Source organism: Acinonyx jubatus, chromosome D2, assembly GCF_027475565.1.
Source record: "Acinonyx jubatus isolate Ajub_Pintada_27869175 chromosome D2, VMU_Ajub_asm_v1.0, whole genome shotgun sequence".
Lineage (NCBI taxonomy): Eukaryota > Metazoa > Chordata > Mammalia > Carnivora > Felidae > Acinonyx > Acinonyx jubatus.
This window is the reverse complement of record NC_069393.1, coordinates 48,604,927-48,849,825: the sequence shown is the minus strand read 5'-3', so window position 1 is coordinate 48,849,825 and position 244,899 is coordinate 48,604,927. Positions and strand designations below refer to the sequence as shown.

At 43.0% G+C, this 244,899-nt stretch overlaps 3 protein-coding genes, 2 long non-coding RNA genes and 1 pseudogene across 11 annotated transcripts in view; 5 read left to right on the top strand and 1 right to left on the bottom strand.

Annotated features, from left to right (window-relative positions):
- Positions 1-13,136: 13,136 nt before the first annotated feature.
- Positions 13,137-25,823, bottom strand: IFIT5 (interferon induced protein with tetratricopeptide repeats 5). The gene is made up of 2 exons (XM_027062598.2): positions 25,590-25,823; positions 13,137-16,141 (listed from the first exon to the last, which is right to left on the bottom strand). Exons 1-2 carry the CDS (start codon positions 25,592-25,594, stop codon positions 14,698-14,700), a joined length of 1,449 nt encoding a protein of 482 aa, XP_026918399.1. The 5' UTR covers positions 25,595-25,823; the 3' UTR covers positions 13,137-14,697.
- An 18,369-nt stretch (positions 25,824-44,192) lies between these two features.
- Positions 44,193-53,344, top strand: LOC113600224 (RNA polymerase II subunit A C-terminal domain phosphatase SSU72-like; annotated as a pseudogene).
- Positions 53,345-54,663: 1,319 nt separating this feature from the next.
- On the top strand, positions 54,664-63,526 carry LOC106972109 (zinc finger protein 12-like). Of its 3 annotated transcripts, XM_053207196.1 has the most exons (4): positions 56,044-56,278; positions 60,237-60,287; positions 61,340-61,466; positions 62,060-63,526. In XM_053207196.1, exons 1-4 carry the CDS (start codon positions 56,251-56,253, stop codon positions 62,157-62,159), a joined length of 306 nt encoding a protein of 101 aa, XP_053063171.1. In that variant the 5' UTR covers positions 56,044-56,250; the 3' UTR covers positions 62,160-63,526. The 3 variants fall into 3 exon arrangements, 2 of the variants coding, with proteins under 2 accessions (XP_053063171.1, XP_053063170.1); XR_008292088.1 differs by lacking the exons at positions 56,044-56,278; positions 60,237-60,287 and adding an exon at positions 54,664-56,037; XM_053207195.1 differs by lacking the exon at positions 60,237-60,287.
- A 15,703-nt stretch (positions 63,527-79,229) lies between these two features.
- On the top strand, positions 79,230-126,484 carry BMS1 (BMS1 ribosome biogenesis factor). Of its 3 annotated transcripts, none has more exons than XM_027062596.2 (23): positions 79,230-79,368; positions 80,984-81,193; positions 82,160-82,350; positions 83,975-84,054; positions 88,160-88,348; positions 88,986-89,128; positions 89,872-89,993; positions 90,307-90,500; positions 92,052-92,191; positions 93,733-94,499; positions 94,926-95,027; positions 95,719-95,876; positions 101,303-101,384; positions 115,786-115,856; positions 116,983-117,156; positions 119,699-119,887; positions 119,982-120,162; positions 120,372-120,430; positions 121,204-121,326; positions 122,249-122,396; positions 122,735-122,910; positions 124,963-125,124; positions 125,647-126,484. In XM_027062596.2, the coding sequence occupies exons 2-23, from the start codon at positions 81,018-81,020 to the stop codon at positions 125,875-125,877; spliced, it is 3,858 nt and encodes a 1,285-aa protein (XP_026918397.1). In that variant the 5' UTR covers positions 79,230-79,368; positions 80,984-81,017; the 3' UTR covers positions 125,878-126,484. The 3 variants fall into 3 exon arrangements, with proteins under 3 accessions (XP_026918397.1, XP_014924542.2, XP_026918396.1); XM_015069056.3 differs by having other exon boundaries at positions 115,783-115,856; XM_027062595.2 differs by lacking the exon at positions 79,230-79,368 and adding an exon at positions 79,432-80,007 and having other exon boundaries at positions 115,783-115,856.
- Positions 126,485-144,504: 18,020 nt separating this feature from the next.
- Positions 144,505-210,198, top strand: LOC128312623 (uncharacterized). 3 transcript variants are annotated; one of them, XR_008292129.1, is made up of 4 exons: positions 144,505-145,644; positions 185,836-185,932; positions 207,603-207,643; positions 209,967-210,198. It is a non-coding gene; the product is annotated as an uncharacterized LOC128312623 (long non-coding RNA). The 3 variants fall into 3 exon arrangements; XR_008292128.1 differs by lacking the exon at positions 185,836-185,932 and adding an exon at positions 199,020-199,216 and having other exon boundaries at positions 144,509-145,644; XR_008292127.1 differs by lacking the exon at positions 185,836-185,932 and having other exon boundaries at positions 144,519-145,644.
- A 32,652-nt stretch (positions 210,199-242,850) lies between these two features.
- Positions 242,851-244,899, top strand: part of LOC113600111 (uncharacterized) — a 15,308-nt gene continuing 13,259 nt past the window's right edge. The window contains exon 1 of the long non-coding RNA XR_008292194.1: positions 242,851-243,330. This is a non-coding gene — a long non-coding RNA (uncharacterized LOC113600111). The remainder of the gene's footprint in view (positions 243,331-244,899) is intronic.

The following is a 244,899-nucleotide window of genomic DNA, read 5'->3' as shown; positions in this document are numbered from 1 at the left end:
AAAATGAACTCGACATAACTACCACACAGCACCTACAATTATCTATCTTTCACCCTCCCCCTTGATGAACCTATTTGAAATACATTAACATGCTGACAGGGTATGTCTTCCTTCAGCTGCCAAGGAATAACTGAACCTGGCAAGAATAATTTATTCCTGCAAGCAGAGGGTATGGGTGGTTTAGTATCACCTATTAATGGACCATGTCATTACAAAGCTGATTGGGTCCGCTTTCTTTCTGTGGACTTTGGGCATCCAAGTTACAGGTTAAAATTCTTCCTCTGTCTTTCCCCAGCCCCCACGTGATCTATCCACCTGAAGCTTAAGGAGGTATCATATCAGTGAAAGTGCTTTTGAATTCTGGAAAAAAGTGATGATTATTACTCTTAGTTATTTTAAGTGTCAGCGACCTCTTTCAGGAGTAAAAGCACTATATGTGTATACATACATACGTACGTTTATTTATTTATTTATTCATTTATGTATTTATTTTTGGGAGAGTGCAAGTAGGTGAGGGGCAGAGAGAGGGGGACAGAGGGTCCGAAATGGGCTCTGCACTGATAGGCTGACAGCAGTGACTCCGATGTGGGGCTTGAACTCACTAACAGTGAGATCTGACCTGAGTTGAAGTTGGATGCTGAACCGATTGAGCCCCTCAGGTGCCCCTATTTTTAAGGAATTAATTTATGGCCCACTTAAGATTTAGTTGACATTAAAAGGTATTAAAATTAACATTTTACAAGATGACCCTTGGGGCATTTGGGTAGCTCAGTCGATTGAGCCTCTGACTTCTTCAGCTTGGTTCTTGAGTTCAAGCTCCACATCAGGCTTGCTGTTTGTTGTCAGTGCAGAGCCTGCTTTGAATCCTCTGCCCCCTCTCCTGGGTGGCTCAGTCAGTTGAGCGTCCAACTTCAGCCCGGGTCATGATCTCGTGGTCCGTGGGTTCGAGCCCCACATCGGGCTCTGTGCTGACAGCTCAGAGCCCGGAGCCTGTTTCGGATTCTGTGTCTCCCTCTCTCTCTGACCCTCCCCTGTTCATGCTCTGTCTCTCTCTGTCTCAAAAATAAATAAACATTAAAAAAAAAAAATTTGAATCCTCTGCCCCCTCTGTCTGCCCCTCCCCCTCTTGTGCTCTCTGGCATGCATGCATTCTCTCTTTTTCTCTCAAAAACAAAAATTAAAAAATAAAAAGGCAACCCTTTTAGTTTTCCCGTAAAATTGTTTCGCTTGTGATGGCAAATTAGGTGTTCTCTCACTAACACAATGACGGGAGAAAAAGAGAGGCCCCAGTGCTAGCTGTGCTGAAGACATATTCTTATTCCCAGATAACTTGTTTCTGCAACTGGCCCTGAGCAGAGTCTGGCTGTGGCTCAGGGTGGGGAAGTAGATGCGAGTGAGGGAAAGGGCCATGTGGTTACCTGAGATTCCATCAGACTCTGAAAGCCTCTGGGTCTAAAATTTGCTGATCCCTGCCCAAGCAGAGGTGGAAGAATTTGGACATCTGACTCTAGTTTTCAAAATTCAACAGGGGAGAGGAGACCCTGTTTTGGAATCACAAGTTACAGGCCTGGTGTGAGCACTGGGTACGCACACTGGAATAGGGCCTACGAGGTCGCGCGGGGTGTAGCTCCCACCTAACTTCCAGACCCCATGTTGGGCTATACTCTCGCTGCTCATTCTACTGCAGGGCCCGGCTCTCCAGGTGCCCTAGGTCATTTCACGTATGTTGATCCTTCACTGTACTCACTTCTCAACTTTTGGGCCACAGTTTACATGTCACTTTCTAGACAACCCATCTTTCACCACTGCCCAATCTAAATTACATATCCACACCATCACCACCCTTGTTACTCATTTTCATAACACTGTTCTTTTCCTTTAAAGAATAGAGTTTAATTATAATTAATATTCATTTGTGCGTTTAAAATGTCATCCCCACAAAACCATAAGCTTTCTGAAGATGGGGATCACAACAACTGACTATTCACCGGTCAGTCCAGTGCCTAAAATATAGCAGGCACTCAATAGATACTTGGTGAATGAGTCAATGAATGGAAAAAAAAAAAAAATCAGATGAAAACAAGAAGGAATGAAGAAGCTGTTCAAGAGAATTGTAACACAGCAGGGATGGGACTGATTGAAGGGTTGGGTTTGCTTGAAATTGCCCTTGTACCCAAAACAGATAGGACATGTTAGATGTTCCCCATTCGGTTGGCCTCAGTAAGACACTGGTGAGAAGTGTCATGAATAGTAGAGCTCCAGAGCATGGGGTATCATGGGGCAGGTTTGCAAAAGCAAATAAAGGTGGCAAAGAGCAGGGTTGGCAGATGTATATTAAATAACTAAACCTTTCGATTGAGGCCCGAAAGTAAAAATGATGTGATTGTGTTCAACCCAGACAGGCTTACTTGGAAAGCTCGGTTGTGTTCAAGTTGAGTGGAAGGCCCGGGGCTGGGGCAATGCACAAGGAGCCCTGGGACATTAGGAAAAGGTGGAGCACGTGTGCCTCATGCACGAGAAGAGGGGATTTCAGGAACAGGCACCACACAAGCCGCTTTTACTTTACTGGAAAATGGCACCAGTATTTGGCCAGGAGAAGTCTACAATTAGTCTTTTGCACAGTCCCTATGGCTGGCCTCTAACTCATAGGACATTACTGAAAATTAGCGTGCTGGCAAATATGTTTAAGAATTGGTGAGAGGAATTTAATCAACTAAGGTATGTATTAAGCGCCTCATCAGGATTTGATATTGTGTTTTTCTGGTGGGGAATTGAAAATACACGGAACACAGCCCCATGAGTTCAAGTTAATTGCCTAATTGGTAAATTGAAACCATCACCATGAGAACAACACCATGAAGTTGTTAAATGCTGACCTGAGGCTCAGGGCACCGTAAGCAAAGGAGTTAGAAGAGGAAGAATTCATTAAGGGCTGGAGAAATTTAAGGCTGGTCCAAGCAACTCAGGTATAGGACCGAATGGGTTGGAATCGGCCTCTACTCTTTTTTTTTTTTTTTTTTAATTTTTTTTTAAATGTTTATTTTTGAGAGACAGAGCCTGAGCAGGGGAGGGGCAGAGAGAGAGGGAGACACAGAATCCAAAGCAGGCTCCAGGCTCTGAGCTGTCAGCACAGAGTCCGACGTGGGGCTCTAACCCGTGAACCATGAGATCATGACCTGGGCCAAAGTCGACGCTTAACCAACTGAGCCACCCAGGCACCCCGGCCTCTACTCTTTTTAAGGTAAGAAGCTGGGAGCAGGGGTAAGGGATGTGGGGCAGCTGCTTCATGTGGCTCTTTGAGGTTCTAGCAGATAGATATCCGAGGCCAATGCAGCACTAAGTTAACACTAACAAATATTCTGATGAAGGGATCCATAACGGTGTCTGGGACTTCGCGGATTGCTGGGATTTGGGGTTGCATTTGGCGTCTCTAATTTGAAAACGGGAATTTTCAGGGAATGGGGTTATATACTTCGATGTTCACTTCTCAACTCTGAATAGGAACCATTTAGGGGAGCCTGGCTGGCTCAGCAGAAGAGCATGTGACTCTTGATCTTGGGGTCATGAGTTCAAGCCCCACGTTGAGTGTAGAGATTACTTAAATAAATGAAAACTTAAATAAGTAAAAAGGAATCATTTTGTAAGTTTTCTATCTTAAAGGGTCCACAGCTTCCGGAAGTTTTTTGTTGGTTTGGTTTTGTTTTGTTTTGACATGTTATGCAGTACTGCCATCTGCTGGAATTATGAGACCACCTCCCAGAATTTGCTGACTCCTCCAATTATAGCTCAATTGGACAAGGACAGCCTTCAAATAAACATTGACGTTTATTATTGTTTCCTTCTCCTCCGGCCCCCAGTTCCCTGCTCATTACCCATCCCACGTGTATCTTGCAGCACACATAAATACAGGTATAAAGATGCTATGTTGTATTTTTCAGCATTTTGATTGTCTGGGTCAGTTTTCTGTGTGGAATATCAAAGTTAATATGAACGATGGTTTTTGATTGATTTGACTAAAGATAGCAATTGGTAAATGTAATGTAGAGGAACTGTTTTCTGAGTCTTCTTGTCTTCCTTAGGAATCCACATTGCCATTCTGGGTCCCCTTGCCAGTCCCCTACTAATATGTTAATTGTTTTGATATGAGTTAATGAAGTGTTAGAGTGTGAGACACAGAATCTCAAACACCTATCAGAAGTCAAATTTTGAGAAATGTTGAAACCAAGTGATATAGAGGAGTGTATTGTGTCAATTTGGAAACGTAAAACATCATGTTTATTGTATTGTACACAAATTACGAGATTCAGGGATTGGATTTCCTTAAAAATGTGTAATTCCTATGAAATTGTGAGGAGATGCTATTTGTGTATAACAACAATTGCTTTCAAAGGGAAGTATATTTCTGTTAAAGACCCTTCTATTGAACTAAGCAACTTGATGAGTTTGGCTACGTCTAAGTGGGTCTGTGGATGAGGATGAGTTAGAACTGAATTGCTGTTTAAGAAAAATGGATGGATTGGTTCTTATTTCAGAGGGAGAAGAGAGAAAGGGAAGAGGTAAGGCCCAGAATCATGGAAAGAGGCAGGGTCATCAAGAAATGGTTGAGGGTGTTTCCTTCTTCTCCCTGTCCCTCAATCCCTCTCACATTCCTTTTCTTACTTCTTTCTCTACCCTGTCCCTCTTTCCCTCCTTTCTGTCAAAAAAAGGGGGGATTATCTAATATTAAATTTTAAGTTGTAGATTCTTTCCTCCTGAACCCTCAGTGAAGTGTTTTTATATACAAATGATATATAAGTGGTTTATATATTTTTGGATTTGTTTTAGTTCTTATGTTGTTGTTTGTGTGTTTTGGTGAGATTGGCACATAAGGTTGCTGGAATTAATGTGATGTGGAGAAGGAAAGTCATGTGAAGCTACTCTTACACTAAATCAATGTTCAGTGGAATTAGGGCTCAGAGCCACTTTCCAAAATCCACAGCTTGGAGGCCCAAGGCAAACCCAGGCCATCTTAAAGGGGAGGTGGTCCTAGCCTACCTCTGGTTGTTACATTTTTACAGCACTCTCCTTCCCTGCCTTCTAGTGCTGCTCTCTGCACTGGGAGAAGGTTCTGACTCTGGTTGGTGTGGAAGACGTATCCTTTCTCCCAAGGATGAAAGACTGGGTGTCCTGGCTTCTAATTGTCTACTGGTTCTCCAGCCTTCCAAAGTAGGTTCATTCCAAATCTCTGTTTTCCAACATCCACCTTGAGATAGGCCTCTCCCTTAGATTGAGTTCCTTGATTTCTTAAGGCCATTCTTTGGAGTTTGAGAGCAGCTTTGAATCCCAGCATCAAAGGCAGCTAGTGTGAACAACCAGTTCTTCTTTATTCATAATTCCGTCCGGGGAGTTTTCGGACCCTATGTAAAACAGTGTTGGGTGACCTATGATTGTAGAATGTCTGACCTTGGTGTGATCCTCTGTAGCATTTTCCTACAGTCTCTGTAAAAATTGGTCCTATCTTCCCACATCCTTTATTACCAATTTTAAGACTATCTTGAAAACACTATACAGTGGTTAAGTGCTAGATTCTAAAACCAGACATTTAGGGTGTGAATCCCTTTTCCACCTCTTCTTAGCTGTGTGATCGTGGGCTAACTTAATTTCTCCAAATTTCAGTTTATTCACATGCAAAGGAAGGAATAAAAATGCTATCTGTAGGGATTTTGTGAGGATTTTGTAAGTTTAATACATGTAATGTACTTAGAACAGCCCCTGGTACATAGTGGGTACTAAGTAAGAGTTAGCCGTGATTATTCATGAGTCACCAGCATCTATAGATGTGGCTAAACTGGCATTCCCATTTTCTTAGGGCTTTGCTCCAGTCTGATGGTTAGTTAGGGACAGGTATAGAAGGAACTCATCAGTAGACTGACATCTGAACTCTTGCATTTCCTCTCTTTCTTTCTTTATCTTTACTCCCTTTTACCCCGGGTGTAGGAATGGAAGAAGCTTAGACAGAAACGGCTTTTCCTTAAGAAGAGGAAAGGCCAGTATGTTCAGTGTTTTCAGTATTCAATCCAAATGACACCAATCCATGCTTGTCCTTCGGAGTTTATCTGTGAGGCGTCTATGTCCTGTCATGAGATACGGCTTCCCCAAAACTTACACATCTCACCTTATTTCATTGCTTACTCTGCCTAGGTGCCAACATGAAAGGAGATGATGAGAATTCTAGTTCATCACTTATAAAGACCTCTAGGTTCGGAGCAGATAATGGGAATACATACATGGCATTTCTGTGCATGTTTCTAGTAATTAGATGCTGTTTTTTAATTCATTTATAGTGAATGGCAATAAATGCTTAATGAACAAATTTATTTTAGGAAATAGGAAACTTCCAGAGAAGGTGGTAGTTTTGTTTGGGGTAGGATGAGGGATATATGGCATGATCACAGAGAAAGAGGAAGCTAAGGAGAAGAAACCACCTCTCAAAGATGCAGAGAACCTTGGCTAAGAACAGAATTGGGAGAGGCACGAGAGCCTTGGTCCTGGGGGAGAAGTGGGGAAGAAGAGAGGAGGAAATGTCAGAGTAGGGAGGTAAGTGATAAAAGGTGTGGCCACTGGATATAAAATAACTCTGTTGTTCTGTGGGGAGGGAGAGAGGAAGGTCAGGTTTAGGGGAGGAGTCCATCCTAACCTACAGTGGGTGCCTGTGGTGGGCTTACAATGCTATTTCTTGATCTATTTAATGTAGACTTTATTGATTGCCTGCCATGTTAAGAGAGGACTTAATTATTGAATTTGAAGAACTCCTATTCCAATTCCTCACAGCTTTGAGACAGTTATGGCTCAATTCTTACTTTATCAATTAGTTTTATAATGTACAATAAAATATTTAAACATTTATTTCTCCTGTCAGGTTGTGACTCAATGTCTTGACTTCCCTTTTTGCAAGATAAGGTCTTTTTTTTTTTTTTTGGTTTCTACCCTCCCCTAACCTCATTCCCCCTTTCTTTTCCAACTCAAAAATTACAAGGTTAGAAAGATTATGTTCTGTTCTTTAACCATATTACTGATCCAGAAAGTTGAAAAGCATTTAATATTAGGTAAACATGATTTACTCGACAGCCAGTTAGAGTCATCTAATTGTATTTCTTTCAATAGGTGAGTTAATTTGACCTCCAAAAGCATAGGATGGAATACAAAACATAGGATTGAATACAAAATCCTAGGACTTTGAATACAAAACATAGGATTGAATACAAAAAATTCATTAGGGAAACACGTGTGAGAGAAAATGGACTGGAGCAAAGAGAGGCTGGAGAGCCATCTGACTGTGATTCATGTCTGTCTCCAAGTGTAGGAGAGAGAGAAGGAAGAAAAGTTGGGCAGAAGCATCTTAGAGCACAGTATAGGTTTGTTTTGTTTTGTTTAAAGATTTTATTTTTTAATCTTTACACCGAACGTGGGGCTCAAACTCACAACCCCGAGATCAAGAGTCACATGCTCCACCAACTGAGCCAGCCAGATGCCCCAGGGTACAGTAGAGTTTTAAGTAAAATTTGGCAAGGCTGATCGAGAATCCTTGAGCCGAAGTCATCTGTCAGAGGAGTTGTGCGTCTCCCAGGTCAGGGCCCTAGTTGGTGTCCCTGCCATGGCAGCAAGGATGGCCTCAGTGCAAATTCAATAATGGATGTCAGTGTATAGCAGATGGGACCCTCAGTCTCCATGTAGCTGGAGATCTTAGAGGTGCTTCTCATGGCCACCACACTAGGGTTACAATGTTATTGCCCCTGAACTATTCAGAGGAAACCATTCTAATTGTGAAGGCCAAATAGATTTTCATTTCTTATAATCCACCAATTATACAAAAGCATGCTACATTTTCATTTGTTTTACATTTCTTTCATGTTCTTTAATCTCAACAATAAACACATTCCATAAAAGAACCATCCTTGGGCCTGCTTGTGTTGTGGTTGATATCATACAGGCATAGGCACATCATGGCCAAACTGTCAAAGTTTAATTGGTATAACAAATGTTACTGATTATAGGTAGAAACTGTCAAACAGTGAAGAGTGTTGCTGAACCAGGAGCAAGGAGAAGAAATCGTAGTCCATAACTTGTGAGATCTTAAGTGACATCACCAACTAGGATCCCAACTTTCTTATCAATATGTTTGGTTAGAGCAGGGTCCTCCTCGTTCCAAAGTTCTGTGGGTCTATGCAGTTTTTCTTGAACTGTGGTAATTTGCATCTTGGACTTTTAGAAAAGAATATTGCCCGGTTTTATTGTCATTGAAAGTCCAGCAGAGGGAATGTGATCAACTGCTAAAGTCAGCTCTGCACCCAGAAAGGACAGAAAATGTTTTGTTTTGTTTTGTTTTTTAATGTTTACTTACTTTTGAGAGAGAGAGAGAGAGAGAGAGAGAGAGAGAGAGAGAGAGAGGCAGAGAGAGAGAGAGGGAGACAGAGGATCCAAAGTGGGCTCTGTGCTGTTAATGTGGGGCTCAAACTCAGGAACTGTGAGATCATGACCTGAGCCAAAGTCAGATCCTTGACCAACTGAGCCACCCAGGTGCCCCCAGAAAATGTTTAAAGCTCCATTACTCTGAAGCTGGTTTTCCTGCCAGCTGATTTGCCTGTTGAAAGGGTTTATCTCAGCTTTCGTGAGGCTTGTAGCATAGCTTTAGTGCTGAACAAAACAGCTTCCAAGAGCACCTTCCATCTCGGAGAGAAGCATTTCTGTCTTCCTGAAGGGGCAAATTACCTGAAATCAATTACAGTCACTTTCCTTGAGCGTATTTTTTGGTTTGTCTAATAGGCAAAGAAATAAACTCAGGCCCGATAATTCTGGACTTTATCAGGCCAAATGATGAGCTTATCTAACTAGTCTGATTTTAGACCCATTTCACAGGCTTTGAGTCAACTAGTAAGGCCAGCTTTCAGAGGTGGGGACAAAAACTATGGAATTCAATTTAGGCAACTTTTATTAGACCTATTATATACCAAGCACTGTGTTATATACTGAGAAAGTCAAGTAAAAGCAAGATACTTGAGGAAATCTAGGATCCCCAGAATTAAGTCTATTAGCCTAATTAATTTTATTCTCTGTTTATGTTTTCCATATTGTAGACCAGAGGCTCTCAAACTTTGCAGTACAATAATTTCACCTAGGGAACTTAAAAATCATACTGTCAATTTAGTCAGCCTCTGAGGTGGGACCCACACACCAATAGTTTAACTTCTCAGGTGATTCCAATGTGTAGCCAAATTTGACGAACAGTTTTGTACACTCCTACCTGACAGCAGTGTTGTTATTAGTTGGGATCTTGCAGAATCTCAGACCCTCTGTGACATCTACAGAATCAGTATCTACCTAACAAAATGCCCAAGTTATTTGCAAGCACATTAAAGTTTGATAAGTGTTGCAGTAGGCCATGTTTCCCAAAGACTTCTGCGTATAAGGCAGCTCTTGTTTGCTGATTTCTAAAAACAAGTTAGATGAAATGAATACTCTTTTCTATGACTCACTGTCCCAATGGCCCCTGAATATGAGAGTTTTCTGAATTAGGTGGCAAATGTTGGAGTTACTATGTACTTTAAGGTTAAAGAACAGGATGGCTCCATAGTTCATACTGAGGTCCCAGAGAAAGGCCATGGGGAGGGGGAAAGAGAGAGCTGATCCTGAAAATCCAATTTCACAGTGGAAAGGGCTAAGGTATATATGCACGTGAGAGAGAAGGAGAGATGGAAACTTTTAGTGGGCAACTCTGATGGATTTTGAGGAGACTCAATATAATTGATGAGGTAGAATTTTGGGAAGAGATTCAAGGTAATCCTAGGTTATCTGATTCTACTTTAGCTGATGTGGCTCCAGAATTCTAAGTTAGGCTGACATTCTGAGGCAAGACCCTTCCCAAATCCGACTGATCATTATTCTTGCTTTTCCTTCAGTTATTTCCCCTAACCTCTTTATTTGGAGAGCTTGCACATAACAGGTTGAGAATTGTGTCTAAATTTGGACTGTTAACTTTCACCTAACACATATACAGTTGCCCTTAGGATTTCTAGTTGCAAATGAAATGCATAGGATATAGAACAACAAGGCCACCCACCCGTGGTGTTGTAGGCTGTAACAGCCATTTCCCTACCTGGCTAATCCTCAGGATCACTTTGGGTGCTTTGTAAATATGTAAACTTCCAGATCTCACCCCTAGAGGTTCTAGTTTAGTAGTCTGTGGGGGGAAGCTTGGAATTTTATTTTTAAAAAGTTTAATCAGTGACTCTAATTTAGGGTTAGGGTTGTGAACCACTGATATGATGGAGAGAGAGTAGACTACAAATTTAGGTTGGGTCTGGTTTTAAGTCCTAGTCTCATCACTTAGTAGCTTAGTAATATAGATAGATTAGATAGATAGATGATGGATAGAGAATATATTCTCTGTCCTTATTTTCCATATTTTAGGCCAGAGGCTCTCAAACTTTGCAGTACAATAATTTCGCCTAGGGAACGTAAAAACCGTAATGCTAATTTAGTATATATCTCACGTATGTAATCTGTTTGGGCTTTGATGTCCAGATATTTCCATGCCCACTCTTATTCTCTACTTTTGTCACCTTGAATTTGAACTAGTCATGTTCAAGACCTGGAGACCTCACAGCAGCTGGTGAATAAGCTGGTGATGGCCCTTTCAAGGGCTGCTCAGCTTTACTGGATATAGTTTATTCAATTAACACAGTCCATAATGCCTCTGGTTGTTTTATTTTTTGAAGTTGTCTGAATTACAGTTGGTAGCCATCACTACAGTGTGAGTTTGACTTCTTCCTTCCCTCCATCTTCCACATACCACCCCCTTACCAGGCTGCCCTCTATGATGCCAAGGTGGAGTGCAGATCTGAAGGAATAAAGAAGAGGAATTAAGAGAACCAGAATAAGGAGACACAGCACTTGGGATCCCATCAGAAAGTTTACTGGGGGCTTCAGTGATAAGAATGACTCTAACTCCTTTCCAAAATATTTTACTTGCTACCAAGAAATGTATGGAGTTAGAAGGTATTAATTTGAATCTATATACCCATGGTGTTTTGGCTGTCAGTATCCACTACCAATTTTCCTGAAAATTTCACCCCTGCAGCTTGCAATCCATATGCTTCTAGGGGAGTCCATTTTCTCCCCATTCTTCATTCAGGGTCAGCTATGTGTCTCAGGCCTAACTAATGAGCATAACTTCCTCCCTGGCCATGATGACTGATTTGAGAATGGCACATCACTTAAGGCAGTCCTATCAGAGAGCAAAGCTAGACTTCTTAAGCGGCTGGGAGAACAAATACACTCTTTTCCACTGCATTGGGATAAGAGTACATGCGGCAGCCATCTTAGTATCACAAAGATGGAGCTTTCTCAGAATGGAGCCAAATCTGATCAGAGCTGAGTAGAGTGATTATGTCTTGGTCACACCTCTTAAGATTAGGTCTTGCTTGAAAACAAGATTTATTTCTGCTACTATTTTAAAGACAACTTAAGTTAGGATTCCATTATCTGTTGTTATTTGCAATGAGTAGCATTTTATATATAAACTTTTACTCAACTTTTTAAAGAGGTATGGGTTATCTGAATTGAAGTGCTGAATGCTACCAAGTGACATAAAGCACTTTTAAAAGCCAAATGCTCAGGTATAGGATATGAAAAACATACCTTTAAATGGCATGGGTGGAAAAACCTACACATGGGTAGATACCAAGGAGATATTTTGGTTGGGGCCACATTAATAGGAGTATAGTTCATAGAAAAAAGAAAGGATCATTCTACTATAGTCCTAAAACCTCAGTTTGGGTATTAAGTTAAACTTTGAGCACAAACCATTAGCAAAAGGTAGAGACAATTTGGAGAGAACTAAAACTGACCATGATGGAGATGGGGGTGGGCTGAAAGAAAATAGCATGCTTAACTTAAAGAATTCTTAGGGGACAGAGAGCAATTGTCTTCAAATACTTTTAGACATATATAGTAGACACTTGGTTTTTGGCTACTCAGCATCACTTGACTTACAATAATAGCCACTGATATGTATTTGGTGACTCATCCCTCAAATTTATCTGAACCTAGTACTGCCCCTAGACTATTAAATTACAATAGCCATTACATTCCCATTTTTGCTTAGGTCAGTTTGAGCTAGGTTTTATGCCACCTGCAATCAAGAGTTTTGATACAAAATGTCACCTCTAAAAAGGATTAGATCTTTGAGGCCCCTAAAGACAGACCAAAATGTATACACTTCAGGCCAAAAGTATGCAGTTAAATGGAAGGAACAAATTTCTAAGATTAGGACTATCTGAAGATGAAATTATCATTTAGGAAGATAATTCAAGCTCCAGGTTTTGATGGTTAATTGATAAAGGTGAATGAACTCTGAGGTCTTTTTAAAACCTAAGACTCTCTGAAATTATCTCTAAATAGTTTTAAATTTTAGGAAGGCAAGCCCAAAATTAGTGACAAAACTTACAGTTATTATAAGCATACTAATTTTAGTTCAGTGTTTTATAGAGTTGTATTTTTCATATACCAATTTTATACTTTCTTGGTGTTTATGACTTCTTATATGTTGGTATGTTATAATATCTAGTAAATTTTATTTATTTTTTTAAGAGAGTGAGCATGAGAGAGAGGGGCAGGGAGAGAGACAGAGACAGAGAGAGAGAGAAAGAATCTTAAGCAGGCTCCACATTCAGTGTGGAGTCCCACGTGGGACTCTATCTCATGACCCTGGGATCCTGACCTGAGGCAAAATCAAGAGTCAGATGCTCAGCTGACTGAGCCACCCAAGCGCCCCTCTAGTGAATTTTAAAGTCACTTAATAGACTCTGTTTAAGTATTTAAATAGAGGCTTATAGTTGTGCCATTGTTTTGATATCATATCTGTATTATATTGTGTGCAAATTCCTTACTTGGGAATATAACCTTAATTACATTATTCCCAGTGGGGGAAAATGACTTGCTGCAAAATAAAATATTTGCTGCAGAGTGTAACACAAGCTTCTACTGATAGGTCAGGACTTCAGTCCCAAATTTCTGAAATACTTAAGTAAAGATCATTCCCTTCCCATTCTTCTTTCTTGAATAAGCAAATGAGCAAAATAAACAAAAACAGCAGGGGCTTAAGTAAAACAAACATTTTTAAAAATTTAATTTATGAAATACATTGTAGTATGGATGTATGTTTGAATATGCATTGAAAAAATATCTGGAAGGATACATATTAAGTTGTTAACAGATTACCATGGGGGCATAGAATTAGGGAAGGGTGAGGGGAGTGCTCTTATTTTAAATTCATATGCTTCTGTTAAGTTTGAAATTTTACAGTGAGAATTCATTACTTTTATAATAATCAAAACCATAACAGGAAAAAAAATTTAAAAAGTAACAAAAAGTAAAAAACACACAAACATATATACAGTAGTTTTCAGAGCTACAGTAGAGGTATGGAGAATTAAATCACATGGCACACTTTCCCACTAATACTGTGGTGGTAAATATAATTGTGTAGTCCATAATCAAAGAAGCAACATTAGAGATGCTACTTTTAGCAATATCCCAATTAACAATGTCCCCTGGGGTAAGCGCCCTTAAGCAGTGACCCTTCAAGATGGATATTAAAACTGAAAGGATCTATAGGAAAACATGTCAGTCTGAAAACTTTAGACAAAAGAAAAAGATTCACAGAAGTAACTTCAGAATACTAAAATAGTGAACCAAAGATCAGAAATTGGGGGTATGAGAATGATCCAGTCCAGACCGAAACCCAAATCACTGAAATCTTGTTAATCTAGGGATGTATGTTAGGGACATCTATTTTACCCATTTGTCTATCATTTCTCCCAATTTCCCAATTAGTCTGCTTTCAAGCTTAACGATTTTAAACTAAAAATACTGCAATTTTAATGTGAAAGAATAAAATTAATTTCATCTAGATTAGTTTAAGTTCATTCTTCTAGTTAAAAGAACCAGAGAAACTTCAGATATGATTTTCCATTCATTTTTTTTCTCACAACTATTTCTAGCTACTTAATGAACATTTTGGGAGATAATGCTTGTGATTTCTCATGGGTCCCTTAGTTCTGTATTTAAAGAAATTTTTTTTCCTGTTCTAGATTTTTCTCCTTTTATTAAAGTCACCATAGATAACAAGTTTTTTATTATTATGAACATTTTTCTTTCACCAAAGAGGATTCTTTAGGTGACTATCAGGTTCTCAAAGTGAGAACATCTGTAACTGAAGGGTTCATCTTCTGCAAGCTACACAGTTAAAAGCTTAACTAATATAATTCTGCTGAAAGAATATTCCTGACCTAGGTGTCAAGCGTTTATGCAGAATTATACTCACTGTGTGAATAATATGGGAAATTTGATAAAATTTAATAAAAACTTATTATAAATAACAAAGATAAAGGGTATAAAGTCATAATGACCAAACCATTTTTAAGAGTTATAAGAGCTGAAATGTTTCTGTTTCTCAAAGGATTATATGAATTTAAAAGAGAAGAAAACAGCAAAAAGATTCATCATTACGTATATAAAATAGTATTTAGCATAATGATTAGTACATAATAATCATTCAAAAGAATTGGCTCTATAATGAACAATGGATTAAAATAATAAACAAAAAATACAACCCAAAATGGAGACAAAAGCTTATAACTAATCTCCTAGAGTATGTGTTTAAATAGAAAGTCGAAGTTCACAGAGAGCGGTAATGAATTCTGCATTTTCTGGATCTACCTTTTGGGCCCTCTCATAGTACTCAGCAGCTTGCCTCTTTTCTCCTTCCAGCTTGTAAACAAACCCTAGGGCACTTAAACTCTGCACATCTGAAGCATTGTGACCAAGTCTCTTGATAGCTAATTTCTTCAGAGCACTTGTCAATTTGGTGCGTAAGGACGACCGGTCTTTGACCTTTAAGGCTTCTAAATAATGGTGGATAGCAGTACTTTCCGATTTGCGGTGAAATTCCTGAAAGCGGCCATAGTGATAGTGGATCTGATGTTTGTGATCATCAGTTATGTTCTCCAGACGAAGGGCTTTCTGGAAAATGTCTTCAGCATTGCTATACTGGCCTCCCTCAGCATACATGTTGGCCAGATCCGTGTAGGCAAATGCAAACATAGAGTCTCTTTCCACAGCTGCTTTGAAATGAGATATAGCAGATGTAATTAGCTCATCAACTTTTAGTTTATCCTTTCCTTTAGGTCTGTTGCGCGTGGCCTTCTTGATTTGGATCATTTGTGCCCTATAGCAAAGTCCCATCTGGTGATGCAGGAAAGAAGAGGTTGGTGTCACCTCCAAGGCCTTTTTCAAAAGTTCAAGAGCTTTGTCCCAGGAATTTTTTCTCCTGTAGAATTTGGCTGCATAACGAAGGACATAAGGTTGGGATGATATTTGGTCCAGGATTTCTTCAATATACCTTTCCCCTTCAGCTTCTGCATGTACATCTTGAAGCTTTAGTGCCAGAAAAACTTTAATGTAGGAGTTATCTGGGTTCAGGGTAACAGCTTTCCTCAGAGGACCCAGAGAAAAGCTCTTTATAGACCCCTCTCTGTCAGAATCATCCAGCCGATACACCGTGATGGCATAGCCAATGTTAAATTCTGGATTGTCAGGTTCCACTTCCAAAGCCTTCTCAAAAGCTGCTTTAGCCTTTTGGTAATACTTTCCTCCAAATTTCAAGAGTGCCCACCCTTTTTCACAGTCAATCTCAGGACGCTCCAACTTGTAGTTAGAAGGACTAGACAATTTCTTACAAACGTTTGCTATCTTGTCTATATACTTCTGAGCTTCTTTGAGCTGGTCCATGTGATAATATACCCAGGCATAGTTTCCCCAAGTGACCAGACTTCGTATTTCCTCTTTGTCTGAATGTTCTCGCCGGATTATTTCTTCTGCTTGTTCCAAGCATTCTAGGGCATCTTGATTTTGGCCTTTTAGGTGTTTCACATAGGCCAATAGGTTATAAAGAGTGAGTCTGGATTTTGTGGTAAGAAATTCAAGCTGTTGCCCAATTGTATCTTCCACATCAAACAGGTCAATGTCTTCCTTAAGTAAATTCCATGTAAAGTGACATTCTAACTCCAACAGAAGGGCCTTCAAGGAGTCCTTAGGAATTTCACTGCAAAGATAAAATCCTTTTTAACTTTGAAGAAATAAAGGAAATAATCAATCTTTAAACCTTAAATACTGTTTTTTGCTTAACAACACTTCTATCTTTTATTTGATCTTACAGTTCAAGCACTAGTCCCCTACAACTTTATACTAGTTTCCTTGGTGTAGAGTTAAAGTCTAGAAATATTCTCATTATTTATTGCAAAAGCAGCTCTGGAGAGATGTCAGGGTTTTCTATGTCACAGAATATATATTTCCTTTGGCAGTCACTAACCCACCAGTACCTCCAATTTTTACAAAAGGGAATTTAAAATGTTTTTATTTACTTGCCTTAAAAATTAAGAATAATAACTATATACACAGTCAATAATTAATATAAAAATTACACTTCTGTATTATGAGTAGGAAGGGGGAGAAGAGGAGGTGAGAAATAAGAAAAAGAAGCACACTGGAGGAGACACAGAAGCCATACCAATGCATCATTTTTGTGAAAGAAGGAAGGACGAGAAGGAGAGAGAGACGAAGGAAAGGAAGGAAACCCCACAGAGAGAAAAGTCACAGAAACACACAGTAACTGGTATACCACAAGATGAGGAGAAGCATAAGTTTGAGACAGATAAAAGGAGAGTAACAGATATTTCCAAATAGATGGGGAAAAGGCAAAAGGAAATTTAGTAAGCTTAGTAAATTTGATATTAAGTGCTACATCCTTCTGAACTCTGGGGTTGTGGGCAACGATAGCTAATACTAATTATTACCCTATCATTGCCCCTAAAATTCACTTTATAATATTTGTTGAGCTCCCTTTGTGCAAGGCATGATGGAATATCTGCAGGGCACACTGGAAACACTGTCTCTGAAACTAGGAAGATGAAGGGGAAAGGAAGGACAAGGAAATATTTATTCATTACTGAGAACCTTTTATGTGTAAGATTTTCGAGATAACCCTTGGTATGTAACTGCGAACAAGACACAGCCCTGCTTATACAGACCTTATAAGTAGTCAATTACAACTCAGCATGAAGTTTCTTGCAAGTGACCCAGGAAACATACATAATCCGATGCTGTGGACATCTGTGGTTTTTACTTGGTAAGGATGCCTCTTTTGGTTTCCATTTCTGGAACATCTCCCTCTACTCTCAGTCTATGTGATTTGAAATGGGATGTCTACTGCTTAGTCTGGGAAGACACATGATATTCCGGCCATCACCTGGTCCCAGGGATTTATTCAGAGATAGTCCAATTAAAATACAATTGTGCTGAAATGGGACTTTGATAGAACTATCCACCTTCCTTCTAAAAATTTTAAGTTGGTAGGATATAAGCTTAGATTTGCCGGTGGACATCTTTCCAAACTCGGGGAGAGTCAGCCTGCTTGAGAAACAATCTAACAGAGAGGAAAGCACAGCTTAGATGGGAAGAAAGAGAAATTGTTCATGACAGTAACTAGTTTTGCCTGGATCACCTCGTCTACTCTGGACTTCTATTTACTTAAGGAAATAACCTCTCTCTGTCTGCTTAAGCCACTCTGAATTAGGTTTCTACTGTCTGCAACTAATTAACATTTCTGGCTTTATTCATTTGTTTTGCTGATAGTGGTGGTGTGGCAGTCAGGAAAGACTTTCTAAATCTACTATTAACTATAATTAAGAAATGTACAGAAAATAAATTCCTTAAGTCTTCTCTCAAAGACGAAAATGACCTAATTATGGGATGAACAGTATACAGGGCATGTGTGTGTGAATGTATGTTTATTTCCCTTTCTGATGCACACAGAATCCTCCACCCACTTGTATGTGAAATATATAGTTATATAAATGACTTTGGGAATTATAGTAATAGTGCCCTCAAAACATTTATTGACCACCTCATGTCATATATGCCAGGCAATATTCTAGTTGTATGGATATAGCAGTGAACAAGTTAGAAAACGGCCCTTTCTTCATGGCAATTCATTCTGGGAGAGGAAGGAACGAAAGGAGTTGATGGAAAACAAATATGTAAACAAATCAATATGAAAACAAATGGACACTATAATTCCAGATAGTAGTAAGTGTTATTTAAGCTAAGAAAAAAAAAAATCAGAGTAATGGGATTAAGGGTGATGGTGGTTGGGGGAGTACTTCCGTTATAATTGTGAATGAATAGCCTTTTTGAAAGGGGCAATTTGAAGTAAGAGTTTTTAAAAAAAAATCCCTCTGGCTGCTCTGAGGAGAATGGACAATCAAGCATCAAGAGAGGAAGCTGGGAAACTGATAGGGAAATTATTTATTCAACCAAGATGTACTAAGAGCCTACAATGTAGAGGGCACTGTTCTAAGTGTTGGGATACACCTGTTAACAAAAGAGAAAAAACAACCTGACTTCATGTAGCTTATAATAGATAGGGCAGTGGTGTATACCAAGAAAAGACAAAAAAATAAATGGAAAAAAAATAAATGAAAGTATAGAGTATGTGAGATGGTAATAAAAAGAAAAATATAGCAGAAAGGGTGGTGGTGGGGGAATGGAAAGTTGGCAGGGGTTCTGAGAAGTGGTTAAAATTTAAAGAACATGGCCAGAGCAAATCTCCCTGAAGGAGACATGAAAGAAGCTGTAGAGGAAATCCAAGGAGAGATGATGCAAGCTTACACTGTGGTTGCAGTATGGGGTTAGTGAGGACTGGACTCGTTATATTTGAGGCAGAGTTGACAGGTCTTTCTGATGGACTGGGTGTAGGGAGGGCCATAAGGAAAAGAGGAAATGCAGGATGATGCCTATGCTTTTGACTTCAGGAAGTAAGTTGATAAATCAAGAGGACTATTTGGAAATATTAATTTTGAGATGTCTATTACACACTCAAGTGAAGATACCAAGTATGAAGTTGGATATTAATGAAGAAAATACCAGGAACAAGGAGTGAAGTTAGAACTACAGATATAAAATTGGGAGTTATCAACATGCAGATGAACTTTAAAACCACAGTATCTAGAATGAAATTACCTAAGGAGTGAGCATAGACAGAGAAGGTCAAAAACTAAGCCGCAGGACACTCTAAATGAAGCAGAGTAGAATGACCAGGAAAGGAGGCCAAGAAAGAATAATCAGTGAGGGAGCTGGAAAACTAAGAAACGGAGTATCAATGAAAGCCTAAGGAAGAAAATGTTTATTTTGAGAAAGAGAGATCAATATGCAAGTGTACAATGATTCTAAGAGATTGAGTAATTGAGGACACACAGGAGATCACAGTTTTAGCAGGAGTAAAGCTGTGGAGGACCATGTTAAGTATTTCACTAGAATGGTAGGGATGAAAATATTACTGGAGTGGGTTGAGGGGATAATGCAAGGTAAAGAAGTGGATATGGGGAATACAGGCCATTCTTATCAAGGAATTTTGCTATGAAGGAAGTAGAGAAATAGAGCTATATCTGGAAGGAAGGTAGGAGGCTGAGGGAATCGTCAAAATAATTTTTACTCACAATATTTTTAATAACTTAATGATATGCCAATAGGAATGATCCAGTAGTAAGGGAAAAAATGATGCTTGGGGGAGAGAGGTGAGGATAACTGCAAGAAAGATAGAACATGACGCAGAAGCGAAGCTATACATTGTTAATATTCAAATCTTTATCTCCAGTCTCAAACTCCTAACCATGTCATCCAGCCCTTGACTACTTCTCTGGCCTCATTTTGTACAACTTTCCTCCCACTCACTGCACTCCAGCCATACAGTCCTTTTAAAAAATTTCTGTTATTTCTTCTGTGAAGTACGTATCTACCTAAGGGCATCTGCATGTACTTTTTATTCCCACATTCTGTGAACTTTTCCTAAGAGAGTTCTAGGGCTTACTTATTCTCACAATTCTTGTCTTGGCTCAAATGTCAGCGCTTTAAAGAGTGGTACCCCTAATCACCTTAGCTAAAGCTGCACCCCCACCTTGCCAGTCATCCTAAAGTCTAGTCTATCATATTTCCCTTTCTGTAGAGCACTTACATCAATATTTGGTGGGGGGTGAGAAGGAGGAGAAGAATGCTTTAAATCACATATGGTGGGGCGCCTGGGTGGCTCAGTTGGTTAAGTGTATGACTCTTGATTTTGGCTCAGGTCATAATCTCATATGCCAGGCTAGTGCTGGGTGTAGAGTCTGCTTAAGATTCTCTCTCTTCCTCTGCCCCTCCTCTGCCTGTGCATGCATGTTCTCTCTCTCAAAAAAACCCAAAAAATATGAGATTGAGGTTTTAAATGGAATCAGACAGAGTCTTTAGGAACTGGAAAGGGGCTGTCCTAATAGCAAAAAGTAACAGAAGAGTTAGAGAACTGAATTAATTGCACATTAGTCGTAGTGATTGGAAAAATAAAACCATTTCATATTTATAACTCAAATACTACTCCATGAATTGTTTTCCAATTTTTATAAATACTAAATGTAAACATAAATAATTGACTTAATATTATATTTAGGGGGCATTTAAGTTTATAATTAATTAATAAAATTAAATATACAGGTCTCACATTTTAGCATACATAGTAGGTTCTACACCAGAGCTTTCCAAAAGAACTTCCTGCAATGATGGAAATGTTCTTATGTGTGCTGTATAATATGACACACTGGTCACATGTGGCCACTGATTACTTGAAATGTGACTAGTACAGGTAAGGAATCTAATTTTTTATTTACTTTTAATTAATTACAATAACCACATATATGACTAATGGCTACTATATGGGATGGGAGAGTTAGAGACACTGGGCCTATAGGGCTTAACAGATAAAAAGATTTCAAGCCCAACAGGTTAGAGCTTTCTTTTAACTTGAAATTTCTGCTATTTATTCAAGGTGAAGAGCTAAATTAAATGACAGACAAGGACATATTTTAAAAAAACAACTTAAACAAAGGACCTGGGCTCACTGCAGATTCAGTTTGTTAGTATGAATGTTATATTATTTATAACATACTATCTAGAATCAGATGAGTACTCAAAACAAAACAAAACAAAAAAACCCTGAAGCTGGGGCTCCTGGGTGGCTCAGTCGGTTGAGCATCTGACTCTTGATTTCGGTTCAGGTCATGGTCTCACAGTTCGTGAGTTCGAGCCCTGAATCTGGCTCTGCAATGACAGTGCAGAGATGCTTGAGATTCTCTCTCTCACTCTCTCTTCCCCTCTCCCTATGATCTCTTTCTTTCTCAAGGTGAATGCATAAACTTAAAAAAAAAAAAAAAAAAGCAAATACAGAAACATAAAAAAAAAAAAAAAGAAAATAACAACCCTGAAGCTACCATTCATTGATAGTTTACTATATTCCAGGCAGTGTGCCAAGCACTTTATACGAATTATATGTAATTTTTCTAAGAATCTTTTATTATTTTCCCAATTTTATGGATAAAGACAGGGAGATAAGAGTTTAAAATACGTTTCCAAGGTTACACAGCTAGCTATAAACTGGCTGAGCCCAGATTCAAACCTAGTTCTGCCTGACTGAAAAGCTAATGCCTTTCGACCATAATGGTATACTACTTCTTTAATATAAAAATTAGAGGTTGTTTACAGAAGAGCTTGCTTTAAAATATGTGATATATATAATGTATTTAAAATTCACTTTGCCTCACGAGGAACTAAAAAAATAAAAATAAAAATAAAGGGATTTTAGAGAGCAGCTTAAAGAGCAGGTAAGAGGTCTGTGTGGCTGCCCATTAGAAAGGATATGCCAGATATTTACTTAAAGGTCTCAGGTTAAGAAAACAATGGTTTCAAATATGAACCCTCATTCTAAAGTCACAACATTGTACATTGCTGCAGTTGTTTTAGATGAACTACTTCTCGCCAGGACTTGCTGTGCACAGTGCTTTAGATAAGGAGTGGCAGAGAGATTTACTTAAGGATGATTAGTGATTCTCTCAAACAACAAAAAAGCTGGGTAAAAATATTTTAAAAATGAACCAGGGGTGCCTGGGTGGCTCAGTCAGTTGAGCGTTCTACTTTGGCTCAGGAGTTGGGCTCTGTGCTGACAGCTCAGAGTCTGGAGCCTGCTTTGGATTCTGTGTCTCCCTCTTGCTCTGTCTCTCTCTCTCAAAAATAAAGATTAAAACATTTTTTTGAAATGGTGCAAAGGAAGGGCAAAACTCTTAGTTATCAAGATCCAATTATCATCATTATTAAGAGAAGTGAATTAAAATATTTTTTTCCCACAATTCAAGACTTTCTAACGTAGACCTGATGATCTTCCAATATATTTCTTTGATCTCTGATCTTTGCCCTAAATTCCAAACTTAATGACTTTTTATTCACATCTTCAGTTAGAAGTTCAACTGGCATCTCAGGAGCACCTGGATGGCTCAGTCAAGCATCCAACTTTGGCTCAGGTCACGATCTCACAGATGTGAGTTCAAGCCCCGGGTTGGGGTCTGTGCTGACAGCTCAGAGCCTGTATCCTGCTTCTGATTCTGTGTCTCCCTCTCTCACTGCCCCTACCCCGCTCACACTGTCTTTCTCTCTCTCTCAAAAATAAACATTAAAAAAAATAAACATTAAAAATAAACATCAACTGGCATCTCAAACAAACATAGCCAATCCAGAAATCTGGATTCCTTGAGCCTGCTCCTCAGGACCTCATCTTTTTTGGCACCTCTTAGTTCCACAGGCCAAATAATCTAGGAGAAATCTGATTTCTCTTCTTCCCTCAACCTCTCATCCAATACAACAGGAAGTCCTGTTAATTCTATCACCCAGATACATCTCAAATCCATCCACTTTTCTCCATTTCTACTCCATTTCTTCCTAGTCTAAACCACAATCACCTTTCCTTTGAGGTGGAGCAAATATCTGGTTTCCCAGCATTGGCTCTTGATCCCCTCAGAGTACTAGTAAACTTTTGAAAATGTGAACCAGATAGGTCAGTCTCATGCTTAAAATCTCCCAATGGCTTCCCAACACCCTTAAATATTAATCCAGCCCTTGTCATGTCCTAGAAGTCCCTAAAGGACTTGGTATTATCTATCTGTCCAACCTTTTCTCCTCCTACTTTCCTCCTCATTCACTGTTTTAGACATATTGACCTTCTTCCTCTCTCAAACATATCAAATTCAAGGACTTTTATCCCTGTTGTGTTTATTCTTGCAATGTTCTGCTCCTAAGTCTTTACATGACTAGTTCTTTCCTGTAACTCAGTTCCAACATTCCCTACCCAGGAGGCCACCTGTGGCAGAACTATCTAAAATAGCCCCCTCCATTCTAGATCACTTTCTTAGCCCATTACACTATTTTATTTTCCTTGTAGCTCTTAACACTTTCTGTATTGATCTATTGTTTATTTCCCCCATTAAAGGCAATTTTTTTAAATGTTTATTTTTGAGAGACAGAGACATGGCATGAGTTGGGGAGGGGCAGAGAGAGGAAGACACAGGATCTGAAGCAGGCTCCAAGTTCTCAGCTGTCAGCACAGAGCCCGATGTGGGGCTTGAACCCACCAGCCTGTGAGATCATGACCTGAGCCGAAGCCAGATGCTCAGCCAATTGAGCCACCCAGGCGCCCCTATTTCCCCCATTTTAAATTAAGCCCCATAAGAATAGGGACCTTGTTCTGAGTTTTGTATCTTTCACTACTGTGTCCCTGGAATCTATTATTCCAGGCAATTAACAGAAGCTCAATAAATATTTGTTGAATGAATGTAGTTACATGCTGGCAACTTCTGGCACGTCCAGCCCAGAGGTATAGGCGATCAGCATAACAAGTACCTGGATTCCAGAGGAGGGAATTCTTACTAGTTCTTCGCTTCCTGCTAATGGCTCCAAACTTTTCTCCCACTGCAGTTCTTCCTATCCCACTTGTCTTTATATCTTGGCATACTCTCTGTCTGGCTCCATGTTTTGATTCTGAAAATAAGTTTTGGACTATTTCCTATGGTCCTGACTGGGAAACCTAGTATGGCTGTCCCGTGGTAGTTTGTTCCTTACTCTGGTGTAACTGCACCAAACTCAGAGGCAAGACATCTCCTTAACAGCCTGCCCAGATGGGTGACAAATGGGCTAACCAGCCCCCTGTCCATCCACAGAGTAAAATGAACATCTGCTTTTGTTGTGAAGGTTTACACCAGCCCCGCTCAAGAACGATAAGGAGGGCTGCCTCAGGTAATTCGAATGTGGTTGTGAGATCTCAATGGGCTATTCAGTCACTGAAGTGCCTTGCCCAGGCTCTGGAATTTATGCACAACTTGATGCCTCGAGAAATGTTATTTTTTAAACTCTGCTTAATTTTTAAATTCAGTCTCTGGGAAGCTGGCAGAGAGAGGCTATTGTGTCTGAAAAGGCAACATTTATCTTTAGGCAATTTGGGGCTTTTTCTCAGGAAGAAGCAGTCTTTCATCGTCCTTGGGAGAAAGTCCCCACTGGGGTCCACCCCTCTTCCAGCCCATCCTGCATACACATACAGAGCACCCCCCTTTTCCTCCTCGTTTCTTCAGGCACCTTCCTGACACCTCCCTCCCTTGTTACAGATGTGAGAAGCGAGGCACTTATTAAATTTCTTTTTTACTTAAAATAATAGTAAACATTTGCAAATATTAGGTACTACGCCGTGCATTAAGCCCACAGGCCTAAGATTTGGATGCCAGTAATTTGCACAGATAAGGAACAGACTCAGAGCGTGGAAGCAACTTTGCTTTGGGTCACCCAACTAGTAGATGTTCAGAGTCAGGATTGAGAAGAAAGGGCTTTCAGCTTCAGGAGCCCCAAATCTCATCCGTCAACTTATTAACTGCTTCACTAATCACGCACTGGGCAGGGTGCCAGCCCCCGGGGATACGAAACGGGCGAGAAAAGGACCCCACCACCAAAAGGCAGTAAAGGAGACAGATGAAGACACCCCCGTAAAATAGCGGATTGGGGGGAACAATAAGAATCTGGACGCGGCACAAAGGCAGCTCCCAGGAAGGGAAGGACTCAGACCCAGAATCGGAAAGGCAAAATGGCAGGAGTAGACCTAGGTGACAACTGCAGAGCTGCGGCCAAACCGCGTCTGTCCACCTCGGGGGGAATGGCAGCTGCGGTCCCGGGAAGGGGAGGAAGGCGACGGGCCTCAGGCGACGCGTGCCACGTAGAAGCCGCCCGGGAACGGCCCGGGGCGGCCGACAACCAAGCACGGCCGTCGCCGCCGCGGAGAAAAGCCGCAGGGAGGGCACAGGCTCCCGGGGCGCGTCGCCTGGTTCCCCGACCCGACAGTCCTGACCGCGGACGCCCTGGAGGGTCGGAGCTCCCGGGAAGCGCGCGCGGTCACCCTCCCCGCCAGGCCCGACTCCAGACGCCCAGGACCGGGACAGGGCTCTCGGGGAGCGCTCCGAACACGACGCCCGGCTGCAGGGCGCAAGGGGCTCGGCCCCCGGCAGGGCCGTGCCGCTGCGCTGGCAACGGAATGAAAGAAAAACACCGGCTTGAAACAAAGGCCTACGCAGTCTGAGAGCAGAAGCGGGGAAAGCCCTCACCTCATGGTGGCTGGGCGCTGCGGGCCGTCCGGGAGGGGGGAGAGGGGCGGCTGTCCCCTCGGGCTTTCTCCTCAGGACTGGGATCCCCAGCTGCCGAGCGGCGGGACGCGCGCGGGCGGGCGTGTGCGCGTGCGCGGGGAATGCGGGCGGGCGGCGCGCGCTTCCCGCGGGGCGTCGGCGGCGCGAGGTCGCTGCCCAGGCGTGGGCTTTGTTAAACGCAGGACCCGAGCGGGAAAAGGAAACTGAAAAGTGAATCTGATCCCGGACTAGGCGGAGTCCAGTTCCAGGAAACGGAAACTTATGCGAGAGCTGAGTGGGGCCCCAGCGGGGCTGAGGAACCCAGGGTGGGGGTGGGGGGTACGTTTACGGACCTCGCGGTGGTTCGGTGTGGAATTTGCAGCTGGCCCTCTGGACTTTGGGCTCTCCCCTGTCTCGCTGAGTTTGCGTGGCGCTCGAGCAACCTCATTTATTTTTAAATAAAACGCCAGGAGACGGTTCAGCATTATTTTTGTCTTAAGGGTGGCAGCGATGCTCTTTCCAGCTTCCCGCATCCTAAGCTGAAACTGAAGCCCCTGCTTCCAGTCTTGATTCAGACAAACAAAACAGGTGCAGTGCTGTGCACCCGTGCCATTATTTCCGTTGGGCAAATTTAAAGAGATTTGGGGGGCAAAATGCATATACATTTAAAAAGTTGATAGGTATTGCAGAATACCTTTGCAAAGAGGTTTATACACCTCCACTCACAGTTGTGTGAGAGTGCCTGCTTTCTGTGCCTTTGCCAACCGTGCTCCGTATAATAAGATTCGTAAAGATGGGGTGGTATTGGTAGTCTAAGCAGAAAATGCCAAATATCCATAAACCAAAATTTTTGCTCCTCTTGGATTTATTCGTTCATTCATTCAACAAGTTATATTGAACAACTGCTAAGAACCATTGTTCAAGGCACTGTCAATATAGCAATGATGAAGATAGAGGACCTAGCTTTATGGAAGTTATCTTCTAGTATGGGAGATAGAAATAATAAAGAACAAATAAAATATTATATATCAGATGGTGCTATGGAGAAAAAGCATAAAGAGGTTTTGACTCCAGGGTGATTTTTGCTAGTATAAATATGTTCATAAGGGCCGGTTTCATTGAGAAAGTCACAATTGAGCAAAAATCTGAGGTGGGTGAAGAGGTGAACACTGTAGATATGGAGCTAGAGAAGAATATTCCAGACATGGGAAACACTAAGTGCAAATCGCTTGAGGTGGGAGCATACTTGGCATGCATGGATGGTGTCGTTGGAGTGGTGAGAACAAGGAAAAAATCATAAGAATATAGATCAGAGAGGTAATGTGGTGGGCCTGAAGGCTATTGTAATCTTTATCTTAAGTGGGAAGCCACATTTTAGAAAAAGTACTCAAAGGGGTTTTTTTTCTTCCAATTTTTAATTTAAATTCTAGTTAGTTAACATGTAGTGGGATATTGGTTTCAGGAGTAGAATTCAGTGATTCATCACTTACATACAACACCCAGTGATCATTATGACAAGTGCCCTCCTTAATCCCCGTCACCCATTTAGCCCTTCCCCCATCCACCTCCCTCCATCAACCCTCAGTTTGTTCTCTTATGATTTGCCTCCCTCTCTCTTTTTTCTGCTCCCATATGTTCATCTGTTTTGTTTCCTAAATTCCACACATGAGTGAAACCATATGGTATTTGTATTTCTCTGACTGACTTATTTTGCTTAGCATAGTATATACTCTAGCTCCATCCACATTGTTGCAAATGGGACGCTTTCATCCTTTTATGATGGCTGAGTAATATTCCTGTGTGTGTGTGTGTGTGTGTGTGTGTGTGTGTGTGTGTGTGTACATACATACCACCTCTTCTCTATCCATTCATCAGTCGATGGACGTTTGGGTTCTCTCCATAGTTTAGCTATTGTTGACAATGCTGCTATAAACATCGGGGTGCATGTGCCACTTCAAATCTGTATTTTTGTATCCTCTGGTGAATACTTAGTAATGCAATTCCTGGATCATAGGGTAGTTCTATTTCTAACTTTTTGAGGAATCTCCATACTGTGTTCCAGAGTTTGCATTCCCACCAACAGTGCAAGAGGGTTCCCTTTCTCTGCAACCTTGCCAACATCTGTTGTTTCTTGTGTTGTTAATTTTAGCCATTCTGGCAGGTTTAAGGTGGTATCTCATTGTGGTTTTGATCTCCTGATGAGGAGTGATGTTGAGCGTCTTTTCATGTGTCTGTTAGTCACCAGGATGTCTTCTTTGTGAAAATGACTATTCATGTCTTCTGCTGCCCATTTCTTAACTGGACTGTTTGTTTTTTAGATGTTGAGTTAGATAAGTTCTTTATAGATTTTGGATACTAACCCTTTATCAGATATGTCATTTGCAAATGTCTTCTCCCATTCCCTAGGCTGTCTTTGAGTTTTGATGATTGTTTCCTTCGTGGTACAGAAGATTTTTATCTTGATGAGGTCCCAATAGTTCATTTTTGCTTTTGTTTTCCTTGCTTCTGGCAACATGTCTAGTAAGAAGTGGCTACATCCACTGGTGGATGGAAGGTAGAAGGTTGGAAGGTGGAAGAGGTTGCTGCCTATGTCCTCTTCTAGGATTTTTGATGGTTTCCTGTCTCACATTTAGATCTTTCATCTATTTTGAATTTATGTGTATGGTGTAAGAAAGTTGCCTAGTTTCATTCTTCTGCATGTTGCTGTCCAGTTTCCCCAACATCATTTGTTGAAGAGACTGCTTTTTTCCATTGGATATTCTTTACTGTTTTGTTGAATATTAGTTGACCATATAGTTGTGGGTCCATTTCTGGGTTTTCTGTTCTGTTACATTCATCCATGTGTCTGTTTTTGTGCCAGTACCATAACTGTTTGATGATTACAGCTTTGTAATATAGCTTGAGGTTCAAAATCATGATGCCTCCAGCTTTGCTTCTCTTTTTCAGGATTGTTTTGGCTATTTGGTGTCATTTTGTGTTTCAAATAAACGTTAGGACTGTTTGTTCTAGCTCTGTGAAAAATGCTGGTGGTATTTTGATAGGGATTCCATTAAATGTGTAGATTGCTTTGGATACTATAGACATTTAAAAGATGTTGGTTCTTCCAATCCATGAGCATGGAATGCTTTTCCATTTCTTTGTGTCTTCTTCAATTTCTTTCATAAGTGTTCTATAGTTTTCAGAGTATAGATCTTTCACCTCTTTAGTTCGGTTACTAAGCATCTTATTGTTTTAGGTGCAGTTATAAATGGGATCAATTCCTTGATTTCTTTTTCTGCTGCTTCATTATTGATGTATGGGAATATAATAGATTTCTGTACTTTGATTTTATATCCTGTGACTTTGCTGAATTCATCTGTTAGTTCTAGCAAATTTTTACTGGAGTCTTTTGGGTTTTCTACATAGAATATTGTGTCATTTGCAATTAGTGAACGTTTGGACTATAAACATTGGGGTTCATGTGCCCCTTTGAAACAGCACACCTGTATCCCTTGGATAAATACCTAGTAGTGCAATTGCTGGGTCATAGGGTAATTCTATTTTTAATTTTTTTGAGGAATCTCCATACTGTTTTCCAGAGTGACTGCACCAGTTTGCATTCCCACCAGTAATGCAAAAGAGTTCCTCTTTCTTCACGTTCTCACCAACATCTGTTGTTGCCTGCGTTGCTAATTTTAGTCATTCTGACAGGTGTGAGGTGGTATCCCATTGTGGTTTTGATCTTATTTTCCTGATGATGAATGATATTGAGCATTTTTTTCATGTATCTGTTAGCCATCTGGATGTCTTCTTTGGAAAAGTGTCTATTCACGTCTTTTGCCCATGTCTTCACTGGATTATTTGCTTTTTGGGTGTTGAATTTGATAAGTTCTTTATAGATTTTGTGGATACTGACCCTTTATCTGGTATGCCATTTGCAAATATCTTCTCCCATTGCATCGGTTGCCTTTTAGTTTTGCTGATTGTTTCCTTCACTGTGCAGAAGATTTTTATCTTGATGAGGTCCCAATTGTTCATTTTTGCTTTTGTTTCTCTTGCTTCTGGAGACATATCAAGTACGAAGTTGCTGCAGCCAAGGTCAAAGAGGTTGTTGCCTGTTTTCTCCTCTAGGATTTTGATGGCTTCCTGTATTATGTTTAGGTCTTTCATCCATTTTGAGTTTATTTTTGTATATAGTGTAAGAAAGTGGTCCAGGTTCATTCTTCTGGATGTTGCTGTCCAGTTTTCCTAACACCAGTTGCTGAAGAGATTGTCTTTTTTTCCATTGGATATTCTTTCCTGCTTTGTCAAAGATTAGTTGGCCATATATTTGTGGGTCCATTTCTGGGTTCTCTATTCTGTTCCATTGATCTATGTGTCTATTTTTGTGCCAGTACCATACTGTCTTGATGAGTACAGCTTTGTAATACAGCTTGAAGTCCAGAATTGTGATGCCTCCAGTTTTGGTTTTCTTTTTTGGGATTGCTTTGGCTATTCAGTGTCTTTTCTGGTTCCATACAAATTTTAGGATTGTTTGTTCTAACTCTGTGAAGAATGCTGGTGTTATTTTGATAGTGATTGCACTGAATGTGTAGATTGCTTTGGGTAGTATTGACATTTTAACAATATTTGTTCTTACAATTCATGAGCATGGAATGTTTTTCCATTTTGTGTGTGTGTGTGTGTGTGTGTGTGTGTGTGTGTGTGTGTGTCTTCTTCAATTTCTTTCATAAGCTTTCTATAGTGTTCAGTGTATAGATCTTCACCTCTTTGGTTAGGTTTATTTCTAGGTATTTTATGGTTTTTGGTGCTATTGTAAATAGGATAGATTCCTTGATTTCTCTTTCTGTTGCTTCATTATTGGTGTACAGAAATGCAACCAATTTGTGTACATTGATTTTATATCCTGCAACTTTGCTTAATTCATGGATCAGTTCTAGCAGTTTTTTGGGTTTTCCACGTAGAGTATCATGTCATCTGAGAAGAGTGAAAGTTTGACTTCTTCCTTGCTAATTTGGATGCCTTTTATTTCTTTGTGTTGTCTGATTGCTGAAGCTAGAACTTCCAACACTATGTTGAATAACAGTGGTGAGAGTGGACATCCTTGTCATGTTCCTGACCTTAGGGGGAAAGATCTCAGTTTTTCCCCATTGAGGATGATATTAGTGATAGGTCTTTTATATATAGCTTTTATGATCTTGAGTTATGATCTTTCTGTCCCTACTTTCTTGAAGGTTTTTATCAAGAAAGGATGCTGTATTTTGTCACATTCTTTTTCTGCATCTATTGAGAGGATCACTTGGTTTTTATCCTTTCTTTTATTAATGTGGTATATCACATTGATTGGTTTGCAAATACTGAACCACCCCTGAAGCTCAGGAATAAATCCCACTTGATCGTGGTGAATAATTCTTTTAATGTACTATTGGATTTGATTAGCATCTTGTTGAGAATTTTTGCATTCATGTTCATCAGGGATATTGGCCTGTAATTCTCCTTTTTAGTGGAATCTTTGTCTGGTTTTGGAAACAAGATAATGCTGGCCTTGTAGAAAGAGTTTGAAAGTTTTCCTTCCATTTCCATTTTTTGGAACAATTTGAGAAAAATAGGTATTAACTTTGCTTTAAATGTCTGGTAGGATTCTCCTGGGAAGCCATCTGGCCCTGGACTTTTGTTTTTTGGGGGAGATTTTTGATTACTGATTCAATTTCTCTGCTGATTATGGGTCTGCTCAAATATTCTATCCTTTCCTGTTTCGGTTTTGGTAGTTTGTATGTTTCTAGGACTCTGTCTATTTCTTCCAGATTGCCCAATTTGTTGGCATATAATTTTTCATAATATTCTCTTATAATTTGTATTTCTGTGGTGTTGGTTGTGATTTCTCTCTTTTATTCATGATTTTATTTATTTGGGTCCTTTCACTTTTTGATAAGTTTGGCTAGGGGTGTATCCATTTTACTAATTATTTCAAAAAAGTAGCTCTTAGTTTCATTGATCTGTTCTGGGTTTTTTTGTTGTTGTTGTTTCTATAGTGTTTATTTCTGCTCTAATCTTTATTATTTCCTTTCTTCTGAGGGCTTTAGGCTTTATTTGCTGTTCCTTTTCTAGCTCCTTTAGGTGTAAAGTTAGGTTGTATATTTGAGAACTTTCTTGCTTCTTGAGGTAGACCTGTATTACTTTTTAAAAAAAAATGTTTTAATGTTTATTTTTGAGAGAAAGAGAGAGTGCAACTGGGGGAGGGGAAGAGAGAGAGGGAGCCACAGAATCTGAAGCAGATTCCAGGCTCTGAGCTGTCAGCACAGAGCCTGACGCAGGGCTCAAACTCACAGACTGTGAGATCATGACCTGAGCCGAAGTCAGCCGCTTAACCGACTGAGCCACCCAGGTGCCCTGCAGTATCCTTCAATCTTAGGACAGGACTGCCTTTGCTGTATCCCAAACGTTTTGTTTTCATTTTCCTTTGCTTCCATATATTTTAAAATTTCTTATTTAATTTCCTGGTTAATCCGTTCATTCTTTACTAGGATTTTCTTTAACCTCCATGTATTTGTGGTCTTTCCTAATTTTTTCTTGTGATTGACTTGAAGTTTCATAGTGTTGTGGTCTGAAAATATGCATGATATCAATCTTTTTTCCTTGTTGATTTGTGACCCACTATGTGATCTACTCTGAAGAATGTTCCATATGCACTTGAAAAGAATGTGTATTTTTTTTGCTTTAGTATGAAATGTTCTGAATGTATCTGTTAAGTCCATTCAGTCCAGTGTGTCATTCAAAACCATTGTTTCCTTGTTGATTTTCTGCTTATATGATCTGTCCATTGTTGTAAATGGGGTGTTAAAGTCCCTTACTATTATTTATTATTATCAATGAGTTTGTTTATGTTTGTGATTAATTGACTTATATATTTAGATTTATTTATAGATTTATTTATTTTTTTATAAATTTATTTATATTTAGATTTTATTTATATATTTTAGATTTATATATTTAGACATTGGGGGCATAAATATTTACAACTGTAGAACTTCTTGATGGATAGACCCCTTAATTATAATGTAATGCCCTTCTTCATCTCTTGTTATAGTCTTTTGTTTAAAATCTAGTTTGTCTGATATACTTATGGCTACTCTGTCTTTCTTTTGACATCCATTAGCATGATATAAAGACATCTTTATATCTTTATATCTAAATGAGTCTTTATATCTAAAATGAGTATCTTGTAGGCAGCATGTACATGGGTCTTATTTTTTTTTTTTTTTACCCATTCTAATACCATATGTCTTTTGATTCAAGCATGTAGTCCATTACATTCAGAGTGATTATTGAAAGATATTAGTTTAGTGCCATTATGTTACTTGTAAAGCTCGTGTTTCTGGTTATCTTCTCTGTTCTTTTCTAGTCTTTGTTGCTTTTGGTCTCCTTCACCCCCCACCCCAAGAGTCCCTTTTAATATTTCTTGCAGGGCTGGCTTAGTGGTCACAAAATCCTTTAGTTTTTGTTTGTCTGGGAAACTGTTTAATTTATCCCTCTATTCGGAATGAAAGCCATGCTGGGTAGAGTATTCTTGGCCACGTATTTTTCCCATTCGGCACATTCAGTATATCCTGTCACTCCTGTCTGGCCTGCCAAGTTTCTGTGGACAGATCTGCTGTGAACCTGATCTGTCTTTCCTTGTAGGTTAAGGACTGTTTTCCCCTTTTTGCTTTCAGGATTCTTTCCCTATCTGTGTGTTTTGTGAATTTGACTGTGATATGTCTTGGTGACTATGGTATGTCTCAGCTTTTGTTGAATTTAATGGGAGTTCTCTGTGCTTCTTAGATTTCAACATCTGTTTTCCTTCCCCAAAGTTTTCAGCTATAATTTGCTCAAATAAACCTTCTGCCCCCTTTTTTTCTGTCTTCATTTTCTGGGACTCCTATGATACAAGTGTTATTATGCTTTAAAGTCACTGAGTTCCCTAAGTCCACATTTGTGATCCAATACTTTATTTCCCTCTTCTTTTCAGCTTCATTATTTTCCATAATTTCATCTTCTATATCACTGATTTGTTCTTCTGTTTCATCCATCCTCATTGTCATGGCATCCATTCACATTTACATCTCAGTTAATAGTATTTTTTAAAATATTTATTTATTTTTGAGAGACAGAGAGACAGAGTGCTAGTGGGGGAGGGGTAGAGAAAGGGAGACCCAGAATCTGAAATAGGTTCCAGGCTCTGAGTCGTCAGCACAGAGCCCGATGTGGGGCTCAAACTCATGATCTGTGAGATCATGACCTGTGCCAAAGCCAGATGCTTAACCGACTGAGCCACCCAGGTGTCCCTCGGTTATAGTATTTTTAATTTCAGCCTGATTAGATTTTAGTTCTTTTATATGTGCAGTAAGGGATTCTTTAGTGTCTGCTATGCTTTTTTCAAGCCTAGTTAATATCCTTATAATTGCTTTAAATTCTAGTTCAGACATCTTACTTATATCTGTATTGATTTAATCCCTGGCCATTACTTCTTCCTGTCCTTTCTTTTGGGGTGAATTCTTCCATCTTGTCATTTTGTCCAGAAAAAGGAAAAGAAAAAAAAAGCTAGATCTTAGGTGTGTTTTGGTCTGCTTGTTAAAAGAAGCTAGATCCAAAAAATAAAATTTAAAAATTAAAAATTAAAAAATAAAAATCTAAAGGAAGCGAGATCCTATTTTCCCTACAGCTGGCAGCACTCTATGATCAGTAAACTTGGTGCATGTGAAGGGTTTGTGCTGGTCTTATGGGGAAGGGGCCTATTGCACTGATTCCCAGGTGGACTTGCCCTAGTGGAGATGCACCTTCAGGGTGCAGGGGGCAGGGTTTGGTGTAAGTGTCTTGGTGGTGCTGTTTTGTTCAGTGAAGTTGGTCAATTGCCTGGGTGTCTCATCCCTGGAGTGGAGAGTTCACGCCCACCCACCACTCTTCAGGAAGACTTCACAGAAGAGCAGTCACTGCTCTTGTGTCCCCAGCTTCCATCAGATGCCTGCCTGCACCCTGTGTGTGAATGAGCAGTCTGCCTAGCAGGTGGCACAGTACTCTTGTGTTTTATCTCAGGTGCAGGGCTGGATTTCAAAACTCCAAATTTTAGGGACTTGTGCAGCGTGACCCCTCACTGATCCTCTGTTGGAGGGTCTCACCACACTTTTGCCATTTGCCAGTTTCTCCCAGAAAAGCAGCTGCACGAGCGTGCAGCAGTTTGGAGTTTATGGTAAAGCGCAGCAGAAAGCTGGCATCAAGGCTCACTGACCTCAGCCAGTGTCCCCATTCCTATGCTGGGGAACAGTGTAGGACATTGGCACCACCAGTTCTTCTGTCCCCAGATAGGCCATGCTTCCACTCCCAAGGGCACTCCAAACTGGGGAACTGTTTCTCCCTGTGTGACCCAGGAGATCCTCAGACCACACCACCTGCTCCTCTTGGCCCTCCTTCCCCATAGGAGCACCACTACGCTGGCCAGACCCAACCCCAGTGATGGTGCAGACTTCTAAAACTTCAGATTTTACACTCCACTGCTTATAATAACTTGCAGTAGTCTTGTAAACAGGGCTCTCTCCCCTCCACAGGTCCCACAGTTTTTATCAACTCCCCCAAATCGACTCTGTGCAGCTCCAACTTCCATGAGGTGGTCATTTTTCTACTTGTAGATTTGCAGTTTTGTTCTCTCAGTCCTCAGATAGATTTCTTGGATGTTCAGAATGGTTTGATATTTATCTAGCTGTGTTTGAGGGATGAGGCAAACTTAGGGTCCCCCGGCTCCTCCGCCATCTTAACTCCTCTCCCCTGAATGTTTTACTGTGGGCATAAAAATAAAACCAGAGTTTTCTCCTTCCCAAGGAATTATAAAAATCTGATAGTGGTCCAGTGTTTGAAAAAATTTCCAGAGCAACTGGGTGACTCAGTTGTTTGAATGTCCAACTGTCCAACTCTTGATTTCAGCATAGGTAATGACCCCAGGGTTGTGGGATCCAGCCCCGTGTTGGGCTCCACTCTGAGTGTGGAGCCTACTTAAAATTATCTGTCTCTCTCTCTGTCTCCCTCTGCCCCTCCCCCTGCTCTCTCTAAAATGAAAAAAAAAATTTTTTTTAAATTTCCATTGTGTTGATCATGTGTTTTCTTCTTTGTTCCTACTTCTTTTCCTTCCTTTCTCTCAGCTACTTTTGGGCCAAGAGATGGTCTTTACTTATTAAAGTTTAAATGGCTAGCAACTAAGCAATCAGAGGTAAACATCAAAGGAAAAAAATCCTGGATGTCTACTTATATTGTTGGGAATTCAAATTCAGAAAGGCAAAAACCATCTGTAAAAAATTTAAAGAATATACATTTTCAGGTTTGAAAAGAAACAAAGACCTGACTGGTGGGTGGGTGTTGAACATATTAAAATTACTAGATGAAATTTGAATATCAATCTTTTTTTTTCACAGAATGTTGGATTGGGTGCGTTCTTGGGAAAATCAGTAATGCACTGTCTTTTGAATTTATTCTTATCAAGATGTGAAACACAGAAACTAGAGAAAAAGGGAGATAGAAAGTGAAACATGGCAACTATTCTGAAATCTGCTTGAGAAACTGAAAGTTAAGTAGTAGCTCCTCTAAGAAATAGATATAAGGCAGAGTTCTCAACCTTGGAAACTATTAATATTTGGGCTGGATAAGTCTTAGTTGTGGGAACCTGTCCAGCATTGTGGGATGTTTAAGAAGCATCTTTTTTTTTTTTTTAAGACAGAGTTTTAACCCACTAGATGTCAGCAGCACTCTGAAGTTGTGACCAAAAAAAAAAAAATTGTCTCCATAAGTTAGCAAAAGCAGCTTTTTTATTTGCTCTGAGGTACAAAATCCTCCTCTCCCCTGTTATGTCCCACTCCCATTGAGAATCACTGCTGTAAATAATACCCTCATTTATACACCTAATTTATTTGAATTGATCATCACAGCACAGTCTGAAAGGCCTAGGAAGTGGGCTTCAGGTAGGAGAGGAATGGTTGAATACAGATAAAAGCAGTTGGGGGTGCTGCTGGAGGAGGCCTGGGTGAAAGGAGAGATATCAAGGGGAATGTCCCAGGAGGCCTAATCCCTTCACCATGTACTCCAGGACTGAGGTGGCTGTATCACATTTGGCATGGCTGGGGATAAGCTACAGAGCAGTGGACTCAGACTGAGGGTGGGTCATTCAAGTTGGGCAGGCTATAGGCAGGGGCCCTTAGTCCCAATGCAGTTCCAGCTCTAACAGCATCATAGAAATGAAGACACTGGTGGCTAGGGTGATCCCCAAGGAGCTAGAGCCAGTAGTAGTGTGTAGATAGCAATTAGCAAAGACCTGGGCTGGAGTACCTTAACAGTAGTGAATGGCAGGAACTGTGGTTTGGCCTCATTTAGGAGAACTTGAGAGATACTCCCTGCACACATGGAGAAATTTTTGAGTGGGGGTAACTTTAAACAAGGACACCAAACAAAGGAAACAATCAACAAAACTCAAAGACAGCCTAGGGAATGAGAGAAGACTTTTGCAAATGACATATCTGATAAAGGGTTAGTATCAAAATCTATAAAGAACTTATCCAACTCAACATCCATAAATCAATCAATCAATCAATCAATCAATCATCAAGTTAAGAAATGGGCAGCAGAAGACATGAATAGTCATTTTTCCAAAGAAGGCATCCAGATGGCTAACAGACACATGAAAAGATGCTCAACATCACTCCTCATTAGGGAAATACAGATCAAAACCACAATGAGATACCACCTCACACCATCAGAATGGCTAAAATTAACAACACAGGAAACAACAGATGTTGGCAAGGTTGCAGAGAAAGGGGAAACTTCTTGCACTGTTGGTGGGAATGCAAACTCATGTAGCCACTCTGGAACACAGTATGGAGGTTCCTCAAAAAGTTAAAAAATAGAACTACCCTATGATTCAGCAATTACATCACTAAGTATTTACCAGAGGATACAAAAATGTAGATTCGAAGTGGCACATGCACCCCGATGTTTATAGCAGCATTGTCAACAATAGCTAAACTATGGAGAGAGCCCAAACGTCCATCGACTGATGAATGGATAGAGAAGAGGTGGTATGTATGTACACACACACACACACACACACACACACACACACACACACACACACACTGGAATATTACTCAGCCATCACAAAGGATATAATCTTGCTATTTGCAACAATGTGGATGGAGTTAGAGTGTATTATGCTAAGCAAAATAAGTCAGAGAAATACAAATACCATATGGTTTCACTCATGTGTGGAATTTAGGAAACAAAACAGATGAACATATGGGAGCAGAAAAAAAAAGGGAGGGGGAAGCAAATCATAGAACAAACTGAGGGTTGATGGAGGGAGGTGGATGGGGGAAGGGCTAAATGGGTGATGGGGATTAGGGTGGGCACTTGTTATAATGATCACTGGATGTTGTATGTAAGTGATGAATCACTGAATTCTACTCCTGAAACCAATATCCCACTGCATGTTAACTAACTAGAATTTAAATTAAAAAATTGGAAGAAAATAAATAAATAAAAAAGGACACCAATGGGGTGCTGTCAGTCATGTGCATGGGAGTAAGAAGCTCATGAACTTCAGCTGTTAATCTAAAGAGACCACTTGTTAGTGCCTGGAAATATTCATGTGTAAGCTTAGCAAAAGCATTTTCAATACCAAAGAGCATCTGTTTTCCTGGATTTGCTGCTTGTTGTCATTCTCTGCAGACATCCAGCCTGTCCCACACTTTAGAGTTATTGAGCCCTGGGAAATGCAGAGATCTCTCCCAGAATAGGGAAGGATGGGACAGAAACATGGTATTAGGTTATAAGACACTCTAGTAGCCATGATCTCTGGAGATTGTCCAACACACCTCACACAAACACATCACATAATCCAGAGATGTATTTTACATCAATGAGCTCTGCTTTCTGGGTGCAAATGATATATAGCAATACCGGGAAGAGTTGCCTGATGAAGAATCAAGCAATCATCCAACAATTATTTACCTTTAATATTTCTCACTCTGGGAGAATTGGCAACACACAGGATTCTTCCCCAAACACAAGCACTTTAAGATATCATTCTTGTTAAAACTAACAAATCTCTTGTTTTAGTGATAAAGAAGTTGGGCAGATGGCTTCTATTTGACTCTGATGCCTACTCTCAATGATATAAAGTTTACTTCCCCTGTAATTCCTGTAGAATTTCAGTAGAAACCCCAAATCCTATCAGATGTTTCTCTGAATTCCTTGGGGACTTGTAATCTTGTGGATTAGGGGTCCCCACCAAGAAATGTAAGGAGCTTCTAGAAGCTGGAAAAGGTATAAATACGATTGTCCTCTAGAGCCTCTGGGAGCGGTGTGGCTGTGCCAACACCTTGATTTCAGTCCACTGAAACCCATTTCAGTCTTCTGACCTCAAGAACTATAAGACAGTAAATTTGTATGGTTTTAAGCTACCAACTTTGTGGTAGTTAGTTACAGCCACAATGGGAAATTAATACATCCTCCCCCAAAGCAAATACAAAAATGAGAAAACAGTAACATTGTTTCTTTATTTTTTTCCTTTTAAAAATATTACTTGGTGTGCAATGCCTTTTAATAAAATGTCATAATCAAAGGTGATTGCTAGTGATGATCTCTCAAATAATGTAGCAACCTTTTCATGTTTTTTTGATGCAACTAAATCAATACCAGCAAATGACTGAATAAATAGTGCTTCAAACCAGATGGCATAAAACAAGAGAACTGCTTAGCACAGTTGAACAAATTACATTCCAAACTTCTTTATGGAGAAAGCTGACCTTTAATTGACTCTGTTCTTGTTTTGCTGTTTTTTTCTCACTAGATTGTTAGCTGCATTAGGTTTGGGGGAAATGTCTGCTTTCTTCACTGAAGTTAATTAACTTCAGTTAACTTGAGGTAGACCACATCTGTCCATTCCTAGTTCCTAGAAGAAGGTGCTGACCCTCCTGACATCTTATGACCGCAAGATATGGTTTAGATCCATGTGTTCATTTCCAAACCCAACGAATCAAGATTACCTAAATAACAAGAATCTCAATCCCACTCCCTAAGTGTGCCTAATTATAGAAGTAGGCTGTAAAACTCTCCAAGCAAAATGAAAGCACAGAAAGGGAGAGTAGAACTACCCAATGGAACAAAAGAAGGGGGACCATGGCCAGGCTGACCCACTATGGAAGCCTAAATGCACTTAAAGGAAAGAGTGGCTATTAGACAAAACTTTTTCTTCCTGGAGGTGAGAACCTAAGGCATTAGAACCTCTTAGACCTGTCCCTTGACAGAACTACCTGATGGTTGGGGATTTCTCAGACATACACCATCTCACTTATTTTAGGGCAATGTGCGCTGCGTACAAGAGGGTAAAGCTCCATCACAGAACAATCTTTATTGCCAGATAGAAGGCCAGTGAGACATTTTTTCCTGAGATTCCTTTAACTCCTTCCCAGCTGGGGCCCAATGAGCAATATTAAGACATTTCACCTTCATTTGCTCTTGTGTTCACAAGACACTGTAGCAAAAGCCACCTGGAATCACACTGGTTTCAAATATTGAACTTTGCGGCTTGCTGTGTGATCATAAGCTGGTTGGTCCACCATTTTTTTAAGGTTGTTTGCTTGTCTGTTTGTTTGTTTATTGTAATCTCTACACCCAACATGGGGCTCAAATTCACAACCCTGATACCAAGAGTTTCATGCTCTTCTCTCTGAGCCAGCCAGGCACCCTGGTTCACTTTTCTAAGCTACAGCTCCATGCCTATGAAATCAGGATAGTAATAGATCTTTCCTCATGGGGTCGTGGTGAAGTGAAATGGAATAACACATGGAAAGCGTGTCTCATTCTTCTCATACTGAAGAGCATTCAGTAACTGTGGGTGCTATTTTCATGACGTATGATACGTCCCTCCATCTGTGCAGTGGGAAGTCTGTGCTAACCTCCAGCTGCAACCCTTCCCCATTATGATTTGGGGGATTATGTCACGTCTCTGACTGTGAAGCCGCTAAGGCAGAGCACTCTGCTGTGATCCTCAGGCCAGGGCAGCCTAGATCTTCCCACCTTAGGGCCCACGTCAGGAAGCCCTGGGCATGCCCATACATGGAGACTGGCAAAGCCTCTTGGATGGCAAGCATCCAGCCCCTCCCTTGGAGGGACTGACTTGTGTGGGGGAGAAGAAATTTTGGAACAGGGATCACTTCTCAGCTCTCTCCTCGTTCTGTATCAGATGGGATGTTTCTAGCAGACCAACTGAATTTTCAGGTGAAAACATTTTCTGCAAGGCACCATCTCTGACCTAACTCTGAAATAAAGGCATGGAAATGTCAGCAAATACTGAAATAAAGGCTGGAAGGGCTGTTTGCACTAATAGCCGTATGGCTTTGGAATTTTTTGCACAATAATATTGCACATAAAAATTATTTTTCAATTGAAGTAGTTGACATATTGTATTAGTTTCAGGAGTAAAACATAGTGATTCAACATTTATCTATGTTATGTAATGATCACCACAGTCAGTCTATACCATCTGTCATCATACAAAGTTGTTACAATATTATTGATTATATTTCCTGTGCTGTACTTCATATCCGCATAATTTATTTGTTTTATAACTGAGGGATTTAACATCTTCATCCCCTTCACCTATTGGCACCTAGTGACAGTGTGCCAGAGAAACAGAGCAAGTGTTTACCTTGTGATCACTGTGAATTTGGCAGCAGTCCTGGTTCTGTGGGGCTCTGACTTAGCTGATTAGGTATGCAGAATATTACCCACTGTGTCTTTGGCATAAGCACACCCACAAACTACACAGGACAGCAGCATTAAGGAGAGAGAAAACAGCCATTATAAATGGGTCTGTGTGTATGTGTGTGTGTATTTACAAGTAGGAAAGAGCAATGAAAACTAAACAGGGAAATTCACTTTGGACGGATAGGGTTTCTACTTGAAGAAATGAAACTTACGCATAGAACTATGAGTCCAATATCAGAATTCCAGGGTCACTTCTGTGTTGGATTGACAAACTGGGTGAGTCAAACTCTAGGAGTTCCCTTATCATTTAAATAAAGTGGTTAGCTTTGGATAGTGGTTTGCAGCCCTGGCTGCAAACTAGAAAACTCCTTGAGAATCTTTAAAGAGGAGAGGAGAGGAGAGGAGAGGAGAGGAGAGGAGAGGAGAGAGAAGAGAAGAAAAAGGAGAAGAAAAAACTGACATGTGAGCTAGTCTCTAGTCCAGGGAATCAGAATCTCTGGCACTGAGGACTAGGGATCAGAATTATTAGTAATTTATTTTATTATTTTTAAAGTTTATTTATTTATTTTGAGAGAGCACGCAAGCAGGAGAGAGGCAGAGAGAGAGAGGGAGAGAGAATCTCAAGCAGGCTCCACACTCTCAGCGTGAGCCTGATGTGGGGCTCAAACTTACAAACCATGAGATAGTGACCTAAGCCAAAATCCGGAGTCAGACACTTAGCCGACTGAGCCACCCTGGCACCCCAAAGATATTTTCTAATTGCAATTGAAGTTTAGAATTCTACATTGGGCTGAAAAGCATTAGTTCCACTACTCATGTCATTGTCATAGCTCTGTGAAGCCCTCAGATGTTTAGGGAGCCTGCAGTTCAAACATGTTGCTGGCTTGTTGGAGGTAGCCTTCATTGCCATTAGCTCCTTATTTTTTAAAAAGTCAGCAAGCCACGGACAATCATTAGTTATATGCATGCCGCTCTTTTGGTACCTGTGTATGACATATTTCCTCTTCTCAAGTGACTTGCTATCTAGGCAGAGAGACAGATTCATAAGCATTTATTCAAATGCAGTATATGTTGGTTGCCCTAGGTACAGAAAAAACCCTTCTTCAGTTAACTCTTGATCTTTTGGCTGAAGCATTTGGCAGAATCATAGTCCTGCTGGCTCTCTATTTACAGAATACTCCCAAAGGAATATTCTCTGCTAAGGGAGGTTGAAGGTTTGAAGCGACTCATGCAATGTGCAGTGATGCTGGCAGCACATACTAAAGCTTCCAGAAGGCCCTGGCCTGGGACCACCAAACCAGATCTGTATGTCAAGTCACAGTAATCCTGCAGAAGCAGGTAAGAGGGAATATGTGTCTGTGAAAGTGCCGGCTGACAACCAACTTGGTATTCTAGAAATAGGAATATATAATATATATAATAGGGCCTATTAGATAATAGGGCCCAGTATTTGGTATATGGAATATATATATATATATATATATATATATATATATATGCCCTATTATATAATAGGGCCCAGTATTTGGTATATGTCCTTAGTGTCCACTCGAGCATGAGTTTGTTTCAGGTGTCTTGGTAGTCGTAGCTCCTGAAGGTCATCAACTGTTCAATGGCCTGTAGGTGAGATCTAGGTCCTTACATTTCCAGGCAAATACCATCTGGGAACAGAATAGACTCAGAGAAGCAAAGGTACAGAGCTAGATCATACCCATTCCCTCTCAGGGATCAGGTACCCTCTATGGTGCCAAAATTGGAAGCAAAATTGGATGTTTTTCAGCAGGTGAAGGGATGAATAAACTGTGGTACCTCCATACAATGGAGTATTATTCAGCAGTTAAATGGTCTATCAAGCTACAAAGACCCGAAGGAACATTAAGTGCATATTGCTACATGAAAGAAGCATCTGAAAGGGCTACACATGGTATAATTCAAACTATATGACATTCTGGAGAAGGCCAAACTATAGAAATAATTAAAAGGTCAGTCCTTGCCAGAGGTTTAGGGGGCGTGGTCGAGGTGGAGCACAGGGCATTTTTGGGCAGTGAAACTCTTCTTATGATAGTGTAATGGTAGGTACTTGATGTTATGTACAATACAAAGGATGAACTGTACTGGAAACTATGGACTTTAGGAATAATGTATCGATATTGATTGGTTCATCAACTGGAACTAATATACCACACAAATGCAAGATGTTAGTGTAACAGCACTCCAGCAGGTCTTAAGGATTAACTTGCTTCAGGTTAACTCTCCTTACTTGATGACCTAAATCCCTTGATCTTCAACAGAACTAATTTTCTTTGAGATTTGCAGACCACTGTCCTCGAGGAATGAAGAACCAGAACTTTTCCCAGGCCCAAAAAACCAGCAAGTCTGTCAGGCTGACTCAGCTTTAGGATTAGCCCGGCAATTTTTTTAGTAAAATGTTTTTCTTTTTTTGGTCACACAAATGATTTTACTGACTTCCCTTTGTGTATCCATAGACATTGCCTTCCTTTGCAGAAAGAACAGAGTACTCCTGCACATAATAAAACAAGAACCAGACTCCCTCTCACAACCCCCAAGTACTAGGATAACTTTTGTAGCTGACATCATGGAATCTGCACATAATCAAGAAATGTTGCAGGCTGCCACACTCCCTTTGCTGATTAACTACCCTAAACCCCTTTAAAAACCCCTGAGCCAGGCAGAAACCTCAGAGTACCTTCTCCCGAGGTTGCTGGCCTCCTGAATCTTTTATTCTCAAATTCCTTTCCAATCAAAAACTCATCTCTTTTTCTTTCTTTCTTTCTTTTTTTCTTTTAGAGGGAGAGAGCACACAAGCAGGGGAGAGGGGCAGAGGGATTGAGAGAGAGAGAATCTTAAGCAGGCTCCAAGCTGGGTGTGGAGCCCAAATGTGGGGCTCGATCCCACGATCCTGGGATCATGACCTGAGCCAAAATCAAGAGTTGGGCTCAACTGACTGAGCCACCCTGGTGCCCCCAAAACTTGTCTCTTGAGTAATGGCCTTTCTAGGGACTGGCAGCCAAACTTGGGTTCCATAACATTAATAATAAAGAAACTGTAGGAAGGATGAGGGTGTGGAGGAAGCAGGTATATTAGAACTCTGTACTTCCTGTGCATTTTTTCTACAAGCCTAAAAGTGCTCTAAAAATAAAATGTATTAAGTGAAAAAGAAAAAAAAACCTATTGCAGTAAGGGAGGGTGATTACTGCAATGGAAGAGGGTGATGATGGCAATAGGGAAGCAGCTCTGAAGATCTGCAAATGTCTGAAAGAGTAGTCACAAATTTGTGTGTAAGTACACAAATCACACACACACACACACACACACACATATACTTGTGTGTGTGTGTGTGTATTTACAAATAGGAAAGAGTTCATAGAGTAGGCAGTTAGAGCTGGAGACAAAGGTAGGGATAAATAGATGACACATTAGAAGACTGAGGGCACAACATCCTGACTTGTGGCTTTTAACATCCTGGCTTTAGGGATTCTAACACCCCAGGACTGAAGAACCAAGAGTCACCCTCAACCTCTGCCCCAGGGTAACCTATGGTTTCATTATCATATATTTACATTGTGGTTTCAACCCACCCCTACCCAAATGGGGGAAGATGGCCAGGATAGTTCCTGCAAGAACCTTGTAGGGTCCAAAACTCTGCCTCCCAACTGGCAGGAGTCCCTTAGACGAATAGACACAACTTCTGTCAGAGACTGCCCTAACTATGACCCATAACCTCTGCAAACACACAAAAAAAGATACCCTTAATCCCCTTGGGGTTGCCACTTCGGGGGCTGCCCAGTCTCCTCCCTTTTTGAGAGTGTACTGTCCTTAAACTGCTTTGGGTTTGCTACTTTCCTGTCTTCATTGGAGTGCTGATCCTCAGGTAAATCTTTCCTGGGTAATCCAAGAACCCACATCTCCATTCACACAATGCAGACTCCCACTGGTAGCAGAGAAATGAAAACTAAAGAGGGAAACTCATTCTTTTAATGGAGGTGTAAACAAGGCTAGAAAGAACTGGATGTCAGGAGCAGGGAGTAGGTGGCAAGATCAGGAAACAACTTTCCTTATTGTCAGCCAAGTTTTGAGAGGGATTGTTTGGCATTCCTATACTTGTTAAACCTTAGTAGGAAGTCAAATTTCAGGATGATGTGGGGGAGAATAGAAATTTAGTTAAGTTAAATTTACAGGTATTTTGTTCTGATTAGTCATGGAGACAAATTGTTCAGCTGATCGTTTATGAGACATAGAATGCGAATTTTAGGTTGTGTGTCTGCTTTTGTAGCAGGTAAACGGGTCTATGGCGAGTTTTATTTAAGTAATATGGGAAAAGGTGGTTCTTTGCAGTTTAATAAAAGACTACAAAAGAAATCGAAATAGACATGTATGTTACTCAAGGCCCTGGACCCAAGTGGGAAGGTCAAGACAGGCTGCAGAGAGAGAGAGAGAGAGAGGGAGGCATCACCTGAGGCACAAGCTTTTATTGTATTCTTTGAATAAAATGTCTTGGGACTCCCGGAGTAAAGCTGGATTCAAACCAAAAAGAGCAGGGGGCAAGGGGGGAGTTTGGTAAACACCCTCAAAAGTACGGGAGCAAAGACTTATGGGAAATGTAGTTTTCACTCTGGTGTTGGCTTTCTGGGCTGACTCTGCGCGTGCTCACTGCCTCCGGGTCTGTAAATCTTTCCCCCAGGGTACACCTTCTCCTGGGTGGCGCTTCTCAGATCACCGAGTCTTTGCGCTCCCTAGGGTCCAGTGCGACAGGACAGGGGAGTTTGGGGTTGGCCGAAGGCAGACGAGCGTCCGCAGTGCTCGGGAGCCGGCGGGTCTGGGGTTGGGGGAGGACCCCGCGGCGGGACCTCTGGCACTTGACCCCCCAAGGGCGGGCTGGGGCAGCCTCATCCTGGAGGAGGGACGACCGGGCCAGGGCTCCTCTCTCAGCGGAAAGGGCCGGCTTCGCGCGGGGACGCGGGGACGCGGGGGCGCGCGTCCTGGGAGGTTGCAGGGTCCGTGCGCAAAGGCGGCTGCTGCAGCAGGGGGCGCGGGCAGCCGCGGGCGGAGCTCGGTTCTAGTTACTGAGCAATCCTGGCAAAGACGTTCAGTTTTATCTTCTGCGCAATGAGAATGTTTTTATACCTGACCCATGCGATTGTTCTGCGCTGCTAATGTCTATGCTAGATATACGTAGATTTTTGCCATCAAAGGCTCTCACGGCCATATTTGAGGTAAGCTTAACTGTCTCCATGTTAAGAGAATAGTAAACCAGGCTCAGAGGTGAAGTGCCAAGACCACACAGCAGCGGGGGGAATCTAGTTTTCAATCCATTTTTCTGCACGTCTCATGTTCCTTCTAATAAACTGCCTTGCCTAAAACCCAGCATTGTTATTCACAGCACTAATAATGTCTGATACTGTAGTATCAGGAAAATAATTATGAGGTATATGGGGACTGCATAATGTCTTGGCCTTGGGTTTCTGGGATATTTGATTATTCTTCTTATTCTTCTGAGCGCCTGCGTCAGGTAGCACAATTTCTGGGTCCGGTCTGCCCTGTCTAGCTTTTGTCTTTGGAGAACTTCATTTGAGTTTGTTGATGGCCAAAGCTCTTGATTCTTGGGGAAAGTATGTATTAGAGTCAGGTTGGGAGCCCTGTTTGAAAGTTCCAACTAAATTTAATTTGTCCCCACTGCCCAGGTCCCATCTCTTTTGGAGCAAAACAGCTCTTGTACTTTTTTAAATTTTTAAGAAATGTTTATTTTTGAGAGAGAGAAAGCGAGCACGCCACAGGGTGGGCAGAGAGAGAGAGGGAGACAGAGAATCCAAAGCAGGCTCCACACTGACAACAGTGAGCCCCATGTGGGGCTCAAACCCACAAACGTGGAGGCTTAACCAACAGAGCCACCCAGGGGCTCCTGGAGCAAAACAGCTCTTGAGGTGAGATGTGGGAAACAAAGGCAGAAGGAAATGGCACATAAAATTGAATTTCCTTATAACCTGCAGCCCACTGACAAATACTTGAGGCTGGCAGAGTAAAATGTTTCTCCAGGAACTTCCTACTGTCTTCTTTAGCATATGAAAATCTCATTGGAAACTTCCCCTTGATTTTACCTCCCCTAACTCCCAAGTATGTAACCAATGTCTCTTTATGGTCCCAGGGCATTTCTTTCTGCCAATGGGTCCTATCTCCATGCTTTAATAAAATCACCTTTTTGCACCCAAGATGTCTTCAAGAATTCTTTCTTGGCTGTCAACTCTGGATCATCCCCAAAACCTTATCACCCAGGAACCTCACCTGGAAAATCACCCCTTGATCTGAGACCTCTCACCAGAGGCTCAAAACAGAAACAGAAGAGGCCCAGGAAAGACTATATCCTCAGACTGCCAGGACAGAAGTAATTCTTGGTCCTTCTACAGAATGAGCAATGCTTGGGTGATGTCACCATAACCAGAAATCATTGCAGGCTGTCCACTGATCAGCTTTAAGAATTGAAATAAAGCTGGCAACATGAGCAAAGGGTAGGCAGCACAGCAGAGGGTACCTCACAGGAAGTTTGTGAGGACACAGTTCAGGGAAAGGAATCACCAGCCACAGGACAAATTGACCTTGTTCACCCTCATCAGCCATACTCCCTTCACTGCACTTGCTCTACAACCTAGAGGGTGCATCATTCTGTTCTGATAGTAAGAAATCAAATAACTAATGTATAAAGAGTTTGAAGATTTTAAAATTTTGTCTGTATTTGAGAGGTGAAAAAAAAAGGGCCTAGAAGATAAGGGAGTGACTTGTCTAGAGTAACATAATTTATTAGTGGCATGCCCAGGGAACTCCTTCTGTCTATCCTTAACAATGATGTCACATCAATTTTTTTTTAATGTTTATTTTTGAGAGAGAGAGAGAGAGACAAAGAGACAGAGCACAAGTGAGGGAAGGGCAGAGAGAGAGAGAGGGACAGAATCCAAAGCAGGCTCCAGGCTCCGAACTTAGCACAGATCCCAACGCAGGGCTTGAACCCCCCAATGACGAAATCATGTACCTGAGCCCAAGTTGGATGCTTTACCCACTGAGCCACCCAGGCGCCCCTCAAATTTCTAATGAAAAGATCCTTTTGAGAAACCATAACCAAGTTAGAATAAACAAAGTACCCCTGCACTTTCCAGGGGGATGCTGATGAGGATTTTGTAACTCAAGGGCCAGACACTTTCCCTAGGAATGCAGAGAAATAAAGGCAATGTTTTCCTGTGTTGTTCTTTGTTTGATTAGTCCTTGGTTGTTACTATTTATTTATTTTAGTCACTATAGAGGGGAAGGTAAATTCTTTTTAGCAGGAAGTTAGTAGGAAATGTTTATATTCACCTAATGAAAAATCGCATTCTGAGCTGTGACGGGTCAGAGTCTGCAAAGACAATGGGTACTCCTCCATCAGCTCTGCCCTGCCCTTAGGGTTGAAGCGCATGGCCCACGGGGACTTTGTATGTAGCTGCTGTGTGAAGCTTGCTAGGCAGATAATTCTGCTCGGCTCACCTGGTTGCATAGGACCTCATTTTCTTTCCTTCTTTCCCAGCTGTACCTTTACAGTTCTCTTCAGTTTTCCAAGAGCAGCAGGAAATGACTGAATCACAGGTAAGCTGTTTATTCCTGCTTTGTTTTGCAGTGGATTTTGTGAGGTGTGTAAGGGAACAGAAATTAAAATAGAAAAACAGAAATAGATGAAAATCAACATCAGATTAACTGTAGACTATCAGGTCAAGAGTTGAGCAGTCGGCATATAGATATATGCTGGTCCTGTAAAGTCCCAGAATTATCAAAGTTGAACAGCAAGTTTGCCTGTTCTGGTCTTTCTGACAGCAAAGGAGAACCAGAAAAACGAGTCTCTTAGGGCACTAACACACTGGCACTGCTGTAAGAAATTATCAGACTGGTGGTTCAGCAACAAGCACTTATTTCTCCTATTCTGGAGTCTGGGAAGTCCAAGATCAAGGTGCCAACACAGTTGATTCTTTAGTGAGGACCCTCATCCAGTTTGCCCATGGCCCTCTTCTCATTGTATCTTCACATGGTGGAGAGAGAATAGAGGGCCAGCTCTCTCATGTAGTTTCTTCTAAGGGCACTAATGTCATCAGGGCTCCATACTAATGACCCACTTACCTCCAAAAGGTCCCATCACCAACTAAAATCACACTGGGGATTAGGGCTTCAACATGTGAAGTTTGGTGGGGGGACAACACAAGCATTCAGTTCATAACAGAGTTGAGAACACAATTTTCTAATGGTCTTGTTTGGTCCAGCGGTGTAGAATATCTGGAAGACAGCTGAATGGTTGACATGCCCTTTAAATGGCTCTGCATAAATATTTCCCCCACCTAGACTGTAGCACTGTAGTATTTGTGACTGTACTTAACCGCTACTTACTTGCCTGTTCCTGGCATTGTCAGACTTTAGATTTATTGTCAATCTAACTTCTGAGAAAAACTCACCATTTTATTTGCATTTCTGAGATTGCTGATGATCTTGTACATCATATATCTATTGGCTTTTCTTTGCTTTTGTGAATGATTTCATTTGTAATCATCTCTTATGTATTAATTTTAAAGAATACTTTATGTATTTTGGACAATAATTCTTTGTCTGTTACATTTGTTGTGAATGTTTTCTCCAAGTCTGTCCCTTGACCTTTACCTCTAGAGTGCCTCTGGCCTTATTAGAGTTTTATATTTTTCCATAGGCCAGTCTTTTTAACTTTTCTGTTTTCTTTTTGAATTTTAAAATTCTTCCCTAACTTAAGATAAGGATATTTTAAAATTTTTGCTTAATTAATATTAGTACTATTAAAAATATTTAAGCCTCGAGTCAATCTGGAAATTGTTATTGTAGATAATACGAGGAGGGAATCTAGTTTTATCTTTTAACACATAAAGCACCAATTCTTTGTTAATGTTTTTCTCAATGAATTATAATGGCACATCTATCCAGTATATTACCGTGTCTGCACACATCTGTTGCTGGACATTCTAATTCATTGCATTAGTCCTTAATTCATTCTTCTTTAGGTTCATCATGTTCTTTCTTACACCTTTTTCAGTCTTGCTTCATGAAACCTGGCATCCTTACCTTGTGCCTGATTTTTCAAAGACAACTCAAGAAGTGTTAGCCAATGCTGGAATAGTCTTTGTGGGTTTTCGGTACACACCAATTATCCCATTAAAGAAGTTTCTTCCTACAGCCTAAGTTTTGAATGTCCATGATACTTAGTGGTTTTTCTATATGCCTTGAGAATAGATTTGATTACTATTTAGATTGAACTTCTTGGTTCCATTTTGGACACGTTTAAAAAATTTTTTATTTATTTTGAGAGCGAGAGAAAGCGTGAACAGGGGAGGGGCAGAAAGAGAAGGACAGAGAGAATCCTAAGCAGGCTCCACGCTGTCAGTATGGAGTTGGGCACGGGGCTCGATCTCACAAAGTGTGAGATCATGACCTGAGCCAAAATCAAGAGTTGGACACTTAACTGAATGAGCCACTTAGGCGCCCCTTAATTAGTTTAATTTTTATCATTCTGAGAGTTCTTTATATACTGGATATAGACTGTTGTCAGATATATAACTTACAAATATTTTCTCCCACTCTTTGGATTGTCTTTTCACCTTCTTGGTAATGTTTTTTGAGGCATAAAATTTAATGATTTTGTTGATGTCCAATTTATCTTTTCTTTAGTTGCTCGTGCTTTGTCGTATCTATGAAACCATTGCCTAATCCAAAATCTTAAAGATTTAACCATGTGTTTTCTTCAAAGTAACAATTTTTGTCTTAAACTCTCTTTTACCTGATATTAATATAGCCTTCCCAGCTGTCTTTTGGTGAGTGTGTTGAGCAGAATGCCTCTCGCAAGTTGCCAATGCCAACACTGACCATGATGGAGAGAGCAAACATCATCATTATGCCAGTGTACAGGAATAAAAATTTAAATACTCCTGCCACTGCATCTTGGTTTCAGAGTTACCAAGGAAGACACAATGGAGTCAAGCATTGGATGGAACAGTGCTTTTATACACTTAAGAGGTAAAGCAAGATCAGTTCTGATAATATGCGATTGGACCCCCAAGGCTAGTGGGTGCCCCCAGCATCTGATGCAAGGCAGTTGGCCTATGCACACACCTCTTAATGCCACAGCAGGAGTCCAACCCTACTACTGTCGAATCCAGAATACTGAAAGCTGAGGTTGTGCCAGAGGGGCATTTAGTATATGCTTAATCAGAACAGAGGAGCAATTAAATAAAAGATATTCTGACAAGGTGAATGGCTTATATAGGCTGTGTGGTCTCTTTATCTCTTGGTAAGGAAGGTTCCAGACCCAAGGCTCATTCATATGTAGCTGAGTGGGGGTTGAAAGACCATACACGTGAGACTGTCTTTCTCATCATGGTGTATCTTTGTCCATCCTTTTTTCTGTTTATGTCTTTGGATCTCAAGTGAGTCTCTTTCAGACACTATTTATTAGTGAGTCTCTTTCAGACACTATTTATCACGTTTTTGTTTTTGTTTTTTTTATCCAGTATTGTATCCACTATGCCCTTTAATTAGAGTGTTTAAGCAATTTACATTTAGTGTAATTCCTTATAGAGCAGGATTAGGTCTGTTGTTTTCTTATTTGTGGTCTACAGCTTTTTTGTTCCTCTATTCCTCCATTACTGCCTTCTTTTCTGTTCAATAGATATCTTTTAGTGTACCATTTAAATTCCCTTGTCATTTCTTTTGCTATGTTTAGTTATTTTCTTGATGGTTGCCCTGGGATTTACAATTAACATCTTAGTTTTTAACAATCAGGTTTGGATTGGCTTGCACAGAAGTGCCATGGCTGGGTGGGAGTCCCTGAATGGGTGTGTTGTGGTCAGTGTAGTCACTAGTATGCCATCGTTGCTGCTGTCTGTGGCAGTGGTGTGCTCGAGCAACCAGAACCGGAGCATGGAGGTGCACGACATTCTCAGCAAATGGAGATTCAGTTTCTGGTCCTTTGGAACAGGAACTCATGTCAAGCTCCCAGCACCGGCACTTGACAAGCCAAAAGTTTACAATTTCAAAACCACATATGACCAGATGTACCACAATCTCCTTAGGAAAGACAAAGAACTCTATATGCAGAATGGCATTTTACATCTGTTGGATAGAAATAAGAGAATCAAGCCCTGGCCAGAAAGGTTTCAGAGCTGCAGAGACTGTTTGATCTGATTCTCACCTGTCAAGAGAGAGTGTACAATCAGGTGGTGGAAGATCTGAATTCCAAAGAGCAAGATACCTGCCAGCCAGTGCATGTAACCAATGTGGACATCCAGGACAACCATAAAGAGGCCACCCTGGATGCATTCCTTACCTGTGAGTTGTGCCATTACATTCAGCACACGGAGGATATAGAGAATGGGACTGATGAGCTGCTGTAGGAGTTGGAGGAGAAGAGCAGCAGAGCCTTACTGCACACAGTCTGCTCCTACTAACTAGCCTGGCCACTCTCCTGAAGACATCTTTTTGAGCTTCCTTTTGTTAATACTTTTTCCTTTCTGCTGTTTGGTTTTACTTGTATCTATTCTGCTGGTGGTGGGTAGTAATACCCAGTTAACTGCACGTGTGAAATGAAAGGTACACATAAACGCCAGATTAAAAACAATCGAGTTTTTTCTATTCCTCTTCTACTTGTGAGTAGAGAATTGACTATAAGGTTTTTTTTCTTTAACCAGGAAAGTAAACAATGACTTACAGTACATTTCACCTATTAAAAAAATCAAATTTGGATTAATATCAACTTAATTTCAATAGCATATAAACACTTAATATGCTATATAGCTCTATTCCTATATAGCTCTATTCATCCCTTTACCCCTCCTTTGTGCTTTTATTGTCCTGTAGATCTTCACGTATTGTGTGCCATCGACACAGATTTATATTTTTTTTCTTTGCAAAGTGTCTTTTAAATCAGGTAGGAGATACAAAGAATTACAGAATACATTCATTTATGCTATTTTTTACTCACATAGTATTACCTTTACCAGTGCTCTTCGTTTCTTCATGTGGATTTGTGATGCTGTCTAATGTCCTTTTATTTCAGCCTGAAGAACTCCTTTTAGTACTTTTTGTGAGGCAGAGATGGTGGCAATGAATTCTCTCAGTTTTTGTTTATCTGGATATTTTTAAAATTTCTCCTCCATTTTTCTTTCTTTCTTTCTTTCTTTCTTTCTTTCTTTCTTTCTTTCTTTCTTTCTTTCTTTCTTTAATGTTCATTTATTTTTGAGAGAGAGAGAGAGAGACAGAGGGTGAGCAGTGGAGGGGCAGAGAGGGAGACACAGAATCTGAGGCAGGCTCCAGGCTCTGAGCTGTCAGCACAGAGCCCAACGTGGGGCTTGAACTAACGAACCACAAGATCATGACCTGAGCCAAAATCAGATGCTTAACCGACTGAGCCACCCAGGCTTCCCTCTCCTCCATTTTTCAAGGATAGTTTAGGTTGATAGTCTTTTTCTTCCTACTGCATTCTTGCCTCTGTGATTTCTGAAGCAAAACTAGCTGTTAATCTTATTGAAGATCCATTGTACACAATGAGTTGTTTTCGTCTTGCTGCTTTCAAGATTCTGTCTCTCACCTTTAACAGATTATGATGTGTGTGGTTAATTGATTTTTTTTAACTTTTATTTGTAGTTTGTTTAGCTTTGTGGATGTATAGATTCATATCTTACGTCAAATTTGGGAAGATGTTGGCCATTATTTCTTCAGCTATTGTTTCTGTCCCTTCCTCTTTTCTCTTTCTGGGTCTCCCATTATGCATATATATTTTCTTCATTTAACCATTTTTTAAATTGTTTGTATTTTAGTTAGTTAATATACAGTGCATTATTGGCTTCAGAAGTAGAATTCAGTGATTCATCACTTATATAACAACATCCAGTGCTTATCACAACAAGTGCCTTTCTTAATACCCATCCCCCATGTAGCCCATTTCCCACCCCCCTCTCTCCCATCAACCCTGAGTTTGTTCTCTATTGTTAAGAGTCTCTTGTGGTTTGTTCCCCTTTCTTCTCTTTTTCTCTCTCTTCCCATACATTCATCTGTTTTATTTCTTAAATTCCACATATGAATGAAGTTATATGGTATTTGTTTTTCTCTGGTCGACTTATTTTGCTTAGCATAATGCATTCTGGCTCCATCTGTGTTGTTGCAAATGGCAAAATTTCTTTTTTTGAAGGCTAAGTAATATTCCATTTTATATATATATATATATATATATATATATATATATATATATATATACATACATACACACACACCACCTCTTTTTTATTCATTCATCAGTCTATGGACAATTGGGCTCTCTCCATAGTTTGGCTATTGTTGATTAATGCTGCTATAAACATCGGGGTGCATGTACCCCTTTGAATCTGTATTTTTGTATCCTTTGGGTAAATACCTAATAGTGCAATTGCTGGATCATAGGGTAGTTCTATTTTTAATTTTTTATGCATTATGCATATGCATATGCATTATGCATATGTTTGAATACTTGATGTCCCACAGGTCTCTGAGGCTCTGTTCAACATTTTTCATTGTTTTCTTTCTGTTCTTCAGACTGGATAAATTCAGTTGACCTGTTCTGTCTTCAGTGAAGTTTGTTCATTATTTCTTCTGCCACATCAAATCTGATCTTGTGCCCTTCTAATGAATTTCTAATTTCTGGTTATTGTACTTTTCAACTCCAGAATATCTTTTTGTTTTTTTTAAATAATTTTTATCTCTTTATTGATATTGTCTACATAGTAAGACATTGTCCTATTACTTTCCTTTAGTTCTTTAGACGTGGTTACCCTTTAGTTTGAACATATTTAAAATAGCTGATTTAAAGTCTTTTGTCTAGCAAGTCTAGTATCTGCACTTCCTTAGGGACAATTTGTATCAATTGTTTTTGTCCTCCATTGTGTCAGATACTATTCCTTGTTTCTTTGCTTGTCTCATAATTTTTGTTGAAAATTAGACATTTTAAATAATATTACTTGGCAGCTTTCAGAGTCTCCCCTCCCCAGTGTTTGTTGTTATCGCTGTCATTGTTATGTTGTTTAGTGAGTTTTCTAAACTGATTGCGTAAAGTCTGTATTCTTTATCATGTGTGGCCACTGAAATCTCTACTCAGTAGGCTAGTCAGCTAATGATTTACCAGATTTCCTCAAATGCTTGGAGTTAATAAGTCTCCTGGTCTGTGCCCAGGTGCTCTCTGTGCATTGGTGGCACACACCTTCAACACTCAGATGTGCTGTTGAGAACTCTGCCTTAGTCTTTACTTCTGCATGTACAGAGCTTCAAGGTCAGCTGAGAATAAGAGCTTAGGGTCTTCTTAGGTCTTTCCTGAGCATGTGCATGTCCCTGGGCATGTATGTGGCTTTCTAGATTCCTAGGAATACGTTGAAGCTTTCAAAGTTCCTATGGGCATTATGAGATTTTCCTTTTTTAGCTTTTAAATTAGCCTCTTGCTTGCTCCAACTGTTATTCACCACCTCAGGTGGCTGCGAAGTTAATAACTTTCCTCTAATTCTTTTCCAAGCATGTCCCCTGGGGAAAGGCTGTTTGTACTGTGGAAGCTCCAAGCTAGCTTAAAGACAGTAGAGTCTTCCAAGGAACCATCAGACAGGTAAATAATGACAGTTCTCTGGGGATGAGGCTTTGAAAGAGCTCTATCCCTCTTCTGCTCTCTCTGGTGGCTGCCTTGTTGCTGCTTTTCACTGTGATTACAAGCTGTTTGTTTTCAAGCCTCCCGTGGAGCTGGATGGAAAAGGATGCAAATGGAGCAAGTTAAAATGCCACAAACCTCACAAACCTCAAACCAGCAGTGCTTATTGAATGAATGCTCCCTGGATTTATGCAAGACTTTGGTTAGTTTCAAACTTTAAAAAAAGCTGATTCTTAGAATTTTTGCTAGTTTTCTTATTTAGTTTATGGAGGAATTTTTGGAAGTCCTGACTCTGCTTCTTATTACTTTTGCTTCTCATCGTGTATAGCTGCATGGTTTCCACTGTATGTATTTGTCATCGATTTTTTAAAATTAAACAATTATTGATTTATTTTGATCAAATGAGAGAGAGACAAAGAGAGAGAGAGTGTGTACGAGCAAGGAGAGGCAGAGAGAGTGGGAGAGAGAGAATCCCGAGCACACTCTGCATTGCTAACACAGAGCCTGACATGGGGCTTGATCCCATGAACCATGAGATCATGACCTGAGCCAAAATCAAGAGTTGGGCACTCAACTGACTGAGCCACCCAGGTGCCTCTATCATTGATTATTTAACCAGTTTGCTGTTGAAGGATATGTATGTATAGTTTTTTGCTGATACTAGCAATGTTTCATTGAATAACCTTATGTAAATGTAATTTCGTATGTGTGAAACTTAAGGAAAAATTTTCTAGAATTAAAATAACTGGGTCTGGGGCGCCTGGGTGGCGCAGTCGGTTGGGCGTCCGACTTCAGCCAGGTCACGATCTCGTGGTCCGTGAGTTCGAGCCCCGCGTCGGGCTCTGGGCTGATGGCTCAGAGCCTGGAGCTTGTTTCCAATTCTGTGTCTCCCTCTCTCTCTGCCCCTCCCCCGTTCATGCTCTGTCTCTCTCTGTCCCAAAAATAAATAAACGCTGAAAAAAAAAAGTTTAGAATAACTGGGTCTTAGGTCAAAATTAGGCCGTCTCATAATTTTCATAGATACTACAAAATTGCCCTGAACAGTGGTTGTATCATTTTGTACTTCTGCTGAAAGTCAGTTTTATCCCTTAGTTCTTTAGCTGTCAACTGAGCATTGCTTTTAGCTAGGCAATATTTTATGTGTTCAGGATACTGTCAGTGGTGTGCTGGTAAATGTTTAACAACTAGTTCTCTTAGGAGAATCCCACCCCCTGGTTTGTCGTGTTTTCTAATGTCTGTAGTGTTAATGCACCACACCATAGCCATTTGTAGTGACATGGGGTTGGGGAGAGATATACATGTCAACCCTTTAAATACTTTTTTTAAGTTTATTTATTTATTTTGAGAGAGAGAGAGCAAGCGAGAGAGAGAGAGCATGCACAAGCAGGGGAGGGTTAATAACACACCAAGATTAATTTCTTAATTTTAGTAAATATATATGTTAATTAAGATCTTAACATTGGGAAAACTGGGTGAAGGGTATGCAAGAATTCTACAATATATACAACTTTTCACGGAGTCTAAAATTACTTACAAATAAAAAGTTAAGAACTGCAAAGAAATCTTTAACTTAGTAGATCTGTTATTGGTACTGGATTGGTACTATAATTTCTAAATCTACTTTGTATCAGTTCAATGGGTAAATATATTGAAGTGCTTAGAAACCAGGTTATATTAGAAGGGAATTACAGATATTGAATGGGAAAATGTTGTTGGATATGAATTGGAGGAATCAATATCCACTTATGATATTTTAAAAAATGAATATTTTTTTGCTCTGGCTTCTGAAAGGGCCTAGAAGCACTAGCCCATCTGTTGCATACCTAATAGCCAAATCTTGGTTTCCAAATACTCTTTTTTCCACTGAAAGAAATCTAACTCTGGAACATGTAAAGTATAAATTAATTCTGGAATATAATTTTATGCTAGAAACAAGATGTACTGAAAGGATTCATAAAAGGACACAGAACCCCATCATTGACCAAATTGGAGTAGCTTAGCACCAAAAAGAGTGACTGGTTATTATTACACAGTGACCAAAAAAATGTCCATGAGTTTCTAGTGATACAGAAGAGAGAAAAAGACATAAGAGGAAGGGGGAAGCTCTTCTTTACTTAAAAAAAAAAAAAAAAAAAGCCAACTAACAAATATGGAAGAGAGAGGGTAAAAAAAATCACCATTTTGTAAGCCTTAGGGCAATAATTAATTTGGCAGGAATCATCCATTGATACTAAAACCACTGATTGAAAGGTTGAAAGTGAACAGGATAATTATATGGCCTCAAAATATTGCTTTGCTGCCCATGGATTACTCATCAGTTACTGGGAAAATATGCCTTTACAAAGGAGAGAGCTGGTGACCACCACTTTAACCAAACGATCATACTAAATTTCACCAAGAGAAGGACAATGGGATGTTTAGTCCCCTATATGTTGCAATAAGAGGCATGTGATATCATCTCTTGTTTTTTTGTCCAAAAGATAAGAAGTTGCTCTGCATTTAATCATAAACAATCAGACAAATCCAGAGAATGGGATATTCTATAAGACAACTGGCCTGGATTATTTAAAAAAAAATCAAAGTAAACAAAAACGGTAGAGAGGCTCGTTCTAGGTTAGAGAAGATGGAAGAATCATAGGAACCAAATGGGATGTGTGAGAATTGATTGAATTCTGGATTGAGGAAGTATTTTGAAGCACTTGAGAAATTTAAATAAGGATTGTGTTTTAGACAATTTAATTGAATTAGTTTTAGTTTCTTTAGGTGTGAATGTGGTGTATGAGAACATGGCCTTATTGTTAGGAAATACATGCTGAAATATGGAAGAGTGAACTGTCATGATAGCTGCAGGTTTCAAATGATACAGCAAAAGATACAATTATATATAGGAAGAGGTAAAGCAAATACTGCAAAAAAGGATTTAGGTGATGATAATTCAAGTGTTCATTTTATGTGTTTTTCAACTTTTTTTTTCAGGTTTGAAAATCCGAATTAGAAAGTGAGAAATAAAAACCATATCATGGCATACGTGTATGGTCTAGAGCTTAGTGTCTAATACCATTCTCCACTAAAAGGAACCAGGGCTCACTCTTTAGAGAAATGGCTGATTCCAGGGCTGGGCAGGGTATATATAAGATGAGTGTGGAACATCATTTTATGCCAGAAAGTAGAGAAGCACTTAAAGTAATCATGCTGGCATGTCAGCTTGAAGGGGCTTTTACTGGCCAAATCTGGGACAATGTGAAGACCAAAATAATTAAGTAGAGTAATCAATTGTAAACCATTGGAAGAAAACAGAAATTCATGAGTCTATACTTAAATAAATGGCGCTGAAGAGAGGTTTCTTGCTTATGGTAGAATGCTAAGAGCTAACTGGTAAATGTGGAGGAAACGTAGGAGTTAGAAAAGCAGCATTTTATATCTGTCACAGTAGAGATTGCATCAGGCGAGAATCCTCAACTGATGCTAAAAGTAGGAGACAGTCTAATGAGGATTAAGGGATTTACATGGTCTTAAAATCTCCCCACAGACTGCTTATTTGTTCTCAGGGAGATAAAAAGGCGTAATTACACAGTGGAGAGATCAAACAACTCATTGCCTGGATGATGAGGATTAGCATTTCCATTGAGGGACAGATGACAGCATATGCCACGGATGGGATACCTGTGAAGGAAACATGAAACATCACCTATGGACTTCCCAGTTTAGATCACATAACCTAAATCTAACCACGAGGAAATACCAGGCAAACCAAGAGTGAACATGCTATTTTTTTCAAAAAAAAAAAAGAGTGGAGAACCATATTTTTCAAAGATGCCTATGTCCAAAGATAGAAGATATGGAAATGTTCCAGATTAAAGGAAGCTAAAAAAGACATGACAACAAAATTCATGGACACTAGGCTAGATCTGTACTGGAAGGGGGAACATATGCTGTAAAAGAGGTTATTGGGTCAACTAGCCAAACTGGCATAAGAAAGGTTACTTAGATAAAAGTACCATGCTAATGTTAAATGTACTGAATTTGATAATTGCGATGGTTATATATACACCCTGAATTATTTAGGAGTAAAAAGCCATGATGTGTATAATTTCACCTTCAAAATGGCACAGAAAAAAAATTGTGTGTGCGTATTTTCTTATTTTTGTATTTGTATGTAGACAGGAAGAGAATACATGCAAACGATAAATGGAGTCACATGTTAACAATAAGTGAGTCTGGGCATATGGGTGTTCTCTGTGCATATTTTATTTGCATCTTTTCTGTAAGTTTGACATCTTCCCATTTAAAAAATAGCATTATTGAGCCTGATTTATATATTTTCTAAGAGAACCACCTTTTCTAGAATGTTAAATCTGAAATCCAGATTTATCTGGATCATCCAGGGCTTATTCACATCTCTTCACTGGTTTCATGTTTTCTGGAATGGGCGTCTCCAGAAAGGAAGGTAGACATCCCAGGAAGTGTGCAAAGCTATCCTATCAGGGTCTCTGAAAAATGTGTTACAATTTGCATTTTATTTTTATCTAAAATTAAGAAAGTAATTAAGAAATAATGCTTGGATTGTCATTATATGTACTTATATACATAAGTACAAATAGTATCACTTGAAATGATGGAGTGGTGATCAAAGGGTATTTGGAAACCATTGATATATAGGAACTTGTCCAAAATTATTCCATATCTGGCCCCTGATATGGGTTGAGTATCTTTGTCTTACCATATCTGCTCATCCTGTTCATCTAACACACTATGCTATTTGCTTTCCCCTGTACTTAACTTTTAAAATACTTCGTGCATTTTACCATGTGGAGGCTAATGCATATTCTTGCAAAGATTTTCAGCCTCATAGCACCAACCTAGTAACATGAATGGAACTAACTTTTCCCTCTTTCTGTCTATGCTATATACCTTGTGAACATTTCTAACCTAGCTCCTGTAGTACCTTATTGTAAAGGTGTTTGCATATCTACCAGAATGTTATTGAGAACAGGAACAAACACATCTTGATTTTTCACAGCAACAAGAGTGTTTCCATATACAGAGTATAAGAAAGCTCAATAGGCTTTCCCCGCCCCCTAGCAATTAGCATGGTGACGAGATATTTCTAATATAGTATCTATTTCTCCCCTAAAAATGAAAACAGGGTGCATTATATGCATCAAATAGAATTTTTTTATAAGCTCTATCAATGCATGAAGCAAACATTTTGCACATTCCTCAGTGGTTAATTCAGATTAAACAGAATGTACTGTTTTTACAGGGATTAGTATCATTCAAGGATGTGTCAGTCAGTTTCACCCAGGTGGAGTGGCAGTGGCTGGACTCAGCTCAGAAGATCCTGTGCAGGGACGTGATGCTGGAGAACTACAGCAAACTGGTTGCAGTGGGTAAGTAGAGTTTCCCAAGTAACTTCCTAGAGCATGAATTTCCATTCTGAGTTGATGAAACATGTCATACCTCTAAAGACTTGAATTGTTTTTATTTTTATTTTTACTTTTTTTTGAGAGAGAGAAAGAGAGAGAGTGTGTGTGCACGAGGGAGGGGGCAGAAGGAGAGAGACAGAGACAGAGAGAGAAGGAGAGAGAATCCTAAGCAGGCTCCATGCTTAGCAGGTAACCTGATGCAAAGCTTGATCCCACGACCCTGGGATCATGACCTGAGCCTAAATCAAGAGTCGGATACTCAACCGACCGAGCCACCCAGGCAACCCCTTTAATTTTTATTGTTTTATTATACATATCTATATATATAATTTGAGTATAGTTGACATGAGTTGAATTGTTTTTATTGCCAAGGGTTTGGTTAAAAAAAATACTTAATTGCTTTAGGCCTTCAGGAAGGATGTCAGTGTCTTCACCTCTAGTGAGAGGTACTGCTCTGCTGGGGTTGAAATAAGCAATGTCATCATGCATGACAGTCCTTAGGCATCATGAAGCACACGGTGTGTAGACGTGAGTCTTGTGTCATTTCTCATTGACAGGGTGTCTTACAATCAAACCAGATGTGATCTCCCAGTTGGAGCAAGGAGAAGAACCATGGATAATAGAGGTGATGTTCTCAAGCCAGAGTCTTCCAGGTGAGTTATTGTGTACCCAAGAGATGGAAGCTACTGGAAATCAGATCTTAAAGTGGACAGTTGGTTACTTGGTACCTGTAATATTTTCCTATGGCCGTTGTAATGGAATACCACAAACTGGGTTACTTAAAACAACAGAAATGTATTCTCTCACTTCTGGAGGCTAGAAGTACAAAATCAGGATGTCAGCAGGGCCATACTTTCTCCAAAGCCTCTAGGGGAAAATCCTTCCTACCTCTTCCTAACTTCTGGTGGTTGCTGGCAATCCTTGGCATTCCTTGACTTACAGCTGACTCTAATCCCTGTTTCTGTTATCATCTAGCCTTCCCTCTTTGTGTCCTCCCCTAATTTAGGGCCCACCCTAATCTAACATGACCTCATCCTAACTAATTATATCTACCAAGACCCTAGTTCCATATATCACATTCTGAGGTTCTGGGTGGATATGAACTTTAGGGACATTATTCAGACTACTGTGAGATCTCTGAAACATTTTTGGAAATCTCATTTTAGAGACTTCATACCTTCACAAATATTGAAGGATGTCTGACCACCATTCCCAAGATGTTTAAATTAACATTTTGTAATATCACCTTCCTCTTAGAATGTGCTCATTCTCTACTTGATGTTTATAGAGACACTTTGCACTCTGACATTACCCAAATCTAATTTCTAGTTACTGTATTTTCAATATTTATTTCTTCATTATTCTTCAGTTGCCCAATTTCTTCCTATTTTTATATACTCCTTTTGATTTTCATCAATTTTGGATATAGCCTCTTTTTTTAAGTTTTTTTTAAGTTTTTCAGATCATGACGTGAGCTGAAGTTGGATGCTCAACCGACTGAGCCACCCAGGTGCCCCAAGTTTTTTTAAATGTTTATTTATTTTTGAAAGAGACAGAGAGAGTATGAGCGGGGGAGGGGCAGAGAGAGAAGGAGACACAGAATCCAAAGCAGGCTCCAGGCTCTGAGCTGTCAGCACAGAACCTGGTGTGGGGCTCGAACCCACAAACTGTGAGATCATGACTTGAGCTGAAGTTGGACGCTTAACCAACTGAGCCACCCAGGCACCCCAGTTTCTTTAGGAATAGCTAAACATCTAGTGATTTAAACATCTGTGCTCCATCACGTAACTCTACTCCTTCCTTCTATCCTTTCATGGTGAAGTGCCTCATGTTTTTCTGTGTTCAGACTCACTATCCATTTTCTCTTTTGTCCCTGCTGCTAAGATTTCATAGCCATTGGGTTTTTGGCCCAGAATGATAATTGCCTGTGTACCTTTGTGCTTTATTTGGTAGTGCTCAATATTCCCTCTATAATACACCTAAACTTGTTTTTGGTAAGTAGAACTAATTTGGTCACATTCACCTTCTTTTTTTTTTCTTTTTTTTTTTTTTAATTTTTTTTTTTTTTAATGTTCATTTATTTTTGAGACAGAGAGAGACACAGCATGAGCAGGGAAGGGGCAGAGAGAGAGAGAGGGAGACACAGAATGTGAAGCAGGCTCCAGGCTCTGAGCTGTCAGCACAGAGCCCGATGCGGGGCTCAAACTCATGAACCGTGAGATCATGACCTGAGCCGAAGTCGGACGCTTAACCGACTGAGCCACCCAGGCGTCCCACATTCACCTTCTTTAACGATTTATCTTTCTGCAGTTTGTCTAGTTTACCACCCAGCACCAGGGCTCATCACACTGCTGGCGTACAGGAAATATTAATTAAATCAATAAATCTTGATTTATGCAATCATTCCACTCAATCTAGGATTTTTAATTAATTAATTAATTTATTTATTTATTTTAATTTTTTTTTAATGTTTATTTATTTTTGAATCAGAGAGAGAGCATGAGCAGGGAAGGGGCAGAGAGAGAGGGAGACACAGAATGTGAAGCAGGCTCCAGGCTCTGAGCTGTCAGCACAGAGCCCGATGCGGGGCTCGAATCCACGAACTGTGAGATCATGACCTGAACCGAAGTCGGACACTTAACCGACTGAGCCACCCAGGCACCCCAATCTAGGATTTTTTGAAAGGCTTTGTTTCATACCTCCTACTCTTCCTAAATGTTTCGAATCTATTAATCAATTTTTAAGGCGTCAGCTGTCTTTATGTTCATGGCTCCAAAACTGGTGGCAAAATTACAATCATCGTAGTCAACACTTGTGCTATAGCCTGTGATGCGCAAGGCACCGTTCTAAACAGTTCACATGTATTAATTCATCTACTTCTCACAACCGTCCCCTGGGACATATACTATTATTATTTCTGTGGATAAACGAGCTGAAGTCCCAGGAGATTAAATTCCATGCCCAACGTCCTCCAGTAAATAAGTGGTGCTCCTTGATTTCATACCCAAGTTACCTAGTACTAGAGACCATGCTCGTTAAAACTGTTCTGTGCTGCCTGTCGTCTCTAGTATACTTTACTTCTGCCTCACAGAGCAGCATTTGGCCTGTTGGAAGGTCACTTCCAGCAAGAAGTCCTACTTGTTTCATCCTCAGAATGTCAGAAACTGAAGTCATTAACTTTCCATTTTACAATGTCTATTCACTTTCCAAATTCTCCTTTTAGTCACTGGGCTCTGTTGTTCTCCCGTTTGCATGGATTGAGTCATCCTGAAATTTTCATCTCTCCCATCCTCTCATACATTTTATCTCAGTATCTTGTTATTATTACGCTTTCAGTTCCCCCAGTGTGCTCAGTTATCATGAACTTTGACCAGAACCATATTGTCACATAGGTGAATTCTTATTTGTGTTTGTCAGATTTGATTACCAAAATTGTTACCTTTATCTTGAGACTAACCTGAGAAGATAAATCGGGTACTTACTATATAGTTCTGAAATATACAACTTTGTTTTATGTTTATTTATTTTTGAGAGAGAGAGACAGAGTGCAAGCAGGGGAGGAGTAGAGAGAGGGAGACACAGAATCTGAAACAGTTTCCAGGCTCTGAGCTGTCAGCACAGAGCCCAACGTGGGGCTTGAACTCATGAACTATGAGATCATGACCTCAGCTGAGGCAAACGCTTAACTGACTGAGCCACCCAGGTGCCCCTACAACTTTTTTTAAAGTAAGGACTATCATGATAGCCTTATGTTGCCTGTCCAAATTTTATTTTTCTCTATTTTCCCAAAACTTATCCTAAATTCCATTTAATCTGTATTTTTAAATATCCTGAAACATATCTAGATATTTTATTGAACTGCGTTTTGCCTCCCTAGAAACTTTAAACCTTTAATTTTATGCTCAAATCCTAACTGTTTTCAAGAAACTGTTCCTTACCACTCTAGATGTATGACTTTAGACAAGCTACTTAATCTTTATATGCCTTAGTTTCCTCATTTGTAAAATGGGGACAGTAAGAGAACCTATCTGAAAGGGTTCTGAGGATTAAACAAATTAAGTGTGATTTAGTATTAAATATGGTTATTGTTTATTAGCATCAGACGTTATTGTTTTCTCCCTCCTTGTTTTCCACTTGCACATAGGTGTTCTGCCAAGACTTATGTGTGTTGATTCATGAATTTCTTTCTCTCAACTTACTTATAATTTTGCTAGATAAGTGCCTTTTTTTCCCCTCTTCCTCATGTTTATGCGTACCAGAACTATATATCCAGTGATTATCTAATTAGTTGGTAGAGGAGCCAGTTGAGGAAAAAACCTTTTTTCTTCCCTCCTAAAATTAATAGAAATTACAGATGTGTGAACTAAGATATTAGCTCGAGTTAAGAAGATTATTATAAAGCAAGACTTTGAAAAAACCCCAGTAAGTTAGAATATTGTAAAGGGAAGAAATAGGAATTCATGATTAGCGTAGATTCAGTATTAATCAGCACTGATGAACTAAAATAACTAAATCAGCATTCAAAATAAATCTATTAATTTGGCCTTGATGCAAGGATCACCACTTGGTCTACATATTTCTTACTCAATTTTAAGGTCACATTTGGACAATACTGAAGGTACTTGTATTTTATTGTCTTCTCTCCTTTTTTGATGCTGCAAAAGGTTCTTTTCCATAGATTGATTGATCAATAGGTAGAACATCACCAGTTATGATGAATTTGCCTTTTCTTCTGGGAGACTGGTCTTGAAGCCAAAACTTAACCACATTTAAGTACAATTAGAGAGCCAAGTCATAACCAATATAATTCATCAGATGTGATTAATTTTCCTTTATTCCAGAAAAAGTCTGGAGAGGCCAGAACATCCAAGACCATTGATCCAGGCAACTTATATTAATCAAAACAAGCAAACAAACAAACAAACAAACACTGATTAATGAGAAAAATACTTCATGTGGGAAGGCAGTTAACATGGGTATGAATTCTATAGGTTCAAGAACAGTTCACTATAAATGTGACTCACAGGAGAAAAGTTTGAAACATTTCAGAGTTAATGATTGGTAATAGAAACTGGGTAAGAACGGTGATTGATGGATGTGATGTATGTGGAAAGTCACTTTTCAATATTAAGCTTGAAGAAATGTCTGCTGAAAGTAATGAATATAATCAAAATGGGAAGGATATCTGTCTCACTTCCATTAGTATGGTGGCTATTTCAAGTTCAACAGAAAAGACAGAGACTGATCTCCACCTCTTTAATTAGTATATGAAAAACAAAAACACACCACGCAGAAAAGACAGGGATTGCATATCCCTGAAACTGTAATTGTGTTGAACCTCCTAGACATTGACTCAAAATCTTTTATCAGTGCATTCTCATTTCACAGAATAAATGACTACTGACATACTACAGAAAGAAACAACAAAATACAAGAGGAATACATAGCCCAGCTTTCAGGCCCAAGATGAGAATCTGAGTCTTTGTTAGAGTTACAATATATTTATACTGTACATTTTCAAGAGCTCTCTGAAGACAGAGCTCTCCCCCCCCCCCCGCCGCCCCCCAGAATTAAAACATCTTTTTTTTTTTGGTCATAAGAAGCTGTATGAACTAGTACCAGATAACAGTTAATAAAATGTAGAACTTAGGGGCACTGGGTGGCTCAGTCAGTTGAGTGACCAACTCATTCTTGACTTTGGTTCAGGTCATGATCTCACGGTTTGTTGGGCTCTGTACTGACAGTGTGGAACCGGCTTGGAATTCTCTCTCTCCCTCTCTCTCTGCCCCTTCTCTGCTTGCGCTGTCTCTCGCTCTCAAAATAAATAAATAAACTTAAAAAAAAAAAAAAGGAAAAGTGGGACTTACAGTCCTGATGAGGAAGATTGTACAAGTGTGAATATTCCAGTTTTGGGTGGAAATGAGCAGGGGTTTATAGGATTGACAGGTGGGGAAGCCAGTGCTGTTGAATTAGCATTTCGTCCTTTAGAATGTGTGTCTTGACAAGGTAGAATACCTTGATCATTTTTACCATTTATCTTTTTGGTACAATGAAAAAAATATAGTATCAATTTCTCATGGTGGTTGTAGTTGTGAGATCATTACCACCAAAATGATAATGATCACTTAAAATATTTTAAAGTGAATCTTGCAAGGTTGCAGTGGCAACCTTTGCTTAGTTTGAGCATTTTCATTTTCTGTCATTTCTATTAACTAATTGGTATTTCTAACGGTTCCTATCTAGAATATTTACAGGTAATTTAGCACAGGAGCAAATTTGGAACCAGCTTGAAAGAAAAAAGGAAGTTCACTGGCCAGAAAGCTATATATAAAACACGAAAACCCCATGATAAGTGATAAGCAGCATCCTGCTACAAATTTCCAACCCAGTAAATACTGGGGGTATTGGTCAAGGTAGCTTTAAGCACAATAGAAAGAAAAGATGAGGCTTCTAGTTTATTCATCTACTTCCTGCTTCCATAGTTTAAGTGCTGGGAGTATCCTATAATTTAAGGGATTCTTAGTAAATTAATCTGAGGAATTTCTTTTTGTTCTAGTCTAGAGCAAATATTTGTTCACTGGGAAATATATAACTTTTTTTACCATCTGCATAAAATTTGTCAGCATCCACCTGTAAAGAGATGAATACAGGCTGATGATAGTCTGTTGCTATAGGCTCCTAACCCAATTCAGTGGGTGTTGTAGAGTCCTGGTTTGAGCTGTCCCATGCTGAGTGCCTAATAAGATTCCAAAAGGGATATGTAGATTTGCCATTACTCAAAAGATTATTTTCAGATTTTGTTGGAGGAGCCTTCCTACAGTAAAGAAACACAGAGGTGCTAATTGCCAGCAGCTTTGTATAGTTTTATGATTTTCCACTTTTGATGCCCTAGTGTAAGAAATGAATAACTTAATAAGTTGTCTGGTGTTCTGCAATTATATTTACATCTTACCTGAGAGAAAAAGAGATCTTTATTGTCCTCAGGTACTGAGAGGGTGATAGCCAAACACACTCTTCTTAAAGTGGCTTGTCTGTTTGGATTACCATAAAACACCATTTTAGCTGACACCAGTATTTGGTAGATACTTTACCTTTGAGTCCTCCCGGAAATGGTTGCTCTCTCCACCTAAAAGTAAGCTTACAGAATCTGAAAAATTAATCTGTAGAGAGGAATTTGTTCCTAGGAGGCATTTCCATTGGCTTTTAAAAAACAGCTTCATTGAGGTATAATTTACATACCATAACATTCACCTACCATATGTACAATTTCGTGGTTTTGGTATATTTTTAGAGTTGTGCATGTCTCATTACAGCCCAATCTTAGGACATTTTTATCCTAGGGGCACTGGGTGGCGTTGAATCAATACTCTGTCTGCCTTTACTCTGCCATCAGCCAACACTGATATGCTTTCTGTCTTTATACATAACTGTTTTCTGGAACAAGATGTTGCATATAAATGTGTGGTCCTTTAGGTCTAACTTCTTTTATTTAACTAACTTGGTTTTTGTAGGTTCATTCATGTGGTGTTCCAGTTTCTCTTGTCCTCACCATCATTTGGTATTATCACCTGTCTTTCTAATAATCATTCTAGGGGGCGCCTGGGTGGGTTGGTCAGGTTAAGTGTCCGACTTCGGCTCAGATCATGATCTCACGGTCCGTGAGTTCGAGCCCCGCGTCGGGCTCTGTGCTGACAGCTCAGAGCCTGGAGCCTGCATCAGATTCTGTGTCTCCCTCTCTCTCTGCCCCTCCCCTGCTCACTCTCTTTCTCTTTAAAAAAATAAATAAACATTAAAAAATAAATGAAAAGATTTCCTGGTTTCGAGTTTTGTAAAGCTACATCAATCAAGACAGGGTGGTAGTGGCATAAATGTTGACAAATACATTACTTGGACAGAAAACAGAGTGCAGAAATAGACCAGAATATATATGGAGAACTGTATGAGCAAAATGCAAAGGCAATTCAATGGAGAAAGGGTAGTATTTTCCACAAATGGTGTTGGAACATTTAGATATTCTTATGCAAAAAACCCTTAGATCTTTACCTTTTACAATATAAAAGTTAGATAAAAATGGATACAGACCTAAAAAAAAAAAAGGGGGGGGGGGCGCCTGGGTGGCGCAGTCGGTTAAGCGTCCGACTTCAGCCAGGTCACGATCTCGCGGTCCGGGAGTTCGAGCCCCGCGTCAGGCTCTGGGCTGATGGCTCAGAGCCTGGAGCCTGTTTCTGATTCTGTGTCTCCCTCTCTCTCTGCCCCTCCCCCGTTCATGCTCTGTCTCTCTCTGTCCCAAAAATAAATAAACGTTGAAAAAAAAAAAATGGATACAGACCTAAGTGTTAAACCTAAAAGTATAAAACTTATAGAAGAAAACAAAGGAGGAAGTGTTTGTGATCTTGGGTTGCACAAAGCTATCAAAATAAATTTTGTGGTTGTTCCAAGTTTTGGGGTTGTTTGTTAAATGGCAATAGATAAGCAGAACAGTAAATTTAATAGTCTCAAGGCTGCTTCAGGAAAGACCAACACCAGTAGATTAGGCACCATTATTTAGACCCACATGACTACTGTGGGTCTGCAATATAATTGTCTCCATCAAGTGCAGATCTAAATATAATTTAGATCTCATCATTAAGGTATCCAAAAGATCTCATCATTAAGGTATCCAAAAGATTCCGGATTACTTATAAAATATTGACAACTTATTGAATGAAAACAGATGTACTCATTGATAGAACAAATGCACGGACTTTTTTTTCATATTATATCTGAAGCCCCTTTGATGCCCCCTAGACCAAGCCACGTGAGTATGGGGAGATAGCTATGTAGTGGAATTAAGGGAGGTAGGTATCTTCCAGAAGGGAGGCCTGCCAGAAGCCCCCGGGTGATGGTACTTGTTTCCATGCCCTAGAGAAGCAGGTCCCTGTGATGATTAATTTTATGTGTCAATTTGGCTGGGCCACAGAATTGAGATATTTGGTCAAATATTATTGTGGACGTTTCTCTGAGAGTGTCCTGGGTGAGATTTACATTTAAATTGGTGGAGATTGAGTAAAGCAGATTGCTCTCCTGGTTGGGCCTCATCCAATCAATTGAAGGCCTGGGTTTAAAAGGAATTCTCCAGAAGACTGCCTTCAGAGTTCATCTGCAATATTGGCTCCTCTTGGTTTTCAAGCAGATAGCCCTCAGACTCAAACTACAACTCTTGCCTTAGTCTTCAGTCTGCCAGCCTCCTTCATCAGATTTTGGACTTGCCAAGCCTCCAAAATCACATGAGCAGATTCCTTAAAATAAATCCTATTACCTCTATCTCTGTATGTATGTACTCTTGGTTCTGTTTCTCTGGAGAACCCTGACTAATACTGTCTCCTAGGATGATCTTTCTTTGAGGGAGGCATGATCTTAGGATGGTGCAAAAGTTCCCAGCCTAGGGGTTGGGTATTAACACGTCACCATCCTTGACTCTCTCTCCCTGGATTTTTGAAAATCCTCTCATCATCTATTATATCCGCATATATTTCTCTCCAGCATATGCTCAGGCCTTATGAAACCCCCTTGACTAAACAGAGGAGCATTGAGGAGAAAAGTCTAAATAGTGGTGTCTGAAGCACCTGGGTGGTTCAGTCATTTAAGCTTCTGACTTCGGCTCAGGTCATGATTTCACAGCTTGTGAGTTCAAGCCCTGCATCAGGCTCTGTGTTGATGGCTCAGAGCCTGGAGCCTGCTTCAGATTCTGTGTGTGTGTCTCTCTCTGCCCCTCCCCTGCTCATGCTCGCTCTCTTAAGAATAAATAAGCATTAAAAAAATTTTAAAAAATAGTGGTGTCTGGTGAAAAAGGGAATGTGTATTGGGAAGCAGGTAACACAGGGTAGATGCAAGTTGGGGGCCTAACTTCCATTGCAGATGCCATGTAATTTCATGCCCATGGAAATCTCCTCTTTGATGTCTTTACTTATATTCTATTTTCTAATTGGCAAGTATAAATTTTTTTAAGCACAATATTATGTGGTCATTTTAAGGGGGAAAATAAAGTTTTGTTCTGGGGTCCTAGGGTTCTAGCATTTCAGCTCTGGAGAGGATTGGCACTAGAAAGGTTATCACACCTTAGCTACATGAGCCTGTGATCAATAATTATGTGAAAAGATTTTTCTGAAGGTGGAGATTTTGTTCATAGATATTCATATATAATGAATGTTCTAAGAACAGTTAGGGATAGAGAGATGAAAATAACACTATCCCTACCCACCTTACCGTATGTTTTAGCTTTTAAACCATAGCAGGAGAATGTAATTGTGAACTAAATGGATAAGAGAAAAAAATCACACTCAACTGAAGGAGCCAGACTGTCACTCCTGAGTCATTCAACACCTAACCCTAACTTCTCCCTTTAACACCCCAAGGTAAGAGAAGGGCAAGAGATGTTCTCCAAGTTTTCTAGGTGATTAGATTGTATTTGACTCATGTATTTAGGGCTAAGAAGAAGCTGGGTATCAGGTGTGAATTTATAATTCTATATGGTCTAAATAGGAATCTACTAAATTGGTTTTGTGCATTTTTTCTTAGCTACAGAGAAAAAGTCTTGTTTCCCGTATTTTACTAAGGTTGTCACTGTATCCATATTTATACAGTTTTTGAAATTAATTGTAAATACTTGTCATTAGGAGAGGTAGAGATTCAGGTCTGGCCAACATTTGTGTTGCCACGACGGCCAGAAGATTCTTTGCAGTCTGTGGCTCTCCCCCACCACCACCAACATTAGTCTCAGGTGAGGACACCCCAGCATTAGGGCTACAGCCTCAGCCCACAGTCTAGCCACACCAGCTGCAAGGACATCTGGGAATGCTGGCTCTGACTTCATCTCAGGAAAGCACAACATGTAGTGGGGGGAACTCCCAGACATGAAAAGTGGACAAAAGAAGTACACAGTCCCAAAGCTGGACAAATGTCCCTACATGAACTGCAGAGAATTTGGGAGCCAGTGTAACCATCTCATTAAGAACTATAAAATTGTGAGGGGCACCTGGGTGGCTCAGTTGGTTAAGCATCTGACACTTGATTTCAGCTCAGGTCATCATCTCACGGTCCATGAGCTCGAGCCCCACATTGGGTTCTGTGCTGACAGCGTGGGGCCTGCTTGAGATTCTCTTTCTCTCTCTCTCTCTCAAAATAAAATAAGCTTTAAGAAAAACAAGATAATAATGGTGTGGGAAAATTTGACATAGAATTTCACACCTAAACAAATCATAGTTCCAGTTTTCTATTATTTTCACAATTTTTTCTTTAAATACATCACTTGTATTTGTTTGCAAAGCAAACATTTTAGTAGTAATACTTATGGTATAGCCCAAATGTTTTCCTGAAGAAGAACAAATAAACCAAACATCATTTTTTTTTAATTCAATAGATTGTCCTTTTTAGGAGAAACCAAGATTTTCTCAGACATCCAATGACTCAAAAGAAATGACACATAAACAAACAGAATAATTGTTTAATGAGAAACATTATGTTTGAAGAGCCAATGACATAAACATGGGATGGGGCTAGCATTATGTCAGCAAACCAATAAAACCATTAATGGGAGAAAGTGTGTGCTAATAAGTCTAAGTAAAGTGTGCTAGTTTGGAAGGCTTCACAATGCCAAACTACAGAAGAAATATTTTAAAGGAAACGATAGAAGAACTAAAATAAGGAATGTAACAGCCCAATGTAAATTAAGAGAGAACAGGAAATTGAAGGACAGTACTGTAAAATGCAAGAGAACAAAGAATTAGCTTTTCATAAAAATTTGTCAAAGGTTACTATTCTTATTGCGTGGGTGAGAGAAATTGATCATAAGGATGTTTAGGAAATATTTAAAGATGCTCTATTACAGAATGTGATTGTTTTTCTTCTAAATTAGATGTGCATATCTCAATGACCTGGGGGATATATAATTTAAATAACCAAGACTGAGCTGTACCCTAGACTATTTTAATGAGAATTTCAGATAAAAGAGACAAAGAGACACATGGATTGTCAAAAGAAAAGAAAAAAAAAAAAGCTCCTCAGATGATTCTGATGACTACCCCCTTACGTACAATGAGTCTAAAAACAGTCACTGTAATTTACAAAATAAAATATCAAGAGTCAAGGTCAGTCAGGCAAAAGGAAAGCATAAAAAAGTAGAACATACAAAATTGGTCTGGTAATATCTGAAATGTAATAGGAAGTAATAATAGAACATCTATATTAATATATCATTGATTTTTTTTATATATCAGTTACATATACATATATAAAATATATTTGGGAATCCAGTATTCTGAGCTCATGTCTCCAAGGACTATGTATGATGCCTGAGCTCTCCTCAGGTGGTGAAATTTAGTGTTGAAGAGCAAGCTGGCAGGCCTTCACCGCATAAAAATGTGCTCTGCTTCAGACCTACATGCACCTGATCAGAGGCCGAGGGGCCCTAGGCTGCTTCTCGGAGGAATGAAGCAGCTAGAAGGGCACACCTGGATGTCCCTCCTGGGTGCTCCCCAAATAAGTGGTGGTTTTCTCTCTTGATTTATTTCCACTTCATTTTTGTAGGTATCCATAATGTGTCTGCTCTTTTCAACAAGGCTGTGGGGTCCCTAAAGGCAGGGCTGTCCCTATGGCTTCTAGATCATCAGAGCCTGGTACCCAGTGGGCATTCATGGATATTATTAGGATGAAAAGGGGGAGCAGGGGCCTGGTGGGGCCATGGCCAAGATGCACAGCTCCACCTGACTGGTCATGGCCCACCTCTCTCTTTCCTTTAGATTCATCCAGGCTCCCAGAGGCAGCAGGCCTGATGCCACCTCGCACACACTCTGGCAGGTGACTTTGCCCTGAGTCCTCCCATCCTAGCACTTCTCACGGTGTGCCCTGGTGGGCAGCTCGCTGGAGAAAGCAAGGGCTCTGGGTTAAGCAAGAGAGCTTGGGGTTATAGTACTGAAGAACAAAGGGGTGTTCAGACTCTCTTAGTCTTGCTCTTCTCTCTACAAACTGGATATGCTGCTTAACTAAGGACCGCAGAGGAGAATTGGACCCCTAGAGCTGCTGGACCTGCCCCCTGTGGCCTGAGTCATGGTGCGTGTCCAGGTGTCTGACCCTGACTGTGTATGAGTGTGCACAGCTCTTGTGAGCACCTGCCTGCCCTCACCTACCTAAGAACTTAGGACCTGAGGCCAGTGCAGCTGCGTGACCTGCCTCCCACAGTGAATGACAGGGCTTATTAGGGAGGCCAGATCCACACCTCATTCCCCAGCAGGTGCAACTGAGAGGAGAGAAGGCCGAGGCCACTGAAAGATGAATTGTGCATCTAGGAGCATTTGGCTGGCTTCTGCTGCATCCAGGCAATGGTTCTTACTGGCTCCTGGTCATCCTTTGTGCCATAGAGAAGGATTTGGTAAGCCACAATTATGGGCAGGACCCGAGTCTCCAAGATCAACAGCATAGGCAACACATCCATAAAGGCAGGGACTCCTGGAAACCCGAAATCCTGTAGACTGGTGGCTCTCAATGCTGGTCCCAGGACCAGCAGCATCAGCTTCTCCTGGGAACTTCTTAAAATGCAAATCCTCAGGCCCTACCCAAGCACTTCTGAATCAGAACTCCAATGGGACTGTCAATCTATGTTTGTTTGTTTTTTTAATTTTTTTAACGTTTATTTATTTTTGAGAGAGACAGAGACAGAATGCGAGTGGGTTAGGGTCAGAGAGAGAGGGAGACACAGAATCCGAAGCAGGCTCTAGGCTCTGAGCTGTCAGCACAGAGCCTGGTGCGGGGCTCGAACCCACAAACCGTGAGATCATGACCTGAGCTGAAGTCAGATGCTCAACCGACTGAGCCACCCAGGCACCCCTGTCAATCTAAGTTTTAACGAGCCCCACAGGAGATTCTGGTGTGTGCTAGATTTGAAGAACATGGCCCTAGAGCATCCTCTTACTCACTGTGGCCATCAGCTCTTCCAATTCCATCCACCTCCCCAAGTCCTCCACCCTGTTTTTGAAATTGCTCTCATGAAGCTTGTCTTGAGTTTACAAGTAGGGAGCCCCAAGGAGTAGTGCTTGTCCTGTACTGACTTCTATCACCCTGAACACTTCTCCTTACCAGAGATACAAGTCCTTTTCTTGCAAATGGAAGACCCACAAAGTAGAGATGGTTTTGTCCTTCGTGCACAGCATCTTTATGCTGCCATAGAGACTGAGCTGGTGGCCATACAACCTGATGCACTTTGTCTGGGTGCCCCTGCATGACCATAGCGTGCTCATGGTAAACTTTGAACACAGTCATCCCACTGACAAGAACTGGCCCAGAAATCATCCAGTGAAGCCATGCTCAACCTTAGCTGTTTCCGTGAAGTTGAACAGCCTGACCTCAATAAGCTGACATGAATAAGGACCTCACCCAGGTCTTCCCTGTGAGCTAGGAATGCCCTGCCTCATGCCTGGCCCACTGCCCAGAAGGGCTGCCCAGGGCTGGATACCTGCTCCTCTTTCTGTAGGAGAACTCCTGAGAATTTTAGAAGTAGACTTTGGAAAACCTTAATCTGGGCTATGGTAGGCTTTCATGGGTCCAGAAATGTGTGAAATTTTAACAACTGTATATGAGGGTGAAAAAGTGAATTTTTCTGGACATGCATAAAATTCTCCAAGGGATCTATTGCCCCCAGTAGGCTAAGAACCACTTTCTGTAAGAGCCCCTCAGCAATCTCTGGAAGGTTCCTAAATATAAATGGGGAATCTTAATCCATAATTAAGTATTAAAGGGAAAGAAAAATGGGCAAAGAACCTAAAATGGCAATTTATTGACTAAAGAAATACATGACTTGTAAACATGAATAGAATATACATTCCGAAAGTACACAAAGCCCAAGTGTATGGCTCAATAATTACAAAGTCAACAACCCAGAAACTAGCACCAGATGAAGAAACAGAACACTACTAGGCACTCCAGAGCTGTCTGCAAGACCCCTCCCACTCCTATATTCCCCTCCTCTACAAAAGGAACAATTATCCTGACTTCCATTGCCATATGTCAATTCTGCCTAGTTTCAGACTATATAAATAGGAACATATATGTTCTCCTTTGTGTCTGGCTTCTTTTGCTAAATATCATCTATATTGTTGCTCATGGTAGTTTATTTTCATTGTTACATATTATTCCATTGTATCAATATACTATAGTTTATTCATGCTTTTACAGATGGACTTTTGGCTTCTTTCCAGTTTGGACAATGCTATGAACACTCTTGTACATGTTTCTTTTTTTTTTTAATTTTTTAAATTTTAAATTTTAAAATTAAAAATTTTAAATTTTTAAATTTAAGTTTATTTACTTATCTTAGAGACAGCAAAAAAAGGGCAGAGAGAGAGTGGGAGAGTCTCTCAGTCAGTGCAGAGCCCTACTTGGGGCTCAGTCTCACGAACCAAGAGATCCCGACCTGAGCCAAAATCAAGAGTCAGACGCTTAACTGACTGAGCCACTCAGGTGCCCTGCGGTTGTATTTTGAAGGTAGAGTTAATAGGAATTTCCTGATAAGTTGGATATGGAGGCTAGAAAAAGAGAGGAGACAAGGATGTGTCTGAAGTGTTGGGCCTAATCAACTTTATGGCCAGAACAGTCATCAACTGAGATAAAAAACTGGGCGGCCAGTTTGAGAGAGATCATGGGTTTTCTTTGGGCATGTTACATTTGAAATGTCTATTATACATCCAAATAGATATGTGAGGGAGGCAGCTGGGGTTCAAGAAAGAGGTCTGAGTCATTGATATAAATATGGGAGTTGTTGGCAAATGATGGTGTATTTTAAAGGTCTAATTAGGAAAGAGAAACTACACTGTAATTTGAACAGGGAAAGTTTACATTAAAATGTACTAGCTACAACAGGGGATTGGAGCAATGGGGTATGGGCTAGTAAGAAGAGAACTCTAAAGAATATTAAGAATAGCAGATTTGAGGAGCAGCTACTACCCTAGGACAGAGATAGAGGGCCCAGGAACAATCCCACTCCTCACCCCCAACCTCCACCTGTGGAGAGCTAGACCTCATTGAAGGGGTATGGCCATGGCCCACTGGTGTCAGGGTGGTCCCTATGATGCTGCACCGCTGGAACTTGGAAATCCCTCTCCGGGTGCTACGGAAAAGGTAAGTGTCTCAGGGGAGTCACTCCATGACAAAAATTCCAGGAGGTGGAGGAACGTGGAGAAAGAGTGGGGCACTGCTGGCCATCACATACTGGAGGAGCTGGCCCTGGAGAAATGACCCATCTACAGAATCCTGACCAAGGAGCAGAGCAGGACCGGAAAGCTTGCTGCTACAAGGTCTCTCCACTGCCCTCTACTGACAAACCTTAACATATATGCCAGCGTCAAAGGAAAAATGTTTGCGAAGTAGGCAATGAAGAATGAATTTGTAGCCGAGATACAATACATTAACTGATACAGGTGACATATAAAATCACACCACAGAATGAGATCACCTAGGAAATAAGTATAGACACAAAAGAAGACCAAAGGCTGAGCCCTGTGGGTTGTCTTTAACTTAAGCATGTCAGGTAGGAATGGAAGAATCTTCAGCAAAGGCTACTGAGAAGGAGCAGCCAAGATTGTTGGTGGTGTGCTCGGCGCAGAGAATCTAATAGAGAATAGGAGGAGAGAAACTGGAGAACATATTGACAATTCTTTTGTGAAATTTTGCTACAAAGGGGCACGGAGAAAAGGTGTGGTGTCTGCTACAGAAAATGGAACCGAGAGGAGTTGTTTTGGAAGAGGAGAGAAATATTTTATGATGATGGGAATGGTCCAGTAAAAACTGATGATGTTTGTCACTTCCCTGAGTCTGTTGGTGCTGGCAAAACCCGGGAATTACAGCACTAAAGAAGTCCGAGAGGGGCTCCTGGGTGGCTCAATCGGTTGGGCGTGGACTTCAGCTCAGGTTGTGATCTCACGGCTTATGAGGTCTAGTCTAGCATCGGCTCTGTGCTGACAGCTCAGAGCCTGGAGCCTGCTAGGATTGTGTGTCCCTCTCTCGCTCTGCCCCTCCCCCGTTTGTACTCTGTCTCTCTCAAGAATAAAACATTAAAAAAAAAAAGTCCGAGAAATGGTCAGCCCTTGTCATCTTTAAAAAATATTTTTTAAAATGTTTTTATTTATTTTTGCGACACAGAGAGACAGAGCATGAGGAGGGGAGGGGCAGAGAGAGAGGAGACACAGAATCTGAAGCAGGATCCAGGATTTAAGCTGTCAGCACAGAGCCCAACGCAGGGCTTCAACTTACGGACTGTGAGATCATGACCTGAGCTGAAGTCGGACGCTTAACAGACTGAGCCACCCAGGCGCCTCCAGCTCTTGTCATCTTTAAGGAAAGGGCAGGCAAATGTGTCAGGGAGACTCCCAACCGTGGGATATTCCATTAGGCCACGGAGGGACGCGATGCCATTGGCATTTAGAGGGGACGGGTGCCGTGACTCCGGTTGACCAGGACTAAATATATTACTTCGTCTTTCATCCTGCACCAACGAACGAACTCCAGGCCGCACTGTCAGCACAGCCTCCGGGGATCCCGGGCGAGCGGGACGCACGGGACCCTGAATCCCAGTATTCGCAGTGCTGCGGCGGTCTCCGCCAGACAGGAAGCCCGGCGGCGCGGGGCATGGCTTCAGGTTGGATCGCAGCGCGCAGTCGTCTCCTGCGCCCCTCCTCAGCCAATCAGGAGCCTTTCTTCAGGCTTTTCCCAGACTCGCCCTTGCGTCGGTCTCTTTCTTTTGCCTCTCTGTTTCCTGCCGGCGTGTTTAGTCCGCGCGTAGGGCGCATTTCCGTTTCCGGCGCTGTCCATGCGGACTTGAGAAGAAGCAGTTGTGAACCCGGTAATGGCCGCGGGTTAGGGGAGGCGGAGGTGGTGGGGTCCCGGGACCTGGGGTTCTAAGAGCTTTGCTAGTCGCACTTGGCGAGGTCCTTCAGGACAGTCTTTGCCCCCAAAGAGCGCCTCAGGCGCTCAGGTGGAGAGTCACACGTCGTACCTGCCGGAGACTTGCTGCGAGGTCGTTGGGAATGGCTGAATGAATTCGTGCGGAGAGTCGGCACAGGGTGGGGAGGTGACAGGGAGAAGTGAGAAGTTTTTTCTTGGCGGGGTAATCCTAGCAAGTGGCTCAGACCTGAGCTACATCTGTTGATTCCCAGTTGTGCTTTTCCCATCCCTCTCCGCCTCCCCCCACGCCGTCCTGAAAGTGCGAAAAGTGTCAGTACAAGTTCCGGACCAAAACAAAGTAGAGAAGAAAAATAATGCCCCGAAATCACATAGCTGTTTAGTTTCAAAGCGTTCCCTGAACTCGGCTCCCCTCACTCCTGGGTAGTGTTTCTTGACGTTATGCTGGTATATACGTGGACTTTCTGTTTGCGCTGGTGCGTGCCCGTGGGAAATCTCTGATCGCCTAAGTTCAGCCTTCTGACTTCGCCCTTACTGCGTGGCATGGAAGATAGTGGTTTGGATTTCCTTTGCTAGTCAGGTAACAGCTGTCGTCCCCTCCTGGCAAAATGCCTCGTACATCATAGGCAGACACGAGTATTTATTGAGCTGAAATTAATTCAGTGCCTTAACTGAGTGAAGAGACTTTTTGTTTTGTTTTAATTAACCAAGCGCTCAGATTGTATACAGCCTGGTTTCCTTAAAAAGCTCACTAAATCTGGTGGTTCTCAATTAATGGGCTATGAATTCCCGGGATGCTCAGAAATCTTTGTAAGGGTTTCTGCAAATCCGTGTGGTCTCCAGGCATCCTCCACAACCAGCCATAACTTACACATGTAGATGTTACTGTTTTTGTTTAAATGTATATACGTGATTATTATAATTTAAAAATTTTACAGTATCAACAGGTACTAGAAAGTAACACTGCCATCATGTTGGAGGTTCATTAAAATGCTTTAAGTTTTAAAAAGAAAATGTCTTCAAAATACTTTAAGTTTGGAAACCACTTCGTTAGTCCAATTGATATTAGGTGCTGAGCTGTCCAGTATGGTAACTACTAGTCACATATGGCTATTTAAATTTAGAATGGAATTAACTAAAATTATATACAATTTCAATGTTTCAGTTTCACTGGATACATTTTAAATCCTCAAAGCCACATGTGGTTAGTGGCCAGTGTGAAAGTATAGATACAATGGAGTATTTGCATCATTGAAATGGGTAGTGCTGATATAGACACTTAAGATGAATAAAAAGTAACTTAAGCAGAAGTAACTAACAAATCTAATTCTAGCATAACAGAGAATTGAAATTAGAGATAGTATTAAGCAGTTTCTATCCTTGTGTGAACACATATCTCTAGCATAACAGAGAAATGAAATTAGGGATAGTATTAAGCAGTTTCTATCCTTGTGTGAACACATATCTCTTCCTAAAGAAATAAATGAAATTTACTTTTTCCTTGGGTGTTGTCTGGATTGTAAAATGCTCCCCCCATCCCTGCCTCATCAATGTAGGTTAGAGTTACTTGTGAATTAGTAAAAAGCCACTATGGAGACTAAGGACCAGAAGAAACACAGAAAGAAAAACAGTGGGCCCAAAGCTGAGAAGAAGAAGAAACGGCATCTGCAGGATCTCCAAATTGGAGATGAGGAAGATGCCCGGAAGAGAAACCCCAAAGCCTTTGCAGTACAGTCTGCTGTGCGGATGGCTCGATCCTTTCACAGGTATTTAGCTGGGGTCTAGCTGTTTTTCCATTTATCCTTTTTATTCTTATTTATTTTTAAGGTTTTATTTATTTATATTGAGAGAGACAGAGACAGCACAAGTGAGGGAGGGGCAGAGAGAGAGAGGAGAGAGGAGAGAGAGAGAGAGAGAGAGAGAGAGAGAGAGAGAGAGAGAGAGAGAATCCCAAGCTGGCCCCACACTGCCAGGGCAGAGCCTGATGTGGGGCTTGAACCCACAAAGCTGTGAGATCATGACCTGAGCTGAAACCAAGAGTCGGACACTTAACCGACTGAGCCACCAAGGCACCTCCCAAGATGATGCTTGGATTCCTGAGTCTGTAACAACTTTGAAGGACATGAAGGTACATGCGATATTCCTTTTACTAAAATGGGAACATGTAGTCTTCCCTGTGGAAGCCACTTTGCCTCCAGTATCAGCCTGTTGATTGGCTTTTTTTTTGCCCAAGAGAAAAGCTTCTGAGTTTTTCTTTATAGAATTTGTTTGTTCTGTAGTAATAGGTGTGCTTGTGTTTTTTTCTGAATTTGTTTCATATAACTCATAGTAATAAGTAGCTTTATTTAATGAGTCCTTATTATATGCGAGGCAGTGTACTTTAAACATTGCTGAATTAAATTCTCCTTATAGGAGAGCCAAATTTAACTTGAAAGCCTCTGCTGCTATTCATTGTGATCTTCTGCCTGCATGTTTACCTTTTTTTTTTTAAACCATTACAGTCATCTAGTAAAACAATTAGATTTAAGTTGTGTGTAGTTTTCAGTACTTTGTATTGTCGAAGTCAGTTTGTTATGTATTTACTGAAGGGGTCATTTGGATTGGGCCTAGAAGTTAACCAATTAGTTGTATCCATGTTGTCTGTTCTGCTGTCTTTTTAAAAATCGTTATAAGGATGATGTCCTTCATATTTTGAAAGTGGATTTACTTTTTTTTTTTCTTGTTACAAATAGGACTCAGGATTTGAAGACCAAAAAGCATCACATTCCAGTGGTTGATCGAACTCCATTAGAGCCCCCACCAATAGTGGTAGTGGTGATGGGGCCTCCAAAAGTTGGAAAGAGCACTTTGATCCAGTGCCTAATTCGGAACTTCACTAGGCAGAAACTGACAGAGATCAGAGGCCCTGTTACGATCGTGTCAGGTAGGAGCGTGCTACCCCAGGCTGATATGGCATATGTTGTCTGAGGGACAGGCTTGGCTTTGTTGAACATTTATAAATGTTAAAGTAATATTGTCACTTCATATTACTTCTCTTGTGCTGAATTGACTGTAGCTTCAGAAAAGGATAGATTCCCAAAAATAATGATGTAGATGTATACCCTATTCTCACTGCTACATGGATTTGCTATCTATGAAAGGTTTGGCAGGCCTGGGCACCCTGGGTTGGTCCTGGTGACCACCTTCTTTTAACAGGGAGTGAGTATCTCTAGTATGTCAGGCATACCTGCTCGCCCTCATGAAGCCACATTGTTATGGAAGTGAGGGAGTTTTCCTCTCTTTTTCTGTGAGAATCTGCCTGCTCTGGGAGATGGTGACATTTCTGTTTGAGGGAAAGTGAAACAAATTCCCAAAATGTCAATGGAAGAATCTAAGATTTCTTTGTTGTTGGTGGTGTTGGTGTTTTAAAGATTTTATTTTTAAGTAATCTCTTTACCCAACATGGGGCTCAAACTCACAACCCTGAGATCAAGAGTCGCACACTCCACCTACTGAGCCAGCTAGGTGCTTCTGAAATTCTTACTGTAGCAGTAATGTAGTTGGATTGAGACTTTTCTTTATCTTAAAGGCATTTCTATCATTTTAACTGATTTTGTTTTCTTTCTTTGTTTTGTTTTGTTTTTCTTTTTCTTTTAAGTAAACTCTACCCCCATTGTGGGGCTTGAACTCATGACTCTGAGATCAAGAGTTGCATGCTCTGGCTAAATCAGCTAGGTGCCCCATTTTTTTTTTTTTTTTTTTTTTCTTTTTGAGAGAGAAAGAGGGCACAAGTGAGTGAGGTGCAGAGAGAGAGAGAGAGAGGCAGGGGTAGAGAATCCCACAAGGGATAGTGAGAGAGAGGAGCAGGGCTCACCCAGAGTGGGGCTCATGTTCACTAGAAGTGGGGTTCGAGCTCACCTGAAGCAAGGCTCAAGCTCACCTGAAGCTGGGCTTGTGCTCATCCGATGTGGGGCTCGTGCTCACCTACAGCAGGGCTTGAACTCACAAACTGTGAGGTCATGACCTGAGCTGAAATCAGATGCTTCATAATTGAGCCACCCAGACACCCTAATTTTTTTTTAAGTAATCTCTAACTCTAAGTTGGGGCTCAAACTCGTGACTCCGAGATCAAGAGTAGCAGACTGATTTCTTTTAATTTAGAAATAACGATTGTTCCATGAAGATTCTGTTACATTAGGTTTGAGGATGTTTTTAGCTATAGTGAGAACATGGGAAACTTTGTTAAAGAACGAAATGTTGGCCTGCTGCTGAACAGCAGGATCACGGTCAGCATGAAGCTTTCTTGTGTGTCCATTCCAGTCAGAATTTTCCCTATTTGAGCACTTTATTCTTGTACATAGACTTTTGGTATTATTTATAATTAAAGAATATAGATAGCAAGAAAACAAAGGTGGAATTTATTAGTTTTCTCTCATAAAACTGAACTTCTGGCATACTTCCTGTAAGTGTGTATGGTACTTTACTGGATACAATTTAAAATAGTAATTAGCGTTAATAGCTACATTTTTCCAAGATTTTTTTAGAAGGAAACTTTTTGTCTTTTATAGGTAAAAAGCGCAGACTTACCATCATTGAATGTGGGTGTGACATTAATATGATGATTGATCTGGCTAAAGTGGCAGATTTGGTAAGTCAGTAGGGACAGTCTGAATTTCTGAGGAGGACTTAACAACAGTGTGGTAGATTATTTTATAGCTTATGTTGAAGGAAAGAAAGGCATACAATTATTAAAGGAATGATGAGTCTAATCAGGGATACCATAGATGTGTTTGAATTGATGATGATGATATTGTTATAATAAAAATGGAATATGCACATTGAAATGTATTCTCAAATCTAAAAGCAAATTACAGAGAAAACATTTAATGATCGTTGCTAATTAAGATATATAGATAGACATACTGACATACAAATATATAATAGTAAATACTATTTCGTGGACTCTTATGAGGCACTGTGCTAACACCTTTCTGGAAATTTAGTTCATCTAATCCCCCAGTATGTCCTGGAGGTAAGTAGGTATTTTCTCTAGTTTACATAGGATGAAATGGAGGTCCTAGAAGTTAAGTAGTTTGTCTGAGGATGGGGACTCTGCTCTTGATGGTGCCAGAACCTTTGTTCTTTTTTCTTTTTAGTTTTTTTTTTTTTAATTTATGTATTCATTTTGAGAGAGAGAGAGAGAGAGCACACGCACAAGTGAGTTGGGAGTGGGGCAGAGAGAGAGGGAGAGAGAGAATCCTAAGCAGGCTCTGCACTGTCAGCACAGAGCCCGACACAGGGCTCAAAACCACAAACCATGAGATCATGACCTGAGCTGAAATCAAGAATCAGATGCTTAATTGACTGAGCCACCCAGGTGCCCCCAGAACCTCCATTCTTAATGATTATGACAAAATAAGTACATGAGTTGCCTTGGAGAAGTTGTCAGAATTTATGATAAAAAATCTAGACAGAATGCAGCATATGGAAATTGTGTAGCTTTGATTGCATTTAATGGTAATCTTCATTAAGTTCTTTTTTCTTTGAAGTGTATTTGTTTATTTTGAGAGAGAGAGAGAGCAAGCATGATCAGGGGAGGGGCAAAGAGAGATGGAGAGAGAGAATCCTAAGCAGGCTCAGAGCTGTGAGCACAGAGCCTGATGCAGGGCTTAAACCCATGAACCGTGAGATCATGACCTGAGCTGAAATCAAGAGTCAGACGCTTAATTGACTCAGCCACCCAGGTGCCCCCAGAACTTCCGTTCTTAATGATTGTGACAAAATAAGTACATGAGTTGCCTTTGAGAAGTTGTCAGAATTTATAATAAAAAATCTAGATAGTATGCAGCATATGGAAATTGTGTAGCTTTGATTACATTTAGTGGTAATGTTCATTAACTTTTTTTTTAAGATTACTTATTTATTTTAGAGAGAGAGCAAGCATGAGCAGGGGAAGGGGAGGGAGGGAGGGAGGGAGGGAGGGAGGGAGAGAGAGAGAGAGAGAGAGAGAGAGAGAGAGAGAGAGAGAGAATCCCAAGCAGGCTCCGAACTGTCAGCGCAGAGCCCGATGCAGGGCTTGAACCCACGAACCGTGAAATCATGACTTGAGCTGAAATCCAGAGTTGGACGCTCAACCAAGTGTTCCTAGTTACATTTTAAATTAACAAAAATAAATCCAATTAAAAAAAACGTAAGGCCGTATTGATTAGGAAGATAGGAGTAACAGAGGCCTCTTTTTGTTTGTTTTTGATTCAACAATTTCTGGAAAGCTGCTTGGTGACCAAGAGCTACAGATTTATCCTGTGGCCTAGGAGGTCTTCTAAAATAGAAAATAAAAAGTAATTTAATGTGAATGTTATAGCTGTGCCATTTTAATATCAGAAAACTAAATACCATTCAAATTTTGAATGCTACTATTAATATGCTACTATTAATAAAAATAAGTGTTATTGTCAGTAAAAAATAGTATAAACATATTAAATCTTGTGTTTTTGAAATGATTAAAGTAGATTCGCGTGTAAGTCATTGTTTTTTGTTTGTTTTTTTTTCCATTGGTTTGTTTTTTGTGTAAAATATACAAAATCCCTAAGTACAAAAAGCATACACATATTAAGAAAGATATTTTTCATATACATCTTTTTTTAAGATTTAGGAACCCATGTATTTGGTAAATATTCAAACTATACTACAGGGTACAATGCGTGTTTTTCCTGCTCTGACCCCTGGTCTCTCAGTTTCCCTCAAAGCAGTATTCTTCTAGATATGTATGGAAATATACATGCAACCCTTTTTTTTTCTTTTTTTTTTCAACGTTTTTTTTTTTATTTATTTTTGGGACAGAGAGAGACAGAGCACGAACGGGGGAGGGGCAGAGAGAGAGGGAGACACAGAATCGGAAACAGGCTCCAGGCTCTGAGCCATCAGCCCAGAGCCTGACACGGGGCTCGAACTCATGGACCGCGAGATCGTGACCTGGCTGAAGTCGGACACTTAACCGACTGCGCCACCCAGGCGCCCCTACATGCAACCCTTTTAAAGCGCACACTGTTTATTATATACACTGTTCTGTACTTTGCTTTTTTTCATTTAATGTGTCTTAAAGGCATGTAAGTACTATAGCTCAATTTCATTCATTTTAAGTATTTCATTGTGTGTACCATAATTTATTTAACTTGTCTTATGTTGATCGCTTTGCTCTGGGTTGTCTGTCATAAAGCCTCCTAAGTCCCAGCAAAGACACATACAATACATGGATTTATGTATATGTGCACGTGTGTGCATTGAAGGAATAATACAGGCTTCATTTATCTTTAGTTGACAAGATTGTCTGCTAAAGGACTGTTTGCTACCTATTCTTGTGATTCTACAACGAACCACTTGCCCCTTGGCACGCTATGGTGTCAGATGGGGTGTGGTGATACTCTACTGCAAGCTCACTCACCTTCAGCCTGGTCCAGTGGCGAGGAAGAACTGCGCCAGCTTGGCCTGCGGTCTGCAGTGGCGGCTGCATTTTCTCGTAGTGCTTGGTGGCCCACCTTCATGTATTTTGTGCCTTAGGATTATGACTGTTCCTTAATTTAACCAAAGATAAGTTTTCCTGGTTTTGTGTGTGTGGTTTTTTGAATTAGCTACAAAAAGGTGAGAACAGAGATGTCTTTAATATGTTGTTAAAACTGGAAGTTTCTTACTTCTAGAAGAATCAGCTCTGAAGTTATTTTGCATGTTTGACGAGTCAAAATTTTATTATTATTTTTTAATGTATATTTGTTTTTAAGAGAGAGAGAGAGCCAGCAGGGGAGGGGCAGAGAGTAAGGGAGACAGAAAATCCCAAGCAGGCTCCACACTGCCAGTACAGAGCCCAACATGGGGCTCGAACTCTCAAACTGTAAGATCATGACCTGAGCCAAAATCAAGAGTCAGGTACTTAACTGACTGAGCCACCCAGGTGCCCCAGAAGAGTCAAAATTTTAAAGATTGTCTTATATGCTTCTATTTTCTTAGCATTCATAACTTTACTATTTTCGGATTAATTCTAAACTGGAAGCTTTTTTTAGTGTCTGAGCAATTGCATGTGACAAATTAACATAGAAGTTTTCCTACTGTATATCTCCCAGCAACTTTTTTTTCCTCTGTTAGAAGACTGAAACGAAAATGTTTGATTTTCTTATATTTTTGCTATTTTTCATTGATTACCACTTTGTCCCATTTTCTGGATGTCAGAGATCTGTTATTTGGTTTTCCTGTTAGAGACCTGTTATTTGGCTTAAAAATACCTTACACAAAACTTTATTTCTTGAAGTGAGGACTTTTCCAGGTGAGGGGCAAGTTAGACCTAGCTTTTTCTGAGTTATTTCTAATATATCCAAATTCTTGAAGTGGAAATTTATATTGTGGTGGTTATTGCCTCATGGTTGCCTTTTGGGGAATGTCAGAGGGTAGTATTTTGTCTGTCATGATGATCCCTAAGTAATGCTTTGATTTAGTCTAGAATAGGAATTGGCAAACTTTTTCTGTAAAGGGCCAGATGGTAAATATCTTAAGCTTTGCGGGTCATACTTTCTCTTACAGCTACTTACTTTGTAGTTGGAGTGCAGACACAGGGGTAGACAATACATAAATACATTAATGTGGCTGTGTTCCAATAAAACTTTAGTTATAAAATAGGTCATGGCTCAGATTTTGTCCACGGACCATAGTTTGCTTATGGTCTATTTTGGGTAGTTTCCTTGAGTAATTGTGTTTTCTGTTTTTAGGTTCTGATGCTTATAGATGCCAGCTTTGGTTTTGAAATGGAAACATTTGAGTTTCTAAACATCTGTCAAGTACATGGCTTTCCTAAAATTATGGGCGTTCTCACTCACTTAGATTCCTTTAAGTATAATAAACAACTGAAGAAGACAAAGAAGCGATTAAAACACCGGTTCTGGACAGAAGTTTACCCGGTAGGAAGAGAATTAGGTTTTTAATACTAACACTATAATCTTAAAAAAAAAAAATAGGAGGAGTAGGAGAGCTTAACAAACATCCCTTCGGGATTCACCTTTGGAATTTCCTTTATATATCTGTTCTTATATATCAATTTTTTCTCAAAATAGTCTGTATTTCAGATCTTTTGGTGTATCTCTTTTACTCTGTAGCCCCCCAGCACCAGGCAGTATCTGGCTCTAAGTATTTTACATTTGTGATTGTTTAAAAGAGTTTGTCAGAAGTTTCTCCTAATTATAGGACCAGCAACTACAGTGCATACATATCGCCACTCCACCCTCCCCTGCATACTGCTGTGGCTCAGCGTCATAGAATTTTTCATGTGTCTAGGAGCCTCACTGCCCTCTCCATGCAATACTCCAGACACCACTGCTTGGCTGGAGAGCAGTCTTGAAGCTAAATGTATTTGCAGTTCTGACTGTACTAAGCCTTAACAAGATGAGTCCTGAAAGAGGCGGAGAAGTTCAGGAAACATTGAGAAGTGGCATGCCAGAAGTCTCCCTTAAGATTGCGTCTTACTTACACATCTTTATTTTGATGTAGTATTGACAAGAATTTAATTGAAATTTAATTTTTGGCTTTTTTAATGTTTAGGGTGCTAAGCTGTTCTACCTTTCTGGAATGGTACATGGAGAATATCAAAACCAAGAAATTCACAATCTGGGCCGTTTTATTACAGTTATGAAGTTTAGGCCTCTTACGTGGCAGACCTCTCATCCCTATATCCTGGCAGACAGGTAAAAACTGCATGTGAAGTTTTTCTTCCTGGCCCATATATTTCAAAGCTACAAAGGTTAGAAAAAGAGCAGTAATAGAGCTTACTTAGTGCTTATTTTTTAATAGTAAGGGGGCATTGTAGTTGGTGGAAGAGATCTACTTCTTTGTATCATTACCTAAAAGGTGCTGTGGCTTCAGGAGTAAAGTATGAAACATTTAGAAAAATGTGAGGATTTTGGAGCATTTAAGGCTATAAGATGTGGTCCTATCCTGCTTTTTGAACCTTAATTTTCAGTGATAACTGTCTTTGAATCATTGTGCTCCAGTCACCCAGATGTGTCCTGTGCTTTCTTTCCTTTATGCCTTTTATCAAATTGTCTTCTCAGCCTGGAATCCCTTTTCTCTACTTGCCAGAATTCAAGGCACACCAAAAAAACTCAGGTTAAAGCTTAATCTTCTTCCATGAAGGGGTTTTCTGGATATGTTCTAATCTCTTCTTGACTCCTGTTGCGCATTATTTCCCATTTCTGGTGTCTTATTCACAGAACGTATATCACATAAAGCCTAAGAGCGATACAATCATTTGTTTGCTTCTTTTCGTCTGGTAGATGGTGAACTGTGCTTCATTTTTTCTGTATTTTCTATAATTTTCTAAACAATATGTTTAGTGAACTAGTGAATTTGGTTCATCTTTGACATGTGAAGGGAGGTACAAGAACTTTGACATTTATTTCTGCTATATGATTGGGTTTTATTTTTCTAGGATGGAAGATTTGACAAACCCAGAAGATATTCGAAAAAATATCAAGTGTGACCGAAAAGTATCTCTTTATGGTTATTTAAGAGGAGCACACTTGAAAAGTAAAAGCCAGATTCACATGCCAGGTATCGTTTTGTTATAAAATATACCGTATTTGTAGAACCATTAGGATGGCTTGCTTCATTTCTCAGGAAAGCTGAAAAATGGCCAAGCAAGATAGAGCTACATTGCTAGAAGTTTTAAGACTAACCCGACTCTGCCTCAGCTCACAAAGGTGTTGAGTTGACCAAATCCCTCTGCTCTGATGGTGTCAGCTAGCTAGAGAGGCACAGGACCAGTGTCAGATGATACCCTTGTGGTTGAAGTCTTCCAACTGTGGGCCATTTTTGCCAACAGTTGATACGCCTATAGCTGAAGCTTTCTGTGTCTGTCTTCCAGGTGTAGGAGATTTTGCTGTGAGTGACGTCAGTTTCCTCCCAGACCCCTGTGCGCTTCCTGAACAACAAAAGAAGCGCTGTTTAAATGAGAAAGAGAAGTTGGTTTATGCGCCGCTCTCTGGAGTTGGTGGTGTGCTGTATGACAAAGATGCGGTCTATGTTGATCTTGGTGGCAGCCATGGCTTCCAGGAATCGGTGAGAGGAAAGTCACAGGAAGTGATGTAGTCAGCTTTTACATACTGAAGCTTTTTTATCTCTATTGGTAATTATGGTAAAAACCACAATGCGTATTGTAAATATACAGATGATGTAGTTTTACCAAGGAGAAACTAAAAGTCATGTCCTCCATTCTGTTGCCAGTACACACAGGGGATCCTAGGTCTTCTAGTGTGAACATTGCATGCGGTTTGTACTTGTACTTCCCGTCTCTCTCTATACAAGCATACCTCATTTTATTGTGCTTTGCTTTATTGCATTTTGCCAAAAATTTGCCTTTTTTACAAATTGAAGTTTTGTGGCAACCCTGTTTCGAACAAGTCTGTTGGTGCCATTTTTTCCAACAGCATTTGCTCACTTTGTGTCTCTGTGTCACATTATGGCAATTCTAACGATTGTTTTCATTATTATGTTTGTTACAGTGATTTGTGATAAGTGATTATCGCTTACTGAAAGCTCAAATAATGATTAGCGTTTTTTAGCAATAAAGTATTTTTAATTAAAGTATGCACATTGCTTTTTTAGACATAATACTATTGCACACTTAATAGACTACAGTATAGTATAAACATTAACTCTTATATGCACTGGAAAACCAAAAAATTCATTTGACCCATTTTATTGTGGTAGTTTAGAACTGTACCCACAGTATCTCTGGAGTATGCCTGCACAATATCAGTATGTTTTTTAGCTCTTTTTGGTCTTTCTCTTTTTTTATTTTTCTCTCTAAACATATATTTATTTATCTAGATTATATTATGTATATTTAGATTATTACATATTACATGTCAATACCATGTATTTGTGTACGTATATGGTCTTTGTGTGTAGGGGTGTCTGTGAGACAGAAGTAATGTTATATGGGCTTCAACTTTAAATGCTTTTGCAACTTTAGGGGGGGCACCAAAGAATATGTGATTCCATTGTTCCCTGTTAGTATTTGTAGAGCTGCTTTGGTCTTTTTTTAGAGCTGTGTGATATTTTGCTGTATGGATAAACCTTGTTTATTGAACCAACCCTTGGCAGTCTGTGGCGGGGGGCGGGGGGTCACCCCTAGATTCCCCTGGTTTGAACATTGCCTCACTTAGTACCCTCGATTATTCAGTTTTGCTTATTGGGAGGGATCTTTTTATGCAGTAAATTCCTTGAGATGAAAATTTTGGATCAAAAGACAGAATTTTTTTTAATGGACTCCAGATTTTCATTTCTTTATTCTGCAGAGGGGTTTTATTGGGCCAGAATAAATATTTTCTGTAGCATTGGCACTTACGGTTTGTGTAGCTAAGTATTTAGGTTATCAGGTTGTATACTCCATGAACTGCGAAAGGTATGAAGACAGAGGTCAATTTTAGACTTGGTTATAAGAATTTTCTTTATCTTTTATCTTTTTATTTATTTATTTTTGAGGCAGTAAGAAATGATTTTAGGAACTATGTTTAGGATAATTTTGAGAAACTGATTGCAACCAGTGTGTCTCTCTCCAGAATCCTTGTGTATTCCTCACTTTCCCTTTCTTGGTGGCCTTGACAGGACGAGGTGAGGCCCACCCATGAACTGGTACAGAGCCTCATTTCCACCCATTCCACTATTGATGCCAAGATGGCTTCAAGTAGAGTGACACTTTTTTCTGATTCTAAACCACTGGGATCTGAGGATATAGATAATCAAGGGTAAGTTTACCATTTTCCTGTTTTGCATAAAAAATATGTTACCTATAATTATAAGATTATATCACCCATAATTCTGCCATCAGTATACATTTTGGTGGGATGCATTCCAAGCTGGTTTTGTTTTGTTTGCTCTGCTTTATATGTACATATGTTTCTGAGGGCTTTTCAGTTATGTGACATTACGTGGAGGTATTCTTGAAATATTATACAAGATTCAGTTTTTAGCAGGCCCAGAATACTCCTCAGATGTCACAAAAGGTTTTCTGTAGGTTGCTTTTGGTTTCTTAGGAGACCTGAGGCCACTTGGCTTTCTCTTAGTGGCCAAATACTAGTACAGGCAGAGCAAGGAAGCTTGTTCAGGTGGCTGTTGAGAAGCTACATATCTTGTCTCTAAAAGTTTTCTTTAAATTGTTTTATATTATCTTCTGGGTCAGTATCTACTAATATCTAGCACATGTGAATTATTTTCAGTCTGGGTTGGGAATTTGTATACCTTATACATAGTGAATGTTCTGGTTTTATTGTAGTGATTTATGTATGACTCCCAATAAAAAAATCAGTCTGAAAATGATTGAAATTATCTAGGTTAGAATTTATTATAAATGTATGCAAACAAAGGAAAATTTTTTGGAAACATTCATCTGCTCTAACTAGCAGATGGTATAGCAAGGTAGATAAGTACAATATTCTTAATATGTTATTCTTTTTACATTTGTTAGCTGTCATTCTTTAACAGGAAGCTCTTACACCTTTTTATTTAATAACACTGTTGACTATTGACTTTTTAAAAAATTCCATTTATTATTATCCCATTGCTATCATTCTTTTTTCATGCCTGTATGGTCCCTTCAGTCTGTCTCCTGTCCTTTTGGCACTTCCCTGTTAGCCTTTGAGCACTGCTTTTGACACAATAGGATGTGTTCCAGGCTTACTTTGTACTTTCCTTGCCTTGAATCTGGAGTCAGTCATTTAAGGACCATCTATTTTGAGCTTGAAAATGGTCAGTCTTGGGATGCCTGGATGGCTCAGTTGGGTAAGTGTCTGACTTCGGCTCAGGTCATGATCTCATGGTTCTGTGAGTTTGAACCCCGCATTGGGCTCTGTGCTGATGGCTCAGAGCCTAGAGTCTGCTTCAGGTTCTGTATGTCCTTCTCTCTCTCCCCTTCTACTACTCATGCTCTTTTCTCTCTCAAAAATAACTTTTTTTTTACGTAAAAAAAAAAAAAAGATCAGTCTTCTAAAAGATTGATTAAACAGTCACTTCCCTTTGGAGCACTTTTTCCCTAATGCCAGAATTTTTGTTTTTGAAGTTTACCTTTTGATTCTCTGTAAGTTCGTTTGAAGAGAGGTGTTAGGAACTGTGCATGAGTTTGCATATCATATATTCTAGTTTTTATCAAATCATTCCTTTCTATGCTGTGTTATTTATAACCATTCCATGATATTATTTTCTATTTTTGTGCATAATTATTGACTTGCCATTCCTAGAGTAGCCAGTTATTGTACAAATTGAGTTATTTTGTGTTTACTTGGTAATATAGACACTGGATGCCAAAAGAAGAAAGGCAGATAGATTTGGAAACCGGTCGAGTGCGTCGGAAAGCCATTTTTGGAGATGAGGAAGATGAGTCTGGAGATAGTGATGAAGAAGATGATGAAGAGATGTCTGAAGGCGACAGGTTGGAAAATGGCTCTAGTGCTGATGAATCGGAAGAGGAAGCAGACACTGAAATGACTAATAAAATGTATATGGTGGGTAAAGGTGTCAAACGGCAGAGACTTGAGGAGATGGAAGAAGACCATGAGGTGGATTTGCCAGCATTTGCTGATAGTGATGATGACCTTGAGAGGAGTTCAGAGGAAGAAGGAGACGCAGAGGAAGCTGATGAAAGCAGTGAAGAAGAGGATTCCACTTCAGGAGAGAGGGATAGTTTAGAATCTAGGGTTGTTGGAGACCGTGGTAAACCAGGACTTTTACAAACTAATGGTTTGAGTGACAGTTTGAATCTGGAGAATCCTTTGACAATCAGAAAAGCAACCCTCACCACTTCAGATTCAGGTCATTGCACAGCTGAAGAGGCATTTGCATCTGGGGATGAAACTGAAGAAAGCTCCTCTCTCAGTACAGAGGACGAGGACTCAGAAAATGAAGAGGCTATTAAGAAAAAGTTTCCAGAGTCTTCTAAAGTGGCCAGTGGTCAGAGACTGGGATCAGAGAACTTAATTGATGAGACCAGTGATGTAGAAGACTTACTCAAAGAGGAAGAAGATTACAAGGAAGAAAATAACTATTCCACAGAAACTTCAGGTGTGCTTAAATTTAATGTAACTGTTGGTATAAACTTGGCACTGAAAATGTTCTACCAATAGAACGTCTACAGGGGCACCTGGGTGGCTCAGTCCGTTGGGTATCTGACTTTGGCTCAGATCATGATCTAGTGGTGTGTGGGTTTGAGCCCCGTATCAGGCTCTGTGCTGACAGCTCAGAGCCTGGAGCCTGCTTCAGATTCTGTGCCTCCCTCTCACTTTGCCCTTCCCCTGTCATGATCTATCTCTCTCTCTCAAAAATAAATAAACATTAAAAAAATTAAAAAAAGAATGTCTACATTTGGGAGTCTGCTCTTTTGGAGATTTTGTTAACTGTTCAAATATTGCACCTCATAGGATTTCAGGATGAATACAGAGAGGACAAATAAACAGACTTAACTGATGATGTTGGTGTTGGTCCTTTCAGGCGCTCTCAAGTGGAAGGAAGACCTTTCCAGAAAGGCAGCTGAGGCCTTTCTGAGGCAGCAACAGGCAACTCCAAACCTTCGAAAGCTTATTTATGGGACAGGTAAGAGCTCTAGTTCAGATCCAGAAACGTTTTAGTTTCTTAGACAATTTTCTGGAAAGGAGATGAAGTTGACTGAAGGATTTGGGTGGTCCTTTTGATAGCCGTACGATATCCCTGACTGTCATAGTTTGTATGTGGCAGATGTTTTTAATCATTAGCTCACCGGTTTGCCATAAAACTGTTGATGAGAGTACTCTCTCTTATGTCATTTTATACCCTCTATACAAGGTGCTTCATGGGATTTTTTTTGGGTAGAATTGAGTGCCAGAAAAGAACAAAGTGGTGCATTTTGTATTGTGGTCACCAGTTACTGTGTGGTTAGAACAATGCCAAAGGAGTGTATAGGAGCAGAGCATTGAATCAAAGGGTTGGTGTGTACTGATTTCCCTTCAGGTTTTGCCTAAGTACTGTTGGTGATTAGAGACTCAGCAGTCTTCAAGAGAATGGCTTTATGCTGGTTAAGTGTCCTTTCCTTTCCCAGTCCCCAATATTATATCTCCTTACTGGATTCTTTGTTGCTTTCTTGCAGGAGGGCCTAAGTCCTCCAGACATTGTGAGCAGTAGTTCCCTGGCCTTTTCTCTGCCTATAGCTGATGCACTCAGGGGCACCGCCATACCTACCACAAACAGGGACCCTCAGTCCTTTAGGGTGAAGATTTCTTCTCACTTTTTCGTCATGGTGTCTCTTCAGTGACAGAGGACAATGAAGAAGAAGATGGTGATACCAGGGAGGAACTCGGAGGATTGTTCCGTGTCAGCCAGCCTTCAAGAGAATGTAAGCACAAGCTTGATTCTTTGGACTGCTCCAGATTTCATGTGGAGGCGCCCCATGATTGGGATTTAGAGGAGGTAAGGCTGAAATAATATGTTTGACTTAAGAGACATCTAAGGAATTGTTCTAAAAGAAGATTATGTGATTTCAGTATTGCCTATTTGTTATTGGCTCCTCATTTTTGTAAGATAATAGGACATTCCCCCAGATATTGGACTACTTATTTTATGCATCCTAAGCAATAATGTGTTTTGGGTTTAGGTAGACTATGTGCATGTGTTATGGAGAAAAGGAAAATGTGGATGGTAGTGTTAATCTTTATTTTGAAGCATTGCACATAAGTTTTCATATATTTGAAATATTTTGTGTTTTATAACTAGGATATATCTCATGACCCTGAGTTAACATTTATAATTTCTACTATTTGTAAGCAAACAAATCCGTGACACTGGTAAATTTTCTTTCCCTGTTCACTATTCTTTAGTCACACTGGAATTCATTAAGTTCTCAAACTTAACAGGCTTAATCCCATCTTAGAAAACCCTCAGTTTTCTCTTCTGGAATGTTCTGATGTTCTTAAGTCTGGCTTCTTTTGATCATTCAGTTTAGCTTAAATATCACTTCTCAAGAGAGGCCCAATCACTATCATATTCCTAATATAATTCACTAAGTAGCACTTAGGCACTTTAAGAGATTTTATGTAAATTTTTTTTTGAAGTAAAACTTCATACAGATTATAGAAAACCACATAAAAACAACCATCTAAGTTAATGGATTAGATGAGGTTACACCTGTAACCCATGTGTCTGTCCCAGTCATAGTCCTCCCTGCAGAAGGAACCATGACTTTTATGATAATCATTTCCTTCTTTTCTTCATAATTTCATCCTTCAAGTTTGCATTAATAAACACCATAAGTTAGTTTTATCAGATTTTTTTCGTTTATTTCTCACTATGCCTTTTCAGTCTCTCAATCTGCAAATCCCCTGCACACATCTCTTTTTTTTTCCTCTTATATTTTATTCATTTAAGAAACTGAGTGTTTGATGTGTAGAGTTTCTCATATTTTGGTTTCTGTGGATTGCATTACATCCTTAAGTGCAGTTTATGAGGCTCCTCTCCTCTGTATTTCCTATAAAATGGTACAGAACAATACCAATAGAACTGTCTGTGATGATGGAAATGATCTGTACTTCATTGAGCTGTCCAGTGTGGCTGCTTGTGACTGTTAAGACCTTTAAATGTAGCCAATGAGACAGAAGAACTAAGTTTTTAATTTTATTTTAGTTTTATTTAATCTTAATTAATTAGAATGTACATAACCATGTGGTTACAGCTACCCTATGGACAGCACATCTAGAATTTGATTAGAGTTAGGTTTGATTTTTGTTGTTTTGTCAAGACTGCTCCATAGATTGTGGTGTTTGTTTTTAGGAGGCACATAAAATCATCTTACGATTTTAAAATCTGTTGAGCCGGGGCGTCCGACTTCGGCTCAAGTCATGATCTCGCGGCCCGGGAATTCGAGCCCCGCGTCCGGCTCTGTGCTGACCGCTCAGAGCCTGGAGCCTGTTTCAGATTCTGTGTCTCCCTCTTTCTCTGACCCTCCCCTGTTCATGCTCTGTCTCTGTCTCAAAAATAAATAAACGTTAAAAAAAATTAAAAAAAAAATAAAATCTGTTGAGCCTCAATGCCTAGCTAGATCCATTAATTTATTAAGGATGTAAAATGGTGATGTTCTGTTCAAATTGCTCTTAATTAGCTGGAATACCCCACTAAAGGGAAACTTCCCCTCATCTATTTGCTTACCCATTTCTATACAAGCAGGATGAATATTTGATTCTTTTTGTTAGTTTTCAGAATGATTCTCCAACAGTGACTTTTTTTTTTAGTATCATTTTCAGCTCATAGAATTTAATATCATTGAGTGTTTCCTTCCACTGAACTTGTTATCCTTTTTGATACTCTTTCATATTTATTCCATATCTGGCCAGTGGGTTCCTGGATTCTTTTGACATGATCCTAGTAGTCTTTGATTGCTTTGTTTCTGCCTGATCTGATGAGGTGTTGCAGCATCGTCTCATACACTTCTGATGCCAGACTTGGAAGCAGCCATAAGAAGTCCTGATTCCTTTTAGAGGAAAATGGCATCTCAGCATCACAGTCTAGGCATAGGAATATACACTGCTATGGATTGGTCATTGTTTCTAGGCCTTTCAGTGACCAGAGCTAGGAGAATCCAATTCAGATGCAGACCTGCAGAGTTCTTATTTAACCTCTTTTACCTTACATGTGTATCTTTGTTTTTCCACTAGAGAATTAATTCCATTTGACTTTGAAGATGATGAAATTAGAAAATTACTAATTTGCTTTACCCTACCTATGTACAAAACAGTGTCAGAATAACATTACATGTATTATTATTAATATGATTACTGAAAACAAAGTTGTTTTCCTCATGTTTCCCCATTTCTCTTTTCAAAAGTGGCTACGTAGGTTTACATTCTCACCAGCAGTGTGTGTGGCTTCTGATTTCTCACATCCTCACCAACACTTGTTATTATCTGCATATATATTTTTTAATTATTATTATAGTCATTCTATTGGTGTGAAGTAGTATCTCATTGCAGCTTTGATTTGCCTTTCCCTGATAGCTTATGGTGCTGGACATCTTTTTTTTTTTTTTTTAATGTTTATTTATTTATTTTGAGAGAGAGATAGAGCATGAGCAAGGGAGAGAGAGGGAGAGAGAATCCCAAGCAGGCTCTGCACTGTCAGCACACAGCCTGACACGGGACTCAAACCCACAAACCATGAAATCATGATCTGAGCCAAAACCGGTCATTGAATGCTTAACCAACTGAGCTACCTGAGCATCCCAGGCATCTTTTCATGTGCTTACTAGCCATTTAAAGAAATGTCTATTCTTACTGTTTGGTCATTTAAAAAATTGCATTGTCTTTTTGTCATTGAGTTGTAAGAGTTGTTTATATATTCAATTTGTCAGATATGTGATTTACAAATATTTTCTCCCATTCTGTAGGTTGTCTTTTCTGTGCCCTTTGAAGTGCAGAGTTTTAAATTTTGATGAGGTTTAACTTGTTTATGTTTCTGTTTCTATGTTTGGTATCCTATCTAAAAAAAAGTTGCCAAATGCAAGATCACGACAGTTTACTCCTATGTTTTCATCTAAGAGTTTTATAGTTTGGTTCTTCTTTAAGTCATTGATCCATTTCAAGTTAATGTTAGTATTTGGTGTGAGAAAAATTCAACTTCATTCTCTTGCATGTGGATATCCAATTGTCCTAGCACCATTTGTTGAAAAAACTATTCTTTCCCGATTGCCTTGTCTTGGCACCCTGAGTGTAAATCACTTCACCATGGATACATGGGCTTATTTATGGACTCTTAATTATATTTCACTGACGTCTATTTTTCTTTATGCCAGTACCTTACTGTTTGATTACTAATGCTTTGTGTAAGTTTTGAAATTGGAAAGCATGAGTTCTCCAGCTTTATTTTCCTTTTTTAAGATTGTTTTGCCTTTTCTGGATCCTTTGTGTTTTCTGTATTTTTGAATCAGCTTTTCCATTTCTCCAAAGAAGCCAAGTGGGATTCTAATAGGGATTGCATTGAATCTGTAGATCACTTTGGATAGTATTGATATCTTAACAATATTCAGTCTTCTGTTACATTAACATGGGCTGCCTTTCCGTTTATTTGGCTCTTTCATTTCATTTCATTTTTTTAAATTTTTTTAATGTTTATTTTTGAGAGAGAGAGATTGTGAACGGGGAGGGGCAGAGAGCAAGAGAGAGAGGGAGACACAGAATCTGAAGCAAGCTCCAGGTTCCAAGCTGTCAGCACAGAGCCTGACATGTGGCTCAAACTCATGAACTGTGAGATCTTGACCTGAGCCAAAGTCAGACACTTAACTGACTGAACCACCCAGGCACCCCTGCTCTTTCATTTCTTTGAAGAACATTTTTTAGTTGTCAGGGTATAAGCTCTGACCTTCTTTTGTTGAATTTATTCCTAGTATTGTTTTCAACACGATTGCAAAAGGAGCTATTCTCTCAATTTCATTTTTGGATTGCTCATTGCTGGTGTATAGAAACAAAATTTATTGTTGTTATATTGATCTTGTATTTTGCAACCTTGCTGAACTCATTTATTCTGATAGTTTTTCAGTGGATTCCTTAGGATTTGCTATATATGGGATCATATCATTTGTGAGTAGAGGTAGTTTTCCTTTCTAAACTAGATGCATTTATTTCAGTCTCTTGCCTAATTGTCCGGTCTAGAACGTCTAGTACAGTGTTGAATAGAAGTGGTCAGAGGAGACATCCTTGTCTTACTTCTCATCTTAGGGGGAAAGCCCTCAGTTTTCACCATTTAGTGTGATGCTAGCTGTGGGGTTTTTTTATGGATGCTCTTGATCAGGTGGAGGAAGTTCCCTTCTACTTTTAGTTTGTTTAGTGTTTTTATCACCAAAGGTCTCTTTTTTTATTTTTCGGTCTTTGGTTTCCCTAAGTCAGTTGTTAATCTTCATGAAAGTAAGGATTTTCTTCTAACAGTTTTTCATCCTTCAGTGCCCTGCAAAGCTTCTGAGCACAGAGCAGATTTTCTTTAAATATTTGGTGAGTGATTATAGGCATGAAGGAATGAGTAAATGAACAAATTTGATTCTGGAAGGCAAGTATGCTCACCACTATACCACCAACGCTAACGAATTTGATTCTGTATCCATTGTAATCATGCTAGCCTCAAGGCTACTCTTTGAGAGTGAGGTTGTGTATGAAAAACATGATTCATGACCAGAATGTGATTGAGGTGAAAGCCAGGACCTGTCTGAAGATTTCTATAAGTGTGCTTTTTGAAGCCTTGGTAGTAAATGACATGTGCTATCTTAGGTTCCCCAGGAAACAGACTGTGAAACAGAGAGTTATGTACAAGGCTTTACTGTATTTAAGAGGGGTACCCAGAATCTACTACATGTATATACTAGATGATCCAGCAGGTCCGAGACTGGGATCCTCATCAGTACTTTTTGCCCTATTGTGCTCATATAAGACATTTTGCCATTGTCAGAATATTATCATTGGCCAAAGAGTTGAATTTTCAAATAACCATAATAAGTCTGGATTAACAAATAGTGAGACCAACTTCCTAAATGCTATCTAACTGCATTGCCTTAGGAACACTAATGAACTTTGAAAATCAGTTGCATTGGTAAATATCTGTTTACTTACGAGGTCAGTGGGCTAATAGCACTTCTCCAACCATTGTTTACTGTTAAGACACTTAAGTTTTTATCTCTGTGGTTATACTGTCTACATCAAAGATAAGGTTATCTCGTTCACCCACTTGAAATGAGAATTTCCAAAAAAATGTGCCTTGAGAAGTATTTAAAGGCAAGTTTTCACCTGCTACTGTTTCTTAATAGCACTTGTTTTATTGAGTAATTGGAGCATGTCAGCTAAGTGTTGACTTTTTTGTGTAAGGTCATGAACAGTATCAGAGATTGCTTTGTGACTGGGAAGTGGGAAGATGATAAAGATGCAGCCAAGATCTTAGCAGAAGATGGTAAGTAAAGGACAGTATTCTTCAGAGAAGACTGTTATCTATACTTTGTTTTATTCCATATCTTTAACGGTTGGAAATAATAGGCAAACGTGAAATGCTTTGGGGAATGCTGACAGAGGAGTTTATGGGTAGTATTCTGGTTCCTCTTTTTATCATGATCTTACTTTCTTCCCTTGGTTAACTGACTTATTAGATATGGACCTTGAAGAAAAGTAGGAAGCTTTCCATAACTTTTATCATGTGTTTGTTAAAAATGGATTTTTGTGTGTGTGAAAAATGTACTCAAATAACATTTTCTTTTAATGATGAAGGTAGTATATATTGTAGAACATTTAGAATACAAAGTTCATGTCATACCATAATCTCCGCCTATGTTAAAAAAACCTTTATTAATTTTTTGAGATTTTTTTCCTTCTAGTTTTTTATAAATTTAAAAATTTTCTAGTTATAATTCTACTTTATATACACTGTGTTGTTAAATTTTTTCAAAGGTTTCATGTTTGCGATTTTATTCTATCATATCCTAATTCAGTTCACAGTTTGTCATTTAAGCAATTTACTTTGCCTGTATTATAATTAACTCTACACTGGGCCACCTTGAAATAACTCTTGGATCACATTTTTAATTTTCATAAGTTAGATTCATAAAAGTTAGAATTATTGAGTGATTTTTATGGACCACAACTGCCAAAAGCTTTTTCAGAAAGTTGTTCTTACTTACGTGCCCATAAGCAGTGTATCTTAGTACTTAACATTTTACTGCTTTCATTCAATATTGAATACCACCCATAAAAAAATGTTATTTTTGGCAGTTTGATAAAGGAAAATTGTTTCTTAAATTTATAACTGGCATTCTTTTGATTACCAGTAAATGAGAATATTTCTTTCAGATGTGTTGGGTATGGCATTTCTTCGGTGAATTCTTTGTGTTCTTTGCTCACTTTTCTAATGGGATATATATATATATATATATATATATATATATATATATAATGGGATATATATAATATATTATTATATAATATGTATATTTATTAATATATTATATATTATAATATATAATATATAATATATATTAATATATTATATAATATATGTATTTTTATATATTATATAATTATTAATATGTATATATAATATATAATATAATATATATTATATATAATTATATAATTATAATATATACAATAATTGTATATATAATATATATAATTATAATTAATATATATATATAATGGGATATATATATATTTCTAATTTGCAAATTATTCTTTAAAGGATATTTATCCTTCTTCATTTTTGTGTGTTTGAGTGCTTTTAACCACTCACCTGCTTTCTGTCACTATACAGTAATTTGTACCCTCTAGAATTTTATATAAATGGAATCATACAGGATGTACCCTTTTCTGGCTAACTTCTACCCAGCATAATTATTTTGAGATGTTCATGCTCTTGCATCTTCATCCCTTTTTATTGCTGAATACTTAATTTCTTTTCATTAGTGAGTAATATTCCATTGTATGATGCACTGCAGTTTATCTGTTCACCTGTTGGTGGTCATTTAGGTTATTTCTGGGCTTTGGCTATTGCAAATAAAGCTACTGTGAACATTCTTACACAAGTTTTTGCATGAACAACTGCTTTGATTTCTCTTGAGTACATATCTCACAGTGGGTTAAATGGATATGGCAGATGTATGTTTAATTTTTTAAGAAAAAGCCAAATTGTTTTTCTAAGTGATTGTATCATTTTGTATTGCCATTAGCACTTTATGAGACTTCCAGTTATTCTACATCCTTGCCAATACTTGATACAGTCTTTTTAGTTTTAGATATAGAATGATACCTCATGGTTTTATTGTGTATTTTCCTAATGACTAATGATATTGAGCATTTTTGTGTGCTTATTTTCCATCTGTTTCTTCTTTGGTAAATGTCAAACCTCTTGTCCAGTATTTTAATCTATTTAATTTCTTTAAGTCATTTATCACTTGGGATTTTAATTATTTTTGCCCAGTGTGTAGTTTGTATTTTCATATTTAAAAAAAATTTTTTTTAAATTTTTTTTAATGTTAATTTTTTTGAGAGAGAGAGAGAGACAGAGTGCGAGCAGAGGAGGGGCAGAGAGAGAGGGAGACACAGAATCCAAAGCAAAGCTTCAGGCTCTGAGCTGTCAGCACAGAGCCCAATGTGGGGCCCAGACTCATGAACTGCAACATCCTGACCTGAGCTGAAGTCAGACGCTTAACCAACTGAGCCACCCAGGCGCCCCTAAAATAAAAAAATTTTTTAATGTTTATTTTTGAGAGAAGGAGAGAGAGAGGGAAACACAGAATCCAAAGCAGGCTCCAGGTTCTGAGCTGTCAGCACAGAGCCTGATGTGGGGCTTGAACTCACAAAGCACGAGATCATGACCTGAGCTGAAATTGGATGCTTAACCAACTGAGCCACCCAGCTACCCCTGTCTTTTCATATTTTCAACGGTGTCTTTTGCAGAACAAAAGTTTTTGATTTTGATGAAGGCCATATTTTTTTTTTAACGGACTGTGCTTTTGATAATGTATTTAAGAAATCTTTGCCCCACTCAAGGTTGTATATTTTCTTCTATGACTCTTACAGTTTTAGGTTTACATTTAGTTCTATGTAAATCTATGAGTTAATTTTTTATGTGGTATTGGGTATGGATCAAGGTTTCCTTTTATTTTTGCTTATGGATATCCACTTTTTCCAGCACTATTTGTTGAAGACTGTCCTTTACCCACAATGAATTGCCTTTCATTGGTTGACCATATATGGGCAAGATTTCTAGACTCTGTTCCATTCATATATTTGTTTATTTTTATAGCAATACTGCACTGTTAATATATAGCTTAACTTATTTTTATTTATTTATTTTTAAAGTTTATTATGTTGAGAGAGAGAGAATGAGAACACGAGCAGGGGAGGGGCAGAGAGAGGGAGAGAGAGAGAATCCCAAGCAGGCTCTGCACTGGCAGTGTAGAGCCTGACACAGGGCTCAAACCCACGGATCATGAGAACCTGAGCTTGAAACCAAGAGTTGGATGCTTCACCGACTAAGCCACCCAGGTGTCCCTGCACTATTACAGCTTTATAATTAATCTTGAAATTAGGTATTTTAAGTCTTCAAATTTTATTCTTTTTCCAAAGTTGTTTTGGCGATTTTGGGTCCCTTGCACTTCCATTTAAGTTTTAAGATGAGCTTACCCATTGCTACCAGAAAAAAACCCTGCAGTTTTGATTGGGATTTTGTGGAATTTGTAAAACAATTTTGGGGAAATTGACATTTTAACAATATTGAATTTTCTGATCTATGAACATAAGTAGATCTCTCCATTTATTTTGTTTTTTAATTTTTTTTAATGTTTATTTTTGAGAGAGGCACAGAGTGTGAGTGGGGGAGGGGCAGAGAGAGAAGGAGACACAGAATCCAAAGCGGGTTCCAGGTTCTGAGCTGTCAGCACAGAGCTGGACACAGGGCTCGACCTCATGAACCATGAGATCGTGACCTGAGCCGAAGTCAGCCGCTTAACCAACTGAGCCACCCAGGTGCCTCTGTTTTTTAATTTCTTTTAGCAGTGATTTTAGGATGCTGTTCTCACTTATTTCTTAACAAATGTATTCCTAAATATTTTGCATTGTTATTTAAATGATATTTTAATTTTAGTTGGCACTTATTTGTTATTACACGAAGTGGCTGATTTTTGTATATTAATCTCCTATCCTGCAACCATGCCAAATCACCCATTTATAATGCAAAGCTTTTTTAATATATATTTCATACAGATAGATTTTTTGTATCTTGTATTGGGTACTGTATAGTATAAGACCACAACCTGTGTATTAACGTTGATAACATCTGCTGATCTTATATAGATTTCCCCAGTTTTACTTATGCTCATATGTGTTGTTTGTGTGTGTGTTTAGTTCTCTGTATTTAGTTCGTGTAGGTTTATGTGTCTACATACAGTTACCAGACAGAACATTTCCATCACCATAAGGATACCTTGTATTACTCTTATAAATACATTTAGCTCCTTTCTGTCACCCATCCCCAAGTTCTGACCCATCAGCCACTTACCTGTTTTTCATTTCTACAGTTTTATAATTTTTAAGAATGTTAAATAGAATCATAGAATATGTAACTTTTTATGATTGATTTTTTTTTTTTCCTTTTCATCATAGTTCCTAGAGAGGTCCATCCAAGTTGTTCCATGTGACTGTAGTTCATTCCTTTTTATTGCAGAGTAATATTCCCTGATAAGGATGTAGCAGTTTGTTTAACCATTCACCCACTGAAGTACATCTGGGTTGTTTCTAGTTTTTGACTTTTGAGAATTGAACTGCTATGAACATTTGTGTACAGATTTTTATATAAATATAAACTTCCTATTTTTCTGGGATGAATGCCTAAGAATACAGTTGCTGGGCTGTATGGTAATTGCATACTTAGCTTTATAAGAAACTGCCAGAGTAGTTGGGCTGTTTTGTATTTCCACCAGCAATATATGAATGATCCAGTTTCTTCACGTCCTTGCCAGTATTCAGTGTCCTATTATTTATTTTAGCTAATCTGATAGTGATATTTCACTGTGGTTTCATTTTATATTTCCCTGATGGCTAATGATGTTGAGCATTTTGCCATTTTTGCTGCATTTTATAATTTGCAATGTATTCTTTTACAAAATATTTGTGGATGTCTTTTGCCCTTTTTCTTACTGGATTTTTTTTTTTTTTTTACTGTTGAATATTGAGAGTTCTTTATGTATTTTATTCCATTATTGGATATGTGGTTTGCAGATGTTTTCTCCTAGTGTGTAGCTTATCTTTTCACTTTCTTAATATAGTTCCTTTCACAGAGCAAAACTTTTTAATTTTGATGAGGTCCATTTTTTTCACTTTTAGGAATAATGTCCAGTCCAGGAATTATTTTCTATTCCTAGATCCTGAAGCTTTTCTCCTATTTTCTTTTTAAGCTTGTTTATTCATTTTGAGAGAGACAGAGAGAGAGCGTGAACAGGAAAAGGACAGAGAGAAAGGGAGGAGAGGGAGAGTCCCAAGCAGACTCTGCGTGTGGTCAGTGCACAGAGCCAACGCAGGGCTCAAACTCACAAAACCATAAGACCGTGGCCTGAGCTGAAATCAAGAGTCAGAAGCTTAACTGACTGAGCCACCCAGGCGCCTATGTTTTCCAAAAGTTTTAAACTGTTCTTTTCCATTTATGATAGTGATCTATCTTGATTTCTTTATAAAGTGTGAGGTTTACGTTAAAGGTTATGTTTTTGCCCGAGGTGTATATTCCTCCAGCATTTTTTCTTTCATTTATTTGCTTTTTCACCTTTGTAAAAAAATTAGTTGAGCATCTTTGGGTTTATTTCTGGGTTCCATTGATTCATGTGCAGTCCTTCCACCCATATCTTGGTTACTGTGATTATGTAGTAAACATTAATAGTGGGTAGAATGATTCCTCTCACTTTATTATTCTTTTTCAAGATTGGTTTATCCTTGGGCCTGTGACTTTGTGTATACATTTTATAATCTTGTCTGTGTCTACAGAAAATCTGCTGGGATTTTGATAGGAATTGCATTAAACCTATAGATTAACTGGGGAGAATCTTTACTATTTTGAGTATTCTAATCCAGGAGCATGGTATGTCTCTCCATTTATTTGTCTTTAATTTCCTTCATAAGTATTTTGTAATTTTCAGCATCCTGATAATGAATATATTTTGATAAGTTTATACTTTAGTATTTCATTTTGATTGATTTTTGTGTGTTTATCTTATTTTGCTGAACTCACTTATTAGTTGCGAGGATTTTTGTTGTTGTAGATTGCTTGGGATTTTCTACATAGACAATTGTGTTATCTACAAATAGGGACAGTATCATTTGTTTCTTTTCAACCCGTGTGGCATTTATTTTTATTTATTAATAATCATTTTGTTTGTTTATTTATCATAGTAAGTGTACTCTTTAATCCCTCCCCCCTTAGTTACCTCACCTCTGGTAACTATCTGTTTGTTCTCTATCACTAAGAGTCTGTTTCTTGGTTTGTCTCTCTTTTTTCCTTTTCTTGTTTGTTTTGTTTCTTAAATTCCACATATGAGTGAAATCATATTTATCTTCCTCTGACTTCCTTCATTTAGTATTATACTCTCTAGATCCATCTATGTTGTTGCAGATGGCAAGATTTCATTCTTTTGACGGCTGAATAATATTCCATTGTGTGTGTGTATGTATGTGTGTGTGTGTGTGTATGTATGTGTGTGTGTATATATATATATATATATATATATATATGTATATATCTTCTTTATCCATTTATCTGTCAGTGGACACTTGGGCTGCTTCTATAATTTGGCTATTATAGATAACGCGTGCAATGCGTTTATTGCACCCCATGCAATAAACATGGGGTGCATGTACCTTTTGAATTAGTGTTTCTATATTTTTTGGGTAAATACCAGCAGTGCAATTATAATTATATGTATATTAAATATATTTATATTTATTTTTAATTTTTTTATATGTAATGACTAGGATTAGTGCTAAGAGGAAATCCTGCCTTTTTCCCAGTGGTTTTCACTGTTATGTATGATGTTAGTTTGTTTTTTCTCTAGATGCTCTTGTGCTCCATTTCTCTCTATTCCTGGTATACTGGGAGGTGTTTTTTCTTTTTTTTTTTTATTATGAATGGGTAGTAAATTTTTTCAAATGCCTTTCAGTGTCAGTTGATATGATCGTATGAATTTTATTCATATATGAATTTTTTTCATGTATGAATTTTGATACAGTAAATTACATTGATTAATTTTTGAATTTTTTAAGATTATTTGCTTATTTTGAGAGGGAGAGAGAGAATCCCAAGCAGGCTGTACACTACCAGCACGGAGCCTGACTCAGGGCTCGAACTCACAAACCGGGATCATGACCAGAGCTAAAACCAAAAGTTGGACACTTAACTGACTGAGCCACCCAGGTGCCCCAGTTTTTGAATTTTGAACCAGCTTTGCATACTGGAATAAATCCCACTTGGTCATGATATATAATTCTTTTTTTTTTTTTTAAGGTTTATTTATTTATATTTATTTTTGAGAGAAAAAAAGGCACAAGCAGGGGAAGGGCAGAGAAAGAGGGAGATGCAGAACTCGAATCAGGCTCCAGGCTCTGAGTCCACATCAAGCCCCACATGGGGCTTGAACCCACAAACCATGAGATCATGACGTGAACTGAAGTCAGACGCCTAACTAAGCCACCCAGGCACCCCAATATATAATTCTTTGTATATGTTTTTGAACTTTATTTGATAGTATTTTGTGAAGGGATTTTGCATCTAAGTTTATGGAATACTGGTCTATAGTGTTGTTGATTTTTTGTTTTTGGGTTTTTTTTTTTTTTTTTTTTGGTACCATCTTCATTTAGTTTGGGTATTGGAATAATACTGGCTTCATAAAATGAGTTGCAAAGTATTCCCAATTTTCTGTTTCCTGGGAGAGATTGTACAGAATTAGAATGTAATTTTTTAAATATTTGGTATAATCTCTAGTGAAAAGGTCAGGGCCTGGAGATTTCTTTCTTGGCAGTTATAATGACAAATTTTATTTCATTAATAGTTATAGGATACTTTAAATAATTTAGTTTATTCCATCTTGTCCGAATTTTGCTATCTGGTTTTCAAGGAATTTCAAAGGCTTTGAGGAAGTGGAAGTTTCATTAAGTGCCTTCTCCAAGAATCTAGCTTGGGTATTATGAGTGGGTAGTAATCCTAGTGTTCATCTAATAACCTCTCGATAGCTGCAGAATCTGTTGTGATAATCCCATTTTGTTCTGGTTTTTTTTTGTTTGTTTGTTTGTTTTAAGTTTGTTTATTTATTTTGAGAGAGCAAGAGAGCACGAGCAGGGGAGGGGCAGTGAGAGAGGGAGACAGAGAATCCCAAGCAGGCTCTGCATTGCCAGTGTGGAGCCTGACATGGGGCTTGAACTCACAAACTGTGAGATCATGACCTGAGCCGAAATTGCCAGTTGGATGTTTAGCTGACTGACTGAGCCACCCACATGCCCCCCATTTCATTCTTGATACTGGTGATTTGTGTCCTCCTTTTTCTTTGTCAGTAAGGTTTATTAATTTTGTTGATTTTTTTTTCAAATAATCAGCTTTTGGTTTCATATCTGTGTTCCAGTTTTTAATTGTGTTGGTTTCTGCTCATATCTTTATTATTTCTGTTCTTTGCTTATGTTAGGTTATTTTGTACTTTTCAGTCTTCTTAGATTATTGGTGTAAGATCTTTTCTCATTTCTGCTGTGAGCATTTAGTGCTGTAAATTACTCTCTCAGCATTGCTTAGTTGTTTCGCCCAAATTTTCTTATGTTGTATTTTCATTTTCATGAATTTCCTTTGAGACTTCTCTTTGACTCGTGCATTATTTAGTGTGTTATTTAACTACAAAATGTTTAGAAATTTTCTTCTGTTACTGATTTTCAATTTAATTACGTTATAAGAACATCCCCTTACGATTTCAAATCTTTTACATTTGTTTAGGTTCACTTTATTACCCAGACTGTGCCCTGTGTTGGTAGATTTCTGTGGGTACTTTAAAAATTGTTGGGTATAGTGTTCTATGTATGTCAGATTCTGTTAGGTTGGTTGTATTAAGTTTTCTATATCTTTGGTGATTTTTTAAAAAAGGTTTATTTTTGAGAGAGAGGGGGGGAGAGAGTGAGTGTGGGAAGACCGGAGAGAGAGGAAGACAGAGGATCTGAAGTGGGCTCTGCGCTGACAGCAGAGAGCCCAATGTGGGGCTCGAAGTCTCAAATCACAAGATCATGACCTGAGCCAAAGTCAGACACTTAACTGACTGAGCCACCCAGGTACTCCATCTTTGGTGATTTTCTGACTAGTTTTATCAGTTGCTGAGAGGAGGATGTTGAAGTTTCCAAGTATAATTCTGGACTTACCTATCTCTTGCAGCTCTATCAGTTTTTGCCTTTTACATTTGAGGTTCTGTTTGATGCACACACATTTAGGATTATTATGTCTTTCTGGTAGATTGATCCTTTTATTGCTATGTATTATGGTCACCTCCTATTTACCCCATTGGTGAGGGAGAGATTCCCGCTCTAGGGTTATGGAGAAGGCCAAACACACAGCACCTGACAGTGGACAGATGTGATTGACAACAGTTTATCAGTCACATATGCTCACAGCCTGAGGGAAGAGAACACTGCATGCCACACAGGGATTGAACAACCAGGGGGCTTTGGGAGGCAGGCTTTGCACCTACATAGCATAGGATGACGATTGCTTCCCTTGAGATGATGTAATTAATGTCTTTGAATAAATTCGTGGGCTGGTAGAGAGGTGAAGTGAAATGTATTAGGTTGAGGAGTAGGTAGGGTGCAGGTGTTCCAACTGAAAAAGAACTAATGGGTGGGGAGCCTTTCTTGTAGGGCAGGAACATGGCTGGCCGGCCTGCTCACAACTAAGTCTTTGAGACCCTGTGAGGCTCAAAGATGTCAAGGCAGCACATGAAGTTTTAGGTCTTAGAGTTCAGTTAAGTCCTTCTTTGGCCCTGATCCTCTTCTTTGCTCCGAAGTTTATTTTATGACATACTAATATAACCATTCTTGCTTTTTTTAAAAGATGAGTTGCATGGTATATATTTCTCCATTATTTGCAGCTTACTTGGGTCGTTAAATATGAAAGGAATTTCTTGTAAATAGCATATAATAGTTTTATGTGTTTCTGTCCTCTCTGTATTTGTCTGTATTTTGATTGGTACATTATGCCATTTACATTTAAGGTACTTACTGATATGTAATTGCTTAAGTCTGATATTTTATTTTTTTTCTTGAGAGAGAGAGAGAGCATGTGAGTCGGGGAGAGGGGCAGAGGGAGAGAGAGAATTTCAAGCAGGCTCTACACTGAGTGTGGAGCCTCTATATAGGGCTGGATCCCACAACCCTGGGATCACGGCCTGAGCCAAAATCAAGAGTCAGTCGTTCAACTGACTATACCACCCAGGTGCCCTGATTTTGTTGTTTGTTTACTCTGGCTTTAGTTTTTCTATTTTTTTCTGTTTTTCTTCTGTTTTCATTTTCTTCCCTCTATCTTAATATGTTTTCAGTGTTTTTGAGAGTATCTTTTTGTATAGTTTTTGTAGTGGTTGCTCATTGTAATATAGTAGCCTACTAGTGCCAACATTTTACCATTTTGGGTGATATATGGAAACCTTTTTTCCATTTAGGTCCCTTTATCTTTCCTACATTTAAATATTTTTGGCTTGAATATTAATGTTATAATTTTTTTCAATCATTGAATATGATTTTAAAAACTCATAAGAAGGCTGGTTTGTTGTATGTATCTTTATTTCTGTTGTTTGTTTTTTCTTTTTTTCCTGATGGTCCCAGATTTCTCCTTTTATAATTTCCTTACTGTTTAAGAACTTTCTTCAGCCATTTTTCAAGGGAGGTCTGCTAGTGACAAATTCCTGTAGTTCTCCATCTGAGAATGTCTTTTCCCCCTCTATTTCAGAAGGGTAGTTTCACTGGATGTAGAATTCATAGCAAAGCGTTCTTTTCTTCAGCACATAAAAAATATTGTACCACTTCCTCTGGCCTTCATGATTTCAGAGGAGAAAAGCACTGTCATTTTGATGGTGTGCCTCTACAGGTAATCTGTCATTTCTTTCTAGCTGCTCTCGAGATTTTATCTTTGCTTTCAGTTTTCAGAAGTTTGGTATAGATGTCATTGGATTTACTCTGTTTGAAATTTTCTCAGCTTCTTGAATCTGTAAGTTTATGTCTTTTACCAAATTTGAGAAGCTTCAATCATTATTTCTTTCAACCCCAGTATCCTTGTGAGATCTCATAAGTGGTGGATCTTTTGTTTCTGTCCGACAGGTCCGTGAGGTTCTAATTCATTTGTTTTTTGGTTATTTCCCTCTATGTTGTTCAGACTAGGTGAATTCTGTTGATGTAGCCTCAGGTTCTCTGGTTCTGTCCTCGGTCATCTCCACTCTTACTATTGATCCCATCTAGCAAGCTTTTAAATTTCTTTCATTGCATTTTTCAGTTCTATAATTTGTTTGGTTCTTCAGTTTCTTTGCTGAGATTTTCAGGTTTTGGGTTGTTGCCATAAGATTTGTAGTTGCTTGATGAAGCATTTTTGTAATGGCTTCTGTAAGATTTTAGATAGTTTCAACATCTGATTCATTTTAGTGTTGGTGTCAGTCAGTTGTGTTTTCACATTATACTTACAATTTCCCCAGTTTTGGGTATGACAAAGTGATTTTCTATTGTGTCCTGCACATTTAGGTTATTACGTTAGGAGACACTTGGTCCTGTGTAATTTTTTTATTTTGGCAGGCAGTCATCCTGTTTGGGTTTAGTGTGCAGGTCCTGGTGTACTTTGTGGATGGTGGTTCTAATGACAATTTAATTTTAGAGCCTTTGTGGTGCTATTTTGATCTGCTTAGTTTATCTTATGCCATTGGTCTCTCTGCAGGTGCTGTTTGAGAGGACAGAGGAGCTTCCTCAGTCTGGGCCCCTGGTTTGGCTAGGTAGGGGAAGGTTGTCTTGGCTTGTGGGGCAAGTTTGCTTGCTGTAGGAGGATCTTTGCTGGTCCTGCCTGGGCACACGTTGTTTTTAGATGAGGGAAGAGAGTCTCAGGCGTGGCAGAATGTCCCTTTGCCAATAGCCCTTGGCCACCTAGTATATCTTGGTGTGGAGGAAAGGATATTCAAGCTCTTCAGGGAAGGTGAACACTTCTCATCACTTATTGTCAGTGGGGCTCTCAAAGCACTTCTTTGCCAGTGCTGCCTTGTTTGTCCAGTGTTGCTGAGATCCAAATTTGTCTGGGGTAGGAAATGAGTCTATCTGGTCTACCTTTGGTTGCTAGCGTGGAGGTTGGGAAACAGTGGCTCTGAGTTGCCTTTCTGTGGGTGTAGTGAGCTACTGGTCATTATGTCATTCCTCTGGTCCTGGGGACCCTCGCCAGCTCTCTGTTTCTTTCTACCTTTCAGAGTACGTTGGTTTTCCTTAGGCTCTTGTGTTATTTCTGGAGTTGGTTATACTTAGTTGGGAGGAACAGAAGAAAATGTCTATACTATCTTTTCCAGACCAGAAATTCTTGGTGGTGTTTTGTTTTGTTTGCATTTTAATTCCAGTATGGTTAACATACAGTGTTATATTAGTTTCGGGTGTGTAATGTAGTGATTCAACAATTCTGTATATTATTCAGTGCTCACCATGGTAAGTATGCACTTAATCTCCTTCACCCTTTTCACTTACCTCCCACTCACCTCCCCTCTGGTAACCATCTATTTGTTCTCTCTAGTTAAGAGTCTGGCTTTTGGTTTGTCTCTTTTTCCCCCTTTATTCATTTGTTTTGTTTCCTAAATTTCACACATGAGTGAAATCATATGGTATTTGCCTTTCTCTGACTTATTTCACTTAGCATTGTGCTCTCTAGATTCATTCATGTTGTTACATATGGCAATATTTCATTCTTTTTTATGGCTGAATAATATTCCGTTGTATATTTATACCACATCTTTATATACATCTATTGATAGGCACTTGGGCTGCTTCCATAACTTGGCTGTTGTAAATAATGCTACAATAAACAAAGGGATGCATATTCCTTTTGAATTAGTATTTTCATATTCTTTGGGTAAATACCCAGTAGTACGGTTACTGGATCATATGGTAGTTCTGTTTTAAATTTTTTGAGGAACCTCCATGTTGTCTTTCTAGCTTGCATTCCCACCAACAGTGCAAGAGGTTCCTTTTTTTATACATCCTCACCAGCGCTTGTTTCTTGTGTTGTTGATTTTAGCCATTCTGACAGGTGTAGGGTGATATTGTGGTTTTTGATTTGCATTTCCCTGATGATAAGTGATATTGAGCATCATTTCATGTGTCTTTTGGCCATCTGTTTGTCTTCTTTGTAGAAATGTCTATTCATATCTTCTGCCCACGTTTAATTGGATTATTTGTTTTCTTGGGTGTTGAGTTGTATACGTTCTTTATATATTTTGGATACTAACCCTTTATTGGATATGTCATTTGCAAATATCTTCTCCCATTCCATAAGTGGTCTTTTTTTTGGTGGTGGTTTTTATTATAACTGGTGAAGGGAGAATTGACAGCTTCCTGATATTGAGTCATCTTTTTCAAATATATGGTAATCTATATTTGTTTAGTAGATAACATTAATAACACCTACTTAATTAGGTCATGTTGAAGAATGTAGTTAAGACATGTAAAACACTTAGAGTAGTGCCTGGTATATACAGCACTTGAAAGTGTTAGCTAATGTTATTCCATGTGTTCCTTGGTAGCATATTAACGCTTTTTTAAATTTTTAAAATAAAGTTCCAGCACATTTCTCTTTAGGCTCATTACTAAGTATTTTATCCTTTTTTTGTTTTTATTACAAATGGAATCTTCTCATCTATTGTATCTTCCTTGGCTCTTTGGTTCTTTGGCCCTTTTTTATATGAAAATGTTTTATCTAAATACTGCTTCCTGAAGGAGTTTCAGTATCTTTTTCTTTTAAGGATAGGACCCAGAGCTAAACTTAGGAGTTCCGAAAACAAAAGGATGAATGAATTAATGAGCTCTTCATGTGGTTTGGCACTGTTTTAGCTACCAGTCTTACTCTAAAGGCTGTATTTTATGTAATCTGAGACTTTTCCTAGATATGTCACTCATTGTGCTGTGTTGATCTTACTTTCAGACTCTTTTTCCCATGTGGGATTTATTAATCAAGCCATGTTTTTTTCATGTCACTTTTGGGTTACTGTTGGCCTTGGGGACTCACCTGCAGGGTAATCCACGCATCTCTGTGTGCGTCTTTGCTACAGAGTGTTTATCACGTGTGTTAGGAAGATCGCTCTTGGTTAAGTGAGCTGTTGAAGTAAAGTAAGGAAATGCGGGTGTCTATTTGCTTCATCTAAACAGGTGATGAAAGTGGTGCCTGGGTGGCTCAGTCGGTTAAGTGTCCGACTTCAGCTCAGTTCATGATCTCACAGTTCGTGAGTTTGAGCCCCATGTCAGGCTCTGTGCTGACAGCTTGGAGCCTGGAGCCTGCTTCAGATTCTGTGTCTCAGTCTCTCTCTGGCCCTTCCCTACTCAAGCTCTGTCTCTCTGTCTCTCTCTCAAAAATAAACATTAAAAAAAAATTTTAAACAGGTAATGAAATACTGATAATTTAACAAGAAAAAGAAAGCTATGTATGTGTAGGATTCTCCTGGGGTGTGTAGCAATAAGAAGGGTAAAAATGAGGTTTGGACTTCAGAGTGCACAGTGCATGTGGTAATGCTAGAGTGTCACATGCTGGCCCTATTCACAGAGGATTTATTTGGATGTTCTTTTCCCAGAAGAGCTCTATGGTGACTTTGAAGACCTGGAAACAGGGGATGTACACAAGGGAAAACCAGGCCCAGATACTCAGGTATGACTTTGCCGTGGCTGGCTGTGAATTATGGTCCTTGATCTGTGGTCATTATGTTCTTTCTGAGAGAGGCCCATATTAAGAAATGCACATCTTAGGGCGCCTGGGTGGCTCAGTGGGTTAAGTGTCCGACTTCACCTCAGGTCACTATCTCGTGGTCCGTGAGTTCAAGCCCCTCATCGGGCTCTGGGCTGATGGCTCAGAGCCTGGAGCCTGCTTCCGGTTCTGGGTCTCCCTCTCTCTCTGCCCCTCCCCTGTTCATGCTCTGTCTCTCTCTGTCTCAAAAATAAATAAACGTTAAAAAAAATTATCATTAAAAAGAAATGCACATCTTACTTACTATCTGTGTAGATTACAGAGTGGATGGATTCCTTCCTAAAAATATGGAGGTTGTGAATAGATCGAAGTTGTTAGTTATTCTTGATCTTTTGGGTGACACCTACTACCTCTTGTTATCATTATAATTCTTCAGTCATAGAAGTTTATCTCCCAAGTCACTGTCTCTATCTCTACCATTCCTTTTGCCATCATTCTCTTCTTCTTAAATTTAAGTACCATTTAAAATAATTAAATCCCTATTCTCTCCAATATTTCTTTAGAACAATTTCTGGGGAGCATCTGGGTGGGAATACTTGTTATTTTTATTTATATTTGGCATTCCAGCCAGATGAAGGAGTGACAGTTTATCGTGCTGCAGATGCCTAAATGCCTCTTGTAGCAGTACATGTTTTTAGAGCCAAAGTCTGTGTTTTGTTTTGTTTTTTTGTTTTTTTTTCATGATGATCACAACCAAGATTTTTGCAGCTCGGATAGAACTTTAAAAATCTGGGGCGCCTGAAGGGCTCAGTTGGTTAAGCATCTGACTGTTGATTTCAGCTAAGGTCATGATCTCATGGTTCATGCTGGCTATGTGCTGACTGTGGAGCCTGCTTGGGACCCACTCTCTCCCTCTGTCTCTGCCTCTCCTGCTTGTTCTCTCTCTCTCTCTCTCTCTCTCTGTCTCTCTCTCTCTCTCTCAAAAGAAATAAAATAAACATAAAAAAAAAGAACTTTAAAAATCTGCTTTAATGTTTAAAGAAAAGATCTCCACAAACTTTTACAACTGTTTCTCTTATGGAAATTTAAGATTGAAGATGTAGAAGAAGTTAAGGAAGAAATTGACCCCAATGCAGAGGAAAGTGCCAAGAAAAAGCATTTGGATAAAAAGAGAAAATTGAAGGAGATGTTTGATGCAGAATATGATGAAGGAGAAAGCACATATTTTGATGATCTTAAAGGAGAAATGCATAAACAAGCACAGGTAAGAAAACTTGGTTCTTATCAGCTTCATTTCAAGGCTATAGTACAGTATTGTGAATATGTAATTTTGTTTAGGTTTCTACTCCCTGACCTGCTTCTGTGCCTCCTGTTTGGACTCTTAGGTCAAGCTGCAGATGAGTGTTTATTCATGTGATCATCTGATAGTTTCTTCAGTCAGAAATGGACCAGAAAGATACCAGTGTCTATTTTGTACCAAGCATTGAGGTAGCAAAAATGGCTAAGATAGGCTGCAACTGCTGAGGATCTCACAGTGTAGTGATTTATTTATTTAAATACAAGCATTGCTGTAGCATTCTGATTACTGCTCCCTGGAACCATAATTAAATAATTTGAATGGGCAGGTGATTCTTGCACATACCAGTCTTATGCATGTACCAATGCTCTCCAGGGAAGCTTTTCTAAATACTCACCTTGGGCAGAGTTCACAGGATATTTCAAGTGTCAGGTCAGATGTGGAGATAAAGGGAGCATGTAGAATGCTGAAAAGGAGATAATCTGGCCCTCCTACCAGCTATGCTAAACAGACTGAGCTGATGAACTCACTCTGAAGGACACACAAAGATGTGTGTGCAGGTGATGGTGAGTGTTTGAATTGCGCTTTGACAAGGGTGGGGGGTACCAAGAATGCCTTTAAGCTAGAATATACCCTAATACATCTTATACAGGTTAAATAATGTGATTTGTAAAAATGTGGTCAGCAGGCTTTGCCCAACCTAGGCCTTCATCTATTCAAGTACCTCCTGGTTAGCCATTAATGTGTAGGTTCCAAGTTTGTACTGACCTTTGATAGAAGTAACTAAGTCATGTAAAGCTAGTTCTAAAGTCTTTGCTTCAATTCATTTATTACTTAAAATCACCTAGAATCTTGTAGGCCATTGTAAAGGACTTTGAATTTTTTATGCTGAGTGAAATGGGGATCAATGGGGGTTTTGAACAGAGGAGAGATATGTGTGACCTGCTTACCTTTGAAAGCATTGCTGTGGCAAGAGTTCAGTAAGATTAAGGTGACTCACACTGTGGGGTGGGGCGGTGTGTGGCATGGAGGAAAAAGAGAGTCAAATTCTGGGTATACTTTTGAAAGGTGGATTAAAGGTAGATTGAGTGTGGGGTGTGTGAGAGGAAACAAGGATGACTTACTGGAAGTCGAGTTGTCAGTAAGATAGGAAAGCCTCTAGTTGGTGCAGGTTTGTCCAGGAAGGTGAAGTTTAGAGCTGTTTGGTTTGAGATCTGTCGCAGACAAGTGGAGCATCAAGTAGTCAGTGAGGAGCTCTGGGAAGAGGTTGGGGCCAGGGACTCAGATGTACAGCCCTCAGCATCTAGATGCTACTTAAAGCCATAAAATGGATGGGATGACCTGAGGAGTGAGCATGGAGACAGGAGAGAGGACGGGCACTGATAGTGGCTGCTCCATTGTAAGAGGCCAGCTGGAGAGGAGGAAGCAGCAGTGGGATTGAGCAGCACTCAGGAGATAGAAGACATCTAAGAGAACATGAGGTATGCTGGAAACCGCTGTGGAAAGAGGGATACATTATCTTAAATCCTGCTGATGTGTTAACTGTGATGAAGACAGGATTGACAACTGGGTTGGGAATGTGGAGGCCTTACATGATTTTGGTAAGCATTGCTATGGAGTGTGGGTTAAAGACCAGTTTGGGGAGGATTCAAAAGAATGGGAGCAGAGGCTGGAGGCCATGACTATAGAAAAATTCTGGGCCATTTTACTTCAGAGAGAAGCAGAGAAATGGGGCAATAGTTGGAGAAAGAGTCAAAAGAAGGTGTTAAGACGGGAGAAATAACAGGCAAGACCTGTTGGAATAAAAGTGAATGATAGCCAGTATTGCAAGTGAAGTTTGGCATTGAATAGAGGCACGGATAAATAAGCTATAACGGCTGCCCAGTAGAACTTTCTGTGATAATGGAAATGTATATCTGTGCTGTCTTGCATTGTAGCCACGAGCCACGTGTTGATACTGATCACTTGCAATGTGACTATTGTGACCGGGGGACTGAATTTAAAATTTTTAATTTTAATTAATTTCAGTAATATAATAAGTTATAGATATAATGATAACAAGCTATAATAAAAGGCTGAATGGGGGTGTAAACCCTGGTAGAGGAGTTGACTGTGGAAGTTCTTTTAGACTACTTAGATCCTGAGTGAATTAAGAAACAGCAGCTGAGAGTGAGAATGAGGGAGGAGATACTGGATATTCAAAGAAAGGAAAAGTGTGAAACAATTGTTTGCAGAGTAAGAAAAGAAAGAAGTTAAGAGTGTTCGCTGACCAGCATGAAGGGCTGCTTTCAGAGTTGTTTGCGTTTGCTGTGCTTGGAGTAGCAAAGAAGAAAACAAACCGTAAAGATAAGAGTGCATGTTATTTTTAATAAGGATAAAGCATAAATGATTCTGTCCATGTTCCTCTATTGAGAAATTGCTTGTCTTAAAAATGTTAACGTTACATTTATTAAGATAACAGCTATGTGTTTTTTTCATTGTTCCCCCCCCCCCCCCCCCCCATATATAGCTTAATCGAGCAGAATTTGAAGATCAAGATGATGAAGCCAGAGTTCAATATGAGGGTTTTCGACCTGGGATGTATGTTCGAATTGAGATAGAAAATGTCCCCTGTGAATTTGTGCTTAACTTCGACCCCCATTACCCAATGATTTTGGGTGGTTTGGGCAATAGCGAAGGCAATGTCGGATATGTACAGGTAGGTACTCTTTGCTGCATGCTTGACAATTGGGGTTCTTTGGATGTACTTCCACCAACAATCTTATTGAAATTGAAATCTCTTCTCCCCTCAGATGCGTCTGAAGAAACATCGTTGGTATAAGAAAATCCTCAAGTCCCGAGATCCAATTATTTTCTCTGTGGGGTGGAGGAGGTTTCAGACCATTCCACTCTATTACATCGAAGACCACAATGGGAGACAGAGGCTTCTAAAGTACACTCCACAGCACATGCATTGTGGAGCAACTTTTTGGGGTAATACACTACTAGAATAACCTGCTTGTAGATTGATTTAAACCGTTTACTCGTTATCGTTATAGTTTTGCTTCTCTCCATTAAATCTCAATTCATAAGATTTTTCTTTCTCTTTTTTTTGGATTGGAGTACACATTTAAAATAGAATCCAAAATTTGTGATTCACTGTATTTCTTTTTTTTTTTTTTTTTTTTTCTATTTTCTTTAAGGTCCTATTACTCCACAGGGAACTGGGTTCTTGGCAGTACAGTCTGTTAGTGGCATAATGGTAAATATCTTGAATGTTTTATTTTCCAGATTATGTTTGAGGAATATATCTTAAATATGGAATATGTACATGAAACTTGAAGTTGCAAGTGACATGTTTTTAGTATTTATAGTAAGCTTCTCTTTGCTTTTAGTTTTCCTGTGTCTTTTTAAGTAAGGTGTGGGAATGGAGAAGGGAGAGGTAGAAGAATTATTATGGTACTGATAACATTTTATATTTGTATGCGTTTTTTGGACTTATTTTTCTAAAAATATTTAAGTGGTGCTCACCATGTACTAAGCATTGTACTCGGCTCTAGGGATATACCGGATACCAGGTAGACATAAGACTACCCCTTGGTACTGCTTGTTTAGCAGAGTATGTTCACAGTCTTCGTTTGATCAATCAGAGCAGGTTTTATCGGCCCAGTTTGACATAAAAATTGAACAATGAGCAGATGGAATCTGCCCTGGGGGTCTAAAATTTAATTTCTTAAACATTGTAACCAGATTTTCATATTGCTTTCCATTCTGAATCAGTCATTGTTGTGAAATTACGTGATTATGAAATCACCCTCTGGAGAATATTCAAGACATCATCATTAGTTTGGCTTATTACATGTATTATAGTTTCACATTGTTTTTGCTAAAATAATTGCTTTGCATGTTCACATATTCTTTCTTGTTCTTAGTTGATTGTAAGTGAAATGCACTATGGTAATTTATTGCATCATAGAATTGTAGTTTTTCTCCTTGATGTTACTCCTGTATTCAAATTTTGGGGGTTCTTCCCAGCCTGATTTCCGGATAGCTGCCACAGGAGTTGTCCTTGATCTGGATAAATCCATAAAAATTGTGAAGAAATTAAAGCTAACTGGTTTTCCATATAAAATTTTCAAGAATACATCATTCATTAAGGTCTGTATATTCACGTTTATGAATGTGTATTTTGTGAAAGAAGGAATGAAATACTTCTAAAATACAGTCTGATGCATTCAAAAGAGTATTGAAATCTTTTATAAACTTGGTCTTTGATATTGGTTTACTTCTTTATATTGGTTTCTGTGTTACTTAAGTATGCTCAGAAAAGTTTAAGATCAAGTTAACAGAGATATTTACTAATTGAGGCTATTCCTTATTCCATGTGAGACTGTGATGGAGCTAATAGTGAAAATATATAATCTCATTCACTGGGTTTTGTTTCCTGTCCTTTTGTTTTGTGTTAAGAAAAGGGGAAAATCATAGGTTTGTTAAATAGCTCAGTAGAAAAATAGACCAAGTATTTTGTAAAATACTTGTTGGCCAGGGGTACAGAGAAATGGACGCTCTGTTCTGCAGTGTAACGTGGGAGGGTGGTTTGAGTGGCATTTATTGAAAATTTTATTAGTAGGGTGTTTCCATTAAAAATACAGTGTTAAGATCATAAAAGATTCTTTATATAAAGTAATAATATCACCAGCATTTATCCAACACTCATTATTTCCTGAGCACGTGCACCTAAGTCATAGGATATGAGTTGCAGTCCAGCCCTGTGAGATGACAGCAGAGGCTATCTAGGGCTGTTCAGTCTAGTACATATCTTTTTGATCTTTTCTTCTACAGAGATGTCAGTGATGAGCATGCTAATGAACCTACAGTAGAATCTTAATATTATTTTGGGGAAAATGAAATAGAGTTGTATTCCTTTTGACGTAGTAGTTCACTCGTAGTGGGGAAAATACATTTTGATTATTTTATCACCATTAAATGAGTTGTTTTTTTAACCAAGGATTTATTTATAAACTAGGAAGTAACGTATCTGATTTTGTGTTATGTGGGTTTTTTTTTCTTATACCTGTAGGGAATGTTTAATTCTGCTTTGGAAGTGGCCAAATTTGAAGGTGCTGTGATTCGAACTGTCAGTGGCATAAGAGGACAGATCAAGAAAGCACTTCGGGCTCCAGAAGGAGCTTTCCGGGCCAGCTTTGAGGATAAGTTGTTGATGAGTGGTAAATATAATCGTGGTGTAATCATAACAGCATGTTACCGTTCACTGTTGATTTCTAGCCAGTGTGGATTCAAGGCTGTAGTTTAGGTTTTAGAAAATTAGAATCAGCTCCAGCTCTCCCCAGTTGGAGCATCTTAGGCAGTGTACTAAGTCATGCTGTGTGTGGAGCCATGTGATTCAGACCCAGTAAGAGTTTTGTGATATTTAAAATTTTGGTGAAGTCTCTCTTCAAATACCATGCAACTAACTAGAGAAGTTTGGGGTGAATGTTCATTTGTTTGACAGGATCTTTACGAATTTTCTTTTGAAAATGTTCAAGTAAATTACCTCTCTTTCCAGATATTGTCTTCATGAGGACTTGGTATCCCGTCTCCATTCCAGCCTTCTATAACCCAGTGACTTCTTTGTTGAAACCAGTTGGTGAGAAAGACACCTGGTCAGGAATGCGGACCACCGGTCAACTCCGGCTTGCCCATGGTGTCCGACTAAAGCCCAACAAGGATTCTTTGTATAAGGTATGGTCACACATGTGCTCTGTAGATGGGGGTCATCCAGATGTTTTGTACATGTTTTTGAATGTTTTGAATTTTCAAGTAGGAAATCTAATATTAAATTTGAATGAATATGTTGTATATTCATAGAGTATTTTGGCAAGAATGCAGGAAAGTGGTAATAGTTTTCATGGGTTGGAAAGGAGACAGACTTTTCACTGTATACTCTTTTGAACTGTTTTCTTCCTGCCGTATACATGTATTACTTTTGAAAACACTAATGTGCTAATTGTTATTGAAGCAATGTGGGTGGGTTTTTTTTGAAAGTTTTAATAAACTTTATAGTGAAGTGTTAACATGCATACAGAAAACTACACAGATCATAAGCATTCAGCTCATGAATTTTAACACACCCAAAATTGCTGTCACCTGGATCAAGCAATAGAATTACCAGCACAACAAAAGCCTCCCTTATGACTGCTAGTCAATACCCCATCTCCACCTCAAAGATAGCCACTATCTTGACTCCTGACAGGTAAATTATTTCTGCCTGTTTTTTGAGTTTATAAAATACAGCATAAACTATTTTGCCTGTTTTCTTTCATTCAGTTTTATGAGACTCATTCGTGTTCTTTGTATAGCAGGCATTCATTTGTTACTGTCAAGTAGAATTGTATTATGTGACAATGTCAGTTTTATCCATTGATGGACATTATTTCCAGTTTTTGGCCATTATAAATGCTACCCTGAATACTTACGTGTGACTTGTTTGATATACATATGCACACATTTCTTTTACATAGACCCCCCAGGTTAGGATTGCCAGGTATAGGGTATGCATGTGTTCAGCTTCACTGGATGATGCTTGTAGTATTCTGGAGCCATACCAGGTTAGATTCCCACCACCAATAGTTGCCAGTAGTTGGCGTCATCACTATTTTTTTTTATTTTAAGTTCTCAGTGCCTGTCAAAATCCCATTTCATTTGGATTTTGGTCTTGGAGAACTTTTATTATTTTCTTCACACGTTAATGCATTTGAAAAGATTTATTTTAATGCTGGGTATTTAATTGTTTTGTAATAAGAGGGTAGTTCAGGATATCAGTCTGCCATTCTGCCAGAAACAGAAGTTTCCCAGTCATTACTTTTTTAGTGAAATAGTTAATAATACAGTTTTGAATTATGTTATGTGAATTTCTGTTAAAATATATTACAGGATGTGGTACCTGTTGTCTAGCTTATGATGCTTAGTCTTTTTTTTCAGAATGTGACTTCTCCAAGTTCCTTCATTCAAAGCATTTTAGGTTCCTAAATAGAGGAATATTGAATATTATCATGGATGATGTCTTTCATAGTAAATTTAAAGACATGGCAGAAATATTCTCTATATAGTTGATGTTGGCCTTGGTAAAGACCTAGGGCAAGACTTTCAACTTATTAGTATTTTTGAGGCAGCTAAGAATTTTTATCATCTCAATTTAAGCAGAGAAATTAGACTCCTGTAAAAATTGAATGCAGAGGGTGTTTGGCCTTTATCTGTCATTTTAATCTCCTTTTTCTCAGCTGACTTTCCATTAGAAACAGAATAAAGTTAAACTTTTTAATGGCAGTCAGGGATGGGGACACTTCAGCTGCTGCTGATTGGAGGAAGAACTATGACCTTAAATTCACAGAGGTTGACTGTGAAGATGAACAGCTAGATTATTCTTCTTCAGATACAAGAAACTACCTCAGTGCCCCCAAAATAAGGCGTGGGTTTTCCATTAAAAGAAACTTTGGATCTGTTCATCTGCTCTGTTAAGATCCCCATAGTTCATACCATAGACATGGATACAGTTGTTTTTTTGGAAGAACTATAAATATATTCTATGTATTTCTCTGTTTTGCAACAGAGAAGTATACATCCATTGAGGCAATCCATATTTGATAGACAATTGAATCCTCATTTCTGATGATCAGCAGACTCTGGTGTTACTGATCATATGGAAAAGTCAATTCACTGAGAAGATTTTAGGCAAGTTTTAAATGCATATAGAGCATCATTCAAATATATCGCTGTCTTTATTTTTCTTTTCAGCCAATCATGAGGCAAAAGAAACATTTTAATTCACTGCACATTCCAAAAGCCTTGCAGAAGGCCCTGCCATTTAAGAACAAACCCAAGACCCAAGCAAAGGCAGGCAAGATACCGAAGGACAGGCGGAGACCAGCCGTCATACGGGAACCTCATGAAAGGAAGGTACTGTTGATAATGGCTTCCTGCATCTTGCATTTAGATGTGAAAATAGCACTTCCAAGTAGCACATGTGGTGCTTCTACTGCATTCTCATTTTTCATTGGGAAAGGGTAAGGGCCAGACTTATTCAAGGCACTAGCACCAAAATTTAGAGGAGAGGCCAGAGTCCATTTCCCTTTTGTTTAGTCATGCTGTGTCTTACACATTTTAATGGGGAGTAATGGAAGCATCCAGCTGGCAAATCACTGTATCGTAGTTGTCCATAGTATCCAGAGTGATTAACAGAGGTGGTTTTGTGGTGAAAGCTGTTATTTAAGTATTTTGCTCTAGATACGCTCCTGTTTCTGCTTCCATGCAAATTATGATGTCCTAGTTCAGGGTCAATTTTTCCTAGGTTAATGTTCATTTGGATCATGGATTGCTTCTAGTTTTGATACATCAGCTGAGGTGTTTAGGCCCCTGGAAACTTAGAAGGAAAGCATGCTGTAAGAGTATTCTGATGCTCATGGGTTTTGTCCTTGTCAGATCCTTGCACTGCTGGATGCTCTAAGTACGGTGCACAGTCAGAAGATGAAGAAGGCCAAGGAACAACGGCATTTGCACAATAAAGAACACTTCAAGGTGAAGCAGAAGGAGGAAGAAGAGAAACTGAAGCGACAGAAGGACCTCAGGAAGAAGCTCTTCCGAATTCAGGGTCAAAAAGAAAGGAGAAATCAGAAGTCCAGCCTGAAGGGGTCTGGGGAGCCATCAAAATGAGCTTTAACCAGATAGTCTTTGCATCTGCAGAGGTGGATGGTTTCAAATACTACAGTACCTGTAAATGACAGCAGGGCACTGGAGCCCAAGGAAGACCCCTTTGTTGGATATGTTGCCCAGACTGTGCCTTTGAGAAGAGAAATGGAGACTCAGCTGATAGGACGCCCATTCATTCTCAGAGCCTAGGTTGTGTCAAGATTTAAAGCAATATTATTTATGGTTTTGTAGATTCCTTCACATTCCTCTTACCTTAGTTTTCATTTTTTGTGCTACAAAAATATTACTAAAATACTTAATTTTGGCTTAATAGTTTTCATCAGAGATGAATGCTTGATGATTGTGGATAAATTGCTGATTCTGCCATCCTCATGATGCGTCCTCCAAAGGGGAAAAAATATTAACTTGAAAACTCAGCTTTCAAATGTTAGAAAGGAGTGTATGGTTCAGTGCACAGCTGTTTCCCAGAGGCCATGTGATGGGTAATAGCGCAACAGGCTGACTGGACTGCACATAGAAGAATCCAGCTGCTTCTATTAATTTATGTCACCATATATGGGGCTAGTTTTGATCTGTTAAAACAAATTAATAAAAAAATATTTAAAAATTTTCTCAGCTTTCATTTCTTACATGGTAAAAATTGATAGATACAACCCACTTGAAGAAAAACTCTTTGAAGTCCTTCAGTCATTTTTAAGAGTGTAATAAGGATCTGGAGATCCAAGCCCTAAACTACTCCCTTCTGAGGTGACCACCTGTGCTGCTCACTATGGTGTATCCAGAACTGAATGCTATTGGTGCCAGGCATCTTACAGGAGTACAATAAGCGCAGGGATGAATTAATTAAATTCCTGCTCTGTCACTAAATGTGCTTCGATTTTTCCATAACTGCCAATACGCTGTGGCCTGGCAGCAAAGCATATAGGGGGACAGAAGGGGGGCTGCCGCCGAGCTTTCTGCCTCCTCCCTTTGCCTTGTGGAGCACACTTTACCTGCCCGAGACCCAAGGTGGCTTGCCAGTCTCAGGTGGGAGCACTTGAATGTGATAATGTGCCTTACAAACTCATTTCTGGCAAAGGTAACCGTGTAATGATATCCTGGCAGGGAACTTGTTACCTAGGTGGAGCTATTTTACCATCATCTTAAATTTCTTTTCCTTTCGGTGGGCTTCTGACGGAAGAGAGAACTGAAGACTGGCCTGGTGCACAAGGCTGGCTCAAATCAAGGATACCCATCCCAGCCCACGAGACCTTCTGCCCTCCACTGAGGGTAGGCAGTGAGAACCCCAGCCTGGAGGGCCATCCATGCCTGCTCTGGATGATGCCCTCTGCATCTGATAGAAATATGATGCTACCACGTTGACTAATGCAAGGGAAAAGGAAACAGGTGAAACGAACTTTAGTATTCTTATTTTTAAGCCATTATATCTAACATGTTATCATTATAACATACAGCCTGTGTTTTTATATAATGAGATATTTGACATTTCTATTTTTTGTGGAGTCTTTGAAATTTCGTATGCACTTTACTTTTACAGTGCCTCTCAATTCAGATGTTAAATTTTGTGGAAATACTTGATTTGTATTTAGATTTCATTAAGTTTATAGTTTAAAAAACAAGGTTCATACCCCCTCGTTGTTTTAAATATGACCGAACTTGGTACTGGTTTTTAAGTTGAAATTAATTAAAATTAAACAAAACAAAATGTCCAGTTCTCAGCAGCAGTCATGCATTTCAGTTGCTTGATGGACTGCATGGCCAGTGGCTACGTTGAGGACAGTGTGGCTCTACAGTGTAGAATGTCAGGAAAGGCTTCCTTAAAGGAAGCAGGTTAACTTGGCAAAAGGTAGGACTGGGAAGGGGGAGAGTGTGTCAGCCAATAGAAATGTACGTCCAAAGGCCTTGGGTACAACGCAGCTCGATACCTGCAAGCCGCTGTGTTTGAAGCCAGGATGGACACAGGGTTGCAGGAAGCTGCAGGGGAAGATAGAGAAGGAAATGGAGAGACAGGCAACGAAGCTACATTAAGTTACTATCTTTATCCCAAGATACTGGAAAGCCCTTGGAGGATACTTAGTTGGGACAATATGGTCAGATTTGTATTTTTGAAAAATTCCCATTACTGCTGGGTAGAGACTAATTTGGAGGGAATCCAGGGATAAGTCTTGGAAGTAGGCTGAGGCAGGAAGGTGGTACAGAGATGGAGAAGTGGTAGATGCTAGAGCTTTAGGATGTAACACGGGAGGTATGTTGGATCTGAGAGTTGTGGGGAGCAAGGGGTTTTCAGGAGACCCCCCTGATTCCTAGGTGTCTGGCTTACACTGAGGATTTTGCTGTCTGGGCTGCTGGGTAGTGAGGAACTTGGCTTTAGGAAATGGTACCTGTGGGACAGCCATATAGATACGTCTGAAGAGGTAGTTAGGAATACTGTCAAGCTCAGGTTGACATCCTATCTGGGCCTAAAATGCATTGCTAAGAGACAGCAACACCTTCCTGGAAGTGGATGGAGTTACCTAGGGAGGAGTCAAAATTGAACACAGGTGGGTCTTAGTGCAGCATTCTTCCCATTAGGTCAATATTATCACATACCTCAAAATCACCAAGTCCCACCCGCATATGCAGAGCAGCCCAAGAAGCCCAAGGGATCCTGCTGCAGTTCACGTGACTAGAGTTCAGCAGGTCCAGCCAAGCACAGCTGTGCATAGAAGCCAGACATGTAAGTGACATCAACAAATAGGACAGCCTGTCTTTTCTGTGGGCAGATTTGACCATCCCAGGGGCTGGGGTGGAGGAAGGGTCTGGGTAGTGGACTCCAATGTCCACACCACTCACTGTGATGTGACTCTGCACAAGTTCATGAGTATATCTGAGTTTCAGGTTCCTTGTCCACAAGATAGAGATAATAATCCAATCGTGCAGTCTGTGAGGATTTAATGAAATTACATTCAAAGTGACTGCTGCAGAACAGATTTTCAAAGTTAGATTTCCTGTCTGGTCCCGTTTTAAAGAGGTATGTAGGTCTCTGTATTTTAGCATGTATATAGATTCATGTCACCAGTACCACAACTAAGATCCCAATCAGTCCTCTCTCTCCCAAGCACTAACTCATGCAATGTAGCCCTCCCAGCTGTCCTCCACCCCACCCTGCTACCTACTGACATATTTTTCCACACCATAGCTTTGTTTTGAGAATGTCGTGTAAGTAGAAGCATGAGGTACGTAATCTCTTGTAGTCGGTTACTTTTGCTGAGCATCGTACCTTTGAAATTCATCCCAATTCTTCTGTGTATTGTTGATGCTGTCCTTTTGATTATTGAATAGTATCCAACTGTACAGATGGACCACAGCTGGTCATCCATTCACCAGTGGAAGGACAGTGTGGTTTTTACCATTTTTTTTTGCAATTATGAATATAGCTGCTATAAACATTTGTGTGGAGGTTTTTGTGTGAACATATGATTTCATTACTGCAGCGTAAATACCTTGGAGTACGTCATATGGTCTAATGTAGCTGTCAGACTCTTCCAGAGTGGCTGTTCCATTTTTGCATTCACACCAGCAATTAAAGAGAGTTTTAGCACTCTGCCTGTTCACCATCACTTGGTATTGCCAGTGTTTTTTACATTAGCCATTCTACTGGGTACTGTGGAGAAAGAGGATCTCTTACTTGCCTTTCATATACAGTGACCTCTTTAGTGAACTTTAGGTTCAAGCCTTTGCCTGCTTTTTATTTGGATGTGCTTTTTCTTAATGTTTTAATTTATTTTTAGAGCATGTGAGCCAGGGAAGGGCAGAAAGAAGGGGACGGAGGGTCCAAAGCGGGCTCTGCACTGGCAGCAGTGAGCCTGATGCGGGGCTTGAAATCATGAACCGTGAGATCATGACCTGAGCCAAAGTTGGATGCTCAACCGACTGAGCCACCCAGGCACCCCTGGATTTTTTTTTTTAATCTAATTATTTATTTTCTATAATTTACATCCAAGTTAGCACATGGTGCAACAATGATTTCAGGAGTAGATTCCTTAATGCCCCTTAGCCATTTAGCCCATCCCCCCTCCCACAACCCCTCCAGCAACCTGTTGTTTGTTCCCTATATTTATGAGTCTCTTCTGTTTTGTCCCCCTCCCTGTTTTTATATTATTTTTCTTCTCTTCCCTATGTTCATCTGTTTTGTATCTTAAAGTCCTCATATGAGTGAAATCATGTGATAATTGTCTTTCCTCAATTGGCAAATTTCACTTAGCATAATACCCTCCAGTTCCATCCATGCAGTTGCAAATGGCAAGATTTCATTCTTTTTGATTGCCAAGTAATATTCCATTGGATATATATACCACATCTTCGTTATCCATTCATCCATCAATGGACATTTGGGCTCTTTCCATACTTTGGCTATTGTCAATAGTGCTGCTATAAACATGGGGGTGCATGTGTCCCTTCAAAACAGCACACCTGTATCCCTTGGATAAATACCTAGTAGTACAATTGCTGGGTCATAGGGTAGTTCTATTTTAATTTTTTGAGGAACCTCCATACTGTTTTCCAGAGTGACTGCACCAGTTTGCATTCCCACCAGCAGTGCAAAAGAGATCCTCTTTCTCTGCATCACCAACACCTGTGGTTGCCTCAGTTGTTAATGTTAGCCATTCTGATTGGTGTGAGGTAGTAGCTCATTGTGGTTTTGATTCGTATTTTGAGTGATGTTGAGCATTTTTTCATGTGTCGGTTGGCCATCTGGATGTCTTTGGAGAAGTGTCGATTCATGGCTTTTGCCCATTTCTTCACTGGATTATTTGTTTTTTGGGTATTGAGTTTGATAAGCTCTCTATAGATTTTGGATACTAACCCTTTATCTGATATGTCGTTTGCAAATATCTTTTCCCATTCCGTCAGTTGCCTTTTAGTTTTGCTGATTGTTTCCTTCACTGTGCAGAAGCTTTTTATTTTGATGAGGTCCCAATAGTTCATTTTTACTTTCTTTTCCCTTATCTCCAGAGAAATGTTGAGTAAGAAGTTGCTGCAGGCAAGATCAAAGAGGTTTTTGCCTGCTTTCTCCTTGAGGATTTTGATGGCTTCCTGTCTTACATTGAGGTCTTTCATCCATTTTGGGTTTATTTTTGTGTATGGTGTAAGAAAGTGGTCCAGGTTCATTTTTCTGCATGTTGCTGTCCAGTTTTCCCCAGCATCATTTGCTGAAGAGACTGTCTTTATTCCATTGGATATTCTTTCCTGCTTTATCAAAGATTAGTTGGCCATAAGTTTGTGGGTCCATTTCTGGGTTTTCTATTCTGTTCCATTGATCTGAGTGTCTGTTTTTGTGCCACTACCATACTGTCTTGATGATTACAGCTTTGTAATACATCTTGAAGTCCGGGATTGTGATGCCTCCAGCTTTAGTTTTCTTTTTCAAGATTGCTTTGGCTATTTGGGGTCTTTTCTGGTTCCATACAAATTTTAGGATTGTTTGGTCTAGCTCTGTGATGAATGCTGGTGTTATTTTGTTAGGGATTGTGTTGAATATGTAGATTGCTTTGGGTAGTTTTGACATTTAACAATATTTGTTCTTCCTATCCAGGAGCATGGAGTATTTTTCCTTTTTTGTGTGTGTCTTCTTCAATTTCTTTCATAAGCTTTCTGTAGTTTTCAGTGTATAGATTTTTACCTCTTTGGTTAGACTTATTCCTAGGTATTTTATGGGTTTTGGTGCAATTATAAATGAGATTGATTCCTTGATTTCTCTTTCTGTTGCTTCATTATTGGTGTGTAGGAATGCAACTGATTTCTGTGCATTGATTTTATATCCTGCAACTTTGTTGAATTCATGGATCAGTTCTAGCATTTTTTTTGGTGGAATATTTTGTGTTTTCCATATAGAGTATCATGTCATCTGCAAACAGTGGAAGTTTGACCTCTCCTGGCTGATTTGGATGCCTTTTATTTCTTTGTGTTGCCTAATTGCTGAGGCTAAGACTTACAATACTATGTTGAATAACAGTGGTGAGAGTGAACATCCCTGTCTTGTTCCTGACCTTAGGGGGAAAGCTCTCAGTTTTTCCCCATTGAGGATGATATTAGCATTGGGTCTTACATTATATGGCTTTTATGATCTTGAGGTATGATCCTTCTATCCTTACTTTATTGAGGGTTTTTATCAAGAAAGGATACTGTATTTTGTCAAATGCTTTCTCTGCATCTATTGAGAGGATCATGTGGTTCTTGTCCTTTCTTTTATTGATGTGATGAATCACGTTGATTGCTTTGCGGATATTGAACCAGCCCTGTATCTGAGGTATAAATCCCACTTGGTTGTGGTGAATAATTTTTTTAATGTATTGTTGGATCCGGTTGGCTAGTATCTTGTTGAGGATTTTTGCATCCATGTTCATCAAGGAAATTGGTCTATAGTTCTCCTTTTTAGTGGGGTCTTTGGTTTTGGAATCGAAAGTGTTTGGGAGTTTTCCTTCTGTTTCTATTTTTTGGAACAGCTTCAAGAGAATAGGTGTTAACTCTTCTTTAAATGTTTGGTAGAATTCTCCTGGAAAGTTATCTGGCCCTGGATCCTTGTTTTTTGGGAGATTTTTGATTATGAATTCAATTTCTTTACTGCTTATGGGTCTGTTCAAATTTTCTCTTTCTTCCTGTTTCAGTTTTGGTAGTTCATGTTTCTAGGAATTTGTCCATTTCTTCCAGATTATCCATTTTATGGGCATATAATTGCTTGTAATATTCTCTTATTATTATTTGTATTTCTGCTGTGTTGGTTGTGATCTCTCCTCTTTCATTCTTGATTTTATTTATTTGGGTCCTTTGCTTTTTCTTTTTGATCAAATTGGCTAGGGGTTTATCAATTTTGTTAATTCTTTCAATGAACCAGCTTCTGGTTTCGTTGATCTGTTCGGTTTTGGTTTTGGTTTTGATAGCATTGATTTCTGTTCTAATCTTTATTATTTCCTGTCTTCTGCTGGTTTTGGGTTTTATTTGCTGTTCTTTTTCCAGCTCTTAAAGGTATAAGATTAGGTTGTGTATCTGATACCTTTCTTCCTTCTTCAGGAAGACCTGGATTGGTATATACTTCCCTCTTAATGACCACCTTTGCTGTCTCTCAGAGGTATTGGGCTGTGGTGTTATCATTTTCATTGGCTTCTATGTACTTTTTAATTTCCTCTTTAACTTCTTGGTTGGCCCATTCATTCTTTAGTAGGATAGTTTTTAGTCTCCAAGTGTTTGTTATCTTTCCACATTTTTTCTTGTGATCAATTTTGAGTTTCATAGCGTTGTGATATGAAAATATGTGTGGTGTGATCTCGATCTTTTTGTATTTGTTGAAGGCTGATTTGTGTCCCAGTATGTGATCTATTTTGGAGAACATTCCATGTGCACTGGAGAAGAATGTGTATTCTGCTGCTTTAGGATGAAATGTTCTGAATATATCTGTTAAGTCCATCCAGTCCAGTGTGTCATTCAAAGCTATTGTTTCCTTGTTGGTTTTCTGTTTAGATGATCTGTCCGTTGCTGCAACTGGGGTGTTGAAGTTCCCTACTATTATGGTATTATCAATGAGTTTCTTTATGTTGTGATTAATTGATTTATATATTTGGGTGCTATCACATTTGGAGCATAAACGTTTACCACTGTTAGGTCTTCTTGGTGGATAGACCCCTTAATTATGATATAATGCCCTTCTTCATCTCTTGTTACAGTCTTTATTTTAAAGTCTAGTTTGTCTGATATAAGTATGGCTACTCTGGCTTTCTTTGGGTGACCATTAGCATGATAGATTGTTCTCCATCCCCTTACTTTCAATCTGAAGGTGTCTTTAGGTCTAAAGTGGGTCTCTTGTAAACAGCATATAGATGGATCTTGTTTTCTTATCCATTCTATTATCCTGTGTCTTTTGATTAGAGCATTTAGTCCATTGATGTTTTAAGTGAATACTGAAATATATGAATTTATTGCCATTGTGTTGGCTGTAGAGTTGGAGTTTCTGGTGGTATTCTCTGATTCTTTCTAGTCTTTGTTGTTTTTGGTCTTTTTTGTACTTTCCATCTTTTCTTCCCTTAGAGAGTCCCCCTTAAAATTTCTTGCAGGGCTGGTTTAGTGGTCAGGAACTCCTTTAATTTTTGTTTGTCTGGGAAACGTTTTATCTCTCCTTCTATTTTGAATGACAGACTTCCTAGATAAAGAATTAATTCTTGGCTCATATTTTTCAATTCAGCACATTGAATATATCCTGCCACTCCTTTCTGGCCTGCCAAGTTTCTGTGGATGGGTCTGCTACAACCCTGATCTGTTTTCCCTTGTAGGTTAAGGATTTTTTTACCCTTGCTGCTTTCATGATTCTTTCCTTGCCTGAGTATTTTGTGAATTTGATCTATGATATGCCTTGATCAGTTTTTGTTGAATCTAATCGGAGTCCTCTGTGCTTCCTGAATTTGATGTCTGTGTCTTTCCCCAGGTTAGAAAGTTTTCTGCTATGATTTGCTCATATAACCCTTCTACTCCTTTTTCTCTCTCTTCATCTTCTGAGACCCCTATGATTCTGTTGTTTTTCCTTTTTAATGAGTCACTGATTTCTCTAATTCTTAAATCGTGCTCTTTTGCCTTAGTCTCCCCCTTTTTTTTTCCTGCTTCATTGTTCTCCATAAGTTTGTCCTCTACATTGCTGATTTGCTGCTCTGCTTCATCCATCCTTGCTGCTGTGGTACCATTTGAGATAGCAGCTCAGTTATAGCATTTTAATTTCATCCTGACTAGCTTTTATCTCCACAGAAAGGGATTCTAATCTGTTTTCAACCCCAGCTAGTATTCTTATTATCATGACTCTAAATTATGATTCAGACATCTTGCCTGTATCTGTATTGATTAAGTCCCTGGCTGTCATTTCTTCCTGTTCTTTCTTTTGGGGTGAATTCCTGTTTCATCATTTTGAAGGAAGAAAAGGAATTAATAAGATAAAAAATTAAAATTAAAAAATTGAAAACACAAAAAAATCAAATAAAGGATGCTAGATCCTAGGTGTATTTTGGTCTGGTTGCTGAAAGGAGATTGATAGATTAGAGAATAAAGGGAAAGATAAGAAAAGCAAAAAAAAAAAGAAGAATGTTTGAAAATTTGAAAAAAATGAATATAATGAAATAGGATAAAATGAAATGATGGAAGTAAAATAGAATTTGAAAAATTTACAAAAACGTAAAAATGTAGAAAAAAATTAAAAATATTTTCAATAAAAATGGAAAATAAAGATAAATTTTTTCTCTTTCTGTATTCAAGAATAAGAAAAGTGAAAAAAGAAATTGAATAGATGGACCAGCAAACAGACTTAAGCATGATTGAAATTACATTGGTTTCCCCTACAGGTCAAACTATGAAGCACTTTATAGTTCGTAAACCAAGCAGGCAGAAAGACTTGTGGTGTTCCTGAAGAGCTAGGTTGGCCCAGTTGGACGGGGCTTAGTGTAACAGCTCCGTTCTCCACTAGATGGCACTGCTTAGCTTACTGGGGTGTATTGTTGTGGCACATGTAGGTATGTATGCTGATGTGTAGGAGGGGTGAAAATGGCGTCACCCAGCTACCAGTCTCTAGTTTTGGAACTCTGTTCTCCCCAACCAGCAATCACGCACCCTGCCCTTTTCTCTGGCTTCCATCCACTCCCGGCTTTTACACCATCCGTGACCAAGCCATCAGGTTGCCAGGCAGCACCACCTTCCTGAGTTTTATCTCAGATGTGGCTATATTTCCCAACCCCTCACTTCTGAGGGACTGCCGCCTTGACCCGTTCTGACCCTCTGGGGGAGGGTCTCACTGAGCAATGGCTGGGTGCTGGTCTTCCCCCAGGAATGTTCGTGAGACTGTGCTGCTGCCAGTGCCCAGAGACTGCGCCTGGGTGCCAGCCCACCCCAGAAAAAGTTCACACGATTGTGTAACAGCAGTGTTTCAGGGATTATGGTAAATCACAACACACATCTGGCACCAGGCTTCTCCCTTAACGTCCTTGTCCTAGCACCAGTGAATGTGGTTGTTCTCCAGGGTCTGCTGGGACCTTTGCTGTGGCAGCACAGCCTTTACCAAATGTCCTCCCCACAGGGGAACTACCTCTCCCCATGTGGCCTGAGGACCCCTCGGACCTCACTGTCTGCTCCTGGGCATTCTCCCTTCCCACCAGAGCTCTGCCAGGTATCAAGCTGGAGAGTTTCAGACTCTGCACTCCCCCTGTTTATAGAATCTTAATGGAATTTAAACCCTCTCCTTTCTCCTGTCTCCCTTTTTTGTTCAGTCCCTGCGGCTGTTTCCACTTTTCTACTTTCTTTCCAGCTGCTTTTGGTGTGTGTCGGGGGGAGGGGTGCTTTTCCCGTACTCTCCCCGTCTCTGTCCTCTCTCCACAAGCAAAACAGCTCCTTGCCCTCTGTGGCTTTCTCCTCCAGTTCACCTTTCCTTGCTGCATACCTGCTGAGTTCTGTGGTTCAGGTTGTGCAGATTGTTGTGTTAATCCTCAAATCAGTTTTCTAGGTGTGCAGGGAGGTTTAGTGTTGATCTGGCTGTATTTCAGGGATGAGAGATGCAAAAAAACTTCCATGCTGTTCTGCTATCTTGGCCCCTCTCCTGGATTGTTTGTTTTCTTAATGTTGATTTAGAGAGTTCTTTATACATTTTTGAATAAGTCCTTTGTCAGCTATGTGATTTGCAAACATTTTCTCTTGATAGAGCTGTCTTTTCATTTTCTTAGCAGTGTCTTACAAAGTTTTTATTTATTTTATTTTATTTTATTTTTTAACGTTTATTTATTTTTGACACAGAGAGAGACAGAGCATGAACGGGGGAGGGTCAGAGAGAGGGAGACACAGAATCTGAAACAGGCTCCAGGCTCCAAGCTGTCAGCACAGAGCCTGATGCGGGGCTCGAACTCACGGACCGCGAGATCATGACCTGAGCCGAAGTCGGCCACTTAACCGACTGAGCCACCCAGGTGCCCCTTACAAAGTTTTTAACATTTACTGATTTTTTTTTCTTTTATGGATTGTATATTTGTTATCATGACTAAGAACTCTTTTCCTAACCCTAGCTCATGAAGATTTTCTCCTGGTCTAAAAGTTTTATAGCTTTATGATTTTCATTTTGAGTAAACTTTTGGATAAGGTGTAAGATTTGGATTGGGGTGGCTTTTTTGCTTTCGTTTTTTAACTTAGAGACAACCAGTTTTTCTGGTACTACTTGTTGAATGACTATCCACTCTTCATTGAAATACCTTTGCATCCTTGTCAAAATCCAGGGTATATTGAGGGTATATTCCTGGGTTCTCTATTCTGTTCCACTGATCGATATGTCTAACCCTTTGCCACACAACTGATTATTTTAGCTTTATATTAAGTCTCAAAATGGTGTAGTGGGATTCCTCTATGTTCCTCTTTTTCAAAATTGTTGTAGCTATTCTAGGACCCTTCCCTTTTGGTGTAAATTTTAATAAGCTTGCCTCTATTTATAAAAAAAAACCCTGCCATGACTTCAATTGCATTAAAATCTATGGATCAGTTTGGAGAGAATTGACAATTTTGCTCTGTTGAGTCCTCCAGTCTGTGATCGTGGCATCTCTCTCCATTTACTTAGGGATTCTTTGATTTCTTCTATTACCATTTTATAGTTTTCAGTCTACATATCCCATCCATGTTTTATTGGTTTTATGTCTAGTTTTATAATAATTTGGAGCCATTGCAGGTAATATTAATTATTTAAATATTAGTTTTCATTTGGTCACTGCTGGGTTTTTAGAAAAATGATTGATTTTTGTGTGTGGAACTTATATCCTTCAGCTTTACTAGCCCCATTTATTATTCTAGGTCTTTGGTAGTTATTTTTGGTTGATTCCTTAGGGTTTTATACTAGGGACAGTTGTTATTGCTTTCCAACTGTATGCTTTTTTTCCTTGATATATTGTACTGACTAGGACTTCTCATATAGTGTGGAATTGGGAGTGGTAACTGTGGACATCCTTGCCTTGTTCCCAATTTTTTTGTAGATCCCCTTTCTCAGTTTGAGGAAATTCCTTTCTGTGTCTAGTTAGCTGGGAATTTTTATCATGAATAGGTGTTGAATTTTGCCAAGTGATTTTTCTGTACCAACTTATATAATCATGTGGTTTTCATCTTTAGATTGTCATATGGTGGATTACATGGATTTATTTTTCAAATAGTGAACCAACATTGCATTCTTGGGATAAAATTCACTTGGTTATGGCATATTTTTCTTTTACTATGTTGTTATATTTGATGCACTGATGTTTTGTTGAGTATTTTTGCACCTGTGTTTGTAAGGGATATGGATTTGTAGAGTTTTTGTGTCTTTATCTGATGATGGTATCTATGAGAGTAATGCTGGCCTTATAAAATGAGTTGGGAAATGTTCTCTTCCTTTTTATTTTCTGGAAGTGATTAAGTGGAATTGGTGTTATTTCTTTAAATGTTTGATAGACTTTGGCAGTGAAACCACCTAGGCCCAGAGATTTTTTAAAAATGTTTTTTAACAATGAATTTGGTATCTTTAATAGTTATAGGGCTATTCAGATTGTTTCATCTTGAGTGAATTTTGGTAGATTATGAAATGGAATTAATTTATTTAACCTAAGTTGCCCAATTTGTGGTCATAAAGTTATTTGTAGGATTCCCTTACCATCATTTTATTATCTTTGAGTTCTATAGTGATACCACCTCCTTTATTCTTGATATTGGTAATTTGAGTTTTCTCTACTTTTGTTGTTTGTCAGTCTTTCTAGGGGTTTATTAATTTTATTGATTTTTTTAAAGAATGAGCTTTTGGTTTTATTGATTTTCTCCATTCTTTTGCTATTTTCAATTTCACTGGCTTTTGCTCTTTATTATTTCTTTTCTTGTGTTTGCCTTGATTTTATTCTGCTCTTCTTCTGTAATGTCTTAAGGTTGAAGTTCAGATTAATGATCTGAGACCTTTCTTTGCTTCTAATATAAGCATTTTAATGCTGAACATGTCCCTGTAAGCACTGTTTGGCTGCAAGTCCCAACCAGCCTTCTGTGAGTTCTGACAGTTGTCAGTTCCATGTGCAAAGCTGTGGTGGTGTTATTTGGGTCAGTTTCACATGTGCATTATGTAGTAGCCTGTACCTTGTACAATGTAGCCTGGACATTGATCTCTTAGGTCCATTCTCAAAGTCAGTGAAATGCTGTTTAGGGTCAGGTCTATGCATCCACAGCTCAAGAGGGAGCACAGGAGCTCATAAACAGCTTCCTGCACTCACTGTCCTGAACTCCTTCCACTCCATGATTTCCCTGGTACTTTCCTATTTCCCAGGGCTCTCCTTTTTAGCTCTCCACTTCCCTAATGGCTAATGATGTTGACCATCCTTTCATGTCCATATTTGCTATCTATATATCCTCTTTGGTCAAATATCTGTTCATTTCTTTTGAACAGTTTCAATTTCATTTGTTTCATGTTGAGCTCTGAGGGTTCCTTATATTCTAGGCACGGGTTCTTAGGTACATGGTTTACAAATATTTTATCTTAGTCTGTAATTTGTCTTTTTATCATCTTAACAGGATCTTTTGCAGAGCAGCAAAAAATTAATTCTGATGTAGTCCAATTTATCAAATTTTCCTTTTATGGATTATACTTTTGGTGTCAAGTCTAAGAACGTTTACCTAGTTCCTTCCCTTCCTTTGCCTTTCCTTCCTTCCCTCCCCTTCCTCCCTTCCCTCACCTTCTTCCAGTGCCTTCATCTTAAATTTCCCAGCCTCCAGAACTGTGAGAAACTTCTGTTGTTCAAGCCACCTAGTTTATGGTGTTTTTGTCATGGCAGCCCAAATGGGCTAAGACAATGGGAAGTAAAAAGAAAACCCAGGAACTTATCCCTCAAGTCATTCCTCAAGTTTTGTGCTTCCAGCCAGTCTGCCTTCCTCTTCCATAGTCCTTTTATGATTGTCTGTTAGATTATTTCTAGCACAGTTAGTGATATTTACAGGGAAGGAGCAGAGACAGGCAAATCTACACCGTCTTGTCATGGTACATCCAATCAAGTTTTTAGGCATTTGGGATATGCTGCCACAAAATCTGCCCCTCGAAGGACGCAACGCTTCATATCCTACCAGCAATGCCTTCACGCGTCCATTTTCTTTAGCCATGAAAACATCTGATGCTAAGATTTTTGTTTATAAATTTGCTTCTGGCTCCTAATAAGGTGATTAAGATGGGTTGCTAGCTGTATCCTGTGAACCCAAACCTTGGAGATGTCACAAACAGGATACTTAATTGATAGAGCCCAGATCCTAAGCTAAAAACCCATGAGAAGTCTCAGGGGAGGCAGAGCATGAGAAAAGTAAACCCAGAGAGGAAAAGACCACAAACTGAACACCAGAGGGAGCAGATAAATAGGCAAGACAGGAAGAGCATTTACATGAGCATAATGAATATCCCCAGGAGGATATTGGAAACAGGAGGCTTGATGAGGCAGTTATGAAGAAGTACCAGCTGGGGATATTGGGTATGAACAATTTAAGTGCTGAAATGATGAACTTGATGGGAAGGTTAAAGAGCAGAAGAAAAAAAATGAATGAATCAAGTTGGAGCTCTTCTGGAAAAGATGAGGAAGGGGCCAAGGAGGTAGAGAGTTACAGAGAGAGGTGAGAAGAAGTGTTCACTTTCATCTAATATGAGTGCCAGAAGGAGAGGAAGAGATCAATAGATAAAGAGGAATTACCTAAAGAATAACAGAATTTTCCCAATTCCTGCCAGTGGTAAATGTGTTCAATACTTTTAATTTTTGCCAGTCTGGTAAGCACAAGAAATATTTCATTATTGTTTAAATTTGCATTTTTATTAGATAACCAGAAGGCTGCAGCATGTTTTCTAGTGTTTATTGGTCATTCTCATAATCTTCTGTGATTTGTGCATATCATTTGCTCATTTTTTGTTGTTGGGTTATTTTGCCATATTAATTTTGTAAAAGCTCCTTATATATTTTGGATATAAATCCTATGATTGTTTATAAATCTTACAAATATTTTTTCCCTAACATGACACTTGTCTTTCGACAAGTCCCTGATGCTTTTCTTTATATAAAGATTTCAAATGTCCATACAATCATATCTAATATATTCCTCTATGGCTTTGAGGTTTTGTGTCCTGTTTGGGTGAGCCATTCCTACCTCTTTAATTTAAAAAATGACCTTGCGGTCACCTGGGTGGCTCTGTTAAGCATCCAAATTTAGCTCAGGTCATGACCTCGCGGTTGGTTCAGGCCCCATCAGGCTCTCTGCTCTCAGCACAGAGCCCGCTTTGGGTCCTCTTCCCCCACCCCCTCCCTGCCCCTCTCCCGCTCACGGGTACTGCTCTCTCTCTCTCTCTCTCAAAACTAAATAAATAAACATTTAAAAAATATATTAAAAACATGACCTTCTATTTTAAATATTCTCCTATTGTGAAAGGTCTTCCCGTGTTTCCTAACTTTTAATTTTTATTCTTTAGCCTAAAAATAATTAGTAATTGTTAAAACTGTTACTTTTCTTTTCAAGTTAATATTACAAGTTATTAATTATTGGTTTCATTTACTTTTATGGATTGGTTTACATTTAATTTCATTAATTTTTTGAAGTAATATATAAATATATGTAGTTTGTAAACATTCCCACAACATAGGAATAACGTAAACAGAACCAATCTCCTCTGTAATTCCCTCCCAAATCTCTCATCTCATTATCCTCCCCACAGCTGACCTTGCTGTTCTCATGTATATCTTCTAGATCTCCTTTAGACACATTTATATACTATTTTCCTCTATGTGGTCTCCAGTTTTTTAAAAAACAGACACATAGAATTGTTTTGCTTGGAAACTTTCTATTTTCAGCCATTATAAGCCTCTTGGGGGATGTTTGTATATCATTGCATTGTGTACCTGTGTTTGCGCATATGTGTGCATACATGTGTATGTGTGTGCTCAGGTATGCAGGCTTGTGTGTGTGTGTGTGTGTGTGTGTGTGTGTGTGTGTGTGTATGTTCCTGTAGAAAGTTTGTTAATCTCATAGAAAGAACTGGGGAGCTTCCCATTTTTTCCTGTGCTTTGGTAATCTCCATAATGACAATCCCGTCTCTGGAGGCTGAAGGAGCCCCTGTAATACCTTCATTACCTGCTTAGTTTGTTCTATGTTTCTTGTTATTTTCAGGTTTTCTGCCTCCTGTTAAGCCAATTTTGGTGATTTATGCATTCCAAGAAAATCTTTCACTACTTCCAGATAAAATCAACCAGAATAAGGCTGTGTCTACTATCTTCTTGTGGTTTAAAATATCTCCTTAATATATGGAGTCATGTCACTTTTTAACCTAATGTTTTCAGATTTCTACCTTTTCCTTTTTTCTTTTGCTTGACTTACCAGAGGATTGCTTATTTTAATGGCCTTTTCAAGGAACCAGTTTTGGATTTTATTTATCAAGTCTAGTTTTATTATGTTTTTTTTTTAAATGTTTATTTATTTTTGAGAGAGAGAGAGACAGAGCATGAGTGGAGGAGGGGCAGAGAGAGACACACACCCACAGAATAGGAAGCAGGCTCCAGGCTCTGAGCTGTCAGCACAGAGCCCAATATGGGGCTCAAACTCATGAACCGGGAGATCACAAGCTGAAGTCTGATGCCCAACCAACTCAGCCACCCAGGCACCCCTATATGGTTGTGTTTAAGGTAAATTACTTTATTTCTTGTTTCTTCCTTTTTTAGAAATCTTGTGTTATTTGCTTAGCTATATCTTTCTTTTAGTATTAGGGTGATGCATATATACTTAAGGCTCTTCATTTTTCCCTGAATACTTCTTTGGAAATATCCCACAGGTTTTGATAAGTCATGCTCTTATAGTAGTCTGTTTCTAAAGTGGTTTTCATCTTAGTTTTCATTTTCTTTTTAATCCATCGGCCTTTTGCCTTCAGCTTTCTCCTCTGTCCCTTTCATCCTGTTTATTACAAATTCATTCGATGGTATAAATTTCTCAATAAATTCCAATTTCATTGAATGCCATAATTTGTATATGAACATTTTATTGTCATTGAGTTCCAAATGTTTTATAATTTCCATTGTGGAAATTAATTTTGTTTCCAAAATGCATTTTTGACATTGTCTTCATATTGTTTCTAATTTTATTGAGCCTGGTGAGAGACTGTGGTTTGTGGAATGAGCTGAGGTTTCTTTGCTCATTCAGCACAGTGTCAATGTTTCCAAATACTCTACAGGAGCTTGATGAGAACACATATTCTCTGTTGGATAGAAGTTCATTTATTTCTGAAATACAAGTTAGAGATAGTCTCTTGTTTTCTAACAGCCTTATTTGTTTTAGATGCCCCAGATCTTTGGAGCTAGTGAATCTTTTAACTTTTTTTGTGTTTTGTTTTGTTTTGTTAAATAGGCTCCATGCCTAATGGGGGGCTTGAACTCACAACCCTGGGATCAAGAGTCACATGCTCTGCTGGCTGAGCCAGCCAGGCGCCCTGGAGTTAATGAATCTTTTAACGTATCCATGGTGTTTCTGTTTGCTTAGGCTGAAGGGAGTGGAGAGACGCTAGAGATCTGTTTGTGCAGACCTGGAACACTTCCATTTGCTCTCGTTGTGCCTTGCCAGGTAAGTGCCCCCCTGTTTTGGAGAGCATAGTGAGTGCAGTTAGCCATTAGTTGCATAGCGAGGTATATTTGCCCTGGGTTGGAGGGGGTCCTGTCTCTGTTTGTTGTTACAGCTGAGATACCACCCCCTCCTCTGCTTCATGATAGATTTTGCTGGTCAGCTGCCTTCCACCTGGCCTGGGCTACTGGCCAGTCCACTGTTTGAAGATGGGCAGAGCAGGAGTGAAGAGGACAGCCTTCCACAAGCTGCCAAGACCCGCCCCCACCTTTGGGGCTGCTGCTGTTCTGACAGGAGGGTGCTCTGGGAGGTAGGCCCCACACCTGTTCCCTGGCAGTCTTCCTTCCTTTCGTGGTGGTTCTCAGGGCCACCTGTCTCTCTTGCACCAGATCTTGTCTGGCTCTCTCACCTGTCACTCTCTGCCCTTCCACACTGACACCCATCTTCCCTGTGGTTTACGGGCGCCGATTCTGCTTGGCGCTAAGAGCGTGGAGTCTTTGAAAGCGAGGAAATTTGCACACCCATGTTCGCTAGCCAAAGGGTGGACACCGCCTAAGTGTCCAACAGTGGATCAATGGATGAATATAATGTGGTATATCTAGATAATAGAATATTATCCAGCCTTTAAAAAAGGAAGGAAACTCTGACATACTACAACATGGATGAACCTTGAGGATATTGTGTTTAGTAAACTAAGCCAGACACAAGAGGACAAATAGTACATGAGTCCATTCACAGGAGATACCTAGAATAGGCAAATTCATAGAGGCAAAAAGTAGAATGGTGTTTGCCAGGGCCTGTGGGGAGGGAGAACGGAGATCTGTAGTTTAATGGGCTTGGAGTTTCAGTTTGGGAAGATGAAGAAGTCCTGGAGATGGATGGTTGGGATGAATGCAGAACAGTGTGGATTTACTTAATACTACTACTGAATTGTACATTTGAAAATGCCTAGGGGTGCCTCGGTGGCTCAGTCGGTTAAGCATCTGACTTTGGCTCAGGTCATGATCTCATGGGTTTTGGGTTTGAGCCCTGCGTTGGGCTCCGTGCTGACAGCTCAGAGCCTGGAGCCTGTTTCGGATTCTGTGTCTCCCTCTCTCTCTGTCCCTCCCCCACTCTCACTCTGTCTCTCTCTGTCTCTTTCAAAAATAAATAAACATTAAAATTTTTTTTTAAAAAGAAAATGCCCAAAATGGAAAGTTTCATGTATATTTGACCACAATTTTTTTTAAAAGGGTGTTGGAGCCAGTCTGCCTGTTTTAAATCCTGCCTTCGCCATTAAGTTGTATGGCCTTAAGCAGGTTACTAAATCTCCTTGTGCCTCATCTGTACAATGGGAGTACTAGATATATTAAAGCATGGCTCTGGGGGTTAACACTGGCAGAGCTGTGGGAGTGCGCCTGGCCCAGTGTTAGGTGATGGCTGCTCCTGCCTTTCCTGGATGCATGTGTGGGGATTGGGGGAGAGGGAGATCGGTCTACCATCCTGTTAATTCCCAGCCTTCTTCCAGGAGGACTTTGCCATGCTTCTCCTCCCACCCAAGCCTCAGAACCCTTCTCCCTGCCCATTGTGCCCTACTTGTTTCGTGATCTCCAATAACATCTTGTTTTTCACACTCAGCCCTGGAGTCCCCTCTACCAGCCCTTGACTGCTGGGTCCTGGTTCCCATGGGCTCTGAGAAGGTGTCCATCCTATCCTCATAACACTTTATTGGATCTGTTTGTTGAGACAGCTGCTTTTCCCAGTGGATGCTAAGGTCCTGGAGGATGTCCTTACTGGTCCCAGGGTACTGTTTTCTGGACCAGAAACTGACCACCAACGGCATGTTCCTTGCTGCCCTAACACCTGGCCATGGTGGACGGTCAGCAAATGTATTTTGGGGTCTTAGTTTCCCCATCTATACAGTCAACAAATGAGGTCACCATAGCTCTGTTACCGTGTGCTTTTATGATGGTAATAGGTGTCAAGTCAGGTGTAAGTCTAGGGGACCCTCCCAGGTGGGAGGGAGAGTGCAAGAGAGTGTGTGGTTTGTGTTCAGACAGGAGACAGCCTCAGCTCCTAGCAGTGCGGAAGACTCGTTTCTCTCATGATCCTAGGGGATAAAGGTGGAGGACCATCCCACCTGTCTGAGCGACCGTGGGGGTCTGGTGTCCTGGGGTAAGTGCACTGCTATGCTTGGGCTCACCTACCGTCACTCATCACCGGAAGTTACATGCAGAGGCCAGGAGGGGGCGCCAACGACAAACAAATGCAGAGGGACAGCAGGTGGGCTCCAGGCTCCTCCTCCTCCTGACAGGGCAGGAGTGGTTAGCCCTGGTCTGTGTTCCAGGCCAATGGCTGACAATGACAATAATAATTATTACTCACTACAGTAATTGCTTATTTAGCATTTATACTCTCAGCCTGACTGCATAATGTGGATTCTTTCACTTTATTTCCCTAGCATGGAATCCTGTATTTTGTAAATCTGTTATTTAAAAACACCCAGAGTAGAGCTAAAAGCAGTAGAGACCCAAGTCCCGCAACTTGGTAGTTGGTTGTGTGACTTTGGGCACATCTTTGAGCCTGAGGTTCTTCTACATAGATTTTTTTTAGCATAACTGTGTGTTCACGCATGCGTGTGAGAATGTGTGCATGAATGCATGCATGTGTTTGCACATATGTGCCTGTGTGAGTGTGTGCACTTGCACATGTGTATTAAAGCCCCCGAGGATGGAGGTGAGGAGTGAAGGAGAGAGTCCCAGCAGGCAGCTGATACCAGGACTTTGGTGTCCAAGAGAGAAGCTGAGAGCCAGATGCATCCTGGGGGTCGTGTTTTAAGAGAGAGGCCCAGGGAGCCCCTTTACAGTACAGAGAGGGGGAGTACTGTGGGAAGGCCTAGGGCAGTCCTCTGCCTCAGGAGAGGTGGAGGGAGCATAAGGGAGAAGAAGGAGAGGGCGCTTGCACGAGTGGGACTCAGAGGCATCAGAAACGCACAGGCATCTTGGCACCTCGGTGGAGGCTGTTCCCTGGGAAGGAGGCTGTCACAGAGTTGTGCTCAGGAGATGGAACAGGGCTCCACACGGGGGCCCACAGCGGGGATGGACCAGCAGGCATATGACAATGGTGGTGCTGCTTCCAGGCCCCACTGAAACAGGAGAGAGATGAGCTATTCAATGAGTGTGCTTGGGACAACTAGTTAGTGCATTGAAAAAACATAAAGTCACTCCTCACACTACAAAATAAATTCTAGCACTTTATATGTAAAAGAGAAAGAGAGGAAAACATAAAAGTCTTATGATCAAGTGTTTAACTTGAGAGAGATCCCAGGAAGCAGAGGTGAGGGAGTGGAGACAGGGAGGGGTGGATAAGTTGCTGACCGCAGGGCCTCTGGATGGGGGCCACACGGAACACACTGATGGGTGAGGTGGGGGGCTACTTTAGCCCCTGCTCCCCAGAAATTCCTGTGAGGTATGGGCGCCTTGCACATCTAGGCTCCCTGAGTCAGAGAGAGGAACACTGGTGACACAGAACATTTGAAATCACAGGGGCCCCGAGACTGTCCTGGGCACAAGCAGCACAAACAGGTTTGGAGAAGAGAGAAGCATCCCAACCCCTAAGCCCAAAGTCAAAGGACCGACATGAACTTGCTTAGACCCTTCCATGCTTTTTTCAGGCCTGCTCGTGTTTCCATAGCTGCAATCGTGGATAGGTGTGCTTCTAAGTAATCTTGGCTTACCTGCTTAATTTGAATGCTCGGATCTTTCTTCAGTGGTGGCACTTAGTCCTGATACTGCCATTGCTGGAGTCCCCTGGGACCGGCCATTCCGTTGTCGTCAGCATTCTGCACTCACTACAGGCAGCCACTCTTGCTCTATGCTGTACTGCCGTTGCCATCCCAACCCTCTTCACCATCCTCCCCATTGCCCCCAGTGTGGGTGGGGAGCTATCCACATGCTGAGCCCAGTTTCAGGAGCTTTATAGGCGCTTCCTCTCAGCCCTCTTACTAGAGTTGGAAGCACGGCTCTCACCCCAGCTCACAGAGGCTGAGTAGCAAGACCAACGGCTCACCATTTCCATCCTCCCCTCTCCCGTCTCCTCCGCCCCCTCCCCAGCCCTCTTCCTGTCCAATCCTAACAGGCACACCACCAGAAGCCTGCTTGGGTCCACCCGAGGCTCGGGGGGCTCCGTCGGCCCCTCGGCCCCTGGGCTTCCCTGAGGTACAGGAGCTGACCGGCTCTCCTGGCTCTGGGGAGGCAGGCTGCCACCATGTCTTGTCTTCAGGGTTTCCACGGGGCCTGGCACATGGCCTGATTGCCAGTAAAGAGCCATAAATGCCTGTCCACAGGCTTTAGGCTCAGGGTGAAGTTCTAGAGAGATCTTGTTCTGTGAGCTTCACAGGGCACTCAGCCCCAGCACATGTGCACACCCACGCATGCACACACACATGCACGCACACGTACACCACAACCTCTTGTCTCTGCTCCTTGAACTACAATCCCCCTGCCTGCTTGCCCATCCTTCAAGGCCACACTCAAAACCTATCCCAGCATCTCTGGTCCTCTTTCCTTTCCTCCTCTTGGAAGAAGCAATGCTCTCCTCAGTCACCAAGTATTCATTGGGCACTCAGTGCATGTATGGGCTTCTTAGAGACTTGGCTCTGGGCCTGGATCTGCCCCCTGGGCTGAGGGTCCTCAGACAGATCTCATGGCTTCAGTGTATGCCAAGTATTCATTGGGCACTCAGTGTATGCTCCTCAGTCACCAAGTATTCATTGGGCACTCAGCCCTTCTGTGCTGTGCCAGCCGCGGCTACTGAGTGCATTCTGTATGCCAAGCCTAGACTCCTCTGTGAGTCTGGGGTGAGGTCAACCTCATCAAACAGATGAGGAGACGGGCACAGAGAGGCCCTCTGGCAGAGCCGGCTTCACATTCAGGCTCCATAGCTGAGCCCTGTCTGAGAACTCAGGTGGGCATTCCGGGAGGTGTGAGGCTCGGAGGTGTGGGAGCAGACCGCAGGAAGCTGTGGGCATCAGCAGAGGAGTCCTGGAGTCCTGGGGCAGAAGCTGGCAAGAGGGAAGAAGAAGGGGGCTGGGGGCAGGATGAGGCTGGCCTAGGTGACAGAGGCTGTGCTGGACAGGACAGGGAAGCTAGGAGTCCTGCTGGGTGTGGAGGCCCACAGTGAGCTGCCCCCGTGTGCATCAGCAAGTCAACCGGGCTGCTCTGTGCCATGGTCTCTAGGTGTGCTCCTTCATCCCTGCATTGGAACTTTTGCTCAACAAACCTATGTTGAGAAACTCTCATATACACTTACTTTCCATGGTCCAGGACATAGGAATATATTTAGCTGCCCTGGAAGTTATTATAAACATATTCTTAGAAAAGAAACCAGGGGGCATCGTTGTAGGATGTTGGCCTTGAGTGTATCCCTTAGTCTTCTGTGGTTGGGTTAGTAGGAGTCGTGCCCTGAGAGTGCTGAAACTGCAAAGGGAGGGAACAGGCTTTGAGATCACCACCCATGCCCCAGCACTCACTCTGGTGGGAGTGATCTTGTCTTTTTCTAAACCTAGCAATGGCCACTACCATCTTCTGGGTGCTTTTTCTAGGCAGTCTCTGGGTTTAGTGCCTTACATATATTCTTGAACCTTAGAACAACCCTATGATTATTTCTTGGGCAAGGAAACTGAGCCCCAGGGAGGTCAAATAGACTCCCCAGGGTCTCTTAGCCAGTAGGTGAGCCAGCCCAAGGAGCTCTGACACTTATAACCACAGTCCCAAATCATATAATCTCTGTGCCTGAGTTTTCTGTGTTCCTCACAGCAATTTTGACAAGCAGATATGATTGCTCCTGTCCCACTGAGGTGCAGACAGGCCGGAGGTGGGAAGGGGGAGTTGGAATGACAGCTGGCTTTCTCCTTCCTCTGATCCAGAGCTCATTTCCCTGAGCAAGGTGCCCATGCTCTGCTATGACAGGGCACCTCTCCCCACCCGCAGCATGCAGCTTTTCTAGGTACCCCTGCTTACCTGTAAAACTAGGAGGGCGATGGCGTGGGGCCACTGGGTGGGGAACTGGGCCTTCAAGTGCCAGGTGCCTGCACATATGAGGGCTGGGAAAGGCTGCCTCCCAGGGCTGGGTGACCGGCACTGCTCAGTGGCCCTGTGCCACCCGCAAGCCCCAGTGAGGTGGCCCATCCAACCTCCTTCCCTGGGTCCTGAGCATGGGACTTCCCTCATCTGCTGTGTCTGGCCCTTGTTGCCCTGATTCTGCCACGTGTGAGCAACAGCCCTTCTGGAAGCCACGTTCTCCAGGGAGATTTGATTATGTCCTGGTGGTGCCACCTCGGTAATGCAATCAGGAAGTTTCCTCAAGACTTCAGCTGCTTTGCTGGCAGGCAGGCCTGGCTCCTGGGACATCCACACTGCTCTTCTGCTCACAGCTTCTCTCCAGGCTAGAAGGGACTCAGAAACCCTCCACTGACCACACCAGTGCCCACAGTGGAGGGGAGGGGTGTGTGGCAGGCTCACTGGAATGTCTTGCTGTCACATTCCTCCCTTCTTTGAGTGAGGTCCTTGGCTCTGATTTTATTCAGAATCATTGAGAACCTTCATCTGTTTAGAAAAAGTATTCATCAATGAGGAATCAGCACTTTGGAGAACATTCCAGAAAACAGCCATTTTCTATTAAGGTTAGGCTCTTAATTGAAAATTTTTCGGGCAGAGGAAATTTGGGGAGAGGCCAGAAATTGTCTCCATTATGGTAATAAGCTGTACTCAGAACCAAGGAGTTGTATTAATTCTCGTGGGTTCTCTCCCCAGGATTGCCTAGAGTGTGTTATCAACAGACCCTGGGAGTTGGGGTGAGGGAACTAATGAGGTCAAATATTCCAGGAAATAGATACAGGCAGGGTAGGGGGTGCATCTTGTTCCTTGGTTGTCCTGCACCCCCTCCAGCCCACTCCAGGCTGCACCCAGGACTGATCTCAGAGGCAACTCAGTGTCACTTTGAAAACATGGGGACAGGGCCTTCCAGGCAGAGTTTTGGCTGGGTGAGTGGGGGTGTTGGGGACGGTGCATGGTGGCCAGTGGTCAGGGTCTGGAACTGACTTGAGGGCCTGAGTTTCCCAAGTGAGGCAGGGACTATAGTTGAAGGTGAGGATGCTGCAGGAGACTGGTCCCTGTGGGGAGGGCAGGTTTCTCAGGTGGTGGTCAGAAGAACCACTCCCTCCTCTAAGTGCATCCGAGTGGCTAGGTGTGGCTCTTGAGGACACAGGAGGCCTCACCTGCTCCACGCGCCCCCTCCATGTGGGGTCAAGTGTAGTTCCTTCTGAATTAACCTGGCCTCTTCACTCCTATACCCTCTGGCCAGCACCCTGTGGTTTTTGTGAGTGGAGCTGTCAGCAAGGAGATGCCCAGCGATGTCAGTTGTCCCTGAGGGGCTTCTTAGAGACTGGGCTCTGGGCCTGGATCTGCCCCCTGGGCTGTGGGTCCCCAGACAGACCTCATGGCTTCAGCAGAATTCTCCATAAACCGACTATGCATAGTACCAGGGCCTTGGATGTGGGGGAGATAATGGCAAGGAGGGTAATGATGACACAGCCACATGGTCATTAATTTCCTCCCCATTCAAGGCCCACCTGCGACTTTCCTCCCTTTCCTATTTAATACTCCTGAGAGCTCCCCACCTGCAATTTGCAGTGGGATGCTTGCTCTTTCTGTGGGTCAGAGTAATCCAGGAAATTAGAAAAAAAATACCGTTAACATGTGTTGAGAGCTACTGTGTGCCAGGAGCTTCACATGCCCTCAAATCCCTAAAATAATCTTGCCGGTTATGCTCCATTGTCCCCTGGCGACACAGGAGGAAATGGGGTTCCAGGAGGCTCGGTGACTGGCACAGGTGCCTTGTCCCAGATGACACAGCCTACTAGAAGTGAGGCTGGGGTTGGAAACAGGTCTTCCTGGGCCCCTGCCCTCCCTCTGCAGGGCTGAACCAGGTCCTGTCAGCCCCTCTCCCTCCTGCTTGCATATGTGAGTCCTCTGGGCATCTTCAGGCCACATGGCAGCAAGGACTTCTGTGCCTCAGAAGGGACCAGGATCCCTGAGAGGCAGACGTCCATCCACCTTCTGGCCCAGGAGCCTGAGTGCCGTTTGCTGCTCTTGTCATTTCATTCCTCCCTTATATTCATGCTTCTCATGGAACAAAAAATAAAGCTGTGTCAGGAAACCAGGGATGGTAGCCAAGATTGCCATCCATTTCTGACAGCATTCACTTTTAGATTCATTCAGAAAGTGACCTGTCTTGATTACCTTACAGAGTTCCCACAGAAATGTGTCAGCCAACCCGAACTTGACATAGCATTTTGATGAGGCTGGGGTGAGATCAAGTCACACAAAGAATGTTTCTGTATTAGCTGGGAAACCATTGGAAACCCTGAAATGTCTTCAGGACCTTTAAAAGAGCAAACACACAGTAATAGGTCTCCTGGAATAGGGCTAGGAAAACACTGGTCTTTCCCTGCAAATGATTATGGCTTTTTGTCCTAGAAAATGAGAGTTTATATTAGATCCTATTTTCCTTTTCACCTTGGCTTACAGGAAGCTCAGTTTTATGCTCAACTCCAGCCCTACTTTCCTTGGTCTGGTTCTTTGGCACAGGTCCTGGTCCCTTTCTCTTCTTCATCCCGGGACCCTGTTGTTTAACTTTTGTATATATTTCCCATTATTGCTGATTGTGTGACATCCTTTCTAGAGAGAGGTGGAGCATAAAAAGTGAGAAAGCAGTGTCCTGGAAAGGCTCTCTGCTGAGGATGAGTTTCACATGTGGGCTGGCAAGGGGGACATGGGACTGAGGCCTCAGGTGGCAGCTAGGAAGCAAGTGTCAAGGAACATGCACCTACGGTGACATCTCAGCATGTCATATTACACGGATGCTTGAGATAAACAGAAGTGTTGCAAGTTAGCATCAATGCACCTCACAAGTGCAGGAGGGAGAACCCATCTACAGCCCCGTGCCCCTTATTCAGTCTTCGCTGCTTTCATATTTCTGGGATGTCTCGGCGTGCACCTGAGGCAGTGTTGAATGTGTCTGTGTTGTGCTTTGCTCGCTGACCTTGCATCGGGAAGAGAAGACTCAAGCTCTTCATGCGCTCATGTCTCACCCTACCGCTTGTTGGGACTCACTTGGATTATCTCTATTGCTTCTCACTGATGAAGATAGTGCCATAGTGAGCCTGTGAATGCATGCAGCTTTTTCCTTCTCTTAAATCATTTCCATGGGGTCATCTCCCAAATGTGAAGTCACCGCACCAGAATGTGAGCATTTGAATGCAGGTAGTGTGGGGCGCTGGCTTGAAGGACCTGGCCAGTTCCCAGGCCACCGGCCCCACATCACCTGCTCCCGTACCCCTAACTTGTCACTGTTGGGTTTGCCATGAAGACATTAATTTGCTACAGAACTGCACCTATCGCTTCGTCTGACATTCTTTGATTTCTCTGTGGTTGAACACTTTGCTCTACTTTTTGTTGTCTCTTTTGTTTGTTTTTGCTTTTTGTGTTTCCTCCTCATGAACTATCTGTTATACTCATGACACCTTTATCAGTCAAGGACTTGGTGAGGGAATTGACACTTGAGGGAATTTTTAAATGCAATAGTAGCTCTAAGATTGTTGTGTTTAATATAAATATCTTTCTAGCCTGTTTTCCTTCTTTTAGTTGTTTTTTTTTTTTTTTTTTCTCAGAAGTTCAGATTGTTTCCTAGTCAAGTCATGGTCCTGATTTTGCTGGTGGAAGAGAACCGACTGGTTGTATTTCCTCACCCTGAGTTTGGACACCATCCCAAGAGGCTGCCAGGCCTGGCTGGGAGTGGGCTTTGGGGGCATAGCTTGTGCATTTGAGGCCTGTACCTGGACACTGCGTTGTGTTTTATTCTCACTTGGGCTCCAGAGGCCTGGGAGCTGGGACAAGTCCAACACCTGGACAAGGGTTACTGGCAGGACGCCAGCCTTGGATCTGATGGACCAAGATAGGCGAGTGCCCAACTTAGGCCTTGGAGGTGTCCACAACCTCTCTTTCCCTGGGCTGTGGGGGTCTCCAAGACCCACCCATACCTGAGAAGGGAGGTCCCCAAGGATGTGTTCCTCAGTGACCACATGCTACCCTCTACGCTGGTAAGTGCTTTGTGAGCCCCTAGAGACCTGGTTCTAGGCTGCCCTGGGGTGTGATGGGAGCATTCACTCCGCCCCCTGCAGAGGGTTTTGTGCAGTCAGAGGTAGGGAAGGGGCTGTACCACAGGTGTTCAGCAAGACCCCTCCCAGCTCCTCCCATTCGGCAGACCCTCACATCCAGCATCTCCTCAGCTTCCTGCCCACCATGCTGTCCCTTGGGGTGCCTTGGTCACTTGTCAGTCCCGCTGATAATGCACTCCAGAAGCTTTCCCTTGCTTCCTGCTGCAATCAGTTTCCAGACCTCTGCACAGCACTTCCTGGAGGGGCATCCCAAGGACTTCCCAGTAGAGGTGTCCCCACAGGCACAGGCTGGCTATTGCCTGGCCTCCAGAAAGGCACAGTAGGTGGTTGTCAGACTGAATGTGTTTGTTGGCTGGTCAGACCCCAGGCTCTGGCAGACAAGTGAGGATTCCCTCTGGGAACCCCGGGCCTCCTTCAGATGTGAATATGGAGTGTCAGGGTGCTTTAGTGGGGTGGGGTGGTGTGGGGTGGGAGGGAAGCTGGGAGGTGCTCCCTTCCTGCCTCGTGGCAGAGCCTGGGCAAATCTCGGGAAGGCAGCCAGCTGTCCCCTTGTCTCCGGCCTCCTTTGTGTGTGAGTCACCATATGGAAGTCGCCTTCATTTGTTTTAATTTAGCAGGACTCAGCTCAGCTTGGGAGCACTGCCACCGGCCTGTCCTTCCTTCCACTGTGTCTTCAGGCTCTGCGAGGAAAGGGGGTGGGGTGCAGAGTGCTTTGCAATAAAGCACTTTCTCCTCATCATCTTTAAAAAAATTTTTCTTAGCAAAAGCAATGGGAGAAATTTACTGGCCTGTCAGAAAAGCCATTGCTCATCAGACTGAAGAAAGGAAAAGCAGAGGTCATCAATTCATGGGCAGTGTCTCAGGAAGGGATTAAATCATTTAGCAACATGTCCTTAAGAAATCATTGAAGCCTCATACTGCCATTTGCTTTCCCTGGACCTTCCCATCAAATACATTTTCCAAGTGCAAAGCAAGTCGGATGCTGATGGTCATGTTCCCAGTGGTTCAGAAGGCTGTGCCCGCACCTTTTCTGGTAGAAGACCTGGCCGGCCTGTGTGTGCGGGGCTGTTGGATGACATGCACATGTGTGCCTACGTGTGGCAACAAATAGGTATTTGTGTGATACAGTTATGTAAACACACAGCCATTGTCTAGCTGTGGTGGTTTTCAGCTTTCGTATGTTTGTGTCCTTTTGTGAATTGCCATAAGTTCATTCAGATAAACAGAGGTGGAAAGTGTATTTAAGCCCCCAGCCGCAGGCTTCAAGAAGACTCACTGGAGTTCCCTGGTGTGTGTCACCTCCCCCATGCACAGGGCTCTGCAGTGCCTGGCACAGTCTCATCAGGTGACCGGGCTGGTGTGTCCCTTGAGAGTCAGTGGACCGGCGATTGGGAGCCTTGGCTTTGAAGCTGGCTGGACCTGGGTTCACACTGCAGTTTCCCACTAGCGAGTTGCGTGGCTTCTTCTCTCAAAGCTGTCCTATCTCAGGGCCACCTGAGCCTAGGACGTGCGGTGCATTTGGATTGATAGACGAAGGGTCCTTCTGGTTGTCGATGTGCCTGAGATTCCAGCAGCCTGTCTCACCAAGATACTCGACCAGGCGTGATGCATGAGTGTGGTTAACCAAGATATCATGATGGTTAATTTTATATGTCGACTTGAGTGGGCCACGGGGAACCCAGATTAAACATTATTTCTGGGTGTGTCTGTGAGGGTGCTTCCAGGAGAGATTAGCATTTGAATTGGTAGACTGAGTAAAGCAGATTGCCTTTCCTAGTGTGAGGGGGCCTTATACAGTCAAAGGCCTGACTAGAGCAAAACGTGGAGGGACATGTCTTCTTCTGCCCTTAGACTGGGGCTTACTCCATTGGCTCCCTGATTCTCAGGACTTTGGACTCCAAATAGAACCAGACCACTGACTCTCCTGATGACAGATTGTGAGACTCAGTCTCCGTAATTGCATGAACCAGTTCCTCATAATAAACCTCTTTTTCATTATTACACCGACTAATATAGATATGAAGGTGGTCAATATAGCCCAGCCAGTCATGGAAACAATCAAAACAAATAGATGAAATATCCCTGTTGGAATTAAATAGAAAGGCTTTCTAAGTACTAATCATTCGCTTTTCATCTAATAAATACTCAATGAACAGGTGCCCTGTTGGGCCCTGGTCCAGGGTTGGAGGGGTGGACCAGCCACCTCTCTGTCCTCATAGGGCTTGGTACCTGTGGGATATGCCTGTCAGTTGGTGGGTGAGTAGAGACACGCAGAGGGTGGGCCCTATGTGGACAACGGCAGGGCCATGGCAGTGGGAGCTGTGGACGGACACTCCCCTACACAGGGCACCGAGGCCAGAGCACTGTGGGCATGGCTCACCTCTCGGAGAGGGGGTCCCAGTGGGAAGGTGGGGGTAGCTCAGCAGTTCCATGGAACCATAGGGGATTAGAGAGCCGCCAGCTCCCAGCAACACCCACCTCTCACTGGGCCAGGCAGCCAGAGCTCAGCTTCAGAGTCTTACATCTTTCTATCTTACAGAAGACACTGAGGGCAGAAACCACCCAGGGAAGGGCAGGTGTGCACCGAGGCCCTAACAGGGCCTGGGACTCTGGCCTGGGGACTCTGAGGGCCTGGAGCAACCTGCTCAGCCTGCCATCCCTGCAGTGTCTTCCATGTTCCTCTCCACGTGATAATATCACACTCCACCCCCACCAACCTCAGAGGGCCCAGCCTGTGCTAGGTTCTGCTCCTTTACCTGGCTCCCCCACAGTGTTACCTGCGGTCTGCCTTGCCCCAGTGGGTGTTGGGAGTGTGAGCCACACTGAGGGCCAGGTGAGGGATCTTTGGCCTTGGCCAATGGGAAACAGAGACCCCTAGGGCAGCTGTAGTGCTCGGAGATGAGCCCAATGGCCACCTTGATTGGCATCACTTAGGGACTGGCCCACCCTTGGCCCATGATCAACCCCGGGAGGTTCATGGGACAGCTCTTGTTCCTCCTACAAAGCCCCCATGGCTCTTTCACTAGTTAAGTGGTGACAGCTGGAGATGGTCCTTGGGCTGCTGGAAATAGCGGTGGGTGGGCCTGTGGCAGGAACTGAAGGTCAGTGTCCTCTGGGATGGCTGGCGGCATTCTCATGTCAGAGGACAGTGGTGTCTGGAGTTGTGGGTCCATGCCTCCTCTCTGCAGGGGACAAGGGGCCCTCTGTACTGACCACAGGCTCCATTCAGGACTGTCCTTGGCTGCGACCAGGGCAAGAGGGAGAGGATGAGGCCCCTTAGATGCAAACCCTATGTCTAGTCCCCCTGTTCTACTTCCCACCAGACTACTTCCTGGAGCTCTGAGTCACTGCGCCCACTGACAAGGCAGGCGGCCCTGTCCTCTATGTGTCCACCCATGCCCAGGGACTCAGGGCAGACCCTAAGACATTGGGGCTCCTCCCTCAGTCTTCACACCTCCCCAGGCCCTCAGGGGCAACGGTCGTACTCCATAGCCCAGTCTAAGAGCCTCCTCCAGAGGCATCACCATTGTCCCTTTTCCCACATCACCCTCTTCCTCTCTGTATGTGTGAGTTGTGTGAACCCAGCACTGATCTTTACCCTGTTCTCTATGGTTCCGCTTCCCTCAAGAGAGACTGAGGGCTGAGGTCAGAGACACACCAGATCCATCTAAGTGCTGCTGCTGTTGCTGCTGCTGCTGCTGCTGCTGCTGCTTCTTCTTCTTCTTCTTCTTCTTCTTCTTCTTCTTCTTCTTCTTCTTCTTCCTTCTTCCTCCTGCTTCCTCCTGCTTCCTCCTGCTTCCTTCTTCTTCCTTCTTCTTCCATTAGAGGGGGAGGAGCAGAGGGAGAGGAAGAGAGAGAGAACTTAAGCAAGCTCCACACTCAGCACACAACCCAACATGGAGCTCGATCCCATGACCAGATCATAACCTGAGCTGAAATCAAGTGCTGGATGTTCAACTGACTAAGCCACTCAGGCGCCCCATCTAAGTGCCTCTTAAACAAGCTGTAAGTGAATACCTCCCTGTGCCCACAGGCCAGCTAGATGGGGATGCAGTTAACAATTGTGGTCCCTTCCCCAGGAGCCCAAACTTATGGAGATGAGTGCTGAGTTCTCAGGGATGCAGGAGCACACAGGAGCCTTGCCCCCATGGTGGGGTGGGCACCAAGCTTCCCTGAGTGAGTCCTGGAGCAGGGAGAGCAGGCCTGGAAGGAAAGGGGGCAACAGCTAGCATGAGACCAGGGGACAGGGACATAGTGACCAGCTCATCTTTCTGGCCAGGACTTCCCCACCTTTATCACCAAAACTTCCTACGGGCCACTAAAGTGTTCCATCCTGGCCCAACTGGGACTGCTGGTCTTCCCAGGAGGAAGTTGTGGGTGTAAGAGGAGAGGCCAGGAGAGCAGGCTGGTCTCAAAGGGTGACAAACACACCCAGGAGCCTAGACTTGGCCCTTGTAGGTGGTGTGGAGCCACTGAGAGATTTGATCCAGGGGCCCACAGGGTCAGATTGCACTTCTGAAAGCTCTCGTGGCTGCACTCAAAGATAATGGGCAAGGGAAGTCAGGGGTAAGTCAGGAGGGTTCTGGTGATAGAAGATAGGGTTTTAAGCTGGGCTGCATTGGGGGAGGGGAGGCATGGAGGAGGCAAGACCAGGGACTCAGGACCCAATGGGTGTTGGGTGAGACTAGGGCCCTGCCTAGAGTCATGGCCTGGGCTTAGGTGTCCAGGGCTGGGTAGATGGGATCCATTCTCCCAGGGGAGCTGAGCAGCTCTGTGTTGGATCCACAGATCAGGAGAGCCATGGAGGGACAACAAATGGAAGGGTGTCCTTCAGCTTTGCCAATTCGCTGCTTCACGAGGAGAACAGTATGAACCAGTGGAGACAGTGGATGTAGATATTGGTTTCCCCAGTGGATTCCTTGGGACACAAGGGTGATATGTGGGACATGGCACTGATCTCAGTTAAGTTTGGAAATGCTGCATTTATCTTGCTAGATAAGCCTCCTCTCTGGCTGACCACCCTGAGCTGGACCTCGGCACCCCTCTGGGCTCACAAGAGTCAGGGAGTTAGTGGTAGTCAAGGGATGGGCAGAAAGAGCTGGCATGGGCTCTGCTAAGACGTTGGCCACAATAGGATGAGGAGGCCAAGGTTAGAGAAAAATGGGGGGTTGAGGGAGGGCCAGAGAGGGAGTAGCAGGCCAAAGGGGCACCGAGACCCATATTCCCATGAGGCCCAGCACCGTCCAAGAGGTAGGGAAACAGGCCTATGATGATGGGAGCCAGCACAGTGCCCAGCCCCACACCTGCTCCTGGGCCTCACTGGGCTCTCCCTTCTCCTGATCCACCCACCCTCTTCTGTCTCCAATTTCTTCCCTGGCTTATTCTGTGCATTTTTCCCTAACATCTGGTGTGGAACAGAGAGCTCATTAATTTTCATTCTATCTTTTCCTTAACGTAGCACCTAAGGTTATAAATCTCCCTCCAGTGCCATTTTACCTGTATCCCATGAGAGTCAATATCTGTTGCTTCTATTATTGCTTGGCTTATGTCTTTTGTATTTTCCATTATCATTTTTCCTTTGGCCCATGAATTATTTTGGTTTCCAGATGTATCTGGATCTGGGTCCTGTCCTGTGATTGACTTCTAATATTATTGTGTCTTGATGAGAAAGCATGTTCTGTATATTATCTTTGGTATTTGTTGAAGCTTTCTTTGTGGCCAACTACACAGTCAATATTATTATAAACATTCCATCTGTGCTAAGAAAATGTGAATGTGTAACACATTGGTTGCAGAGTTCTGTATCTGCCCAGTATGTCAAACTTAAAAATTGTGCATTTCAGAGGCGCCTGGGTGGCTCAGTCATTTAAGTACCCAACTCTTGATTTCCATTCAGGTTACGATCTCACCATTCATGGGTTTGAACCCCTCATCTGGCTCTGTGCTAACCCCTGGGAGCCTGCTTGGGATTTTCTCTCTCCCTCTCTCTCTCTGTCCCTACCCTTCTCTCAAAATTAATAAATAAGCTTTAAATTTTTTTTTTAAAAATCTAGCCAGAGAATCTGTTTTTTAGTGATATATTCCAAATTACTTTTACTGTCTTATTTTCTATTTACCATATTTTTTTTAGTGTTTTTTTTCCTTTGTCCCTAGTAGATTAAGTTTTCTTATTCTCTTTCCCTTCCCTGCTGGTCTAGAGGTTATAAGACCTATTTCTATTGTGATTGCACTTCATTTTTTGTGATTAGTGGCTTTCAGGCATACAAACTCAAGCACTCCTCAGTTCGTGGAGTGCTCCCCACCCCCTCCTCTGTCCTTCCTGGCCCACTCCTCACCATCACCAGCCCACACCAGGCCCCCTTCAGTACTGGATGGTGTTGGCATTCATTCCCCTTTCACTCTTGTCTCTAACCCAGCTCCTCAGGTGCCCCAGCCCCTCTCACAGACATGTTTATTTACAACTACTGGGAGATTAAAAAAAATACAAAGTATCATATCAAGTGTATGAACTTTTGTGGTACACATTCATGGTATCTGGCTGTGGGTCTTATCCTGATTCTTCCCTTTCTCATGGGCACCTGTGTGTCCCCATCGCACCTCCTGTCTGCTGTACTGTCCTGTCCGTGTGTCCCTCGCCACTGACCTGATGTTGGACTGGACTGAACCTCTCATGCGGCCTTGAGTGGTCTGAGGGCACACTTGCCTCTCTGTAACCACTTTTTACCCCTGAATTCTAACTCTTCTGGGGTTGGTCTGTTTGACACTTGACGAATGCTTCCATGTAAAGTCTTACGTCTTTCATTCTTGGATCTTCTCTGTCAGCATTCCTTCAAATATTTTCTCCCCATTCACTCCTCTTTCTCTTTCCAGGACCTCTGCCTGGTATGGGATGGGGACACTTCTTTTTCTATTTTCCACACCTCTTAACTTTCCCCCTCTGTTTTACCCCCGTATCCCTCCTGATGCTTTCTGGAAGAGTCCCTCAGTGAGATCTTTCAATCCATTTGAACAAGTATATTTTTCTCATCCAACACCTCCAGTTGGTTCACCTTCATAACTGCCTTTGAGCTTGTGTTCCCAATATGCTCCCTTAATGACTCTGAGCACTTCAGTTGCTTAAGTTCCTGCTCTGTCCGTCCCATTGGTCTCTCTCCTTTGGCATAGGTAGCTCCCTTTGGGGTCTGTCATAGGGTTCTGGTCTCTCATGCAGGCATGTATGTTTTAGGTCAGGGAGTGGGAGGTGGGGGTTAAAGAAAGTGGAACAAGATAGACTGCAGTTCTACCTACCAGCTAGGTGGGACCTCTGGACCTTTGCACAGGATCTTCTTTCTATCTGAGAGATGCCCCACTTCTCCTGACTTGGCTAATTCCTATCTAGGATTCACATCTCAGTCTGCAGTTTGGAAGCCTTCTCTCACACCTGCTCCCACCTCTGGTAGGACAGGTACCCCTTCTCTGCTGCCATGTATCCTGGTCTTCCTCCAGTTGTCACACTGGTCATGCTATACTGTGATTACACACACACACACACACACACACACACACACACACACACCCCTTTTGCTATAACAACATGTGAAGTAAACATGTGGAAGAATCCGTGCAATGCCAATGTACTGTTTACATAATAATGGTACAGTGAATACCTCTGTACTTGCATCCAGTTTAGGAATAGAATATTTCTGGTAGCTTGGAATAGGCCCTCCCCTCCCAGAGGAAACCACTGTCTCTAGTTTGGTGATAAACATCTTTGCTCTTCTATTAGCATATATAATAAACTTTATATTATTGCAATTTAATTATATGTATTCTTTTGTGATGCTCACTCTCCATGAGTTTTTTTGGAATTTATCTCTGTCAATGCACTTAGCTATCTAGAATTCCTTCATTTTCACTGTTGTGAAATCATATCCCATCATGTCTACATACTACAGTTTGTTTATTTATTTAATGTATTGCTGAAGAGCATACAGATTTTTATCCCTTTTTTTCCCTATTGTTAAACAGTGCTCCCATGAACCCTATGGGACACATAGGCAAGAATTTCTCCAGTGGCTGTGTGTATATATGTATTTGAAGGAAATGTACATATATCTGTACAGTATATTTAGAGGAGAGAAAGTGCTGGGCCTCAGGGTATGCACAGTTCGCCTCTTCTAGGTAATGCCACACTGTGACTCAGTGCTGGGTACCAGCTCAGGCTCCACCAGCAGTGGGTGAGAGTTCCTATTGCTCAACATTACACACACTGTATTGCCAAACTCACAAACTTCTCTCCATCTGGAGGGTGTGAAATGGTATCTTAATGTGGTTTTAATTTGCATCTCTCTTACCAGTAACACGGTTAAGCATCTTTTCATATTTATTGTTCATTCAGGTTTTCTCTTTTATGGCTTTGTAATGGCCTTCTCAAGTCTTTTGCGCATTTTCCTGTTGGGCGATTTTTCTTTTCTTACTGACTTTTGTGATGAAGATACTTATACCGGCTCATGGGAACCAAGGGTGCCCATCTCTTCCCATCTCTGCGCTTCGCTTCGTGACCTCATGTTGGTGGCTTGAAATTGGTCACACGGGAGTATTTACATCATGAAGGTCAGCAAATGCTACAAATCAGGACTTTCTTGGGTCTGGAGAAGCTGTTAAACACTTTTCAGCACACCACTGCTTATAGGAATTCTTTTTGTATCTAGGCTTTAGCCATTTGTTAATTATATCTGCTACAAATATCTTACCCCACATTGTGGCTTTTAAAAACATTTCCTTTGAGTAAATTTTGATTAACAGAAGTTCTTAATTTTAATGTGGTTTCATCTTTAAATTTTTTCCTATATATGTACTATGTTTTGTGTCTTGTTTAAGAAATCTTTCCTATCTTGGGGCACCTGGGTGGCTCAGTCAATTAAGCATCCGACTTTGGATCTCATGGACCATGATCTCATGGTTTATGGGTTTGAGCCCCACATCGGGTTCTGTGCTGACAGCTCAGAGCCTGGAGCCTGCTTCAGATTCTGTGTCTCTCTCTCACTCTGCTTCTCCCCAACTCGTGCTCTGTCTCTGTCTCTGTCTCTGTCTCTCTCAAAAATAAACATTAAAAAAAAAAGAAATCTTTCCTATGCTGAGGATATTAAGAGATCCTCTCATATTTTCTTCTGAAAGTTTTGGAATTTTGTCTTTTACATATGAGTCTTCAATATACCTGAATTTGGGTAGGTTGTGGGATAGTGAGTCCAGTTTTTTTTTTTTGAAAGCTGAGATTGTATATTTCTTCACAGACATAGGAGAAGGCAGTGTAATGATAACTGTGCCGAATTGGGTGAGATAAGGCAAATAATCCAATAACTAGATTAGAATCGACCATAGTGAGAAGGTAACCATACATTTTATGATTTTATGTGTGTCATTTGGATGAATTGTCCCAAGACACATACCTACATGATGCCCAATTGTGGTAGATTAACTGCAGAAACATGCCCTATTGTTCATGCATACCTGTAGCCATTCACTTTGGAAGAGCCTCCCAATTGATGCTGGGCTTGGTGCCATGACTTGCTTTGGCCAACAGGGCAGTAGCAGAGGCTTAGAAAAGCACATGTGCATTTTTGTTCTTTTCTTGTATTTCTGCCACCACCTTGAGAACAAACCTGGCTTCGCCTGCGTGAAGGACATAATTGACATGTGGTGGAGAGCCAAGTCATTCCAGCGGAAGCCATCCTAGACCAAACAGTTCCCAGCCAACCCATCGGCTGATCAGCCACAGTCTTCCAAGTCCAGCCCAGAGTGCAGAACTGCCCTACCAACCTGTGGACTCATGAGAAATAATCAGTGGTTACTCTTTTAAGCCACTAAGATTGGGGGTGGCTTGTTACACAGCAGTATATAACTGATATGTTAGTTATTGGAGAGTAGTCCAGATCCTTAAGGTTTTCAATGGCATAGCCTTATTTATTTAGGCTGTAATATTTTTTGAATACCTTCTATGCATGATTCCTTAGGGATGCTCCTATAAAGTTTTGGTCAAATTTTACCCTGTGTTATAGTTATGTTTTTGTCATCTCCAGGGTTAATATTTTGTCTCCTCCAAGGTGCCAAAGTACTCTGTAATTTAAGCATGCTAAGAGCTTAGCAGCACTTTGGAAGAACCAAAATGTAATAGTAATGGTTAATGAAAATATCTTCTAAAATTTGGAAGCCATTTTAAGCTATTAATGTACTACTGAGCAAAGCTTTGGCATTCTTTCTTTGGCTCTGAAATATTGTTTTTATCATCTGTTCTTTTATTCCAAATTTATTCTTTGACATAAAAATTATTAATAAGGGAGTCTCATTCAGTCTGGCTATCTAATAGTAGTTGAAGAAAGATGGTGCCAGTTTCTGCATTCCATATGGGTCCTCTTGCCCTGTTTTCTATTCTGGTAAAATCATTTACCTGCTCTCTTCCTTTTTCTCTGTACTCCCACACTACTTGGTGTAGTTCCTCTCTAGAAAGGGCCATGTAGAAGATCCTGGTGGGACTAGAACCCAGTGTTTAAAAATCTTTCCAAAATGAAGGAGGACTCACTCTCTGGATGTGAACTTACCTAAATTCTTTTAAATAGTATAGAATGGAAGTTTTAGATTACTAAGAGATAGAAATGATTAAAAGGTTCTTGTTTCCCCTCTAATTAATAATAAGTATAATAATTACCATTTATATCTGCTGACCGTATGCCAGACACTCTTGTAAGCATTGTGGATATACTGACTCATGTTAATTTTCAAAACAATCCTAGAAGACAGCTACTACTATTATGCCCATTCTACAGATGAGGGGACTGGGCCAGCTTAAACAGCTAACAAACTTCACTAAGATCACAAAGCTTGTGAGTGTAATAGGGATTCAGTAACCCAGTTCCAGAGTCTGCAGTCTTAACCAAGACAGTAGTAAGCTATGTTTAGATATCACCTTCACTGTTTAGTCCTGTGTTAAGTGTGAGAGCTAGCTCCAAACATCCAAGCAGTCTGCAATCCCTGAGCTGGCTTGACTCACTGGTTTTAGGATTAACACAGAGAAATTTATTCGCCACTCACATTCCATCTCTGTATACCCCTCACCTAGAGTCACCAGCTAACATTTTGTCCTACTCCTTTCCTTTTTTTTTTTTTAATTTTTAAAATTTATTTAGAGAGAGAGAGAGTGCACATGAGTGAGGGAGGGGCAGAGAGAGAGAGAGAGAGAGAGAGAGAATCCCAAGCAGGCTCTGCACTGTCAGTGCAGGCCTATGTGGGACTCGAACTCACGAACCATGAGATCATGACCTGAGCTGAAACCAAGAGTTGAATGCTTAATCAACTGAGCCACCCAGGCACCCCTGTCCTATTTATTTCCTCCTCCCCTCTCTTTTTGCTGTACCATTTGAGAATAAGTTGCAGATATCACAATCATTTCTATTTCAACGTCTCTCCTAAAACAAGAATATTCTTAAATATTCTTAAAACAAGAATATTCTTAAATATTCTTAAAACAAGAATATTCTTTTATTGTTTCATAAAACCATAATATAATTATCTAATTTAACATGGATTTTTTTATTTTTGTTTTTTTTTTTTAATTTCTTTTTCCCAACGTTTTTTATTTATTTTTGGGACAGAGAGAGACAGAGCATGAACGGGGGAGGGGCAGAGAGAGAGGGAGACACAGAATCGGAAACAGGCTCCAGGCTCTGAGCCATCAGCCCAGAGCCTGACGCGGGGCTTGAACCCACGGACCTCGAGATCGTGACCTGGCTGAAGTCGGACGCTTAACCGACTGCGCCACCCAGGCGCCCCAAGATTTTTTTATTTTTGAAGAGTACTGGCCAGTTGTTTTGTAGACTGTGTTTTATTTGAGTTTAATGTTCCTTTGTGATTAGATACAGGTTATGCATTTCCTGCAGGAATATTCCAGGAATGATGTTACATCTTTCTTAAGGCATTCATCATGATGCTGGTTTATCCTGTTACTAGTGATATATTAATATCACTTAAGTCAATATCAAGGTAGTGTCTGCGAGATTTTTCTATTTTAGTAAAGGAATTTTTCCCCTTTAAAATTAATAAGTAATCTGCATAAATAATCTATTCATCATTAACTTACGTCTATTGGTTTTAACATCCATTGATATTTCTTGCCTGAATCAATAATTACAATGATGGTTACAAAATGGTAGTTTTTAACTCTGCATCATTCCCTGTAAAGGGCTATGTTCATTCATTCATTCATTTTATTACTTACACTAACACTATGATACCATGTATTCTATTTTTATTTGCTGTTTTATAATTCATTGCTGTCATTATTTGTTTTCATGCTGAGATCATCTCAGATTTGGCCAGACCTCAGATTTGGGGACCTCTTCAATCTGGATATTGTGTCCTTTGTCATGCCCTTATCAGTTTTCCAGCACTTCCTTCTAACATAGCACAATGTTTCTTTTTTTTTTTTAATTTTTTTTAATGTTTATTTATTTTTGAGACAGAGACAGAGTGCGAGTTGGGGAGGGGCAGAGAGAGAGGGAGACACAGAATCTGAAACAGGCTCCAGGCTCTGAGCTGTCAGCACAGAGCCCAACGCGGGGCTCGAACCCAAGAACCGTGAGATCATGACCTGAGCCCAAGTCAGACGCTTAACCGACTGAGCCACCCAGGCGCCCCCATAGCACAATGTTTCTAGCACAGCACGGCATTCTATACTCATAAGGTACTTTTTCTATTCCAGTCTTGGATTTAGCCATTTTGTCAAGAAATCTTGATTCAATTGAGTGGGGGAATGGCATTTAGAAACCGAGATCCAGGCTCTAGTTATACTCATTGGTCTTGGAGTATCATGCTTCAAGATCCTTTATGCAAACAGGGGTAGGAAATACATGGGTTTGTTTGTTTCTTTCTTTCTTTAAAATAGGAGTCTATCTGAATACCTTTATTCAAATCCAATGTCACAGGATTCTTCTTGCCTCATCCCATATTTTTATTTCATTCTCTCCCAAAAAGTAATATACTTACTCATTTGCTCAATCCTATAATACATATGAAAACAGTTTCAGAGTTTCTTCTCTAAAGAAACTTTAAAATTTATTTGCAAACAATCTCCTATTTAAAATTTCTTCTACTTTAGTGATTTTTCTTACCTTGTTATTTCTTTATTTATATCATCCTTCCTCCTATTTTTTAAAAAGATTTTAGCCACATAATTAGAATTTCAATTTATTAATTAGTCCTACTATTTTTCTGTTTTCAGTCTCAATAATTTTTGCTTTTTATTTTATTATTTTAATCTTTATGTTTATGTTTGGTGACTTCGTTGTTCATTTTTAGCTTGATGAGTTACAGTTTATTCACTGCTTTTAATTCTTTCAGGTTATGAATTTTTCTTCCACAATGCTTTAAGGAAAAGCTTTCTATTATCTTTATTTTTTAGGCATTCTATTTTATTTGATTTTATTTTTCCTTTCATCTAAGAGTAGCTTAATGGAAAGTTTTTAAATTGTCAGAGTGAAAGGCTTTTTAAAAATATACTATTAATTTCTAACTTTTATAGCAAATTGATAAGAAATATTGGTTTTCACCTTGTAGTGATGCTTTCCTTATGAACAAGCATGTGATCAATTGTTGTGAATGTTCGATATGCACTTCAGACGGTCTATTCTCCATTACCAAAGTGTAATAGTCATATATCCATATTTGCCTTATCAATTATGTTGCTTAGATATTCTTTATTCCTAGTCATTTTTTGTCCACTTGATCTCTTTTGTATGTTAAAGTCTCCTACTGTTGGTATTTTTCTATTTATCCTTAAAAAAATTATCATTTTGATGAACATCAATTAATCAACCTTTGCCTATGGTTTGTGATTTGAGATTTTGTTTAAGAAGTCCTTTCCCAAACAAATCAAAACCACAATGAGATACCACCTCACACCTGTCAGAATGGCTAACATTAACAACTCAGGCAACGACAGATGTTGGTGAGGATGCGGAGAAAGAGGATCTCTTTTGCACAGCTGGTGGGAATGCAAACTGGTGCAGCCACTCTGGAAAACAGTATGGACGTTCCTCAAAAAATTAAAAATAGAACTACCCTACAACCCAGCATTTGCACTACTAGGTGTTTATCCAAGGGATACAGGTGTGCTGTTACAAAGGGACACGTGCACCCCCATGTTTATAGCAGCACTATTGACAATAGCCAAAGCATGGAAAGAGCCCAAATGTCCATCAACTGAAGAATGGATTAAGAAGATGTGGTATAGGGGCACCTGGTGGCTCAGTTGGTTGTGTCCAACTTTGGCGCAGGTCATGATCTTGCAGTTCATGGGTTCAAGCCCTGCATCAGGCTCTGTGATGACAGCTCAGAGCCTGGAGCCTGTTTCAGATTTTGTGTCTCCCTCTCTCTCTGCTCCTCCCCCACTAGCACTCTGTCTCTCAAAAATGAATAAACATTAAAAAAAATAATTTAAAAAAGATGTGGTATATATATACATTTACATATATATGCATATATATACAAATATATATACATATATATATATACATATATATACATATATATACACACACACAGACAAACACACACACAATGGAGTATTACTTGGCAATCAAAAAGAATGAAATCTTTTCATTTGCAACAACATGGATGGAACTAGAGGTATTATGCTAAGCAAAGTTAGTCAGAGAAAGACAAATATCATATGACTTCACTCATATGTGGAATTTAAAATACAAAACAGATGAACATAAGGGAAGGGAAGCAAAAATAATATACACACAAAGAGGGGGACAAAACATAAGAGGCTCTTAAATATAGAGAACAAACTGAAGTTTACTGGAGGGGTTGCAGGTGGGGGAATGGGCTAAATGGGCAAGAGGCATTAAGGAGGACACTTGTGATGAACACTGGGTGTTACATGTAGGGGATGAATCACTGGATTCTACTGCTGAACTCATTATTGCACTATATGCTAACTAACTTGGATGTAAATTAAAAAAAAAAAAAAAAAAGAAGTTCTTTCCCATTGGGGCGCCTGGGTGGCTCAGTCAGTTAAATGTCCAATTTCAGCTCAGGTCATGGTCTCATGGTTCGTGAGTTTGAGCCCTGCATCAGGCTCTGTACTGACAAGTGTGGAGCCTGGAGCCAGCTTTGGATTCTGTGTCTCCCTCTCTCTCTGCCTCTCCCCCACTTGCACTCTGTCTCTCTCTGTCTCAAAAATAAACATTAAAAAAATTTTTTTAAAAAGAAGTCCTTTCCCATCATTAGGTCATAAACATAACCCTTTATGTTTTATTTTGTTGACTTCAGAGTTTAACATTTTACAATTTGTCTATTATCCATCTGGATTTCATCTTTGTAGATTGTGTTAAGCAGTAATTCAATTTTATCATTTCAATTTGATCATTTCCATAACAGTTTTCCCAACACCCTCTGCTAAACTGAAATTGTTTATTTAAATTTCTATATATATATAGGCTTACCTCTGAGATTTCTATTCTGTTCCCTTGGCCTATTTGTCTGCTCCTGCATCAGTATTACAGTATATATCTTTGTAGTGTTGCTTACTATCTACTTAGTAAAACAAGTTACATTTTATTGCTCTTTTAAAAACTTATCTTGGGGCGCCTGGGTGGCTCATTCGGTTAAGAGTCTGACTTTGGCCCAGGTCATGATCTCACAGTTCATGAGTTTGAGCCCCGCATCGGGCTCTGTGCTGACAGCTCAGAGCCTGGAACCTGCTTCGGATTCTGTGTCTCCCTCTCCCTCTCTGCCCCTCCCCAGCTCATGCTCGCACTCTGTCTCTGTCAAAAATAAATAAACTTAAAAAAATTAAAAATAAAATTAAATAAAAACTTATTCATATCCCTTTACTCTTTCATATAAATTTTACATTGTTTATCCAAGTTTCTAAAAAAAAAATGTAACTACATTTATTGGGACTGTATTGAATTTGTACCTGGCAGAGAAGTGACATTTTGAAAATTAATATTGTCTCAGCCAAGAGCTTGAAGTATCCTTCCATTTTTCAGATCATCTTGTCTTTTGATAGAGTTGTTAAGAAATTCTCCTCTCTCTTTCTCTCTCTATATATGACAGAATATATATATATATATCTTAATTTCTAGTCATATACTTCTTACTTCTCTTTATTTCCTTATAGTCTAAAACAGGAACTTTATCCTTTTCTTATTACTGATATTAAAGAGATGGGGTGCCTGGGTGGCTCAGTCAGTTGAGTGACCAACTCTTGATTTTGGCTCAGGTCATGATCTCAGGGTCATGGGACTGAGCCCCGCATCTGGTTCTGCACTGAGCTTGGAGCGTGCTTAAGATTCTTTCTCTCTCTCTCTCCCTCTGCCCCTCTCCCCCACTCACATTCTCTCTCTCTCTAAAATATAAATAAATAAATAAATAAATAAATAAATAAATAAATAAATAAAATAAATGATATTAAAGAGAATGCATGAAGTTTGATGTTTGCTGCAGGATTTTAATATGTAATCTTTATCAAGTTAATGAAATTCCATTATACTTGTAGGTTAAACAGTGGTTTTTTTTTTAATTTATAAGTGTTGAACTTTATCAAATGCTTTTCTGCATCAATCTAAAAAATCCCATCATATTTCTCTTTCAGTTTATTAAATATTAAGTTATGTTGGAAGATTTACTATGTTAAACCATCCTTGCATTCTTGCAAAGGACTTTATAGGTTATGCTGCTTATTTTTTTATAATATATTACCAGATTTGACTATTTAATTTAGGTTCATAATAAAATATCTTTTTTCAAAAATGTCTTTATAATTAACTTTTTTAGGGTTGTTCTTAACTAGTTTTGGCATCAAAATCATGTTTACCTCACAGAATTAACTAGGGAACTTTATGTCTTTGGATATGTTTTAGAACAACTTGTATAACTTGAACATGTGTATATGATTTGAAAATTTTATAGTTTTTACCTTTGAAACCATTTTGGCCCAGATTTATTTGTTTTTTGAGGTGGGGATGGGGGTAGAAGGGAGAGTTTTGACTACCAATTCAATTTTGTTAATGTTTTCTGGTTTATTATTCATATTCTCATGAAACTTTGGTTTTCTATATTTTTATGGAATTTTATTAATTTCACTTACAGTTTCAGATTTTTTCCACATATAATCAAGTACTCCTTTATTGTTTTAAAAATATCAGGGTGTCTGGTTGGCATAGTTGGTTGAAATCCAACTCTTGATCTCAGCTCAGGTCATGATCTCAGGGTCACGGGATCGAACCCCACATCAGGCTCTGCACAGAGCATGGAGCCTGTTTGGGATCCTCTCTCTCTCCCTCTCCCCCTCTCCTCAGTTTGCATGCTCTCTCTCTCTCTCTCTCTCTCTCTCTTTCTCAAATAAAAATATATATTCACAGTTCTCAAGTGAAAGTAAGAGTTAAGTGGAAGAAGTAAGAAGTTATTACCTCTTTTTGTTCTCTATTTTCTCCCATGTTTTGCTTTTATACTTATCTTTTTTTCTTGATGAGTATTATTTTTTATAATAATTCCATTTTTGCTTTTGTTAATTGTCATTGTTTTATTGGATCGATCACTGTCCTAAGAGTTACAGTTTTATTCTGTCCTGTTCAGTTTTGTTTTTTGGTTTTTTTATGTTGTTTTTTTTTGGGGGGGCTTTACTTTGTTGCTCTTTTTCCAGTTTCTTAAATTGAGCACTTAGCTTATATGTTCTTGATCTTATGTTTTAAAAAATGCATTTTAAATTATAGTTTTCCCTCTGAAAAATGCTGTTTTTTTTGTTTTTTTAATTTTTTTTTTCAACGTTTATTTATTTTTGGGACAGAGAGAGACAGAGCATGAACGGGGGAGGGGCAGAGAGAGAGGGAGACACAGAATCGGAAACAGGCTCCAGGCTCTGAGCCATCAGCCCAGAGCCTGACGCGGGGCTCGAACTCACGGACCGCGAGATCGTAACCTGGTTGAAGTCGGACACTTAACCGACTGCGCCACCCAGGTGCCCCAAGAAAAATGCTGTTTTTAACAAATTGTGTTTTCATTATCATTTAGTTTTAAGTATTTCCCTAATTTCCTTCTTAAACCAGGGTCTCTTTGGTAATATATTATTTACTTCCCAAATATGTGGGATTAAGGAAAATTCTCTTTTATGTTGCTTACAGTTGCACTGTATCATGTTTAGGAAACACGTTCTGTGTGAAATTCATCCTTCGGACTTTATGGAGGCTTTATGTCTTTGTGCCTGGTCAGTTTTTGTACATGTCCCACGTGTGCTCCACGTCAATGTGTATCATCTGTTTCTTGGGTTTAGGTAGAGTTCTCCATATATCTATTTAGTACAGTGTTCAGATCTTGGTATCTGCTTATTTTATTTTGTCTGCTTGATTTATCAGTGTCTGAAATGGTATGTTAAAATATCCTAGCATAATTATTGATTCGTGCATTTATCTGTAATTTTGTCCATTGTTGCTTTATATATTTTGATACTATAATGGTGGGGACACATCTTCATGATTGTAATATGTACATTTCATTTTTTCCTTTAAGTGGTTTATAACATCTGTATTTTTTTCCTAGTATTTTATCCTAAATTCTGTCTTGTGAGATACTATATTTCATTGTTTCAAAGTCAGGTGTCTTTCCACATTTTAACATCTCTAAATTGAGTTGCTTCTTACACTTGCTGTCAGAGAGGCAGCAGATGTGACCTAGTTGTCATTGTCAGTGCTTATATGAACATAATGATAGCTGTTCTTTTCGTCATTACTTCAAATGAATTACGTGCTTTGTCGGCACTATATGTGTTTAGTTTAATTGCTGTTTAAAATGTTTTCAAAAGCTTATGTTATGATTTGGCACTGAAATGAAAAGTATTAATATGAAAGTTTAATAATATAATACAGAAAGACATGGAAATAGAGCAAAGAGCATACATTTGCTATTAAGAAAACAATGATTTGCTGTTGGAGAAATGACTGCAATTCTAGATTTTCATGCAAAGCAATAATCAATGCTTTATGAAACCAAGAACTGAAGTTACCCCCAAATAGATGGAGGTATATCACTTTTGTTTCTAAGATTCATGCAGAAGGAATGCCTGTCACACCAAGTGCTCCAACCAGAGGGAAGACAGTTTTTCCACATCCCCCTGGAATGGATGAAAGAAAATTAAAAACAGCAGGAAGCTGTTATGCCTATTGGTATGTCATGAGAACTATAGTCAAGGTGTCCAATGGAACCGTATAATTATATGTGATTATTATATATAATCATATAACATTGTCTTTTGTGGCTAGCTTCTTTTGCCTATCGTAATGTTTTCAAGGTCAGTCATGTTATACCGTGTATCCATACTTCATTTTTTATTGCCAAATGATATTCCATTGAACAGCCATACCACATTTTGTGTATCCATTTACTAGTTGATAGACATTTAGGTCATTTCCCCTTTTTGGCTACTATGAATAATGCTACTATGAACCTTCATGTACAAGTTTTTGTGTAGACATATGTTTTTAATTCTCTCAGGTATTTAGAGGTTCTGGAACCAATTCTAATGTGTATATGTGTGTGTTTGGGAGGGGTGGTTTCCCATATCACCAAGCAATTTTTGGACTCCAGATAAGTATCTTAAAATTCAATTCTCACGCTATCTACCCAGAGATAGCATCACATTCTGTAAGTTAAGCACTCAGTCCTGCCTGCAACACTGCCCCCTCCTCCACCCCACTTCAGCTGCCAATCACCAGTCCAGGTTGTCACCTGGGCTTTGGACTGATTGGCTATAGATTGAAGGTTCCAGTGACCCCCTCCTTGTGTTCAGTTAATTTTCTGGAGTGGCTCAAAGAGCTCAGAGAAACATTTTATTTACTGAATCACCCGTTTCTTAAAAAAGGCTATAACTTGGGGGCGCCTGGGTGGCGCAGTCGGTTAAGCGTCCGACTTCAGCCAGGTCACGATCTCGCGGTCCGTGAGTTCGAGCCCCACGTCAGCCTCTGGGCTGATGGCTCGGAGCCTGGAGCCTGTTTCCGATTCTGTGTCTCCCTCTCTCTCTGCCCCTCCCCCGTTCATGCTCTGTCTCTCTCTGTCCCAAAAATAAATAAACGTTGAAAAAAAAAATTAAAAAAAAAAAAGGCTATAACTTGGGAAATATATTTAAAATATATTTAAATTAAATTCACCAGGTAAATCTTTATGATTCTTTAAATTTTCTGTCTTTGGTTATTTCTCCCTTATTATTTATTCTTATGGTATTTTTTAAAATTTTCTTTAAGTGACTAAACACATTTACTTAAAAAAGAATTATGCAATAAAACGAACTTTTTTATCCTTTTGGCATATAAGTCTATGAACTGTAACAGATAGATAGATTGATCAATCTGTGTAAACACTACCATAATCAGGATACAGAATATTCTATGATCTTAAAGAACAAAACTCTCATGCTATTTGTACTCTCCCCCTATTCCCAGCCCCTGTCAATCACTGATCTGTTCTCTATCACTACGATTTTATCTTTTAAAAAATTACATGTTAAAATAATCATACAGTATATAACCTTTTGAGACCATCTACTTTTACTAATCACAATGCCATTGAGATTCATCCAATTTGTTCCAAGTATCAATATTTTTTTCCATGTTATCGCTCAGTAATATTCTGTTTTATGGATGTACCACATTCACCCATTGGGGAACATTTGTGATATTTTTGGTACCTGCTAAGGTACCTGTATACAGGTGTTGGGGTGAACTTAAGTTTTCTTTTTTCTAGGATAAATTCCCAAAAGTAGGGTTGCTGAGTCATATAGTAAGTATACATGTAGCTTTTTTTTAAAAATTGAAGTACAGTTGACATACAATGTTACATTCATCTCGGGTGTACATCCTAGCGATTTCTCAAGTCTGTAAGTTATGCTATGCTCACCACAAGTGTAGCTACCATCTGTCACCATACAACACTATTACAATACCATGGACTGTATTCCCTATGCTGCGCCCTTTAATACAGTGACTTATCCATTCCATAACCGGAAGCCTGTGACTACCACTCCCCTTCGCTCCTCTTTGCCCATCCTTCCCTGTTGGGCAATGATCAGTTTGTCCTTTATTTATGGGTCTGTTTCTGCTTTTTGTTTGTTTATCCACTTGTTTTTGTTTCTTAGATTCCACATATAAATGAAATCATGTGGTATTTGTCTTTGTCTGACTTATTTATTTAGTATAATACTCTAGGTATAACTTTTTAAGAAAATGCTAAACCATGTTCTAGGTTGCAATACCATTTTGCATTCACATCTGAACTATAACCAAACACTTCTAAGCACTGTTTTCCAAGGTGCTACCATGAGACATGTCTAAACACTGCATGAGAAGATGAGCATAGAGTCTCCTCTGTGAAGCCCTGTGTTTAGAAGTGTGTGGTTCTTATAGTTCATTCTCCTGTGAGACATGTTTTAAAAATATCCTTAAGAGAACTAAGTATATGAGTGCATTGTTTTATTTATTTACATTTGCCCGGTACATTTGTCCATCTTTTGGTGCTTCTCTTGTATTCTGTGTTGATTTGGGTTTCATTTTGTGATTTATTCTGAAAACCTTTTCTAAAAACAGATGGGAGGACTCATTTGCAATTATCTGTAGGCCAGATATATTAAGTTGGAGCTCCATCTCAAATCCTTTTTCTCTTTCAAATTCTTTTTAGCTCTTTGTGTGTCATTTTGGTTGCCTGTCTCATTTCTAACTTCCGTGTCCCTTTATAATATGTTTTATTCATGTCTATACTTTCTTTTATTCACTTTAGTATTCTCACATCTTGTATTTCTGCTTTGTGATCTTCCTTCATGTATGTTGTTGCTTTATAAAGTTTTGTTTTGTTTTTTTTAATTCATAGAAAGATGTTTTGTTATTGACAATTTTATGGCAACATTTTTTAGATGAGTATTCTTTCCTGTTAAGTTTTGCTGATCTTACTCACTTTTCCCCATTTTTGTCTTTGTATTGACGGCATGCTAGCAGTTTTTTACTTCATGTCTTGAATTGGATTTTTCATTGACAATTTCTGGGAACTGCCAGTCTCACTCTTTGGATGTTTTTATACTGTTTCCTCCTTTGTTCTTGTACATTGCCTCCTGCTCATGCTCCCTCCCTTCTACACCTTGTGTGGGTCTGGTTATAAGTCTATCACTCCTAGTATGTCCCTTACCCATAGGAAAGGAGATTTTGTTATTGTCTCCTGAGATCTGCTGGAAATGACTCTTCTCCAGTTTCAGCTTCTCCTGCATCGTCCCATGTGGTTTCTGAGTAAAAGTCAGTTTATTTTAATTGTCCTTACACAGATTTTGAGTCTATAGATTACCGTGCCCTCCTTTTGCTGAAGGTGGAGTCTACACCTTTTTTTCCATTATCCTGCAAATTTTGTAGTCTGTCTGGGAGGGGGCAGGAGAAATTACTATCGCACACCACTCCCATGTTTGTTCCCCAACTCTCAACACCCCACTCTGTAATGATTTGGTTAAGGCACTTGTGGTCTGTGAGACCACAACCATCATTTCTAAACTAGGTTCACAGTCACCCACAATGGCTTGTCTCCAGTCACCCATCTTTTTTTTTAGATTTTTAAAAAAATGTTTATTTATTTTTGAGAGAGACGAAGTACAAGCAGGGGACGGGCAGAGAGAGAGGGAGACACAGAATCTGAAGTAGGCTCCAGGCTCTGAGCTGTCAGCCCAGAACCTGACACGGGGCTCAAAGCCATGAACCACGAGATCATGACCTGAACTGAAGTTGGACGGTTAACCGACTGAGCCACCCAGGCGCCCCATCCAACCACCCATCTTATATGTCCAGGCATCATTTTGTGTAGTCTCAACTATGTTGTCATTCCTAACAACAGATAGAAGAGTTGGCTCTGCATATTCAGATTATATTCATATTCATACATATTTTTTTTGTTGTGTTAATTCATCCACCATTAACATTTCCTTTCCTTTACCTTGACATTATACAGGCCTGCCTGGTATAGAAACATTCCACAGAGGGTTTCCAAGTAGCTAATGCAAGGGTGTGGCTGCCCTTTCTAGGATCATCTATTTCCTGGAGAGTGGCCCTTCTTCTCAGTCATTTTTACAAGCTCATCCACTTCAACAGAGCACATTCTTTAGCACTCTCCATACCTTCAGATCTTACCAGAGCCATTTGCTTAAGTGCCATCATCAGCATATGACATGTTGTTCTAAATTTGTCAAGCACCTTCACAAGGTTGTCTCCCCTGAAGATTTATTGTCTTAGAATATCACCACTGTTATGGACTGCATAACATTCGTGTCCCCCAAAATTCATATAGTGAAACCCTAACCCCAATAGGATGGTATTAGGATGTGGGGGTCTTTAGGAGGTAATCAGGTGATGAGGCTGGAGCCTGCATTATAAGAAGAGGAAATGAGTTAGCCCTCTTTTTCCCTGTCATGTGAGGATACAAATGAGAAGTCAGCTGTCTATAAACCAGGAAGAAGTCCCTCACCAGAATCTGACCATGATAGCATCCTGATCTTGGACATCCAGCCTCCAAAACCATAAGAAGTAAATGTCTGTAGTTTAAGCCACCCAGTCTGTGGTAATTTGTTATAGCAGCCCAAACTGACTGATAGATGCCAGTGGGTGATCGCCCCTGCTTGGAGCCAGTGGACACTGGTGAGGTTTTCAGGGTCCCACCCCCTTCTACACTGTCCATGTCCCCCCCTTGGTGGTCAGCCTCTCAATCTGCTCCTATCCCCTGATGAGGACCAGGATGTTGCTAGCTGGAGGCCCAGAGCAAGTTTGACTGTGGTGGGGGAATAGGTGCAAGGGCTCTGACACCCACAGAGCCAGTCTCTGTGGCTGCCTGATCACCACCCCCTCCCCAGCCACCTACCTCTGAGTGGGCCAAGTGCTCTGGCTCTCTAATTTCTAATAGAAACCTCAAGAGCAAATACGCGTAATTCCTGACAAGTTCCTGTTCTCCTCCCTCATGACAATTTATGCACAATTTATCTTCTGGGAAGGAACACCCAGCCCCTGGCACAGCTTCCTTAAGATTCCTAATTTGTCATCCATTCCAAGAGAAAGGAAAAATAATTCATTACAGAGTGAGTACTGAGAGTGAGGTGAGATGGGGAATCTCAACCCTGGAAAGGGTGATTTGGCTGAGGGGCCCCATATTGCCCTGGATGTGTGGCTCCTGGCTGCCGGCTCTGTTCTCTACACCCTATTCTCTACCTGACACTAGCCCTGTTTTATGGCCCTCTGGACTTCCCATGTCCTGACCCCCCTACTGCCTGTAGTCAGAGGGCTCTTACAATGCATCCCATGGGGGGGTTTTGCTCCATTTTTATATGGCTTGGCCTGTCTGCAGCTTTTAACTCTGTTTTTTTATTACAAATGTAATACATGCTGGTTACAGGAAAATGCAACTAATACATAAGTATGTTAAGTGAAATACACAATTTTCTTTTCTCATTGCCTTCCTCCAACCCTGATTTCCATTTTCAGGGGTGACCACTATTGACACCCTGGTGGATATTCATCCAGATTATTTTCTGTGCACCTGCAAAAATACACACATACCTATATATCTGTATTAGATACTGTTGGTGCTGCCTAGATTTTCTTCCTCTGGCCAATGTACCATCCAGGCTGCTATTGGTTCAGAGTTACACCCTCTTTTGGAGAGCCACCCTCAGCAGAAATGATCTGCCTCATCGAGCAATGTCTGGAAATTCTTGCCCATCCCATGGGGTAACTCCCAACCAATGACTGAATAATACAGGTACAAAAGCCTGACCTCCTTGCTACGAGGTGGGCAGCTCTGTGGTGCCATTCATGTGCCAGAGCTCCTGGTGGGATCAAGTGAGGCTGGACCCACGATCTTGCCTGGCTTCTTCCCTGGCCCTTCCCTGTTTCCCTCACCCCTTATGGGTTCCACCTGAGAGCACTCAACAACCCCCTTGCACATGAATGTACATGTACAATGAATAGTACATAGGTATAGATGCATATATACACATAGGTATTTTCAGAAAGGAGCCTGTGCTTATCCAAACCATTTGGTGATTTACTTTTTTCACTTTGCAGTGTACCATAGATACCTCTGAATATAAGTCTATTTTATTTTTTATGGCAGCAGAGATCTCACTGGAATGGATTTCCCATAATTTAAGTAATCAATAGTCCTGCTAATGAAATTGAGTTTGTTCTTCATTCAATGAGTGGTACAAAGTGCTACTGCATGCCAGGTGCTGCCTTAAGCACTGGGGTTGCCTCCAATTTTTCTCTCTTACAAAAAATATTAATTTTTTTATGCATATTCAAGCATGTGCATAAAAGTGGCTTTGAAGGACAAGTTCTTGGAGGTGGATTTGTGGATCAAGGGGAAACTGCATTTACAGGGTTAATGGTGAGCTCTGATGATACCTCTTCGCTAGGTATCTATTTTCCTCTTTCTAACCTCCTCTGCAACCCATCCACCTGCTCACTGAATGCCTAGAAACCCTCAGGCAGCCAGGACTTTCTGTTCAGCCCTCCTTGCTTTCGGGCTCTTCTTTCCCTGGGCTGCATCCACCCGCCCTTCCTGCAACACCAGGCATTTGGATACCAAGGGCTCCTAGACCAGCTTTCTCCCAGGTCCCATTTTACATAGGAGGTAAGTGGGACTCAGAGAGGGTAAGTGGCTGTACTGGTCAGAATTCTCCAGGAAAACAGAACCAGTGAGAGATATATAGATATATATAAGAAGAGATTTATTATAGGAATTGATTTATGCAGCTTTGGAGGCAGAGGAGTCCCACGATCTGTCACCTACAAGCTGGGGAACCAGGAAGGCTGGTGGTATAATTCAGTCTGAACCTGAGCTCCTGAGAAAGGAGGGGGCTGGTAGTGCAAGTTCCAATGTGAGTCTGAAAGCCTGAGACCCTGTAGCACTGATATCCAAGGGCAGGAGAAGATGGATGTCTCAGTTCAAGCAGAGAGTGAATTCACCCTTCCTCCACCCTTTGGTGGATTGGATGATGGGAAGGGCAATCTGCTTTATTCAGTTCACCAATGCAAATGCTAGTGTCTTCTGGAAACACCCTCACAGGAATACCCAAAGTAATGTTTTACCAGCTATCTGGCATCCCTTAGCCCAGTCAAGTGGACACAAAAAATTAACCATCATAGTGACCCACTTTTCTGGACCCCCTTGTCTAGGTTTCTACCAAGCATCTACACTGGGCTCTCCCAGAGGCACTTCAAATTCACCAGGTCCCAAATCATTTTGGGACATGTCCCATCGTCTTAGAAGTAAGTTTCTCAAGATCAAAGAGAATTTGGAGAAAACTGGGGAGAACAGACCATTTTTACTGGGTCTTAGTTCTTCTCTGAACGGTGACTACATTGAGTTGTGCCCCTCCAGTGCCTGCTGCAATACCTCATTGCACAGGAGGTAGTAGATAAATGTGAAATAAATGAGGGACTGAGAATCCATGCTCTTTCACTAGGAAAATGTATGGCTTTCCTGATGTAGCAAAAATTGAGACAGAAACCTGAGGCTGTCCTTTGATTTTCTTTCTCTGAATAATCGTTTTAAGTGAGAGTGACTGGTACACTGCTGGGGTCTGTGTTTGTTGGTAAACCTTTTCGGAGGGCAGTTTCGTAATCTCTGTGGAAAGTCCCCAAATTATGCATGCCTTTAATTTTACCTATCAAAATTCTAAAGAAAGAGTTTAGGATGTATGATAAGGTTTAGTCACAAGACTTATCTTTGTGAGGGCTCTTTAATATGGAAGACAAGTTGAAAAGAACCCATGTGTCCCACAATAGGAGAGTGGCTAAATTCTGGAACTTGCATACATTGGAATTCTGTGTAGCCATCACAATTTATTACTGAAGTATATTTTTTATATCGAAAGAGAGTCATAATAAGTTGTTAAACTGAGTCCCGTTGCAAAATAGTATGTACCCTATGGGAAAGTTTTAAAACAAAAATGTATATACGGGCATATTTGAAAATATCTGGCAGGGCCTTGCTACTCAAAGTGTAGTCCCTGGACCAGCAGCCTCCATACCAGCGAGGTCCTGGTGCCCTGCAGCACAGCATCCACTCAAATGCAATGTCTGTGTGTGGGACCATGAGGCATTTCTGTCTGTCCTGTTTGCTTATTTATTGGTGACAAATGTATATCATCGGCATAATGAAGAAAGAAGAGGGATGGATGTTCTCTCAAAGCACACTGGTGGGCTTCACTGTCATCGAAACTTTCTGGGCTCTTTCCCATCTGAAAGGGTGGCAGGCTGGCCAGGTCACTGCAGTCTGGGTTCCTGTTGAGCACCCTCATTTTAAGCCTCAGCCCTTCTTGGGTGCATTTCACTCTCCCAGGCTGGCTCTTGGCTTAAGAAGTGGCATTTTCAGAGCCACTGCTTTTTTCTAAGGGGCTCTGCTGCTTCCAGGGCAGGGCATGAGGTGGAAGGCACTCAGCACCCACAGTTCGGGCACAGCCAAGGCCTTCTGGCCAGCCTTCCTACCCCACTGCATGGTCTTCCCATTAAGATTCAGGCTAGCGTGGTGGATTAGGTCATCTCTTTTCCAGTAAGCGAGTTGGCTACTTATGCATTCTCCTGTGGCACCACCGCCAGACACATTTCTCAATCCTCTTCCGCTGGTCGGACAAGGCCAGGAACAGGCCAAGTCCACCTTCCTTATGTCAATCTGTCAGGCTGTGGCAGGTGGCTCCTTTGGAAGGCCGCCGCCCTTGTCCCTGGCTGTCCAGGAGACCGTCTGCCTCCAACTCCAGTGACGTCAGGCAAATGCTCCACCTGCAGAGGAGAACAGCTGCTTCTCTGGAGCGTGACTCTTCCGGTCGGAATCCCAAGACACATAATGAGAGCATGACAATAGTTGGCGCCTCTCGGCATGCATTTACATGGGGCGGCGATGTTCTCCAGAGCCTCTGCAACAAGGAAGAACTTCATCCCCGTGGCATAGGGGCGGACCGAGCCCTCCTGTTTCTTCTACTTGAGCAAGGAGGGACCTGGGTTCCTGTCCAGCTGGAGTTCTGACAGCTGGTGACCAGAGAGTGGAGTTGCCAGCGCAAATATTTGATTACAGCCTACAGTTTCCCATAATCAGAGTGACCATTGTTTTTCAGACCCTAAAAAAATGCTGAGACCTGTTACCTGGTCTCACTTACTTTATTTCTTTCTTACTGAGCACTGATCTCCCTTCAGGTTTTGGACCGACTTATGTGGGTGGTTTTGGGGAGGCAGAGAGACTCAAGATACCTAAGATGGGTTTGTACTTCAATGTGCCTATCACATGGATGGGAGGGTCACCTTGGCTGGATGGCACCTGAGATCAGCCCTTCTCACATCTTTGCCCACAAATCTCCTAGGGATCCTGAGGGAAATGCAGATCCTGACCCAGGAGCTGGGCTGGGCTGGGCCAAGCTCATGGTACAAATGATGTGGCTGCTCCAAAGACACGTGCTGGGGACCAAGGCCTGAGAGGACATTTGGGCTCATAAGCTCATTTTCAGAAAAGTCCACCCAGGAAAGGGGAAGCTCCATGCACACAGTTGTGATTGGAGGAGGCTGGGTGGGGTTAAAGCTTCTCCCTGCCCTCTCTTCCTCCATCTTTGTCATCCTGTCACCTCTCATGTCCAGCACCCTGCAGTTGGCAAATGCTCCTATGTGGCCCATGCCAGCCTAAGGGATTGTAGGGGATTTGCCCCCCTTGGCACTAGCACGTCTGGTCCTTTCTGCTGACTCTAGGGACCTGGTCCTGCACCAGGGTCCTCAGGGCAGGACCACTATCCCGCTGACTTCACCGGAGTGGAGTACGTGTGGAGCCAGCATCATCAGAAAGACATGGGGAGGGGTGTACTATACTGTTCTAGCACTTTCCTGTACGTTCCCCCCAAAATGTCTAACAAAACCAGAGGACATCAGGATTCCTTGGTGACTCCTCCTCTCTCCTCTCTGGGCTCTTTTATTATCTTTTGTTTCCTTCTCATCCCCATTTCTCACCACCCCTGAGGACTCTGTGCTGGCCTTCAGGGTCCCAGGTCTCTGCTGACCCTCGTACAGCCTCATTAGTTCCTTAGATGATGGTTCAACTCAGGGCTGAACTTTGTACTTGATTAAGTACATGGATCTAATGAGCCCCCAGACGTAACACGGCAACATTCATTACCCTGATAAATATGACCCCTTATAGTGTGCACATGACAACGCCATAATCCCAGAGCTCCTGTGAAAGGAACTCCCAGACGTGTGTTCTTCCTGGCCTCTTGGGGCTCTTCCCAGAGGCAAGACAGAAGAGGGGGGAGCAGTGATTTCAACATTTATTGATTGATTGATAGAAATATCATTAGACCAGCCTTGTGTGGGGTCAGGATGAGGTGGGGTTGGAAGGGATAAAGAGTCATATCAGACTTGGAACTCTTCCTGAAGGATTACTCTTTGGGGGAGAGGGAGAGTGCCTGGCTGAAGGCAAGAAGGGGTAATAAAGAAGCAGTGCCCATCTGGAGTGAGTCATCCTGACTGTGAGATCAAGAAGGGCTTCAGGGAGAAGACAGCTTCTGAGATTTCAGTGATGAGTTAGAATTGGGTGGATGGAAGAAGAGATGGGAGAGAGCACCAGAGAAGGGCTGAAACAAAGGTTTGGAGACCTCCCACTCACACTGTGTTTAGAGAGTGCATGGACATCAGGCGGTGGGCCTGTGTGCCCGGTGTGGTGGAAGATGAACCCAGGATGAGAGTTCAGGGCCAGGCAAGGCAAGGGACCTGTGTCTTGAAGGCAAGGCAGGAACCATGGAGGTCATAGGGCAAAAAGCACTGGTGCAAGGAGGCACTCAAGTGTTGAAGGAAGAAATGATCAGATGTGTACTTTAGTTAGCTTTTTTCAAAATGCATTGGATGAAAAAGGACCCTATGATCAAACAGATATAGGAAACACCGCGTGACTCCAAACTAAATGTGTTTATTTGCTGTGGGAGGCTCTCACTGTCTTCTCACCAACACAGTGAATCTATGTTAGACATTGAGAAGAAAAGTTGGCAGTGAGCAGAGGGGTAGGGGGGAGCGCAGCCTTTTCCACTTACATGGGACTTTGTGGGTCACTGATCCATAGAATACACTCCTGGGAACTGCCACTCCCAGGGAGTACCCCTCCAGGCTGTTGGAGGGTGGCCTGAGAGGGCCTGGACCAAAGGTGGGAAGACTGAGAAAGGAGTGTGTGGTCATCGGAGGAGGAGACCAGAGCCTGCTCAGGACAGTGGCGCTGGGGATGCTGGGGAGGTGAATGGTCACTGGGCACGGCAGAATCCTCCCCGGGGTGACTCCTAGTCACTGTGTGCTTCCTGCCCCTTGGTGGGATGGGGCACCTTGGAATAAGATCACAGGACCAAGGAGACCTGGAGGCTGTGAGCTGGGGTGGGAGTCCTGGAGCACCAGCCCTGAAAACCCTGGCGGGGACCCCATATCCATCCCTGCTGTTTCCTTTCTTTCTGGTCATGGTCTCTCCTCTCCCAGAAGAAGGCAGAAGGCTGTGCTCAAAGAAGAAAGCCCCACACCCGCTTCATACTAATCTTGACCGCGTCTCTCCAAAGGGATAAAAGGCCTCCTGTCTAGGCCCTGCTTTCGTCCTCTGATACCCTGTCCTCCTCTCTGACCCCAGGCTTACTGGGTCCCAAGCTGCTCATCTTCCCCTGTCACTGCTTCTCAGAGGCAGGCAGGATTTGAGTCCTTCTAACCCCCTCCGGTCTGCCAATCTCCACCACCACATGCTGCAGAACAGGGTTAGCGAGGTGGGGGGTGGGGGGTGGGGCGGAGGCGGGGCCCGCGAGGAGCTGGGGGAGGGGTTAGAGGAGGGGCAGGGGAGTGTCCCCACGGCGGCTGCGAGGAAAGCCAGCACTCCAGTCCTTCTGGGTCGTCTGGTAACCTCTAAGCCTAGCCTCCTGGTTGAACGCTCCGCCCTGGTCCCTGCGCTGGCCGGGCCGACGTTCCTGCCCACAACGTGTCCCGCACAGTTGCCATCCGTGTCCCCTTGCAGCCTTAGTCACAGTCCGCGTTAACCGCTGCCCCGTGGACCTGTCTCCACCCAGCCGAGCAGCCCCACGCTCGTTCGGCCCGTGTGTCTCGTGTGCACACGGGGGTTTGCGCTCACAACCACGCACCGGGGCCCGGCCGCCCCTGCATCCGTCCCTGCGGGCCCTGTGCGATGGCCTGGTCTCTCTCTGCAAGGGGCACGGAGGTGACCAATCAGGCTCCTGAGGCAAAAGGGAGGCCAAGGTGTTGTCTCTGGGGGGGGGGGGGGGGGTAGGAAACTCGGGGAGACCGTGGCTGCGAGGGGAGCTGGGGAAGTGGGCCCGAGGGTGCGCGCTGCCGTCGGGGGTGGGGTGGGGAGCGCGGGTGTGGAGGCAGGCCACCAGCCCCATCCCTCGCCTGGGCCCCCCCCCCCGGGTTCCAGGGGACACGGAAGGACACGCTGCATCCTCAGAGCAACAGGATGGCCAGCGGCCCCCTCCCCGTGCCTGCCCCTACTCTGCGCTTTATTCTGAGGCAGACGGAGCTGACAGAGCAAGTGAGCCGGGTGTGGACTTTTGCTTTGGAGCCTCTTCCCCCACCCCCATGCACAGGGTGGTGTAGAGGGGAGAGGCTGGAGGCAGGAGAGGCGGGGAATGGCCTGAGGGTAGAAAGGAGGCACCTGGGCGACAGAAGGCAGGTGTGGGCTGACCTCCAGCCCAAATATGACAGGGGGTGGGGTGGGGTCTTCCCTCTGTAAGAAACGAGAGTGCCCCCAAGCCTTTCTGCTGAAAGGGAACACCTGTGGAGAGTTGATGCCCTTGACCTGCAGCGTCCTTGTGGACCCACATGCGAGGGCCCAGGCACACCACCCCCCAACACACACACTCAGAGAGGGCCCAGCTGTGCACAGACCCTTCCTGAGCACAGAGCTGGGGTCACAACCTCAGACAGCTGCACAAGGTTTTGTCCTCCCGCCCAGGCCCCTCAGTAATCAGCAGGAGTGTTCCTGGCACAGCCCCTACTGTTGACGCCATCCCTAACCCCCGTCCCCAATGAGTTATTTGAACTTGTGACGCCCTCCACCTGCAGGGCCAGCCCAGTGATGTCACCAGCTGATGTCACCACTGTAGAGGAACAGAGGCACACTACAGTTTCCCCACCTTCCTGCACCTGGCCAAATGCCCAGGTATGTGCTCCCCCCCCACCCCCCCACTGCTGCTGGAGGGCGGTGGCTGTTTGGCAGCCCTGAGGTGGCTGACGTTGCCCAGGTCGGGGCTGCAGGTGGAAGGTCTGAGCCAGATGTCAGAAAGGGCACACACTTGCTGCTGGGGGCCACTGGGAGGCCAGGGATGGAGCCCGCCCCCTCCTCTTCCTCCTCCTCCTCCCACCCTGTGGATGGCTCCAAGGAGCCGGGCAGGCCGCATGTCATCCACACACATCTGTCCCAATGCAGTCTCCCTGGCCTCTGGCTCCTGCTTAACTCAGACATCGGGAGGCACCAGCAGGAAGCAGAGAGTGACCGGGGAGCATTTCTTCTCCCTATTCTTCCACCTCCAGTTTCCCATGGTTGGTGGGACTGTCTACTAAACCCCTGGCTTCTGTCAAGCCCCATCTCCGGGTGACAGCTACCTCACCTTTGTCCCTTCACACCTCAAGAGGTCACTGGTCATTCCTCTTTTGGTCTCCTCAGCCCCTTCCCCACCTTTATAAATAGACAATCAGACGCTCCCCCATTGGACTGTGCTGTCCTGACTGGTGCCACTGGCTGGATGCTGCTTGTTCGTACGTGGCTCTCACTGGATTCATTCCATTTCCCGAAGTGTTGACTGAGTGACTACTGGGTACACTAGGCCTGTGTAGGTGCCAGGAAGACTTGGCTTACCATCGGCTGAACCAAAATTAGGGGAGAGATATGGTAGAGAATTGGGAGCCTGCGGTCCCAGTACCCTCAGCGGGCTCCCCAACATCTCAATGCGTGTCCCAGAAGGGAAAAAATGGTAACTGTTGGCAATCTTGTGTCATGGCCTCGAAATGAGCTGTATCAACTGAGAACATACATAAGTCACAGTCCACATTATATTTCATAACAGTCCAGTGCTATCATTTTTCACTAGAAGTTTTTTTTTTTTATTCTTTAACATTTATTTATATTTGAGACACAGAGAAAGACAGAGGACAAGTCGGGGAGGGGCAGGGAGAGAGGGAGACACAGAATCCGAAGCAGGCTCCAGGCTCCGAGCTGTCAGCACAGAGCCCAATGTGGGGCTTCAACTCACAGACTGCAAAATCATGACCTGAGCCGAAGTCAGATGCTCAACTGACTGAGCCACCCAGGCACCCCTCATTTTTTATTTTTTATCAAGACAGTCAAATAAAACCATCCCTGAAGAGGTTCGATTGTCCTCCCGCCATTTTTGTCATGCTCTCCTTCTGCACACAGGACAGGAGATGCATGCCCCATGCGCAACACATACACACACATACTCAGGCACACAAAACGTTCTATATTTCTGCGGGTACAAACGTATGTACAAAAACACACCAAAAGGTCTAGAAGCATCCACATCAAATCTATACCTGTGCCCCCTCTGAGGTTGTGGATGGTGGCAAGAGGGGCATTTAACTTTATCTATAAGGTCTGAAGTTTTAACAAAAAACTGCATTAATGCATTCCTTGAGTAATTACAATGCAGTAACTTGAAAGAAAATCTAATGAGGACAAGATGCTCTTCAGAGATAAGATCCTATAACATTGAAAATATAGAGAATGCTCGGGAATTGTTGTAAAGCCAAATAAATCATTAGATAAGTAACTAGGTAGGTAGAGAGAGAGAGATGATAGATAGATGATACATAGATAGATGATTGATAGATAGATAGATAGATATCTTGATCCCCTCTTATCCAATCAGGTCTGCTCAGTCACTGTTCATTGAGCTTATGGTCTAAAGAGAGGAAGATGGACATCAGCCTTCTATTGATGGTGTGTCCCAGGAGGGGGGCCTCTGCAAGCCCAATCAGGATAATGCAGGGGAGGCTTCCAGGAGTTACTCTAAGCAGAAACCAAAAGGCGAGTAAAGTGTAGGTAGTGGCAGGGATGGGAAGGGGAGAGGCGGCCTCGGTAGAGGGAGAAGCACAAGAAATCCCTGTGGATGGAGAGACCCAGTGCTTTCCCCACCTTCCCGTCCTGGAGGAAGGGGCCCAGTCCCTGACCGCCGTGAGCCACCACGGTTGAAAGGGTGCAGGCTGCATCTGGGCCCTGGGCCTCACGTCACCACCTGCTAGCTCACTCCACCTCTCTGTGTCTGAAAGAAGGATCTAGACCAGATGATTTACGGGAACCTCTTGTTCCTCTCTGGAAGGGGCTTGAGGCTTCTCAGGTTATTTACCAGGCCCAGAATGTGTCCCTCTTGGGGCCATCCTGTCCCGTCTGCACAGGCCTGTGTCTCCTTCTCAACGCCCTGTGGCGGTTCAGCCCAGTTTCAGCCCCCTCAGCCCGCTCGTGAAAGACATCAGGAGCTCAAGGAGCATCTGTCAGGTGGATGGAAATGTCCAGTCTTGGATGATGGACTTGGCTCTTGATTGAGGCCTCCACTGAAGGAAAGCTGGGCCTCTCGGGGGATCTTCCTTCTTCCTTCTCCAGGGATCCTGTAATCACAGCTGGTGAGAAACGTATTTTTCCTAATTAGCGCTTTAATACCTCATGCAAGCCATTAACAGGCTGGTGCAGTGGATACACATCTTTAGATGTAATTAGTAATGTCGTTAGCCTAATCCATAATCAATACGCAGGTAATTACTTCCTTGGGTTTTTATTTAGTCCTTGGGGTCTTGGTGCCATGAGGAATATCCATCTGCAGACGTGCTAATGGGTGTGTGTGTTGGCCACTGACATCCCAGCTCACCCAAAGACCCCTCAGGGGCACGGCTCGGCTGAAAGGACGCTGATGGCCAGATAGTAAGCTCTGGTCCTTGTGCCCAGTGAGGACTCTTTGGAGGCTGTGGCTGCAATGCCTCCTGGGTCCCTAAAGGACTCGGGCCCTTGCTCTGGGACTACACAGTCTACTTCAGAAACAAGGTCAAAGGATGGTCCCGGGGCCTGGGAGATCTCAGACCATGGGCAGTGCCCCCTGCATTGCCACCCTTCCAGAAGCATCTGCGGAGAAGCAAGATGCCGAGACATCTTTAGTCTTCCCCGTTCCTCCTCCATGTGCTTCCGCAGCTCTCCCTGTCAAAGTCCAGCACACCCATGGCCTGCCTCCTCAGCTTGCTAGGAACCAGGGCTGAGCCCAAAGAGTTTTCCTCCCTCTCTGAGGCTGGTGGCAGCAATGGTGGCTCAAGGTCAGACCAGAGCGACAGGAGAGGAGCCTGTCGAAGGCAATCCTTATGAATGGGCTCTCATCTGACTGTAATTGGAACTAATAGTGAGGCTCCGCTTCCAGGAACTTCCCCAGCAGACGAATCCAGGCCGCAGAGGTCTGGGCTGGAATGCTCCGAACGCCGGCCATAAATCTCTCCCCAAAATGACGATGCACAAGCTAATTGCTCTGGAGGCACACAATATGTCACTCTGCATCCTCCCAGCCTCTCTCCACTTGCTGGGAACGGGGCCAGGGAGAGGTGGACGGGAGTTGGCAAAGTCACCATGAAGGAAAACATTTTAATTCATTTAATTATGAGCCTCTCAGAAAACGGAGCTCTGTTTCTTCTTGAGCTGGTCAAAGGAAATGAGAAGTGACACTTTCCCACCCCCACTCTCCCTTGGCTGAGGAAGCTCTGAGTTGGAAGTGTTGGGTGTGGACAGCACCAGGCTGCGTACATCCAGGAGCAGAGCCCTGGGGGGGCCGGTAGTCCTGCTGGAGCAGGTCTGTGTCCCCCGCCGCTGACCAGCGCTGCCCCCCCGCCCCCACACACAGAGTCAGCATCATTCCTTCTCTTTCCCTCCACAATGCACACGGCTCCATGTTGGATGTACCCTTTGGTAGTGTGCTAACCTTCTGTACACTTTCTTCCTTTTCTAAGGGTGTGTATCCTCCCCCAGGATGAGTCTCCCCAACCAGCCTGCTCCATTTTAACGAGCAATTGTTGGCCCAGGAGGCTCCTTCAGGACGCTGCTGACCATGGCTCTGCCCAGGCCATGGACTCTGGGCATACTTAGCCAGGTCAGGGGGTGAGGCATGTACCAGAAGGGCTGTGGGAACTTTATACCTCACTTTACAGGGCAGTCAGTGTAGGCCAGCAAGGGCAAGATATGTGGCCCGCCTGTGCAGGAGCCAGTAGAGGAGCCAGGTCTTGGTCCCACCCTGCACTCCCAGGGCTGGGACCACCTGTTCCAGGCAGGGAGTTGGGGGTTAGGGGCAGGACTAATGTGTGTGTGAAGGACCACAGCTGGTTTTCCCTAGGAGGGGTGAGAGAGAGCCCTGCCCTCTGGTCAAGGCTGCAACAAGGAGGGAAAATGAACTCTTAGCGGCTTCCTTAGTTCCTCTGCCTCAGTGGGTCTCCTGCTGACAGGCCTGGCCTCTGCCCATGTGCTGCTGCTCCCCCAGCACAGAGACCCTGGCCGGTCTGGCCTGCACCACGCGGGCCTGCAGACAGCACCCAACAGTGTCCGAGAGGCTGGAGCCAGCCAGCCCTGAGCCCACGTACATCTATTTGTTGCTTACTGAGCCTGAGCTGAAACAAGATAAGCCTGTCCCATGGGCCCCAAAGAGGAGACTGAAAATAAACATATAAACAAATACACATCAGAAAAATTTAGGGTGAGATGCGTGCTACGAAGAAAATGAAACAGCACCCATGAAGCAGCAGGGCAAAAGCTAGCTTGCTCTTGGTTTTCGGTATGAATACAGATCTTGAAAGCAGGGCCCTGTGAAAAACAAAAATGTTAAAAAGAGAAGAAAAAAAGAGAGAGAAAATGAAATAGTATAATGGGAACAAGAGTGACAGGGGCTGGCAAGGTGGGGGCATCATAAAAAATGTGGGCCTCTCTGTTGAGGCAGTGACAAGGAGAAGCCAACTGTGCAAACAGCTGTCTAGGGTGAGGGAAGAGCAGAGCAAAGGCCCTGTGGCAGAAATGGGTATGGAGTGTTCAGGCAAGAAGAAGAAGGGAGCACACAGAGTCAAGTGAGCCAGGAAAACAGGAAGACCAGAGAAGTAGGTGGCTGGCCCCAAGAGCATATGGCCTAGGTTCCATTCTAAGTGCAGGACACTAGGGTTCAGAGCAAGAGTTGACCTGGTTGGTCCTCTTAGAAGACCAATAAAGTCTTAGGGGCCCTGGATACCAGCCTGAGGAGGTAAGATTTTATCCTGGAGGAGACATGAGGCCAAAATGGCTTTTGAGCAGGGAACTAGCAGATCGTTCCTGCTCATCTTTGGCCCCTTGCGCTGCCCAAGCACAGACCCCCTGCCGGCAGCTGTGGGAACCAGCCCCTCCTTGGGGAGCTCACCGAGCTGTGCAGGTGCTGGGTGTTGCTGTCAACACAGCTCCACTCCTCCCAGCTGGGAGGTCTGGGACAGGGTTTCCCATCTCCAATTCTCCGTTTCCTTCTCTGCAAAAGAGAGAGAAAATTTTAGATGATAATCAGTGACTCCAACCAAACACCACAAAAGATTGTGGTCCCACTGCCCCCCTTGTCATCAAAGGCTGAATAGCGTAGACTTCCATTGTCACCAGGCTATAATGAGGTGCCCCAGCTCCCTGTAGGGGTAATGTGAGAGAGGACCAAGTAGAGAGCCAGGACACTCATTTCCACTGGGCAGGAATGAGCCCCCTCCATCCCATGGTGTCAATAGGGGTCACACAGGAAGATTCAGATTCAAACTCTCATAGGTCAAAGACAAAATGTCAAAAGAAGTAAAACTGAATGAAATAAAAATGTAATGTATTAAGATTAGTAAGAAACAGCTAAAGTATGACCAAGAGGAAAATGTATAACACTGAATGTACACATTAGAAAAGAGGAACCAGGGGTGCCTGGCTGGCTCGGTTGGTAGAATCTATAACTCTTGACCTCAGGGTCATGAGTTCAAGCCCCACATTGGGCATGGTGCCTGCGTAAAAAAATAGAATAAAATAAAATTGGAGTTTAAAAAGAAAGAAAAGAGGAACCATGTTAAATCAGTAATCTACACTTCTTCCTCAAGAACTTAGAAAAAGAAGAACAAAATAAACCCAAAGCAAGTAGAAAGAAGGGAATAATGAAAATAAGAGCAGAAATCACTGACATTGAAAACAGAAAGACTATAGAGAAAATCAGTGAAACAAAAAGTTGATTCTTTGAAAAGGTCAATAAAAATCACCAATATCATGAATAAAACAGGGTATCACTACAGACCCCGAGAACACCAAAGGATATTAGGGAACACTGTGGGAAACTCTACACACAGAAATCTGACAACTTATATAAAATGGTTAATTTCTTCAAAAACCACAAACTACTACAACTCACTGAATATGAAATAGATCATTTGAATAGCCCTATAACTGTTAAGGAAATTGAAGTGGTAATTTAAAACCTCCCAAAAGGGAAATTTACAGGCCCAGATGGTATCACTGGAGAGTGGTATCAATGTTTAAAGAAGAATTACCTCCAATTTTATACAATATCTTCCAGGAAATACAACAGGAGCAAACTCCTTTCAATATAATTGCTAGTATTACCCTGATACAAAACCAAACTAAGATAGTACAAAAAAGAGGGAACACTGTAGGCCAAAATTCCTCATGAGTACAGATGCAAAAATCAGGAACAAAATATTGGCAAACACAATTTAGTAATATATAAAAACAATTATACACGATGACCAAGTAGAGTTTATTCCAGAAATACGAAAGCTGTTTCACTATGTGAAAGTCATTTTAATCCACCCTATTAACAGGCTGAAAAAAGAAAAATCACATGATTCTGTCAATTGAGGCAGAAAAAGCATTTGACAAAATTTAATACCCTTGGGAGAAAGAGGATATGAGGAATGACTGCCTAATGGGTATAGAGTTCCCTTTCAGTGTGAAAAAAATGTTCTGGAAATAGATAGTAGTGATGATTGTGCAAGGTAGTGAATGTCCCATATGTCACTGTAGAATGCTTACAATGATAAATTTTAAGCTGTGTATGTTTTATGACATTAAATTTTTTAAAAAAATCAATACCCATTCATGACAAAGTTTTTAGAAAAATAACAGAGGGGAACTTCCTCAGCTTGCTAAGAGTATCTACAAAAAACAGACAGTTATCATAATACCTAATAGTGAAAAACTGGACGCTTTCCTCCTAAGATCAAGAAAAAAGCAAGGATACCCACTCTTGCCACTTCTACTCAACATTGTGCTGAAAGTTCTAGACAGTGCAATAAGGCAAGAAAAAGAAATAAAAGGCATTCAGCCTAGAAAGGAAGAAATAAAATTGTCTCTGTTCGCAGATGACATGATTGTAAGAAATAATAAAAATTATAGAAATTATAAGAAATAATAAAAAAAACCCTCTTAGAACTAATAAGTGAACTTTAGCAAGGTCATATGATACAAGATAAACATACAAAGTCCAATGTATTTCTATATACCAGCACGAACACGGAGACACTGAAATTAAATTAAAACTAGACCTACCACATGATCCAATAAACCCACTTTTGTGTTTATATCCAAAAGAAATGAAGTCAATATCTTCACAGTGATATCTACACTTCCATGTTCATTGCAGCATTACTCACAATAGCTCTGTATGGAAACAACCTAAGTATTGTAAATAAAGAAAATGTGGTATACATATATACAGTTATTTAGCCATAACACAGAAGAAGAGCCTGTCATTTGTGACGACATGGATGAGCCTGGAGGACATTATGCTAAGTGAAATAAGCCAGACAGAGAATGACAAATACTGTATGATCTCACTCATATATGAATTTTTTTAAAAGTCAAATCCAGCGAAGCAGATAGTAGAACACTAGGTGCCAGAGGTTGGGGCTGGGGTTGGTGAAAGAAGTGCAGAGATGTTGGTTAAAGGCCACAAACTTTCAGTTATATCAGGAATAAGTGCTGGGGATCTAACGTAAAGCATAGTGCCTATAGTTAATGATACTGTGCTATATACTCTAAATTTGCTTACTGAGAGTACATTTTAAGCTTTCCCACCAAACACACGCAAAAAGGCAACTAGGTGAGGTGATAGATGTGCTGATTAATTGTGGAATCATCTCACAGTGATCTTCATGTCGTATGCTTTAAGTACATACACTTTTATTTGTTAATTAGATCTCAATAAAGCTGGAAAAGTTACCTTGCTATTTAAAATTGCTCAAATAAATGAAATGCCGAGGTGTAAGTCAAAAACACATACAGGACCTGTGTGCTGAACACTACCAAAAACTGATGAAAGAAATAACAGAAGATCTACATGATGGAGGTACATACTGTACTCATGGATTGGAAGACTGAGAATGGCGAAGATTCTTCTGAAATTGATTTTCAGGTTTAACACAATTCCTATCAAAATCCTGGCAAAATTTTTTTTGTAGATATAGACAAAATCATTCTAAAATCAATATGGAAATGCAAAAGAACTAGAATAGTTAACACACTTTTGAAAAGGAGACTAGAGTGAGAAGAATCAGTGTACGTGAGTTTAAGACATTATGCAACTACGGTCATCAAGACTTGTGTAGTATTGGCAGAGGATCAGTTACAGAGATGACTGGGGCAGAATATAGAAGCCAGAAATAAACCCACACAAATAGGCCCAACTGACTTTTGGAAAAGGTGCAAAAGTAATTCAGTGGGAGAAAGATCACTTTTTCAACAAATCACTTTTTCTACTGGATCAATGTCAATTGATTGTGCTGGAGAAATCATATGCACCCCCCCCCCCCCGCCAAAACAAAAAACAAAAAACCCCACAACCAAAACTTAACCTCACACCTAATAAAAAATTAATGTAAAAAGGATAATTGACTTAAATGTAAAACTTAACACTATAAAGCTTTGGGGAAAAAAGATAAAAATTTTAGGATCTAGGACTAGGCAAAATATTCTCAGATTTAACACCAAAAGCATAATTGATTTTAAAAAACGGTTAAAGTGGACTTCATCAAAATGAACAAGTTTAGCTCTGCAAAATGTCTTATTCAGAAGAGGAAAAGACAAGCTACGGTCTGGGGAAATATATTTGCAAGCCACATACCTGCCAAAGGAATAGCCTAAAACATACGAAGAATTTTCAAAATGCAACAGTGAAAGAAATAACCCAATTAGAAAACGGGCAAAGGGCATGAAGAGACATTTCACCAAAGAGACGACGGATAACTACATGAAAAAGATGTTCAACATCATTGACCATCAGGGAAATGTAAGTTAAAACCACTAAACACCAATCAGAAAGGCTAAAATAAGAAAGTAGTGACAACACCAAATGCTGGCAAGGGTCCAGAGAAACTGGATCACTCATACATTGCAGGTGAGAATGTCAAATGGTAAAGCCATTCTAGGAAATGTTTTGGCAGGTTTTTTTCTTTTTTTTTTTTTTTAATTTATTTTTGAGACAGAGAGAGACAGAGCATGAACGGGGGAGGGTCAGAGAGAGAGGGAGACACAGAATCGGAAGCAGGCTCCAGGCTCTGAGCCATCAGCCCAGAACCCGACGCGGGGCTCGAACTCACGGACCGCGAGATCGTGACCTGGCGTGAGATCGTGACCTGGCGTGAGATCGTGACCTGGCTGAAGTCGGACGCTTAACCGACTGCGCCACCCAGGCGCCCCGCAGTTTTTTTTAAAAAACTAAACATGCAACTACCATATGATCCAGTGACTACATTTCTGGGCATTTATATCTGAGAAATGAAAGTTGATGTTTACACAAAAATCTGTTCAAGAAAGTACATAGCAATCTTGTTTGGGGTTTTTTGGTAGTAGCTGAAAACTGGGGACACCCCAATATCTTTCAAAAGTGAATGGTTAAACAAACAATGCCACTACCGTGGAATATTACTCAGCAATAAAAAGTAACAAACTGTTGATATAACCATCAACCTGGATGAATCTCTGAAGAATTATGCTGCGTGAAAAAAGCCCAAGCTAGAGGTTACATACGTTATGATTTCATTGTATAACATTCTTGAAATGACAAAATGGTAGAAATGGAAAAGAGTTTCATGTTTTCCAGGGGTTAAGGATGGGGTAAGATGAGGGGTCAGGAAACTCCTCTCCTTGGGGAGCTAGGAGGGAAGTGTGTGTCAACAAGTTTCAACATGAGGGATCCTAGTGGTGATGGAAATGTTCTGTCTCTACTGGATCAATGTCAATTGATTGTGACATTGTAGTCACAATGTAGTATAGTTTTCGCAAGATGTCATCGGAGGACACGAGGTAAAAATACACAAAATCTATCAGTAGTATTTATTAGCACTGCATGTGAATCTGTATTTCAAAATAAAAAGTGTAATTTAACTTTCAAAAGTACTAAAACAGTTGCCTAGTTTTAACAAAATTAAACAAACCTGTGGATTTAATGACATCTTATAAAACATCAAATCAAGACTATCTTTCATTAGTTATTTTAAAAATTTAATCCAAGTGATATGTAAGCATTGTCTAAAACATTTAAACATATTACAAAGTTTATAAAGAAACATGGAGGCCCCATGCCCTAATCCCCCCTGCTCCCAGAAGCATCCTGTTTAAGCCTTTTGGGTCTTCCTTCTGTAATTTACCTTTATGATTCCACGTAAAGTGCCTACACTACTGTTTCTTGATCTTTGCATTTTAGATGTTGCCTAAGTGATGGACTTCCTTCCAAGGAGACTGGGAGTTTCGTCTCTACTTCCTTTTAATGGAGTTAGCTCATGATACCCACTTAAATTCATGCTTTCTTTTTAACACATGGCTAAGTAAATGTCTTTCACAGCTGAACCCGATCTTTTTCAAGTTCATTCATCCAGTCATATGGTGAGTGTTTATTGGCACCTACTGTGTTCCAGACACTGCTCTAGGCGCTGGGGACACAGCACTGAACAAATAAATGGAACCCCTTACATTCTTGAGGGTCAGGGAGCTGAATAAGAAACAAATGCATTCATATTTTTCTGGTGTTAAATGCCACTGAAGAGCAGCAGATGGGGTGCAAAATGCTCTTCAGCAATAACCTAACTGCCAGATATTATATAACAGACGAGTTACCAAGAATTCACTATATCGGTTATAAAAAGAACGTGTCAATACAACAGATACTTACTGTGCGTTTACTATTATTCTAAGTGCTGTATTAGAATCTGAGTTTAGTCCTTGTCCCAAGGAAGCCCACAGTATAAAAGTAATTCTCTGTGTCGGATATTTCTTTGAGCGCTAAGTATTTTCAAGCATGTTGTGACTTTCACGTGTGAGTCGAGAAGCAGTGCTGACCTACCAGCACCACCTTTTGGTGATAATTTGGCCTTTGTGATGCTTCTTTTTATTCATTTTCACTGTCATTTTTCCAAAATCATGCAATGTCTCTTGTTAGGGTTTTTAGTGGAGCTTGGATTAAAATGTTTCTTTGATATCATAGCAGACATAAATATATTCTTTTCCAACTCACGTTGTAGTTTCCCTTAAATACCAAGAATCATGAATAAAATAAACTTGGAGTTTATTTAAAACAGGTGTGACAAGGTTTAGGAAGAAGGGAGAGAAAACAATTCTAACATAAAGGCACATAGGAAGCATCTCGAATTTAAAAAAAAAAAAAAAGGGAATGAGGGGCAGCTGGGTGGCTCAGTCAGTTAAGCGTCTGACTCTTGATTTCAGCTCAGGCCATGATTTCATGGTTTGTGAATTGACCCCTGTGTGTGGACCCTGCTTGGGATTCTCTTCTCTTTGCCCATCCCCCCCCTCTCAAAATAAAGTGAGTGAGTGCTCTCTCTCAAAATAAATAAGTAAACAATAAAAAAAATTCTTACTGTGCCTCATTTACAAATTAAACTTTATCGTAGGCGTGTATGCTTCGGGAAGAACTTAGTGTGTACGTAAAGTTCAGTACTATTGGCTGTTTCAGGCATCTGCTAGGGGTCTCGGGTAAGGGGGGGTGGAGACTACTATACAAACTCGACCTTGATTGGTACATCAGGGATATTTCTTTTAGCCAGTTGGCCTATTTATGTATTTCATGTAACTGTGTCTCCACTTCCCCCGGAAGAGTTTATCCAGTGAGCTTGTTCCAGAGAAACTGAGGCAGTGGAAATCAGAACTACAGGATCAGCAGCATCGCATCGTAGCAAATCCAACAGTTGGTTGCGGATCCGATTACCTTCCTTTACAGTGACCTGAGACATGTGAACCATGACATTCTTTCCAGGCCAGGGCAAGGCAAAAGGTGGACAAAAGAATCATAAAAAAGTTTCATGGCGGAAGAATTAGGAAAAGGATGGTCAGAGAAGAAAGGAGGAAGGGAAAGAAATGTTCTTGACCTGACGTCTTGGGAGGAGGCAGCCTACTTGGATTTCTGCTACGCCTTTTCCTGGTCAGTTTGATTTTGAAGTCTTTAGTGTTTGTACATTTTGTTTAATGTCATGTGCCTGTATGTTAAAGATGTGACTGTGCCTATGTATTGGAATATAGCATAGTTTGATCTCAAAGTTAAGCTGCTTTCTACCATTAAAAAGAGGAACAGACCTAATGCTCAAGTACTGGACTTTTAAAAAATAGTTACCTTGATCAAGTGTTGAAGACCCAAAGTTCCCCTGGTAGCAGCCCTTCTCAAAGGGTCCAGGAAACAGGACTATTAAGGGTTGCCAACCCTCAGATCCATGCAGTGTGTGTGTGTGTGTGTGTGTGTGTGTGTGTGTGTGTGTAACAGATGGTGAAAATATCCTATAGGCGCTAAAAAGGGAACAGTGTTTTGCACCTTGTCAGGCTTTAACCAAACATAAGGACACAGAATTTAAAACTGGAAGTAGAATTTAATATCTGTGTAGTTATTTCCTTTAAGAAATATTAAAAGCTGAGATACAGAAGCAAATCGGTGCCAGGAATGAAGTAATGGTTCGGATAAAGGGCTGCTGACTCTAGACTTAATCATCCCAGCGACTTTTGAACCCTGCACGAGTCTCTCTGCAGAGCCTTACTGGCCACTAACAGGACGGGCTACGGGAGGGCTTCTCTCCCCGCAGAGCTGTGTGAGGAGGGCGCACTTAGAGGCCTGGCAGGTGCGGGCGAGCCCCGTGGGTTTCTAGAAGAGGAGTTCATTGGCGCAGGAGAAACACCTGTACAAAGGCCCCGTGTGAGAGTAAGCTTGGTGTGTCCTCAGGCCAACGTGCTGGAGCTGTGGGAGCGAGAGAGACACTGGAGCTGACAGCAGACAGCCAGTGGGCAGCCAGCTTGCACCCCCTCGTGTCCCCGGGGTCCCTTCTTCCTGGGAAGCTGGCCACGCTTCCCGCTTATCAACGCCCCATCCCGCCCCTTGTCGGCAGCTAAGGTCCAGCGTCTTCTACTCTGTGGAGTCAGGTACCCCGCATTTTCTTGGCTTCCGTCTTCCAAAACTCTGTGCCCTCTCTCCCCTGCTCCCAGTTGCTCTCCCCTGCTGCATACTTCCCAGGGGGACACGCTCCAGCCCAAGGAGCCGTGGGGGCGGCAAAGACCCGGGAGCCCACGTGGAGGGCTGAGGCAGAGGCACAGACTTCTCGGGGGAGATGGGCTCGAGCTGAATTTGAACGAGTAGGGAGGAGGTGAGGATGCTGCCTCCTTTAACAGCTGGGCTGTGTCGTCCTTGTCACGCTCCGGTTTCCCGGCCCAGGCTATTTTGGGTCAAGCTGTAGGGACCCGCTGCGGCAGCGTCGTGGGTGGTGAGCGGCAGGCTCGCCCACCTCTTCCAGCTGGCCGGGAACGAGGCCAGGCTGGTCCCTGCTCGCGCTGGGCGAGGGGTCACCACCCTCTGGAGGAGAGCAGGGAGAAGCCCTTGGAGCCGGGGTAGCGGCCGTGGCAGGGAATCAGTTCCCGGTTAACACAGGCTTCTGAGGTGCTCGGTCTGGGGAGGGGACAGGTATCCAAGCAGACGCCTGCCGGGCCCGATGCACTGTGCACAGACTCACGCGGGCCACACCTGTGGCCCTGGGGTGGGCTGGGGCCTGGGGAAAGGCTTCACTACAAGCAACAGCTGACCAGGCCCTAAAGGCTAAAGAGTTTGTCAGGCTGGGTGGTTTTGCGTAAAGGGCAAAAGGCAAGGAATGAGGCTCTGGGACCACTGGGGAGGTGGGAGCCTTATCAGCCAGTGCTGCGGGCATGCGGCGGAGCCAGGAACCAGGGCGCCTCCCATGATGGGCACACATGCTTTTCTTATTTGCATGCAACCTTAAGGCGACCTGGGAGGTGGCCTTCTGCCCCACCGAATGTGTCTCCGGCCAGTTCCACCCTCTCCGTCTCAGCAGTCACTACCCCTGATGACCGAATGAAGCACTCTTCACATGGATCTTCTGAAAAGTCAAAATGCAGCCCCCGACACTTGGATGCAGGGAGCAAAAGAGAAAGACAGAAATGATACTAATACCGACTCCAGTCTCCCGCCCCTGCCCCATGGCAGAAACTCCAGAGTCCCAGGGCAAAGGGCAGATGGCATTAACAGCCGAGGGACAGGAGCCAGCACCTTCGTCCTGCCCCTGCCCCGGCCTGGGCTGCTCTCAGAGACCCGTGGGGGGTGACAGCTGTACTGGTTGGAAGACTGACCCTTGCCGTGGTCACTGGGACAGAACCTGCTGCTGTCCTTCAGAGCAGGGATGTGTCTGCCAGTGGCTGGGCTCCTCCTGGAATTCAGCAGAGGACGGGCTCTGTCACCGAGCAACTGCACTTGAACGAGTGGGCTGGGCCTGTTGATCACGGTGAGGCATGTTTCGATTCGTGGGTCATTTTGTTCCAAAGCGTGTCTCCTCAAAACTCAGAATCGCCACATGGCCCTGTTTACTTAAGAAAACAAAACAGGGGGAAAGAATATCTGTAGGGAGAAGGTCCCTTCCTCAGGCTGAAACCTGCTTTACCATTTTACCATCCCCAGCTTTGCCCTGCACCTGCCATGCCGGATGAGCCAGTGCATGTGGGTGAACACACGGGTTCCCTCCCCTAATGCCCAGATGGCCCTGCCAGGGAGCCTCCCTTGTCCTTCTGTCACAGGGAAGGGAAGAGGAGGCACAGGGGAGATTCAAGGTCTCTAAACCCAGTGGAAAGAAAAGAAAGTGTTGAGAAGGGCCCCCGCTGCTACAGCCCTGGGTCTGGTTCACCTTCTACAGCAGCCCACTTCTGTTGGTGTTATGAAGGTCTGGTGGGCGTCTGAATATGAGGATTTCTCTGCTCTGAGTGAAGCATCCCAAAGCTCTCTCTCCTCACTGCCTCTCCCCGGAGGGCCCCATGGGGGTCAGTACTGGAGGGCAGCCCGGTTGATTTTATTTTATTTTGTTTTGTTTTGTTTTGTTTTATTTTGTTTTATTATTTTTAGTGAAGATTTTTTTCCTTTTTTTATTTTTTATTTTTTATTTTTTTCAATATATGAAATTTATTGTCAAATTGGTTTCCATACAACACCCAAGTGCTCATCCCAAAAGGTGCCTTCCTCAATACCCATCACCCACCCTCCCCTCCCTCCCACTCCCCATCAACCCTCAGTTTGTTCTCAGTTTTTAAGAGTCTCTTATGCTTTGGCTCTCTCCCACTCTAACCTCTTTTTTTTTTTTTCTTCCCCTCCCCCATGGGTTTCTGTTAAGTTTCTCAGGATCCACATAAGACTGAAAACATATGGTATCTGCCTTTCTCTGTATGGCTTATTTCACTTAGCATCACACTCTCCAGTTCCATCCACATTGCTACAAAGGGCCATATTTCGTTCTTTCTCATTGCCATGTAGTACTCCATTGTGTATATAAACCACAATTTCTTTATCCATTCATCAGTTGATGGACATTTAGGCTCTTTCCATAATTTGGCTATTGTTAAGAGTGCTGCTATAAACATTGGGGTATAAGTGCCCCTATGCATCAGCACTCCTGTATCCCTTGGGCAAATTCCTAGCAGTGCTATTGCTGGGTCATAGAGTAGATCTATTTTTAATTTTTTGAGGAACCTCCACACTGTTTTCCAGAGTGGCTGCACCAATTTGCATTCCCACCAACAGTGCAAGAGGGTTCCCATTTCTCCACATCCTCTCCAGCATCTATAGTCTCCTGATTTGTTCATTTTGGCCACTCTGACTGGAGTGAGGTGATATCTGAGTGTGGTTTTGATTTGTATTTCCCTGATGAGGAGCGACGTTGAGCATCTTTTCATGTGCCTGTTGGCCGTCCGGATGTCTTCTTTAGAGAAGTGTCTATTCATGTTTTCTGCCCATTTCTTCACTGGGTTATTTGTTTTTCGGTGTGGAGTTTGGTGAGCTCTTTATAGATTTTGGATACTAGCCCTTTGTCCGATATGTCATTTGCAAATATCTTTTCCCATTCCGTTGGTTGCCTTTTAGTTTTGTTGGTTGTTTCCTTTGCTGTGCAGAAGCTTTTTATCTTCATAAGGTCCCAGTAGTTCATTTTTGCTTTTAATTCCCTTGCCTTTGCAGCCCGGTTGATTTTAGACGTGCAAAAGGATCCTGAGGAGAATCCTGGGGTGAGGAGCCTGCTCCCTGCATTCTAGGGTGCAGACGTGAGCTTCCCCCCAGCCACATGTTCACTCAGCAGGGCCGAATGGCAATGGCTGGGAGCTGCCCTGACCCCTAGGGCCTTGGCATGAATTAGGAAGAGGAGGCAGCCCTAACCTGAGTTGGGGTGCACAGGGCCCAGTGGGAGCACAGCCCTGTTCTCCCAGCAGGTGCCCCCACTCGGGGTATGGCCCAGACAGCTATGTGCAGCACCCCTGCACCGGGGGGTCCGCGGGCTCACCGAGCAAGCTGGCTCCTAGGTCTGTGACTTCTGCAGAGCCCAGGCTTGGCTGAGTGTCCCACGTCCCAGAAGAAGGGCAGTCTGTCCACCCTGACTATATAGCTTCCTCTTGTGGGAGCTGCAGCTCTGGGCCATGGGGAGGGTGCTTGCTTTCCCTGCAGGAGTCAGGGCCCGGCAGGTCTGAGAGAGGGTGATGTAAGGGCTTCAGACTCAGTGTGGTCTCTGCCCTTGGTGGCTGTGGCCTTCCTGCATGTGTCCCAGTCCGTGGAGTAGCGTTGTGTGCCCTTCACGGGCTCGCCCACGTGCTCTCAGCCCTGCTGATTAATTGCATAATTAGCCAGAAGCTACATGTTGCCACTCAGGGGGAATTTGGCTAAAAATATTTTCTTATGAGAAACACAACAGAACCTAAAAATATCCCCACTGCAGTTGCCCAGGGATGCCTCCTACTTGGGCCACCCCAAGCTGTGACTCAGTTTCTTGGAGAGTCTGGGCTCCAGAGGCTGTAGCTGGCCAGGCCCTACTTCCTTCAGGGGTGGGTGAGCTGGGATCGTCCAACCTGTCCCGGCATTGCCAGGTCTTGCAGATGCCTGCTTCCCACCTCGGCCTAGAGGCTGTCCAAGCGGCTCCTGTTTGCAGACAGAACTTGTAGAAGCCAAACTTCAAGGAGACCCAGGCCCCGTGATATGGGATCCGGGAAAGGGCTTCCTCGCCCTGTCCAAGCCATCAGGGAAGGCCCACAAAGGGCTAAAGCTGGACTGGTGTAACTTTGCAGGCCAGGTGGAGGGGATAGTTGCAGTAAAGTTCACAGGTAGAAGTCCCTGCTGACCTGTGCAGGGACCTGGGAAGGAGGGAGGAGTGGGCATAGGGGGAGCACTTCTGCAGCTGAAGCCCCTGCTTGCCTGGCTCTATGCCCACATGGGACTTGGCCAACTGGCTGCATGTCTGGTGGCCAGTGGGACAGGCAGGAGTAGGGACACTTTGAACACGTGTGTTTTCCGGGCTTCGGTGCATAAACGCCCACAACCCCACTCTGGCATATGCATCTCCCAGGGAGGGTGTATCAAGGGAGGTTGGGATTCACTCTCTTGCCCTTCTCTTCTTCCCTTATGATCTCCTGAAATTTGGGCCACCACTTACCGCTGCGGGGCCATGCGCAGGGCCCCACTCGCCAGTCCTGTCCAGGGCCCGTGTGCCCTCCATCTAATCCCAGGTGGATGGCTAACCCTCTGTGCCCCCAATCCTTCCTCTGGCTGAGGGGAGCATCTGAATACACATCTGGGCCCTCCTCTCCGGTACCATGCCCTTTCTGACCACACGGAGAGGTGGGGACCAGCCAAAGTGGGCACTGCCTTCTCCCTGGTAAGCTTACGAGTGCTCTGGGGACCCCTGGAAGCAGAGCAGGTAAGGGGTCTCTGTAGCCCACCCAATGCTGAGTCTCTCTCAAGCCCAAGTTGGGGACAGAAATGGGTGTGGAGTGTAGCCTGCCAAGGAACACATAGCTCAGAGGTCACACCCAGCTGAGCTTGACTATGGGCACTGGTCTTGGCCAATGTGTGAACTTTGACACATTATTGACAGTCATTGAGCTTCATCTTCTCCATCTGTGAAAAGAGTGATATTGCCCACTGCTTAGGGTGTGTGAAGATAAAACTGATGGTTGGTAAGATGTGTAAAATGCCTGGTGATTGATAGGTCTTGATACATGGTGCTATATAGTCATTACCTGAGTAAATCGTCTCTCCAGAGATGCCCATGGATGTTCAGCTGCAAACGTTTACAAAGATGTAAGTATAAGAGCTCAAACTGTTAAAATCTCAGCAAACATGGGTGTGATTTTTCACGTTCTCAGATCCAGCTATGGTTTATTAGATATGACATAAGGCAAGAACCAGAGGGAGAGGTCACACACGGAAGTTTTGGATGGGGAATGGTTGAGTTCATTATCTTGATTGTGGTGATGGTTTCATGGGTGCATACATCTGTCAAAACATCAAACTGTACACTTTAAATATACGCAGTTTATTGGATGTCAATTTTATCTCAAGAAAGCCTTTCTTTTTAAAAGGTATCTGAGCATCCAGATGTTTGTATCAAGTCAGACAGGTGACTCTATTTGGAGGAGACTTCTTCAATGAGCCAGTTTACTCTTACAGTCTCATATTCTTGACTCCAGCCCCATTAGAGGAACTTACTGAGAAAGAGACTCACTGCTGATAGCAGTGACCATAGATGCAAGGAAAGGGAACAGAAAACCTTTAAAAGCTGTCTTACACATAAATCAATGGAGCAGAATAGAAAACCCAGAAATAAACCGACAGCACTACGGTCACTTAATTTTTGACAAAGCAGGAAAGACTATCCAATGGGAAAAGGACCATCTCTTCAACAAATGGTGCTGGGAAAACTGGACAGTGATATGCAAAAGAATGAAACTGGGCGCCTTTCTTACACCGTACACAACAATAAATTCAGAATGGATTAAAGACTGAATGTGAAACCTGGGACCTTGGCCATAACAGCTTTTTCTAGATATGTCTCCCAAAGCAAGAGACACAAAAGCGAAAATAAATATTGGGACTACATCAAAATAAAAAGCTTATGTGCAGCAAAGGAAACAACAAAACTAGAAGGCAACTATGGAAAGGGAGAAAATATTTGCAAATGACATATCCGATAAAAGGTTAGTATCCAAGGTCTATAAAGAACTGAAAGAACATCCAGGGGCACCTGGGTGGCTCAGTCGGTTATGCATCTGACTTCGGCTCAGGTCATGATCTCACGGTTCGTGAGTTTGAGCCCCATGATGGGCTCTGTGCTGACAGCTCAGAGCCTGGAGCCTGCTTCGGATTCTGTGTCTCCATCTCTCTCTGCCCCTTTCCTGCTCATTCTCTCTCTCTCTCTCTCAAAAACAAACAAACAAAACCCTCAACATCCAAAAGACCAAATAATCCAGGGAAGAGATGGGCAGAAGACATGGACAGACATTTCTCCAAAGAAGACATCCAGATGACCAATAGACACATGAAAAGATGCTCATCATTACTTACCATCAGGAAAGTACAAATCAAAACTATGATGAGACATCACCTCACACTTGTCAGAATTCAACAACACAAGAAACAACAGGTGTTAGTGAGGATGTGGGGAAAAAGGTACACTCATGCACTGTTGGTGGGAATGCATACTGGGGCAGCCACTGTGGAAAACAGTATGGAGGTTTCTCAAAAAGTTAAAAATAGAACTACCCTACAATCCAGCAGTCGCACTACTGGGTATTTATCCAAAGAATTAAAAAAAAAAACTAATTCAAAGGAATATATGCCCCTCTATGTTTATAGCAGCATTATTTACAATAGCCAAGATATGGAAGCAGCCCAAGTATCCCTCAGTTGATGAATGGATAAAGAAGATGTGAGATATATATATATGGTGTGTGTATATATATATATATATATATATATATATATATATATATGGTGTGTGTATATAATATATATATGTGGTGTATATATATATATATGGTATGTGTGTATGATGGAATATCATACAGCCATAAAAAGAATGAAATCTTGCCATTTGCAATGACATGGATGGAGCTAGAAAACATAATGTTAAGTGAAATTAGAGAAAGACAAATACTGTATGATTTCCCTCTTATGTTGGAATCTAAGAAAGAAAACAAAGAGAAAGAGAGAGACAAATCAAGAAACAGACACTTGACTATGATGAACAAACTGATGGATGCCAGAGGGGCGGTGAGGGGTGGGGCATGGATGAAGTCGGTGATGGGATTAAGAAATGCACTTTTGTCATGATGAGCACCTGTAATCTGTGATGTATAGAACTGTTGAATCCCTATATTGTACATGTGAAACTAATATAATACTGTAAAGTAACTGAAATTTAAATAAAAATTAAAAAAAAAAGAAAAATAAATAAAAGCTGTCTTGAGAAGAAAGTCATGGGGTGCCATATGGTACAGGGGGACCAGTTTGATAGGCCTGGCAGTTATCCTTATTATTCTATGCGATGAGACCAGCACTGTGGCTTCCAGTACCTAAAACAGATGTGCATTCTAGGAAGGAGACTCTTTAAGAAATCGAAATAGGGCGCCTGGGTGGCGCAGTCGGTTAAGCGTCCGACTTCAGCCAGGTCATGATCTCGCGGTCTGTGAGTTTGAGCCCCGCGTCGGGCTCTGGGCTGATGGCTCAGAGCCTGGAGCCTGTTTCCGATTCTGTGTCTCCCTCTCTCTCTGCCCCTGCCCCGTTCATGCTCTGTCTCTCTCTGTCCCAAAAAATAAATAAATGTTGAAAAAAAAATTTAAAAAAAAATCGAAATAAATGTCTTAAAAAATCTATTAAATAGAGAACTATATCTGCAACATCAAGAATGATCATTTTTAAAATCACTGAATGTATTATAAATGTACATTATCTTCTTTTAGTTGGTAGTTTATAGTTTTACTCTCCTAATGATACCTTTGAATGAACAAAGGTTCTCAATCTTCCTGTGATCGAATTTCTCAGTATTTGCCTCTCTGGTTTATGATTTTTATTTCCTGTTTAAGAAATCCTCCCCAGCTTGAATTCATGAAGACAATCATACATATTCTCTTCTAACAGTCTTCTATTTCTTTCATATGTAGGATAACTTTTTGTAATGGTGTGAAATAGGGATATAATTTTACTTTTTTCCATATGTATTTGCAATTTTCTAAGGACCATTGGGCCATTCTAAGGACCATTTCTAGCCCATTTTGCAGTAATCAGCCATACTAGCTCAAGTATATGCAGGTGTCCATATTATATGGTTTATTTCTGGGTTCTCAATTCTATTCCTTGATTCGTGTTTGTGTTTAGTTATTTTTGACCACGAACATTTAATTTTCTTAGTGTGTTAGTTTGGGCTTCTGTAACAAAAATACCATAGACTGGGTGGCTTATTTATTTATTTCTCAAAATTTATTTCTCAAAATTCTGCAGGTGGGAAATCCAAGATGAAGCACTGGAACATTCAGTGTCTGGTGAGTGCCTACTTCCTAGTTCATAGATGGCAATCTTTTCACTGTAACCTCACATGATGAAAGGAGAAAGGGAGCTCACTGGGGTCTCTTTTATAAGGGCACTAATCCCATTTATGAGGTCTCCACCCTTATGACCTAATTACCTCCCAAAGCCCCACTTCCAAATACTATCACTTTAGGGATTCGGTTTTAATGTATGAATTTGAGGGGAGGGAGATGCAAACATTCAGTCTATGGCACTTGGAATATATGATTTATGGGTTCTTCAGGGAGAATTTGCTTTGTACCTTCCAAGTACCTGTGGACACCACCACTATGCATACTGAAAATTGAGTTACCGGCTCAAAGTTTCAGACCACTAAGATCTTGTGAATTAAGACTGAAAATCTACAAAAAATCCACTGGCTTATGTTTATAGATTCTCAGCAGGGTTTGTTGGTTGGTTAGTTGGTTGTTTTGTTGGTTGGTTGGTTGGTTGGTTGGTTTTTGGTTTTGGTTTTGGTTTTTTTTTTGCCTGTCTCCTCTCAGCACTGATGATCAAGGTACCTGATATTGTTATTCCCTTGAGAGAAGGAAGGTTTATTTCTAGTTTACCCTTCCGCTGAGAATGTAGCTGATTAGGGTCCAACATTGTGGGGATATTCTATAGGAAGCTCAGCCAGTCATGGGTTTTGACTTCTGTCCACTACTCACCAAGAAGTCGTGAAACTCAAAGTTCGAGTTTACTTTGTTTGGCAAATTCCCTCAGGCCAAACGCTGGCTTGCCTGTCTGACTTTTTGTGTTGTCTGAATGTTATGACTTGAGAAGTTCTTGCTTTTTGGCTAATTCTTTAACGTATTCTAGATTATTTTTATATTTCGTCCACATTTTTAGTGGAAGAGCTGATGTAGGTACTTAGCCAATAATATTATCAAAAAGTGTGCAGAATGATCCGATTTTTAAGTTTCTAAATTATAATTTGAAAATTATGCAGTGTGTTTTGTCTTCTAAGATTCTGAAATAAGTGTAAGATCTGTTTTATCCACAAAGGGGCCTGACATCCCTTCCTTTCTTCCTACTCCCACCCACCCTATCCAACTCCACCCATAACATGTGCTTGTAGCTTGTGCAGGGCCAGGGAGTCCTGGAGCCCTCTGTGTCCTAGATCGCACTTCTGACCTTCTTTGGGTCATGGGCCCCTTTAAGAATCCATGAAAGCCAGGCAAGGACATAGAGACCACAACATAGCAGACAGTTTTTGTTGGCTACAACTTCAGGAGGCTTGTGGATCCTGTGCAGTGGAATCCCCTGGTTCTGGGATAAAGACTGCCTCCACCCCCCTGTCCTACATCCGTGGGATGGCTATTGGCAGGGCAAGGGGGCAGCAGGGGCTCAGCTGTGGGTGAACCAGCTGTGTCTTTGTCACATGCCAAGGCCATGATTAAGGGCTGTTAATGCAGAGTCAGAGGTGGCCCGGCCCTGGCCCCCAGCTCCTCCGGGGCTCCTCTCAGAGGAGGAGCCAGAGCCTCAACAGAGATTCTGGCCAAGGAGTGAGGTCTCCGGCGGACATCTGGGCCTATGAGCCATGCAGAGCATTGTCCTTGGCAGCAGCAAAATGGTCGGGTCAGAGCCTGGGCCCTTCCCAGCTCACATAAGCTTTGGTTGGGAGGGAGCTTCTCAGGCTGGGACCTTTCTTGTCCATGTCGCAGCCGTGCCTGGCACCAAGCACCTTGCTAGAGGCCTCTGTCCAGCTGTCAGAGCGGGAAACTCCTTCCTGTCCCGGGCAGCCTTTTTGGACTTGATGAGATCAGATGGTGGGAGGGAGGCTTTCATTTCTGGGGCTCCAGGACAGACAACTGGGAGCAAAAGAAAACACTTTGGGTGGACTGAGTGCCCACAGGGCCCAGAGGAGCAGATGGGCTCAGGTGAAGGGAAAGGCCTTGCCGAGCCAGTCCAGGAACGGCCAGGACAGCCTCCACCCCACCCTGCCCGTGCCGTGCCTCACTCACTGGGAAAACAGCCACCCCTGACCACCTGCCCACCGGCCCCTCCTGCAGAAGATACTCCAAAAAGCAATTGTTAGAATTTTCTCAGGGCTAATAGCGGTTGCTGGCTGTCTCCAAAGCACACTCAGCTGTCCTTGGGGCTCAGCCAGCCCCCCACACAGGAGGGACGAGGCCCCCGGAGGCAAAGGCTCAAGCCACACAGTGCAGGCCTTCTGTCCCGGGGCCTCCTAAGCTTCTTTTTAGAAGATCTTTCTGTTGATGCAGTATTAGCTTTGCGATTGTTTATAAAGATCATCCTGATGGTATATTAAAACCCACATATTGTTTTCCAATGTAGCCTCACTCAGAGGTGGTCCGGGCTCCGAGGGTGATACTGCTCGGAGCCGACCCTGGCTCAGCCTCCTGACCATCATTCCCCTCTCTGAGGAAGATGAAACAGTCTCGGAGGGCCCTACACAAGTCCTGCCCTGTTCTAGCTGCCGCACGTGTGACCTTGGGCAAGACGCTGGCCCTCTCTGGGCCTCTGTTTTCTCCTCTGTAATGAGAGGAAACGATTCCTGCCTCTCTCAGCGTGTGTGATGGTTTAGCAGAGTGCCTAATGTTTATGCCATATCATCGTTGTTTCTAGGATGTCCCCAGACAGTTAGGTCTGAGGTCTCCCACAAACTGCCCCCTCCCCGACTCCCAGCAGGCCCATCCCATGTCCACACTCTTGGGCTCCCGGTCTCCACAGGCTTCTCCGCTGGGGGTTCCTGCTTCAGGGTCCAGTGCTCCCATCCTGGGGCATGAAGAACTGGGAAGAGAGTTCTCCAGGGCCCCCATCTGCCACACACTACCGGAGCCCCTGCCCAGGCCTTACTGTGGCCACACATCCTACCTCAGCCAATGGGAGCTGGGGGAGAGCAGGCCAGTTCTCTGTGCCTCGAGCCCAGTATGTTGACCTCATTTACTGATCAACACTGGATCAGCCTGGGCTCCTAGAAGCAGAGCCTGCTCTGTGCTAGTGTGGGGAGCCCAGCTGCTCCCCGCCAGCTCCAGTGAGTATCCTCTGGACCCCAGCCGTGCCTCCCGTAGCCCTGGCCTTCTGTGCTCCGTCCGGTGTGGTGCTTGTTCACAGGCATGGACCCCACTTGGGCTCTGTGTCGCCCTGATAGCGCCAGTCTAATGCACACAATCCCTCCTCCAGCTGGGCCCCTTCCCCTCCCTTGTCTCTGCCAAGACCCCTTCGCCCTGCCCCCCCTCCTCCTCAAGCTGGGCTTCCCATGCCTCAGGGCTTCTGCGTCTTTCCCCCTGGGGCAGGCTGGGCCTGAGGCAGGGGTGGGGAGAAGTGGGGTGAGGGGCTGCAGCTACAGCTGTTATGTCAGGATGGGGACCAGGAGTCCCCGTGAGGGAGGTCTGCCAGGCAGGAGGCAGTTCCTACCGTGCTCTGGGCAGATGAGTCATCCTCAAGCCGAGGTTTCCCGGGGACAGCAGCCGCGGCCAGGTGGCCAGCTGTGCTGGCTCGCAGGCTCGGAGACCGAGGGAGACCGAGGGAGGCTCGGAGACCGAGGGAGCGCTGACGTAATGGGGCTCTGGCCTCCGCCCAGAGGCCCCCCCATGGTGAGGTGCCTGCTGTGGCACGTGCTGTCACATGGTGGGGGGAGGTGGAGGGGAGGGGGGATGCTCACCCCAGAATCACAGGGAGGAAAGAGCTCTTCTCTCTCTGGGCACCCTTCCTGGCCATCCCTGGCCTGAGGTCCCAGGACCTGCCTTGGTCTTCTCTGCACGAAACAGCAGTGATCCCCACAGAGAACTTTTCTGAGTGCTCACGGTTGCCAGGGCTCATCCCACGCGCCATCGATGCCCGGACTCTACTCCTCCCATTGCACCCAGTCAGAGGGGCCAGTGGAATGAAGGCTGGTTCACAGCCCTCCTCTTCCCCACTGGGGCTCCCCCTTCAGGGTAAAAGTCAGACTTCCATGTGGCCTGGGAGGCCTGGCATGGCTACCTGCTGCCACCCACCCCCACACCAAGGTGTGGCTCCCCAGGGATACCAGGCCCAGAGGACAGCACCACCTGCAGAGGCCCGTGAGCATCAGGGGCTGGGAGGCCCAGCACCCGCTGTGCCCACCTCCCAGGAGCCCCTTTTAGCAAGTGGCTGGGGCAGCCCAGGGAAAGGAGCAAAGGACAAGGGAGAGGCACAGGGGCATCTGTGCGGATGGGGCTGTGGACCCCGAGGAGGCCTCTCCACCCACACCAGCCTTTGGCACATGGCAGACACCAGCCTGTCTGTCCACCCGATCTCCAGCACACAAAGGAGCAAGACAGGTTGAGGGTCGGCGAGGAGAGCTGACCAAAGCTGGGGAAACTCTTGGGAGCCATGGGGCCTAGAGGGCTCAGCTGGCCCAGTCGGGAGCAGGGCCTCACAAGCTGGGGTGGTCGTTCAACCAGAAGGACAGAGGGCCTCAGGACACCTTTGGGTGGGATGGTCAGGTTTCAGTAACACGTTAGCCACAGTGGTGATTGAGGCTCTCAGAGTTTGCTCATCAGAAAATGGGGATGATATATTCGTCATAACGGATTTCTGGGAAGACAAAATCTTCTGGTCTCAGAGCGTGGTTCCTGCACAGAGCAGATCTTCAGCAAACCTTCCTGCCCCAGCAGCTGATTTTTTTTTTTTTTTTTTTTTGGTTAACTCACAAATAGCTTTATTTTATGTGAGTATAAAATAATTACATTTTAATTGGAGCAAATTTGGAAAGTACAAAAAACTGTAGTGAAAACAATGTATTTAAAAACCTTGGCTCAGGGCACCTGGGTGGTTCAGTTGATTGAGCGTCCGACTCTTGGGTCATGGTCCCAGGGTTGTGGGATCGGGCCCCACGTCTGGCTCTGCATTGACTGTGGGGACTGCTCGAGATTCTCTCTCTCCCTCTGCCCCTCCCCCCTGATTGTGCTCTTTCTCTGCCTCTAAAATTAAAACGAAAAAATTAAAAGAACCAAAACAAACAAGAACAACCTTGCCCCTTCCACCACTCCTGACTACCACGTTAGGTCCCTCCAGACTTTTCTGATATGAACTTCTTTTTTTATAAAGTGTTTATGTGTTTCGAACACATTCTCTTTCACTTGTGGTAGTAACTCAAGCATATCTTTGTGTTACTAAAGATTTTTCAACATATGATTTTAACATATGTGGATATACTATAATTCCCCATTAGTATACATTTAAATTTGTTTCTAATTTTTGCCATTATAAGTTGAACTACTTGTGAACAAATCCATACATAAATCTTTGGGTGAGTTTCTGATTATGTCCTCAAGATAAATTTCTAGAAGAGGAACTTTTGTGTCAAAGGATATGATCAGTTTTAAGATTACCCTCTAGAATATTTATGCCCAAATCCACTCTCACCCAGAAGTATGCCCTACATTCTCCTACATGGAATGTTCAATTATTTTTTTTAAATACTGCATTTGCCTTTCTTAGAGGTGGGATCTTATACTTTATTGTTTTAGTTTGCATTCCTTGCGAGTAAAGCAAATATTGACTCTCAATGTGTAATTCACAAGTATGAAGAAAAACCTCATCTTTTTCTCTTTTAAAATCCACTTGATTTCATTTCAAGCTTGGAACTTCCGTGTGGGGCTGCTCTGGGGTCCTGGGGTCTCTCATGGAGACTTTCCAGACTCAGTGACTAGTTGGCACTGGTTATCACTGGGACACCCAAGGTCCTAGTATACGCACAGACCCTTCAGGTTTGCAGTCTTTTTTTTTTTTTTTTTTGATTTAAATTTAAGTTAGTTAACATATAGTGTTGTCATGGCTTCAGGAGTAGAACCCAGGAATTCATTTCTTAAATAGGACACCCAGCGCTCATCCCAAAAAGTGCCCTCCTTAATGCCTGTCACCCATTTACCCCATCCCCCACTCCCCTTGCCTCCAGCAACCCTCAGTTTGTTTTCTGTATTAAAATTTTTTTAATGTTTATTTGTTTTTGACAGAGAGAGAGAGAGAGACAGGGCATGAGCAGGGGAGGGGCAGAGACAGAGGGAGACACAGAATCCGAAGCAGGCTACAGGCTCTGAGCTGTCAGCACAGAGTCTGACGCGGGGCTCGAACCCATGAGCTGTGAGATCATGACCTGAGCCGAAGTCGGACGCTCAACCGACTGAGCCACCCAGGCGCCCCTGTTCTCCATATTTAAGAATCTCTTACGGTTTGCTTCCGTCTCTGTTTTTTTATCTTATTTTTCCTTCCCTTCCCCTATGTTCATCCGTTGTGTTTCCTAAATTCCACATATGAGTGAAATCATATGGTATTTTTCTTTCTCTGCCTGACTTATTTCGCTTAGCAAGGAAGAAGTCAAACTTTCGCTCTTCGCAGATGACCTGATACTCTACATGGAAAACCCAAAAGACTCCACCAAAAAACTGCTAGCGCTGATACATGAATTCAGCAAAGTCGCAGGATATAAAATCAATGTTCAGAAATCCATTGCATTTCTATACACCAATAATGAAGCAGCAGAAAGAGAAATCAAGGAACTGATCCCATTTACAACTGCACCAAAAACCATTAGATACCTAGAAATAAACCTAACCAAAGAGGTGCAAGATCTGTACTCCGAAAACTGCAGGTTTGCAGACTCTGCTTCTCCTCTCCTTGGCTCTAAAGTCCTCCTCCGCAGCCACAGGGCCCCCTCCTCCGAGCAGGAGCAGGGGTCTGGATTGCTCTGCTGGTGAGGCGACCGGACCCCAGCCGGCACCCCTCCCAGGTTCTGCGGAACCCTTGCCTCCTTTCCGCTTCTCCAATGCTGTCTGCATCTGCTCCTCTCAGGACACCCCATGTTATCCAGTCGGGGTTTTAAGCTCTTTGGGCACTGGCTGTCCTCTGGGCGCTATGCAATTCCAGAGAAGCCATACACCAAGTAGCAACTCCAAAATCACCCTGCGACTCTGGCCAGGATCTCCTGGTTCTCCACGTTTCCCGGGGCTGCCTTGCCTGTCTCCTCTACAACATGACTGCTTCTGTTCCCCACTCACGTTCATCATCTCCTTATTGAATTAAAAGAGCTCTTTATACAGTAAGGACAGCAAGGACAGCAATCCTCTGGTTATCATACATGTGACAACATTTCCCCTGAGGGCGGCATCATTTGCCTCTGAACTTGGCTCAGGAGCCTTGTGTGTTCATTTTGTTTTGCTTTCCAATTCTGATGTGAGTTGAATCCCTCATGTTTTAAATGGTTTTCACTGGGCTTTTATGGTTGGAAAGGCCTTCCCCACCCTCACCATTTAGCTGTCTATGGTTTCTGTGTTAATCTTATAATTTAAATTGGTCCGCAGTGCCTTGTGGGGTATTAGGGGGTCATCCTCCTCTGACACCAGGAGCCACATAGCTGATTCCTTCCCCCTGCATAAAGTCTTCTGAAATAGTTTCCTTCTTCCTCCCGGGCCTGGCAAGCATTCCCGCTGCACAACAGAATTTGTCCTAAACAAAGGGATCTTGTCACCTAGGGCATAACAGAAACGTTAGGTGACGGCTCCATAGCAACCAGGGCTCAGGCCCTCGTCTCCTGGCTCTCAGCGGCCAGGGTCCCCTAGGACAGGGAGCCTGTCTCCGCTCCTGTTCTGCTTCTCACTAGCATCCTCACCAGAGCCACGTGTGAAGCGGGGCGGGGTGAGGGGGGATGAGCAAGGAGCCGACGCAGGACAGAGGCCGAGGGCAGAAGCTGGGGGTCTTTGAATGGTTGTGGAGGCCCGCGCTTGTGATGGGGAGCGGATGCCATCCTTCTTAAGATGTCATCTGAGGGCCCTAAAGTAAATTAGGAGGCACTTTTAGTCACGGTAATTAAAGGGGAGACAATTACCCAGACAAGGAGCCCTTAACCCCGCGGAGTCAGTCAAAGACACGCGGCTGTGCCCGAGGGTCCCGCCAGTGCAGTCATCTCCCCCACCGCTGGCCTGCCCTCCAGCCCTTGGTAACTGCTGCCCAGAGTGCTCCCCATGGGGGCCCAGCCTCTCAGCTGAAGCAGGGGAGGGGGTGGGGCTGGGCCCCCAAACCCTCTGTGTGGAGCAGCTATTTGCTGACCCCAAAGCACCAGCTTGGGGCTCAGATGCAAAGAGGGGGCGGCTATCTTGTGTCTGGCATCTGAGCAGAACGAAGAGATCCATCAAGTGCAATTAGGTGAACAGCTCCTTCCTGCTCTGTTCAGCTGACTAATTCAATAGGAGCCAAACCAGAGGCCTGGGCCCGGAGAGGCCCTCCCAAATCGAATGAAGGCCATGCTTCTGCGGCCCCAGCACGCCAGCATTAACATGTCAGCTTCCGCTCAGCCCCAGACTCGCCCTGGAGTCAGGCCGGGGCCACCCCCACTGCCAGGGGTACTAGGGCCCAGCTGCCACCAGCCGGACCTCCACCCGACAGGCACCCTTCTGCCAGGCATGGGGCTCAGGGCTGCGTGTCTGGGAGGGGAGGGGCTTGTAATGCCACAGACAGGGCACCGGCTGTGCCACAGCCCCCCCACATGCCTGTCCACAGCTGAGGTCCTTGTTAGAATGGCCTGGTCTGAGCAGTGTTGCCCCAGGTCAGGTGGAGGGGCAGGAGGAACTCGATCATGGGCGATTTCAACCGCACCCCTGCCCAGCAAAAGCCCCCACAGATGATTTCTGTGCACCCCTGGGTGTAGGTTCCAGCCAGTTCTGGGGAGGGAAGGCATGGGAGAGAGGACCAGTGGCTTTCCTCCTGGGGCTCAAGCCCAGAGCTGTGTCCCAGAACCCCCGTGTCCCTCAAACCCCAGCCTGGATGTAGTGGGCTCACATGTTAGACCCAGCGAGGCCTGGCATCTCAGGACTTGTGGGGATTTCAGAGAACACCAATCCAGCCCCGCCCATGCCACCGCGGGATGCCGTTAAGAGCAAGGCCCCACCACGGGCACCAAAAGCACTGAGTCCAGCTCGGGGGTAGGAGACCTGGAGACAAGAGACATTTATGACTTTTAAGGATACGGCACTGCAATGCATTTTAACCTCTTAATGTGGGTTTTAGAAACCATTTGAATCAGAATGTTTTCTCTATATCTCATTCAATCCCACTGAATTTCAGGGGCACCTTCTGGAGAGAAAGGTGTAGCATGCCCCTCACCAGCGGGCAAGCTGGCGCAAGGAAGAGCCATTCTTCCCTCACACAGCCCAGTCGAGGTCCAGCGTGCCCCCGACGCCTGTCCCAGCATGCCCCCAACCCCGCGGGAACTAGGGCTCTCTGCTCCGAGCACACCTATTCCGTCTCTGGACCAGCATGACTGGCCAGAAGCTCCTGAAATGATTTACTATTCATAGACTTTTAGGATAAATAGGTCCATACCTTCAGCACCCTCTGTTGAAGTAATTGGGGTTTTTATTGTTTTGCTTTGTTTGTGTGTTTTCATTATTGTTGCTATATTGGTTTGGTTTTTAATAAAAGTAAGACCTGCACATGATGAATTTCAAATAAAACTGAATTGGTGAAATAGGTGAAATTAAGAGTAAAAGCCAACCCTCCCCACAGTCCCTCCCAGAGTCACTGCTGTTAACCACTTACTGTATTTACTTTCAGAGAAAAGGTTTATGCATCAGATTATAGGCGTTTTTTGAGAGAGAGAGAGAGAGAGCGCGCGCCCGAGTGGGGGAGGGGCAGAGGGAGAGAAAGAATCTTAAGCAGGCTCTATGCCCAGCATGGAACCCAACGTTGGCTCCACACAGGGCTCGATCTCACAACCATTAGATCATGACCTGAACCAAAATCAAGAGTCAGACACTTAACAGACTGCCCCCCCCCTCCAGGTGCCCCAGATTATATGCTCTCCTGAACCCGGTTACAAATGGAACTTCCTTTTGAAGGTTCCATAGTGGATTGACCACCCCCCCACTTCTGGATCCACGTCCTATGACTTCCCAGCTTCCCAGTGATGGACATTGAGGCTGTTCCCAGATGTTGGCCCTGCCGACAGCACAACAGGATATTTTACTCATACAAATTTTACCTGGCAAATTCTGCAAGTGTGTTCTTAGGATAAATTCATGGTAGTACAACCCAAAATAATCCGCCTGCTCCCAAGAGTACATGCAAATAAATTTGTAAAGAAAACTTGCCAAATTGCATTTGATATGGGCTGTACCAATATGCCTATGTTTCAACGGTGCAGACTATCAATGCTCTCAAATGAAAAGAGCATCTCATCTATTTTGCATTTATCTGAGTGAAGTTGAGTGCTTTTTAATATTTTGGCCCCTTTTTCTATTAGATTGTCTTTTTTCTTTTTGGTGTATGAGAGCTCCTGGTAAGCTTAGGAAATTGGACCCCTCGGTTGTCATATGTGTTGCAAATATTTTCCCTCGTCTGTTGACTTTACCAAACCGATGTTTTAAAATTTTTCTCTGAAAAAATGTATCAATTTTATTTTATTTTATTTTTTTAACGTTTATTTATTTTTGAGACAGAGACAGAGCATGAACGGGGGAGGGTCAGAGAGAGGGAGACACAGAATCCGAAACAGCCTCCAGGCTCCGAGCTGTCAGCACAGAGCCCGATGCGGGGCTCAAACTCACGGACTGCAAGATCGTGACCTGAGCCGAAGTCGGCCGCTCAACCGTCTGAGCCACCCAGGCGCCCCTGTATCAATAATTTTAAAATCAATTTTTAATGTTTTGTTTTTGAAAGAGAGAGAATGAGTAGGGGAGGGACAGAGAGAAAAGGAGACAGAGGATCCGAAGTGGGTTCTGTGCTGTCAGCAGAAAGCCCAATGTGGGGTTTGAAGTCACAAACTGTGAGATCATGACCTGAGCAGAAGTCGGATCCTTAACTGACAGCACCACCCAGGTGCCCCAAAATCAATTTTGTTTGGTGATGCTTAGAGAGGCCTTAATTACTTTTTTAAAAAAATCTACCTTTACTTCCAGTAATGTTATGGTTTTAGGTTTTATGCTTAAATTTATGTTGGGAATTGAGTTAGAGTAAAATAACTTTATTCTATCTAAAATATAGCTTAATTTCTTCCAAATGGCGAATATGTGGTCACATCATTATTTATTAAGGGGTCCCTCGTTGCCCTTGTTGCCTAATGTGACCCTATCTGCTACTGAATTTCCATACATTTTGGCATAAGTTTGGACTCTGCCCTGTAAACCCATAATGCAGTATCCATCTCTCCTAATGACTGTAATTGCAGAGTGGATGTTACCCCTCTTGTACAATCCTTTTCCTGTCTTTCCACGGCAGTTGGGTTTTCTTCATGCAGGTCCTATGTATTTGTGGTTACGACCCTTTCTGGATGGCTTTTGCTTTTATGAGCTACTTTGCGTATGGGATGTTTTATTCCATTATATCTTTGTTTAGTTGCCGTTTAGGTGTTGGAAAGCCCCCGCTATGTGTGTATTATTTTTGTTAGTAGCAACTCTACAGAATTCTCGTACTTTCAGCTGTTTGGTTTTGGCTTGTTCAGCAGTCAGTCCTCGATCAGCATTAAGGATCACTGTAGCCCCCTCCCTTTTCCTGCGTCCCTCTTGATTGGCTACTTCCGGAACAGTATCACACGCCAGTGGGTGTCCTGGCCTCACTCTTCGGCATTGGTTGCCATAGAGCTCTGATTCTGTTGCTTTGTGGGTTGGTGCATGTCTGCGTGGATTCCCCATCTATTCCCTGTCTTATGAAGAGTGATGGCGGTTGAATTGTGTCAAATGCCTTTGTAGTATTTACTAAAGCTTATGTTTTCTCAGGGGCTAACATTGGGCATCGATATATTCCTCGACAACCATTCTTTTTGTGTAGGCATTCAACTTTGCATAGCAATTTTGTGAAGCGGGTCCTCTTAAATTTCTTTTGCCTTTGCAGTTGTTCTCTTGTTCATTTCTACTTTCCTTTCTCATCCTACTGCCAACCACGTTTCCTCCTTGTCTTCTGTGTTGGGAAGCAACGGTCTCTGGCCTGGCTGGCCTCTGACCCCAGAAGGAGGGCTGCCCGGTGTGTGCTCTGCTCCTGCCTGGGCTGGTCAGACCCCACCCCTGCATGGTCCAGGCCAGTGAGCTGTTTCCTGGTTGGTCCCTGGGAGCAGGGCTGTGAGACCTGAGCCAGGGCTGGAGATGCTGCTGCCAGGAGCTGCTGAGGAACATCCCACTGTCCGTTTGGGGTCTGTCTGGTTTTATTTTATTTTATTAACTCTCTATTATGGATGATCCCAAACATACATAAAAGTAGACAGCATTGTATTGTGACCCCCGCCGCACCATCATCCTGCCCCCCAGCCATCAACCCACGGCCCTTCCTGCTCAACCCCACATCCCGGCTACTCCCCCTTTTATTATTTTGAAGCAAAACCGGATATCGCATCATTTCAGCCATAAACCCTTCACCGTGTATCTTGAAAAAATAGACACGTGTAAAACGTCACCACAATACTGGTATCACATCTGCAAAATTAACCATAACTCCTTATTTTCATTAACTAGCCGGTTGGCGTTCAACTTGCACTTATCCCTTTTTACAGTGTATTTGAACTGGATCCAAGTAAGGCCCACTTGTCCAATCTATCATTGTTGCCCCTGCTCCATATTTTTTTCTTTCGTAATAGTCACTGAAGAAACGTCTGCCTGTGGGGTCCCTCCATCTGCATTTGGCTGATTGCAGCCCTACGGTGGTATACGATGTGTGCCTCTGTCCTGTGTATTTCCTGCAAATTGACAGTTTGATCCAGAGGCCACAGGAATTTTGAGCCTGTGATAGTGTGTGCTTCTAATATAGGGGCTGACAAGCTTTCCCTTGAGGGGTGGACAGTAAGTGTGTTCAGCTTTGCAGGCCGTACGGGTCTTTGCTGCAGTTACTCAAGCAAAAACAACAGACAACATGCAAACAAATAGACATGGCCATGTCCCAGTGAAACTTAAGTTATAAAAACTGCCAGTCCGTGGAAGAAGCCCACGGGCTATAATTTGCCTGTCCTTGAGCATCAGTCACAACAGCAGAAAAGTCTCCTTGACTCTGCCTGATGCAGCCCTATGCCTACTGGAATGGCATCCAGTAGGAGGGCACAGGGGCCAGCCTGTCTTCCCCTGCACAGAGGGGGCATGGGGTCCCCACGGTGCTTCTGATTTCTCACCTCTGACATCTACCTGCCAGAAGGACCCCAGGAAAAGAAAAATCTTCTCTCTCTGGACACATTCCAAGAGCAAAGCTAAAGCCTGGGCAAAGGGCTGTCTTGAGCAAGTTGACAGTGGTGACGGGACAAGAGACTGATTCCCTGGCCTTGTCCCCTGTGCTCTGAGGTGGACTGGGGGTGGGCTGGTTGGGGACTCTCTTGGCCCCACCTCCAGCTCTAACATAGTCACTATGCAGGTCTAGCCTTCCCAGGGCCATCACAGGTGTGGCCGGGGCAGCCCTTCTGGGTGCCCCAGTATGCAATGAGCCCACCTCTCCCTCCTCTGCAACCTGGATCCTTATTGTCATCGTGGACCGTGGGAAGGTTGGGCTGCTCGGGGAAGGCCACAGAGAGTCCCAGAGAAGTCACTTTGGGTGAGTTGTCCCCGACAGGCCCCAGGGTGTTCCAGGGTGGGTCTGCCTGGGTGCTGAGGTTGCTGGGAACAATCAGGGTCCAGGGGGACCTGCAGTAGGTAGGAACCTGGCAGTGGTCTTTCCCTGAGGTGGAAGCCTATTCCAGAGGTGATGTGAAAAAGGCCAGTTCACACACTGGTCCACTCCCTGCACCCCTGTGCCCTCTAGGACCCCAAGATGAGCAAGGCAGAGCTGGTTCCTTGGGAGCCCTGACTCTTTTTGCTGGCAGACAAGGCTGTGGCCTAGATCCAAGTGAGCAGCTCAGAGACCAGCGGGGCCCCCAAGGGTCTCACTCAGTTGGTGCCAGAAAATGGCACCCAGGCATCCTATCTCGGGCAGCTCAGTGCACAGGTAGAGGCTTTGAACTTTGTAGAGCCCTGTGCTCCCTCACAAGAACACGCCAGGCCAAGCAGAAGGAACACTGGGCTTAGGGTCTCACATGAACCCCCGGGGTGATGCCATACATCTTAGACCTGATTCTGCAAGCCCCAGTTTCTTCACCCATGAACTGGAAAGGGTCTGTCTTGGCCCCAAAGTCATCATGAGTGTGAGTAAGGTGGGTGTGTGTGTGGCTGACATTTCCTCGGGTGCTCACCTGCTCGCCTTTCCAGGATGCCCCAGGGAATGACAGGCACTCGTCAGCCAAGCCTCATGCCACCCAGCCTTCAGCACAGGAGGAACGTGCTTCTCCAGAGAGAAAGAACCCACCCCAAGGTGAGGGCTGGCGCCAGGGTGGGCCTCTTCCCTTCTGTTGGGGGCCTGGACTGACACGGCATCAGTCTTTCTTTGACTCCGCTGTCGCTGCTTGGGCCTAACTCCAGCCACAGGGAGTGTGTGAGGAGAGAACAGAGCCGGCCATGTCGCAATTTCACAGCGTATCTGCAGGCCCAAGGTCGGGGCTAGTCCTTGGGACCCCTAGTGTGCCCAAAGTGAGGAGGTAGCCCTGTGCAGCTTGGGCCTGGCGGGTCCTCCAGGGGCAGCTGAGTGGGCAGCCGCGGGGCCTGGGCCACAAGCTGCCACATCAGGGCCTGTTTGACTGAAATCTAGATGGTGAGGCTAAAGCCTCCAGTGCTCCAGAAGCTCAGCCCACACCCTCTTTCTGGCAGTACCTGCAGGTCTGGGTGGGCCTTTGGCCTTTGCCTTTTAGGTGAGAACTTGCCATGGTCCAGCGATAGCCCTGGGGTGCTTGCTTACCTGGGGTGTGCTGGGCCAGGTGCTGTGCAGGGATCACCTCAGCCAACCCTCCCCCAAACCTAAAAGAGTCATTGTTCTGGTTATCCTCACTTGTAAACGGGAGACAGAGGCTCAGGGAGGTCTCCCGGGGTGAGCATAACCTGGGGCTCCCTTGCAGAGAACCCCAGGGCCAGGTCTCTGACCTACACCCGAGTGCCTGCCCCTGCTCGGAATCCTGACCGCTTCAAACATGGTTCTTCTGTTGAGCAGACTCAATCCAACCTGAATCAGAATGATTTTGAATGAGAGGAACCTCTTATGAGTTAACTCACCACTTCACAATAAACCCTTAAAGTGGACCCCTTCGGCCCGCTCTCCCCCCAACCCTGAGGAAGGAGGGCCCAGGGGCACCTTTCTGACTCACCAGGAGAATCAGGAAGCCTGTGCTTCCTTTATCAGAAAGCTGCCACGTTTCCCAGTAGGAAGGACTGGACATCATCAAATTCAGTTCTGTTGAGTTCTTTTCAGAACATATTTAATTTGTGCCCAATGAAAAATATCCTTGAATAGGGTGCTGTGCCACGTGGAACTGCTCTTGGACACTACCAGGTGCTTTATGGGGTCAGGGCAGCAGCCCCAGAGAGCCCACCTCTCACCTCTGGAGCACCCACCACCTCACTAAGGGAGAAGGAGCCAGCACACCTAGGCACGTCCAGAGCCCAGAGGAGCAGGGCTTTGCTGGCTCCAGGACTCACCTAGGAAGCTTCAGCCTGGCCGTTGGTCTCACAAGCAGCATCTGGAAGAATATGACCAAGGTAGGAAATGGGTGATGCCGAGGACAGTGGGATCGCATTAGCCTGGGGAAAGGACAGAAGCCATTGAGAGGGAACGGCCCCATAACCGCTGTTGGCCATCCCTCCCAGCATCCCCAGTCTCTCCCATGGGCCTGGAAGCTGCCATTAGTGGTCCGGGGTCATCAGATCCTGGTCTGGTAGACAGCAGGCACCAGCGACCCCCTTAGCGGGCACGGCTGGACACATCGCCCCGCCAGTCTGGTGGAAAATAAAGGGATCATCGAGTGAGAAAAAACAAGACCCCCTAATGAAGTCGTGCCAGCTCCACCTGGCAGTTGGGAAAGGCTCCTTGGTGAAGTGATGTCTACAAGGGTGAAGGGTGGGGTGGGGGCGATGGGGCAGGGCACTTTACCCCTGAATATTTCAGCCTGTATCACACAAAAGTGAGGACATTTCCTTATATAACCATAATTCCATTGTGCTACCTAAGAAAACTAAGAATCATTCCAAAATATCACAGAATCTCCACTCCATATTCAGATTTCCCAAATCAACCCAAGAATCTATTCTATGGCCTTTTAAACAGTCCAAATTGGGGTGTCTGGGTGGCTCAGTCAGTTGAGTGTCTGACTTTGACTCAGGTCATGATCTCACATCATGGGTTCGAGCCCTGTGTGGGGTTCTGTGCTGACAGTTCAGAGCCTGGAGCCTGCTTGGGATTCTGTATCTCCCTCTCTCTGCTCCTCCCCTGTTCATGCTGTGTCTCTGTCTCTGTCTCTGTCTCTCTCTCTCTCTATCTCTCAAAAATAAATAAAACATTAAAAAAAATTTTTTAAGTTCACATCAATCTGGGACCATGCTGTCATTTGGTTATGCCTCTATGGTCTTTTTTTAAAAAATGTTTTTAATGTTTGTTTATTTTTTAGAGAGAGAGAGAGAGAGACAGATGTGAGTGGGGGAGAGACAGAAAGAGAGGGAGACACAGAATCTGAAGTAGGCTCCAGGCTCTGAGCTGTCAGCACAGAGCCCGATGCAGGGCTCAAACTCACAGAGTGCGAGATCATCACCTGAGCCGAAGTCAAAAGCTTAACCGACTGAGCCACCCAGGCGCCCCTCCATGGTCTTTTGAGTTGAGAACAGCCCTTTCCATGAAGAATCCAGCCTGATCATTTCATGGAAGACCTGTGTCCAGGATCTACCTCATCATGTCATCAGACTTGTTCCTCTGTCCCCTATATTTCCTGTAACTAGGAGTTAGCCCTGGTTAGGGCTACTTCCTAGCCCGTTTAGGGGGGACTGTCTCATGGGCAGGTGCTTCCTTGGTGGTGACCAGAAGGCTCTCAGTGAGGTTGTCCACCATCAGTTTGACTTCATGGTGAGATGCCAGCTTCCAGGTCTCCCCAGTGTGAGGGTTCAGTTGCCTTGAAGGGAAGTTTTTTGTCTTCCTCTCTTGGACTGACAGAGCTGTGGCCCACCAGGAACTTCCAACTTGGGATCCTGGCATTCCTGACAGGGCCAAGAATCAGGGCCTCCACTGATGACCACCCAAGGACACCCTGCCAAGGGACAGGTGGAGGCTGAAATCCAGCCATATGCTGCTCTCCAAGTTGGCAACTGGCCCAAGGCTGGCTTGGTCCAAGTAGACCCAGATCAGGATGGAACATCCTGTCCACTGTGGACCATGCCATTGTCTCTGACACCCCTGCTTTTCCCTTGGGGTTAGGAGAGTCATGTCCCAAATCCCCTGCTCCCCCAATTCACAGTGGAGGGAGGTAGCCTCACAGTGGCTCTGTCTTCACATTCCATCATCTCTGACTTCCAAAACCCATGGCCTTCCCATTGGCCTCCCTCAGGACTTTCCAGAAACCCTGTCCAGGTTTCTGGAAAGGCCAGGAGGCTGGGGCTAAGCACCCCTCCCTGACCGAGCAAAAGAGAGGAACAGGTAAACACAGAGGACTTGGTCCCCTCATCCTTGCTGGACTCTGAGTGCCTGGGGTGAGTGAGGCAGGCAGCCTGGGTCGAAGAGGTAGGTCCCAGGCACAGCAGCTGGGCAGCCTACAGTGGCAGCTGGACCTCCCCCAGGACTCAGGGGCCTGTGTGGGAAGAGGAGGGCCAGTTTCTCCAGGCAGGGGTGCCAGCCTCACCCTTCAAGCTGCCCTGGGCTGACCCTGAGCCATTTGAAAGGGCCCCTGAGATTTCCTGACTAGCGCATGCCCTGGAGCTGAGTGCAGCCCAGACTAATCAAGCAGACCATCAGTCACTCACAGGATCCTTGAGAGCCCCTGCCTCCTCCAGTCTTCCCACACAGACAGCCCCCACCTCTGCAGAGCCCCAGGCACCCCACATTTCCTTTCTGAGGCCCTGTGCCCATGAGAGCCTCCAACACCCGCACCCACACCAGCTCGGAGCCACTTTGGGGAAGACGGGTATGGGGCTTGGAGGGAGAGGGATTGTTCTGAGGGCAGAAGGCAAAGGGAGGCACAGGTGAGGAGGGACCCTGCCCTGTGGTAGGGGTCGCAGGCTTCTCCCAGGCCCACCCTGGGCCCAGAGACACCTGCATGATCTACTTCCTCATGCCGGGAACCCCAGGAGGGGACTGGGATTGTCAGAGCCAGCAAGTGACAGACTGGCCAGACCTAGATCCTTCTGAAGTCCAGAGAAGAGACAACCAAGTCAGGATCGGGGCAGACTCACCCAGGGCAGTGGTGAGGGCTGGGACTCCACCTCATTTTATAGATTTACACATGCAGACACTGAAGCAGGGGGCCTAGCTGAGGCCCTGGAGCAGGATTTGAAGCCAGGACACCCCTATCCCAACCTGCAGTGCTGGTTTGCAGGGCTCATCCATCCCCGGGGACACCCACAGTGCCACCAGCAGCCACGTCAGTGCCCAGGGTCCAGCAAGAGCATGGTGGGGGCACTGACCAGGCTGAGGCTGGCAACTGCCTGAGAGGGAGCTCAGGGCTGTGGGATGCATGTTTCCTGGGCAGAGGTTTTCTGGTGGTTTCAAAGCAGTCGAAAGATCTGGGCATCCAGGACAGGGAACACAACACCTTCCGTGAGCATAATGAGGCCATTTTTACCAGGCTGCGAATATGGATGGGGTCGCAGATTGGACCTATTGATTAACATTCACTTCGGGGACACATCATGAACAGATGAGAAATTCCCGACGGCTCGATGCTCGGGGTCCCCATTCCCCTATATATCAAGGGGAAGGAGATGGATTCCCCCACCACCCCCCTGCCTGCAGCCTCCACATCGACAGCCCCCGCGGAGGGTGACTGATGGGGGCCCTGACTATTGCTGTTGCTGCTTCCTGAGCCAGCCCATAGAGCACAGGGAGGATTGCAGGCTGGATGAGGGGTTAATGCAGTGCCCCTTATCTCCAACTCCACCGGGAGAGGATGCTTTTCTGTAACGCAGCCGCCAGCTCTCCCTTCTGCTGGCGGATGAGACTGATACAGGACTGGTCCCTGAGAAGAAAAGAGTGGGGGCGGGGGGGGGTGGGGGCTCTGAAGGGAAGCAACCGGTGACTGCATGTCCCTACCAAGGGGCAGAGGCTGAGCCAGGGGGCAGGGGCTGCCTTTCCATCTGGTGGGAGGGCCAGGCAGAATGGGGCCAGCATGTGAGGGTGGAAACTGGGAGTCTGAGTGCCCTCCCTAGTCAAACCCCCACTCAACCTTACCGCGCTGGACTCCTGGGCAGGTTATCTATCCTCTCTGAGCTCTAGCTCCCTGACCCATGAAGCGAGGGGGATGATGATGGTGTGTTCCGGGGATGGCTGAGGAGGAAATTCACTCACCGGGGAAAGTATTTGGTGGGGAGCTGGCAGCAGGGTGGCATTTCACGGAAGCTCTTGTTATTAGGGAGCTTGAGGAAAGGCCAGGGGAATTTGGCTTTCCTCCTGAGAAGACCCCAAGAGGGCAAGTGCCGGAGCCTGGGGGCAGCCCCTCTCTGATTCAGATCCTCTGGCGGGAACTTCCTCTTCCTGTGACCCCTGGAGTCAGAGCCCTTGAACAGACTCTGGGCAGGGCTGGAGGCCACAGCTGGACATCACCCTGTACCCTGAGACCTTTATCTTGTGGCGCAACACACTCCCCAGTGGGATGGGGGGCTCTTCTTCACATTTTGGGGGGACAGGAATGCAAAGCCTAGTTCCATTCCCCTTTTCCCAAGCCGAGAATAGCACGTGGCAGTGCTCATCCAGCAAGCTGTGTAGCTGCTTGCAGACGCTGGGCAAGTGTTCATTCTCATTAAATTTCTAACATGCCGCTTCACATAGATTCTCACCTGTTACATGGAGCTTTGTGGTTGACCAGGCGCTTGATCGTCCCTAACTCTCCTCTGCTTATGTTATATCCCTGGGAAGAAGGCAGAAGTCAGGGTAGAGACAGGCGGAATGATTGCTACTATTGTACAGAACTGGAGGGACTTAGCAAGCATCCACCTGGCCTGAGAACTGGGTGGGGAGGGGCAGTTCCACCAGGGTCAGAGACCAAGTCTTGGGAGGGAGCACCCAGGTCCTCAGAACAGGGTTCCTTCCTTCCTTCCTTATCGATCATGTCAGTCTCTAAAAACACTAGAAATAACTTTCAGCCTTATTAATGTTCTTGTTACTTTTTAAATTTTACACGAATGTTTGCTTTTTGGCACTTAAAAAAATTTTTTTTTAACGTTGAGTTATTTTTGAGACGGAGAGAGACATAACACGAGTGGGGGAGAAACAGAGAGAGGGGGGTGGACACAGAATCCGAAGCAGGCTCCAGGCTCTGAGCTGTCATCCCAGAGTCCGACCTGGGGCTCAAACTCACAGACTGCGAGATCACGACCTGAGCCTAAGTTGGACGCTCAACTGACTGAGTCACCCAGGCACCCCTAGCACTTCCTTACTTACTCTTCCTGTTTAATTTAAAAATTTTAAAATTTTGTTGCTGTCAATTAATGTGTTCACGGCTATATATTTTCCTCCAAATCCTGCTTTAGCTACATTCCACAAGTTTTGATATATAGTACTTTCTTGCCCTATAATGCCGAAAGATTGAAATTTCATCTTGACTTCAGTCATTTAGGAGTACATTTATAAATTTCCAAGCATGCTTTTAGAGAGTACTTCTTAATTGCTCATTTCCAATTTATTGCATTGTGGTCAGAGTGCAGGCTATATGCTATCATTCTTTGAACTTTCCTGAGACTTCCTTTCCTTTTACTTACCATTTTTTTTGTCTCCTTGAGCTATACATTACTGATTTTAAAAGTGTCCTAAGGCTTCCAAGGGGCTGGAGAACGTGTCAGTTTTGTGCAAATTCTACTGAATGTGCAAGATTGTGTTATTAAGTGCACAACAGTTTGTGGTCGGTGAATCTTATTGGTAGACCTAACTGGAGTGTCCTTTATGCTCATTAATGTTTTCTGCCTCACATCAGTAGGTCTGCTATTACTATTCTTGTGTCAGCTTTTTTCACATATTGGTCTAGGATTTTCTGGATCTACCTTTTATTCCTTTCCTTTCCTCTATGGTCTGGTTTTAGGTGCATCTGTGATATCTGTTTCATTCATAAGGAACCAAGATCCGCTTTGTTATAGAGACCTTAACTGGTCCTATAGGACCTTAGGAACAATCCTTAGGAAAAAAGAGCCTAGAAATATCAGTGTGGTGTTTGTGCTATACTTGCACACCCACACCTCACACACACACATTCTCACACTCACACATGTACTTTATTTTATATTTTATTTTATTTTATTTTTTATTTTTTATTTTATTTTTTATTTTATTTTATTTTATTTTATTTTATTTTATTTTTATTTTTATTTTTATTTTTATTTTATTTTATTTTATTTGAAAGAGAGAGGGGGCAGAGATGAGTGGAGCCGGGGAGGGGCAGAGGGAAAGAGAGAAAATCTTGAGCAGGCTCCACACTCAGTGAGAAGCCCAAGCCAGGGCTCGATCCCACAACCCTGGGATCATGACCTCAACTGAAATTAAGAGTCGGATGCTTAACTGACTGAGCTACCCAGGTGCCTCTATACTCTTATATACATGTGCGCATGTGCACACGATACACTCACATACACACCTACATGTATACTGATACCCACATACACACACCCTCACACACACTTGAAGCAGTTGTGATGAACAGGAAATTTCAGTTTAAAAAAGCTAAAGGTTCCTACTTGGGTATTATACACCCTGGAGAAGATGAAGGAGATGACTGTCATTAGCATGGCTCATTACACACAGAAGGAGGCTTGGTGAGAGGGCTGGGTTCTAGTCTCTTTGTGTGACCCTTGCTGACTGAGTGAGGCCCTTTTCTGGCGCCTTTGTTTTCCCTTCCCTAGATTTAGAGGCTCATCTGAGGGCATTTCCTGCTGAGCAGTTTCTAGCCACCCTGGAGGGGCCTGCTGGGAGGGGAAGTGCTCCCTGGGGGCTTTTGTTAAGAGGACATTAATGGGGAGGAGGGGTGGGAGGGGCCTTTGGAACAAGTGGCCAGTGGGATCTGCGGTCCCCTTATCAGTCCACCGCATGCCATGGACACAGGGACACACGCTTCTGCCTCCAGGTGTCAGACCAGGCAATTTAATTACACAGAAATTGAGCAGTCAGCAACGTTGACATCATCGGTCCTGGAAACTGAATTGTAACCATAACTCTAGCATCTCTTTACCTCCTTCAGGAGTTCTAAAATTTTTCTTACAGGTATATCCTTTCAGTGCTCTGGGCTGTATTTGGTTACCTTGGCAGAGGCTGGCCCTCGCAGGTTAGATGCACCGGCTTGTTTGCTGCCCCACTCTGGCCTTACTGTGTTCCCACCAGTAATTAAGCCATTTAAGAGATGTGGGAGCTTCAATAGCAGTAATTCAATCTCCCTTGTTTACTGATCTCTGCCATTAGTAGAGTTGAAAGCAAAATGTTTTAATTAAAAAGATTGGCAATAAGTTGGTGTAAAGCCATAATTTGCGCAGGGCCCCTTCTAGAAAATGACTTTGCCCTGTCTTGGTTGCTATGACAACTAATGGACCTGATTGTTCTAGTGAGAAGCAGCGGGTCTGGCCGGACGGGAGTGAAAGAGGGGCTTCTGCAGGGGACAGAACCAAGAGGTGAAAAGGCCAGACCTCTTGGTAGGCACAGGGGGGTCTTTCAACTCAGAAATTCCGTCTTGCATTTTTGCTGCCATCCTCTTTGGCTTGAAGAGTCTGTGCCCCCGTTGTGGGACCCACCAGAGTCTATAGGTGCCGTGGCTAATGCCGGTGCTGGCCGGTGCTGTCTGCGCTTGGCTGTCCAGCCTGGAGCAGAGGATGAGAACAGCAGCAGCTTACCTTGGAGCAAAGCCGGGGGAGCCTCCCTGCCTCTGAGTTGTGCAGATATGTCGAGGGGCAATGGCAGCTTTGGGTAAACTCACTCTGAGCCGCACCCTCCCACACCCCTTCCCCAACCCAGAGGTGGCAACAGCCAGGTAAGGGGTGCTGGCACTGGTACCTGGCCTCAATATGCTGAATAGTGGCCGGGACACCCAGAGAGCTAGGGTGCTGGCCTGGAAAGAGCAGACTGGCCTGAGGGCAGATTTCACTCAGTGTCTAACCATGAGGGCAGGTCCTCTTGGAAGAGGTAAACCCCTTGTGGAGCAAAGGAGAGGCATCGTGGAAAGGAACCAGGAGGTTCTGATTCTTAATTCCTCATCTGCAAGCTGGGAATAAAAGTGTCTTTCTCTCAGTCCCTCTAAGGATCTACAGGGACCCCATGTCTAGCCCGATGTGTTCTATTCTACAGCTTTGCGGGTGGGTATGTTGGTGGGGAGGGGTCAGGGGCCATCTGCCACTCAGACTCTAACTCTGCACTGAGGATCACTGGGCAAAGTGGGGGGACTCTGAAAGGGCAGAACATAAACTTCAGAGCATCTGGGCTTGAACACCAGGAGAGGGGCCCGTGTTCTGTCCAACCAGGAGAAGGTGAGGTTTTGGGGGGAATGAACTAGAGAATGTAAAACAGGGTACAGTCATGGGCCCTCACACAACAGTACTTGTAGACTTTGCCCTGGTTCTGGGGCTTCCAACCCGAGGACTGGTCCTCTGGGCCCTGAGTCACAGCTCAGACTTCGAAATGGGGGATGATACCACATTTTCACACTGTGCCACACCTCTCCCCACCCTGCCAGGGCAGGGAGCTCTACTCTGGCAGTTCCAGGCCAGGTGACACTCTCCAAGGAGCAGCCCTGACAAGGGCGATTGAGGTAGTGACCCCACGCACACAGAGGATGACTGGTGGGCAGAGGGTGGGCTGTTTCTGGATGGCGAGCTCAGGTGTGGGGCCCCACACATGAAAACAAGTAGCTCTCAGTCCGGAAGCCAACGAGAGGTGACCATCCCCGCATCCTCCACTGTGAAGAGAACAACCTCATTCCCAGACCGGTCCCTAGATCAGATGCCAGGAACTGCTCTGTCCCCACTCTGTGTTGCCCACCACAGATATTCAAGAACATTCACCTCCACTGCCTTCCAAGAGCTATCTCAGAGGGGGCGGGGGGAGGGGGTGGGCTGGTAGAAGGCAGAGCTTTCTGGAGCTGGGGAAATGGGGGGGCCAGGAGGCCAGGGTCCTCAAGCCCTGGCGCCTGAGGGCTTGTCTGACGAAGCTGAGAGCGCTCCTTATCAGCAGCCAGGAGGGCAATCGATCATGTGGCGTGGTACTGGTGTGGAAGGACAATAAAACCGATATTAACTGCGATCCAAATCTGGCATGCTTGGGACTCTCAGCCCCACAGACTAGAGTGCACTGAATGATGGATCCAGATGCAAGGGAAGGCAAGCCCGCTTCTGAACAGGAATGAGATAAGAAAATGCCCTGGTTTATTTAATTTAATGGATCGAGCATTCAGAGCATCTATTATTTGCTAAGTGGTATGGGGGGGGGGGGTACAGAGACATATGAGACACACTCCAGGATTTTCTGTCTGACAGGCAGGTGCAGGGCCCTGCCCTGGTGGGGATTTAGAGGGGGCATGGTGACAAATATCCTGGGGATCGCTGAAGGACCAGACTCAAGACAGGGAATGGAAAGGCAGCATGTGAGATGGGGAGAGCTGTGTGTAGCTGCGTAGAGGAAGCACCAGTCCTAGCCCAGCCCAGACGGAGTTGATGACCTGGAGCTTGGGGCAGACAGGCCTTCTGCCAGGAGACAGCTCCTTCAGCACCAAACTGCGCCCTCCTCTCTCTCACTCGCAGAGGTAGAGCACCCCGAATCCGTCCCTCTCCTGTGGTGTCATTCAGCTCCTCCGTGTCCTTTGCCACACTTCGGACTGAGGCGGGGAAGCACATCTCTAAGCTTCCCCCACTCAGCTCGGAGGGGCGGGTGATTCAGACCCAAGCCCCGTGCCCCTACTCTCTCTGGCCCCGCCTCCCTGGGCCCCGCCTCCCTGGGCCCCGCCTCTCCCTGGCACAGCCTCTTTCTGGACCCGCCTCTCTTCCTGGCCCCGCCTCTATCCCTGGGACCCTCCTCTTCCTGGCCCCGCCTCTTCTGGACCCCGCCTCTCCTGAACTCCTGTCTCGCTCGCCAGCTACTTCCACACTGTATCCCCTTGACGCCTACAGCATCTGGTACCCAGGGGGCCAGAAGTGAACCAGGATCCACCCCAGGTCTCCCTGCCTGAACTGAAAACCTCGGTGAGTCCCCTCACCACCGTTCCCTCACCCCCCACATCCAAGCTAAGGACGCCCATCTCCAGACTACCAGAACACACTTTCACCTGGACCTGTCCCTCACCTGGCCCCTCTCTCGCCTAGACTCCGCCCCTTAATCACCTCAGCTGCCAATCACACTGGCCCAACCAGCCTGAGCTGCCCCTTTCCACGGCATCGGAATCTTTTTAAGCGCTGTTGGGTCCTGTAGTTCTGGCCTTATTTCCCAGCGGCTGCTACTGCAGCCAGGCCAAGCCCGCCCTCCTCACCCCTCTACATGGCCGTCTCCTGGCCCCTTGTCACCCTCCAATTTCATCTCCTCTCCTGCCTCAGCACCCACCGATGCTCCGGCCACTTCTGCCCTTGTCAACCTCACCACAGGTGTCCACTTGCTGGGTCTTTGCTCAGCTGTGCCTTCTGTTGGGTACCCTTTATCCCATATCACCATGGGTTGCTTCCTTCCCTCCACGCCAGCACCCCTCAGGGGCTTTCCCTCCTGCCCAGCCAGAGCCCCCGTCCTGAGCCCTCTCTCCACTTACAGGGTTGACCCAAGGATTAAATGAGGGATGCATCTAAGTCTTTAGGACCACGTTGGGTGTGACTTTTATTGATGTCATTGACATTGAGCTGCTGAATCTGTTTTGGATGATGTGGTCGAGGAGGTTAGGGAGGGCAGGGAGGGCGGATGGCACAGAGCCGCCTGGCCGCCATAGACTTGGCTCTACTCAGAGCAGGCTGTGTCTTTTGTCTTTTTTTTAAGTAGGCTTCACACCCAGTGCAGAGCCCGATGCGGAACTTGAACTCACGACCCTGAGAAAAAGACCTGAGCTGAGATCAAGAGTTTGATGTTTGGCGCCTGGGTGGCTCAGTCGGTTAAGCGTCCGACTTCAGCTCAGGTCATGGTCTCACGGTTCGTGGGCTCGAGCCCCGCACTGGGGTCTGTGCTGACAGCTCAGAGTCTGGACCCTGTTTCAGATTCTGTGTCTCCTTCTCTCCCTCTGTCCCTCCCCTGTTCGTGCTCTCTCTTTCTCTCTCTCTAAAAATAAACATACATTAGAAAAAAAAAAACTTTGCTTAAAAAAAATAAAAAACAGATGGACGCTTAACCAACTGAGCCACCCAGGTACCCCACAGAAAGTGGACTGTCTTAAACAGAGTCCTTCTTTCTGGTGTTTCTCATGCCTGCCTGCCATTTCCTCCCTTACTCAGCAGTGTCCTTGCCCTTGCCTGCCCCACCTCTGTTGGCCAGGGCTCCAGTTTCCTTGGTTTGGGGCTGGGGGAGTGGCTGGGGTGGCACAGTCCAATGGTCCCCACTTACCTATGTGCCACATGGACCCCAGTGCCAGACTCATTCCGAAGAGCCAGGTCCCTGATTTGATTTGGCTCTGGCCTCCTGGCACCTCTCGCCCATATCCCGGGGCCTGAGGATAATTGTAGAAAGTAATTCTATTTGAGGAACAATCGCTCCAGCAATATGACAGTGCACTCAAAGCTAATGGATCCAGCGCCCTTGCATACTAAGGACGAGTTTCAGCTGAACACAGGGTGTTCCTCAAGAAAGGTCTCATTACCCATCAAAGCTCTGCTCTCACCGAGCTCTCAGCAGGCAGGCAAAGAACATGAGCATTGAGGGGAGGTGAAGGCTCAGAGATGACATGGGCACTCGGCTCCTTCTGGGGGACCAGGAGGGACTGGGGCAATGGGTCAGCTTGCAGGAAGCACGGGCCCTGGACAGATGCTCTGCATACCTAACTTCAGCCTCCCCTTGGAGGATTGTCATTGCTAGCCCAATTTACAGGTGAGTAAATTGAGGATGGGAAAAATAAAGGAATATGTCTGAGTCTTCACAGCTGGTAAGGAGGGAAGCTGGGATCTCTCCAGAACATTGCTCACATCTTCCCCGACTCCTGCTTTCCTTTTGTTGACTCAGTTTCCCACTTCTGCCTAGCTTGTGGCACTGCCTCCTCACTGTTCTCCCTGACTTTGGTCTCCCCTCCAGTCTATCCCACACCTACCAGTTTGACTCATGAAATACAAAAATGATGTCACACCCCCCCCATTAAAATTCTTCACTGCATTTCAAGAGATGCTGGGGCTCTTTGATGCAATCTTTGCTGGCATCCCTGTGCCTAGCCCCCGCCTATACCCCAGGCCCACCCCCACCAGCCCTCTGTCATGAGCCCAGCCACTGTGCGTCCTGTGTGGTGTCCTTTCAGACCCAGACACTGCTTGCCTCCCAGCCTTGCTCTCTGCTGCTCTGTCAGGCTGGAAAGCCTTCCCCATGTCCTGCCCAGGTAATATCCCCTCATCCTTTGGGAAGGATTCTGCTGGGCATGTCTTTCCCTGGGCCTGTGAACGGCACTTCACCCAGAAGCTTTTCCTTTGATGGTGCTTCTCATCTGCACTGGGAGCTTCTCCAGGCCAGGAGAGAGTGGGGTACAGTACTTAGAGGGCAGCTCCCAGCAGCCCGTGAGCTCATGCCCAGCACTGTGCCGACTCCGCCTGTTCAGGCTTCTCCGTCAACACATATGGATTGAGGGTCCACCTTGTGTCAGGCCTGGCTCTGGGCACCGGCCACAGCTGTGACAAAACAAACATGAACCCCACCCAAAGGGCTACAGGATTCACTGAGGACAGACATCATTGAGGTACCAGGTGTGGGGTGAGGGGGTGGGGTATCAGAGCCAAGTCCCTGGCTGGGGGAGGCCTGGTGGATTAGAGATGAGTGGCAGGTCAGTGGCAGGAGCTTGAGGGAGAGCGGAGTGAGGTCACAGAAGTTGCCATGGGGAAGGATGGGTAGCCACTGCAAGGTCCTGACTTGTGCCCACCACTGTGGCTTCTGGGAAAAAGATAGACTGTTGGGCAGACGGGCATAGAAGAACAGGTATAGGCTGGTGCAGGGACTGAGTAAGAGACAATAGGGGCTTGGACAGGGTGGGCTGGGAGGTCAGATTCCAGGTTTATGTGAAAGGTGCAGGCCATGGGATCTGCTAGAAGGTGGGATGTGGGGGATGAGAGAAGGAGGCACCCAAGGAGACAGCGGGACTTAAAGCCTAAGAAACCAGAAGGATGGAGGTGGCATCAGCTGGGATCAGGGGAAGGAGGCATGCTTGCTGGGGAGGGAGATCAGGACAGGTGACTTTTGAATACCCACTGGACATCCAAGGGAAATGTCTATGATTGGACATGAACCTACCATGGTGGTCCTATCCCTGGCCCCCTCACAGGATCAAGGCAGTGACAGCAAGTGGCACATGCCCCCCCCCCCCCCGGGAGTCTGTCCTAGAGATCTTGGCAAACTGTGATGGGTCCTAGGCACTGTATACACACGCCATTCACACAGGGGTGCCTAGTGCACGTATTGTCCCCGAGGGCTGGCCCCTGCTTCAGGGGATGTTCCCTGGGAGTCAGCACACTGGCCTATATAGAGCAAGGGTCATGTCTGTGCCTTTGATGGTAATAGGGGGAGGGCAGCCTGGAGGCTCAGGAGAGCTGCTACATGCCTTCCCTGGAATCAGTCCCCCGAGGGGTGAACTCCCTGCCTGTCACTGCTATTGAAGGATGACTTTTCTTCTCTCCACAAGCCGGCAAATTAATTCATGCCATCTATTTTCCCGACTCGGATCAAAGGTTGTCAAATTCCTTTACCCACTTAATGATCTGTAATATACCTTTCCATTTCCTGACCAGGCTATTTGATGAAATAGAATTCATAATAGCCTCCCAACAGCATCTGTGCACCTGTGTACATATGCAGGGTCAGATAGGAGACCCTAGGAGCCTCCTCATTGAGGATATCACTTTTATTAAGAGATTCTGCAAACCTTATGGTACTCTCGGTGCCAGATTCTGTGGGTCATGTGAAGCTGAAAATATGGCCTATGTGCCACTACTTCCCCTGACATGGCCATGGCAGACATTATTAATCAATTGTAAGCACTCTTCACCATTGAATTCAGACAAGGCTTCCCTATACAGCCATCAACAGATGATATCAGTCCCAGCCTGGACTAGGAAAGTGCTTAACCACCCAGACAAGAGAAGCTTTTACCACACTGCCTCAGTTCTTCCTTCCCTTCCCTTCCCTTCCCTTCCCTTCCCTTCCCTTCCCTTCCCTTCTCTTCCCTTTCTTCCTACCTACATTCCTTTCTTCCTTTTCCTTCCTTTCCTTTTTCTTTCCTTTCTTTTCTTTCTTTCCTTCTTCCTTCCTTCCTCCTTTCCTTTCCTTTCCTTTCCTTTCCTTTCCTTTCCTTTCCTTTCCTTTCCTTTCCTTTCCTTTCCTTTCCTTATTTCTTCCTTCCCTTCCCTTCCCATCCCATCCCTTCCCTTCCTTCCTACCTACATGCCTTTCTTCCTTTCCCTTCCTTTCCTTTTTCTTTCTTTTCTTTCTTTCCTTCTTCCTTCCTTCCTTCTTTCCTTTCCTTTCCTTTCCTTTCCTTTCCTTTCCTTTCCTTTCCTTATTTCTTCCTTCCCTTCCCTTCTCTTCCCTTCCCTTCTCTCTCTTTCTCTCTCTCTCCCCCTCCCTCCCTTCCTTCCTTCCTTCCTTAAAAAAAAAAAAAAAAGTGCATTGTGGCTCCTAAGCATGGATAAAATTAGGTGACCAGGATCCTCCAGCTGAACCTCCAAGCTGTTCAAGTACACCCAGCTTAGAAGCCTATTCCAGGGCCTGGAAAGAGTAGCCCCAAGCCTCCTTACCTCCAACTTCACAGGGCTGTTGTGTAGACCACCCAAGCACGCAGGCATGCAAACACCTTGCCAGACAATGCTGGGATTGGCAGTCAGCAGTGATCAGGCGATCCTTAGAAGACACACACTGAGTTATCAGCCTCACCCTGCTGGCTTTGTGACATTGAAGAGTGAACATCAAGTCCAACCATCAAAGCCCATGGCCACCTCACCTGGCCTTCTTTCCCTGCAAGGTGGGCTTGCTTTCTGGCCTGAATGTGACACCTGCTTGGGACACAGATTCCTGGTGTCTCCCTGGTTGTTTACCTTGAGAACAGTGTCTGTGCTGGCCTCTTGTCAACCTTGGCCTCTTTGGGCCTGTCCATTCCCTCCCTCCTCTCCTGGAAGGCCTCTTCCCTGCTCTGACTCACCAGGAAGGGCCTCCTCCTCCAGCTCTTCTGAGCTCAGCCCATACCAAGAGCAGAGGAGGCCAGGACAGGGTCCCTGAGAGTGGGATGAAGACAGATGCCTCTAGAAAAAGCCAAGAACTCACTGTCAGCTTAGCTCCAGGAGAAGTCTTCAAGAAGGAGAGAGGAAGATAGAAGGAGGATCAGCCTTGAGGGTCATCCTGAACTGGTTGCCTTGGAGGCCATACGACTTGCCATATGTCCCTTTGTCACCCAGCCTCTCCCAGACCCTCACGATTTTCATCAATCACAGCGTGGTCTTCCTGGACCTTCAACCATGCTCTGGAGCAGTGAGGCCCGCTTTCCTCACCCCTGCCTCGACCTGAGCCTTTTAAGCAAATCAGCAATGTAATTATTGATCTGTAAGAGAAAAGGAATTAATACGGCCGCCCACATCCTTTGTACATAAGAGTATTTAACAATGAACTCTGCTTAAACTTCATAAAAGCCTCTTCAGCAAATCAGCACACAAGTATTGATCTGGAAGCCCGCCTGTGAATCCCAGCTGTCTGCCTCTCCCACTGAAGGACCATTAGTTTGTCTTGCCGGACTCTCCTTTTTACGTTTATGGCCTGGCACTTTCTCCTGGGACGGTTTCCTCTGTTTCTCAGCAAGGGCTTGGCTCCCCGATTTTGCTGACCCTCCCTTTTCCTGGAGTCCAAGGTATCGACTCCAGAGCACGCCAGGCGGGTACTCTCAGGCTCACATTCTGCAGGCTCATGTTGGGCCCAGAACCCCAAGGACCAGCCTGCCTGGGGGACCCCTTTGTAACACAGCTGGAGTTCTTAATGTTCACCCACGTGTTCACCTCCCAACGAGGCCAGGCATTCCCATCTCCACTTTGCAGAGGAGAAAACCAAGACCCAAAGTGTACTGACCCTCCTAGAGTCACACAGACAGTAAGGGCCAGGCACCAAATTCAAACCAATGGCCTGAGCAACTTCCTTCCTGGAAGTGTAAGCCAGGGACTGGCATTGCCCACAGTAGAGCAAATTGGGACAACTGTCCAGGATACCATGGGCTCTAAGGCCAGATGCATCCCTGAAGGGGACTCTTTCAGGCACCAGATGAGGCCAAGGAGTGCAGCAAGGCTCAGCCATAGCACCCACTAGACTTGCCTCCCACAGGATGACTTTGACCCTTGACACCTTCCTGTCCACTCTTGACCCAGGCTATCAGCTCACCCATGTGCCTGTGAAATGGGGGCCCTGTCCTGTATAACAGGAGTGGCAGGGGCTAGTGGTGGGAGGGTCATTCCTACCTTGCAAAGCAGTGCTCTTGGCTCGTGCCGGCTGCATGGGGCCCTCGGCTGCCGAGTCCCTGGAGCAGGGCAGCCTGGGTCCCGTGGCCTCACATCTACCTTCCCAACTATGGCTTTGGACCCTGGGTGTAGAATCAGGGTCTGTGGGTCTGGTCTGGCTCAGGCCTAATTTCAGGGGCCCTAGAACCCCTTCTCCTCTGGCTACAATAACTGCCTCTGTGAAATGGGCTTTGGCCTTGGTCTCTAGGAGCCCGCTAGCTCCAGCACCCTGCACAGCAGCAGAGCAGGGGTGGGAGAGCCCCCAAACCACAGACCCCAAGTCCCTTAGAAATGCTGGGCGCATATAGGTGCCCAACCCTGACATGCCAGGAACTGGCTGTGGCCGTGCCCACCTCAGCCCATCCTCTGCGAGCTACCAGCCTGCTTCTTGTCTCTCTCAGTTTGGCCTGGGCCTCAGTGCTTCTCTCCCCTCTGGTCCCTCACACTCTTCTCTCTGTCTTTCTTCAGTCTTTGCCTTGTCTTCTTCCCATTTCCCTGCTTCTGTTTTCTTCTCTGCCAGTCCCTGTTTTCCTTTCTCTCAGTCTCTGCTTCCTTTCTGACATTCGGTTCGTCTGTCTAACCCGTCCCCACAACAACGCATGTGCAGAATTCCCTGGACCTGGATTGGTGATGGTCATGGCCAAGTCTTGGGAAGGCCCTGGGCTCTGGGATGCCACGTACCTGGAACGGGGGTGGGCCAGCCTGTGTGGGCGCCTGTGCTTCAGGGGCTCAGAGAAGGCATCTCCTGAGAGCCCGTCGAGGCTGGACCTCACTCCTCCTGGGGGGTTGTGGGGCTAGCTGGGGGCCCATAGCATGCTTCACTGTACCTGGCGGGGTCCTCACTGGACACAGCTTCCCTCATGTATGCTAGAATGGCGCCTCTCCTGCCCTGCAGGCCTCACTGGTCCCACTGCCTTTCGAGGTACTTTTGTAGGCCTACATAGTCAGGGGGTTGGGGATGGCTCTGCTCAAGAAGATTCTGGGGAAACCAGAGGACCCAGTGAGTGCCATGTTTCACAACATCCCTCCCCACCCCCTTCCACTCCTGGCTCTTACTGGCAGGGAGAGGCTCGGAGGATTGACCAGGATCCTGCCTCTGGATGGGCCGTCCAGGAGCTGAGGGGCACTGCCTCCTCGCCGCCAGCCCAGGCCTGGCTGGGTAAGGTGCTGTCCTCAAGCTCAGAGAGCTTTGTAGAGTGCAGGTTCCCAAAGGCATATGCCCTGGTGAGAGAACATTTAAGGACTGTTGGTGCACTGGGAAGGAGGGGCTCCACTGGACCATGGGCTGGGCACTCAGGCTTTAGTAACCTGCACCCATAAGGGCAAACCAGGCTGAGCCAAGGAGGGGCAGGCTGAATGCCAGGCTCTGTTCAGGGTCTGCAGCTATGGAGAGGGGGTGTTACGCCTTGGAGTGCCCTGCCAGCTCAGAGTCTGTGTCCTCAAGCTTCATCAGGATCTTCCTTAATTGCAGGCTGCATCAGGAGGGTGTTCAGGCCTCAGCACAAAGGAGTAGAGTGGGGTCAGGTCCTCAGATTTTTTAAGAAGTTGAGGTGGGGCAGCTGAAGGGTCCTGCTGGTGGGGGCAGTCCTGAGGTTAATGCTCCCAAATCGGTGACCCCCAGAGATGCGGCACAGCAAGCATTTTAAGGAGCCTCAGTACAGCTTGTTCACTTTTGGCTCCTAAAGGTTGTAACTGTTGCAAGGACAGGGACAGTTCCCAGAGGGATTCTAGAAAATGAAAGACCCCACTCTCCCGGAGCCGACCACACCCATACTGGGTCAGGACATACCGGGGCCCACCGAGCTCCCTCTGGGGCACCCCCCTCAAGAGGGCCCTGGAGCTATGCCATTCCTCTACAGAGATCCCCACCCGGGTAGAGCCTTCCCCTCCCCGTCAACCACAGCCCAGCTCTCCTGCCCCCTTGCCTGCCCCCCCACACAAGGTATAGGAGACTTAGAGACCCAGTCAACACCAGCTGTGGGCTGTCAGAAGGGTAACCCGCCCTCCCCCCTCCCCCTCTGCTTCCTGCTGCCCTGAGATCAAAGGGTGTCTCCTGGGTGGCAGTTCCTGTCATCAGCCTTAATGGAAGCTCTCCCTATTAGCAGAGGGGCTGGAAGGAGAGGCAGCCAGGCGGGAGGTGGGAACATCAGATCTGGGCTCCAGAGTTGGGGGGAGAGTACAGGAAGGTTCATTTCCACCCCAGGTCTAGCACAGGATTTGGTAGGGCTTGTGCTGTGGTCCTGTACGTGGGCCTGCCCCTCCCTGGGCCCCTCCAAGATGCTTTAGAGCCCTCCTATGTGGAGGTGACATGGGGTGACAGAGTAGGGGGTTGACACCTGGGCCCCAAATATGTCCTGCTTCTCCTTTGCATAACCCTCAATTGGGTGGCCATGCCCCACAGTGTCCCTCATGAGTGTTCGAGAATGGGTATAACTGAGAGCCCAGGCCTGGGCCTGCATCCTCTCTGACCTGTGGCCTGTGGCCCTTAACCACTCTCCCTTATGTGATGGGTACAACTCCAGGCCTGTGAAGCTAGAGAGCCACTGTACCTGCCCAAGTCCCTTGAAGCCCTGCAAGATACACAAGCACATGGGATGACGAGTCTCCCAGGGTGTGGAGCCCAGATCAGGTAGCAGAGAGATGGCTGGCTCGTGACTCAGGGGTCCCCAGCCTGGCCTGGCCCAGCTGGCTATGTGGCTTGAGCAGGCCACCCTCCCTGGGAGTCAGTCTCCTTGCCAGGACGTGAGGGTCTTGGCATGACCCCATCCTCTGGACACTGGTGGCCCGGTGGGGCCCGGAGCCCTTGCCCTTGGTTCCCTCCCCCTGGGCCAGAAGGTTCATGTCTGTCATCTCCTAGCACTTTGCTGCCCCAAGCCAGATCCCCTTCATAATTCAGTTTAATGCAATATGGCAACACTTTTATTGACACTGCTTCTATCAGGAGACTGGTGAGAGTGATGCCTACCTATACCTTCCTCACGTTGCTGGGCTGGCATTCCATTTTCACAGACCCCTGGGGCACCCCCAATGATAGGATGTTGACAGAAGCCTGGGTGGTTATCCCAGTGGGCCTCCTTTCATTTCCTGAGAATGGGGTTGGGGGAGGGCAGCCGCCAGTCTCTGGGTTCCCAGAGTCCAGAAAGCCCGAGCCCTGCACTGGCCTGGCTAGCAGCTCCAGTGCAGGGGCAGGTGTGGGAGCTGTGCCCTGGCACCGAGGGCCAGGCTGGGCCGAGAGGCAGGGCGCCAGAAGGCCTGTGCATGGTGGTGAGGCTGCTACTCTTCAGAACTTTGCTGTGGAGTAGAGACCATGGGCTCCAGTCAGCCCCTTGTGCAGGACCCCACATCTCTGCCACACAGGGCAGGTACTGGAGCCTCAGACCTCCTTCCTGCATCCCCCTCACACCATTGACTCTTCTGGGCCACAAGGTGAAGGGGGGCCAATATCACTTCCTCTGAAATACCAGCTCAGAAATACCAGCTGGAGAGCTTAACTCCCAAACTGAACACCCCTGGGCGGACCAAAGATTTTTAACAACCCCATGTCACCTCCGGGCAGGGTTAGGCCCAGAGGGGCTCCCCGTGGGTGGGTAGATGCATGCACGTCCATGAGAAAAAGGAACCCCGTTCAATGGCCCCATGGCCTCCCGTGTTAGCCAGCCCAGACCTGGCTTGTAGGGAAACATCTGCTAGTGGAGGGTTGGGTGTCCCCATGGGGTCCATACTGCAGCACCACAGACCTCTCCCTGGCCTACATGGGATGTGTATCTAGAGATGTCCATGCCCATCCAGCCTGGGGGTGGCTCCAGAGAGATGTACAGACAGCAGGCCTGAGGGGCTTGAGCTGGCCAGGGACCCCCCAGAACTGCCCATGTCTTCCCACCAGGAAGTAAGCACCCCGCCTTGTCTCTCTTGAAACAGGTCTAGGAACAAGGCAGTCGTAACTGTGGGAAATGTTGATCGGAAGCATGATAGAGCCTGCATTGCTCTGCAGGCCACCTGGAGAGTTCTGGACAGAATAAACCCTACAGGCCAATGTACCTGTGACAGCTACCCTCCCACACCAGGTAAGATCAGCCCGGTGTGTCACCCACTCATGAGGACAGTCTGTCACACGTGCCATCTGAGCTCTCTCAAGGTGGAGGTGAGGTTCAATGGCTAAAAGAATGACTGATGGAGGCAGCCACGTGGAGGCTGGAGGGGTGGTAGAGAGGGGTGGGTGCAGTCCTGGGCAAGAGCAGGTCAGGGGAGGCAGGTCAGAAGAGGTCATGGCGGGCTGTGACCACCACTCCCGGAGAATGGAGCTCGGAGCCAGTCCCACATTCATCTGGCTCTGCACTGCCAGCTGGGAGTGGCTGTGCTCTGCTAAACTGATAGTGTGGCTCAGGTGGCCTCAGACAAGGCCACGCCCGTGAGCTGTGGCCCAGGATGGAGGGAAGATGTTCCTCCCTGCACAAAGCGTTCAGGGAAGCAGCTCGGCCTCAGCCCAGCTAGGCCCATCTGAGGTGCAATCGACCTGCCCAGCTGAGCTAATGGGACCCTCTGGGCATCGGGTTCAGGGGCGGGGTTGCCTGTAAGCAAGAATCGCGGGTGCTTCATCAGCAGGCTGCCTCATGCAATATGTAACAGCACATTAACCTGCACTCCAGGATGGAGCCAGCACGGCAGAATCTGCTGGTACTTGGAGGAAGAGGCACAAGAATGGGCCTGGATGGTTCCATAGCATGCGAGGCTGGGGACGGGAGGTCTGGACCCAGTGGCAGAACCTGCATGCCCTGTCCTTTCAGCACCCCCTTTGCTTCCGTCTGTGGAGCTTCTGCTCACACCAGCGTTACTCCCACCTTCCCCGTGGAGCGCGTTGGTAATCACTTGCAGATCCCCCTCCCACTGTGGCTCCAGGAAGCCACACCAAGCTACCTGAGTGGACAACAAGGTCGAAGCTATTCTGACACTTCGAGCTCTGACGCCCCGTAATTCTAGGGGGTCCCTGATAGTCACTGCACCTACCTCTGCTACCTGCACATTCACGATGTCTGCACTAACACCTTCTCAGCTCCTGGGGAAACCAGAACCAGGAAAGTCTATATTTAAGACACAGAGCAGGCAATATGATCCTATTTTATATGCCAGGAGACTGAGGCCCAGAGAGAGCCTGACGTTGTGCCAATCTGCCCAGATACCCATGGTGGGAATCCAGACTTGGAGGCGGCTTCCTGACCTGCTTTCAGATTTCCCATATAGGTTCCCAGCCTCCCTTTCCTCAGGCCTGTAAGTGGTACCTCCACTGCTCATACCCTTAGTGATGGAGATGTCTCTGCCAACAGCTGTTGCTCTTCAGGCCTGGGCACCCCCTGCCTTCTGCCTCATGGGCCATCTTATGCCAGAGTCTGAGACATGGAAAGACACATCACTCTGGAGTCCACCAGACTAGGAGTCAGGGGAATGGATAAGTGTTCCAGCTCTGCTGTTTGCCAACTAGGGGAAGTTAGGGAGCCATTTTGCCCCTTGGAGCCTCAGTTACATTGTCTGTAAATGGCACTGATAGTGTGGTGTTGCACCTGCTGTGTGAATTCACTGAAGTGTATGTTTTAGATGTCCAGGGTCCTGGCAATGGGTAGAGTCAACACCTAGAGAAC

What these genes read in the sequence shown, in the direction of transcription:
- LOC106972109 (XM_053207195.1), top strand. Translation starts at nt 56,183, where the DNA reads ATGCAAATGGAGCAAGTTAAAATGCCACAAACCTCACAAACCTCAAAC. An exon ending in TGGATTTATGCAAGACTTTG is followed by an intron (nt 56,279 to 61,339) that starts GTTAGTTTCAAA and finishes CTGTTTTTACAG; the next exon opens with GGATTAGTATCATTCAAGGA. An exon ending in CAGCAAACTGGTTGCAGTGG is followed by an intron (nt 61,467 to 62,059) that starts GTAAGTAGAGTT and finishes TCTCATTGACAG; the next exon opens with GGTGTCTTACAATCAAACCA.
- BMS1 (XM_015069056.3), top strand. Translation starts at nt 81,018, where the DNA reads ATGGAGACTAAGGACCAGAAGAAACACAGAAAGAAAAACAGTGGGCCC. An exon ending in AAAGCTTATTTATGGGACAG is followed by an intron (nt 95,028 to 95,718) that starts GTAAGAGCTCTA and finishes GTGTCTCTTCAG; the next exon opens with TGACAGAGGACAATGAAGAA. An exon ending in GCAATGTCGGATATGTACAG is followed by an intron (nt 119,888 to 119,981) that starts GTAGGTACTCTT and finishes TTCTCCCCTCAG; the next exon opens with ATGCGTCTGAAGAAACATCG.